We start from the raw sequence: 288,358 nt of genomic DNA, 5'->3' as shown, positions 1-288,358 counted from the left end.
GATTATGAGAAGAAATGAAAGAAGCAAGGGATGACAACTATCCCACAACTTAGAAATCCTACTTCTTAAAAGTTATCTTTCATAAATACATATGCATATGTATACAGATAAATGAACAAAAGTATTAAATGTTGCTTCATTTGCAACAAACAAAAAATGAAAATAGCCTAAATGTCCATCAAAAGGGAAAGCCTATGAGATCCTGCAGATATCAAAGAATAAAGATTTATCTATACTAACATGAAAGAAAATTAAATTGTAAGTGAAAAAATCTTGCTGAAGTATATGTGATCATGTTTCCCATTTATGTAGAAGTCATGCACATATATTAATTAATTATTATATAAAATAACATGAATATATGTGTAGACACATGCTCAAAGATCATGGAGAAAACACATCAAAATAGAATAGGGCTTATTTCTGGACCAGGAACAAAAAATGGTTTGAGAGGAACTTTTTCTTTTTAATTAACGTATTGTTTGAATCACTTACTGTGAACATGTATTCATGTCCTATTTGTGTAATTAAAAACATGACTGACAGTTGACATCTTTTCACTAATCCAGAAGACTTTAAAAAAACAATCAAAGCAGAAAGAACACCTAAAATCTCACAGCAGTATAGGTCATTTAGTATAAGGGAAATGAATATATACCCTCCTGTCCCCTGAGGATATCATTACAGTAGAGTATGAAGTGATGGTTGCACTCATACTCTTATCTCAAGGCAACATGAAAATATTGTCAGAATCTCTGCTTGAAAGACAGCACGCTATGTGATGTCCATTTAGAAAAAGTCCATGAAAACCAGGCAGAAGTGCAATAATAAAGACCGGATCCTGAATGAGTTACTTTCAGCTGCATATAAAATTCACTATATAGGCCAGATATTTGCCCCCAAGTGCACAAAAGTGAGGGGTTACTATGTGAACTACACACTTAGGGCTTTCCCGAAGGTTGCAGACTCAACTAAACAGACAGTATTGTATCCAGTGATCTGCTGGTAAATGTTTAACAGCTGGCTCTGGAAGTAGCATTGAGTGAGAGGGGCTGACTTAGCAGAGTTGCTGATTTCCACAGTGACAATATTTCTCCCAATGGCTGATTTCAAACCGAGGAGTTGGGAAGAAATGCTCAGTAGCACAACCTTCTATAGTATCCCTCCATACAGATACAATTTATATACAAGAACATAAATAACTTCAAGATATAACTTTGTACATAACCAGCAGAAAGCAGTATGGTGATTAAGAAGTGATACACTTTGAGTATTATTATCTTTGTTTTTAACATAACTCATTTAATGGTAAGATTATATAGTTCAAATTTTAGAAACGGTTGTTTTAAAACCAGTTTGCAAAATCCCTACCATTTTGACAATCAGCTCTTGAACTGATGGGGCCTGCTCAGGCTCACCACTGACTGTAGGAGCTCACAGATTTCTATCTGGAACATTTCCACAGAGGATACTTCAAGGAAAGGGCTAAGTAGATGCTAATCAGAATTATAGAAAACACCGTGTTTGGCTCTAGAAATATAAACAGACAGACTGTGTTTTCACAGCAGCCTGACACAAGTTTTGGTTGGGAGCAAGGCTTCCTCATTTCTTCAAGCAAGTTGTCTGGGCAGGAAAGCTAGTAAGGAATCTCATTTCCCTCCTTGTGGGCAAAAGATTTGCTTCTGGGACCTGATATTGGAAGGAAATTTATACTATGTCAAATGCTGAAAGGGGCCAGTCTCAAGATGCTTTTGGAGCTGGGATATTATCTAACCAGCAGGCAGAATGTAACGGCTGGTCTTGGGCTGGTATCTGACTATATTCTCCTTTATCCGGTTGTTTCCGTGTGATAAGATCATCTTCCTGACAAATGCTGTTTGGGTGGTGGTGTTTTTAACTTCATGATCACTATATTTATTTGGACTATTTTAAAGTGGGGTTATATTCTTGGCTACATAAAAATGGAGAGGTTTATAAAACAACCAAACCTAATAATATTATATTTCCTTACTTGTTAAAATGGAAAGGAAGGGGTGCTGAACCACTGAGTCGCTAAGGACCCTTTTAGCTCTAAAAGCAGATGGATTTTTGTTCCGTGGTTTTATGCAGTTAAAACATAGCCAATTGCAAGTGAGGAGAGAAAGCAAGAAGGGGCAGGAGTGAGACCCCAGCACCTGGGGTGTTCGCAGGGTCTGATAAATGCCTGGCTCACTGCTAAAGTGATATGGATAAATACCAACGAAATCACAGCCGCTCTCTGGCCTCATTTATTCCGCCCCCGCCTCACCCCCCCACAAAAGGAACGCAAACCAGGAACTCCAGTCAGGCATGACCAACCCTGAAGAATCTGACTCTTCCGTCCTGCTGCTACCAGGACTCCTCGTGATTCCTGCAGACTGTGGCGAGGTCTCGGGGGCCGGCTGGGCCGGCGTGGGGGTGGGAAGAGATGCGGAATCTGGCCGGGTTTGGGAAGGAAGGAGCCGGCCTGCCAGCTCCATGCAGTCTTTCATGAATAAACACTCTAATTGGGGACATCACAGATAATGGGTCTGACTCCTTTCACTGGAGGGCTGGATCATGATTTGCTAATTGGATATTCCTGGGGTGGTTGAGGCGCCCTCACTGGCCCTGAGTGATTACTAGTTAATGGGGTTTTAGAAGTTCCTATTTCAGACTGAAAAAGGGAGCCAAGCTAAGGAAAAGGAGCCAGTGCCCTTCCCGGAATGGCATCGGGAAGGAATCCCAGCATCTGGGACAACACACGGTGGCACCCGGCTGCAGGAGCACACGGACACGGGCACTGCCTTTTTGAGTTGAGCGCCCCTATCTTACCCCAGGACTGACCCCTCCCTTGCAGGGGTATTTGATCCTGGAGGTAAAATGCCCTCCCTCACCACTGGCCTTTGGGCTCACTCCTTTGCAAAGAACAATTCCACGGAAAGCCAGGCTCAGAGGCCTGCAAAACCTTCAGGATGAGTCTTCATATAAGGGCAGAGAAGTCTTTGGAGTCTCTGGAGTTGAGCAAAAGGCAGGAGGATGCCACCACTTCGGAATGGTTGCAGCGATGGGTGCCTCCCATCTGCCCCCTACAGGGCAACGGCGGCATCACCGCAGGATCACAGTGGAGGGAGCTCCCAGGGCAGATCGCAAGGCAGAAGGTGGGTGATCTTTCAGAGGTGGTGTTCCGCCCTGTCTTTTTTGGGGCTCAGGGCCACACTGGAGGCTGTGGCCTTCCCTAGCAAACTGTCAGGGGGACAGAGGGAAGAGGAAATGAGAGAAAGTTAGGACAGACTAAAAGAAATGTCTTTCTGCATCAAAACTCAAGGAAATTCCATGCCAAAAAAAAAAAAAGTTCTCATAAACTAAAGGTTAGCAGCTCTGGCCAGAGCCAAGAGCATACTATGTGCCAGAGAATATTCAGTTTCTCTTCCCATAAGAAGAATTCTTTCTTGATGAAATTTCTGGATAGTGCCAGGTCTATAGACCCTCCGTGGCTTTGGTGCATTCATGAGCAGAGTCCTGGCTTGGTTGATTCCCGGTCATTAGTCTTGCTGGGACTCTTCCTGGACCTCAGCTACTGGTCTTGTCAAACTGTCTTTCACTCATGTGTTAAAGACTTGGAGTGCCTGGAGTACAATAATTATCTCCCTTTATAGTGGGAATGCTGACTGCTCAAACTGTCTGTGTTCACACCCCAAGTAACAGGCAGACCTGGAACTTGACCCCAAAGCCTTGGTCCTTATCCATTGTGCCACAAGCCCTTCCTTAGATTTCACCCCATTCAGTATTTCTTTTCTGAAGACAGTTGACCAGATGGGAGACAGCTTGGATTTACCACGTAGAAGAGCAAGAAACCTGATTTTAGTTTTGTAGAAATGGAAAGAATAGATTCCTAGTAAAGGGTACTTGTTCTATTGGTAGTTTTTTAGAGCTCTACCTTCTTTTTTTAGATGCAGTGATAACTGGTCACTTCAAACAAACCAAACTGGAAATGATTATGTTTATCCTCAAAGAAGCCTTGTTAATGACCCCAGGCACATTGTTCAAGCTCTCAAAGACCAATTTTCCCACTGCGTATGGTCCATAGGAATTGATATCTTCCAAGTTCCCTCCCAGTTTCGTATCTGTGTGTCAAGAGTTCTGCATGTGTCACAAGAAGACAGTTTGCTGTCTCCCATGCAGTATTTCTGCCAGAGTAAGAGAATCGGTTATAGAGTATTAGGGGTTTTTAGGGCTCACGATTATCAGTACTTGTGTGTTTTCTTCCTTCTTTCTCCTTGCTTTCCCTCTCCTGGTGCCTGTCTCCGTTTCCTTGAGCCATCTATCTCCTGGCATCCCTGGTACAGCTCCATCTGGCTCATTTGTTTTTCATAAATTAACATGAGTTTTGCATGCATTCTCCTTTTCATGACTGTTCCAAAGTACACCATAGGGCAGCAATAAGGCTCTATGATCATATATGCCATCAGCCAACAATGTTTGAACATGCATCCTAATACAGGTGTGTTCACTTAGACATATTTAAATTAAATAATATACACAAATGCATATTTTATAATGAACATAAAAATAGAAAGTAAAAAATCCAAACATAGTTATACCATACCCTGTGGGTCATTTGGGGCCAGCTTGCCTCTCTCCAAAAGAGATTCCCCGTATCCAGGATAGTGGAGGCCTTAGCTCCTTTGGGCTTAGGTGGCAGACATTTGCAATTAAACACTTGTTCAAAAGAGGTCTATGACCCAAGAGTTTCCAGACATGTGGTGAAAGAGAAGATGAAGGATGGCAGGCCTAGACTCTTCAAGGGAGGTCAAACATCCAGACACTTACGGGAATTCTATTAATTTTTAACATCAATTTGTTGTTTTGGTGTCACATTGTGGAACCAAGACATCTAAGGACCAAATATGACCCGTGCTCTGCCAGTTTGTCACCCTGTCCTACATTCTAGAGGCAATATTTTGTACCTTGTTAAAACCAAAATCCCTCAAGGAGATATGGCATTAACCTGGATTAGCTCTTTTCACCAGAGTGTGAATGAATTTGACAAGTACAGATAATGGTGGTGAAGAGAGAAAACTTTAATAAGAGCCAGAGAAACTAAGAGGAAAGACCCACAAAGGGCATACCTCTGAAACTCAAGTGCCCAAGGATCTGATCCTAGTTTATACTACCCTCCAGTCCAGCACAGGCTACCCCAGGATGTGATGGAGGGGCAGAAGTATCAGACCCTTAAATAAGAGCTTTTCTCTGTCTGTTTGGGCAATGTTGAGTTCTCTGAACTTGAGAAACTAACAGGGCCTGCTTTCATGATCTGAACCTAGAAAGTGTCTATTTTCTCCAAGGTCTTGGGCAAGGTTAAACACCTCCCTGCACCCCCTCCAATACTTCCCAGCTCCTGCCCTAGTGACCTTCCTAAGCACCATGCAGTCTGCCTTCTGAGACTTGCTCTGGGAGGTGTATGCAAAAGATATGCTAATGAATTAATATAAATGAGGCAGGTGGAACTGGAATGAGGATGTCCAGAGAAAATTCAAGGAGACAGAGACAGGCTCAGGAAGAGGGAGAGAAAGAGACAAAATGACTAAGCAAGTAACCCACGGAGGCACAGAAGGGAAGAAAGAGATGCCTGCCTTGTTTGGTGAAGAAAACACATTAGAAAAGAGAAAAAGTGAGCAGGAAAATTATCCTACTACTAAGCAAAACTACAAGTCAAGGGTCAAGACAGGTGTTTCTCAATTCAGTGGACATATGTTACCTTGGACTCTGCTGGGAAATAATAGTGATACTAAGGCATTTGCTATATGCCAAGCTTTGTCAACACATACAAAATATCATGTAATGTATTTAATCTTCACAACATCCCTGGAAGATAGTTGCTATTCTTATCTCAATTTCATAAATGAGGAAACTGAGGCACAAAGATGGTAGTGTCATCAACCCACTGTCACACGACTGGCAGGTGGCAGGTCTGGGACTGATTACTGAGGTGGTGGGCTCAGAGCCTGCCGCCCTGCACAGGAAGATTCCATACCAGCTGCAGAGGACGCATGTGGTTGAAAATCCATCATATCCATCTTTGGACAGAAAGCCCTTTTAGCTTCATTACTTTATTTTTACTGCTAGCTAGTATTTAGTGGGCAGAATGGCCCACTCAGCTGGAAGGCAGTGTGCGGGCTTCAACTTCTAGATAAGGTTGTTTCCTGCTCAAGAAATCTCTGGTATATCTATTAACTATCATAGCTCATTAAGTACATGCTTAAAATGGGGTTAAAAAATCATTTCAGTATAGACAAACTATATTTGAGATCTGTTCATTTAGGAGACTAATATTCCCGCCAGAAACACTGAGATTCATCATACATGGTAAATATTTGTTTGGACAAATTTTAAATTGAGGATCACTTGATTGATAGGTAATTGTTTCCAGCGTCAGCTGAACACTCTCAGCTGTCATTGCCACATCACAAATTGATGTGTTGTTATCTTTTTCTGTTTTCTTTCTTTCTCTCTCATTTAAAAAAAAAATTTTTCCTCAAAATTACTTTCTTATGACCAACTCTTACATTGATTTATTCACTAAGGAAAAAGCACATGACAGTCTTTTTTATCTCCAAGGGACCCAAGATGTCAGGAACCCCAGAAGGGTTTAGGGCCGGACCCCTCCAGCTCCTGAGCGGCATTCTTCTGCACCCATGTTCTCCGGGAACTTCTGGCGTCTCTCCTCCTCCCCCTCACTCCCCAGTTAACCTGATAGCTTTCCAGGGGAGATAGTCAAGGTTCAGAGGGAGGACTGCCTGTGATGCCCTGAAAAAAAAAAAAAAATATATATATATATATATATATGTATGTATTTTTTTTTAGACTTAGACTTCCTTAGGAGACCTAGGAGTTAGAAGATGGGACAGAAGTGCATAGGTTCAAGTCAGGAAAGCTTCCTGGAGGTGGTCTTTTGATTTTTAATAAAGAAATAGAAGGCATAGGAGAAAATATTGATCAGTTCTTTTCCTTAGGGATAGTGACTAGATAAGAAGAGAAATATTCTGTTTACATTAAGTATATAAGTCTGATTCTTATTAGACCTGCTCCCTAGTTCCTTTCAATTCCCTGGCCTATAAGATAATGCTTAGTTTCATGGTTTCTTTACCAATAATAAATATGATTGTTATGGCTAATTAACACAGCAATCTGTATTTTCATTTACTCCTCACTGCTAGAAAAGTTAGTGGCCAGAAGGAAAAAAAGTGAGATTCTCTGAAAGGTAATTTATTCAAATACTTCCCTCGTTATTTTTTTAATAATAAGTTTAAAAATCTATTATTATAGAGTAATTGCTCATCAAATTTCTTTTTAAAAGTCAAAGCAATTTTCAAATTATAAAGAACTTCTCAAATGTGTCTAGATAATTATGAGGCTGCATTTTATATAGCTCCTGTACCACAGTAGGCTGCAAGGCCTAGTATAATCTTTACCTCTGGAGCCCAAGATTGCACCATGTTCACATGTGAGGCACCATGTGACACATGTTAAATGTACAGCAATTCCGTGGTTGCAAATGCATACATATGGAAATTATCTATCAGCTTCCTATAATATCAGTTGCTAGGACCAACACAAATTACTTTCTCCCATTGGAAATTTTAAGGATAATGCTCTGTAATGGATGGATGGATAGTAGATAGATAGATAGATAGATAGATAGATAGATAGATAGATAGATAGATAGATAGATAGATAGATAGATAAATGGGCTATGATTTCAACTTGTAGGAAGTGAAATGGGTAACAATCCCTGGAGAGTTGGAATGTCCAGAAGGACTCTTGCCATCAGCAGAACAGTTGCATCTAACCTTGGGGGCAGGATTATGGTGACTTTCAGCCCCTTCCACAGTTTTCCCATCAAAACAGAAAATCAGAAACCAAATGTGGTTCTGAGGTTCCTTGCCACAATTTCAACCTACCAAACAGCATCCAAATAATCCTGTTTTTAAAAACTGTAGATATCTATGTGTAAATATGAATCTGAGCATCTGTGGGTTTTCCTTAAAAATGCAAAGAAAGGCCGATTTTGGAATCTCTAGGGTTGTGAATTGATTCTAGGAAATAATGCAGAACTAATGCAAACTGGAGGATTTCCCCCATTGGTCACTGGTATGTGTGTATCCACACACAGGCAGTAGTATCTGCACATACACTGCACCTTAGTGCCCTTTTCCTATTCAGCTCTCTAATGTGAGTTTGAGTTGGTGTGCTCACATCCTGGGACCTCCCGGACACCTCTGGGGCCCTTGGTCATCTAATAGCTGCTTCTCTCAGATACCTAGGCAGTGAATATGCCGACAGCTGCCAGGAAAATGGTCTGGTTCGCTTTAAACATTGCTCTTCGTCATTCTTCTCTACCCCCCAATACAGTTGCCGGCTGTGATCTGCTGCCTTTCAACTTGGAATAAAATACATTACTTATGCAGTGAATGTTTTTAATGTAACAAAGCAAAGGAATAAAAATGCCTTACAACAGTTTTATTAAAAACAAATTCCCACAGTAAATACATATACACTCTGTTTCTGGGAGCAAAATAGCCAAGGACTTCACTGCTAAGTGCTCTGGGAAGTGCTTATAAATTACTTGAAATAAAAAACATTGTTGCCTGGACATCAGGGATGAAATGCTGCAGTTTGTAATAAATTAACACAGAACTTTACTTCCCCTCCTCGAACAAAGCAGCCATTTGTCTGAATAACCCACATTCAGCTGTGAGTTATATTTTCACAACCTCAACTGCATTCATTTGCAAATTATTCTGCAGTTTTAATGCTCAAGTTTTAAATACCTTAAGAACTAATAAATAAAGCAAAGTAGAGCAAACAGTTGGCTTGTAGTTTAAAAACTGCCCTAATTTCTGTTTTTCTTTTGGCTTTTTTCCTTTCCTCTTTTCCCTTTTTCTTTTTCTTCTTTTCTTCTTTTTTTTATAAATGGCATAAAGTTTCTTTAAACTACATTTTAAAAATAGGAGGCTAAAATGAATTTGGGGGTATTCACACCAGAGAGAAGTTTCCATAATTCCATTAACTGTGAAGGTATTTGGTAGTACTCATTTTACATTTTTAAGACTTTTCTTCTACCAATACTTTAATTTAGTGACAGAATAATTTATAACTATCTTTGAGGTTTTTCCCTTTGTGTGTAACTTTTGTCTGCTAGTCTTGGAATTGGTTAGATTTTTTTTCTCTCTCTCCCTCTACTAGACTTTGTCCAGAAAAAAAAAATCTCAAAAGAAAAGTCGTGTCACTTCCCTTGAGTTATTTTGATTATAAAACAAAAACTCTGCAAGAAAACTCTTTTCAAACCTGTTCTGTAAAACAAAACGAACCGCTTTCCAGGTTCTTGAAAGAAAAATTTGATAGAAGCACTTATAGATTCAATTTGAGATTTGAAGGTTATTTTCCTGGCCTAAAGTGGGGGGGGAGGCGGCGAAGGCCAGTTTCCTTGTGCAGAATTACTGGCTTTGTTGGATTTCTTTGCATTGTTTTAAATAAGGTCCTGTGTAGCCAGTTGCACCGGATAAAAGTAATGTCACCATTTACAGGAAGTGGATTTGGGGAGGAAAAGTCCTCAGAAGCATGTTATTTTCAGAAGAGTGCCTTATAAAATATTTTTATAAAGTAGGAGTTGAAATCATTTAAAAATCACCCTCTTTTTATAAATCTGTTTGGAGAAAGCTCTTTTGATCCCCTCTTTCTTCTGATCCTCATCTTTTATTTTGCTTAGAGGTAAACAACGTTTGCCTCATTTAAACAACGGCATTTGCCATTGTGGTTCTTAAATAGTTTTCCAGTCACCCTATGGCAATTCATCACATGGGATAAAATGAGGATACTTTGCATCTAAGACTTTTATCACCTCCCAGAAAATGTTTGTTGTTTTTTGCTTTGGTTCTTTATTCACTCCCACCCCTACCCCCACCCCGAGCTGCGGGGGATTGTTTTAGGACATTTCAAAGCCTTTTGTGGAGAGGGAACCCAAGTCCCTCTGTGGAGAGTAAGAAATGTTGATTACATGCACTGTAAAATGGGAGATATTCCCAAATTTCCTTTTAATTAAGACATCTACATAGCCATTGCTCTGCAGAAAGAGAGAGATTTCCAAACATTTAAAAAATACGGAAGCTTTTAGAACTGCAACAGATACCCCGACCTCTCCTCGACCCTGGGGTGAGGTGGCTGTCACCTGGGGGGAGGTAAATGGACATTAGTAACTCCATCAGAGTCACATGGGGAGGGGCACCCAAAACAGATGCAGAGGTAATCACAGGACTACAGAGCTTTAATACCGCCGTGGGCGTCAGTTAAGCGAAAGGCGCTTGTCTGGTTAGCCGGGTCATTTCTGCATATGCACACAACCTTTGTCCTTTTAAAAAATCACTCTGTGATGACTGGTTTGATTCTCTGACCATCCAAGCCTGATTAAGAGCATTTGCTTAGGCCCTAAAGACTTCATAGCTGGCCACCCATCTGGTGTTAGGCTTGAGTCCGTGAAAATCCCTCAGCTTAGCACTGAATATTCTTTTTTAAGACGTTTAAGTAAAAGGGCTGACATTAGCATATGTTCCCCCCAAGTGTCCTGTTGAACTTTCTGCCGGGCATTTACCCTACGACGGGCTTTCTGGATGTTGTCCAATGAGAGATTGGCTTGGAACTGTAAAATTAGCCATCTGCCTATTAAAAATGTAACCAGCTGCATCCGATGAAACACAGTGACTATTGAAATGAACTCATCCGGGAGAGAACTCGCGTCCCCTGCTTGGACATTTTTCCAACCTACTGCTGGACTGAGACACTCCACGAGCAAAGGCCCTCCGTCCTTGTTTGGAGGAAAACGGCATGACTCAAGGGTGAAGAAGGCTGAGCGGGTTTGTTTCATTGCTGAAGTTCTGGCATTTCTCAGGTTGACTTGGACCTTAAGTGTAGAATTCTCTGTTTCTTTGCTACTTGCTTTAAACATCTCTCTCTTGCAGGAGAAAGTAAAATATAAACGAGCAAATCCCTAATATCTCTCCCCTACTTCAGTATGCTGTGTTCAGATATTCCATTCCAAACCCAGGCTTCTAATAAACCTTAAAATGCAAGCCTAAAATACCCTAAGCAACCCATGATAACTTAACAACAGAGAGCTGAAGCCAGAATTATTCCTGCAAGAGCTACCGTTTCAGCAGACACTGGCTTTCCATATCTACTACAAGGTCTGTTTATTAAAAATGAGAACTTTCAATAGCTTGAGCTATTTTTCTCTAAAGCCTAATGGAGCATTAAAAAATAATTCATTAACTAATTAACAAAACTGTGTTTATTTACAGTATATAAAATGTTTCTATCAGGGAAATAACACACCATAACACAGCGTTGTGTTGACAGCGAAACATCTGCAGCTTAATTTAATGCATTTACTAAATGATGAGGGGAAATCAAAGGATGTTTAAACAGCTACTTCTCTGCCTGTGATTTTTGTTTTTCTCTCTTGAGGTCACAGGCACCAAGATGCCCCTTGGGAAGCTGCTGGAGCTGCTTTCAAAGGTGCAAAGAATAGTAATCTTTACGCAATTATGGGAGCATGGGCACTGCACACAGCTTGGCCTCGGTGCCCGTTAGAACTGAGGGATCCATACGCATGTCCTAAATGCAACAGCTCTGTAGCCATTACGTGATGTTAGATAACATGGAAATTGCCCTTTTTGTATGTCAAGATCAGTCAAATATTGACAACTTCATTACTTTCAACCTGAAATTTCCCATCTGGACAGTATCTTTCTCTCTCCTCTCTCTGTCTCTTTCTGTCTCTCCTCACTTTCTCATTTTGCCATGGGCAGTATTTTTGCAAACATACATAATTAAGCTCAGAGTGAGTATTAATCGATACATTTGCCTATTAGATTATTCTATTTTAAAATGTGTTTTTCTGGGTTCATTTTCCCACTATATATCTCCTCTCTATTGCCCCTGCCTGAAACCTTTCAGAAGCCAAAGGCTATGTATGCTTCTTTGTATGTTTGATTCCCTTATCATCCTCAGTATGAAACCCCAAGAAAAGGAGAAAGTAGTGATCATATTACAGACAATTCAGGCGGATGTGTAAATTACGACCTCTCAGGAGGAAAAATTATAGCCTGAGGAAAATAAATAAGTAACCCCAGCAACAATACATGCAATGTGACGTTCTGAGAATTTGTCCTCCATTCACTTAGACTTACAACTCAGAGTGACCTCAGGAATTACAAAATTAACTAGGAAAACATAAGCAGCTTTCCTCACAACATCCAGCATAGTCTGAGAGTCTGCCTTTGTTTTAAGTGCACAATAATAATAATAATAATAATAAAATGCTTAATTTCAACTCACCTGTGCAGAGGCCATCCCTATGCCCGTTTATAGTAGGACCCTGGATATACAACAGCCATAAGGAAATTTCAGTTTCACCTGTAGCAATTTCACCAGTTTCAGATGCAAAAAAAATTTTTTTTGAACTTTTAAGCTATGTGGAACAAATAGAATATATCACAGGTCTGTTTAAAATTAGATTTCCAAAAAAAAAAGCTAGTTCAGCAAACCTCACTTTACTGGACAAAATTGTTTTAACCATGTCCCTCTGGATTTATACACAGGAATTGTGTCATTTGTATCTTTTAACTTACAACACCAGTGTCAGTTGTGGGATTAGCTGAGTTTGGCCACATTGTGCTTTTATAGGTTGAGCATGGACTTTGGTTTGGTTCGCTCCAGGAGAACTGGGTTAGAGAACCGTCTAGGCCATGTCAAACCATTTTCCCTCTCCACTAGCTCCAGATTTGTTAAAGCAGGATACCAAATATCTGTTGCCTTGTGTCAGAGTTCCTTTTGATCAGAAACTTAGACATTACTTAGCAAATATGCTACCACAATGCTGTCTGTTAGCCTGGCAGACATTGCTAGTGGATTACCAACAGTGGTTCTCACTGACCCAGGGGCAGCCTCAGAAGGCTTCTCCACACACATACTACAAATCAATCTGAATAGGCTCAACAGATGAAATCTATTAGCTGAAACTAACAGATCCACCTAGGGATCAAATCAAGGACTCTATTACTTACCACTTTGTCTAATGTGGCCTCAATTAGCCACATCCTAACTGATCAGCTCCTTCAATTAAGCAGGTTTATTTTTCCTTTGGCTGTTCTCTGTAAGAAAAAGAGATATATATAAAAAAAACAACACATATTGAGAGTTATTGGGACCTGTAACCTCCCAGGCTATCTCCTATGATGAGGTCACAATTAACCTCAACTTGTGCTCCATCTATACTCCCCACTCTAGACCTGGACAGTGCAAAATGTTATTTAGGCTGACAACCTAAACCACCTTTGTTTCTCTCAACTGTAACTATGACTACTATTCCCAGTAGACTGAGACACTTTGGAAGACTAAAGAAAATATACCCTTAAAGAATTAAAAACTAAAACCAAAAGAATTTCTGACATATTCACATCTTCTGGTATCATTTGCATTTTGGACCACGGAGATAATACTCTAATCAGAGCTCAGTGAGTGCTCATCCCTCCATAAGTTCTTCAGTAGCTCCCTATTACCTGAAAAATAGTTAGCCCAGGCACTTTTCTGCAAAAAGACAATATACTTTATCAGTCTTTATCTCTTGCAGTCTCGTCCCTCCACACCCTCCTATTACTCAACCTCTGTAAATTATTTGCCTGTATTGTTTTCTCAGACCCAGTGCCCTTGCATGGACTGTTTTCTCTGCCCGGCATATGCTATTTTCTCTGCTTGGTTAACTTCTACTTAGCCCTCAAGTTTGAATATCAGCCCAGTCTGTGCCTAAACCATGAAAGCTGAGTCCATTGTTCTCTTCCTTATGCATAACTGTATAATTGAGTTGTGAAGCAGAGAGGGTCTGAGTCCAGGCCCAAGAACAATGCTCCTGAGTTTGCAAGCCTAGCTGTCCCCTTGATAGCTGTGGGTTTGTAGGCAATCATTTAACCTTTCTGTGCCTTGACTTTCCCATCTGTAAAATGGGCATGATAGCAGCTAACTGAATATTAAGAGATAATGATATGTAATATGCTTAGAATGGCAAATAGTGTCAATAAATGTTAGCTATAATTTTCCATCATAATTTTTAACCTCCACATCTGGGAACTCCCATGGCATTCAGGGACTTTACAGGGACGTTACTCTGTTCATCCTTATACTCCCAGTTCTTAGCCTGGAGCTTCACATGGCCTAGGCACCCAGCCAAGGTTTGCTGAGGGACTTGCTACATGAAGAATAAGAAAATGGGAAAGGTGAACAAAAGGGGAAGGGCTTAGAGTAGCTGAAACATAGAGAACATATGTATCCTATTAATACATATTTATTATAAAAAGGCAGCTGAAAACACAGCTTCCTACACATGAGGCTACATATAGCGATTCATCAAGGGAAAGCACAGAATTATGATTTTTGTAGGGAAAAACCCTCACTGGGCTTATTTATTTTTCTACCCCACAGTGAGGACAGGAGGTTTGATGAAACCTGATGCCTAAATGTATGATCTTTTATCAATCTATAATTGGATTGCCAGAAATCCAAACCGCGTCCTGTCTGGCCAGCGAAGAGTCATGGTGTGAGGGAGCCTCAAGAGGCAGACGCCCAGTTAATGTCATGGAAGCAATGTCTTGCTTGTGGTGTGTGGCCCCCATTAAAGCACAGGCTCTGGGTTTGTATCCCACAGAACTGACCAGCCAGGTGATCCTGCGCAAGTCACTAACACTCTCTGTTCTCAGTTACCTTGTCTATAAACTTGGAGATAATGTGGGCATTACATCATAGGTTATTGTGAAACAAAATGAAATAATCCTCAGCAATTTCTAGACACAGCATGTGGCACAAAATTTGTACTTTATTTTTATAAAAGGAGGCTTCTCAAAGGGGACTGAGAGGTTGGGTTGGTGGAGTGGAGTGAAAGGAACTTTCCAGATAAGAAGAGATAGGCTAGGAATGACATGGTGAATTTGGCATTCTGTGGAAAAAAGTGTGCTTTCTGCTCTGCTCTGTGTTTGGATCGGCTTTTAAAACAGCACAACCTCCGCTAACCTTAGTCGCAACACTGTGCTGAAATGTTACTCCCAGGATTTGACATTTCTTTATTCTTTCTACTGCTGTTTTCTCCTTTGTTGCTTTGAAAATATGAATTAATGATGAATACTAATGAGCTCTGTGACAAGGAGACTCCACTAACGTTGGGAGCTTCAAGACTCATGACACTTCAACAAGGGAAAGCCTAAGAATTTCCTTTCTCTGATTTCCAAACTCACATGGCCCAAATGCTTACTTTCTCCCCCTTTCCTCCTATCCAACTCCTTTATTTTAAAAATTGTTAAGGAATTTTCATGAACATGAATGAGGCTTTGAACTTGTTCATAAGAGTTTATGCATCTACCTGGAGAAGACATGAAATTGCTTTTTAAAAAAAGTATTTTTGCAATTTATGAAAATCTGAATGCCTTTTTATTGTTCTTTGCTTTCTTTTTATTTTTCTCTTTTATTGTCTCTGATGCTGTTTCATGGAGTTTGCGAATTTGTGGAGCAGCCAACCAGAGGGGAAGTTAAGTTGTTGTCACGGAACATGTAGTGACTTCCAGGCTGATGCCAATTTCCCTCCCTTTCCAATAAAAAAGCAGTAGTATTTGTCTGCCATTGACAGCAAAGACAATTTTTATGGCATAGTCTGCACCAGTGCCTCAACACAGTGGTAAATATTTCAGCATTAAAAGCTAAGGAGAAAACAAGAAAGACTATACTATGCAGAGTTTTAGAATAAAGTCACGCACAGTGGAGTTGGGTACTGAAAACAAAGATTAAGCACCCAACTTTCTCAGTCGATGTCAGTACTTACACTAAAGAGGTTTTGTGTGTATTCAACAGATGTGGTAGTTAGGAACAGTTTCAAGGAAGAAATAACACGTTGCCATTAGAGCCGTCTCTCCACCCTAAGTTCCTTTTCTTGGCTGAGCTTTTAGGACCACAGGCCTGGATGTTTACAACTGATAAGAAATACCAAGAAGAGAAGGGTGAGCAAGAGCCTCAGGGTCCATCACAGCTATCCCAAATCAGACCCCTACATCACCCATGCTTGGGAGGATGAGCATGAAAGGGGCATATCGCCTGAGATGAGCTCTAGCTCTGAAGATGTGGATTCAAATCCTAACTAGTGTGTGATCATGAGCCTACTGGTCCCAAGACTCAGTCTGCCTGTATGTAAAAATGGGAATATTGTTAGAATCTCCTTCTGATGGTTGTCAGGAGGATTAAACTGGGCAACACTTTGAAAGGGCTCAGCATAGTATCCAGCTAACAGTTAAGAGCTGAGTGAGTGTTTGTTGATATACACAAACAGGTCAAGTAATACAGGAGCCAAGCTATTCAGTGGCCTCTACTCATTACAGAGGAAAACATTCTATCCCAGATTTAGCAGGAGAAGGTGACCTTCTTGATCAGGATACCCTGCCCGCAGGACATCTTTGAACTAGAATTAGAATTGTTTCCATTTCACTTAAATTGAGCTTAGCAATATTTCCCTGACTTGCTTTCCCATTTCAAGGGCAGCCATTTACTATCCCCACTTCAATATTATTCTTCAAATTATGTGTAACCTGCTAGCGAGTACATTGACTGAACAACAAACTCACCCAGAACCTCCAAGTTCTGAGCAGTGGTTGTAGTGCTGATAAGGAGGGAGTGACAATTTGCAGGAAACATCAGTGATATTTGAAATAGTCTCTGTCCTTGAAAAACTCATAAGCATATGAGTGCCAATAGACACTTAAATAAACAACAATAATAGTGATGGTTTGGTATAAAGAATAAGAGTGTGGACTCTGAGCAAGACTGGATTCAAATCCAGGCTCCACCACTCATCATGTTACATTGGGTGCATCTCTTAGTCTCTCTATGCCTCATTTTCCTCATCTATTAAATGGGCATGAAAACTTCCTATTTCATAGCATTGAATGAATTAGTATGCATAAAGCATTTGGAATAATGCCTGGCACATAAACTTTACCCTAAAAATAACAAATGAAAATTAAAATTTGGTGTGTTTACTAGGGACCCAGCACTGTGTAATGGCTTTGTGTGGATTATTTTATCCTAGCCTCAAAAGCAAAAGCACATACTAACCTTAGGTAACTTACTTGACCTTGGATGTAAATTGCCCTTAATGAAAATCTGTCTATAAAATTGTTGAAAGGACTCAATAAATTAATATGTGCAGAGTTAGGGCCAGGCTTGTACGAAGTAAGTCTCAGCAAAAGGACCTACAGAGTTCAAACTGTTTGCCATATTCACACAGCTAATTGATTAGGATTGTATCATGATTTTATCCCAGGCATGCTTTTACCAGCTTACTATAGTGACTGATTCAATATGGCAAACACCCAGAGGTCTCTGTACTGCATTATGAAAGCACACATCCACCAGTCCTGCCTGGGAGGATCAGAAAGTTTACATGAAGCAGATGATTCTTTCTTTTCTCTCCTTCCTTCCTCCCTTCCTTCTGTTTTTCCTCCCTCCCTCCCTCCCTTCCCTCTCATTATAAAAATGGCAGTAGACATTCACTTACTTTGGTCTGATGCAATAGTAATGACTCAGCATACACTAAAAAAATGTTACAAACTCTTGTGGGTCAAGAGACATGATCGTTTATCACAGTCTGAGATGTAGTCACACGTCACGTGGTCATGCCAGGCTTCAGTCATGGCTGGTCTGACTCAGCCTGAAGCCAAGAGGAAAGCAAATGTGGCTAATTAAGACTAGAGGGAATGTTTAAACTGTGTGCAACTGATACTCCAGCCACCGTCTCCATGTTTTCCTGGAGATGAAATCCTGCTCACAACCGAGTATTACCGTACTTCTCAAGATCCTTGCAGTTGTCCGGGAGAGACTTGAGGGGAAGGACTTGGCACTTTGGGAATTATCCTGGTGGCACACCTGAAGAACGTTGACCGATGAGAAAGGACAAGTAGTGATTCTTGAATTATGCTTCTATTTACACTATAATTATAACATTGAAATCTAAAGCTTTGCTTCTGCAGGAAGAGCACAGGCCTTGTGTCCCTTCAAGGCCTCCATAAACACAGGTTAATGGCTCTCACATCTACAGTGCCTGTAAAGGAGCAGTGAACCCCGGAATGAAACAGTGCATCTCATCATTCCTTTGAAAGAACAACAAAGCTCTCTTGGCTGTTTGGTGAAAGATCCCCAAATAAATACATCCTTAAGAAGTACAAATAGGTTTCTTTACTAATGACTTAGAACCTACTGGGTAAGCACTCCCTGAAATTGTGTTGAGCTCCAAATAAAAGACACCTCCCCCTCCTGCTAATTTTTCTTTCAACTTCAGAAACCAACTGATTGGCACAAGACACTAAAACATACTTGTTCCCAGCTAGAGCTCATTACTGAGATCCTCTCCAATTTCAATCCCTAGATAAGGAAGCTTCACAAGCAGGTTTATAGCGGTAGTAGTTCCACAAACTCCTCCAAGGTAAAAGGATTCTTGTTCCAGTAAGTGCGGAAGTATCACAAGGATATATAAAGTAACTTGAAATGGGTTTTACAAAGCCATTTGTAATCCCTAGTGATGCACATTATTACATTAAGGGATCTGCAATAAAAAAAGAAGTATTGAACTGTGTTTAATGTAATGCTTCAACTGGCTTAATGCATGTTTAATGCAACACATTTGACCATAGAAATTTAAAACACACATATATATAAAATATATATTTTATGTATTTCTGTACCTAATTCTATGGAAAGACCAATATCTATCCTGAAGAGATGGTATCTAATGAAACACGTGACAAAACGCTGGTCTTGGTTGAACTGTGTTGGTTGTGTTGACATCTGGGTCACAGGTAAGTGAGACTGCTTTCCAAGGAGCTATATGCATGACTTGATGTCCGTGGGAAGTTGGCTATGAAGAGGATTATGTGCTAGAGCAGAAGGAGAAACTTGGAGTGCAGGAATCACTGAAAGTGCAAACACAATGGCAATGGAGAAAAACAGCAAGGCCTCTGAATAACCAACACCAGCTCCATCCCCCACCAATGCTTACATGTCCCAGCAGCTTAGTTTTGAACCCTGAAGAAGAGATGTTTAAAACCAAAGGCTGTCTTCCTGAGCAACTCTGTGAGGTCCAGTCACTGGCTTGTTGATTCAGGTGACATGTGGTTCAGTGACAGGTGACAGAGCACAAGGCTGAGGGCAGGCAGCTCAGGGGAGCAGGGTCCTCCTAGGGCAGCTGTGTCCCAGGCTCGACAAGGAGGTCAGACGGAGGCTCATGAGTAGATGCATTCCAGGGCATATGGTTAATACCATCTGCCCCGAGATGCTCCTGAAGACCTGGGGACATGCTGTATAATCCAAAGACAACCAGTTGTTGCAGTTAGTGTGTGTAGAGTTAGTCAATCTTGAGGACATATTAATTGTGCTTGCAATCTCTAAGACTTACTGGATTTTCACAAGACATTTTAATTTCATATGTAAAATACCCCAATCCATTCTTCCTCATTTACCCTTAAGCATGACTAAAATCAGCCCAGATAATTTGGAGTCACTCTGTCTGTAAATACATGCTTTGTAAAACCCATTTCAAGTTACTTTATATATCCTCTTTTCAAAATCTTGTTAATTCTATTCTAATTACCCATGAACAGCCATCTCCTCTCACCTCCTCAGTGAGTGCTGTGTGTGCATATTATGGCCCTGGTTACTGTCATGCTCATGGGACAGAGCATAAGCCTTAAGAGCTGCCTAAGAAAACAAAAACAAAACAAAAAACAGCCTTCAAGAAACAAAACCAAGAAAGTCCTGGTGTCATGCTATGGGAGGGACTTGTGATCTTGTAAGAAATATTTAACATGAATATTATTGTAAGAAAATGCTCATACACATCTAGCATGGGGGTCATTCTGCAGGATAATGTCTGAGAATCTTCAAAGGGCACAGTACGATGAAGAACAGAGGAAAGTAATGGACTTGTCTGGATTAGGGGAGACAAAGACATATGAGCCAATGAAACACAAGGAAGTTAATTGAATCCTGGATTAACATTTTTTTAAAAACCTCAAAAGAACATTCTTTTTTTAAATTTAGAAAACGAGTATAAGCTGCATGTTGGATAATGTTACTGAATCAATTATTTTCTCAGATATGATAATGGTATTCTGGCTGAGGAAGAAAATGTCCTTATTCTTGGGTGATGCCAGATAAAGTATTTAATCAGGGCAGGAAAATGTATGATGATGTTTGCAGACTATTCTTTTGGTGGTATGTGTGTGTATGTGTATGTATATGCAGAGAGAGAAAGAGACAGTATATGTAGCAAAATGGTAACACTTGGTGAACCTAGGTGAAGATATATGGTCCATTCATGATACTGTGTTTCCAACTTTCCTGTGAATCTGAAACTCTTGAATTAAACAAATATATTTTAGAATGAAAAATTCACAAAAAAATAAAGAAAAAATGAGGAAATAATCCATAGGCAAAAATGATATAGCTTTCTTTGGTCTAGGTTTTTTGGTACAGTTATCTCCCCTTCATTACCCTATGTTTCATGCAGTATTTTCTATCCTTTTTAAGAAATAAAGAAGGTGTCTAAAAGACTATGATTCCCTCTATATCTCCCCTTTAATAAATGTTTCTTTTCTCTCAGATAGCTCAACAAATCAGGGCACTCTTCCTCACCTGTTACCCAGTGACTTTTTCAGGAACCAAGAGGTGGATCTCACACATCATGACGAGTTAAGACACGCTCTTGAGTGTGGCTGAAGCATGGATTTCGAGTTCAGCGTTTCAAAACCAGAGTAAGTTAGCTGAGGCAATGCCTGGGTGGCTCAAAGAATTCAGGTTGAAAAGATTGATTGCTGACCCCCTCGAGAAAACCCAATCCTCACACCTCTAAAATGTTCCCAGAATATCCTCTTGGATGTTTACATGAGAAGGAATGACCTCTGTGCCACAGTTAGAAGCTCCTTGAGCAGATTTTCCAGTAAGACCAGGTAGGGCTAGACTCATGGTCATCAAAAGAAAGGTCAAAGGCAACAGAGATTGACCTAAAGAAGATAAACTTTGTAGAACACAGGAACACTGCTTCCAAGTATCCACATTGCTTAAATACAGAATAGAAACTAGATAAATTATCTGTGGCCCCAATACATAGATATCAGTCACAGATCAATTTCGACTGAAGAACAAGAATGAGTATTTTTAAAGGGAAGCGGCCACACGTGGAATAGTGCGATACCCCTATAGGTAGTAAGCACCCCACCAAAGGAATAATGGAAATGGAGGCTGCAGTACCACTGGGTGAGGCACTATTTTAGGAATAATTGAAGCATCAGGAGAAGGTGTAACTGGAAAATCTCTTCTAAGATCTCCTTTTGCCCAGTCACGTGTCTCTGTTCTTTACTCTCCCCGCGACAAAGCAGCCTCCTTGAAATAGGCCCAATGGCAATAGCGCTGGTCACTAAGACCCTGCTCTTTTCATGCACTGTGTCCTTGGCTATTTGGAAAAGCTTAGCATGGAACCATCAAAGCGTGTCACCTGGCACAGCAGGGGGGCCACAGGAGCTAAGGTGCCTCTTGGGGAGCCTTCTAACTCTCAACATTGGTCTTTGTGCATCACCCCTTGATCACCAGGTACCCTAGACAGCCTGCTGAAAAGAAGTCAGAGGCTCTCAAGCTCCCAGCGGGAAAACCTTGGAGCCCTGTTGTTGGAAATAGCTCCCAACCTGCATCTCAGGCAGGTATTTTTAGGTTCTGTCTTGAAGACACAGAAACTTTCACACATTTCAGCTTCTTTGTCTGGAGTCACTGCAACCCCAGACATGTCATTGAAATGGGGTATAATTGTGGTCTCCTCCACCCACCAATCTGAATGAGTCTAAAAGAGCTTCCTGCTGTGCAGGAGAGAGCATGGAGAGTCTTTTCTGGCAAGGGAAAGTCAAAATGGATTTTTTAAAATAATAATATGTTGATCAAGAAGAGAAAAAAATGTCTGTTGAGGAGAGGGGGCTTGGCATTTGGGCTGATATGGAGGGGAAGGTTACCTATTATTTTGAAATGTGGTCTTAGTTCTCTTTTGCAAGCTGCAGATTTCAAGCTTGGAGGAGCTAATGTCTCACATTTGAAGTTAGAAAATAAAGATGCTTGGAATCAGCTGAGTTGGATCAATGGCTGTTATTAATACGAGGCTTTCTGAGGAATAATTATAATTGTCAGTCACTGGGCATAGCCTGACACTAAAAGGAGAAATAGAAGATAAATCAAAATGATGCAGGGCAGATATAACTGGCAGGAGAATTCTGCTAGAGCAGAGGAGCTGGGAGAAGGAACGTGTGAGTTTCCAAGAGCATCTGGCCACCATCTCACCATGGGGCACATCAACCAGAGTGACCCAGGGCCTGTGTTTTCAGGGAGCTCAGAGACAATTGTCTCAAGGGCCAACTGATCCCAGATGTCCGAGTGGGCATTAGGTCCCTACAGCTCACTTGACCATGGGAAGCAACATGATTGAATCACTCACAATAATGTGCCAATTACCCCTGCCATCCATGGGTCTGGATACAAGACAACAAAGAGAAGCTGGCTGCAGTGAAGGGTATGTGTGAAATAGGTTTAAATGGATGATGGGCCATTTTCATAGGAGTAAAATAGTAAAGCATTTGCCCACACAGTCTAGAAAGGAGATCACCAATCGTCAACTTTCTAAACTTAACTTGATTGGAAAGCAAGTAACTTCCTACAGGAATGGGATTTAAGGAGGCTCAGGGGACCCTGCATGATGGCTTCTCCCAGTCCCGCATCCATCAGGAGGAAATTGATGATCAAGAAAAAAAAATTCTATTCAGGGTGGAGGCTCTGAGTTTGGGCAAATGAGTCCAACAGTTATGCTTCTAAAAGATTATGCTGCCTTCTGAGGCTCAATTATTTAATATACAACATTTAATCCAGAGATCACCTGACCCTTGCCAAGCTTCACCTCTCACACACCCACAGAGAGCAAGCCTGACCTAGTAGGTGACTATGTCCTAAGTTTGATCCTAAAAGCTTTTACTTGATCTTCATAACAACCCTATAAAGAAGGAACCATTATTATCTCTATTTTTAAAATGATGGAGCCATGGCTACATGGGATTAAATATCTGGCTCAAAGATCCACAGCTACTGAATGAGCAGAGTTTGAATTCTGAATTCTGACCTGGATTCTTAACCACTAGGCTACCCTCCCTTCTATTTGAAGCACTGTCTCACTTTCTCTTTATGACAACTATATGGAGTTGTTCATCCCACTGACAATCAAGAGGAGAAAGCTACTTGGAAAGTCACTTGGAAAAACAGTGGGCAAGTCGGAACCCAAACAGCCCCAACATTGAGCCCAGGGAAGATAACAGAGCATGGTCCCCAGCCACTGAGTATTCATGCAGCCACACCGTGTGAGGACCCCCAGCCAGCAGGGACTGTGATGTGTCACGTGGCCCACCCCCTCTGGCAGGGTGGGAGGCGGAGCCAGGCAGGCAGACCAAGAGGAACAAATTTCAAAGCCTACAGAAGAGACCACCATGTAAATACCTGTACACCTTTTAGGTTCAAACTGTGTATTAAAATAGCCAAAATTTGAAACAAACAAACAAACAGACCCTGGCCTGTCAAGTTGTGAAAGTTCAGAGCTGAGCAGAGAAGTGGTTTCATGCCAACTTTTCATAGAAAGTGAAAAAGCAGAGGGCAACTTAATGAAACCATAACTGAGCTGCTGAGAAAACTTCACTTCTTACTGGAAGGAAATTATGCTGGGCTGGAAGCATCAATTATGCAGAGTTGCTTATTATTACATCTTTTCATCTTCTACATTGGCTGGAAAGAGCAGGAATAAGGAAGATAAGGAAAAAGAATCTGAGATCTCCCCATTCCCAAGCAGCTCGCTTTCATGAAAGGAACTTTTTTTTTAGCTCTATTGAGGTATAATTGATAAATAACACTGCAAGATATTTAAAGTGTACAATATGATTATTTGATATATGTACACACTGTGAAAGGATCCTCCCATGAGGTTAATTAACATGTCTGTCACTGCACATAGTTACCAAATTTTTTGGTGAGAACCTTTAAGTTCCACTGTTAGCAAATTTTGATTATATGATGCAATGTTATCAACTATAGTCACCATGTTATACATTAGGTCCTCAGACTTTATTCACCTCAGACTGAAAGTTTTGTACCCTTTTACCAACTTCTCCCTCTTTCCCTCACCCCTGGGCAACCACTTTCTACTCTCTGTTTCTGAGATGGACCTTTTGTTTTTTAAGTTTAAAAGGAAGTGTTTTTTCAGTTATCAGTAAGAACCAAGCAGAAGCCAGTTCCATATTAACTCAGGAGCTGGACATAGCCTTGCAGAGACAAATCTGAAACCAGAAGCGGACTGGCTTATGAACTCCGGGTCTCAGCATCTCATGAGGTGTGTGATTTCCACTGTCAGCTGGAACTTCCATCTACTTTGGATATTTCTATCAAAGAGTTTCTCAAAGGCAGGGATTGTTTTTACTCATCTTTGTATCCTTTTGTGCCCACAGAAAGCTCTGAAGCTGAACTGAAATAGTTGAGATGGTGGGAGAAGGTGCTTGTTTGAGATCCAACTAACTGTTCTGTCCCTGTAAATCTTGGTCTCTCTGTATTTTGACTCCTACTTGTAGACTGAATGGAGCTGCTTGAGATTTTTTACTGTTACTGTTAAAAATGTTGACTGTTACTGTCTGTTTACTAACTGTTACTTATTTGTGACTATTACTGTCATTTTAATAAAAAACTATGCACATACAGAATAAAAAGAAAGAAACATTTGCTGCATTGAATGCTCTTCCTATACCTCCCAAGTGTCCAGGTCTGGAGAAAAATACATGTTCACCAACTAACCTGTGATACCATTCCCCCAATGGCAGATTCAGAAATATTAAGCGTGGTTTTTCAGAAGCAATAGCCATTCCTTGCCATGTCTGTTTTAAACAATCCTCGAAAAGGAAATACAGTAAATAAGAGCAAATGCCACCACGATCTTTAATTGCAGGTCCCAGGATACTTAAAAGATGTTGGGTAAAAATTATGCCCTGTTATTGAATGTCAGGGGCCCTGCTCTATAATTGTGTTTATTCCTGTTCATCCCAAGAAAGCTACTGGCTTTATGTAAGGCACACATTTTCATCAAGCATCTATTGTGTGAGATGCTAGTTTCTGCTCCCAGGCTGGTGGGTCTCTGCTGTTGAAGGTGAGTGTCTCAGCACCCAGCTAAGCAGTCCTAAATGAGTCTGTCCTTCATGCTTGTGCTGACTTGCCAAACACTTCCAGCAATGAAAATAACCAGGGAGAATCAAGAGCAGATCCGAAGAGATGCCCGGCTTCACCCCATCACGTACCACCTCCCCCAACAAGTGACTGTTGGATCCTCCCAATCTTTATTTTTCCATTCAAGTTGGGGAGGATCAGGACAAAAGAGAAAGAAAACAGGAAGCACGAGGAGAGGGCAGCCCGGCGTGTATGACTAAATGTCAGGTTGTACAGGAGAGTTATAATTAAAGTCCAAGATGACAGATAACCATAAAATCAGATTGGTTCCTTTCCACATGGAAGGAAAACATAATGTTGTCGTCCAACCCAAGCTTTTTTGTAAATTGAAATTACAGTTTTATTTGGAGCTATTTTTAAAGGTCCATTAATTAAAAATTGGAAGCCATGCCAGTGCAAGAAATACCATAAAAGGTGTTAGATTTAATGATCACCAAGGACTATAATTAAAAGATGATGTTATCTGAATATCAAAAGCTCTAACTCCATGTTTGTTTTTGATTGAAAATAAACAAATTCAGGAGCAGAAAAAAAAATAGAAAAGATATGTACAAAATGGTTGACTTCTAAACAGCTAAGGAAATTATAGTCATCATGTGTGGGAAAAGAACAAACACCTCTTAATTGCATTTCATTATAACGTACCTTTCTCTGCTCAGTTGTATATATTAATTATAAAAATCGTGTTGCAGAGCAGAGAGGCTCTACAATAGTCTTTTCTCCCCTCTTCCTCCCTTAATTCTGTCTGAAGCAGGATAGAAGAACAATATCATCTGTCATCTGCAGAAAGAGCTTTCAAAGACAAAATCATAAAAAGAATGAAAGGCTATTATATAAAATAGAAAAAAATGCTTTGATTTCACAGATTTCCCACTTATTAATGTTTAAGGTTATCTGTTCTTTTAGAAAAGTATCTTCTTATATTGTTTTGTATGTGTACATTCAGGTAACATTACTTTCTGATAACTGTATCGCATAGCATATGCATTACGTAGATATTGTTAATGGAAATGGGGAGTGGGTGGGAAGCAAGCATTATTATGGAAAGATTCCATGCAGGACTTGAGGAATTCTATAAGAAAATGATTGCTTGGCTTTGAAACCAATGTTTTGATAAGGAAAACCAGATGCTCTCTATCCCTACAAAGGGCGATGAGGGAAGTAATAAGCTTGCCGTACAGTAAGGAAGCCTCCATCTAGGCACTGCAAGGGCTAGGAGAATGCCAGTGTTTTAAGACAGTGGAATGGGGTAAGCCAAAGTAGCATTCAGAATCCTGCTTATCAGAAATCTATTGAAGCAGGTGAAATCCATCTGTTTGGCAAGGGTTACGGTATGATTATAGAAAGAAATAGAGATCTTAACCTGGGCTTTTCGGAAATGTATGTGCAGTATTGTAGTTTTCTGAACAGATGGCCATAACTTAGCAGACTTTCAGCTGAATCTGTAACCCAGAGAGACTTAAGAACTTCTCCTCTAGGCCCTTAGCACTTAATGTGTGGTCCAGGGACCAAGCACTGGCATCACCTGGGAACTTCTGGGATAGAATCTCTGGTTTCACCCCAGACTTGCACAATCAGAATCAGCATCTAAGCAAGATCCCTAGGTGATCCACGTGCACTGTAAAGTGTGAGATGTGCTGATTTAGATGAGCCAGTGATGACAATTGGTGGTGCTGGAGAGCCAGAGCCATGTTTCTCCAGCTGTGGCTGTGGGTCCTGCAGGCTCAGCTTTAATCCTGGGCTCTGCCACTGACTGGCTGGCTGTGTGATCTGAGGTCTTCAGGAGGAGGTGACAATACCTCTCTCATATGAGCATTGTGAAAATTAACTGAAACGTGTGTAAAGCCTTTAACAGAGTACCCAGCACATAGAAATCACTTAGTAACAATTACTAATCCCTGGGTCTTTGTCACATTCTGGAAATTACCCATGACATCAAAAATGTTGTGACCTATGAGTCAAAAGCAGTGGTTCTCAACCAGGGGCAATTTTTCTAAAGACACGTTTGACTGTCCTGACCTATCTGAGGGATGTTGTAGAGGCCAGGGATGCTGCTATCTCACCCACAGTGAATGAGACAGCCCCCCCACAAGAAGGGTTACCTGGCACAAAAATCTCAAACTTGTGCAGGTGTTAAGCCAGCATTAGAGTTCTATGAGTACTTAGAAGGTTACCTGTCTCTTTAACTTTAAAACTGAAAACGCAAAAGAGAATCGCTATGCTTGAATCAAAAATCTGAGTAAGGTTCCTACAGGGATTTCACCCCTGCAAGGAAAGCAAAGAGTAAATGATCAGCCTATCAGGATTAGGTCTCCCTCACCCTGTTCTGTCACCCATACTTCACCACCCTGTTTATTTGCTTGGCGCACACTTTGTGCTCAATAACTATTATTCACTTATTATTGCTTGATTTCGCTCTGCCTTCCTTGGAGGCCTTGAGAGGGGATCTTTCAGCTGCCTGTATCCCTGATGCCTAGTCCCATGCCTGGCATGGATGGGAGCTTCTGAAGTGTTTGTTCAATGAGTACATTTATGCCAGACTGCCCAGGAGATGTCAGTGAGACCCACTGGGCAGTTTAATATACCTGTTCTGGTCCCTCTGCCTCTTTTTAAAGAACTGACAAAAACAGAATAAAACCTTGAGCTCAGGATTATTTTGAAATCTCATAAGGATTCCCAGAAATGAGATGTGATAAAAGAGAAGAAGCTATGCAGATGCACGCCCATCCCTGAGCAGCAAGGCAGTGTAGAGAAGACAGCAGGTTTCAGTACTTTTTTTTTAAGAAAGTGAAAAAGAAGACGGACTCTGGGGTCAGGCAGAAATAGATTCAAATTCTCATGACCATTTATTAACCAAGTGACTTGGCTTCCCTGCTCGAAGCCTTAGTGTTGTCACCTAAAATGGGACAATCATCAGAGAAGGTATTCTGAGGATGGAAGGACGTCACACAACCATTCAACAAATACTGACTGCAGGCCTACATGTGTGGAGCACTGTGCCAAGTGCTAGTGCATAGAAACCATTAGCCACAGTTACATACCACTGACCCTCTCACAGGCCAGCAGGGTCCATGAAGTCCCTGGCAGGGATCCCGGACTTTGCCTACCACTTGGGCAAGAGTAATGGTGACTGGAGGAACATGCCATATTGGTGCCCAGTGATGTTTGGCTTAGTAAAAAGAACCAAAGAATGGTTTAAAATAGTTTGTCAGCAAATTAAGTTGTCCTTTGTCAACCCTAGGTGGAGGGACACATCAAAATAATCTGGTCAAATAAATGACTGCTTTTGGAAATTGCTTTTGTGAAAGGTGTGGATCTCTGTGTTAGTTCCAATATCTGAAAAGTAGACCTAACTTCAATATCCAAGGAAATGGAGAAACATTTGGGAAATTGGAAAAGTCAATGTAATGGAATTCCTTTTTAACATTTAAAAATTAAAATGGCAGAAATCCATGGAAAACATAAATATATGGAAGAAAAAGGTGTACGTACATATTCCTCCCTGAATAATCTAGCTCTTTGGTCATACTGTCCAAGATAAAATGCAAGAAATGAATAGAATTATATTAGAGTGTTAAGTACATGTTCTGTTCATTTTTTATCCAAAATCTTCTTTAATCCTTCTAGAACTTCTTTCCTATTAATCTCTATAATAATAATTAAATACTTTAGTGCTAGATTAATGACTAAGAATTTTCTATTTAGAAAAAAAATACTCTAAGGAAGGTCCCAGAAGAGGGAAATAAATAAAAAACACATTGGAAAAATTAAATATGGCCAGTGGGTAAACTGTAATTATCTAGCTCTTAACAGTTTGAAACAGAATGTTATGCAGATGGTCATTTACATGCTTAACTAGAGAGAAAAGAAGTAGGTATTTTATCTGGGAGGGAAAAAGGCAAACAACTGTGCTTTGAAAGCAAAGACTCACTGGATAAATTTTCATCCCTCCTCAAAGTTGAGTCTTCTTAGCACAACAAGATCCTGGACTATGGCTGCTCTGCCACAGGGCACATTGAAATGTTCAATGATCATGCATTGAGGGCAGAAAGATCTATTTCCAAATACCTACTTCACCTCTTCCTTGTCATTTGACCTTGGGCAGGCTGCTTAACTTGTCTGAACTTCCCTTTGTTCATCTGTAAAATGGAAATAATATTCCTTATTCATGGGCTGTTTAAAAGATTAAATTAAACTAAGCTTTAAGTAAATGTGTAATATCTAACTCTGAAAAGTATCTATCAATTATAGAGTTACTATTGCTACTCTATTAGAGTGCTCTTACACACTCCTTCATTCCTATTTGTGAGTGAGGAAATTTGGGGTGTTTGAATGAAGGGATCTTTTTTACCTTCAGCCATCTACACCCAAACTCAAACTCCCAACCTCTGGGATTCTAACCATCACTAATTGCTTCTCCCTGAGCTGTAACAGCCGTGCCTTTCCTGTTGGGTAGTTGATGAGTCAATCAAATGATGCTTTTATAATGCAGTGAGTGATATGGAGGTTGCTGAAGTACCTGGTGGACTGTGTGACACTGACAGTTCCCCTTGGAACAGGGAGTGGGATTTGATGCATTTTCTGCAGGATATTCCCAGGGGTGCCAAACAAGTGCCCCAACCCAATCTACCTAGAATAACCATCTGGCAGGCTGGGTAGATGCATACCCAACCTTAGTTCTCATTTCTATGGGAATGGTAGTTTGGAGACCAATATCTCAACAATCCTATCTCGATATCCACAGCATTGCTCTGAGTCCCCAGCCTGTGCTGCTTTGCTTAGTCCCTCTCTTTCTACCAATCATGCTACATCCCATGGTGCCAGGGCTCTGTCCTCTACCAGCAGATCTAGTTCTTTCATCAGCATATTCCTGGTAAGGACTCAACTTCCAGTAACAGTTTCTTGAGCAACTTCTGTATAGAAAACATTCAGATTCTAAGGTGGGATTCCCAAAAATCATCGCAATGGAAGTCACTCACTGAGTGCCCCGCACAGTTCCAGAGGCTGGCTGTGAGGGGGGAAGAGTGAGGAACGAGTGCATATGAGTATCGGTAAGTACCGTCCGCACCTCAAGGACTCAAAGTTGAGTTGGGAGAGCCTCAGAACGGTGCAAGAAAAACTAATAAGGGCTAATCAAAGTGTCAAGACCTGGAGTCTTCACCACGGAGGAGGCATTTTGATGATAGAGGCAGGGGAGGAAGCAGGGGAGGGTCAGGACAAACACTGTGGATAAGCGCTTCTTGAGCTCGGCATTTCAGAGTCAGTTTTTTGGTGGGCCAGATGAAGAAATGGCACCCCTGGCTAAGGGAACAGCATGACCAAGGGCTGAGAGCATTGAGTGTAGGGAACGGGAGGCCAGCAGCCAAGGGTGGCAAGGACAGTGATTCTATAGGGGAAGGCAGTGGGGAATAAAGTTCATGTGCTAATAAGATCAGTCATTATATTACCACCTGCTGTTTATTGAGTCCCTATTTTCTTCTAGACCCTATAAGAGATACTTTATTAATAAAAACAAATCTCCTTTATTAATAAAAACAAATCTCAGCTAGGGTGCATTGAGGATGTACCATGTTAGGCACTGCTTAACACTTGACATGAATTTATATCACTAGGTAAATCAGCTGTTATGTATTAGAGACTTTTCCTGTTCTGTTTCTAAGCAGATCTGTAATACACTGAAGCCTTCTTCAAGCAGTGTTGGGGGATGCATGGGTCTCCCACCCAAGTGCACCCTTTGCTAGCTCTGTGACCATGGACAAACTACTCCTCTCCTGAAGCTCAGCTTTCTCATCTATAGAATGAAACACAGTGAAATTAGTGCCGTCACAAGGAGTTTGGGAAGAGTAAATGAGAGACTGTCTCAAAATTACAGCACAGAGCCAGCTGCATAAGCACTTACCTACTAGTCATTATTACTATTACTCCACCAGGTGACTGAAAGCTGACATAGCCATCCAGAGGACATAATGGAGAACAAAGCAAAATACCCGGTTTCCCTTTTTTCTACTACCTGGCATGATCGCCTTTTTTCCAAGTCATCAATTCATGGTTGTGCCTGTTGACTTGAATGGTACTTTGACTCTGAAATGCCCATGTTTGAAGGACTCATGCATGTAGCCCTCCTCTAGGAAGCCTTATGGGCCCATTCACTGGGCCACTCTGATCCACAAAGCCCATCCCCTCCACCAACGGCCCAGCGTTGTTCTTCACAGGCTGCTCCTATCACGTGAGCTGGTGCAGGAGAAAGGCAGCTAGTTTACGTTCTCTGCGCCCTCAGACTGTCCCAGCTGGGAACAGGGGTGTCAGAAAGCCTCCAGTCATGCACGGACCCGCCCTATTCCCACAGACACACACCCACCCTCTCATCCTTTCTACCCATCTTCCTTCTGAAGGTCCACATCAAGACTGAATTCCCACTCCCAACACTATTTTCTTCTTGTAAACTTGATTGTTCTGATGAAAACCTGCCACGATCCATCTTTCATTGTCTCTTAATTTGATATCTCTACATTTTAAGGTGTTTGAGGTTTAGGACTTTAAAATTTTTTCATCAAGTGTTTAAATCAATCTCTCTCCTCTTTATTGATAGAAACTCAAGCCTGCTGATTAACTTTTCAATCAAAGCTGCCTGAAACACACACTAGTGCACGCAACAGAGACTGTAGCTTCCGTGGCAACTAACGCAGCCATTTAGCTGACTTCTCAGTGTTTCCAGCAGCCCCTTTTGAAGTAGAGGAGATTTAGGGGTTGACCTGAATTGCCCTGCTCATAGTGACTGTTGACAGAAGCTCTTTCATTGAACCTGTTTCCTGCATGCCTCTGAGATTTCTAGAACACACCTACTACGTTCAGGGTTGGAGCCAGAAGATGCAAATTTGAAAGGAGCAGAAAAAGGGAATAGCATTTTTTTCTCTCTGTTTTCTTCCTACTCTTGAAGCATTTGGCAGAGCTGATTAATACACCCTGTACTAGAATCACAATCCCTCACTAGGTACATAGCCATAGGTAGGTAGATAGTCTTTTTTACCATGTATGAGGCATTGCTCAGAATGCTTACCCAAAATGTTGGAGGAAAAGTGGAGAAAACAACAGAAATAATAGTAATAATGGCAGTAATAATAATACATATATCCAGCACTTTCTGTGCGCTTGGCTTTATGCTGAATCTGTCCATTTGTCATTTCACAGCCCTAACACAGTCCTCTGTGCATGTAAGGATCATTTTTCTCCCCCTTTAACAGTTGAGAAAATGGAATCTAGAAATGTTAGATAGTTTGTCAAAGATAATACAGCCAGGAAACAGCAGAGTCAAGGCACCTGGGCCCTAAGTCTGGCACCGTGACCCAGGAGGCCACTATGCTTAAACCTGAAGATCTTCTGTGTTCAGGCTGTATGCAACCGAAAACTCATTGAGGGCAACAGTTTTGTCTCCTACAAAGTCTGGTGCATGGTAGGTGCTCAAAAATGTTCAAATCAGCAATTCTTTCAATAAATGTATCTAATCAGAGCCAGACCACTTCTAGATCCTGGTGATACAGCAGCGAATGAAGTAGCCAGTGTCTCAGTCCCCATGGGGCTTAAGTTGTAGCGAGCTGAGGGCTCAGCTTTTATCCTTGGTTTGCTGCGACAATCACTGCCTAAAGTGGATTCTCTCGTTTTCTGGGGAGTGGGGTCATGAACCTCAGATGACCTATGTTCAAACTTGGGAGAGGCTGTAAAGATGTCTTGCTCACAGCCCCTGAACAGTTGCCCTGCATGTGACATGATTTCTTTTCTTTCAGAATCTAGAATATAAAGATAACTCAATCCAGGTTAGGAAATGATAGACAGAAACAGAGGGAACCTCCTGGCAGCTGGACTACAGAAAGGCTGGCAGGTGAGGGGCTTTCTCCCTGCTGGAGAGTCCATCCTCCCTAATTTACAGTCTAATTGAGGTATGTGTCACCCAATTTTGTTCGCCATCAACATCAAAATGTCTTTCTTGATTACAAACTTCTGAAAGGTGAGACTGAGAACATTCGTGGTTAAGCAAACAGTCCAGAGGGATATTAGATCACTGTTCCCACAGCAGACAGCCGACTTCCTTTAGCCAAACTTCTATCATCCTTTGGGGATCTTGGACTATTTACTGACACTTTCTGGGATTTAGCTTTTCCCTCAGTAAAGTGAAAGGTTACCCTGAGCTCCTTCACTAAATAGCTGTGTGACCATTTGGGTCTCCTACCATATGTTGCCTTCTTTGACGCTTTGGTGACAATGTCTAAGCTAGTTTTGCCCGTTTTAGCATCTAGTGTTGGGACAATAAAGAGGCCAAAGCAAATGAGACAAAAGCTGGCAGTGCAGCGGTCTCCACTGGGGATGCTGGGACCCACGAATAAGTCTCCTAGGTCTAAGGAAAGCAGTGACACGTACACCCCAGCAAGGCACTCGGGCGGGTCTTGCCAGGTAGGCATTGTATTACCTGCCTACTTCAGTGCCAGGAACCTTTTGTCAGGAAAGGTAAGGAAGAGCTTCAGGTGATGGCCGCCAGGTTCTCCTTGACTCAGGTTTCAATCTTCACACTGATTTCTATTCTCATTATTTAATTTCCTTCTCATCAGACAGAATTAAACACCAAATGCCATTCCCAGGTCTTCTAAAGTCCAATCCCCCCAATGCTTTGTTTTCAACTTACATAAAAGTTTAAATTTCCTCTTCCCCTGCTCAAATTTCTGCCACAACAGTCATCAGCGATGCAATTTTTGAAGATAATTAGCATATCAGATATCTGTAATAAGCTAATAATGTATTTCTTGGATTATGCTTCTCTGGTTAGCTGTTATTAATCACAAATATTATTCATGTCATTTGAAATATTTCTGGTGGCGGATGTTTTTATGCTTGAAGGATTCCAGCTAAAAGTCTTCAGCATTGAGGTACCCTCCCCCCACAACCCCTCATGAGAGGCCAGATTGGATCGTGTCTTGTTGAACAGTGTTAACCTTCAGGGGAAAGAGCATTAAGGGAAGTAATTATCCATTCACACTGAGCTGGTTACAAAGAAAGTGAGAAAATCACCTTCTCAGAACTCACATGAAAAACATAATGTAGTTAATATTAAATACTAAGATTGGGCAACCTCACCTCTTTTTACAGTGTGTTCTGATGTGTCCTTGATCAGGGGCTGTTTTGTTTATGATTAATGAATGACTCACCTTGGGCTGTGTTCCGTTCAATGCATACCTCATTATGAATTTGAAGAGGTCATTTGTTCTTTGGATTTAAAAGAAAAACCTCTTTGTACATTCAGAAGGTTAAGAGTTTGATATTGGTGCGAATTGAGCTCAAAGAGAACGCGAGAACTTTGCTTTGGGTTGTTTGTTATTCTTGTTAACAAACAACAAGTTAACCTTTTAACTTGTAGGATTTGGAGAGAAAGTCAAAGCTTGGGCTCCAACTTTAAAGTAGATCCTAAAATTATGTGGCTTGGGCTCCACTTCTCTGACAACAGTAGAGCCCTGTGGGGGTCATGAATCAGAAGGACTTCAGGTTGGTAGGACCAACGTGGGCAAGGGTTCCTCACGCTACCCTAGAAGGAGCTTGTGGAGGGAATTCAAATGGCAGAGGAACAAATGAAAAGTAAGCACAATCTGAGGCCCAAATACTCAGATAGAATCAGTTCCTTTCCTTCTTTCCACATAGTCTGCCAGACTCTCTTTTAATAGCTTATTTTCATTTTTAAAGTTGTTCATTATGTTCATTTTAATTTAATTTTACACATATCTAAATGTCAGTATGAGTAGTAATATGTAATGTGATTTACCAGACCCTACAGAAGATTTGATGCAGAAAGGCAAAACTGGGGAAACAAAACAAAACTGTATGCCTGTTTGTTTTTGCAAGTTCCTGATAAATAAAAACATCTGCAAGGAAATAATGTATCTTTTATCATGATACATACACTCACATATAAACACATTAATCAGAAGAAGATGATCAGTAGATAGATGGTGATAGATAGGTGGATAGATATAGACAGATGTCGATCAATTGAGTTGCAGATACACATTTTGTTTTTTAATACAGACAGGGGGACTAGTGTCTGAGAGAAGGATCTGTGTATTTGGAATCCATAACCCTAACTTGGGCAGTGAGCACATTCATAATCACCATCATTTCCAGTTGTGCACACACGAACGTGTGGTTACTACAAATGTGCTCACCATAGCTCAGTTAATGATCTTTCCACAGGGTATGCATGTTCACTTGTGCATTCAGGTGAGGACTTGTCACACAGAAATGAAAACATGAGCATGAACAGACCTTAGCGGTTGACTAAAGATACCCACTTCATGATAGACATAGTTCACTAGTCACCTAACCAACTTCTTTTTAACTAGAGTTATTTCTTTATGTGTGAGAGAAACTATGTGCTTTGATCACAGCCATTAAGATGGGAATAAATAACAGCCAATCTCAGGGACTGGAGGGTTACTCGTGGTTTTGTCACTAAATAGCTGTGTGACCTTGGGCAGGCCATTTCCCCATGCTGGTCTTTAAAGCCCTTGCTATAAAATGAGGGTTTGGACTAGGTAGAGTTTATATTGTTCCTTACCATCAATGATTTTTTTTTTCTAGAATGGTTCTCCTGTCAGTGTTCTATGATGCTGTTCCAGAAACAAATGGATGAATAGTTAACATGCGGTAGGAAACACATCTGCTTCAAAATGCCCCCTCTGTGAAGTCAAGTCCTGCTGTCTCACAAGCTAAACTCGGATCAGCGTTCTACCCTTCTCCCTAACCTCCATTTGCCTCATGGATGAAAGAGCACCAAGAAAACGCTAAATACGTCCACGTTTTGTTGATCACTATCACGAGTGCTCTCCTGACCGAGTAGCAGACTGCCCACTTCAAGATAATTTTTACAACTAGAAATAGAAGTTTCTTTTAACTTCTGATTTCAACAGTAAACTCTGACAACTGGAATCATATTATTGTTAGGAAAACACCAACCACAATCTCCTTATAGATACTTTAACACAACCTGGCAATTTCTAAAACAAAGTGACTTCCAAAAAAAATTTTTTATTCCATAGGAAAGTTTCCTTAGAGTACCACACAACATTTTCAAAAGATTCACAATCAAACAGCAGTAAGGATAAGTTTTTAAATACATTACAAAATTAAAGAATTTAGATGGAGCAAAGATCTTTTGTTTTTAGATGATCACTCCGTGCTCTTAAAAAAAAAAGACTCCCATCAATCTGAGAAATTGGAGAAGGAGCCAGAAGGTGGCTTGTGAATCAGTTTTATTATATGTCACACTGGTAGCCATTATCTATATGTTTTGGCTTGAAAGCGAATTCAGCCAGATTGGAAATACTAAGCAACAAACAAACAAAACCCCTGCATCGAAGATAAGGACTCTCCGTGCTTCTCATCTTCTTGGTCACGAGATAGAGGCCCCACCTCCAGAAGCCTGGAAACCCCACCCTGTGGTCTTTTTTACATCTCGTTGCCAGAACCGCTTCCTGCCCCTAGAACCCCCAGGACCATCCCTGAAGGTCCCCAGGAAGAAGGAGGTTGGACAGGAAGTGATTCAATTGTCCACCCACGTGTGCCTCACTTGCTCAGCATCACCCTGCTAATGAGTGACAGGCAACTCTAAGCCATGCTTGATGGTTGTCTTACTTTCATTAATGCCAGGAGTTACCTAATATGCTTACCTCCTGGGAATTCCAAGCTTAAAGGCCTGGAGACTCTTCTCCTTACAGGGTTTACTTTATTTTTTATGAAGGCACAGATGTAGGAGAAGCTCTGATCTTACCTGCTTTAATACAGAGAGGACCCAGCTACCCCACTAGCTTTCCCCTAAATGCACCCCCTGCCTCCTTCTTTCTGTGAGCAAGACCTCCTCTCACGCAATTTCATTTTAACATGAAGATGGTTGTGGAATATGATTTGCATTGACTGTTCATCACATGGGAGAGAAGACGTAGCTCAGCCCACTCACACAAGATGATTAGAGGGAGGAGATGGGAACCGAGAGAATGCCTTCATTTGAACTAGTTAATCTCCATAGAGAATACTTACTCCTTTTTCCAATATGGAAACCAGGAGTGATTAAATTTATTTCAGCTTTTGCTAGTGACACCCCACTTTTTTCTTGCACAATAAAACTACTACCCTCTTCTCAGTTCATGGAGTTCAGGGTGATATCCCCACCCCTAAGCTCGGAAGGTGTCATATGAGCTAGACCTGGCCAGTTTATCAGGCATAGCCCTCTCCAAAGAGTCTCAGACAGTGTCTTAGTCAGTTTGGGCTGTTATAACAAAATGCCACTGACTGGATGGGATATAAACAACGGACATTTATTTCTCTCCAGTTCTGGAGGCCGAACATCTGAGATCAGGGTGTCAGTATGGTCAACTTCCAATGAGAATTATCTACTGGCCTGCAGACTGCCAAATTCCCCTTGCACCTCACATGGCCTACAATAGAGAAAGCAACGTCTCTGGTGATTTTTATAGGGGCCTAATCCCATTCATGAGGGCTCCACCCTCATGACCTCATCCAATCCCAATCAACTCCTAAAGGCCCCACCTCCTATGCCATCACACCACAGGGGAGTGTTTCAACATATGAATTTGCGGGGTACACAAACATTTAGTCTGTAACAGAGAGGTCACGTTATTAAGATGAACCAAAGAGAATTTTCCATGGACTTTTGCCAGAACTATGAAAGAAAAAAAAAAATGCCCTCTCCCCGCTGAGGGTGCCAGACTGATATAATGTAATATGAACTGCATATTCTGTTGACCATTGTAGCATGAAAGCCTGGCTGATGATGGAACACAGGGAAACAGAGAAGGGAAGACCAGGAAGGAGAGAGAGGGAGGGAGATACAGAGAGTGAGAGAGGGAGTTATGGTGATGCCATTTCAACATCTGAATCTTGCCTTTATTACTGAATCTATTCAGTTTTACGCACCAAAAAATTCTTTTTTTTTCTTTTAAAAATAAGCCGATTTGAGTTGAATTTCTGATCACTTTGCAGTTGAAATGATCCTATAGGGTATCTAAAAATTACGTTACTCATACCTTACTCATATGTGGCCTTTCACGGTTGACAAAGGACTTACATATTTTTTTTCTCTCATTTACTCTTTACTGTGAACCTGTAAGGGAGGTGGTATTATCCCAGTGTTAACAAGGGGGAACAAGGACTAGCTGAGCCCTTGACATCTTCACTCTATTCACCCTGAGTAGTTATTGAGTCCCTGGTGTATGCAAGGCTCTGTGTTGTCTGCCAATGCAGTGAACAAGTCAGATGGCACCCTTGTCTTCAGGGGACCCCCAATCTAGTCAGAGAGTAAACAATAATAACCACCAATTAAACAATTAACTGCCAGAGGCCACCTGGGTACATGTAGTAAAGGAAGAGTACAGAAATGTCCAGAAAGTCAAAAGACATTCCCTGAAGACTTTACAATTAAACTTAACTCAAAAAAGCTGATTTAGGGAAGGGGAAGAGGAAATAGAATTCTAGGCAGATAGAAGAGCAGATGCAAAGATATTGAGTCAGGAACAAGTACAGTGTGTTGACGGAACTCAAGAGATGTCCGGCATGGCTGGAGCAAAGAGAAAAGAGAAAAGGGGCAGAGGGTCATGTGAATGGACAGGGAGTTAGGCAGAACAAGGCATGATTTGCCTATGGGCTGCATTAAGAATTTTGGTCTCCATCTTTATGCAAAGACATTAGGAGATTTTAAGAAGGAATTTGTGACCATATTTTGTATTATAAAGGAATACTCTACAAGGTGGAGAATATATCAGAGAAGTAAGAGAGGATTTGGGAAGAAATTAAATGTGCCTGGTATAGTATATGAATCTTAAACAATATTTCTATTCACTGAGCTTAATCACTTGCCCTAGACCATACAGCCAGATGGGGATCTGTAGAGTGAGCCTAAAGCCATACTCCTAACTAATGTGTAACCTGGAACATAACCTGAAAGCACATTTTCCACAGTAGAATTATTAGATTATTCTTCAATTGTTAGCAACTTGCCAATTAGTATTTTCTAAATTTTCCATTTGCCCCTCCCCTTTTTAATAATAGTTGCACAATTCTTTAAGGTGATTCAAGCAAAAATTTACTTGCTATTTATGTGGCAAAGTTCAAAACCTCTGAATTGTGTCATCGCTTTTGAAAAATGTATGACCAAGAACACTTAGCAAATTCCAGAAACCTTTGAACTTCAGTTGCTGAATATTGTAGTTTATTTTCTCTAATTTGTCCCAAGCCCTTTGTACCTTGAATTATTAATCTATAACCAAACACTGCTCTGGCAGGGCAACCTCTCCCCACCCCCTCAGTCCCCTGCACTCCCCAACTGGTGATGCCAGGGCCATAACCAAACCCATTATCTTTTCTTTGAATTCTGTCAATGTATTTATTTCAAACCTTTATTTTGATTTCTTTCTCCTTTTATTTCATGGAAAAACTCTCTAGATAAGATCAGAACTGCTTTGTCATTCATCAGTAGTAATCAAGTCTGACTCAAAAGCAGAGTTCAAAAACATATTTTTTCCCCACTCTCAGATGCAAAAATGCCAAAAAACAAAATTGTTGGCCACAGTGGTCTGCCTTTATATGGCATATGTAAATGTATTATGACAACTGGCTGTCCCTTTTAGTGAATTGACATTGTAATTAATAGACATTTGGGGAGACTGTAATATAGACAAGCTATTGACATACAACTTGAGGGATTCCAGAAGATTTGTTCCTAGAAGGCAAAGACAGAGTGTCTACAGAGCAGGGCAACCCAGTGGGTAAGCACCCTCACAGGAGGATCTGGGAGAACACTGTTGCTCCTTAGGAGCTCTTTGTACTTGCCCCTCCATTTCATCATCTGTGCAACCTGGACAACAATGGTATAAACCTCATAAGAATTAATTCCATAATTAGCCAGTGAATATTATTGAGTACCTGTTGTATGACAGGCACTTTTGTAGCCACTGAGTGTAGGTAAAATTGCAACATTTCCAGAATCTCTCACTTGGCCTTAGTGCATCTCCATATCAATTGAGATGTTTTAAGGGGTGGAGAGAAAGCACACATCTGGACAGAATTGGTATTTGTAGGGTCCTTTTGCAGCTGGGTCATGATGACAAGTAGACTACTGCTTGTAAGCAATAAACAGATTTCTCCCTCTTTATTTCTCCTTTTGACTGATTTTGGCTTCAAAAGTTATTTGTCCTGGGGTGGGGACATAGTTTCCCCCTGGAGTTACACTGGGATTCTAAGTCTACACCATCATGGAATTGACATTCTCATAGGAGAAAAAGTCAAAAGGCAAATGAACCCAATGAGGTAATTTTGGATGATAAAAATGAAACAGAATCTTGGGAAGGGGGCTTCAGATAGATTTTTAGATAGCTCATCAGATGTCTGCTCTCTGGAAAGTTGACATTGAAACTCAGCCATTGAGAAGAAGAAAGAATTAACCAGGAAATGATGTGATGGACAGAAGACTGTGTTAATGAAACTGCCAAGTCCCACTCACGAAATGAAAAAGGCCACAGTGTTGAAGCAGAGAGGAAGGGTATGGGGGAGATGGTAGGAGGTGACAGTGGAAATTTAGGCAGGGCCAAAATCATGTGGGATTGAAGGCCATGTAAAGAATTTGGACTTTAGTCTAAGTGCAATGAGAAATTCCTAGCAAGTTTTAATCAGAGGTAAAAAGATCTGATTAATGACAATAGAGAGGCTGACTCCCAATTCTCTTAGTTGGTAGGGATTTCCAACCTATAGCTCACATGGCATGGGTGCGTAAAAGTAAGTGGATCATGATTCAACATGGCTTCTGGATTATTGAAAGTATGTTAGTGGAGTGTGTGTAGAACCCTGACAGAAACCTGCATCCAAGATGATGCCTGGATGCCCTTCAGATGTAATAACCCATACATGCTCAGCTTCTGACAATACAACTCCCCAAAGGCAGTGACTTAGACAAGATAGAAGTTTATGTCTCTGGATGGTGCAGAACTAATATGGTGTCTCATTGGTGTCAATGACACAGACACTCTCTCCCTATTGCCCTGCCAACCCCAAATGTGCAGCTTCTTTCTCAATCACTGCAGTAGCTGCCAGCCAAGTTTGTGGCACCACATCTAGTTTTTGCCAGAGAAAGGGGAGAAGGGGAAAGGGAGAGAGCACTCTTTCCTTTTAGGGTCACCACCTGGAAGTCACATATGTCATTTCCATTCATTGACCACAACTGACCAGATAGATGGCCACATCTAGTTTCAAGGGAAGCTGGGAAATGTAATTTTTAGCTGGACCGCTTTGTACCAGGATAAAATTTTTCTTCTAAAAGGATTTGGTAAGGGTAATTCTGTTTTTTGCCATAGCTTCCACCCAGTGCAAAAGCAGCTGTAATTGCTTTCAGCCTTTGGAGAAGCGATTTGTTGAAAGAAGTTCTGTTCCTAGAGGAATTATTAATTAAATAAATAATAATAATAAATAATTAATACAAATAACTAAGGAATTGAGATGTCACCATATGTTGATAATTCTTCTCTGCATAATGTTAGGTCTGTGCCACATGTAAACAGCAGATTTGTTTTTTAACTAAAAAAAAAAAACAACTGAACATGCTGTTCATCCACCTCTCTTAGGGACTGCTCTTTGAGCTGCCTTCCTAGAAATGAAGACAGGTTTGTGTCATTTTATTTCTGTTTCTTCACTTGGTCCTCTTTCCTTTATGATTTGTGCCATGCAATTTCAAGTCACCTGATTAGGATGCAGGATCCCTTTTGCATATTATATAAAATAATTATAAATCATTCATTACTAATTTGTAACTTCAAAAACATTCATGATTAATTTTTAACTTTAAAATCATTAACACCATTATAACTATGTTAATAGGAATTTAACCCATGACCCCCATTTTGGTGTATGATATTAGTAAGTGTACAAATATAATTTTCCTAAACTATTCAAAAGCTCTGAGCACTTACTAAACTACTTAGTGGGTTGACAGTTGGAAGTAACTCCCTGTCTGGATGGGTAAAATAAGGTTGTGACTATACAGTATTAAGAGAATCAGGGTTTAGCAGTTAATCTGTAGGTTCCGTCAATATAGTTGGATACTAGAGGAATGCACTTTTGAACAGCAAGAGAACTGGAATTGAAGTGAAGAGATCAGCATCTGGCTGTAACATGATCTTTCTATATGATCCTCAATCATTTCCATTCTTTAGAATTGAGGTTTCTCAACTGGGAAAAGAAAGATGGCCCTGCTCTGCATGGCCAATGTGCCCTACTGCTGAAGCTTCTGTACCGCTTGCCTGTGCAGACATCACTAATCAATCACAGTGTTTCTCTCTTTTCTGATGAGATAGAGCCTCACATTTCTCTCAATAAAATCCTTATTCTACCACGATTAAACCAAAAAAATGAATCCTTTTTTTCATCCCTGAGTTAGACAGCTTCTAAGACCTCTACCAGCTTCAACACTTAGTCTCTGATAAAGGAAAAATAGGCAAAATGAAACCTTAGGTTGAATTATGTACTAATCTGATGTGTGACAATTTACAATTTGCAGCATTTGGCTTCAAATACTAAACATTAAATCTTTCTGGCCTTTGCTAATTAAAAAAGATGAATCATATATTTTGGAAAGAATGATGTGCTATTTCCTTACCTTAAAGCAAGAGGAGGCAGAGCCTATAAATGCAAATTATATGTGAATATACATTGGGGACCTTCCTATTTCTTACAGCTGGATTCAGCTTCCAGGGAAATAATAGAAGATGACTTCAAATCTCTATTTCCCAGGAGTTAACTCTGAAGGTTTTTAAGAGCCTTATGAAAATTGCCACCTTCCATTACAAAATATAACTTGGGCTTTTCATGTTATTAGTGAAGGAAGGGTCTCTGCGTGGGGATGGAGAGTGAAACCTGGCAGCCGTGACTCAGGTCTGAGAATCATCTTTCCCTGTGACTGTCCCTGAGAGCTACAGAGACATCCGCACTGGCATGGAGTGAGGTGAGGTGTGCCATGGCCCACTGCTATCCCCCAACTGTGGGCATAAACCTTCCCTTAATCCCTTATGTCATTAAGATGAGGTGACAGGAATAGACAGACACAGAGAGAACAATGCATGAGGTTGCCTGGCTTGTTCAGTTTGGCAAGTCCTCGCCTGACCTGCTCTCAGGTGCCAGGGATCACCCTGTGCCCTTGTCCGCAGGAAGCACCATCAGGCATCTTGTCAGAGCTCTCCAAAACAGTCCACCCCATCAGACCAAGACCAACACTAGACGGCAGTTCTGGTCTGGCCTACCCATGTCCTACCTCTTGGTTTCTTCTTTTCTGTCCTAGGATCTCCCTGGATGAATGACACTAAGAATGTCCACCTCTTCCAAGAGGCCTACACATCCCCAAGGGTCTCTATACCATGCTACATTCCATGGATTTAAGACAGATCTAGAAGTGCTTCTAGTTCTAAACAATTAGAAGCTGCTTTCAAAGCAGCTATAGTTAGGATAGTGCTTTTCAACAGTTCATGCAGGAGAAACACCAGAAGATCTAGTTAAAATGCAGATTCTGCTTCAGTGGAACTGGGGTGGGGCCTGTGATTCTGCATTTCTCATAAAAGGGACCAGGATGTGTCACCCCAAAATATGTCACTTTGGCATAAGAATTATTTTGAGCTGAAGGCATTTGAGTTCCTAAAATCCCTTATCTGCCTAAAAGCAGAGCCTTCCCAAAGAATTCGTTGTTATAAATCCCCTACCCTGGAGCAACTCTAATCTTATCTGAGAAAAAACTTAGCACAACCCAAACAGATATTGTAGGAAACTATCATGTCTCCCATCCATTCTTTTAAGAGCCCATTTATCTTTCCAAAAAGTATTTGCTTTTCCATATGTGTCCTTCCTCTCAAGTGATATATATATATGTGCCCCAAATGTTAACCACCCCTTTGAGTTATTCATCGCTGATCTCTTCCATGTATACAGGCTGCACATGTTAATACAATGTGCATGTTTTTCTCTTGTTAATTTCTGGTGTTTGGTTAATTTGCAGACACCCAAAAACAAAACCTAAGAGGGTAGAGGAAAAATTTTCCTCCCCTATACAACTAAGCTCCAATATGATATGAATGCTTCTTATTCAAGAATCAGACTTTGAGTAATCGCATGCTAGGATATGTGTCCCCATGTGGATCAGGTGGAAACTACAGTGCAGGGTTATCCAAAGAATAAGGAGTCAGATGTGTTAAAGCCACATCTGAGTCATGTCCAAACTACCCTCACTCCCCAGCATTTGGAACTCAGAGACCTGGAGCAAGGATCAGAGGTCTGAGCAGAAAAGTCCATGACCAGTCTCCAAGTACAAAGAGCTAGTTGACGAGTCCAGAAATAAGGAGCAAGTCACCAGAGCCACAATCAAAAAGGAATTTGATGCCTTAATGCCTTACTACAGAGGGTGGCAGACTGTGGGAGGGTTTTAGAAGCACAAAGGATGTTTAGCCTAGAGAGGAAAAGATCCATGTGTAGGATTGCAGATTTAGTGACTGAAATTATGGGATACTCAGTTAAATTTGAATTTCAGATAAACAACAAATATGTTTAGTATAGGTCTGTCCTGCATGATATTTGGGATATACTTATGCTAAAAATAATTCATTTTTTTAAAATCTGAAATTCAAATGTAACTGGATGCCCTGTGTTTTTTCTGGCAATCCTACTTACGCGGGATGTGGGTCATCATCAACGCCTTTAAGGACTGGGAGGAGGCAGTGCGCCACTGCATTTGGGCACCAGCTGGGAAGCTTGGTCCAGGGCTCAGCCTGCGCCAGGATGTACGGAAACTCCACAGGTGACTTGGACATGCCGCCGAGGTCACAGCCACAGGGTTAGACTGATGTAATCTAGAGCCAGGTCACAGAACTTGAGTCCTTAGGGACAGAAACATTTTGGCTCTTCGTGTGAACTTTCAAGCAAGAAAAGTCAAATTGTATCTCATGAGGTAATGACCTTCTGTCGTGTGACACATGCAAGCAGTGGTTTGCTGATCTCCTAAAGGCGATTTGTTCTCAGAAGGACCTCAAGGATAGGAAGGAGTATATAGAAGATTGCTGGGAACGCAGTGGATGATGTGATTGCCATGGCCTTTCCAGCTCTAAAAATCTCAGGATTGGTTCATTTAGCAAGTTAAAAAATAAATGAGTCATACAATGTTATGTAAAGACATGCAAAAAAGAATGAATGCGTGCAAAAAATGGTGAAATTTGAGTAAGACCCATAGTCTAGTTAATCATATTGTGTCAGTAAATCTCCTGGATTTGCTAACGCGCTACAGCTGTCACCATTAAGGGAACCTGAGTAATGGGTACACAGGACCTCGATGCACTCATTGCAGCTTCTTGTAGTCTATAATTATTTCAAAATAAAAAGGTTGTGATAAATTAATTAATTGCATTGACCTATCGTTTTTCCCGAGAGGCCCGGGAAATGGAAGGTAGCAGGATTGGCCTACCAGGATATGAAGGCTCCCCACGGGAGCAATGCAGAGTTTTCAAGGGCCCCTCTCTCACTCCACCTCGAGTAGGGGCATCCTTCTCTTGGGTTCTGACACCAAGGCAGATGGGGGCACCCCGGCCCTTCCCAAGTATGTTTACAGACAGAAACAAGGCCAGCTGGTCACACTGAAAATAGAGTGTGCCACCAGAGCTTTCCGAGGCTGTCCGAGTACCTCGAAGAGGAGGATGTCATCATTTGCCAGCTTTAATCAGTGATACAATTAACTACTAATAAAAATGAAAGCCAATCCTGGGGGGAGATGAGGTAACAGCAGTGGCTCCCAGGGACTCTGTTCCTGGGTGTTGAGTGTGTATGTATTTTTAGATAACGACTTATTCTGCACGTGGTAATTAGGGCCCCAAGGGGGTTGCGAATTTTTTTTTTTTTTCAGGGTTGGCAAGTGGAAGGAGGCAGCTAAAATTCCCACACATCTGGGGCGAACAGATACTGCACTCCAATTTCCTGTCGGCGCCACTGGTTTCTTGCGGAATTACTTGTTAAGTAAATGATTGTTATAAGACTATGAAGATTCGGTCAATCAAATTAACCCCTTTTGTCCATCGCCTCCCTCCCCCTACCCCATGGTTCCCTTCATTTGCCTAAACTCGGTGGCTTTTGAAAATGTGTTCAAGCTTGAAGGCCCCAGACTTCTTCGCATTGGCCAAGTGTAACCTGAGCGGGAACCGGAGGCCCCCAATTGTTTTGCTAATCAAGATTATTGCCCCATTGAGATGTGGAGGCACAGCCTGGCTGACAAAATTTGTCAGTTTCCCATGAAATAGTTCTGTCAGTTTAGCCCTGGTGCTGGCAACTATTAACATATAAATGAAGTTTCTCCCTCCTCACTCCCCCTTTCCCTCTACCCTTCAGCCACCCGTCCTAATGGATGCAGAGAAAATATAAACACACACAGCCCCACCCCCAGCTCCCAACCCCTCTGTGGGTTTAAATCAAACCAGCTTCTTTTCTCCGGTGCCTGGAAATCCTGTGGGCCATGGGGCTCAGAGAGAAAGGAGGAGGGGGGCTGGGAAGAGCTGATTTGCACAAAACTACTTTTTTAGGCGTGAAACTGCCAGGCCTTCGTTCCCCGCTGACAGCAGCAGGCTACTGGCTGGGCCTGGGATGGTACTAAGGGCTGCCTGAATGCCAGGGCAGACCTCCAAGGCAGTCTTTGGGGACAAAGTGGCAAAGTGAAACACAGGGTTTGAAAGAGTTATCTTTGCTCGGGGGTCAAACCCCCAAGATCTCTCCCTAGCTTGGCCCCCACCTGACAGCAAGACCAGGGCTGGGTGGGGGCTACTGATGGGCCCCCCTTGCTGGCCCTTTGCACACTGGATTCTGGGACACGTGTGGGGCTGGGCTATGGCCTGGTTGAGCTTGCCTTTTGCTTCTTTACATTCTTGTAAAAATGAATGCCAAATGTGCAACACAGAGAAGACAAGTAGTGAATCTACAGCATCTTACTACACTGATGGACAGTGGCTGTAATGGGGTTTGTGGGGGGGACTTGGTGAAGGGGGGAGTCTAGTAAACATAATGTTCCTCATGTAATTGTAGATTAATGATACCAAAAATAAATAAATAAATGACATTAAACCTTTAAAAAAAAATGAATGCCAAAATGCTTCATAATGCCAAAAAGAAGGAATATTAACAGACGTGTGTATATGTATGTATGAATGTTGACATATATATATATATATATATATATATATATATATATATATATATATATATATACACACACACAATATGTATACAATATCTCAGCACTCTGGTAAAGATAAATTTGATTATGTAATTTATATATAGAAATAATTTTCATAACTATATAATTATAATTTATAATTATAAAAATTATAAAAAGATATAAATAAATTATCTATAGACTTCAAAACTGTCCATATGAATCTGCAAGTCAACAATATTAGCCATCTGGTGTTAAATTAGTTCTCAAAAGAAAGGAGCCACGTGTGGCCAGAGGAACACCCAAGCTGGTTCTGATAATGGGGTCAATAGGCCGGACAAGGTGGGACCCTTCCATCACAATTTGCTCCTGCCATCTGGGAAAAAAGCAGATAATGCATTTGTGGCTGGCCAGGACAATGTCCCAGTGAGCCTCCCCACCCCCACTTGAAAATTTCATCCTAATTTCTTGTCTCCTGCTGCCTGATGGAAAAAGACACCCATTGGGTAAAGGGTCTCCTGGGACACCCACCAGGAAGAACCCCAAAGCCTGGTAAAGTTAAACTGGCCTGGGCCTTCCTTCAGGACTGGTAAATGTTTTCCTTACAATCATTACCGCTGAGATGCAATGAATCTGTGGGGTGTTCCACTCAGAAAGGCCTGGGTTGAAATGCCTTGAAGCCGGGGTACCTAGCTGTTAGCCAAACTCTGAGGCTTGTTTCCAGAATCAGAAGTCATTTTCAGTGTATGTGCTGTGACTTTGGAATTTTCATCCTGAGAATGTAGAAAGCTAATAGCAGGGTTTTTCACCATCCAATTTGTAAAACTAGCCTTTCAGTAAATACAATTTAATCTTTAGGCTCTGGAATCAGACTGTCTAGATTCCTAAGCCTATATGACCTTGGACAATTTATTCAATCTCTCTGTGCCTTGGCTTCTTCCTCTTCAAAATAGAAATAATAGTTTCCTACTTATCTATAGGTCATGAGAAATACATAAGATTATAAAGCATTTAGATAGTCTGGCATATATTAAGGGCTATGTGTTTGTCAAATAAAGCAGACTCTAGAAAGAATTCAATAACACTCCCTTTATTCACTGATGTATTTCATGATCACTTCCTATTTATAAACAAGGCAGTTTAAATTTCTGGGTAGTGAGCTAAGATTTTCTTTTAAGATGCATTTATTTAAGTGAAATATGGAGTCCATTTCAAGAGAGATGCTAAATAAATTATAATACAGGGAGAAGGCAGACATAGTGAAAACATATAGATGACAGAGAAATGACTAAAATTTGATAACAATATTATAAGCAATTAGATTTAAGGTAAATTCTCAACAACCAAAATGAACCCAAATGAATAGCATGCTTTAGCTATCTGTTAGCACTGCCATAACTTTGAATTTTACATAAGACTTGGGGTTAGGCTATGTTACTTTGTGCCCCCAAATTCCTGTGTTGAAGCCTTAACTCTCGATGTGACTGTATTTGGAGACAGGGCCTTTAAAGATGTGATTACAGTTTAATGAGGTCATAAGGCTGGGGATCTGACCCAATAAGATGGGTGTCCTTACAAGAAAAGGGAGAGACACCAGGAGCCCATGCACACAAAGGAAAGGCTATGTGAGGAGGTGGTCATCTGCAAGCCAAGGAGAGAGACCTCAGGAGAACCCAAACCTGCAGACCCCTAGATCTGAGACTCCCAGCCTCCAGAGCTGTGAGAGGATACATTTCTGTTGTTTAAGCCACTTGGTCTGTGGTGTTTTGTTATAGCAGCCCTCACAGACTAATACAGACTTTTATGGGTGAAGGGAAGAGATTTCATCAGAAAGTTCTTTGTTTCCTTATTTAAGAGGCAATCTGAACCTAAAAAAGAAAAGAAAACCAGAGAGAATTAAGTGTGTATCAGAAACAACTGCACAATTTCCAGCCATCTTTTAACTGTAACAGTACAACTAAGAATGGCTAAAATGGACAGAGTAAAAGCTGGATTGGACACTGTCAGGGACACAGGCGCCATGTGAATGATATTGCTTGATCCTCAGGACAAATCCAGGGAGAAAATTCTGGACATGTAAAAACTGTAGTTAAGAGAGGTTGACAATCTGCCAAGCTCCCTTATGAAGAAAGTACAGAAATGCTCTTCTAAGTTTGAGGCTTTCTGCCCCTAAAATCAGTGTTCTCAACCCTCCAACCCTCATAGCATTCTGCTGGCAAAATTTGATAAAATCACAAGGCTTTATGAGGGATGCTGGAGGAGCCAGGCAAACAGAGGAACCTCCTTGCAGGGAGGATGGTCAAACTTGATGGAAGGTTGATGGGTTCCTGGAAGGCCCCCTTAACTCTCCTGGGGGCCACGGTTTCAGGTCCTGGAATATTTTCTAAAATAGTTTCATTTTACAAATGAACACAGGCTCCCCTGGAAGCAGCCAATGTTGGCAGAGATTAAATAATTAGCATTTCAAAGTGTTCATTTTCATTTTCCTCTTTGCCAGGGTGAGAACTACCACAGGACAAAAATAAGCTTCTCTTTTTCATGTCTCATCCTGTAAGGGGTCTTCCCAGAGAAACACCACCACCCAGCACTGCCGTTGGCTCCCCAGAGCTAGTTCCAAAGGCTGATCCCATCCTGGCCAGGCCGGCCCCTGTAACCGCCCCATGAGGAATGGCTTATCAATACCATGACTCGGTGGTTCCCAGTCCTTCCCAACATGTCCAGCGGGTCAACGCTGGGACATTCCTTACGGGAATTAAGGAGAACACGATGCTGGTAATCTTGGCATCTTCAGATTATATTTCAGTTTGCAAATCTCTTTCATAGGGTTTAAGAACAGAGCTAACACACCCATTCAGTAAAGGAATGAGAAGCCGTTACCTGGGTTGATAGAGAAATCTAGAGCTGGGCTGTCAGGTACCGTGGTCACCAGCCATGTGTGGCTTGCCCTTGCAGCGTGGCAGGGGCACACTGTATTGTACTCTAAGGATGAAGTACACATCAGATTTCAGAGGTTGAGTACAAAAATACAAGGTCAAATGTCTCAAGGCTATTTTTTATATTAATTACATGTTGAAATCATAATATTTTGAATCTATTAGCTTAAACAAAGTATATTATTAAAACTAATTCCACCTGTTTATTTCCTTTTGCTTTTATAACTGTGGCTACTCTAAAATGCTTTCCTATTTCTCTAAATCTTTCTCTCTAGTGCAGCACCTTATTTCACTCTTTCTTAGGGACCTATCACCATCAGAAATTCTCTTATGGATGTATTGTTTGCTCCCAGGATTCTGTCGCTCCTTCCAGAATGTGAGGTCCCTGAGGGCAGGAGCTTTGCCTATCTAATCCACTGCTTTACTTCCAGTACTCAGCACCAGGCACAAGAAATGTGTTCAATAAGTACTTCTAGAATTCCCAAAAGGACAAGAGAGCACAAGTAGAAGGTCCTGCTCTGAAACGTCCCTGACCACCAGGGGGAACTGACCACTGTCTTGCTTATACCTGAGGCCACTCAGTACAATACCCTGTGGCATTTAGTGCAAGTATATCCTTACCTGTTCATATCCTGCTAGATGTCAAGCTCCTAAACTGCAGGAACCTTGTCTTAGCTAACTTTTCACTCCCAGGCCAGACGCACAAGAGGTATCAAATAAATGTTTAATAAATGAATCAACCATTGAAACTTTTCTGGAGCATAGAAGTCTAAAAGGAGCTAATTTTCTTAAACAAGGGCATTCTGGCCTCATATAAATAATGTTTGTTTCTGTCTCTGGTCACCTTAACAGCCCTCCTTTTTATGCCACAAAAGCATGGGCTCTTCATCATTAAGGTAGGATTGGCAGGCCAGCTGGATGGAAAAGCAGCACAATAGTACAAATTATTGTTTGCCTAGTGCTTTGTATTTTGCTAAGTGCTTTCATGTACCCTATCATTTCATTCAATCCTTAAAACTACTTTGAAAGGAAGAACAGATATTAGTATCCCATTTTACTCTTTGACAAACATAAGAAAGTAAGCTTTCTTTCATTAATATAACTCTGTCCAAAACCCCTCAATGACTCCCTCAGTTATAGGATGAAACCCACACCGTTTATCCCAGCATGGAAACATTCTGCCATCTTACCTTTCAAGTCTTCTCTGCTGATAGTTGGTCCCATGCACACACCATGAGCCTGCCCTCTTTCCCAATTTCCCTTGGGAAAGCCCTGAATTTCCCCACCGACTGCCTTTTCCACTAAAATTTACCCTACAAGGGCTGCCTTCCTCAAAACTCATTCACATTCTTTCCTTTCAACACATTTCCTGCCTTGTCCATACCCCTTCCTGGCCACATCCTTGTGCCCTTTCGCCATTTTTCTTTTTGGCCAATGCCTGGGAGATTTTCCCTATGGTTCCTCCACTTGTTTGGTGTTCCTCACTTATTGGCCACATCTAAATCACCTACGAGTGCCTCATTCAAAGGGCCTTCACTTATTAATAATAGGTGTCTGCGGTGTTCTATGCTAATAGTACACTAGTCTCATTCTTAAGGGGGGCGGTTCATTTTCCTATAAGACCCCAGTCTGGATGGAAACCCCATAGTTGCAGAATTCAGGATGGGTATTTCACTCAAGTATGTCTAATCAAAATGTTTGAACAGAAAAGAGTCTCTCTAATGGCTGCCTCAGGAAATGTAACAATAATGAGCTGAAGACAATGAGTGACAAAGAAGTTGCATAAAAGGAGATGTTTGTATGAAACTTGATTGGTTTAAAATATCTGCTGAACTGTGCTTCCACAGACACAGCCTCAGCTATCATAATGTGCAAATCATAGGCTCTGATCAGCCAATGGATTGCTTTCCCTTGAAATAACTGTTCTCCCCAGTCTAATCAGCTACAGTAGGATGACATAGTATGTCATCCTAGGCATATTTCTGGTTTCTAGGGCTGATATGTGCAATGGAACTTAACTTAAAGGCTGAAGCCTCTCTCTGTACTATTGAGTAGAAGGAAGGACACATCCTTTGAGAATGCATTTTGAAATTAATATATGATAACTCTGTGGAAGGCAAGTGACTGTCTCTACCACTAGCACAGTTGAGAACTATTCAGAATTGAAAAGTAGAGGAATGTATAAGCCTACAAGCCCAATAAAACGGTCTGTGTACCTGCTCACAGTGAATCATCCGGTCATTGATTTGGAATATTGCACAAAAGACTCCATACGTAAAGTGAGAAGTCAGACTGAATGATGGTTGATACATCTCACAATCTTAGAATACTAAGATTCTCTGAAATTCCCTAACAGAAGATCCTCACTCCAGCACATCTCCTGCCTGGTGACTCTGCTTGGAAAATGCATCCCAAGAGGTGTTCCTCTAGCCTACATGCTTCCTTTACCAAATGTGGCCAGTATTTTTACTTCTAGTACGGAGAAGAGGTTATATTTTTGACAGGCCTATTCTCTGAATTAGTCATCTTTGTGCACATATATATATATATAGTTATATATCTCATATCATTCATATTATATATATATATATATGGCACTCAGAATAGAGCATTGACAGATAAAACTAAAGAAACTTGGCTTGAAATAGGTAAGGAAGGATGAGACCCTCATTATATAGCTTCTTCCTCAATTTACTGGGAATTTTTAAAGAACTCACTGTAGGTGCATTATTTCACTTGGGCATAATATACAGGCATAACACAGAGGTGTGTCCCTGACCTCAAATAATTTTTTTAACATGGTATCAAATTGCTTGTTTATGGCTCCTCAAACCAACCCACTCCAAAGAGGACTCATTACCTCCCCACCATCTCAACTTTCCCACCTGTTCTATGCTACTGCCAGAATGATCTGTTTTCTCATATTTTATATATATATGTCTGTATGTGTGTGTATTTATATATTTTTCCATATATCCTATACAGAAGTCCATTCTCCATATATACACATCTCCCAGGTGTAGATGACATACAGTAAATTACATGTGTTCAAAGTATACAATTTTGTAAGTTTTGACATGAGTTCACATTTATGAAACCATGAATCAATATAACCATCAAAATTTCTTTTGACTCTTACAATCACATCTTCATTTTCCTCTCTACTCCCCTGGATCCCAGAGAGCCACAATTCTGTCACTACAGTAAGTTTGCATTTCCTAAAACTTTACATAAATGAGTTTTTCATATGTACACTTTTTTGGTCTGCATTCTTTCACTCAGTATAAGCATTTTGAGACTTATTCATATTCTCATGTATATCAGTAGGCTTATTGGGTTTTTGATGACTCAGCAGTATTCCACTGTGTGGATACACAATTGATTTATCAATTCCCCTGTTGATAAACATTTGAGTTGTTTCCAGTTTTTTACTTGTTATAAATAAGCTACTGTAAAAGTTTAGGAAAAGAGCTTGTATGGACATATGGATTCAGTTATTTTGGATAAATAGCTGATAGGAGGATGGTTGAATCATGATGGTACACATTTTGACATTTTAAGAAACTGCAAATTCTTTGTATCATTTCACATAACTAATAACAGCCAATGAAAACTTCAGGTACTCAACATTCTTATCAACACTGGGAGTCATACAGTTTTTATTTTTAATATTGGTGATTTGTATCATCTTTCTTTTTTTCCTGGTTAGTTAGGCTAAATATTTATCAATTTTATTGATTTTGCCAAAGAACTAGTTTTGGTTTTACTTATTTTCGCTATTGATTTTGGTTTTCCTTCATTTACTAATTTTCAGATCTTTGTTTATTGCCTTTTGTTCACTTGCTTTGGATTTAATTTGCTCTTTTCCTGGTTTCTTGTGGTAGTAACTTGAGATCATTGATATGAGACTTCTTCTTTTTTAATATAGACATTTATTGTTATACATTTCTTTCTACAAACAGTGAAAACCAAAAATGAAGGATAAAGTTAATGCAAAATAAAATAGACCTGAGAATGAGAGAAAGAGAGAGAGTGAAGAGAAAAAGAAAGATTTCTGATGACAATTTTGAGCTCCTGAATCCAAGTACATCTGAAGCCACATACCGCTAGGCTTTCCAGTTGCATGAGCCATTATATTCTTTTAAGCTAGTTCTAGATATCTTTGATTTGAAACTTAGAATCTTGTCTCAAACAAAAAACGTGAGGTTAAGCCACAGGGAAGTTTCACTGGGTGACCACCTGAACAAAGCATTATGACAGGCACTTAGTTTTGCATTTTCATATCATCTTCACAATTAGCCTGTAAAACTGATATTACTGACTTCCTTTAACTGAAGGGGAAATGCAGAACCAGAAAGTGAAGCAATTTGCCAAGCCGATACCGAGCATGACAGTGAGAGTTTGAACCTACATCTGAGCAGATCTAAACTTCTTTCCACAGCCCTTGACTGCCTGGCAGAAAGTTGATAACAAAGCCACTTATTTCCATTCCCCAAGTGCTAGAAGAGTCAAAGTTAACACAGCCTCATAGATATAGGCATAAACTTGGGAAAAGTCAGCAATGCCTTTTGTATTCCAAGTTTTTATTTGTGAGATTGTTGTCCACCAGTTTATAATTCTCTGAATCCACCTCACTCCAGCCCTGATTCTTCTTCCAGCAAGGAGATCTGTAGGAGACAGTGCCTCACTTTCTGGGCCCCAGCCCATCTTGGTATTGTTTGGCAACATCTTTCCTCTCCATGTGAGCAGATACACCTGATGTGATCCCATACGGAACTCCATTCTCCATCTATTAAACAGTGATGGAATACTGACAACCTCTTGGCACTGTGCTCTGAGCTGTCAGGAAAGTACAGGAGAGAGACTTCACCCTATGGGATGTGTCAGCCCTGTGAAGACAGGAGAGGCATATGGAAAGAGGTAACTAATCCTGCCTACATGTGTGAAAGGTTGAAGCTACTAGAAAATGAAGGAGGCCAGGAAGACAGGTCCCTGGGAATGGTATGGAATGGTTACATTTCTTGGAAAATATTACTTTACTTTGCCTTTAGAGATGTCTGGTTTTTGAAAGAATGTCTTCTATCTTTTCTTTTACTGTTTCATACTCTATTTTTCAAGACCCATCTCAGAGCTCACCTCTTCTGGAATAGAATAGAATGATTAAAAACACACTCTCTGGCATCTGAGATTTGGGTTCCAATATCAACTCCACTGTGGTTAGCTGTGTGACTTTGGGCAAGTTACTTAGCCCCTCTGTGTTTGGGTTTTCTTCTCTCTATGTACCACATAATGTTATTGGAAGGATAAGTAAAATAACGTATGGAACATGTTTTGAACAGTGTCTGATGCAAGATCAGCTCTCAATAGAGATCAGTTAGTAATTATTCTTACCACTTCCTCATCATAGCTCCTATATGCTGAGGCTGCTCAGGACATATACTATGCCTTGTGTATTGTCATTGTATGAGAGTAACAGTCACCTTAGTGAGAGCACTTCTCACAATATCTCTTCTCTTCTTTTTAAACCCTCTTTGCATATGTAGATATCTCTAACAATTCCTATTGTGAGGAATATTTTGATGGTAAGTCTCATAACACATAATATACTTAATTCAAATTTGCTGAATCAATGAAGGGTACTTTATGACTTTGTAACTAAAGAGTCAATATTTCAGACTTGTTTCACATGAGGTTTGATCCACCAGCTCAACCTTATCTCCAGGAGTATAGTTTTGTTTTATTTTTTTTCTGTTTTCCTGCTCTCCCTTCTGTGGTATCAATTTTATCTTATGGGTTATGTTAAAGAAAATAAAAATTCTGAGACTTCTTAAAGCAGAAAGAAAGACTTTATTCAAGACTTTTGCAATAGGGGCATAGCAATTATAGAAAGAAATAAGGCTCAACTCCAAGTACTAGGATAAGTGGGGATTTATAGCCAAGGAGAAGGGTGAGGGGGCCAGTGTATAGAAAATTACAAAAAGGAGACTTCAAGATAGGGAGATTCTTGGTAAACTGATGTAATAGGGTTCTTGTTAAGGGCAGCCAAAGTGGGGAATGCGAACTTGATCAGATGTCAAATGTGATCACATATCACATAGAGGGAGAGGAATGACTTAGCAGGATTCTTGCTAAAACTGATCGGGGCAGGCCGAAGACAAGATAGGGGCCAACATTAAGACCTACTTGGAAAGAGGGCTCGGAGAAGCCTCTGTGGTTAAGGGGAGAGTCTTTGTCAGTGGCTCCTCTGGTGGTTTAAGATGATGGCCAGTAGCTTCTTGTCCAAATCTAGAAGAAAAACAAAGATGACTTTGTTCTGAATTCCCAGAAGTCCAAAGAATCCCTCTGATTAGACCAGCTTAGTCATGTGGACTAGGAGGTTGGTATGTGCTGGTTTATCAGAAGCTGCACGTTCCTCCCTTGGGTCAATAAAGTAAGTGGTATTATCCAAACCCTAGAGATCCCAAATGGAAATGGGGTTCAGGCTCATCCCTAAATCTGCATGCCCCTAGGGCAAGAGGGAGGCCCACAGTCCATATGTATGAATTTTTAAAAGTTACAAATTGAACTAACAAATTGTTAAATAAAACATGTTTCTCTTCCCTGCCAGATTAAATAAAGAAGTCCTGAATTCTTTTATGCTCACTCTGGCAACCCTACTTCGACCTTGACAAACGCACCTTCAAAATTACAAAATTGCACTATCTGTGTGAAGTTATTATGAGTCCCTCCAACATCACAAATGAGAACGCAAAGAGAAACAGGGTAATGCGTGCTCCTTCTTACTAGAAATAGCAGTTTGTTATTTTAAAAATCTATATTTTCTCTATCAGAGAAGATGGTGTGATGGCTATTTAGTCTGTTTTTCTTACCCGAAAGCTTCCATTACTGAGTCCTTCTCACCCTCCAAAGTGGCTTCCATCTCTGACTTCAGCAGTGGGACATCCTATAACTCTTCATGGCATTCAAGCCCAGCTGCCTTTTATTTTGAGGAAGCACGGCTGGAGATTTGGGGAATCACTTCCCTGGGGCCTGAATGAGATACTTACCAAAGCAGATGTTAGGGTTGTAAGTCGCGCTGTGGCAGGGCTAAGCACCTGGTCCACATGACAGAGGTAGCCATGCTCTTTAATAAGTATTCTTGTTTGTCTGTTTGTGATACGCAAGACTCTCTAAAGCTGGGCTCAGGACAGGAGGCCTTTGTACCCAGATCTAAGGACATCACTGGTCCTTTTCCTCCTGGACATGCATACAGGTAGGCCCATTTCCCAGCCTCTTTGGGCCAGGTAATTGAATTATGGCCAGTGAATATAAGCTACTTCAAGGTGTAGCACATAAGAGCCTCCTATGCAATCCTTTGCATTCTCTTCCCCCATTCACTGGCTAAATGGAGAACATTCTAAAACTCAGAAGAGGACAGGGGGATCACAAATGGAACAAGCAGAGCCTCCCTGCAGATTCCACCTCTAATTGTATTTTACCTGAGCAAGTAATGTATTTCTATTATGTTAAGACCTTGAGATTGGTTTTTCTCTGTTATAACAAATATTACTGCCTTAACTTGTACAAGGGCTGATGAGAAGGGGGATAGAGAGAATGTTTGCTGGTATGCTAGTTAAACACCTACCCCAATTACCTTCAAATTGCTTTGAGGCAAATAGCTACAATAGTCATGTGGCATTGCTATCCAGATTCCTGGCTGGGTCATGGCAGGCTTTTATGCACTACAAAATACAAAACAATTCAACTTAGAGCCTGTGTGATTTATGTAATGTGCCTAACATAGCACCCTGCCCATGTGACTTCTAGTACTGGTATGCAAAGAATACAGGACCTGGAATTGATTTTCCAATGCCTGGATGTCATTTTTTTTTATCAATATGATTTTAAGCTATGAACTGAAAATAATTTTTTATCAAAATGATTTTAAACTATGAACTGACAAAAAAACAATAGTATAATAAGTGGCTATTAAAATGTTAGGGTTGGCCCACATTGAAGAGGTGATAGGTAACACAACCTGTTGTCCAAGACTCCATCAGGTCAGCAGTCCCTCTTTCTAGGGCAAATATAACGAAGATATCATCTATTTCCACTCTCAAAGAACTGGGATTGAAATATTATTCAGGGGAGGGGAGTGTGGAGTGGGGGTGTCCTCAGAAGTTCCTAAAGATGGAGTTTAAGGATGCATAGACCAAACTCCTAGTGGATAGGGAACATAAGGGTGGGAGGGCTGTCTTAAGCCAGAGGACAATATCAGCAGACAACAGGATGCTGAGTGGTAAAAACCTTCGGAAGTTTGGAGGGAAATGTGCAGGGTCAGGGATTTCAAAGTGAAGTATCAAAAGCGTTGAATAAGCATAAATTTATAAAGCTGATCTGTATTAAGTGGTTCTACTTGTGCAGATTTTAATTCCTTATCTTGTTTTTATTGCCTGGCTTGTAAAAAGTATAGTAATGACATTGGTGGTGGTAATGATGGTGATGGGGAGGTAACACCTTTCCAGCAAAGCCTTCCCTAATTACATCCTGTGGTTAGGTTTTGTCTCTTCTAGGATAAGTTGCATATCTTTATAGAACTAACCTGGTAGTGTCCATTTTCTGTTTATGTGTGGGTCTCCAGACCTGGAATATAGAAGGCTGGTAGGGTGCTTTACATATGCCTGTTTTCCCAGTACCTCTCTCTTTCCCAAGCACATAATTAGTGGTCAGCCATAGTTTGCCAAATTGAATGTGAGGAGGATGAATTATTAACTATGTAAAAAGAGGACATTTTTCTTTATCAGCCTTTATCGGTATCTAAATAATGTTCCCTTTCAAAACAGTAACACCCTACACTTCTTTTGAGATCGTGTTGTGTCCCCTCCACCAGAACTGTCCTAGTTGACAGAGAGGATCTCAACATTTCTGTACCAACTTACAGGCTTTCAGAGTGTTTCTTTGTTTCTTTTGTTTTAGGAAAGCAAAACTGCTCTCTTGCCCCCACTATGCAATTACAAAAATGAATATTCTTTTAAATACCTACTTCTCCAGATTTTGATCGACACCCACCTCCTGGGGCACAGGGGTGGGTTAGAGTCTTCCCCTCCTCCTGATTTGAGAATTTCTTCTCAGGTTAATCTCTGAACCCCTTTATAACTCAAATTCTGTGAGCCAATTTTTTGCCAACATTTGGTCAGGAGAAGTGTGGGAGATGAGAGGGATTTAAAAATATATTGAGCAGCTTTGTTCTTAAGCTGGTATTGGTGCCATCATGTATCTGGAGAGGTTTTGTGGTCAGATTTTGATTATTTGCTAGTTTTGGCAAACTGTTGAGATGTTAGAGCTCATATTGTTTCTATCATTTTTTTACAGTTTCTTGTTTAACTCTTTGCTGATGGAACTTTTTAGACACACATCAAGATCAGATATGATTGAAAACAGAAATAACATTTCTGCCTCTTGACTTCAGGCTCACCAGTGGGGCCTGACTGCAGGCTCTTGGGCAATGTCCAATATCCATTATGTGTTAGTGGATCATAGTGGGCTGTGTATGGTCACTGTGATCTCATAAACACACAAAAAAGCCTTCATTGTATCTAAAGAAGATAAGAAGTTAAAATCCTCACAAGTAGGACCAATTCATACAGATTGGCTTTATAAACGTATGCTTGTTCAACACTTTTGATACTTCTTTTTGAAACACCTGACCCTACATATTTCTCTCCAGATTTTCCTAGGTGTATACCGTTCAGCATCCTGCTGTCTATTGATATTGTCCTTTGGCTTAAGACAGCCTTCCCACCCCCATGCTCCTCACCCATTAGTTTAGTCTATGCACTTTTAAACTCCATCTCTCGGTGGAGCACACCCTCACTCCATGTTCCCCTATACTGCAAAATACGTCAACCCCAGTTGTTTGGGACTGTGGAAATAGATGAAGTCTTCTCTATGTTCACCCTAAAAAGAGGGACTACTGAATGGATGGAGTCCAACAGGCTGTGTTACACTTCAGCTCTTCATTGCCCTCCGTGATCACTGATATTGAGTAATCTCCTTCCATGGAGTAAGGACTGAACCTAGTGGTTCACTCCTAAAGAAAAAAGTACAAATACAGCAGAAGTGATGAGATGTCACTCTAAGGTTAGGGTACAAAAGGACTCTGGCTACCACCTCTCTCTTCCTTCCTCCCTCTCTCTTTTCCCCAGGAAGGAAGAAAGCTGCCATGCTGTGAAAAGCTACATGGAGAGACCAAGTCCCAAAACTCAACCAACAGCCAGTGAGGGCCCAGGGCCTGCCAACATAGAACCTTCCGCAGGTTCACTTTTGAGATGACAGCAGCCCCAGATGATTCCTTGAGTGAAGCCTTGCTAGAGATCCTGAGTCAGAGGCACTTATCTAAGCTGCATCCAGATTCTTGACCCCCTCAGCCACTCTCATAATTGTGGGCTTATACACATTTGTTGTCTGAAGCAACAAAGCGATGGGATAATTTGTTATGCACTAGTAGATAACTAATACAGACTCTGAACAAATATTGCAAAGAAGAAACTAACATTAAGAACCTACATGAATCTCACTGAAACTTCTGTCCTTTGGGATAAATTAGACAATTTGGGATCCTAATAAAATTTTACAAATGCTTATCTTCAAGAGGGAAGACTGAGGGCCCATGTGTCCTCTTTTCCCTGGCTCCCTGTCTAGGCATCCAGAGCAGCCCCTCTGAGGTGCAGCCCCAAGGCCCCTCCCAGAAGAGGGTGTCTAATTCAGAGCACTGCGCAAGGCCTCGGCCCCCTGTGAGCTTTTCTGTCACACTGCTCATTTTCTTGCTAGAAGCATTTTCATTTTTATGCTAAAAGATTTAGAATTTTCTCCAACCATGTGTTTACAGCTTCCCCTAACCTCAACTTTCTTCCCCAGAGGATATCATCCCTTTCCCTTCATAAATGTCTTCCGCTCCTAAGTGGTCCACACCAGGGTCATGGAGATATCAGGGTTCCTTGCAGTTCTGGAGACCTTTCCCCATCCATACCTTCCCACAGGTGGCTGTGATTCTCTGGAGCAGAAGTCAAATAGTAAAAGCTTCATCAAAAATAACTGACAGCAATTGGACCTGGGCTGGGCTGAACGCTACCTTTAAATCTCACCTGGAAAAAGAACTTGATAGGCAAATAGTATAAATGAGTAGATTCTCTATTATCTACAGTCTTAGTAAAATAATGTGACTCTGGAATGATACCACATTTAACACAGAACTGGCTCTCACACAGGTACCTGAACCAGCATCCAGAACCCAGCACCCAGCACTCAATCTGGCACAGAGCAGATACTGAATTAGTATTTGCTGAATAACTGAAGGAGCAGCCCCTATATGGACTGATACATTTTCAAGGAATTACAGCGCGAACAACATTTAACACTATGGTGCAACTGAAAACTATAAAAACCTCTTTGGTTCAGAAATAGAAAGAAGAGTAAAAGACACTTGAAGTAAATGTTCAAAAGTGGCATTAAATAAAAATTGCAAGTTAACAAAATATTTACTATATCAACATGTATCGTAGTTGGTCTATAATTTTTATAAGGGAAAAAACTCTATAAAGTAACTTAAATACATTGATTTTTTTAAATGCCAAGCATGTTAAATAGAATGGGAAGAATTTTTGAGTCCTGCTATATGTCATTAGCCTGTTTATTTCCTTTCTAGCACTAAGCACTAATCAAAATTGTTGTTTGTTTATTTATGCCCTCCCCAACATGCTTGCGCACATGTGTGCGTGTGCACGCGCACACACACACACACACACACACACACACACACACACACACACCACACACTGAATGTAAACCCATAAGGGCAGCAATGTAGTCACTTTATTCACCACTTTTCTCCAGTGAAGCACCGGCCTGCCGCATTGTGGGCATGCAAACATTTATATTTGTTGGATAACTGAATTAATATCTCATTGATGGCTAATTGATTAAAGCATGTTTTCACTTACTGCAAAGAATTTAAAGGCCAGGTTTTCAAAGGTAAAATTTTAGAATACCCCCCACCCCACCCTGTCCTTCAATATTTTTCTCTTTCAAGAACAAAATACTTAATCCTCTGTGGAGTCCTAGATTGGGGGAACTTCCCTTCCCCCTAACAAGGGATGGCCCCAAACTCAGCCCAGGGCTAGACCAATGGTTTGCTGAGGAGGGAGGATGGTGGGGAAAGCAGGGCCCAACAGCGTCTCTGAGCAAGGCCAGCAGTCGTGCCTTCCTAGAGACCTCCAGCTCCGAACGTTAGACCCTGTACCAGTTAGAAAATGAGATCTGACAAGGCTTTAATCCAAAGTGGCATTTCCCTCTGAGGTTCCTCTCAGTCTTAAGTGGAGACACAGATAACAGGAGGGAAACTGCAGAAAATATTGTGAAAAACTGGGGAAGCCGCCCTTGTTAACAGCTCAGAAAGGAAAAAAAAAGAGTTTTGGCATTCATCTTAAATTACCTAAGACTTCAGATTCAAGCTCAATTTGCTGCAAGAATTGTATCCAAATCTGGGATAACTCCATTCCTTTTATTCGGGTTCAATTTTTCTCCTTCTGGTTTTTATTTTTAGCAGTGCTTCAATTATTTTAAGATGATAATAATCATCAGACTTTTTTGATTCTGAATTTATGTAGAATGAGGCCAACAGTTCTTTTTCAAAGTCTTCAAGAAACCAAACTTTCACAGCCCCACATTCTGCTCCCAAGACATTAACTCTAATTAAGCTAATCAAACCCATGCACAGCTGTAAGAATAAAAAGTACTGAAGAACAAGCCAACTCTATGAGAAACAGATATTATACAATGAAAATAAAATGAATTCTCCAGACTTCTTTAACTACTGTTCCATTAAATACATTTATTTTTGAATGAGCTTTGATCTTTTTTTTCATTTCATAAACCAAGATGTTGTCATTAGAGGAATGAATTACTTCCTTTCAGTTGACCTCATTCATATTCCATACCAAGAGCCAATACTATTACAACTGCAATTGAGCATAATCCAATTACAATTTTTATTTCAAAATATAACATGATCCCATGCACTTGAAAACCAAATGTACTCCCACGTTGGCAAAAAATGCAGAGACTCCCATTTGCATGAATTACAAAAGAGGATGTATAGGCTGGCTTGGAGGAAAGGGATGGGAGAGTTAGAAAAGTGGAAATACCAGCCCTCAGTATCCTCATACCAGCAACGTGGATGGAAGGCTCAGATGTCTTCCTGGGCTAAGCAGGTAAGTCCTGGCATGGGATCGTCCAACAAATATCCTTCATGAATGGATTTGCCTTCCTTCTCACCTTTTACAAAGCCCACCTTTCTTACCTGTTTTATGTTTTCACTTTCATGGGAGCTTTATATCTTCTTTATTCTCCCTCACCTCTGGCCAAGTCTTTTTAGCTTCTGTTAAGGCTAACTTTAGACTGAATACCCTCTATGCATATGAATGCTTTTTTCCATATTAGGAAGTAGGCTGGGAAGAGGTTGACATTCAGCTTGGCCAAGAGTCCTACAGTTGGTTCTTTCTGGGTCTCTCATTGGTTCAATGACAGAAGAGGTCAGTTGATTCTCTTGGTCTACCATCCAGGATTGCTGTAGAAGTGAAATAAAATGTTTTGTAAAATAAAACCTATAAAGGGCTTCATGCAAGACTGACAAATACTGCAGCATATCATCTTGGAGGGACTCCAAGATGTCATTAGAGTTGTACACCCTGGAGTTGTGCAGTTGTACAACTGTATGCAGTGGCCTTGATGTTAGATAAGCGTGTCGGCCCTATGGATATATTCAAGAAAACTAAGGCATAAGAACTAAAGGAAAAATAAAGGTAGAAGAAGACAAAAGGAAAGGAAGACAGAAAAGTGACAGAGGAAATAGGCTGGTAATGTATAATGATGCCCATCAATGTGTGTGTGTGTGTCCATAGGGGAAGACCTATAAGGATAGCCACAAACTCTTAAATATGTGCTACATCTGGAGTGTGCAATGGGGTGTTATTTTAATTTTTTAACCACAACTTCTACAGTTTACAAAAACCACTAATGAAAGAAGCAACAGAGAGGAGGAGATTGCAGTGAATCATGGCTAGGGAGGAGGCGTGGTAGGGAAGACACACAACCACATGCTTCAGGGCCTTACTTTAACACCCATCATATGTTATCATCCACATTCTTATGCCACAGACAAGGATTAGAGATGGGGTGTTGGGAAACTTCAGAAAATAGATACAGTCAAGCTTGGGGGATGCTGCCCCCTACTATTGTCAAGTGAGGCACCCCTTGTCTCTTCTGGCTCTGAGGTTTCCCACTGAGGTGAAGTCAGGTAGTGAGTAAGATCACCAAGGGAGGGGTCACAGGTGAAAGAGGAGACCATGTAAGTCAGAAGCTTGTTCTCTTTGGGGAGAACAGGGGAAGAAAAAGTAGTATGAGAATAAGGAGTCATCTAGGAGGGAGGAGAATCATTGTCAGAGCTGTGCAGTGGATACCAAGAGAACTAAGCAAGAGCTGGTATTATTACAAAGACTATTTACATGGCAGGTGAGAGAAATAAAACTCATATTGGCTTGACAACAAAAAGAAAGGTATTGTTCCAATAGCCAAAACATCTAGGGTTGTCCTAACTTCACTTTATACAGCACATCCTGCCTGCATAATATTTGGGTACCATTCAGTCCACTGGTTGTACCCACATAATTCTCCCAAAATGTGTGATATATATGCATTTTATGTAATGGATTCTTTTACTGTATATTACAGTTTCATGCTTACTATTGAGACATTTATAACAGAAAAGCTGAAGACCAATTTGATTGTTTCACCAAATATTATAGGTTTTTATGGTGATGCCTGTAGGGAACATGAATTTAGTTCATCCTGAACAGTTACAAATAACATTGCTTTGAATATGAAAAACTTGGTACTTTTTCAAAGGGCTTTATCACCTACCATGTAAGAGTAAATTCGCACTTGGGAGCAACCCTGAAAATCAGGATGGATGATCTCACACCCGTTTGAGAGATATTGAACTGAGGCCCCCAGGGTTGTAGCTAGGTACAGGCAGAATTGAAGCAAAAACCCAGGGTTCTGAAATTTTTATGTAGGCATTGTGTAACTGTTAGGGACACAGGCTCTGTGCCCAGCTGCTCAGGTTCATTTCCAGCTTTATCATGCACTAGTTGTAGGCTCACAAACAGGTCATTTACCTGCTTTGTGATTCAGTTTCTTCACCTTTAAAATGGGATGTCATAGGTTGAATTGTGTCCTCCAAAAAGATATGTTCAAATCCCAAGCCCTGGTACCTGTGAGTGTGACCTTATTTGTAAGCGGGGCTTTTGTAGGTATGATCTAATTAAGATGAGGTCATAGCACACTAGGGTGGACCCTATGACTGAAGCCCTTATACAGAGAGGGAATTTTGAACAAAGACATAGAGAGAGCAGAAGCCATATGAAGGTACACAGACAGAAGGAAGAAAGCCATGCGATGACAGAGGTGGCGAATGGAGTGATACGTCTGTAGGCCCAGGAACGGCAAGGACAGCCACGGCCACCAGAACACAGAGAAAGGCCAAAGGAGCTTTGCAGAGGGAGCACAGCTCAATGCCTTGATTTCTACCTTCTAGTCTCCAGAACCATGAGAGAATAACAGTTTGATGGTTTTAATCCAGTTTGTGATGGTTTGGGATCGCAGCCCTAAGAAACTGGTAATGAGATGAGCACATTTCCTGCCTTTGGTAGATCATACTATTGTTCAATGATTTTGTTCTTCCCCACAGGAGAATGATCTACTCTTACCTAGTTGGTATCATGTTTGGCCAGTGAAATGGTGGAAGCGAGAAGCCTTAAGAGCCTTTTGTGGCTCTGCTGTCTTGCCTTTTCCCTCTCCCGGAAGATACACAGTTCTCAGAGAGGGACAGCTCCTCAGCCCATATAGCCAAAGGCAGGTGACCTGTAATAGAGTTGAAGCCATTCTGAAATGAGCATGAATGTGAGAAAAAAACAATCTCTGCTTTTATATTTGGGAATGTTTCTTACAGAAGCATGATTTAGCCTAAGGTGACCAATACACTACCTCATAAAACATTTGAGAACTCAGTATCAGCACAATTTTGGATATACTACTAACGTTATTTAAGTACTATAACTGTCTTCTACTCAAATCCTCTATTACAATTATTGAGTGCTTCTTATGTATCTGGATAAAGTATTTGGCTCCAAGATGGGCATATGAACCATGTTGGAGGAATACAAATCACTCCTTGGACCTTTGCTGGCACATCCTCCTCAGAGTATGGTGCTTTCTCTTACCTGAGCACCTGGCTACACGAGTAATTATGCCTGGCACTTGTGGGGGTTGTCTTTTCCACTACAAAGAGATAGTCTAGCTAAAAATAAATTTACCATAGAGAAAAGAAAAGCACAGAGCCAAGGGGCTGGGGGAAAATAAGGAGTTTTCTTAACATCATTTAAGCCCCCCATGGATCCAGCTATGCTCAACCAGATGCACTCTTAGATTTCTCAGTTACATGAGGCAATACTTTGTCATGTTTGTTAAGCTGCTTTGAGTTGACTTTTGTTAATAGAGTCTTGGCTACAGGGCAACTGTCAAACTTCTCTGCCACCAGATAGTTGTTCCTCAAAAGTGAGGCTATGCCTCATTCATCTGTATAGTGCCTGCAGCTCTCAGCTGAATGGCACATATGGGTGTACACTCAATAGAGTGTTTGGGAATTTAAGTAGAGGTATAGACCATAAGGGGAACGTTGGTCTCCGTATACATGCACCCCACAGAGGAAGTTGTAATATGCCACAAAACTTTCATCAGAAGATCACAGATAATGTATGTTTCAGAAAGTATGTTTCAAAAATTTGCATACTTGAGAAGAAGGAAAGCTTGATATTAAGAGCAATAATTTATCTTGTACAAAACATTTCCAAATAAATAGTTTAACCTCTCTGCAGCTCTGTTTCTTCATCTGCAAAATGGGATAATATTAATCACTTTCCTTTCTGCCTTGGGACCCAATGAAACAATATATGCAAAAATCAGACTCAGATATTTACTACAAACTGTATAGTGCCAGACAAAAAGTAGACATTGCTATCACACATTCATAGCTAAAAAAACACCATATTTAGACTGAACAAGACCTGCCAGACTCCCTGGGGACAAAGAATTGGTGTGATGGGGTGATTCCATTTGAGGCCCGAAGGCTTTTTCTACTGGTATAAGCAAAGTGACCCAATTTATCACAGCAAATAGGCACAGTAAAGTTACATTAACCCTAAAAGGAGATTAGCTAAAATAAAGAATAAAATATGGATTGTGAGCCTGATTCCCAGAAATCACAAAAGGCCATCAGCTAGAGAGATGACAAAGAATAAGACTCAGCAAGACTTGGAAGCAAAAACCACCAAAGAGAATGTGCTGGCTGATGCCCACTACAATCTGGGGGACACAGAGCATGACGGAGGAGGACCGGACAGCGGCTGGCCAGCCAGCTACGGACAGCAGGGACACCAGTTGGAGCAACCTGCGAGACTTGGGACTTTTTTCCTATGGCAAATATTCTCTTTTTCTGACTCATCATTCTCCTTCCACTCCTGCTTCCCTGTGGCCAATGTCCCATAAAGCAGCCATGGAGACCTTAAAAGAAAACAAGAAGCAAACTCTTACTTCCATATTGCATAAAACTTCTAAGCATTTCCTATCACAATTAGAATAACATCCTGATTCCTTACTGGGTCTAGAAGCTCCAAATGGTCTGGCCCCTGCCGTATCATGTCTTTCTCTGCCTAACCCAGCAGCTGCACCAGCCTCTCCTTAGTTCTTTGAACACAGCAGGCTCATCTCTGCCTCCAGACCCTCATACCTGCTGTTCCCTCTGCCTGGGATGCTGTTAATGAGGACTCTGCACTGCTCATTTCTTTCTGTCATTTACATCTTAGATCAGTGCCACCTTCTGAGATCAGATTTGCGGTCAGGCCTTATCTGACCACCTAATCTAATATTGCCCACCCCCCATATGACTCTCTTCCATTTTTAGTCTTACTAAAGACTAAATATCAGTCATCATCACCTGAAATAATGGATTTAATTCATTATATGTATATACATAAATATGTACATATATACATACACATGTGTACACATATAAGTATATACAAACATGTATGTATACATTCACATATGTATAGCTTTTTCCCAGACTAAAAGCCAACTTTCCTGAATGTTGGGCCCTTATTCTTGTCTTTTTCACCTCCTCTAAGAGAGGGTAGACAGGCACCAGGGCAAAGTCCATTCTCCTGCCTGCAGACAGAACTGTGCCTGAGCAATTTCTGATGGAGAGTCTTCCTTTATAAATGCCTGTGGATAGGTATATTGAGCAGAACAAGACCCACCAGACAGGAAGTTCCATCCCAGTATTTACTATTTCTCTGCCTTGCAAAGTAGAAATTAGGAGAAAGTCTTATTATATGGCAACTATAACAAGTTTCAAGTCTAGATTACTGGTGTCTGCCTGTAGTGCTGTATCGAACAATTTTAGGTTGTTATGAGCTCTTTTTTTAAAATAAAAACAATCCTGGGGTTGATTAGTGGTGTCTGCATGGGCAGAGGATAGATGATCAGTGGTCTTATGGATCTGAATCTCCTAAAATCATCATGTTTCCTTCTGACCAACATCTATACCATGCTGCCTGCTTTGGTGCTATCACCAAAAGATTGTAGATGGAAGTGTTGGATCACGGCTCTTTCTATACCTCACAATGAAATACTTTTACTAGCCCTTATTTTCCCTAATAATATATTTAAACTGCTAGGTACCATACCTCCCCATCCATGAATGTTATTTTCCTAGTTGGATCTTAGGTCTCCAAGGATATTTCTAAAGGTTCAAGGCTTCATCTATAGGTTGGTATATGTCTCTTCCTGGACTCGTATTTCCAACATCTTCCTAAACATGTCAACCTGGAAGCTGGGCAATTCAAACTCAAGATACAAAACTCTACCTTATTATTAGCTCTCAGAATACTCAAAGCCACTTTGCTTCCTGTCTTCTTTAGCTACTCAATAAATATGTCTTTACTATGTGCCATATACCTTTCTAGGATCTGGGCCACCAAAGTGGACAGTGCTGAAGATGTCCCTGCTCTCCTAGATAAGTTTACCAGATTATTCACCTGCAAGAGGCACCGATTATGTTGTACTCTCTGAGGCTAGTGCCTTTGGAGTTGTGCGACATGAAGTTCCTTTTCACAGAATCTAATTTCTAGAGGGAAAGATAGGAAATAAGTTTGTGTACACTAAATAGAAAAAACCTTTTCAGGTAGTGACAAGTTGTGTAGAAAACAGAGTGATATGAAAAAATCAATAGATGCAGAATATGAAGTGATGTAGTAGGGAGAGAGTAGCATTGGTCCACAATGGAAGGGAGCACCAGGGCAGGGAAGACAACTTTGAGGAAATGGCATGAACGGAGACCCAAATCATGACAAGGAGTCAGCCATGCGGGGACTGGGGCACAGCCTTTCACACAAAGAGGGCAACAGGTGCAACAACCAGGAGGCAGCAGCAAGCCTGAGCACTCAAGAAATAGAACAGAGAGCCCTGTGTTTGGGAGAAGTAAGGAGACAGTGGCAGGAGATGTGCTCTAAAAGCAGGGGCCACATCAAAGTGAATCCTGGAAACCATGACAAGGAAGTGGCTTCTGTCCCAGGCCTGTGGGTATCCACTGAGGTCTTCAGCAGGGAGTTGCAATTTCGCTGTCTAAGCTGGCATTCCCCATTCACTCAGTTACTCAACCTAGAAATCTAGGTCTCTTGCTCTTCATCGGGCTGGTCACCAAGCATTGTTTATTTTCTCCCTTAAATATCTCTCAACTTCTCGCCTTTCATTCCCTCACCAAGGCCCTGGTCATGTCTTACCTAAACTTTCCCAGGAGGCTCCTCGGGGGCCTCCCTGCCCCACCTTCCTAGGAGTCTCTGTTGTTGACATTGCCACCCAACGTGAAGTCCCCTGCCTAGAAATCTTGGGTTGGTTAGGACTGAGCACTAGTTAGGGTTCAAATCTCAGCATGGCTCCTGACTTTTGGACATCCTCCCGTCTCTAACACACCTCCTGCTTGGAGACTTATTGAACTCCTTGCTCTGTATGAAACGTTCTTTAGGTGCCCGTATTTATATATTCTCTTTCACCTCCCTGGAATGCTATTCTCCATTTGGCCAATATCTATCCACCTTTTAAGATCCATTTCAGATGCTACCTCTTCCGAGAAGCCTTCCCTGGTTTCATCATGCACAACTCTGCATTGATTCAGCATTCTGAGTACATGTCTTCCACAGCATTTGCCAAGTTGGGTTTGAAGCTTTCTGGGCACAGGGCCAATGCCTTCACTCTCTGAAGCTCCTGAGAGCAGAGATCATAGCTTGTATTTCTAAGAATGGCAGCACCAGACAGATGCCCAAGAAATACTGACCTTAAGCAAGGCATTCTATGACCCACAGAGACCCATAAAGACAGGAAGGAAGACACGTACCATTCTGTACAGCATCTTGGAGTGACCGTCACTGGCTACAGCAGCCAGCAGCCACAGCTCTTCAGATGCTGGCTTCCAAGCTGTTCAACTGCCAATTTGGGATCCAGGCAAGGAGGATATGCTGTCCCTCTTTCCTGGCATCTCCGGAATCCATCAAGTTAAATCAGTCTGCAAAAACAACACGAAAAGGACTAGATAATTTGTAACTAGTCATCAGACCACTTGTCAAGTCAAGTTAATGACAAGGTTACTTAAACAGCACACATCCGGCTAGACAGACACAAGCGTCACACAAACACAGATGGCTGACAGCAACCAACCATAGTCAGAAAAAGAAGAAAAAAGTAAGTGTAAGGCCATACATACAATCAGACCCAGGAACATTCCTAAATAGATATTCAGGGAGAATCTAAATGAAGTAGCCAGCACAACCAGAAATAGTAGTCTACATTTTCAAATTTCTACCATTTTTCATGTTTATAGCCTACACAAAGCACCACCTAGAACTGAGTGAATGCTTATTAGCAAATGATGATTATTTATATTATAATAATAGTCAATATTAACTCAATAAGAGCCTGGGAAGAATAACAAAAATGAAAATATGATACCTGGTCTCAATATGCTTAAATCGAACAGGGTAGGAGAGAAATTGATACGAAGTCTTATTGTTTGAAAAAGATATTGAGGAGGATCCAACCAACCCTTCCATCCTTGTGGTGGGATGGGGAAACTGAGGCCCAGATTGAGAAAGGGACTGGCTTATGGTCAGTTTGTTAGTAGCAAGATGTGGGGAAGTTGGGGTTCCTATGGCCAGGATCCTCACTGAACTTAAACCACCTGATGATGTAACTGGCGTGTTGCTAGGCTACCGCCTCCACACCTTTAGGCAATAAGCTATTATTGCGCTATATAGAGAGCTCGGCCCAGTGCTCTGGGCGGAGGCAGAGACGACCTGATGCAGGGAGAACAAGCTGGGGTAATAAACCCTTTCACCCCAAAGAACGTTTCACTGTCAACTTTTTTGGTCACATTGAATCCATAGCAAACTTGCCTGGTGCTGAAACCCATTGGCAAGACAAAGATGAAGACTAGAATCTATGCATGCATGTTACCCCAAAACAAGGTGGACCAGGCAGGGAGCCTGCAGGTGCATTTGGAGAAGCAGCCTGAGAACAAAGCCCAGAAGATGGAGAGATTTATTCCACCTGGAGTCAGGAAAAGGCTGCTTGGGGGAGAAAGCATGTGACCAGGGCCTTGTGGGATGGAGAGGATTCTGACAAATTTGAAGGATGGCTACTCCAGGGCACAGGGCCGGGTGAATCAGAGCACAGGAGGAGCAAAAAGAAATATGGTTCTGGACCCCAAGAACGTGCTCCATGTGTTATCTGGCCAGATGAATCAATGCATGGAGGCATCAGTTTCCCAGCCTGCTGAAATGGACCTTCATCCTAACTACATCATCATTTGCTTGGACTTTGTAATTGTCTCCACTTTTAGCCCTTACAGTACATTTGTTACCTTCCAGCCCACGTGATCTTTTAAAAATATAAATTAGGTTACTTTTTTTTCTTTGTGTTAAAATTCCCAATTGTTTTCCCCTGTGTTTAGAATAAACCCCAGTTCCTTTTAATTGCCTGTAATATTTGATGTAATATGATAGCTCTGAGCCTGGACTCCACTTACTCAAATATCTCATCACTCATTACATTCCAGTCCCTCTAAACCTTCTTCCTGCTCCTTAGGTATGTAAAGCTTTTCATCTCAGGGCCTTTGCATTCACTACTTCCTCAGCACAGAAATCTTTATCTACAGATCTTCACAGGGCTGTCTCCTTCTTAGTTCAGCTCAAATGTCATCTATTCAGTGAAGCCATTTCCTTATTTCCACGTTGTCAACTTCTCCCTTCCAACATCCCAGTCATTCTGCACCACGTTATTCTGTTCTGTTTTTTTCTTGGGACACATCAGGCTGCAGTGTGACTCCATGAACTATTTCAGGGAGATGGATTATTCAGTAAGTGGTGCTGAGGCCATTTATTATACACATGGACAAGAAAATAAAAGTAGAACCCTACCTCATACCATACACCAAAATCAATTCCAGGTACATCAACCCCCTAAATGTAAAAAGCAAAACTTTAAAACTTCTTGAAGAAAATGAAGTAAAATGTCTTCATGACCACCTGAGTGGGCACAATTTTTTTATGTAAGACCAAAATAATAATAATAATAATAATAATAATAATAATAATAATAATAATAACCACCACCACAGAGCATTAACAAGCATTTCTACATTAAATGTAAGAACTTCTGCTCATCAAAAATCAACACAGAGAGTGAGGGGAAAATACTACAAACTGGCATAATCCATTTTCCAGACAATTGATCAATAATCAATCAATAAAAGTTTAGCATTTAGAATATTTAAAGAACTCTGAAAATTAAGGCAAAAAAAGAACAATTGAATAGAATTAGGCAAAAGACATGGAAAGGAACTTCACAGGAAGAAACATAAATGGCCAATGGGCAGCTGAAAATGGACCATGTGCTAAGCCTTACTTATAAACAGGAAGAGAGAAATTAATACTAAAGTGAAAAATCTCTTCATACCCACTACATTGGCAAAATATTAAAATCTGACAATATCAAGTTCTGGTGAGGATGTGAGGTGGTGGAAACTCAGACATCAATGTGTGAGCATTGGTAAAAATAGCCACTTCAGAAAAACAATTTGGCATTATCTATAAGATTAGGAAGGTATATATGGTAGGATGTAAAAATTTGACTCATGGTCTGTACCTAGAGAAACCCACAAGTATGTATTCTCAGGGATGTCTGCGAATATTTGTAACAGTAACAGTTTTGTTTAAAATTGCTCAAATAGGAAATAACCTAATGCCTATATACAGAAGAGTGGATAAATAAATGATGGAGTATTTGTAAAATGAAATAATAAACAGCAACAAAAATGAATAAGCTATAGCTACATGCATCGACAAGGATGAAATCTAGAGCATAAAGCTGAATAAATACAAATTGTAGAAGACATACCAAATAATCCTGTTTTCATAGAATACATAGAGAAGGAAAATTTAAAACTCTATTGTTTAGAAATGTATTCATATGTGATCAACTATAAAGAACAGCAAGGAATTATGTTTTTCAAAATTAGAAGAAATAAAATGATATCACAATCACATGAAAGGGAAGGAAGTGGGTTGAGTAGAGATGCAACGAGACTGTCCATGAGTTGACAACTGTAGGAGCTGGGTGATGTCCATGTGGCCTCACTGTACATTATCTCTGCTTTGGTATGTGCTTGAAATGTCCCACCATTTAAAATGATCTGGTTACTTATTTATAGGTGTGTACATATGTATATATACACTGTGGTTAATTCTGTGGGAGTGCGGAGGCCAGGGCATGAGATCAGAGGGAAGCACACAGGTTGGGAGATGCAGCCATACTGGCCACTTTCTAGTTCTTCATGTGAGTGGTGGTAAGTGCATGGTGTTTATTATTAGTATGCTTCACAACTAAATAGGTGTTATATATATTGTGCATATACTATGTTTTATAATTTTAAAAATAAGAAAAAAAGAGACATAGCAAGAGTGAGATGATTGAGCCCAGCCTTCAATTTCCAAACTTTGACAGTTATAGGTTTCTCCCCAATCTACAGATGAGAAAACTGAGTCTCCAAATGGCTATATGCCTAATGCAGCACAGACACAGGCGCCTATGAAAGGAAATCAGGACGAGGTGGGAGCTAAGAAGAGGCAGGGAGGGGCGGTCGCCAGGGAACCAGAGCTCTGGCTCCAGGGCAGGGGTGAGTCTCAGAAGAGGGACATTTGGAATGCTATCTATGGCCACAGTACCCAAAGCTATCAGGACACACAGCAACTGCAGCCTCATACGTGGGTGCCATCCCCAAGTGGGTCATCTCTATTTCTGCCTGTTCTCTGTACATATACCTCAGAATGCCCCAGCCTGCGGTGAGCCTGAGAGCCTATTACCACAGGGTCTGGGCACGCAGGTGGAGAGAGCAAGCTAACTTGCAAATGACTGTAAGAAAACCCTGCCCGCAGTTGGTTATAGGCTTTGCTTGCTGTAGGTTCTACAAATGAGCATGATTATGTTCTAAATACCCAGCTCCTCTTCCCACCACCCCAGAAACACCCGCTGAGTAACTTGCATGTATGCAGATAGCCTTTGCTCCCTCACCCTTTGCCTCCTGGTTTTTAACTGTTCTCACAAAGGCCCACCCACCCCAATGACTTGAAGCATCTCATTGGCCGTCACAAAGGCAAAGGAACCCCAGGTTACAGCCACCATTCAGCCTCAACTCTCCCCCATTGTGCCAGCCACGGCAGTGGTCTCAGAGCCGTCGGGGGTCTTACATATCTCATATGTGCAGCAAAGTGGGGGAACAATGTGACAAATTATGAACAAGCTCAGAGCCGAGTCTGTGGAATTCTTTCCTTTGTGAGCCTCCATCACGTGTCAGCTAGGCTGCTGGGCTGAGCGGGGGACACGGGGGTGGGGGACATGCCAGCAGCCAGAGGCCAGGCCAGTGCTTGAAAAACTTTTCACACTTGAGAACACTGCTCCTTCTTGGCTTGTATGGAGTCACTCTACCTCTGTCTCTCTGTCTCTCTCTCCCTCTCCCTTTCTCTGTCTGGCTGTCCCCTGCCGCCTTTCCCCAGCTGTCCCCTGCTCACTCTCTCTGGCTCTCTGGCTCTCTCTCCTACTCCATTTCTCTCTGTGTGTCTCTATCTCAGGGCTTGGAAGGGAAAAGAAAATTATCTGACCCTACTCTTTTCTGGTAGGTCTAAATATTTGGTCAATACTATCCTTGCTAAAGAAAACAAAGACCCCAGCAAAGTGGCAGGTCCCTTCTCCCAAGACCCAAAGGCAAAAAAGCTCCAGAGGGTGGTCTTGCTTGTCCCTAACACTTCCTGGTCTTGAAGAGCCTGCCTTTTCTTAACCTCCAGGTGTCTTGATTTCTCATCTGCAAAGCATTATGACAAGAAGGGCACCTACCTCATAGTGAATGTCTCTGAGGAGCTTAGGACAGCGCCTGGTACCTGGAGCACCCTCAACATGTGTGTTGCTGTTATTGGCACTATTTACAGAACACGAGCAGCAATATCCACCCTGTGACCATCTGACCGTTCTCCTTCCTCGCCCTTGCCCCCCGCCTCTTCTCGGTGGGTTTTCTGTAAGAAGGCCCACCCCTGATGCTTCTTTCATATCCCAAAGTGCCCACAGAAGGCAGGGCTCAGGGACTCTCAGCAAGCATTTGTCTCCTAACTGCCCAAGATGACCCGCCAAAGAAGACTCTCCCTCACTGGACTGGCATCAATTTCCTTGATGAAGGTGCTGCATAAACTGAGAAGCCTCATTCAAGTTAGTTTTCCAAGTTGGGTTAGGAGATTTAGACCATCTTTTCTCAGAATAACAAGAAGAAAGCATCCTTTACGTGCACAACTTGTGAAACACACGATTATCATTTTAGAGTTACAGACACAAACTCCTAAGGGTTGCCCCTTTTCTGAACACAGTTTCATCACTTTCTTCCTTCCTTCTTTTCTTCCTTCCTTTAATGTAGAATGAATAGAAGAAAGGAACACATCACTCTTTAAATTAAATTACAGTAGACATAGTTGTATGGCAGTTCACTGCCTTCTCCCTAAGTATCAAATGAATACTTGTGGGTTTGGGCAATAAGTACAATATCTTTCTTGGTGAGACCTTGAACGTTACCTGGGACATACATCTTAGGCTCTTTCAATGTAGCCAGTAGGGGTATCAGAGGTAACTGTGCACTTCAAAGACAGAACAGAGCATGCAGGGCAGGGATTGATAGAGAAATACTCACGGCTCATTTTATAGCAAACCGTGATATTGTGAATCCTACAACTTGCTTCATGCTTGGTTACTGAGCAGTATCAATGTGTTCTGCATTTGGGCTGTTTGATAAGGGGAAGAAAGTAGGTCCCGTCCTCAAGAGTGTCTCATCTCACTAGGAAACCAAGCCACGCACCTAGGAAAAAGGGCAGTAGTCATTAAAGGTGGACGATGATTCAATTCCCAGTAGACACTGGGACCATAAAGATGCTCAGCAAGGGAGTAGGGGGTGGTCATTTGTACTGAAGGCTTCAGGGAAGAGGAGGGACTCCACTTGGATCCGGAGGACGTTAGCATTTGGAGGGAGGAAGGGAAAGGGTGGGCAGCCCAGAGGGCTACTATTGTGACAGTTCAGCGCAGTTGCTTCCTTTGCTATTCCGTGGCTATGGTAGGCATCACTAATCAATCATCACTAATCAATCAAACCACTCTTCTCTCCTACCCCTAGTGCAGTCTAGGCTTCAGAATTCTTCTCAACACAGCATTCCAGGTAGGCTTTCCCAATTGTTTTGAGCTAGTTCATAAAATAAAACTTTTTGTCCTTTTGAGGGAGAAGTGAGATGCATAATAAACATATGGTCCGAGAGGACATATGGTGTGCAAGAGATTCAGGTCATGAGTGAAGGTTTCCTGCTGGCAATGAGTAATAGAGGCAGGTCGACAGGATGGCAGGATTAAGTGGGACCTTAACTTGCACATTATCTTTAAATAATGGGGAGGAAAGAGGGGGCAGGATTAGAAGTTATCACTACATTTCTGACAAATCACTCCATGTTTTAAGTGAATTGGGGCAAACTCTAAGTCACTCAGTGAGCTACTTACATACAGTGGTGCGCCATTCAGGGTGCTGCTGAGATGAGTTCACACATTTTACTGTAAGAATATTATGTCACAACCCAATGGCATTTATAGTATCCTTGAACAAAAACCAACAAGAAGTGTGGACAGGCAGGCAGACAGACCTGCCTCTGGAGAAAAATTTGGCAACTCTGTGGCAGCCCCTCACCAACCATTCACCCCACTTCCTGCTCTACAAAAGCAGGGAGGGTGATTTCTCAGCCGGAGAGCCTCGTTCTGTCTGTATCCGGGAGCTGCTCAGAGCCTTGGCTGCTGTCCACTGCCCAGCGCACCACAGTGCAGTCTGAGACTTGGAATGCAGTGCAGAATCTCACTTTGTTGGACTGTCTTCCCTTCCTTCCTCCCCTTTGCCAGGAAGCACCTCCTTATCCCCCATGTTCGATAAAACAATGCACGTTCACGGCCATTGAGATGCAGCCGGTACACAGGTGCTAATCCAAGGCGGAGGCCCAGCTATTGGCAATAGGACTTAGTTCCGTCTGAAGTGTACCCTCCATACTACAGATGGCTCTTTCCCCATCCCAAACAAAGCTCTCCTCACTAAAATATGATTGCCTTGATTTATTGCCATCTACAGATTCACAGAAGAAACGAAACCCTAAATGAAAGCGTCAATACTCTCAGGCACATGTGTATCCCAGAGACACCAATTTCGTCAGGCTACTTCCCTCCCACCCTCCACATTCCAAGGGAGATTATTAATTGTCCCCAGAAGAAGAGGCCAACGGAAAAGGAAGATCCCCAGTTGATATGCAAATCCTACAAGAAAAAAGCAAGTGCTTCTCTGCTTGCCAGACCAATGTGAGAAAGAAGTCTGGGCCACAACTTAGCAGTCATCACTTATGGAAGCACAGCTGCTGCCCTCACCTCTGGATAAGGATTTTGTTTTAGTTTAGGAAGACAAAGATGGCTTTTTTGTTTAGCTTGAAATTACGAGGTGTGTAACCTTTCCTTTCTCTTTTCCTCCCAAAGGAGGCTTTCACACCAAATTTTTGTTTCCCGACAAGGGAAGGAAAAATCATTGGCCTCCCCATGACACTGAGGCCCCCCCCTTCCACCCTAGCTTTTGTGTTTGCGGGAGGTTTGGGGCAGTACCCAGGCAAACAGCTTTCAGCAAGGTTACACGGCTAGTCACAGCTTCAAGGAAGAAATGTCTAACACCTAGTTCCCTTTTGCAGTTCAAAAGCCACTGTCACTGGGGTACACTGGTGGTTTTAAAAAAGGCTATAATTCATATGCAAACTAGAGGAGGATTTTCATGATTTCATAATAAAATGTTGAACCGCTTTGATCGTGAGTTGTAAGGAGGTGTGAAACAGCGCCTCGGAAACAGACAGATATTTGTGTAAGCATCCTTTATGTATTGCCAGTGCGGAATAATAACATATCAAAGCCCCAACTTACCTCATCTGCCTGGTACAGCCAAGGCATAAATAAAGGGGAACAATGGAATTACTATTACTCATTCTCTGAGAGCCAGCGACATCACTGTATCCTTTATAATTGCTGGCAAGAAGATTAATGTTTTGTTAAATATCAGAGCAAGGTCACAAGGGGGCTTGCAGGCCTGTCTAAACATCTAGTTTTTAAGCTCCTTCTCTCTCACTTGCTCTTCTTTTGAGGAAATGAACTTGTAGCATTTCCCCTAATTATGGTGATTTTTGCTTTTGAAAGCAGGCCTACATCATCCCCTCACACCAAGCACATTCACACACACACACACATGCACATCTCCCCCAAATGATATTTGGGGACAGGCTTGATTTAGCTGCAGCATATGGACAATGTTGTTACATGGCGACCTTGCCCTTTTAACCAATGTGGATAATTCATTGCCTGTCACTGCCGCCCGAAGCAAGGGGCTTGTGCTTAAGAGATCGACTTTATTGGGGTTCTCAGGGGGCTCCCTACTGAAGACTGCTATCATCGTTCACCACACTTCTGTTATGTTTAGCCTGTTCACCCGTCCATACAGATGTTTCCAACAGCAAACAGTTCATGACCCAGAAAGAGTCAAATATTTTGGCTTTCCCCAGCTTTCAGCACCTGTTCAAACCAAAAGGCCTTCAGAGCTCTATGCACAGATCAGAAGGCCCAGCCAGCAACTGGAGAGAGGCCATTTCATGGCTGGAGCCAACTTTGCTACTTGGTAGCAAACGCAGGCCCCTTCAGGCAATGACCCTTAACTCCCAGAGTGTCAGAGGAAGACACATGGCAGGTCCCACAGAAGGATCTGTCATCTGCATGCAGAGTCTCACATATATCTGTCACTTTGTCTCTACCATGTCAGAAGTGAACCCAGAAATTCCACATCTATCCCTCCATCCCTCCATTGTGTTACTCTACATTTTCCAGGGCAAGGCCATAGTTTTGGAATAACACCCGGCTTCAGTCATGTGCCATTTGTGCAATTTCTGCAGGCCTGTGATTGAGTTTAGAGGTTCTTCTGGATTGAATGATTGAGAATACCACCCTAGGGGTGGTGGAGGCTCTTCACATTTTCCCAAAGAGCACCAATGGCCACACTTAGATGTTTGGGATAAGTAAAACTGTCTTATAAATAATGCTACTTATAAAAAGTATGCAAGAAGAAGCACTAAGGAGAACCACTAGCCCCTGGCAGAATCTGAAAGGAAAAGTTGCTTTGGAGGTGGCAAAGGGGGGGCAGGGACCATCTCCTGCAGGGCCAGTCCTCTCACAACCCCCCACCCTGTGCCTGGGCAAGGGGGTTTTAAGTTTCAGATCTAATTTTAAGATTTGCTTATTTGTTTGTTTTTCTGCCTTGCAGGTCAAGGAAAAATTAGAAGTAAAAGAGACAGCTTGAAATGAAGGTGGGTGTCAGAGGCAACTAGATGTGAAGAGGAGGATGTCCTGACTTTGGGGACTTGCCTCAGCTTCACTAGTCTCAGTGACAGCCAGAGCAGGAGAGCCACAATTACCGTGTGCCCTCTTGTCTCAGCATAAAACAAAAGCAATGATGTTCCACCTAATACAGGTGCTTATGCCTCATGTATACTACAGGCCCTCAACATATGTGCCCTGAATCAGTAAGTGGCTGGCTGGTGGACGGATGGATGGATACATGGATGAGTGCAGAGACTGGACAGGGGAGACTAGGCAAGCAGTCAGTCAGTTACATCAGGGGTTGGTGAGCCATGACCTGCACTCCAAGTGCTTCTGGCCACCTGCTTTTGTAAATAAGGTTTTACTGGGACATTGCCATGACCATTCACATGTGTACCATCTACTTTCATGATATAAGGCGGAGTTAAAGAATTGCTGAAGAGGCGATATAGCCCACAAGTCTAAATTATTTACAGAATAAGTTCATGAACCTCTGAGCTACGAAATTAGATTTTCTGAGTTTCATGTAGTTGGCCAGCTTTCTTTTCTCTGCTCTCTTTGCCATGCTGATAAAAAAAAAAACATAATCAGTAAAACCACATCATACACCTTTTTCAATTTATATAAGCTCTAGTAAATCTGCTGGACATAAATAGCGACCAAAGCATTTCTTTTCGGTAGAACAAACCCAGCCAGGCAAGCCAACCCCTTCATCTGAGGTTCATTTGAAGAAATGAGGATGCTTCCAATGCAAGACTAAGAGAACTCAATGTGGTGGACTTTTTTGAGAGGCTATATGCAGAACAATGTTTTCCATCCTTTTTGTGGGATTTACAGGGATTCTTCAGGGGCTAATTTTGATTATATGACTACTTTTTCACCTTACTACATTCGTGTTGGACGAGAAGCTGTCCTCGTGATACTGGTGAATCTTATACCCACAGTTCATCAATAGGAGCGCTGAGATTATGCTCACCGCAGTATGCAAGCCTAGTCTTTTCTGGATGAGGAGAAATCTCACTCTGCTTCTGATGATTCAGGAGGAACAACACAGCAGCTGCTCATGAAGATGAATATAAGGCTCCTTAGACACATCAGTAGAGAACATGGCACGTGTGAGAAGGTCCCCGTGATTTGCTCAGGTTCATCGCCATCAGCAGTCAGCAGAAGGACCATGAGGAAAAAATATGAGGTCATTCAAGAAAGTAGAGCTGTCAGAAGTTTCCCATGGAAAGTCTACCTTGAGATGTCATTGCTTTAGAGAATAATGCTACATGAACTTGGCAGAAATGATGAACAAGCAGGAAGGGTAACAGGGGCAGGAGATAGAGATGCAGATACATAGATACGTTAGGAAGGCAGATATTACTGTTTATTGCATGGTGTTTGTAATGGTCTCAGCCTATGCAATGTAATATTGTCACTGCTTCCTGCCATCTCAATGCAACAGTGTTGCTGGCTGTCAGGTAAGGCTGTAGCCTGACCCCATTAACTACATGGAAGCTCAAACATGGTGGGAAGCTTCTATGATGTCCCCCATAATGCCCTCTTCTTGCTCTTCCTGTCCTTGTATAATCCCCTTCTGGTGAGTATGGGCTGGACCTAATGATTTGCTTCTAATCAATAGAATATGGTAAAAATGATGAGAGGTCCCTTCTGAGATCAAATTTACTAGAGATTGTGCTTTCCATCTTGCTCACGTTCTCTTGGCCTCTTACTTGCTCTGTTGAAGGTGGGGTCATGTTGTGAGCTGCCCTACAGAGAGGTCTGCAGGGCTAGGAACCTGGGGACCTCCAATCAATGAGTGAGGAGCTGAATGCTGCCAACAGAGGCCCTGAGTTAGAGGACCACCTAAGCTGCACCCAGATTGCTGACCTCCAGAAACTGTATGATAATAAATATTTATTTCATTTAAGCCAGTAAGTTTTGGGGTAAGTTGTTATGCAGCAGTGGGTAACTAATACAGCTGGGATTTGCCTCCTGACTTGGCTTTCCCTTTAACTCCTTAGGCCAGTTCTCTCCTTGTAACAGTCGATATTTGGCGTATTTTGTTTGGGCTGGTTTTTCATTTAAGGCTAAAAAGAAATGCTGAGCTAAGGGTAGTTGACCGATTTTTAACTCTGTTAATTCTTTGCTGGAGAAATTATGTTCTCTTACTCTTGCTGCCTCAGAAACTACCCAAAACTTAGTGGCTTAAAGCAACACTATTTTATTATATCTCCTGGATTCTTTAAGTCAGAAATGTGGGCAATGTGCAGCTGGGCAATTTTTCTGGATGCCCTCTGATGTCGTACAGAGGTGCTCACTGGATGGCCACTCTGGTCTGGAGGGACTGAGGCAGCCTCACCACGTGTCTGGTGTTTTGGCAGGGGAGACTGTCAGCTGGGAGTTCATCTAGGGTGTCAGTCACGGCAGGGGTGGCCCCTCCACATGCAGGTCTCAGGGTAATCTAATTTCTCACAGGGCAGCTGACTTTCCCAAGAGCAAGTCCCAACAAATTTGGTTTCATGTTCATCCTCTAAAGAAATTTTTTATGGTTGGTTAGACTCATGCATAGAACACCAGACATAAGACACACCCATGCAAATATATATATATAATATGGCCCAAATACGTTGGAAAACTCTTTGTCTCCCTCTTAGACAGTTAAAATGCACATTAGCATATTATAGACCTTAAAAATCAAGAACACAATTTAACTTGTTTGATCAAGATTTTCCCAAATACATATTGACTACAGAATACTAACCCTACTTGGTATGTCAAATATTGCTCTGGGAAGTACTGTCCCATTAAAGCTTCCACAACCATGGAAATGATCTATACTGTCCAGTATGGTAACCACAAGCTATATGTAGTTATTTACTACTTGACATGTGGCTTGTGTTACTGGGAAGCTGAATTTTAATTTATTTCATTTTCACTCATGTAAATTTAAATAGACACAGGAATCCAGTGGCTACCCTATTGGATGATGCAGGTCTAGGAAACTGTGTTTAGTTCATTTCATTGTTTACTAGTGATTAAAAGTCCCACGCTTGGTGAAGTCACTAAGCTCCTAGTGCCCTCTCATCCTTTCAGCTACGGACCAATATGCCTTGACCCACAGCATCAACGTACAATCAAGCAATGAACTGAGTAGCTCCTGGCCCATCCAGGGACCTCCAGGACTCTGCTTCAAAGCTAACATTGTTCTAACTGGTTAATTTTACATATCAACTTGACTGGGCCACAGGATGCCAAATAGCTGATTAAACATTATTTCTGTGTGTATCTATGAGGGTTTTTCCAGAAGAGATTAGCATCTGAATTGGTGAACTAAGGAAAATGATGACCCTCCCCAGGATTGATAGGCATCATGCAATCCTTTGAGGCCCGAATGGAACAAAAAAGTAGAGGAAGGTTGAAATAGCTGTTTGACTGCTTGAACTGGGATACTGATCTTCTCCTACACCAGCACTCCAGATTTCACAACTGGACTGGAATCCCACCATTAGCTCTCCTGCTCTCAGGCCTTTGAATCATACCACTGGCTTTCTTGAGTCTGCAGCTTGCAGAGGGCAAATCATGGGTCTTCTCAGCCTCCATAACTGCATGAGTCAATATCTTATAATAAATTTTTTCACATATGTATTTACAGATATGGACATTTTTATACATATATGTCTATATCTCACACACACACTCACACACGTATATGCACATGCACACACACACACACACACACTCTGTTTCTCAGAAGTCCTCATATGCTCCTGGGGTAGCTGTCATGGTCTCTCTATTACACTGTGACATTGCATTACTAGGTGGCAATAATCTCAAGAGGAGGATCCTAACTCTTCAGCACATGGTATGGAACAGTGGATAAAGTTGTGAAGTCACAAAGTCCCCAAAGCCAAACTGTCCAAGTTAAAATCTAGGCCCCACCATCCACTCAATGTGTTTGTTAGAAGAAGTTACTTGACTTTTCCAGATCTCAGCTTTTTTTTCCATAAAAAGGAGACAATCGTAAGAAGTCATCACAGAGTTGGGTGAGCAGGTCCACTCCCAACTTTTGAGGGGCTGAAGAAAGAGTACACCAAGAGCCCTCACACAGACAAGCTACCTGTCATTGCCCCACACACCCTTCCACCCCAAGTCCACCCACCCCCATTAATAGCCACCTCCAGATCTAGGGAACCCTCACTGGCTGTGCCATCTCCTTTTGAAAGGACCCAGGAAAGAGGTATGTACATCCTGTATGCAGGAAATTCTGAGGTTCTGGGAACCCCACTGTGGTCTAGAAAGGGTAGCAGGAGTTCCAGGTGGACATACCTGCTTGGCCCAGAGTCCCTCACTTTGGAGAGAGCACAGTCAGCAAAGGGCCAGAGCAGAGCTCGAGGAGTTTGCAGGCATGCACTTACCCATGCACGCAGGGCCCAGGATTTTTTGCCTGGATCCAAGGTTGGTTCAGTTAAGGATCAAGTGATAGCATACAACAGGAGCTGGCACCTGGTAAAGATTCCGCAAGTCACTATCATATTGCATTTCAGTTTCGCTCTGGTGTTTAGCTGTGTAAGGCATGATTGACCACTGAGCCGAAGACCTACTAACAGATGACAAAGAATAAACTTTATTTGAGTTGGAGTGAAAATAAAGCCAGTTTATTTCTTCAAAGAGTGCAGGGGATGATGGCATGAGAAAGGAGGCCCAGGGACACAGGCGGCCTCAAGTTTCCAGCGGCCATCGTATTCTGGATTCATAAGGTCAAACTTTACAGCCCTGGTACTGCCACACTTGATGATCCCTATCAGAGACATGCTATCTTTTTCATTTCTGCATTAAATGAAAAGAAAAAGCCTCCTGTGTTTTCTTATAATGATACCCAAAAAAAGCAGTTTGTGACACAAGAATTAAGGTGAAATATATTTCTAAACAGATATGACACACACAGAGTTGTCCACTTGAAATGTAAGTTAGAAAAATATAAGGGACTCAGATTTTCAGGAAAAGAGTCCCAGGAAAGGATGCATAAAATGTACTTGCAATGACTTGACACACAGCGGCATCTCAGGGTTGAGAAGAAGAGGTGGCCAGGGTGCAAATTTAAAGAGATGTTCTCCCTCTCAGGGTGTGTAAGTGTGGGGTTGGGGCCTGAGAGGGAGCACCTCCCTAAATTTAAGTCCTGGGCCCTTTGACTCACTCTAATTCTGACCCCAAAGCATCCTGTGCATTTTAAATCATAGCAAATTCTTGAAAAAATTGGCTGACAAATTAACACACAGATATAATCTCCCAATTACTTGCACACAACAGAGTTTGCTGGCAGCTCTCTGGGCTGGAAACGTAAAGGCTGAGAATAGCCGGGGCTTTTCCCCAGAAGGAGCCACCCTCCCCAGATGTACAGAAAGCAGGCACATCTGCATGCTCTTCTTGCTTTCAGCTCAGCTGGAAGCTCACAGAGACTGCATGCCAGGGTGGGCTGGCATCAGGTGGGTACAGCCTGGGGCAAAGAGGCAGATGAGCTCCGGGGAGGGTCCCAGCCCCACCTTGTCCCCCGCAGGCTCGAGGGAGAAGGAGGGAACCAGGCAAGTCCACAAAGTAGTACATTTCTTCCCCTTCCACCAGAGACATTAGTCTTTGTTTCCAAAGGTACTTATTCATGTTTTCCTCTGACTGTTTTGCATGTCACTGAGAGTTAAAGAAGACATATTGTATGTTCTAAAGAGAAGCAGTAAAAATAATTTAGCTTATTTCTTTCATGTCTGAGTGTATTAATTCTTGCTTACATAAGGAAATACAAAAAACAAACTGTAAACAAGGAATCATTTGGAATCAGATTATGCATGAATAATGACACACATTCTCATCTAAGATGGGGGATCTAGTTTTATTGCTAGTGGCTTTAAAAAATGTTTTCCTTTTTCAGAGGAAATTATTCAGAATGTAATAAAACATGTTTTCTGCTCTAAAAGGATTAGTTTACCTTTTGTGTCATGAGAAAATAAATGCAATCAATACCTCAGTTCTCCTTCTCAATGGAGAAAGACAATTTCCAAGTTCGAATTCTAGGGAATGGTCATTTTAGCTTCGATTTCCTGATACTCAGATTCTGTTTCTGCTATGATTTCTCTGTTACTCAGATTCTTCTCAGGGCCTCAGATAATTTCAGGGAGTCTCTGCTTCCCTCTCAAGCTCTTCTTGAACGTTCCTTCCCATGCATTCCCCCAATTTCCTATGCCCCCTTTCTCCCTCATTAGCATCTGGAGACAGGAGCACAAAGGCCTCTAATGTGCAGAAAGAGATGAGTTAATCATTCAAGGCTCCAGAGATGGGGTCTGCTACATCTATGACCCCAGTTAGCAGTAGTTAGCAGTATGGCACGGGACTTGTTACCATCTTACCTCATCATCTCTCACTTTACTCATTTGCAAAAAAAGAGATGAAAAATAGTTTCTCCCTGATAGGCAATTCTAAGGAACAAATATATGAAAAGTGCCCAGCACAGTACCTTAAGGACTTCATGTTACTTTCTTCTAGCCATTTGTTCTTGCCTCTTTTTTCTTCATGGCTGACATAGGCATTCCATTTAGAAAACAACCCTTTGTTCTAAATTCTGTCCTTCCCACAGGAAGAGTTGTTCAACCACCAGTCGCCTCAAGGACATTTGAAAGGATTGTTCAGATTATTATTCTTTTCTTTGGTTTTATCTTTATTGAATTCCAGACCCAAGAGTTGGAAGGACCATTTAAGATCCACCCATCCATCCAACAGATAGTCAGTGAGCCTCCGCTACGTGTCCAGCACTATTCTAGCTCTGTGATAGACATGTGGTAAAACACACAGACCTTGGCTCCCGTGGGGCTTAATCTTCTGAGCAGACATTGAGCAATAGAATGATATACTGTAAGGAGGGCAATGACTTGGGTCAGTTTGGCCACAACTTACCCAGTTTTAACCCTGAAGTCCTGCATCCTAAGACTTTGTCCTCAGCCCTGGCAGATTGGAATGGTTGGTCACCCTAATTATAAATGTCATGAAAGGAAAAGCTACCATCAATGCTTCTAACTAGGGACCTGACCTGTGTCAGGGGTCAGAAGTAGCTCATTGGGGGAGCACCATTCTGTAGAGACCAGATAGACTGGACAGAAAGGATGTGGTGAGAAGGGGAAATCAGGTCAAGTGTACAAACAGAGGCACTGCTTTTACAAAGGCCTGGAAGCTAGAGGAACTGGAAGAGGAAGAGAAAGCAAAGTGAAGTGAGACTGCAGAAGTGAGTAAGGAAGACCCTGCAACCTCCATGGAGCAATGCTCTACATATTTCAGAGGGGCGCTGGAAAGAGTTGAAGCAAAGACATTGTGACAAGAATTTACTCAGTACTCTGGCTGTGCTATAAGGAGAATCAGTTGGAGGTGGGCTGCAGAGACCAGGTTAGAAAGTTTTCTAAGGGAAGCTGATGATGGCTTGAGCTTGGATCAAGAGCCCTCCTGGGATAGAGTAGACAGGACCAGCCCAGACTAGGGCAAAGAGGCAAAGGTAGAGGAAAGGCTGACTCCCAGGTTCCTGGTGGAAGCACGTGGATGCATGATGGAACCCGTTCCTGAGAAGGAAATGCTTATCTCAGCAAGTCAGAAGTTCCAGAAGTGTCTGTGCTTTGGGCCCTGGCCACAGACAGGGTACGTTCAGATGATGAAGATGTGGCACCTGCTCTCCAGACATTTTCAGGTTGTGGAGGAACACAGACTTACCAACACACACCACAGTGTAGTGTGGGGAGAGCTAGACTAGAAATGAGCACAGACCGCAGGGGAAGGCGACGGAGGAGCAGATCAACTATGCTCATGGGGTTGAGGAAGACTTCACAGAAAAGGAAATGATTCTCTTTGCAGTTAGAAGATGAATAGAATCCCAGCAGATGCAAAAGGAGGACATTCCAGGCAGGGGGCACAGCATTTACAAAGGCAGGAACTCCTAGACCCATTCAGGGAGTGCCCAGGAGTCTGGTCTGGCAGAAATCAGGGTGGCAGAGAGAGACTCTGGAGAGAAGGCAGGCTGTGGCCAGTTCATGGAAGTCTCGTCTGTCTGCCATGTGAGGAAGTTTGGATTCTATCTTGGAGTCCATAAGGGACTCCCAAAGGTTTTTGATTGTTTATTTTTGTCTTTTATAATTATTTTAGACTAACCTTAAAGTTGTAGAAATAAACCAAAGAATTCTTCAACTTCCTTATCAGCAAAGAAGGGCATTAGCTTTTATCTGCCTTATAAAGTATATTTTTAAAGACTACGTTGGATAATTATGATAATAATAATTATTACTATAACAGTAACATACTTTTATAGTACTTGCCATGTTCCAACCATCATTCTAAAGATTTTACATTTAATTCTCACATCAGTCTTACAATGTCAATCCTTTCAACATCCCCATTTTACAAATGAGGAAACTGAGGCATTCCCTAAGTCACGTGGTTAGTTAAGTGCTGCAACTAAGATGTGAACCTCCATAACTTACCCCCTTCCAGAGTCTAGACACACTTAACAAAAACATAAAAATCCTATAAATTTCTAGGGCACCCACAACAGGGGTATGGCACGTGCTATCCCTCCATTGCACAGGTGATGATAAAGTTTGGAAAGGGCACATTACTTATCCACATCCAAGTCTAGAACTCCACCTTCCAGAGCCTAGTCTTGAGTTTATTGCTTCTTCTTTTCTTCTTTTTTAAAACCTTTGTCTAAAGCATAGTTACTTACATGAGGGAAAAACTAAAAATGTGAGTTTAACAGAAAAACACCAGATTTATAAAACACTTCAAAATGGGAGTGTGATGTCAAAATAGGGCACATGATTCATTGCCACAAGAGCAAGCAGTGAATTACGCCAGAATTTCCAAAGAAACTGAGGAAATTTCATAAGGAAGTTACCAAAAGCTCTTGGAAGTGCAAAGTACTTTGTAAAGGCAAGGTGTTGTTCACCTGGGGGCTGTCATTTCCTTAGGTGTTGAAAGTTGTGTAGAGTGACTATAATCACCCAAGGGAGAGGAGGGCTCCCAGGCAGGGGAAATGGCATGAGCAAAATCCTGAAGGCCGGACCACAGATGATAGATACGATGAACATCAGGGCATCTTCCTACCGCCTTCATCCAGCAACTTCTCCTGGGCTCATGCAAAAAGGACCCATGAGTTATATTGTATCTTCTCTCTCAAAGCCAGCTCTAAATCTAGCAATCACAAAGACATGTTGTTGGCCTTCAAATGCCCCCCACATCAAAGCACTGAACTATGCACAAAATACGTGCTCAAGACACACCTTTTAGCTAACTGATCCTAGAGTGGTTTTGCAGGCAAAGGCAAAAAATCTGCCTGCCCTTTGGCACTGAAGTGCTCAGTATACTGAAACTGATTTCTTGCTATCCATCCATATTTGACCTGAAATTATTAATAGCAACATGCTTATTTAAGTATTCATGTGTAATTGGCTCTGTGCTAAACCCTCTTGCATTAGCTCCTTGGAACCTCACAGCAAAACAAGACACTATTATATCCCTGTTTCCAGTTGAGGAAACTGAGGCCTAAATTCATACAGCTAATAATGGGTGAGGCCTTAATTCTAATCCAGGGTGATCTGACTGGAAGCCATGTTTCAACCACTCTCCTACTGTATTCTAGAGAAACAGAACCAATAAGACATATGTATATATGGAGATCTATTACAGGAATTGGCTCCCACAGTTGTGGAGGCTGAGAAGTTCCAAAACCTGCAGTGTGCAAGTTGGAGAACCAGGAGAGTGGTGCATAATTCATGTCCAAAGACCTGAGAACTGGGGGGCCAATGGTGTAAGTCCCATTCTGAGTTCAAAAGCTCAAGAGCTGGGAGCACCACTATCTGACGGCAGGAGAAGACAGATATCTCAGCTCAAGCAAGGAAAGTAATTTGCCCTTCCTCCACCTGTGTGTTCTCTTTGGGTCCTCAATGGATTGGATGATGCCTGCTCACACTGGGTGGGTCATCTGCTTTACTCAATTCACCAGTTCAAATTCAGAACCCCGCCCCACACACACAGAAAATATTTTCTGCCAGCTACCTGGGCATCCCTTAGCCCAGTCAAGTTGACCATGACCACAAAATTTTATCATCAGACCTACCCTGCCACCTAAGGTCCTGCCCATTTATTTCTTTGAACATGGATTATTAAGCCACTATGAAGCATCAGACACCAGGGACATGTGAGAAAGTCATACAGACAAGACAAATCATTAGTTGATTCTTTCATTAGAGCTTTTTATTTATGTCAGAAGCTTTTAGCATGGGATTCCTGGGAGCCACAGCCTTGAGTTGTTTCTTGAAGACTTTCAAACCCAAGAAAGTTTATAAAAGCAGTGAATCTAGTTAACTGAGTTCAAATCCTAGCTGTCCCATTTCATAAAAATGTGGCTTTGGGAAACTTCTCAGCTTTCCTGTGCCTCCATTTCCTCATGGGAATAATGACAATACCAACCTCATACATTTGCTGTGAGGATTCACTGGGACATTGCACATGAAGCATTGAAAAAATTGTGCTTGGCCAGGCGGTAAGCACTACATGAGTGTTCCTGTAATTTTAAAAACAGCTTTAAGGAGGTATAATTTATGTGCAAGAAACTTCATGCATTTAAGCTGTACAGTTAGATGAGTTTTGACAACTGCAGTCACGTGAGGAGCATTGCTGCATCAAGAGCCACCTTTTGTTTACCTGTAGGGGAATTATGTTCACTTCATGGCATCACTGTGGGATGGCCTCCAGAACAGTGCTGGGCCTGTAACACACTCAGTAAATGTGAGATGTTTTTTCCATTGACATTAGCTATAAAGAGTTGCTAATTAGGGAGAGTTACCTAGAAGCTCAGAGCAAAAGAGGAAGCTCTAGTTTGGGGGAGAAAAACAGCAGAAGACTTTTCTGAGAAAGTACTGGCCTGGTCCAGTCAAGAACTAGAAGGGGAATGCCACTCAAGGTCTGTTCTACCCCTAAAGGCCTCTGAACTTGACCCTTTTCTAAATGCAGACACGCACTAGCAGGGCAAGCACCGGGGTTCACAGCGACATCCTGTTTCTTGGCTAGTCGAGGGTCTCAGATGGGGAGAGCAGGCTCCCTGGGACAGGGCCAGAGAGGGTCACTACCAAGAGAAAAATCCCTTTCCCTCTGCTGCTTTGATGGGGCTGCCAGATCACTGCCTCCCATCTGCAGTCCCCAAGTGTCATGTTTTAAAAAAGTCTTGCCAAAAAAGCCAACTGCGTAGACTCCCAGAAAAACAAACACTAAAAGTATTTTTGTCAAGGCAGGAGCCCTGCAGTGGCTGGCTGCTCTAACAGATAAGATATCTGTTCACCTTTCATAAATGTCAGACTTGAAGATAAAAAAGACAGGATAATGAGGTCTCATTTCCACAGAAGCAAGCATGCACCTACTAATTAACCCACAGACCACTAACAAACTGCTGTTTAGAATGCTTTGCTGCAATTGTCAGATACGCAAATAGCATGGGCTCCAATGATCTGATTTTCTTACCCTCCTCTGCTATTTTTAAAATATTTTAAATGGCCCTGATGATTCAACATCTGTTCATTCATTCAGCAGCCATTTGCATAATACCCACTGTGTGCAAGGAGATCCTATGAGGCTATATTTTGTCAGGAGCAGAGGCTATAGTGCCCTAAACAAGTTGGGATTTGAATTTGGCCTCATAACTCAACACATAGAGGTACATGTTGCCAACCTCAACTGACTCATGTATCATATAAAATGGAGAGAATCCTATTGTGTATTGTGAGTTGTTGTTGGGATTAAATGAGATAATATAAATAAAATGTCCAACAGGTGGAAAGTGTTACTTACTTATAAAGAAGGGAGAAGGACAGGGAAAGAAGTGAAAAGGAGAGAAAGAGGAAGAAGAGAAGCTGGTAGAGGTAACAAAGAAGTGAGGATGGAGACAGAGAAGGAAAAGATGAGATCTCTGTCTCGCTGACTTGTGGGTGTGGTGAGCAAGACTGACATATGTATGAATCGCTGGGATGTGGTTGAGGACTACAGAGATAGCCAAGTATGTGACACTTTAAAGAGAGCAACTAAATCTTACAGTGGACTTGGGAGACAGAGGTTGAGGGATGGGGAGAACAGAGGAGCATTATTTTTGAAATTATTGATGGTTGGACAGACTGAAGAGGTAGAGATGGGTGGGGAAAGGTATTCCCGTTGTAGGGAACAGCCTGAACAAAAGCCTGGAGACTGGATTGCATGGGCTGTTTGTGGCATGGGGAGAAGTCATGGCTGGCTGGGCAGGTGGGGTGTGGTAGAAAACAAGGGTGCAAAGATATGGTTCACCAGGACTATGGAGACCTTGAATGCTTTGTTTGGAAGGTGTTTAGAAGTTCTGAATGAAAAGGAGGTTCCAGAGTTGGAAATCCAAAATAAGAGAAATAATTCCAAATCATTTTGCATAAGGTACTATAAGTAAGTGTAATCTTTAAAGGGGGTTTGATTTCTTTATAGGGGAAACAGTGATGCTCCCTTACTTCTATAAGCCATTTTTAGTTCTTTCAGAAGCAGTGCTTCATGATGTATTGTGTTTAATTCAAACAACCCTGTAGTGGACTGAATGGTGACCCCATAATGATAGGTCTACATCTTAATTCCAGTAATCCATGAATGTGACCTTATTCGGAAGAAAAGGGTCTTTTTAGATGTAATTAAATTAAGGATCTTAAGATTAGATCATCCTGGACTAAACAGGCAGGCACTAAACCAATGACAACTATCTTTTTAAGAGACACACAGACGAGCAACAAATAGGTTGAAGAGAAAGCTGTGTGAAGACGGACTGGGGTAGCCACAAAGCCAAGGGAGTTCCTGGCATCACCAGAAGCTGGAGGAGGCAGGGAGGATTCTCCCCAAGAGCCTTCCAAGGGAGTACAACCTCCCCATGCCTTGATTTCAAACTTCTGGCCTCCAAAAGAGTAAGATAATACATTTTTGTTGCTTTAAGCCACCAAGTTTGTGGTAATTTGTTATGGCAGCTCTAGCAAACTTTTAATTACAATACAAACCCTTTGAGAAGGTCAGAAGAGGGGTTCTAATTCTTCTATGACCAATGAGGAAAGAAAGGTCCTACTTTCGCGTGAGTTTGTGGTGAAGTCTGGGCCAGCCACCTGGACCCAGGAAGTCTTCAGCACATTGACAGATCCTAAGTGTAGTCCATGAAGTCATGAGAGGTTAGGAAGACAGATGAGTAGGCCCATGAGTCATCCCTGTGAGCAACTGATGGAAGAAAATATCTTGAAGAAGTGGGACTTGAACTAAGAGGTGAAAGATGGGCAGGTCCTAGCTCCTGGTCAAAGGGCATTAGGAAGGGGTCCGGTGCTAGGCAAGGTAAAAGGGCGTCGGGGCCCAGCAAAATGGAGGGAGGTATAACCAGAAAAGACATTGCATTCCAGGCAAAGAAACTTGTTCCCTGGCCTGTAAAAAACCTGTTTACCAAAGTTGGTTCTGTAGATTCATTCATTCAATATTAATTGAATTGTCAATCATGGACCTTGCCAGGGCCCGCCAGAAAACCTGTCAATGGAGCAAAGCTAAATTTGTCAGACCTACGCCTGTAATGGACACCACCACACTGATAGAATCTCAATGTAGGGCCAACCAGAGAAGGTATTTCTCAGGCTTCAGGGCCAGGGCTGGGTGATTTCAAGATGAGCTTTATAAGGCAGGAAGCTGGTTGGAACTGGACGAAGATGGTAACAATAGTTTTGGATTGGTGGGTAGAGTGAGGTCAGGGTCTTGAAGGAAACCTTGATGAGCAAGCTGTTAGTCTTGGAAAGTAACTATTTCAGTTGATTCTCAGGAGCAGGTTCCCCCTAGAGCTAGAAGTTACTTTATTTTTGCTTGGTATCTGTGTTGTTTAGCAAAGGCAGAGGAAAGCATGTTGGTTTAAGTTATCACAACAAATATGTACTGAGTGAGGATCCGCCATGTTATAGACACTCACTCTTCTAGGTACATGGGTGTGTGTATCTCTCTAGATGTGTGTGTGTGTGTGTGTGTGTGTGTGTGTGTGTGTGTGTGTGTGTGTGTGTATGTCCCAACTTTTGTCAAAGTTGAATTTGAATGGGAGTATGGGGGAGGACAGACAATAGAATAGTCAATACATCCATACGTACACACAGAAAACTGAATTGCAGAAAGTGCGAAGTTCTAAGGAGAAAAATAAAGCAAGAAAAGGTGAGGATCACAGTGGGAGAGAGGAAGGGACAAGCGTGTTCCTAAGTGTCATGGGAAAAGTTGCCCTTTGACCACATAGGCATGGGGAGTGCGGGGTTAAACAAAAACAAAAAGATCCCCTTTCCCCCAGAACAGCTGGAAGCCTTTTATTTGCCAGTATGTATTAAGAGACTCCAAGAAAAGAATGAAAACACACAGTATTTACTAAATGTATTTGACCTTGTAGAATCTCTCTAAGGAGCTTTTTGTCCTTGGGAATATGTTTAAAGAAGAATCCTGTGGGTAAAGGATGTCCACCTGGTGTGCAAGACGCCAGTCAGGGAGGTGCTGCTATGACACCCAGAGGCTTGGCCGATGAGGAATGCAGGTGCAGAGAAGGGTGGGAGCCAGCAGACGTGGAAGGCGAGGATGGGAGAGGGACAACCAGTTCACTGCTTTCCAGCCGTTCTGCCAGAACACGGGACCATTTTGCCCGGGAAGTGAGGAAACAACTCGATTTTTCTCTGTCCTTTCTGTTCCCATCCCAGAACTGGGTTTAATGTTTGTTGAATGGATGAAGAGGTGTAATGCGCTGGAGAAGGAAACTAGGTAGATGTCATCAGAAAGTACCAGTTACTTAGGACGCAGTGGGGTTCCACATTTTTGAAACCCCTAATGACGAACTTGCAGACCCCAGTTCCCTTCATTGCCTTACTCTTAGCAGGGATTCCAGCTGCCTAGCACAGCTAAGTCACTGCAGAGTCCTCCGTATGCCTGAATCTGTCCCCAGGCAGCCAGGAGGGGGGCTTGCCCCACGCTGCACCTCCCCACCACGGCACTCTCTCCTCTGCCCACTGCAGCCCACATGCTGGACTTGGTCACCTCCAACTCTGGGCTGAGTTGCAGACGGAGCCGGAAACTAGGTGGTTGCTCCCTCTGTGTCTCTCTGCTCCAGTTCCAGCCACCACAGTGCCTTGGGAAGGAGCTGCCTTAACTTTGCAAACCCAGCAGTCCCCTGACTTGACAGAGGGTCCTTCCTGCGATTTCGATTTTGGCCTCTTCTCTCCAACCTTTGGGTGGTCGGTAAAGGCCACCCCCTCTTTTCCCTGCCCTCTGAGGCCTCCCTGTCCTGGTCTGCAATCTGCCTCACTCAGGGTGACCCCAGAGTCTGGACAGGCTTAAATGTCCCTGAGCCACAGTGAGGGGAGGGCGCAGCTCAGGGTAACATTTCTCCCAAGAAGCTTCTCTGACCTCCCGTAAATTTGGGGTGCAAATAGAAAAGGACGATTTCCCAATTCTACTCTGCTACCTCCAAGCCCCAAATGAAAATGTATGTGTTGAGAAGTTCAGGGCATAACTCCACCCACCAATCACATGTAGACCCCATTCCTGTCCAAACACTTGTTAACAATCATTTTCAGCACACCCTGAGCGTCTGCTTTTCTCAAACCGGAGAATGAGGCTGCTCTTCCTCCAGCCTCTGGCTCGCAGGCATGCCTGCCTGGTGGCAGTCTCCCACCCTTGCTAGACCTGGATTTCCCTCCAGTTCTGCGTCTCCTGCCTCCCACCAGGCAGGGTGCATTCTACGGGCTCTTGAATCACCCTCCTAAGAAACATTTTGTACCAAGAATTTTTTTCAGCTTGCCATGAAAACATGGAATTATTTTTTTTAATTTGAAATTCATTTTCAGCCTTCTTTTATAGATCTGTCATTTATACAATGGCTGGAAAACTTTCTAAAATCAGATATAATTTGTGAACCCCTTCTTTTTGGCATAATGGCATTTTGTACATTAAAATGATAATGACTGGAGGGATCTGATGTGTCTCTTTGTGGGGGAGGGATAGTGAGGGGGAGATAGTAGGTGGGGGGCTGTTCTGGCTCTTCAAAAATAAGTCCCCAAGTGCCTGTGCTCAGCCCTTACTGGAGGCTTTCATGAGAGGGAGAAAATAGAAAGAATGTATTTTTCATGTCCCTGAAGTGTGAATAACAGCAAAAACCAACTTATGTCCCTTGCAAGAGAATAAGACCTTGACAAATAGTTAATGATACCATTTACACATAAAGATTTCAAATTGCACTTGAGTCTCAAAAACATCCTTGGAGGCAGTTGAGAGCCACAGTGTAAAGCAATGGTTCTCTGTCCTAGCTGTGTAGTAGAATTGCTCAGGGGGAGCATTTTAAAATACAGATTCCCAGGTCCCTTCCCCTTATTCCAATTTAATTGGTGAGCATGGGGCCCAGACACAGGTTTCTTTTTAAGTGTTCTAGATGAATTTCAGCATGGGAATAGTGTCCCTCAGAAGATGGGGTTCTAATCCCAATCATTACAGTAGGTACAGTAATCTTGGGTCAACAATAAAAGCTAATGCTTACTTTATAACCACAGGCCAAGTGTTAGTCCAAGTTTTTTTCACATACTGACTCTTCTTTACCATCTGTGTGGTGCTGCTGTTATCATCCTGTTCGGCAGATGAAGAAAGTGAGGCTCAGAGACATTAAGTAATTTGCCTAAAAGTCACACAGCCAGGAATTGACAGAGGTGGAATTTGAACCCAGGCAGTCTGACCTGGGCACCCATGTTCTATCTGCTCTGCCTACTGACTTCCGAAAGGACCTAAGTATCTGTTTCTAAGTAGTCTAAATATTAATCAGTTTGCTCATTTATAAAATGAGATAAACTGAGCTAGGTGATTTTAGAAGTTCTGCAATTATAGGGTTTCCATCTTAAAGATGATGAAAACGAGTCCCAGAGAAATGAAGTCTCTTGCTGCCATCATACAGCTACCCAGTCAGAATGAGCTCTCTAATCCAGGTCTCCTGAGTCCTGGTGTAGAATTGTTTCCCAATCTCACAGCAAAACAAGTCGGTGGAGGAGTGAACCTCTAAAACATCCCATGGGAACTTGAACTACTTCATTAAACAAACTCAAGTTGCAGGTTTAAAATTGTGACACAAACTTTACCCCATATACTTACCTGTATCTTTCAAGTGACAGACTAGGGTGATATTCAATATAACCAAATTTCAACTGAGCACCTCTTGTTTATGGAACCCTATAGGAACCCCTATGAGCTGTGAGAGAGAGAAGAAAAGGTATGATCTTGTCTTTACTGGGGAAAAGAACACTCTAGAATGTTAAACACAGGCTGTGAGGGTAGTTCTTACACCCCAGTGCCAGGGTGTAGTATCCTTCAGTCGGGTTCTCTGCCTCTCCCTTCTAGCCCCATCCCGATGGAGGGAGAAGTTGTTTTCTAAGGCAACTGAAGGATGGCATTTATTGGAGGGCATGGTCAGCATGTTAAAAAGGCATTGGAACTTACCCAGACTTTTCTTGCCTTCCCCTCCCTGCAGTGGACAGGGGCGATGCTCCCCTCTGTCCTCCACACGCATGCTGGAGTGCCCTGCTCATTTTGCAGGTCCCGTACCAAGCAGTGGTCCAGGCAGAAGAGTCAGAGGTGCTGATTTGGATTTGGAGTCCAGGGATATGATGTCAATAGCAGAACCCTTAAGACCTCAAGAGTATAAAGACATGCACTCCAACCCCAAATTTTCAGAAACTCTATGTTAAAGAGCAAACTTCCAGCCAGCTGTTCTACCCCCACCCTCATGTGAGGAAGATACCTTATCTTAAATTATCGAATATTACACTGTGACAAGTAACATCATCTTCAGTGTATGTACCCTGTGGTGGCATCAACAGAGCGAACATCCAAATAGAAATACTGCTTCATGCTCTGTCCTGGAAGGAGTCACTTAGCACTTATTCAGGTCAGTGGGGACTAACTTCTAATTAACTCAGACACTTTGTCTTAGACACTAAGACAAATAAAAAGGGGAAAAATAATTTATTTTCCTAAGAAGTAAGATTTGTAAAGAGAAGGAGGAAAAGGAAAGGAAGAGGAAAAGAAGAAAGAAAAAGTAGTTCTTGGCCATCTGTCACCTTTTAGAAACAATATATTTATGAGCTAAATGCAAATGAATAAAATGAATAAAAAATCCTGTGGACCATATTCCCCTGAAAGCACTCATGGGATTTCAGTTTTAAGGAGTACACAGACCCAGGACCATTGTGGGTGTGGCCAAGTCCGGGTAGGGGGTTCTCTGGTCTGTGTGCATCAGGCCGCTGGGTTCCCATGTCCCTGCAAGATACCACACTGCCTGCCTTCCTTGCACTGTCTACACTCTTGGGAAACCTGCACCCAGCTTGGGTGACGTGTGGGTACTGGGAGCTGTGGGACCCCAAGATGGCTCCACCCTGCTGCCAACCAGCCACAATCCTGAGTTTTCACAACATGGCCAAAGAGCAGGAAGAGGCAAATGTGGCCAGGGTTGACTGTTGGCTCTCTACTCCAGATAAAAATCTGAAACCAATTGCTTCATCTCTCTCCCAAGCTTACAAAAGATAAGTTCTGGGCAAGGAAGGCATCAGATTCAGGCTCAGCAACAGATTTACTACCTGGAGATAGTGTGAGGGAAGTATCTGACAGATTTGGAAGAGCCTATTCCCATGTACATGAGCATATGGACGACTTGACATTTTGTGACCATCCCTTACCGAGCCCCTTTATTGATATGTGCCCCGGCATATGAAGAGCTTGACCCTGACCTGCACCACCTGCCTTATCAAAGCGGTTATCAGTGAGGATTCTTAGGCTCGAGTGTTCAGTGGCTTCTCCACAGTCCCCCATCTCATTCTGACAGGGGAGGAGCAGAGGGAGCAGGAGCCAGCTTATCAGATTATGACGCCATAGTCTTAGTGTCTTTAACCACTTCATGAGAGTATTATTTAAAATGTAAATTTGAAATATGTGCAACAGCTGTCAGTGATTCCACATGGTTCATCTACCGAAAATAATCACAGGGGATGGTGTCCCATCATCTCTTAGAGAGCTCTTCCAGATAAACTCTTACCTGGTTTGTGTGATTGGACAATGCTCTACCATTGAGCTAATCTGAGAAAACCATTAGACACATCATGTATTGAGGAAAAGAAGTAGAAATAATGTAGTTAATTGTCTACTCTCCCTCAAAGCAGTGTAGATAAGCAAAACATGGCTGTGCCACAAGAAACATGGATCTTTCTCGTGTGTTGGCTCTCTTCCTTTATACATGCCAATAGCATTGGTTCTTGTCATTTTGTTGTAATTAATCTCTTAATTATCTGTCTCTTTCACTTGACCCTGAAGGCAGAGGCCCTAACTCATGCACCTGTGCCCCCAGGTTGGATTAGGGTCTTCAAATGCCTCTTGCACCAAGGATGACATATGTGTGGCATGCATGCTGTTGCTCTACCTTCCCACACTGTGGAAGACATAACTAATCAATCATGACACTGAGTCTCTTGCTGGTTATAGAATTCTTTAAGATAGATCTGAGGGTAGCCACTATTAATTGACCACAGATGACATGAAAAATGAAACCTTTTCCATATCCTGTTCTAATGCCTAATATGAAAACTTCCTCAGATAGGAAGGACTCTGGAAACATGAGAACACTGAGACAAGGTGAGAAAATGGCAGAGACCACCTATTCAGCATCTCCCCTCTCCTGAGAGCTGGGCCAGAGAAGAACTCATCAAAGAAAAGACATGAGCAAGTGATCCGTGTTGGATGACCTGACTGGGATTTTTCAGTCTAGAGCTAAGAGAGGAAATGCAAGTTCTCTTCAGTGATGCAGCCCTGAGATAAAAGATTAGGAGGAGACAAAGACTATGGGAAACTACTCTAATAAAATAAAAACATTATGCAGAGGTGGCTTGAAAACATCCTGGCCCATGTGATTTTGGGGTCCAGTCATCTCTGAAGCTCAAATGGGCCACAAGCCTTCACTTTGGTTTGGTTGCATATACCAGTAAAGTCCCCTTTTTGATGAAACTAGTTGGAGCCCTATCTAATTCACATTGTAATTAAAGCCATGGAAAATCAAGAAAATGGTTTTACTCGGAGTTTTTATCATTTACATTGGTTTAAAAGTTTACTTGTATGGTTAGCAAGACATGTTGCCACAAAACTTTGGGCTGCCTGCACAGCATCATGTCTGTTTGGAGGGTTGGAAGAAAACACAATTTGATAGCTTTGGAGTTCTGTGTCATTTCCTCTTCTATACACTCAATACTCAATAATGACTCAGCCAGAGAGACCGCTTCTTTTTCTGGGTTCTTAAATCTGATTTGTCTTTCTCAGATCTAAAGTAAAAACTCATTTTCTTAGTATGAGGCATCTTGTAGGGTTCTAGCCCCGGCTTCACCGTAGATGTGTACATGGTTTTGGGGGTGACCCTTTCCTTCTCTGTGTTTATGTTAAATAGGGGAGCAAAGACAATGACCTCGAAGGAGCCATGCAAGAGCGAAGGTCCTTCACTGACTCTGCTCAGAGCTGGACCATGCTGAGGTCTCAAGTTGATCTCTTCCTCTGACTTGGTACCTTTCCAGGCTGGAGAGCTGGCCTTTCTCTAATGGCAAGAGACGTTAGCAAACCACAGAATATTTACCTGGTCAGCCTCCCATGAGCCTTCGCCTTTCCACAAAGGCCTATTGCTATTTTGTCTTATAAAGTGGAAACCCATTTCTCTGTTCTGAGCCCTATGCTGCTTTTTATCATGTCTGTCATTAACTTAAACTCCCTCCAGAATAACCCTCTCAGAACATCAACCCCATCGCTTAGGGATGCTAAGTGTTTTTCCTTTAATACAACCTCCAGTATAAAAGGGTGTATAAAACTAAGGGTGGGCTTAGTTAACAAAGTTCTTCTAGAGTCAGGAAACAAAAAAGCAAGGCTTCCACAAGAACCCAGGGTCTGTGAGGTCAAAGAGAGTCCTCTCTTGACCCTTTGTATATTGGATTAGACTCTTGCCTCTATAAAAAAGAAAGACCAAAGCTCAGGCCAATGGAGTAGCTACACCCTATGGAGGGGTGGGGGCGGGAGGTTCTCTTTTAAATGAATGGCTTCCAAAGAAAAGGCTTGCTTGTGAGAGTGGACACTCTTTTAAGAGCCACGAATCAGCCTCTGTCTGCTCTACTGGATGTCTCATCTGAGATTTCTCAAGAGATTGGCACTTGGTACCCAATGAGTAATCAGGTGGAAAATCTTTTTAATTTGGTAGAGTTAGGGATGTCAGAGCTGCTTTCACGATGTCATCGACCAATATTCATCATCATAGAAGTATAAGGGGGAAAGAGAAAGATGAAAGTAAGTGGACTTCTCATTTCTTGTACAAAATTGTTCCAGAAGACCTAATAACATCTTCATGGTTTACAAAGCCCAGGAGTCGACTTTGGAATCCAGGTCTCCTGACTCTCTATCCATGGCCTTTTAATTCTTGAAACTTTCTCCCTTTATTGAAGACCCACCTCAGCTGCCTTTTCTGCATCTCAATTGCCCAGACACTTACAGGACCATCATCTAGATCTCTCTAAGACCTCTTTAGAGTATGTCCTAGTAGAATCCATGTCAAAATGATTAATTGCACCAACAGATAACATTTGGTTTCCAAAAGGATTCTTCATGTTACTTCACTGGAGGCTTTCCTGAAGAACAGGTTCTTCTCTGTTTAACCAGAACTTTGTTTCCAGAAAGTGGAATTGAAGATCAAATGCTGAAAGCACAGGCTGGGCCCTGAAAAGCCACAAGCAAGACAACATGACGAGGACGTGGAGACTGTGAGCAAGCAGAAGGCGTGAACAGGGTAAGGGCACATGTATGGAGTAGGAAGAAACCAAGCCAGGGAGAGTAGAGAGAGGCCAGGAAAAGCACAGGCGCAGCGGGTAACGCATGTGAGGAGAGATCCTGTGATTCTTCCTACTGAGATCCAGAGAGCTAGCTACCTTGGACACAGTTCCTGCTCTCTGAGGCCTCACCGGACTGCCATCTGCCCTAGCAACAATAGCCCCCTTTCCATGATCGGCCAACAGAGACACTGTCCCTTCATCCTCTAGTGCCTGGCTGGATAGTTTGTTTATTTCAGGAATGAGACCATTGTGTAAAATTCAGCCCATCTGAACCTCCAGCAGTTTATGGCAAGGGAGAAGTCCCCCAGTTTGGCTAATGATCAGAGAAAGCCAAAGTGAGTCAGCAGGGACTCTCTCTTTGGGGCCGACCCAGTGTGACTCTTCCCTGCAGCAGAAAGCTGGGTAAAGAATGAGAAGAATGGATAGAGATATATCCCACCAGGGCATTAAGGAAAACAGCTAACTGATGGGAAACAATGGGCTCACGGCCCTGAGATCAGCTGCTTTGAGAAATAAGTGAAGTCTTTCTTAGTTATTCCTGCTGTTGGGTTTGACTCTTTATTATGTCCTAATCCCACTTAACTATTTTCATGCAATTCTTAAGGCTGGGTTCATACTAAGTCTACTGTACCAGGAAAAAAAAATCATGCAGATGCTCACAGAGTTGTTCAATACTTTTGAAAATAGATCGAACAAGCTGAAACTACTTTCCATTTTCAAAAAGTTGAGTTCACAGGAGTACCATGCAAGCAACCTGGTTTAAAAAAAAAAAAAGCTATCTATTTTTTTCTCTTCCACTCAAACAGAACTCTAGGAGTCCCCTGAGATAACAGGATAATTAATTTCCTTTCAATAACTAATAAGAATTAGAGGAAGCACCTCTGATTAGAGAATGTGAAAAATTGCACTGGACACCAGGCAATAGTCATGTGGTCTTGAGCAAGTCCTTGACCTCTAAGGGCTTTGGTTTCTCCACCTGGAAAGTGAAATTTGGTACTTGGAAAGTTGTTTTTCAACTATGCTTCCTACAGCCTTAGGGAACAGCAGTATGAGGGAATGGGAGCAGGCAGGGGTCCCAGGCTCTCCGCCTGCATCAAACAGGACAGCTCTGGACTTCCCTGTGTGACATAATGAGCTTTGCCTATTCTTTCCACTAAAAAGTTTAATTGCTCTAACATTTAAAATATTTTTAAAATAAAATAAAATTGAAACCACTGAACTTGGTGGCTTCAGAGTAAATTCTCAAAAAAAAAAATCGCTGCTGGGAAGGGAAAAAATATGTTTCTAGGACTTGTGCACAGACAGACATTACACAAAATACAGATGTGATCACTGAAGAACATTACCAGATTCAATTCTTCAATCATTTAACAGACCCTGAGACCAGGATGTTTGGGGAATACTTATATCCCACCTAAACTAATCCCCACCCCACATACATGACATATGTATAGTTGTTTAAAATAATCCTATAATAAATAAAACTTCATTAATCAGTATTTCTTGTTTAACAAAGAAATACACTTACTTGGAGACCTTGTTATAAAAACAAATTCTCTAGCCTGTCCCCCAAGAATCTGCTTTAATATGAGTACACTGAGGATTTGGAGGTTGATGTTTAGGAAGCCTGCTAATCTATAGACTGCACTTTGAGAAACACTACTTGTGTTTAGTTGGGACTCCTAAACAGAGGCAGACCCTGGCATGAAGTTTGTATATAAGTGATTGGTAAGGAATTGATCCCAGCATATACTGTCAAGAAAGTCAATGAACAGGACAGGAAAGGGAAAGAACATACACTAAGGTATAACTTTAGGTCAAGTCCCAGCTTCAGTCTGATCCTGCAGAGAGATGCCTGAGAGTGTTCCTAGAAGACTCAGGGGTCTGGGCTCTCACATACATAGCCCAGTCCATCAGTGCCTAAAAGCTGACCCACAGAGATGCAAGCAAGCACTGCCAGCTCTCTGCATTTGGGGGCACGACAGCGCCACAGCGTGAGGGGGGTTCTCATGAGGGAGAATCTGGGTGCAGCAGGGCAGGTGAAGTGCATCACAAACTGCAGGCTATTAAGTGGGTCAGGCTTTGGAGGCTGTTAAAAACACATTCAGCCCAAGATGCTGCACTGCTGGGAAATCAGGGACAAAAATAATGAAAAATAGAAAGAAAGAAAAGAAAAAAAAAACCATGAAAGCCCAAGGAAGCATTATGACGAGCTTTGGTGAGTAAGATAGGAATACCCAAGGTGAAACTGTATCACGCATCAGTAATTTCCTATAAAGTTCAAGACCTATCAAATATAACATGGTGATTCCAAAAAAATATTTTCTATTGCATTGGCATTCATTTTCTATTTGACACTCTTGGATAGCTTTATGCAATAACTTCCCATTTCACTGCCTCTTTCCACGTGAAGTATTCAGCTGTTAAGCTAGCCCACTCCATCCATTTCAATGTTTTCCCTTCAAGGCATTTTTATATTTGTACATTTCTGATTATTACATATATCCTTCTTTTCTCTGGTTCTGAGTCATAAACTCCTCAAGGGTAAAACCACATCTAATTATCAATACACTCCATGTCTACAGTAAAGGTCTTCACAAGCTCTCAGTAATAAAGGCTTGCAGGTTGACTTAAGTATCCACAGTCCAAAGCTTTACTTTGATAGTCCATGCAAGCAAAATTTTTCTTAGCCTTCCATTCTGTTGGATTCCTAAAGTTAATCAACTAAAGAATCCCTTAGGTGATTAATCCTAATTCTTCAAGAAATTAATCAACAAAGTATTTATTGAGCAGCTAGTCTGTACCCATCTTGACATTGGGAAGGTTACAAAGTGGTATAAAACACAGTCCAAGCATCTTGGGTACTTAAACTGTTAGGAGAAACAATGTTTAACTCATAGGAATCAAGAAAAAGGATAATGCAACAATACAATCAAGTGCTACATTATCAAATGCTACAAAAATGCAAATGGTAGTGAATATATCATAAACTAGTGAAGTACAGGTCATAAAAACAAAAGGGATTAGAATAGATTTCATCTCCACACCAGCTCTGGTCAGTTGGTAGGAGTTGCCTGAAGAATCATCACAATAAGTCTTAGCCCAAATCTGAGCTGAGTACGTGTCCAAATTGATAAGCAATGCCTGCTAGGGCAAGAAATGATGAGCAGTCACATAAGTGCAGCATTTTGCATCCTTGCTAACAACATCCACTGCATGGGCAAGAATGACTTAATAAGAGAGAGCTTTTGGAATCCAGCTACCAAAAGTAAACCCAATACCAACTCACTTTTAAAAATTCCATTTCCTATGAATAAGCTGGTTCTTCCCAGAGCACAGCATTTACTTCACTCATGGAGCTCAGTCCCCCGTGTCTCTTTCTTCCCCTTTCCAGGCAAATTGGCCAAATCAGATTTCTTCCTGGAGAGCACATGTATCTAAATCTACCCTAGAAAAATAAAACGTGCAGAAAATTAGGAAGGGAGAGACCAAGCTGGTCTGAATTCAATGTCAGCAGAGAAATCTCATCATTTACCAGAGATACCCCAGTGCTATTTGCACATCACTTGGTGAAGGATGCTGTAGGAAATTAATCATGTCATCTCAGGCTTGGCTATCTCCAGGTTGAATGGACCCTTGGAAGTTCAGGTAAGTGTAGTAAGGTATAGGAGAAAGAACACTGAATTTGCCAGCCCAAGAAGAGTTGGTTCTAGTGCCAGATCTAGATTTCCTTATGTGAAACCTTGGGGAACACTTGTTTCCTCATCTGAAAAACAGAATCAGTAATTTTGGCTTCTACCAAGAACATCTATTGCTTGGAGCAAATATCCTTTGTCCCTCTTTCTTGGTAAGAGTGCCCTGAATATTTTTTGGGTCACCATCCTCCCTCATTTTTAGGCATATAATTGGGAGGGGATTGGCCCACACTTCCAGCCCCCAAGAATGCCTATGTATGGGTTAAACCCATCCTTCGGGTGATTGATTAAAAGCTGGTACAAACAGAGGTGTGTGGTAAATGTTTAACTGGCTCTGTCAATAATAAGAGTGCTGATTTGTAGCAATTACCAATTTCTGTAGTGTAAATACTCCCTCATGGCTGATTTTGCACCACCAAAATGGTGGCCCTGAACTTGGAGCTGAAAAGAGATGCACAACTTGTAAGCTGACACCAGATCACCACTGGTACACTCCAATAGAAGTTAAGTGACAGACTGGATAAGCTGGGTTCCATGAAAATGTAAAGCTTGGGACTATTATAACTATCTGTTACGAAGAAAGGAACTTGGAGATCTGGAGCCTCCCCAGGGAAATTGTTATGGCTCTGGGTCATGTCAGCTGACTCTTGGATCATTTCATGTCTAAAGCCATTTCTACCTACAAATGCACATTTTTGCCTGAATCATTTGAATTAGGCTTTATTTCACTTACAACCGAATGAAAACTAACCATATACCATATACCATAGAGGCCTTAAAAGAATAGACTGAGATACGCTATGCAAAATTTATAAATTTAAGATCTTCAAGAGATCACACATATTCTCCCCTCTGAGCCCCTAAGACAAAGTTCTCTAATGGGTCGTAGTAATCCTGGAATAAGGAGAGTGAGAACAGGGGATTTTCCCTACCATCACATTGGAAGAGATGATCAGAGAGAGAACAGCTTAGGAAGGTAACAGTCCAGAAACTTAAGAACATGAATTGAAACTGTCAAATGGGAGTTTTCTTGGGGGCTGCCCTTTTGAAGTTTTTAAACAACCCATCTTTTACCATTAAGAAGGCCAAGAAGCAATGAAAGTTGAAGCTTCCCACAATACCATTGGCTACAGTAGCCCAAGTGACATCAAGCCAGTTGTCTGCTAAGAAGTCAACATCTAGAATCCTAGAAGGTACTAGTAAAGCTCCCCAGGCAGGCACAGAGAAACTGAGCAAGGCTATTGTTAACAGAACCAATTTCCAATGAAATAAACTAAATACCCATAAATAGAAGAAAGACTCAAGAAAATATTATATACTTTATGTATAATTAAATATTCAGCATTAGAAAAGAAGGAAATTCTGTCATTTGTGACAATATGGATGAAATCTCAGGACATTATGCTAAGTGAAATAAGCCAGACGTAGAAAGAAAAATAGTGCTTGGTATCACTTAGATGTGAAACTGAAAATAAAAGAAGTCAAACTCATAGAAACAGAGAGCAGAAAAGTGATTGCAGGGAGCTGAGGGGTGGGGAAAACAGGGAGAGGTTGGTAAAAGGGTACCAACTTGCAGTTATAAGATAGTAAGATCTAAAGATTTTATGTATAACATGGTGACTATAGTTGATGGCACTGTAGTATATAATTGAAATTTGCTGAGAGAGTAGAACTTAAATGTTCTCACCAATAAACAGAAGGTAAACATGTGTGATGGATGTGTTAATTAACTCAGTGGAAGGAACCCTTTCACAATGTGTGGGTATGTCAAATTATTACATTGTACACTATAAATATCTTACAATTTTATTTGTCAGTTACACCTCAATAAAGCTTGAAAAAAATTTTAAAAAGGAAGAAAGAAAAAGTAAAATGAACACATGAATCCTGGGAATTTAGGGATTTGTCTGAAAGAATAGTAAAGAGATGAACATGGAAAAATCCTATTTCCTTTTCAAGTTCATCTTTGAGGGACATTTTTCAGCCTCCTTCACTGACTCCTTGAGGGAGTACATACATACCTATGTGTCTGTGCAGGTACATATCACTAGTCCAAAGCCACTTCAATTTTCCTATCAGTTGAAGTTGGTGTCTTTTGTGAACAAGGTCTTCACCATTACATGAAGCCTTACCTACTGCCACAATAGTGCTGTATAATTAGAAGCTATAAAACCTCTATGGCATACAACAATAAAGTTTTATTGAGCTAACAAGTCTGGAACAGTGAATTGACCTAGATTGGGCTTGGCAGATGGTCGTGGGTACATTCACATGTCTTGGCTATTGACCCATCTAAGAAAAGGTCTCAGCTAGAATAAGTGGAGTGATTCCATTTTATTTCATATGTCTGTAATCATCCATATGAACACATACGTTCATGTAGCCACAGTAGAGGGTAAGAGGTAATAAGTCTAATCATACAAGTGGTACTCAAGCCTCTGTGTGTATCATATTTGCTAACACCCCATTGGCCAAAGCAAATCACACGGCAGATTCCAGACTCAGTGATGGAGCATGACAAAGTTACATGGCAAATGGTGTGAGTAGAGAATGGGGCCCCTTAATGCAATCAGTCTACCATGAGGGTTATAACAACTTGTAATTAACAAGGCAGGGAAAGGACCAGTAGGTACATGTGACCTGTTAGACATCCATCCCTAAAGCTTTCTTCAAGCCTTGGACACCGATAGGAAGAGGGCTTATATATATATATATATATATATATATATTTTTTTTTTTTTTTTTGAGTGAACTAGCTGAGCAGCCAGCATTTTCCCAAGGCTGTTCTGCTCGATTCAGAATAAAGACATGGGCAATAGGCCATGCTTGGATGCCTCAGACCATCTGCCAACAAAAACGGGAAAAAAATTAATTATGAATGGTGTCTTCCCATGCTAATCATTTATTGTAAAGGATTTCTCCAGCTTGTTTATAATAGCTGTTGCCTAAGGGTGCATGCTGTATAAATTGTCTGATTACAGGATACAGAGCGCTTCTTAATAGGCCTCAGCTGATTAGGAGAAGGGAAAGAAATTAAAGAGGCCATTTCCCTTTAGGTATGCAAATACCTCCCAGAACAAAAGACAAAGATATGATAGACCATGATGAAACACACCCTCTTCTCTTTCTACCTTAAATTATGTAACAGACAAGGAGCAAGCTTCATTGCATGTGTCAGATGAGATGTGAATGGTCTAGTAATTGAAACAATGCCAATGCCAGAAATCCATGTTAGATGTCGAGCTAAACTAGCTCCCTGGGCAGTCCTGCAGCAAATGGTACTTTGCTGCTTGGATCTTTGGAGCAGGAGTCACTTTTGACTTTGGGTAATTTGACTCTGCCTCGTTGAGCTAAATTTGTCTGTATCACACTGGTCTTCTAATTTCTACATCTAATGTCAACATCTGGCAGGGAGAGCAGTGAGAAAGGCATATTAAATATGTTTGAAAAACAGCAAAACAGAGAAGTACACAGATACATTTCTTCTTTTTAAGTACACACAGATTCACACATATATACCACATACACACACATGCACACCTCACATTCATGGACACACACACATATGTGTACAGGATCTTCTATTTTTATTCCTATAAATATTTTTCTTAAAATGTTTATTGGTGCTTTGATATATCAAACATGATATTTCATCATTATTTCACTCTTTTTTTTGCGGGGGAGTAGGTATCTCATAGGTCTCTCTTTTCCATTTACAGGAACTAAAATGCAGAGGTGCATGTAAATGTTGAGGGTACCTTCAGAGTGAGGATTCTAGCTGTTTGAAAGTAAATGCTCTGGGCCCCAGATTTCAGGCACTTCTAAGCATCAGTTACAGTCCCTGATGGATAAGAGGGATCAAATTCTTGCAGCCTGCCTGGGTATATCTTCCCTGCTTCAGAGTTCAGTAAATCTCACATGCATTTTATCAATGCTTCATGAGAGCTAAATCAGTTTTCCATTGTTGTTTAAAAAACTACTCCAAAACTTGGTGACTTAAGACAACAACATTTATTCTCTCACAGTTTCCATGAATTGAAAGTTGGGCACAGTTTAGCTGGGTCATTTGTCTCAGGGTTTCTCACAGGACTGTAAGCAAGGTGTCAGCCAGGGCTGAGGTCTCACCTGAAGGCTCGACAGGGGAAGGATCCACTTGTAAGCTCATTCACACGATTGTTAGCAAGATCCAGCTCCTGTAAGAATGTTAACTAAAGGCTGCCCTCATTTCCTTACCAGATAGCCTTCTCCATCTGGGCAAGCTGACAAAAAGAGCCAGAGAAAGAATGCCAGTAAGATGGAAGTGACGATCTTTTATAACCTAATGTCAGAAACGGCATTACTTCACGTTTGCTGTTCTATTCATCAGCATGGAGTCACTAAATCTAGCTCAAGGGCTAAATGGGATTACACAGGATGTGAACACCAAGAGATAGGGGTCACAGGGAGCCATGTTAAAAGGCTGCTTACCTCAAGACCCTTTTGGCAAGATTTACAGGAAAACCTCTCGGGAATCTCCTGGCATTTCCTCTCATAGGACCAAACCCCAGTGTCAGCTCAGACTGACAGCCCTGCGAGTGTGTGAAGACACGCTCCATAGGTCATTCATTTATTTTCTTATTATTTGAATATCAATTAAAATGTCACCCCCACAAAAAATTTTTCAACCCCTGTCTAGTTACTTACTAACTTGTTACCTAATTATCCCACTTCTCTTTTTCCATAGCCTTTGTAAAAAAAATTAGCTACTTATTCACCTGTTTATTATTGTTACTTTCCTCTCCAGGCTCTAAGCACCAAAAGAAAAGAAAAACATGGTCTGTCTTGTCAGCATTACATTAGTTAGAACTTAGAAAAGCACACATAGTAGGTATATTATAAGTATTTGATTAATTAGGGAATAAATTAATGAATCCCATGTAATGTATCTCAAGAAAACCCAATTCCCAAGGTTGTTTATCGCCTGATGCCTCAGTTCCTCAATATGTAAAATGAGAATACAGTCTCCCTATTCATCCCTTTGCAAAGGGAAAATTAAGGCTATCTGAGAGACATTTTAATTTTGGAGTAGTAAAGCAGTATTTCACAATTGCTTTTCATGTATAGTTACTGGGGTCAAAACCTTTTCTTCAAGCAAATTATGTGTAGCCAAATCCTAAACAGAATACTAGAGAATTGACTGGCAGACAATTTGATCATAGAATTATTTTGGGGTCAGAATACCTTAGTTCCAGTTTTTACTTTATCACAGACTATGAGACAAAGGATCAGTTACTTCTCCTGAGCCTCATTATCCTCAAACGAAGCTAAAGGACTTGGATCAGCTGATTAAACTATGCCAACTATGAGTTGCAAAATCAATGAAGCCACTGGATCCAAATATTAATTTTTTAGGTCATTTCTGAATCTTAAAGGAAATCTGGGAAATTCTTTTGAATACAACCTGCTAGAATTCTTGTTACATTCTAATGATCTATGAAGTCCAAATATAGAATATTTGGAACTGGGTTACTGAGAAAATTGAAGATGGATAATCACCACATCTGTAAGGCAGCTTCCAAGCTCTTAATTCAAAATCTAAACCCTTACCTTAATACACAGATAGATGGATAGTTATATAATAAAGCATGTATTATAAAATGTTGATAGAGTCTAAGTGGTGTGCATATATAGGTTTTATTGTAAAATTCTTTCAACTTTGTTATATGCTTAGGAAGATTCATAATAAAATATTGGAAAAACTAAACCTCAACATCAGTAGTTTAAGGGTTCATGCCTTGCTAAACACATTTAGGTATTCTGGGCTGCAGAGGTCCTCTTTCTCAGTCCATACTTTGTCATCCCATTTGCTAGATTGTCACTGTAATTGGTGGTTCATCAAAAAAGCAATTTTCAGCTGCTATCTGGAAACTTCTAAAGTCAACATGTGGGTGAGACATATCCCAGAGACATGTCAAAATGCAAAACACAAGGAGGAAAGGAAGTTCCAGTGACCATTTACTTGCTCATTCATGACCTCATTTGACCCCATGAGAGAGGCAAAATGCACAGAAATATAACCATCCTATAGGCAAGAAGATGGAAGTCCTAGGAAATGAAGTGTTGTCTCAGGGTCACACAATACATGGAAGAGTCATGATTTGAATTTGTGTCACTAATTCAGCTAACACTTTATTGAGCTTTTACTATGTGCCACACTCTGTTGTAAATGCTTTTTATGTACTAACTCTTATTCTTCCTCATAACAACTCCATGAAGTAGGAACTACTTTTATTATCCTCATTGTACAGGAGGAAATGGAAGCTCAGAGAAGTTAGTAAGCTTGCCCAAGGCCACACAGCTGGTAAAAGTAAAACTAGAATGTAAACATCATGATCTCAAAGCATCTTAGCACTGAGAAAAGCTATGCACTGATTGCTAACAATAATAATTTAATGTTCTCTAAGAGCTGATTACATTTCTAGTCAAATTAAGTTCCCGACGCACATGTATATAATGAATTTCTCATAGCTGTGAACCTCCCAACTCAATAAATGCTCTCCTTTACCTATATTTACCAGTATACAAATGTTCTGAGATTAAATAAATTTATTAAAATCACTATAAAACTGAACCATTCAAAAACAATGTTGGTTGATAGTACTATTTCACAACTGAGGGAAAAATACGTGACTTTAAAAAAAATCACACAAGTTTTTAAAACTAGTTCTGAAACTACTTCAAATGCAAATTAACTTGGTTCCCAATGTTCATAGCAATATTCCTGATAGACCAAAGAGTGGAAACAATCCAAATGATCATCAGCTGTTGAAGGAATAAATAAAATGTGGTATATGCATAGAATGAAATGTTAATTGGCAATAAAGAGACATAAAATACTGATACATGCTACAACCTGGAAGAACCTTGAAAGTAGTGTGCTAAGTGAAAGAAGCCAGTCAAAAAGGTTTATATGCTGGATGATTCCATCCATTTGCAATCTGCAGAATAGGCAAATCTACGTAGCAAGAGAGTAGACAAGTTGTTTCCTAGGGCTCTGTGGGATAAGGGTTTGGAATGGGGAGCAACAGCTAAGGCTTTCTTTTTGGGGAGTGAAAATGTTCTAAAATTGTGTTGATTGTTGCACAACTCTGAGTATACTCAAAGTCATTGAAGTTTACATTTTAAATGAGTGGTTTGTGTGATATATGAATTACATCTCAATAAAACTGTTAAAAACAAAAGAAAAAATGACCCTGAACTGACCCAGGAAGTTTGGTAAGCTAGGCATGAAGTACAGATAAAGTATTTTTTTAAGTTATAATATTTTTAACTTTGAGTTTTAAGAAACTAATTAGTAATATACTTTTCTTATGGCAAGAGTCAGTTTTATATTTATGTTTTTTGTTTGCAGTTGTTTCAGAGTTAATAAGATTATAGTTGAACATTTATTTCATTGTTTTAAAATAATTTATTCTTTATTCTTGGATGAGCCCTTCCTGCCAATTTGGAAAGGACTAATGTCAATGCTTTTTTGTACCCAGTACATATGTGAATGTAAAACATGCTTCTAGCCAACACCAGCTGCCTAAACTAAGACTTGTGTCTGTTCTCTCCCTGCATACATTTACTATCTACAGCAGACCTAAAGAATTTCTCTAAAGGCCTACTTCTGAATCTCTTGCTGCTAAAACTGAGCTTATTTTCCTTACTTCGAAGTTGTAAGAAGCACAAGAGGGAGACAAAAAGGGAGGATTGGCTGTATTAGTTAGAGCCATATTCATGCTGAAGGAGCCCTGTGGCAGATGTTGTCAAGATCCTGCCCAATTTTCTGGTCCCATACCGGTCCTTCGCACATCTGTCCAACTTTCAGTCACCAGCGCCTGCCTTTTTTCGCTCAGGGCTTTCTCTGACTGCCAGAGCCACTCCGGCTGTTCGTGCAGCAGGCTACAAATGCAGGGTCAACCCAGGGTGAGGACAGCCCTCAGTCAATGCCTCCATGGGGGACACCTCTGGGCACAGTCAGTGCCTTCTCAGTTCCCCAGTGGAGTGAAGCTCCAGTTGCCCTCACAGGAAATCCACTTACTATTGCACCCTTTGTTGGTTTCTTTTGTTTCCCTGTCTGACTTCCTGTGATGGTTACTTTTATGTGTCAACTTGGCTGGGCCACGGATATTTGGCCAAACATTCTGGAAGTTCCTGTGAGGGATGCCTTAGGGACGAGGGCTCTGTCTGGATGAGGTTTACATTTAAATCAGTGGACTCTGAGTAAAGCAGATTGCCCTCCATAAATGTGGACAGATCTCCCCCAATCAGTCGATGGCCTGAATGGAACAAAAGGATGACTTCTACTGAGCAAGAGGGAATTCTCCAGCAGACTGCCTTTGGACTTCAACTGCAACACTGGCTCATTAGACTTCATTTGCAACATCAGCATTTACCGGTTCTCCAGCAGCCGCCTTTGGACTGGAACTGCAGCTCTTTCCTGAGTCTCCAGCCTGCTGGCCTCCCCATCAGATTTTGGACTTGCCAAGCCTCTGCAATTAGGTGAGCCAATTCCTTAAAGTAAATCCCTTCATATGTGTGTATATATATATCCTTTTGTTTATCTGTCTCTTTATCACTCTATCTGCCCAGGATATATATGTATATATATTCTATTGGTTCTGTTTCTCTGAAGAACCCTGATTAATATACTTTTCCACGAGAATTTCATAGGATAGCCGCTCAAACAAATTACTTATACTTAAATCTTGGTCTCAGGATCTGTCTCTGGGGTAACCTAAGTAAGACAGATCCTGCTCATCTCCCAGAGAAAAGATGTGTGATTCTGGGTGGGTAGGGCCTTATGTACAAAACTGGAAAGGTAACAAATGTTACTATACACTATATATACATTGCATAGAGTATATCAATGAATCCCATCTACAACTCTGTGCATGCAGTAAGAACTATTACCGCCCCCATTTTATAGATGAGAAAAGTGATATCCGAAGAGATTAATATGAGATTAAACCCCAAAATGTCTGACCCCAGAGTTTACATCCAAAATCACCCTTCTCTGGTACCCAACATTTATTTATCTAGTGAAGAAAATAGAACCTGCTTTTTCCACACTGCAGCACTGTTCATTTCTGCCAGAGGCAAGCGCTTTGAAAGGATGGCAATGGAGAACGTGACTGGAAGCTTGACCCTACACCTGCGTCAGCTTCCTCCACAATGGCCAACATGTCTGCTGTTGGGGGCAAAAATTCCCTTTTCTAAGAAAAGGGTGCCTTTGAAGAACAAAAAGAGAGGAAGGGAGAGAAAAGAGGTGGAGGAGGCCAAATACACAAAAAAGGACTTCAGGAGTCTTCTTGGAAAGCAAACAGCTTTTGTAAAGCAACATTTTGATGAGTTAAGTGCAAATGAATCAGGAGTAATGAGAAACACATGGGCTAAATTTTCCTTAAAATATACGAGTTTAAAAATTAAGAGGAAAAAGTGCTTGGGGAAAATGTGTTTTAAGTTTTAGCAGAACTGAAAACATTCATAAAATGAATCAAGATATTTGTTGAGCCCACAAAATGACTAGGTTGGCCCATCCTGGGCAGATAGAGTGATAAAGAGACAGATAAACAGTGGAAGGGGGCCTGCTGGTCCAGCCCAGGACAGAGCTTTACAACAGAGCTGATCCAGACTCCCTGAGACCCGTAAATTAGGGATTTAGAGCAATATTGCTTTTCTTTCATTTATTTCTCCAAGTAACTCAAGACACTGCACTCTGACTGTAATCCTAATGAATAAATAATACAGTTGTTGGAAAAGCTGTTTCTTGAGAGCACAAAATATATTTAGTGTTGTTTTTAAAAAGTCCATCAAAATCTGTATTAGCAAGACAGTCAAGAACTAGAGAAGATGTACCAGGATTCCAGACGCTGGCAGAACATACAAGCCAAAGGGATTCAACTCAGTGGTTGCCAGCTTCTGGGTGGCAAAAAAGACATGTGTCAACAAGAAAGGACCAGGGAGGTCACTGTTGCCAGAGAGCAGCAATCCAGCCAGAAGTTTCCCTGGAAGGCAAAACAGGACTTCCTGTAAAGAACTCTAACCAGAGGAGCTGATTCTCTTCATGAGCACCAGGGCTGCTGATGCCACCCTCCTTTATATCAGTGTGAAGCCGTGACACTTTCTATTGATTTCCATTCGCACTCTCAGAAACATTGACCAAAGTTCATTTTTTTTTAAGCCATATAATTTTCCAGTAAGAGAAAAATGGAGGTTTGGGAAATACTTACTTATTTTTAAAGAAGCAACACTGCTGTCTAGTACTAACTTTCAAAGAGCTTACAAGGTCCAGAGCTGTCACCTGTATTACCAGGTATGGATGAGCCTGTAGAGCAGGTGTGATGGCCCAGAAAGAGCAGTAACACTTGGCCTTGAAGTTGGCTGTGTTTTTCATGAGAATGAACCTGGGATGCCCACTACTCTTTTCAACAAAAGGCTCTTTAATCCCCACCTGGTGCCTCTTCCCCTCCAGACGCTCCTGTTACCAATGGTGGCCTGCAGGGAGACCAGATGCCTTCTTGGCCATGGTTGACTTCACCCTGTTTCCCCAAAGGGCCAAGTAGAAGCCAAGACCCTGGATCTAGGAATAGATACCACTTTATGAGAACATACAGAATATTGGGTTTTCCAGTTGTGGAGATGGGCCAGGGTTGGGTACAGAGAACAAAAGAAGAGCAAGGTCCTAAAAAGAGACCCCATCCACGCCCCAAGCGACATGGAGATACATTTTTGACCCTTTTGCTGGCTACTTGCCCTTACCAGACTAACACACTTCCTGTTGTGAATATAGAGCCTTATAGAATTCAAAGTATGTGGACTTTGGGCTTTGTGCCCAAGTGGTCTTAGTCCTCTTCGATGTCTAGAACTTCTTTAGAAAGTAAATCACCTAATTGTAACTGGAAAAAAAGAAACCCAGAGGGAAAAAGTGGTTTTGCCCTCACATTCTCTCTGATGAAGATCAAATTAAAAAAAATAATGCAACCCTAAGGACTTAAGGGAGAAAATGGGAGAGAACACTCCTCCATAGAAAGGGAAAAAATGGTTTTTTTTGAGGCTTCTTTTGAAAGAAAAAATCTGCAATTTTAGAGGCAACCAGCTCATTCTATCACTTACCAAGTGAGCAAGCTAATTAACTTTTCTGAGCTTCAGTTTCTTCTTCCAAAAATGGGGGCTGATTTGCAGGGCATTGTGAGGATTAGCGTGGATATAGGTGATGCATCTGGCACATAGTCAGTGCTTGCGAGCATTTGCTATTACCATTGTTAACAGTTAGGCAGAGAACTTGAAGTGGATGTACAATTACATAGAAGCCACATGTTTCAGTCCCCATCGGTCTGCTGATCAGCATAGGTGGAGGGGAAACCTCGGAATGTTCTTACAGTTTCAGCAGAGCAGTGTGGGCTTCCTGCACAGTGACAATTCAGTGGAGTTGGAGTGGCATTTCTGAAATGCCTTGATTGACACCTGCAGCCATAAAAATAAAATAAAATAACATAACCTCTGTCTTATTAAGGAATACAGAGAAGCCTCCTGTAATCACCCACTTGAAATCCAAAAACGGTTGGACTTTGCAGGGAATGAAAGGTATTCTTAAGATGATGCATTTTGGGAGTTACTCAAGAGAGCAGCCTGGTCCTCCCTTGCAGGCCTGGCACTGCCACCAATGACCAGGAGGGCATGAGACATGTGGTGCTTCCCCAGGAAAGCAGCTTGGAAAGTCAAGGCCACTCATGTCTGGAAAATGCTACCAGCAATCAAGGATGGGTTATTTCAGAGGAATTACTCAGTGCATCTTCTATAGACACATTTCTTAAAGTATGTTCCTTAGGTTTTTGGAGATACTGATATTTAATAAAAGTAGTTCTGCAGTCAAGTTCCTTTGAGAAATACTGTCAAACATTCCAAAACATGTTTCTTTCCTCCTCCTCATAGTACATTTCATATACTCTTTAAAGAACCTGGGACTCTCACACGGGGAATGCAGCTTGGAGCTTTTCCCAGATTCACTTGTTTTGTGGAGGAGCATGTCAAGGTACTCACAGTCCCAGGAACACACCTGGGAGCTGGCTGATGCCAGCAATGCTGACCTACCAGCCGACTGTTTCTCATTCTTGGCTCTTGAGAGGACATTTTTATTTAATTATCTTATGTTATTATTTTCTGTTTTTATACCTCTGATTCTCAAACTGATTGCACATCTGAGTCATCTAGGCATCTTTTAAAGAGTAAATTATCTAAATTCTGGAACCCCATGCCAGATGACCAGAGAGCAGCTCATGAGACTGTACTTTCATTCTCCAACACTGGGAAGTTTGGGGGCAGCCAACTTGGTACAGCTCATCAAAGCCTAATGTCCTGGGGGGTCACCTCTTTACCCTATATCACTGACACCATCTTCCATCTTCTTACCGCAGATTCCAGAGCTGTTGACATGAGTCTTATCTGAAAGTGAAACTAGTGTGTGATGGTGTCAACCCAAAGGGAATTTTGAAGCCTGAAGAGAAAGGGATATTTTCTTTCCAGACTCCAGACTCAAGAAAGAGCAATCATTGACTTTCCCTAAAACCTATTAATTCTATATTTAGGAAACTAAAGGGAAAGGAAAAAAAAAACCCCAACCACAATCTCACACACGACGGAAAGGTTATAGATTCCCAATGGCTATGTTGGCAAAATGCAGAATGAGTGGCCTTCTGTGAGGTGTTACCATTCTCATATTGGATTTTTGTTTTTTAAAATAGGTGAGTTCATTTATCTTGGACCCACATCCTTGCAGACAGAGTAGAGATCTGGTATCTTCATCACCACTAGAGGTAGTATAATCGGGACATGCCAAGTCTCATGTATGCCTGCAAGCAGTTTTAAAAGGTTTTGGTTAGCTCCAATTTTATTAGAATGAAAGCTTTTCACAAGTAAGAGGTTTTATGGGAGTTATTTTTAAAGTAATGTGTTTTTATTGGTTTCTGGTAAGATCAGTGAAATCACATGGCATTTTTAAAGAATTTTAAAACAAAAAAAGATGTTTCAACAACTTGCCTGAAACACAAAAGCCCAGGAAGTCAGAATAAGATATTTGAACACAATGGAGCTAATGCCAAGATGAACACGGTTCTGAGGAAGCAGCAGAAAGCCAGGAAAAGATGAACATAGTCAGCGTCTAAACTGTTGTTTCACATTGGGGTATTGAGTCCTTGCACCTCTCTTTGACTCAGTTGCCCCCACACATATCAGATGGGGATCGCCATTTGTGTGTGTGAAAATTAAGCTCATTAAAAAAAGAACACACTCTTCTTTACCTAGACCTCAAAAGAGTAAAGCAAATGACACACAAAAACCCAACTGAGTGGCAGGAATATCAGTAGAATATCAGACACACAAATCACAGAACCAAAGCTGGAACTCTACCTTCTCTTACTCCACCTCCTTCTTCTTTGTCTTTTTCTCCTTCATCTTTATTATATTTTTTTCTGATTACTGAAGTAATACATGCTCAGGGGAAAGAATTCAGACATAGCTAATGCAACCGGTGAAAAACAACCTCTTCTTTCAGGTAAGAAAACAGGTCCAGAGACAGAGAAGGATAACTACTTGCCCACAGGCCATAGCAAGTGCCCATCTAGGACCAGAAAACAGCTGTTTCAATAGTTTTTTACCACAGCCTATCATTCAAATATATATTTACTAACTGCACATATACAGGGGTTTGCTATTAATTTTATTGCTATTAATTAATTTGTTTCCTACATTCCTGTAATGCACACATACGACCGTACCCCCTCACACACAGTAGATACTAAGCTCCATGAAGAAATGTCCACGTCATTCTAAGACACGATAAACCAAGTGTCTAGCATCAGGAGTTCAAGAAATGTGTGAATGATTAAATATTGAATGAATTAATCTTTAAACAGTGCTATCAAACTATGGGCAAGTGAGCTACTAGATAGATCTATCAACATAATGTAAACCCTCAAAAGGAGTCCTCAGAATCCTTCTCTCCAATTATAGAAAACAAATAAGGCCTGAATACTCACCTGACGTTTGAGAAGAACAGCATTAAGGCAACGGAGTCTTGTAGAAAGAGAACTATAAGGAGCTTCTAGAGACCTAAGTAAAGTTATTTCTGTGCCATTGCAGTTGTGTGACTTTGGATTCCTACCTTTCCCAGAGATGACAATAGTATTGCCTGCACTCTTTCCCCTAAGTTGGGTAAAGGGTTAGATGGAGCAGTAATTTGGGGAAGGAATAAATGTTACAAATCTTATAGACTATATAAATAATGCAGAATTTCGATCAAACAAAAGAAGCTTTCTGAGAATGCTACTCTATGCATTTAGGTACCATGCAGTGAAGTTATGTAGAAAATGTAAAAATGGTTCATAAAGTATGGACCCATCTTACTGTGAATTCTACATGCTTTCGTGAGTATGAACACTCTTTTTTGAAATGAAATCTTCAAGGAAATTATTCCTCCTTTTGAGCTCTGAAGGACTCTATCCTTTTCCTCCAGGAAAGGGTCACTGTCAACCTTGAAATACCAACTGGTTCCACCAAGACTCAGTTTACCTATGAGACACATTCCTCAGTACTAGGAGGTCACCCAGATTGAACATAAATTGGGAAAGAGAAAAGCTGAGCCTCTGGCTGCCACTGCTGTAAGATTCTTAAACAGAGAAAAGATTAAGCTGTGTTCAATATTGACCACCTACCTGAGAGTACACTGCCTCTGCCTTCTCCCCTTCCTCCTGAGTAATGGAATGTTGCACCCTTTTCCTAGTTGACTTCTAAATAGTCCTCACTGGGGTTCACTAAATATTTCTGGCTCTCCTCCTCCTACGCACATTGTAGGACTATGTTTCCTGGCCTCCTGGCATTTCATGAAACCATATGACAAGTTCCTACCAATAAATTGTGAGAATGATGTGTGTCACTTCTAATCTAGAAAATGTAATTGCTTAAAGAAGTATCCTGAGAGATCTCTTTTCTCTGCTATGGCATCCAGCAATACTTGAATTATCAGCCTACATCCCAGAGTACACAGAAATGGAGCAGAGTCCCCAGTTGACCTAAAATAGACAAATGCAAGACATTAATTTTGATCTTGTAAGATGCCGAAACTTTAGAATTCTTTGTGACTGCAGCATAACTTTGCCTGTTAAGATTAAGGCAAATTAGAAAGATAGAAAATGTCTGCATCAATTTACCTGTTGCCTATACTTATAATTAACCACCCCAAAACCTAGTGACTCCAAACAACCATTTCATTTGCATATGAGTCTATGGGCCAGCAATTTGGTTTGGGCTCAGCTGATTGGTTTTTCTGCTTATTTTACCCAAGTCACTTCTATTACTGAAAATCCACAGGTGTATTGGGTGGAAGGAGATTTGTCCAGGAGGCGTCAGCCAAGAAGGCCCACCTTTGTTCCATTTACTCATAACCTTCAGTGGTTAGCAGAGGCTTCTTCATCTAAGCAAAGCTAACTGAGGCTCCTTGCTTTGCTCCCACCCAATGCACTTGTGGATTTGTAGCAATAGGTGGCCTGTTATCAGAACTCCCACACTGTACTGATCAGATTGGGTCTCTCATTCAGACTCAAGGGGGTGGAAAATAGATTCCACCTCTTCATTGTAGGAGCAGCAAAATCCCATTCAAAGGGACATGAGTATAGGGAAAGGAGAAACTTGTGGCTTTTATTGCAATCTCCCATATCATCTCAGGATTAGAATATTGGCCGTGAAAGTTTAAGCACTGAAACCATATATTGTCCATTTATTTATTTATTTATTTATTTAGTATCAGCAAGATTTTTCTGAAGTAACATGTACTCAAAGAGCCCATTATTTAACCCCTTGCCCACAGAAAGCTGTCATTGACTGGTCTACATGACACTACATGGACTGTTTATATTGCATATCTCCTTTAACCAGTAGCTGCCCCACCTCCCCAGATACTTGGCCATTTCATCTGTTGTCATTTATACAATGTTTAAAAAAACACATCTCTCTCAGGAAGATGACTTGGGAAAATCAGATATGGGTCAAAGAATTCCCAGTTTTACTCAAGTAAATTGGAAATTCCTACAATGTCTCCTACAGCATAGGGCAATGACTGATATCTGAAGACAGTGAGGACCAGAGAGTAATTTGGGTATCATGCTGGCCAACTTGATGAAAACATCGATGAATAATAACAGCATCACTTTCTGAGTACTTACTGTTACTACTGCTAATATCATTAAATGATATTATTACACCCCAGGTCTAAACTAGGGTTCCTGATACAGTTGTTAGTGCTGCTTTCAATGTGCAGGAGGGACAGTTGGCTAGTTGACCTGTCCTCCCTAACCCTTTCATCCCATATGTCAAGGTCCAGCTCATCTCGCCATACCGTTCAGGGAAGGTTGTGTTCGGAGGCGGAACGGTACAACTGAAGTGGAAGCCCATGCCACCTAAGGTATCAATCAGCCAAGTCCGTACCGACTGCCCATATGAATGACAGCCAACAAACGGCAGGAAGGTGGAGAAACCATTGAGGATAACTTGCAGCCCCCAACAAACATATAAACAACAAAATAACCCTGGAGAAAACAGAAAATTCAGGAAACAGAAGTGAATGTCAAAATCAAATTCAGAGAGATTGAAGACAACATGGCATCCATATAAGAGAATGGGAAATTCAGAAAATAAAACAGAGGACAAGAAAAAGTGCTTTGAAAATAAACAGATGACAGTGCTGTGGCTGATGTTGCTTACCTATTCAGCACCTACTTTTCCCTTCCTCCTTCCCTAAAGAACTCCCATTTTGTTGAGGTATCCACTCATCTCAGGGAGCCCATGTGATTCCACAGGCATTTCTTTGCTGTTGTTGTTACAAGAAGAGGCTGGAGGGACAAGGAGATGGAGGTATCGTAGGCTGAGGAATAGGCAAAGAAGCCAGTGCTGTAAGCCTTGGATCCTGTGAATAAGTGACCTTACCTGGTAAAGGGACTTTGCAGATGTGATTAAGTTAAGGGTCTCGAGGTAGGAAGACTGTCCTGGATCATCTGGGTGATCCCAATATAATCACCAGTCCTTACAGAAGGGAGGCAGGGGATTGGGGTAGTAGGATATGTGGCAATGGAAACAAGAAGTTGAAGTGACATGAAGAAGAGCCCACAAGCCAAGGAATACAGGTGGCTTCTAGGAGCTGAAAAAAAGGCAAGCTAAAGCCTGCAGAAGGAATACGCCCTGCAACACCCTTGCTTTATACTTCTGACCTCCAGAGCTATATGAGAATAAGTCTCTGTTGTTTAAGCCACTAAGTTTATGTTATATATAAGTATTGTATTTTATTTATATTAATAATAATATACATTTATATTACATTATTATAACAAAGGTATTTGTTATAGCAGCAATAGGAAATTAATATAGGAAGTTTCATGGGCATCCAGGGAGCAGATGCCACTGCTAAATCTTCTGAAACACATGAGCAGTTGCTCACAACAAAGAATTATCTTGAACAAAATGGCAATTGTGTCCTAGTTGAGAAACACTGGGAGCTACTCAGAAATACCTTTTCCCCTTTCCAGTGGTTGGATTGAGAATGGACACATAACAAAATTCAGTCCAAAGAAATGTAAAGAGAGTTTGGCTAGGTTTCTAGGAAGCTTCAGAGGTCTCCTTCTCCGGAAAGAGGTTCACAAAGGAGCAAACAGAGCTGGTTCTTCCTGGAGGCCATCCTATAGCCTGATGGGAACCACTTCTAGGATGAAGATAGCTTGTGGATAACTGAACAAATGTGGAAAGAACTTCTATCCTGCATGACATGTTAAACCAGTAAACCAACCAATCCTTAATTCTGTCTCACCTGTGAACACTTAGTTCTACAAATAAAAATACCAGCTTACTGCTTAAGCCATTCGAATTTGACTCTCTCTTGCAGGAAATGAATTCTAAGGCATACCACTGTGAAAATAGCAATAGAAGTGTTGAAAAGTAAGGCCAAAGACAACTCCCCAGAAGAAAAAGAATGAGTGAAAAATTCATTGACTTAAGCCAGTAACACAGAAGTTCCAATATATGTAAAAATAATAGAGGTGTTAAAATAGCTAAAAAGTAAGAGTCAAACAATGGGATTTTATCTGGCATAAAAGGGATGAAGCACTGGTACGTGCTACCACATGGATAGATCTTGGAAACAGTGGAAAATCCAAACACAAAAGACCCCATATTATATGATTCTATTTATGTGAAATGTCAGGAGTAGGCAATCTATAGAGATGAAAAATAGGTTAGTAGTTGCCTAGGCAGGGTGATGAGAGAGGACTGGGTCATGGGGTGGGGGGCAGGAGGGTCATAAATAATGAGCCCTTGTTTGTTTTTTGCTGTATTTTTGGAGATGATGAAAACATTCTAAAATTGATTTTGGTGATGATTGCACAACTCTGTGAATATATTAAAAAAAACATTGTATTATATAGTATGTGAATTATATCTCAGTAAAGCTCTTAAAATAATCTTTAAATTATAGAAGACAATCTCTTACATATAAAAGTTTGTATTGAACAGAAACACCAAATTCTGAGCAGAACTGAAAAAGGAAATTCACATTTCAAGATTTCAATATATTTTATTAAAATTGACAGAGAGTAAAAACAGGTTATCTACAACATACAGGACTCAAACCTGTATCTACCTTGTTATAAACAGGATGGGATACTGGAAGAAAACAGATGAGTAATCTGAAAATAATGAAAAGAAATGATTTTGAGCCTAGCATTTTGTATTCAGCTAAACTGTAAGAATTGTGAGTATGAGGGAGGGGAATAAAGATATTTTTCAGACATGTAAGGATTCAAAGTTCATTTGTTTTTTCCCACATATCTTCTCCCATAGTTTACTTGGCAATATCATCTGGGAAACAGAAAAGGAAGAAGACATGGGCTTTAGTCAACAGGGGACCCTACTAAAGACTCAAGTAAGAAATCCCAGGGTGAGTCTGTGAGGCTGACCTAAAAAGCAACATCAGCCGAGGGTGCATTCAGAGTCAAAGGGCTACAAGGAAAGCTTTCAAGATGGAAGTAGGCTCATTCTTCTTGCAAACAATGTGATTAAATAGCTGTACCATGATCAAAAAAAAACACTTTGGAAAAAAAGACAAGAAAAATCTTGGTGCAAATACAAGCGAATTAAAAAGCAGCATCAATTGGAGCAACAGAAGGAGGTATAATTGTTTCCTATTCTTCCCTAACAAATTACCACAGACTTAGTGGCTTAAAATAAAAAACTTCTTCTCCGACAGCTCCGGAGATCAGCAGTCCCAAATCACTCTTGCTGCCCTCAAGTCAAGGTGTCCTTAGGGCTGGTTCCTTCCGGAGGTTCTTGGGGAGAGACCTTGCCCTTGCCTTTCCAGCTTCTAGAGGGAACCTGCGTTCCTTGGCTTGTGGTTCCTCCCAACATCTTCAAAGCGAGTGATGAGGCATCTTCAGATCTCTCCCTGACTTTTTGACCTCTGCTTCCGAAGGAGACTAGGATATGCCACCCCCAAATATGCCACTTTGGCATAAAAACTATTTTGTGCTAAATGCATCTGAGTTGCTGAAATCTCCCAGTTGCTGGGACTACTGCCCGCAGACCGTCCTCAGCTACCAGCCCTGTTCAGGTGGGCTTCAGGGGAAGAAAGCGGCCTTGTCTAAGCTCCCACATCCTATGGAGGCAGCCTACCATAAAATGGGTGGTCTGGGGTAGAGATAAAGTCCTGGCTTCCTCAGTGCCACACAGGATAATTCTTAAGGGCCATCCCAGTTTCAGGGTTCCCTATGGGGTCATCACACCATTGAGCAACATTGCAGCCCAACCATCATCCCTCTGCCCCTATCCCTCCCTTCTCCTCACAGACGTTAATCCCTAGTCTCCGTAATGATCTTCCCACTTGCCAATCTCCATCTCAGAGTCTGCTTCTGGGACTAACCGGGGATACACCCTTTTATGGTAACTTTTTAAAACTCTGCCTGAACTACTTTCAGAAATGTCAACACAGAGCTATGAGCACATCCTTGTTTGTCTTCTTCTAGACATGAAGGTCCATTTAACATTTGAAGGAAGACTAAATCTTTATTTTGCGAAAATACTTTCAGGGACTGTTTGCCTATGCAGACTTACTCCAGGTTCCCCATCTATAATGGAGAAATTCAAGACAACGAGGAGCTCAACTGTTCTGCACTGTCACAGAAGATTGTCTCCTTAGAGTGTGGGTGGCCTTGCATCTTCTCAGTACAGTGCAGCACAATGTCTTTCAACCACAGGCCTGTTTGTAGGTTTTAAACTCCATTTGGAAAGTCAAAGCCAACATGTTTTCTTAAAGGAACAGTGGTACTTTGCAATAGTCTGTTCAAATTCATTAATATATAGAAACTATTTCCAGAAGCCATCTCATGCCATGGTAAACAATGTGGTCTTAGCGATGACTTGCAATGGATTCCCATAACACCAAAATCAAATCTGAAATCCTCATCAACCTTTACCAGGTCCTATGAGATCCCATCACCACCTACATCTCAAGTCACCCCATACTACTCCTCACCCTACTGGTTACTCTGGAACCACATTGCCTCTTTGCCATTCTTGGAACTTACTAAGCTGATTTCTGCCTCAGGACCTTTACACCAGCAGTTCCCTTTGCCTGAAATGCCTGAAATATTCTTTCCTTAGATCTTTGCTCTACCTTGTCATTCAAGTCTTAGCTCAAATGCCACCTTGGCAAAGAGCCCCTCCCTGCCCATCCAAAATAAAGCAATGTTTGCATCCTTTCTATTATGTCACTCAGCTTTATCTTCTCTGGAGCACTTAACCACCAACTGAAGTTCTCTTGTATATTTGTTTACTTGCTTATTACCTACCCTACTCTCCTTGTACCCTAGAAGTAACCTCCCTAGAGAAGGAATTTTCTTTGTCTTGGCCCTGCTGTCTTAGCGACATCTAGAACAGTTCTTGGGCCTCATGGCTGTTCTGTAGATATTTATTGAATAAACAAACACTATAATACTATCTGAATTTGGTGTGTTTAGGAATGTTATCCCCAATTAGGGAGAAAGCACTTTATTTTTAAAGAAATTAGAAGAATCCTAAGTGTTGTAAACTTAACTCAATGATACTTAACACGTGGAGATGCAGAATGCCCTGGCAATCTGGGCACTGAATGCTATAGTCTTTCCTCCCAGGAGAAAAACAGCGCTTGTCTATACACTGTGTAGATATGCAAAGTACGGTGCAAACAATTTCAAGATCTCTTCCCCAAGGTGAGAAAGCTTACTTTATAGATTGTGCTAAGAATATTTATAAATGGTATACAGTTGTAGCAACTGAACACCTTTTCCCCATGATGGTCTACACCATTTAAACAGGTCTGGCTGAATGGGTGTTACCTCATGGCACAGGGAGAGCAGGGCTGGGCTGGCGGGATAGGGTAGGGTCATCTATTCTAACCCCTTGCCGGGCATGACTGCCCTACTAAACAGACTCAGCAGGCTCAGTGATCTTATCAGCTGCCCTCATGGCCTTAGTTAGCCTCTCTGAAGGGATGTTAGCCCCATCTCAAGTAATTTATCTTTAAATGCATCCATCTCCTATATTTGACTATAAATTCATTAAGACAGGTTCCCCTAAGAATCTCCAGTGCTGAGTTAGCACAACACTTGAACCTTTATGAAGCAGATATTACTCAGCAGACACTGGGCTCAGAACTTTACATTGACAAAATTTTATAATTTTCTAACATCCTATATTCACCACCATCCTAAGGGATCTATCTTAGCATTTATTTGCCCATTAAGTTATTATTTTACTTTCTTCACGAGAATATAGGCTGAATGGGACTATCAGTTACAAGAGCACACAGTAAATACAGCTGAGTACATGAATGCATGCCTATGTCATGGCAGGCACAATTTTAGGCACCTGCAATACAGAAGGGAACAGGATAAGCAGATCATCTTCTGTTAGAGTAAACAAACAGTGAGCAAAAAGAAGACCGTAAGTCAGTAGATAAATATATTATTTTATTTCAGATTAGGATAAGTGCTCTGAAAAAAACGAAGAAACCTGGTTCATGGAATCTGTGAGTGACTTGTGGAGGAAGGATGTTATATTAAGTAGGCAGTCAGAGGAGGCTTTCCTTAGGAAGCAACATTGAAGCAGAGATTGAATGGTGAGATGAATATAGCAATAGTTGGATTCCAGGGAAGAGGATCCCAGATGGAGGAACAGCAAGAACAAAGGCCCTGCAGTGGGGGTTTGGCATGGCCAAGGCACAGAAAGAAGGCTGTGGCGTCCAGAGCTAGTGGATGCCAGCAAGAGCTCAGATGAGAAGTCTGGGGATGTAGCAGGGGCCAGAGCTGAGTGTTTTTCCAGTTGCTATTGGAAGACACAGAATGGCTCTAAATAGGGAACTGTCCTAACGTCTTTTAAAAAATCAACATGGCTTCTGTCTGGAGAACGGGCTATCGGAACAGAGACACAGCCGACCCGGACAAATGAACACAGGCCTGGATGCAAGGCCAGGGGAGAAGCATCGCTGCCCGTGAGCCAGGAGACCTGAGGTCTAATTTCAGCCTCACCGTGGTTCCTCGGCAGGAGGCAGTAGTGCCTCTCTGCTTAGGCCTCTATTTTCCTGCTCGTAAAATAAGAGGGGCCATGGAGCCTTCTTTCAGGACTTCTTCAACTCTGACATTCTGGAAATGCCACATCTTACTTTGCTCTTTGTCATTTGAATCAGAGACAAATCTAAAGACAGCAGCCCTGCCTGCCTGAGCAGCCCTGAGGTAACCCACCTCACAAGCAGGTGACAAAGCTCAGACTGGCTTTACGATGCCCTGCATCTAGGGCCACTGAGGTACCCCAACCATGTCCCCCCCCTCACCACGTGATTCTGCTTCTCAGTCAAAAGACAGCACCCAGCTTTTCAAACAGCAACTCCTCAGGAAGCTTTGGATGGGGCTCTAGTTCTTGTTTTGCCCCTTGCTTCCCAAGAAGAACACATGGACGCCCCTCAGGGCTCACCCATAGTTTCCCCTGGGAGGGTGATGAGCACCTCCCAGGCCGGCATTCCAAATGCTGTAACTTATTGGTTTGCCCAAAGACAAAAGGACTTTGACCTGGTTGGTTATTGAATCTGGCTTCCACCCTCCTCCTTCCCTTTCATCTCTCAAAGTGGTCCTCTCCTGGCTGATGAGAGATGGCTTGTGCTGTGCTGGGGGTCACGTCCCCACCGCTCCCGACTTCCTCAGCCCCCTCGCCCTTCGGACACTTGCTTGTGCAGCTGCTCCATATAAATTCCTCACATACATCTCTGGCCAGCCAGTTTATTTTTATAAACAATAAATAGGATGACATTCCTACGGTGTCCCACTCCGGCCAGCCTAGCTTACAGAACTGGAGGACAGTGATGGAAGATTGGTGGGGTTTGCACAGATGGCGGCCCGTGTGTTGTAAATCTCATAAACACAGAGTGAGGGTTGTTTTGTTTTATTTTGTTTTTTTAAGAAACACAAACAACAACTCACTCCCCTACCCCATTTTCTTTCTTTCTCCAAGATCACAAGGCATTATGGAGTCCTACAAATCATGACCAGATGATATTAAGTTGCTCCAATAATCCTCCAGATCCCTTCTGGTGTGTTGTTTTTCTTCATTAGAACCGATGGCCCAAGTATACCAAATCCTCTTTCCCTCTCCTCAAAATTTATAGATCACAAACTCTAAACTAATTGTTAGTTGCTCACTAGGCCCCAAGCTGTTCATCCATGGAGCAATTACCTCTGAGGCCTTGATTTAAGGCAGGGGGAAGCAGAAGTGTGAGGAAAATGAAACACTCTGGTGACGTGGACACCAGGTCCTGACATTCTTGACACCTGCCTGTGTGTGAGAGCAAGCGAGCAGCTTCCTTGCCCATCACAGACCCTGTTCAAAGCCATGGATGCGACAAGCATGGGATGCAGGCTGCCTATGCCTTTTATTACGTCATGAACCAAAGCAGCTTCCAGGCTGCCGTGAGCGATTTCCCAGAAAGGAGATGCATTTCTTGATTCCATGTCTCACTCTTCCCACTGCTCATAAGCTCACTTACCTCCCTGTGGATAAGCAAAGCAAGAGGCAACTTTGCTCTAGAATGACCTGGGTGCCATGTTTCTTCCACCTCCAAGACATTCTCAGGATCTGGGGTGTTCACTCACTGAATGACCCTTAAGTGCTCTCCTTGGAACAGTGTCATCCCACCCCATGCCTAACTCCCTCCCCTCAGCAGAGCAAAATCTGAAGCCCCATGGTTCGAATTAGAAATGCTGCCTCACTGCTGTTTTTTAGAGATAGAGAAGCTGAGACTCAGAGACAGATAGCAACTTACCCGACATCACACAGCAAGCTGGTACCAGAGCGAAGTCTAACATCATACTCAGATCTGCTATGCTGTAGAAACACTGATGCCCTGGGTAGTCTTGCCATTTGGAAGTGGAATTTCAATTCAAAATGTCATAGGAGAAATGGTTCCCATTGAAGCCTCCAGCCGTGAGCTTGGCACACACAGCTATAAATACTAGGAGAGAAAGTGCTTATTTAAAGGAGTTATTGAGGTGATTGTCCTCCAAGTGCCTCACAAGAGAAACACATTATTCTGGTCTAGGTCCATCAAGCTTCTTCTTTCAGTCCGTGCTACAAGGAGTCCCTCACCCAGGGGCTCCACCCAGAGCCCCTCAGCACCCGCCGCTCCTGTCCACCCAGACAGCTGTCCCCTGCCAGCACCTGCACTGCTTCCAAAGGCATTTTCAGACAGAAAGAGGATTCTCCACCCTCTCGTGGCATTGAACAGAAATGCCAGCAAGTGGACACACTAGAAGAGGCTCTCAACCAAGGGAGGAAGAAGCAGGTGGACACATGCCTTAGCTTCCTTGCCCCCCATATGAAAAGACTCCAAGACATAGCCTGTGGGTCTTCCCGAGGCCGAAAGGAGGACTGATGGGCACGGTGTACCCTGCTTCACAGCACACGCTTTAGTGATGGTCTCCCTTTCCCCACCTCGCTTCCTGTTGCCCCCCACCAGTAATTCCAGAGCTCACTGACGATTCCTGGCACTCGACTCCTTGTCTCAGGGTCTGCTTACAGAGAAAAGCAAATCCATGAAACCGCACAACCATATTCCCCCTTGTAAATGGCATTGATGCCAGTTTAGTGGCTCATTCTTTTGCCTTTTATTAATCCAGAATTTTAAACTCAGGATATTTTAAATTAAAGACAAAAATTGGAATTTCTGTTTCTTTTAAAAATCAGAGATGCTGGCATTCACACGTGGCAGCCCAGAGCAGGAGCTGGGAAATGCCCCTTTGAGATGGACCTGTTGTCCCCAGGTCCCGATCTCCACCAGACCCTGAATCATTCTTTCATGCCAGCACCCAGGTCCAGTGAAGGCAGTCAGTTTTTGAACCCTAGATTTTGATATTGTCCTGGGCCTTGTCTGAAGGGCTGGACATGGCACATGAAACATTACCCTTGTGTTCATCTTCTTCCTTCAGTCCACTAAAGGGGGCTCTCCAAGATTTGGGAAAGTGCAGCTCTTTATACTCTTTTTGATTGCAGGTTTTTATAATAATGTTTCTCAATTTTTACAGCAGAGGAGATTCTCTCCCATCTCTAGTCAGATTTTGGTTATTAATCAAGCTCCATGCACCTGACTCACATCAGCAGAAACCCAAACCGATGGATTTCCCTTTGATTTTGGTTCGCAGTGGGCTCCATGTTCCAATTTAAGTGGTATTGACTTTTTCTTTGAGTAGATGAACTTCCAGAAATAATACCCATCCCCCCCACCTCATACCCTACCATTAATAACATTCATGGATTGTTTCCTCCTTGTTTCCCTAATTTTCAATCAATTCCCTTTTCCATTCTATCAGATTACTACATGGTACCATTGCTATCCTGATAACACAACCAGGTATGAAGAGAAAACAAATCCAAATATATATTTTAAAAATTATGTGGGACCTAATCTAATAGTTCGGTATAATATTCAAGTTCTGTCAGTTTAGTGAATTAGATATTTCCCTGAAAAATGTCATATTTCTGTTCCAGGGACAAGAACCTTTGCCAATGCCCTTTTGCTATAGCTGCCAAAAAGCTGGCATCTAGATTAAGAATGGAGAAATCCATTCCATAGTCTCCAGATAACGTGTCTACATGTCGTTAAAGGCCAGACACTGGGACACCATGTGTTTCATTTCTTTTCTGCTGAGCTTTTGCCTGCTGAAGAAGGGGAGACCATTGGACGTGAGTGAATCGAGTCCAGGGTGAGATGAATTCATGAGGCACAGCCCTCCCTCCCCAACAGCGCCCTTATTCCTCCTCTGGGTTTGGCCTGCTGAGCTAACAGGTGGCCGTGAATGAACTCACCTTTCAACATCACACCTTTCTCAAGTGAGCTCTGCAGCAGGTGCTTGGAGTTGAGAATGGCACCCCACAGATTCACAGACAAGTCGATTGCACCTAAGCATGGAATCCAGGGCCACCTGGCTGGCTCTGGCCAACAGGAGGAAGTGGTCCAGTGAGACAGGGTCAAAGGGCTGAGGCATGTGATATTTTCCAAGCAAAGAGTCTATAAGCTACAGCAGGGGATCCTAGCATTGCCATTAAACCCTAGGTGTGATACAGTGATCTGGGAGACTGCAGGCTCTGCGTAGTCTGAGCGTGGGTAAGAGGGCACATACTTTGCAGCCCGATGTGAGGAGTGGAGGGGTCAGCAGAGCCCAGGGTGAAAACTCAAAGCATCAGAACCAGAATGGAGAATGGGGCTCAGGTATGGAACTTTCTCTCTGGAGCAAGCGGGAGCCCGTGTCAGCAGGCCAGGGAGCCCACCTCCAACAAGATCCTGCCTCTTCCCTTCTTAAAACCCCTCAATGGCTCCTTATTGCTTTCATGATGAAGTTCAAACCCGTTATCTCTTACTTTTAAGGGCTCATGGAACTTGAGCTGTTCCTCACTGTCTGTCCACATACTGTCCACTGGGCCAGGCCGTGTGCCAACTGCTAGGCATCAGAGATGAACCATCCATGGTGCCTGTCCTCAAGGAGCTCAGAGTCAGAGGGGCAGATAGGTGGGTGTCAAATAATTTTCAGGGCCACCTAGTGAGGGCCATAAGTCCTTAGGTGGCAAGAAGAAAGTGGTAATCAGTTACTGGGCAGGGAGAAGGAAAGACGTTCCACCTGGCCTTGAAGACTGAGAAGCGATTTGCTGAGTGGATGAAGAGGGAAAGGAGAGCTGTCCTGGCAGAGGGACCAGCTTGAACAGAGGCACAGGGGTTCAAAACTGCCTGGGACATGAGCTCCATGGGAAGATGGTCACAAGGAACATCTGAGACAATGAAGCCAACGGATTCCCAGGCCAAAGCCCAATCTTCCAGTCTGAGGTGTGGGAGAGCACCTGTGCCTGGAGGTCACCTGTGCTTGGGGCGGTTCTGAGTCAGCCGGCACTGTTTAGGTTGCCTGTGGCACATCCTCCCCAGAAGGAGCTGACTGGCTCACGTTCCAGTGAAATGCAGAGGCTGTCCTGGCTACAGGCCTCCTGTCGGGGCCCCTCTGCTCCCTCATGGATCCTCTTTCCCCTTCGTTCTTCAGCCAGTTTTTTCAAGTCATGACAAAGACGGGCACTGATATCTTCAGACATACATCTATGATTTTAGCAACATTCTGGAAAGATAGAGTCTCTTTCCCGTTGAAAGAAATGAATGTTCCTGTGAAATTCCAAGGCAAAGAGCCTCACTGTCCCCGGCTATGTCATATGCCCATTTCTAGACCAAAGGCTGTGGCCAGGAAGACACAGTTTTTTCATTGGCCTGTCTTGGATCTTGGGCTAATTCCTATAGCTGGGGTAGAGTCAGTTCCCCCAGCAATGACTGTGAATAGTAAAGAGTAGGCACCCCATAAAAACTTGGGGTGTTTGTCCACAATGGGCAATGTAGGGAGGACAGATGAAAGCAAGCACTGTGTCCCATGCAAGGACAAACTGAGCACCCGCCCCCCAGATGTGTGTTTGGGCAGAGGACAACAGTCCTACTGCCAAGATGATAACTGCCTTGACTTTGATGTTCCTCAGTTTCCACACTGACTTTAGCTCTTCTGCCAGAGAAGCGTATTTGTTTGTTTTTTCTGGACAGATTTTAGTAATGCTTCTGCTGAGGGCAACAGCTACATCAATAAGGTCCCCTGTTTTGTTAGCTCTATCAAGTAGCACAACTTCTCTCTGGTGACTTGTTTTTGTGACTCCAGCTATCCCAGAGGAGCTATGGCTCAACATTTTCCTTGTTCTATGCTAATTTCTTTCTCCCAACCCACTTTCAAAAATTGGTGGGCTTTGTGGCAGTGTTCGTACTACCTGTTACAATTTGCTCCTGCCAGCAAAGGTGGTTCATATCTTCTACTTCTCTCTGAAATTTGATTTTGTTTATCAAGCAAATGTGTTCAGAGACAATGTCGTTGGCCTGATTTTATTCAGACAAGTCTTCAAAGCTCACAACAAAATAACCTGTTCTATTACTTATGCCCTTGTTGTGGCTACTTTGCCTGCATTATAATGACTAAAGCAATGTCAGAAAATCTACTGTAGAGAGCAGAGATCTCTGTAATACCCTTCCCTCCTTCCTTCCTCTCTCCCTTCCTTCCCCAAAGACTTGTTGAGCACCTCCTACATACCAGGTACTGGAGATTGAGCAGTATTACAAAGTTCCTCTAATAATAAACATTTAAAATATGTAAGTATTTATTTATAAATAAATAAATAACATATATTGATTATAACATGATACACATATATACTAACATTACTTTTTGAAATTGGTATTTTATATATATATATAAAACATACCTACCACTATACAAATACACCAAAATGGGCAATGGATGCAGACAGGCAAAAACAAGCACTGTCTCCTATATAAACACTAAGTGAGTCCCCCAGATGTGTGGTTTGTGCAGAGGACAACGTTCCTATTGCCAAGATGATATTATTTACATACATATGTTATACATGAATATATTAAAGCTTATTATTTGACAGGCACTTTTCTAAGGAGGTCCACCTGTAAGAAGATATACATAGGAACTCTTTTAATCATGCAATAATATAACATGATAAATAAATTTTACAAGATGAGGAAATTGAGGCAATAAACCACCAAATGAGTCTTCTAATATCACACAACCAGTTCTTGGAAGAGACAGAAACTTACCTGAGGCTCCAGAATCACTACACTTAACTATTACACTATCCATTCCATGAATAACCACAAGGAAAACAGTTACAAATAGAGCCTCATGTTATGACAGATAAGATTAAGGAACGCCTAAGGAGCCCAACCTCTTCAAATGGGTGTAACGAGGGAAGGCATCTCTGAGGAAGGGACAGGCGAGCTGAAACCTGATGATGAGGTGGAATTACATTGGTGTTGGGAGGTGAGAGGGAGAGAAAGGCAGGTGACAGGCAGAGGGATGGTGGGCCTGCCCCACGGACAGGAAGGAAGCCTGGTGGGCTCTATGTCTAAGAACAAGCCCTGCAGAGATAGTACAACTACGTTAGGGACTGTTGGGTCACACTTTTGGGGTTTTATTTGAGGCAGAAATAACAGCCCCCAATGTCCATGCCCTAATCCCCAGAACCTGTGAATATGTTATGTTACTTACATAGCAAAAGGAACTTTGCAGATGGGCTTAAAGGAACAGACCTTGATATGGGGAGAGGATCCTGGCTTATCCAGTGGGCCCAGCCTAATCAGGCAAGTCCTTAAAGGAAGACTTCCCAGCTGTGGTCACAGAGAAATACAACAACAGAAGAAAGGCCAGGGAGCTGCGGCCTTGCCAGCGTTGATGATGAAGGGAAGGGCCATGAGCCAAGGAAAGCTGGAAAAATCCAAGGAGCAGGATTCTCCCCTAGAATCTCCCGGAAGAAATGCAGCCCTACTGACACCTTGATTTTAGCCCAGGGAGAAATCATGCTGGACTTCTCCCTTCAGAACTGTAAAAAAAATGAATTTGGGTTGTGTAAGCTTCATTTGTGGTAATTTGTACAATTTGTATACAGAAAATGGCACAATCATGGAAAGCCATTGAAGGCTTGGAACAGAGGAATGGCACTACCGATTTGTTTTTTAAATAGCTACATAGTTTTATCTGGGTGCCACACTCTTTCACCATGATATGGGAATCAAGCAGGCACATTTTACTGAGCTGTTAACAAAATTTTCACTCAGGGCTGGAGAAAGCTAACTATTTCCCTGTGTCAGAGGAAAAAGTGTTTGTAGCAACTCCATGTGTTGTCATCAGCCACTGGCACCAAAGCCACTGGCATCAGAATAGAGATTTCTGAGGGTGGACCTTGATGCTAGTTTGATCTGTGTTCACTCAGGTCCTAGCTTGACTTGGGTGATCTTAGGCAAGTTGTATAATAACTTTAAACCTCAGTTTCTCATCTGTGGCTTGGGGATTCTGCCAATGCCCACCCCTCTGGGTTATTATGAGGATTAAAAAGGAAATGTTAACACAGTCCCTAACACAGAGTAGGGCTCCATAATCCTATCTTCTTCTCTAGTCTAGCTGCTTCCATTGCTCCAGTTTCTTCCTGGTCAGACAGTGCAGTAAAGGTCTCAACAAATACAGCTGTGGACATAGAGAGACTTTAAAAGGGTAAATAGCAGGTGAGACTAAATTATCATCCCAGTGATGATAGCCAAGGCCCTCTCCATAGAAACACCCTTGTAGCAATAGCCTGAAAGTATCACAATGCCTGGAGCTCTGCGTGGTTACTAGTTGGAGCAATAGGCCTGAGATACTGCTGGTGATGCTGTTGTTCATGACCACAGGACTGTTGGCTGGACAGCTTTGGGCAAAGGGAGAAAGTGACCCAGTTCCAGCATTAAGATACTGACAGTCTAGGAACTTAGGGAAGTAGTGGGAGGAAGGAAGTGGGTCATTACCACCCAAACACACACACACAGCCTTTCCATAAATACTATGGCCATTCCCTATATCCTTACCCCTTATTTTTTAAAACTTGTTTCTGAAAAAGACATAAACCTAAAGAAGATGTACCTAGCATGGGCCTCAGTCATTTTCAAAATAGAAATAGATTGATTGTCAGTGAGAACTGCAACAGATATCAGTAGGGTCCCTCTACCTCTTATGACCTAGGTAAGACTGAGTCAGGCTATGGAAAGTTTAGGACCTTCTTCAAGGGTCCTCTGATTTGGGGGGTTACCTCCAAGCCCCTACTTCTGCTGATTAGGAGAATTTTTGGAATTATCTGAGGTCCTGCCAGTTTCTAAGTGGCCAAATCAGCCAGGAAGCCAAAAGGCAAGGGTGCCTGTTGAATAGTTGGTGCAGCTCAGCCGCCCAGCACAGAAAGCAGAGTGGAGCTGAAGACACTGGCACGACTTGTAACTGTGCGCACACACGGGCAAGGGAAGTAGAGTCCCTTGTGTGTCTGCATGAGATCAGGCATGGCGAATGCAGTGTGCATCACTACCTTTGAGGAGGCTCAGCCCAGAGAGAGGAGAAACATGGGGTGGTCCTTTCCAGGTTCCTTATTTCTTTCCTCAAATGGAGTTGTGGACTGGGCTCAGACCGACAGCGGAGGAAAGCAGCTAGTTGATGCTTTTTCTGGCTTCACTACTGGTTTTGAGTTCCCTGGGCTCCATCTCAATGTGAGCATTACCTCCATGGAGCAAGTAAGACACAGGGAGAATGGTAAGGTTCGGTGGGAATGAAGACAGGAAGAAAGCCAATCTCAGGGCCTTCCCGGAAAGTCAGATCCAAGGGAACTTTCCGGTGCCCAGGATTCACTTGAGAGGAGGGGACATCACCTGGTAGGCAAAGAGTGAGGATATGGAATACCTTACGGGGTTTCTAGGACCCTTTCATCTACTTCCCCATGAGTCCTAGAACAACTTAGCACCTGCTCAAAGGGTGTCTCAGGCTGGTTGACCCCCTTTTCTATACTTCCTGGTTTCCCATCACATTTTTAGGCCCTTTTGGTTTATAACTCAATTTTTAAATATCTACCCCAATTCCAACCTCACATTCCCTTCAAACACTTCTTCCCATCACGTCCATGAGGCACCTCGCTCCCAGGGGCAATACTCTGGCCGCATTAGTCCCTGAGAACAGATCAGGAAAAATAGGACACCGTATTTGGAGAAGATACCATTCAACTTCTTACTATAACCTACATATTTTTCTAGCTAATATGCTCTGCTCCCAGACTTAGGAAAGACATGCCTTCTCACCTATATGATGCCATACTCTGCCACAGCCTGTTGCTTCTGGGGTATTTTCTTGACCCTGGAGGAGCCAAGGTGTTGATGGGCAATGCCTATTCAGATTCTAGATCACCTGACTACTCGAACAATTAAAGGAGTTGTGCTGAATCAAGTTAGCATAGAAGACTACAAAGATGTTCCAAGATCTCTTGCCAGTGACATGCCATTTGTGGACCTCTTTCCATCCTAAGTACCCTTGGTGTAAGTCTGTGGACTTAAACCAGAAGGCAAACCCAGACTTCAGATCATCTATCCAGGCACCATTTTCTTTGTCTGGCGTTCCAAGTTGAAGGTTTAGTGGAGTTTATGACTACCTGACTGTTTCTGATGAGGAGTTTAAAAACCAAAAGTAAGAGGGCCCAGGGCATAGGGTCAACTCTGTGGCAAGCTTCTGGCAGGGACTACCCTGCACAAAGAAGCTTTCTTTATAAAACCCAGTAGGTTTTTGTATTTTAAAATAATAGACATTTTCAGCTGATGGCCCGAGGGAGACCCCTGCAGCCAGTTCAAACCAAGATGAGGGTGGAAGGGATGTGTGTGTCCTCCTTGGGGCAGTAGTTGGTGTGGCCAAAGGACTTAGGCTTTGAAGTAGTCACATTGAGTGCAAAGCTCCAACACTTTGCAGCTGTGAAATCAGGCAGCATGCTTAAATTCACTTATTTATTATTTATATTTACTTATATTTATTTCTTCAGCAAACATTTAATGAGCTCTTATTCTATACCTGACTCAGGACTAAGACCTGGGGCCACAGCAAAGACAAGACAGACAAACTCTGTTTCTACAAAGCTTCAACATAGTGCAGAACTGAGCCGTTATCCTGTCTGTGACGTTACAACTATAACCATTCTGAGAACTTTTATGGGATCAGAGCGGTGCCTCCAGGCACATTTATCATGGACCTCCATCAACATGACGTCTGTTCCCTTTGGCCTGACTGAAACAACTTGAAGCTTCTTAGATCTTGGACCCCTGGCTATATCTGCATATTTTCTTCAATATCCAAAGAGCACTTACTGAGCATCAACTATCTGTCTGTCTGGCACTGTTTCAGTCATTTGGGATGCATCTGTGAATAAGACAAAGATCCCTGGGCTCATGGAGTTACCAGACAGAGCCAAACAGTGAATCACTGCCATAAGAGAGAAGCAAATTAAACTGTGTCTTAGTTTTGATGTCCCCAAAAGGGACTTGGAGAAAAGGACTTGGGGTGGGAGTTAGACCTGGGATGTGGTCCCAGTGAAGAGGAAGCGAGAAGGAGGCAGGCCAGGGGAGAGAAGAAAGATGGTTAAAGGTGACTCAATGGGCAGATTACAGCTATGGGCAACTGGGATTCACTCCATGGGGAACCTCCTAAGGAACTGTGCGAACCTCGCCTCAGAGCAGGAGGCTGGGGCATTACTGCACTGACAACCATCCCCCACTGGCTGAGAGCTGTCCCCAAGTTTGTGACTCCCTCCTACCTCTGGGTCACCCCTGCTTGCTAGGCAGAGCAAGCTCTGTGCTGCCACAGGAAGGCCTGGGACAGTGACGAATAAAGAGCGAGGTGGTTGGGAGGGAGCCCAGGCTGCAGGTGGGCCATGAGGGTAGGATAAGAGGTGCACATCAAGGCCATCTGTCCCTTGCGTGTTAGAAAAAGATGGCGTGTGCCACTAACCCAAAGTCCAAGCACAGCTGTCCAAGGCAGAGCAACTGTCCAAAGTCCTCATGGCCCTCTCTCCTCCAGGGAGGGCCACCAGTGGAGGAAATGCACTCCTGGCCTGGGCAGTAGGATGACTATGCGAGGACAGCGGCCTGCTCTTTGGGTTCAGCAACATCCTCAGCCAAGGGCCCAGTCCAGCGAGGTGCCCTTTGGGGTCATGCCTGGACTCCCACAAGCCAAAGACTTCCAGAGGGTCTCAGAACTTTGGAACAAACCTAGGATCTCAGAGTGGGCTCTGGGTATTATCAAGAGTCAGACAGCCACAGAGAGGAGCAAATCATTGCCCCAGGATGGCTCTCGCGCCCAGTCACTCTTCTCCAATCCCCTCGGGGTTGAGCACCTTGCTTCACCTGGGTTTCCCAAGCAGGTGGGAGAAAAACCAGATGAGAGGGCCCCTGGCCTCCCACCCTTGGGATCTACAGAATCAGATTCCACGTGGTGTGACTCCCACGGCAAACCCATGACCTGCTGTCCTTGAGGATATTCACAAACTTTCAACTTTTTAACCTAAACTCATAGAGAAACAACAAAAACCACAGTTTACCTGTCCATCCAGGACACATATATGTATACGACTTACAAAAGAAGTTTTATGTCATCATGTAATCCCTACCTTTACTACCTGTTTTACAGCCTGAAATGAAATCACTCTTATGTTATGTCATATGGTATTACATCTTGTCTTTTAAAGTGCTAGGCAAGACTTACTAAATTAATTTTATCCCCCACTGTGTGCTTACAAGTTGGTGACACCCCCTCCTCAGTTGAACAACACTGAGCTAGCAGAGAAGGGATTCAGTATTGAAATAGGAGCTCTGGATGGAAATAATAAGCCTGCCTGGGTCCCACCCCCACTGTGTCTCTGCAGAAAGACAGGGTTCGAGTACGGCTGAAGGCAACAGCCTTTTTTCAGGCAAGCTTTCTATTAAATTGTAAGATATTTAAGAAAAGGTTTAGATTACAGTGTGGCTACATCAGGGACGCCAGCAGCCCGGAAGCCCCTTTGCATCCCTTCCCAGTCACTACCCTCCCATCACCCAGGGCTAAACAATCCTGACTTCTAACACCAGATGTTTGTTTCACCTGTTTTTGAACTTTGTAAGCATCAAATCATACAGGATGTACCTTTCTCCACCTGACTCCTGCTCAGTGAACCTAAGGGGTGTGAAATTCCTCTGTGTCCCTGGGTGTAATTGAAATTTGTTCGTTCCCATTGCTGTGTACTAGTCCATCATGTGACTAAACCATAATTTCATTTATCGGCCCTGGGCCTTGGCATTGTCTCTAGTTTGTAGCTGTAAGTACTGGTCTGAACACTCATCTTTGGTGAACATATGTGCTCATTTTTAGTTGGTATTTACTCAGGAGTGGAATTGTTAGGTCACAAAATATGCATATGTTCAACTTTACAAAATATTAACCAAATGTTTTGCAGGCCAAAACTGAAAAACTAAAAATGGTTAGAGGTTCAACTTTTCATACTTGATGTGAAACTAGTTTGTAAAGGGTCCCATGGGAGGTAAAAAAATAAATATTCTTACAGCTGAAATTGCTTGCTCTGCTGAAAAGGATGTCAATGAGAAAATTGGCCCTCCTGTCCACCAATATCCAGGCATTTGGGGAAGCCCTGAGGAAACATTGTCCTAGTTTGTCATTTTGAAATAAAAACACACCATGTGGATATACCTGAAGGACCACAAGGATGTCAAATGCTATCTCTGATTCCCCCAACGGTGTCCTCCAGCTCAGGTTTCCAGAAATGCACACTTTGTCCCCATGATTGTCAGGCTATAATGCCAATTACACTTCAGAAGAGATTTATTTTAAAGTAGCTATCTAAAAGATTTGGTGGGGGAGAGACCATAAGGAACCACTGGTAAGGACATAACTTCCTGAGTCAGATACCAGGATTGAAACCTGAGCCCTAGTAGGTGACCTTGGGCACATTATTTCACCTTTTGGAGCCTGATTTCTCCGTCTGCAAAATGGGCATAATAATGACATTGCATAGGGCCCTTGGATGTTCGTGAAGAGGTAGTGTGAACAGGAGTTGGTGCAGTAAATATTAACTGCCATCAGCATCATTGCCATCATTATTCTTGCTTGCTTGCCCTCAGAGGAGGGGTGCTCCGAGCTGGCAGCACTCAAGCTGTGCACTCAGGCACAGCCCCCACCTGCCCCCTCCTTCACGTGTCATCAGAGCCTTCACTCTCCGAGCCCCAGATCTCCACAGTAGCAGGAACATCCAGGCTGCCAGTGCCAGAATCATATCACAGTGAGCCTGCTAATCCTCCTGGCTCTCAGATGTGGTTAGCTGGGGATGGGGATGGCAAGAGGGATGTGACAAAGTTGCAAACACAGGGAAGCAAAGCTGAGCTGCCTGAAGTTTGCAGCCAGGAGCAAAGGGGAAACAAATTAGCTCAAAACCAGAATGTAAACCGGCATTGACAGAGATGCATGAAAGAGCCATGCAAAGGAAATGCTCTGCGATTTCTCATCCAGTTGGCTGAGGAATCAATGCCATGGAACACAGGCCACGCAGACATGCACCAGCATGTAGAGGCTCTGGGGCCTGGGACCCCCCTTAGGAATCCCCAAATGCCATCACTTGCCACAGTCAGCTTTGGGGGAGGGGTTTTGCACTCAGATGTATCTGGCCCATGTGTTCTGATGCCTGAGAGTACTGCATGGGAGCTCAATTCAAGGACATAGAATTTGGGGACTTGGGGATCATTTAGTCCAGACATTTTCACACTAGGACTCTGTGACTGTACACGGGGGTAGATGTTGTAGGACTGGAGAAACACTGAAGAGGTCGAGTCCCAACTTCAGAGTGCTCATGTGTTTAAAATTACGTTGAACTATATGAAATTGCAATTTTTGTTGATCAGCAGTTCATTGACAATTTCATATGGTTCAATATACATATTATATTGATATTTAATATGTTATCATTTGAACCAAATGTTCTGGGGTTAAATGTATTTCATGTAGTCCAACCTCCTGACTTTCCAATGGGGAGCAGGCTGGACAAAATCCTGCTCCAACCACCAGCATCAGAAGGAGGACAGAGCAGTAGGGTATAGTCCACTTTTCCATCCCTGGCCCTGGCACAGGGCCTGGCATATGCCAGAACTGGAGTAGCGCATAGGTGAAGCAGGTGTGAATTCCATCACGGATTCTTTCCTGATTCATTCACTCATTCATAAACAAGTATTCATTGTACCTAGAACGTATCAGGTACTGGACTAAGTACTGGGTTACAGCAATCAAGCTGACACAGACCCTCCCCAAGGACATTTATAGTCCAGTGGGTGAAAAAGACATTAAACTGACAATGCCTCAGTTGTTCAATCCAATTGTTCAATTCAATTCAATACAATTGTGAAAAATGGAAAGAAGGAAAGAAGGCAGGTAATCCTCGAGCACTTACTAGGTGTAAAGCGCCGGGCTGGCTGGTACTGGCTGTGGTAGACAGAGCAGCGCTCACAAGGACTTGGGTTCCCTCCCCTGGAAGGCTTGCCCTTTACTCTTCTGCTGAGCTCCAGCATGGCTATGTGACTTGTTTTAGGCAACGGAATGTAAGCATGGGTGATAGGTCACTTCCAGGTGATTCAAGAGTCAATGTGTGAATCTCTTTCTTCTGCCACAACAATTGGCACTTCATTAACCAGAGTCCTGGAATGCAGGCCAAGTGGAGCAGAGTCCAAGATCCTTCACCATGGATGTAAAGCAAGAGCAAGAAATAAACATGTATGGTTATAATCCCCTAAAAATTTCAGGTTGCTTCAGCATAAGCTTGCCTGACTAATACAGTGATATGCACACTTAGACTTTAATCTAATAGAAGCAACTCACAGTTTTCTTTATTTCTCCCCAGTGCCAGGTGTAGTGTCTTCTATCTGGGCAAGTACTCAGCAAATGATTGAAATCAGGGAATCAACATAGGGTGTGGTAATTTCCATCAAAAAAGGGCACACAAGGTACCCTTGAAGGTTGTTGAAGGGATAGCCCACCTTCAAGTCCAGAATGAGAGCATCTTGATCACAGGTCAGTGCATCCTAAATACTCAATAAATTTTAACTACTATTATAATCATGTTATGATTCTCATCCAACTCATGTTTGGGGAATGGCTTGCAGGCAGGTTAGATGGGCGAATATCACACTGCCCAGAGCCTTTCTCCATGGACTCTAGCAGTCAAGGCCTCTCATTCTTAGAACTTCATGACTGCAGAAGAGAATACTTCCTTCCCTGCTCCACTTTTTAAAATCCCAGGAAACACTTTGTATTGGCCCAGTTGGGGTCACATGTCTGCCCTTGAACCAATCACTGTGGTCTCTGGGTAAGCACCAGTTGAATGGACCAGTCAAAAGTTGGTCCTAGCCTTCTGCCCAGATCTTTTATAGGGAGAATAGAGGTCAGAAAAACTGCGACAAGCAGGCTCCCCATTTTTGTATGTTTACTCAATCACGTTTGAAGTGCTTACTGCCTTTGTACTTGGCACAGAGTAGAGATAAAGGGAGCATAAGCGGAGGGATGTCAGGGTTTAAGGAAGCAGAAGAAAGTAAAAGGTATATCTTAGATCTTGTGTAGGCTCACTGCCTGGACACCTTCCTCTGATACCCTGCCCAGGAATATGGTTCTCTTCCCAGAAAGCTCTGGTCCCCTCCCAGCAGCTAGCTCTCCCCTCCTCTGACCCCCAAGGAGTTAAGAGGCAACACAGCTCTCTCCTAGGCCTGAGAGCCAGGTTGGATGAGAATGAACGGGGCTCTGTGAGGCATCCTGGAGCTCTCTCCACGCTGCTCTGCTCCTTTGCTTGCGGGTTCTGCCTCCTCTTGTGCTTGTAGAGCCGGCTGCTGCAGCCGCCCTCCTCCCTGGGGGCCCTCACAGTGCAGAGATGCAGCCACCCAGCTGTAGGCTGTTGGCCTGACTCTGTCCACATTTCAACATTGAAGCTGGGGTGACTTATCCCTGAAACTTCCCTGCAGGGTAACTGGGAACATTGAGGCAGTGGGGAATGAGTTGGGCAGGAAGTAGTATAAAGAATGACTTCAGTGACTTAAAGAAATCAGGGTTAATTTTTCCTTCATAACAAGAAGCTCTGGTGGCTCTACCACAAAAGTCCCAGGAGCTCTGAGGCTCTTTGAGCCTCTTCCTCATTTTGCAACCTGACCACAGAGTACAAGGCAGACACCTGTCAGCAGGTGAGCTGATAAAGGGAGACCTGTGACAAGTCCAGTCTCTCTTTTATGTGGAGAGCAACACCTTTCCCAGAAACGCCCAACAGACTTAGGTCTCATTGGCCAGATCAAAGTCAGTAGACACTCCTAACTCAGGAGAGGCTGGCAAGACAGGCATTTTGCTTCCTGGGTCCTCACAGTGGGAGGCGACAAGTGTTGGGAGCACCCATAGTTCAGAGAGTTATCCAAGTCTCCTCCAGAAAATGATCTCTCTAAGCCCCATGTATTAGTTTGTAGGGCTGCCATTAACAAAATGCCACAAACTGAGTGGCTTAAGAAACAGGAATGTGTCACCTCACGTTCTAGAAGCTAGAAGTCCAAGATCAAGGTGTCGGCAGGACTAGTTCCTTCTGAGGGCTGAGGACAGAACTGTTCCATGCCTCTCTCCTGGTTTCTGGCAGGTCACTGGCAATCTTTGACAATCTCTGCTCTCTGCCTTACAGAGCACCACCCTGATCTCTGCTTTCACCTTTACATGATGCCCATTCTCCCTGTGTGTGTGTCTATCTCCAAATTTCCCATTTTTATAAGGACAGCAGTCACATTGCATTGGGCCCACCCTAATGGCTTCATTTTAACTTGATTACCTCTGTAAATACCCTGTCTTTCTACATGACATCACTTTCTGAGGAACTGGGGGTTAGGACTTCAACACATGAATTTGAGGGGGACCCAATTTAACCTATAACACCTCTGTTTCCTCATCTGTAAAAGGAGCATAACAAGAGTTCCTACCCACACTATGGTGTGTGGCTTAAAAGGGGTGATCTGCTTAGGCAAGAGTGAGTACTCAATACACAGCTGCTGCATGGGTGGCTTCCATTGCTCCACACCCCTGTGGCTGAGCCTGAGACCAGAGCTTATAAAGGGAGGGGACCCATTGATATCCAGTCCCCTCAAATTTAAAGTATCCCCAAGATGATAGCCAAGATTTCTAGATTTCCGGCCAAGAGACTGTGGGACAGACAGGACTCAAGAACTCACTAGCTGTCCTTCATGTTCCAAGACTGTCCCTTCCCACCACTGGTTCAAGACAGCTGGCCCCCTGAGTCAGTGGGACTTCGGTCTACAATTCAGGGTAATCCCCACATACTTGGAGCCCCCTTTAACAGCCTTTAAAGAATGCTTTAGCAGTTCTCAGGAGGAGACAGAGGAGGGGACTCCCCATCTCTCACCTGCAGTCCATTTTGTCTTCTGTGCAGTAATGGAGTCCACCTCCTCTCCTGGGGGTTACTTCCCACCCTTGCAAGAGCAGGACACGCTGTGATCTCCCAGGTTCTGAGGGGCTGTTCTATCTCTGCACCATCATGTTCTGAGTAAATTACAAGGCTCCTATCAGTGGTGGGGGCTTTATTGTTCTGCCAGGACGTCTCCCTTTGTCAAAAAACAATAAGTTGTTGTAAGTGGTACTTTTTTAGGTTTACCATGCAGACAGACTAATTGCATCTTTTAATCTGGGTCAAACTGCTCTTGCTTATTACAAATTGGCTCTGAATCCTAAAAAGAGAAAATGTGAGGAACACTTGCAAATAATTTAGAGGGAGAATTACCTCCAGAAAAACACTAGGTCACATTGGGTTTAAATGTTTACCTGGTCCTCAGTCCAGTTATTTTCTACTTGACCAAAAGGAAGGCTGGGGGACACAAAGGGCTCCCCATTATGGATTCTGGGCACTAACATGGATTGGGAAGCAGGACACCCCATCCTATAGTAGGGTACAGAACGAGGTGAAGAAGGCTGGGAAATGGCCCCCAAAAGTATCAGGTCTTAATTCCTGGAAACTATGTCACCTTATTTGGGAAAAGGGTCTTTTTAGACATAACTAAGTGAAGGATCGTATCCTGGATTTATAGAGCAGGGCCCCAGCTGAAAATCACGTGTATCCTTGTAAAAGAGTGGTAAAGGGCATTTGACACAGCCAGACGGAGAGCAGGCAGAGACTGGGATGATGGGGCCACAAGCCAAGGAACACTTGCAGCCACCAGAAGCCAGAAGAGGTTGGAACAGATTCCCCCCTAGAGCCTCTGGAAGGGCCATGGCCCTGCTCACACCTTGATTTTGGCTCAGTAAAAATTGATTTTGGGTTCTGGCTTCCAGAATGTAAGAGAATAAATTTCTGTTGTTTTAAGCCATCAAGTTTGTGGAACTTTGTTACAACAGCTTTAGGAAACAAGGATTCTCCTGTCAGTGGACTCCTTGTGCCCAAAGAAGACATTCCATGACTGAAGAGGCTCCCAAGTGTATGGAAAGTGAAACAGGAATTACGGCCTTTAGATTGGGATCTATCTAGCTCCTGCATCACCACTTCCTAGTAGCATGACCTTGGACAAATGACCTAAACCCCCTATGCTTCTGTCTCCTCACCAGCAAAGTAAGAATAACCATAGACTCCCCCAATGTTGTTTAAGGATAAAATGACATAGGGCATATAAACCAGAGCCTGGCATGCCATAACCAATAAGCAATGGAAGTTAACCTTTTCAAAAAAGTTTTTAAAAATTTTATTATTATACCTGTGTCAAATTTCTGGAACTATTCTCTAAATGTTTTGGAGGCTCCCTGGGACACCATAAACTGTACCCATATCTTCTGCAAACCCAGTAGTTTTCCAGGAAGTGCCACTTATTAAAATCATGGCCTCAGATGAATTCATGGATTCAGAAGGCTAATTTCTCCTAATCTCAAAATAATTTACAGAAAGGGTTGATGACAATGAAAACAAACTAGAGCCCAAGCCAGCAAGGTAACTCCTATGAAAAGGGGGTCAAAAAGCATAAAGTTCTCCCGATTCACTGAAGAAAAGAAAGTTCTTTTGACAAAAGTGATAAAAAAAAAAGAATTAGGCAAATCTTAGCAGCTCTGACCATTCTTCTGGGGCTAAAGCAAAGGTGGCATTTGTCATATCCATGGTTTGTTTCAAGGGTCCTCCTAGATAACCCACTCCTAAATGCCTTCACTATCAGACCAAAAATTCCACCATTAGAGGTTTATTCTTTTGGTGAGTTCAAGTATGGATCTATTAAGAACCAAGTATCACCAAGAAGCCAATTCTAGCCATTAAACCCTAATGCAGTTTGCAATTGAAACCTTTCAATGGATTCTTGATGCTGCAGGGAAAAACAGAACATCTTTTCTGTGGTCTCCAAAGTCTTTATAGTCTGATCTTCTCCTCCTTTCTCTTAGTCTTTCTTCCAATTGCTCAAATATTTAAAGGTCTCCTCTGCCTTGGGCCTTTGAGAAAGCTGCTTTTATCTGGTTAGAAACTTCTTTCTATTACTAACACCTGAACTCTGAAAGACAGGGGCAGGGTCACTACTGCTCACTTCTGAATCCTCAGAACCAAATTCAGTCCATGGTGCATATAAATACATATTTGATGAATAAATAAATGAAACCAGTTCCAGAATGATGGAACATTCTCTGGATGGAACTCTGAAGACAGAGTTTTGTTTGTTAAATGTAGAGAAGACTGGAAAATAAATGGCAAAGTTAGAAAAAAAGAAAGAATGCTAACAGGGGAGCTGTTTAATAAAGATTAGGTTTGACTACATATAAGAGAAAATAATGATGACTTAAGATAGATAGGAAGTCTTGCAGTGAGCTGTCCAAGACTGGTACAGTGATGTATGGCTATTAGAAACCAATCTCTGATATTTGTGTTCCATTAATTTTATGACTGGCTTCAATCTTCAAGGTTGCTTCAACCTTCAAAAAGGTTGCCAAGGCTCCAGCTATCACATTCAAATTTCAAAAAAGAAAAGGAAGCAAGGGGTAAGTGCTACATTACCCAGATAAACAAGCTGCTTTTAAGGAGCTGTCCCAAAACCCCCATCCAACAACTTGTGTTTGCCATATCTATCAGAAAACATAATATTTTAGCTAGACAAATTGTCAGCCAAATAAAATTTTGATTCTGATGGTAACGTAGAAGGGCTGGATGCATATTGGGAAGACAACCAGCAACCTCAGCCACAGGGGTCAAGACTTTGGAAGAGAATCCAAGGCGAGGCTCCTCATTAGCCACTCTACTCACTCATAGAGACATAGTGACCTCTTGGAGCTGCATACGGGACAGGGAAGGGAAAGAGGGACTAGGGAGACAGTGGAATACAGTCCTCACACTCCAGATGCTACAGTCAAGTAGGAGGCATGGGCTGATAAGAAGTTGGGTACAGAGCAGGAGCTGACAAACAGCCAAAATGAGGGACAACTAAATGCTACGTATTGATAGAGGCTGTTTTCCTAGAGGAGGCTGGGGGTATCCAGGAGGAAGCAGGAGCTTTAATGGATGAATAAACGTTTGCCAAGTAGGAAACATTGTTGTAGAGAATACATTTCACTTGGAAAAACAGCTCAGACAAAGACATAGGGGTTGTGGAGTATGAGTACCCAGAGATGGACAGCAGGAACAAGAACGGGCGATGAGAAGTCACCCGGGAACCGGGGTCAGCACCCTCACTGGCTGCCCGGGCCTGTCTCAGTGTGCTCCCACTTGGTCTGGCCCTTTGCTACTTAGTTAAGATAAAAAGGTGCAATGTTTTACTGAAATTATATTTTGGGGGGAAAAAGTTTCACAAAGTCTTTAAATGCTGCTTATATCATTCAAACTTTAAAAATGTTAATATTTTCTAGGCGGACATGTGTGTACAAGGACATATTTTGCTACGGACATTGTACAGGTTGTTTTTTGAGCATTTGAAAAAATTTAGACTGAAATATTTTCTGATTTAAAAATTTTTTAATCTTGTTTAACAAATCTTTCAGATATCAGGATACTATTTCCCTTTCATTGTAGAATTTGTTTATAAAAATTCATTCCTTGAAAACTTTGGGACCTTTTTGATATTAACCATAGCATTTGTGCTATTTTATATTTTAATATGTTGGAAACATTTTCTAAAAAGCTATTTACCTGGGTAATACGGCATTTACCCCTTGCTCCATTTTCCTGTCTGGAAAAAGGGTGGATGAAAACAGATGGATGGCTGAAGCCTTAGCAACCTCTTTGGAAGGTTGTGGCTACAAGTCTTATGGGCCTTCTATCTGTGTCTACAGTGAGTCTATGATGACCCGCCTGAGAGCCTTGGGTCTTCTTTTCCCTTTGTCTGGAGGATCTTCCCCTCCACTTTTTACTTGGCTGATTGACCCCTTCTTATCCTCTCCACCTCACGTCAAACATCACTCCCCACAGAGGCTTTCCCCATCATCCTCTCCAAAGTATCTCTACTCTGTTATTCTCACTCAGTGCACCTTAATCTGTACTTTATGACATGTATTATAACTTGAGATATTTTTACTTGTAAGATTATCCGATTAATGTTTGTCTCCCTCATTAGATCATGAGCTGTGAGAGGCTAGGACACCACTTTTGTACACCACTAGGCAAAGCTTATTACAGAATGAGCTTCCAATGGAAATCCATTGGATTAATTGATATGTATGTGTGTTTGTGTGTGTGTGTATATTATAGCTAAAGACCTAGGGGATTAATGTCCAACAAAGATAAAACGTAGCAAATTAATTAATTGTGTTCTTGTATACTTTAATTCTAAAAGTTAATTGGTTATTTGATGAAAGCTCACTGCCTTAGTCAGAGATGTTAGCACAGAGAAAGATTTGATGAGCAGTGGTTTCCCAGTTTAAAATGAAAGGCATGGAATTCAAGCACATTTATGAAATGCAAACATCACTTAGCAAAGGTCTGGAACCATGCACAAATTCTTCCTCAGACAATTCGTTTTGGGCATAGCCCAGACTGGATATATGGAAATGCCTGTCATTCATTTGTAGACATATTCTCTCTGGTGGGTTGCCTGCTGTCATTCATTCACCCAGTGACACCTAGCTTCTAAGATTCCACTGGCTGGGAATTCATGATTACTCAACTCAGACAGGCCAAAATGTATTCTGGGCCCTTTGAAAAGAAAGTTTACTGAGTAAATGAACCAAAATCATGAAATTTCCATAAAGCAGGTCAATTATCTAGGAAATAGAAGTGCCCTGTATCAACATAGAAGAATCTATTCGCATACAAACAATTAATAAATTACTTAAAAAGCATTATCTGCTATTCACTGAAGTAGGGGATACCTAAGGATATACATACTAGGTAATGCTAGAAGCCCTATTAGGGTTTCTCTGTGTGTTTAAAAGTAACACAGTTACCTTTTCATTGGACAAGAGTGAAAGGAAGGAAGGAAGGAGGGAGGGAGAAACAATGGGAGAGGGGAAGGGAGAGAAGGACTTGCAGCTCCACTTACTCAGGGAATAGTGTGCCAGTCCCTGGCTTAAATATTCTACACACGACATCTCTTAATTCTCCAGCCATTCTGAGCTAGAGAGTATTATTTTTTCCATTTTACAGATGAGCAAAACTGAGGCTCAGAAAGGTAAAGCCACCTACTCCAAGCCAGAGCACATCTAACAGGAAAGCACATCCTTCCACCATTGCAATCAGAACACCCATTTCCAAATCCTACAGCTCTGATCTTCGTTTATGCAGAGGTCTTACACTGATTAACTCAAGTGCAAAAGACATTAAATGTTTCTCTGTGTGTGTGTGTGTGAAATGCCATGTAAACCATTATAAAGTACCTCATTTCCAATGAGATCAGTTGGGAAACATTTTGAAACTCTGACAAGTCAATGCTACTGAGATAGTGGAGCATTGAGAACTTTCTTACTTCTTTGGTGTAAGTACAAATTAATAAGATCACTGAGTGCAATTTGTTGATACTTAGAAAAGAAAGCTGGAAGCACATATTCCCCATAACCTGACATTTTCTGACCATGTGTTTAAAAAAGCATTTGCACACTTGCATAAAGAGACAGGCACAAAAATATTCATTGCTATAATGCTTGAAATGCAAAACAATGCAAAGTATCCATTAACAAGATAATGGATAAATAAAGTGTGGTCCTCATTCTAGGAAAGGTTGGGTGGCAGACTGAACTGGAACCCCAGAACTCCAGGCCATCATGAAGAACTATCAAAACAATATTGGGAGAAATTGCTGCCAGATACTACCTACAGTGTTATGACTTTCTTTTTTAAGTTTAAAAGCACATGGACACATACAAATGAAGTAAAATTATAAAAACATGCATAGGAAAATTTGGAATAGTGGTTAGCACTGGGAGAGAGGAGGGGAATAGCAAAGGGAAGAGGCTTAGACTGTATTTGTAATGCTTCCTCTCTGAAGCTGAGTGTTGGGCACCCCAATGTTTATGAAAATATTCTCTGTGGCCTTTTTATTTTTGCATGAAATATTTCAGCATAACATAATTTTAAAAGAGGGAAAGGGGAAGTAACTATTTTACCTTCTATTAGAAATGCAACTTGTTTAAAAGTGAGAGGTGGCCAGACTGACTGTATGTGAGCCTAGGAAAAGATTCTGATTTCCCGTTGCTTAGCCAGAGGCTTCCTGACATTGGCAGGTGGCCCGGCCAGTCACACAGCCACATGTGGCAATGCCTGCAAGCAGTAAGCATGGCAAACCTCCCAGGATGCCACCCCCAGCCTGCTACAATGCAGTACACATTCCCTGGGAAGTCATGTTTCCTCCAGGTGAAGGATGGGATCGCTCCATCTCTGTCACCTGCACAGAGAAGGAAGTGCTCTAGAGAGACAGATTAGATCATCTATTATCAAGTAGGCAAAAGATAGACTGAGGAGGCACCTGCAGTTCACCAGATGTTCTATCAATCATCAGAGTCATGGGGAAGGTGGGCCTTACCTCCTCCTCCCTGTACCACAGGTATTCCTGGTACCTCCTCCCTGTATTCCAAATAAAGCATTAGACAAGAGACTGGATCATGGACCAGTTCTTCAAAACTAGCCTGATGATGGGGTGGGCTAGGGAGCGCAGCAGGCACTGAGAACATTGCTCCTGGGCTGCGGAAATACCAAGAACACCGGATAATCTGGAAGGCTCTGTACTTACGTCCGTGATGCAGCACGTTGAATATGTCCCTTAGAACTCTTTAAATAAGGCCCAGCTGATGCACAGTTGTCACCGTCATCCCCATCATCATCATCATCACATGCTTACTCTAGCCAGGAATTCTGCAGAGAGTTTCACCCACATTTTCTCATTTATCCCTGGCAACATGTTTACAAGAAAAGCGCTATTAAGGTCCCCATGTTACAGCAGAGGAGACTGAGGCAGGCGGAGGTAAGCAACCAGCCTGAGGTCCCCCAAAGGGGATTCCCCCAAATATGACATCTCCTCTCCTGCACAACTGGCCTGTTAACTATAGTGGCACCCAGGCATCCTTCTAGAGGTTGGGGGGCAGCAAGTCCTGTTGCTTCCTTATATTCCTGAAGCACCCGGAGCAGGGACAGCCCACCTAGAATGTCCGTCTCTGACCTGGCCAAAGGCCCAGGCCTTCAGAGCCTAACATCTAAAGTGGGAACCTTGGAGAATTACACAATGTTCCCCAAAACACAAAATGCCCTTCACAATCTTATGAATCTTTGGAGATGATGGATGGCATGACTGTTAGGGAGGAGCAGAAGCCTGGCAAGACTAACCCACCTCCACTCAGAGAACCCCTGCCCCGGCAGCCCCTGGGACCCTGTCATCCCCCAGCCGCTCCTGGGCCCTGGGGAACAAGCAACAGAGCGTGATGTGCATCCCCACCACCATGTACTCTAAACGTTTGAAGGGGAGCAAAATATACCACCCTAAAATAAGCTTCTTTGGCAAATTATTTTAAGCTGAGAATTTTTAAAAAACAGCAGATATAGGTGAAGCTCTAAAAACAATAGAAGTTACTCTTTTATAGGATACATTTACATTTATAAGGGAAATCTTCATTTCCCTTATAACATGGGAAATTTAATAGCGCTTTTCTTGTAAACATGTTGCCAGGGATAAATGAGAAAATGTGGGTGAAACTCTCTGCAGAATTCCTGGCTAGAGTAAGCATATGATGATGATGATGGGGATGACGGCACACATGGAAAGAATGTCTACCTTGATGTACAAGAAGAGGGGCATTATTCTAAATCTCTAGGAACTATTAGCCATGCAGAAGACAATGACTTAAATCTGCATAATAACCTTACCCTTATTTACTGTGCTTTTCTTGGTAACTTCCCATAATTCACTTCCCATCCCACAATATCTTCTTTGATCTTTAGCTGAAGACAGTATTTAAAGTGATGGCTTCAGCCATTTTAGGGATTTACTCACTTTTCCTGGGTCTCTTCCATGTATATGAGAGGTATACATGTTATCAAACTTTCATTTGTTTTTCTCCTATCTATCATACATCAATTTAATTATTAGGCCAGACAAAGAACCCAGAAGGGAAGAAGGGAAACCTCCCCCCGCAACACCTTCCATACCCAAAGCACTTCAACATATGATCTGAAACCCTCTTTTTACAGCTCCAGATGTTCTGTTTCAGTGAGGCTGAGAGGGTACTTAGACATGGACATTCTGTAAAACACCCTGAAGCAATTTGGCACACATGGCCTTAGGCTATGGAAGGTTCTGTTATAAAAGGAGACAGCAGGCACAAAATGGAGGCACTTGTGCTAAACCCCACATTCACAAACCAAGACTTAAGACCTAACCTAACTGGAATTTCAACCCCAGGAATATAACCCTTAACAAGTCAGCACAGAATTACCTGGCCAGCACTAGTGAGATTACCTGCCTTATAGGCCCTTCTGATCATCTTAGGAGGACACCTTGCCTGAAACAATGCATTCTATATAAATAATAGCCTTTTTCCACAGCCCTTTCTGCCCTTAAAGACATTTCCTTTTCTATATCTTGGCAGAGCTCTTTTCTACTTGCTAGATGGAATGCTGCCTAATTCATGAATTGTTCAGTAAGGTCAATTGGATCTTTAAATTTACTCAGTTGAATACTGTTTTTTGAACAGTTTTGATGACAGCAGTGGAACCTGAAATGAAATTCTGATGGCATTTAGGAACAATGAGAAACACAGGCATGGTACCCCAAAGCCTCTTTTTAGCTCTTCCTCACCATTTCTGAGAGTCATGGGTACCCTCTTCTTCATTCTGAGCTCTGCTGTCTTGGTGTCATGCCTCCAACCTAACTGGCCAACTAATATAAGGCAGGTCAGCCTGAGCTGGCAGACCAGCCTGAGCTGGCAGAGGGTTCCACCCCAAACTAAGCCTCTAGCCTTTCACACTGCAATTTCCAGGTTTTGAGTGGAAAACCCTCAGCCCTTGATTCTGTCTAAAGATCTATAGGGGGACTGTCAGTGACAATATGCAGTTCCCCAGTAATGTAGAGCCCCCAGTCCACAGTCCCCTGTGTTGAAGTCTGCTGGTTCATTTCTTTCCTAGTCCACAGTACCACAGGAATTGGTGGCACACACAGGGCCTTCTCTTGGTCAGGATTCAGTAACACCTCTTGGTTAATTCTAATATAGTAAGTTGCACATGTTTGTTGTCTTGCTTTGTATAGATAAAAAGTAATTGTTAATGGGAATCTTGGAAGTAAAAAAAAAAAGAAAAACATTTTAAAATTGTCAGGTGTAGGTCAAGATTTTAAAAGCTGTTAGAGCACATGCCACTTAACCCAAAGACTCCCATTTTAGAATGAGTTGGTCACTGGATGTGTCAGAGTGACACTGGATCACCTGCAAACCTCAAGAAAATTTCTGTGCAATGAAGGACACTGTAAAACACACAATCCCCAAACCAGCAGCACATCCCTCTTAGGTGTTAGTTTGGTTCTAACAGGCCCAAAAGGCTTAGTTAAAAGAAACAAGATCCTTAAAATATAAAGAATTAAGCATACATCTTCTGGCACACCTGCTCATTTTATATCTGAGACCTATGTTCCCAGAAGCTATAAATACCCACAAAAATGGCAAAATCTTACTAAACTTACTATGTCCTGAGAGCTCGGCTTGGTATCCATCAGGTTGGGGACCCCAAAGTATGGTTAGACAGAAATGTGGATTGAACTCCATTTGTGGCTAAGGTCTTACCAAACAGCTGCCAGCCCTCAGTGGAATTACAATGGCTATTAGAAAGAATGTTCCAATTAGATAAGATCATTTAAGAAGTGCACTTAAAAGTAAGAGTTCCTAAATTAAACAAATAGAATACGATACCTATTTTAATTGCTATGCAGAAGTTTCCAAAAGGCTTTAAAATTCCAAAAGAAATACATTGAAAGTTTCATTGAAAAAAGCTGATGAAAAATTGAAGACACAAGAAGCACCTAATACAAAAAACTTTAAGACTGATGCAATTCCTACTCCTCCGCTCTATCCTCCTTTGAGTACTCTTTCTAGTAATCTTCTGTCTGAATTGTCTCTCCACTGTGAAGAGACTACAAGACCATAAATGGAAGCCCACCAAGCTAACCCTTGCAGACACCTCCAAATCTACCTTCAAATGGGCCTCTCCCAGAATAGATGAGACACTGAGAGACTTTCTGATATGTATCAGAGCTGCTACATTCACCACTTTAAACTGCACTCAAAACCTGTAGATGGGATACTGGCAAAACTGGCAAAACTGGCTATGGTGAGAATTCTTACCAGAGTCAGTTCCCTGGATCTCTGTCTGTACTACCTGATAGAGAAAGGAAAATAAAATATCCTTTGCACTCTCTTTGGGGATGCCTCCTGAGCCCATGAGGCCATTCAATACTGCCAGAAATATTGACTGTCCCAGCTAACATTGACAAGATATTTAAAAGAAAATTTTAATTTGTTCTGTAGTCATAAGGCCAAACTGGAAGCTGATATTCAGAGCCTAACAGAAACTTCTTTTCTTTAGGTCTTCTCCCCTACGCAAGTTAAATACATGTAGTTGGAAGGGTGGATCAATCTACTACGTTATTTAGGTTGCAACCTAATCCTTCGAAAAATGGAAAGCAACTGTCCCTATCTTACAAATCTTTACAAAATTAGAAATGCAGCTCTAGAGGCAATTCAAAGTTCCCCTATTCCTTTTTGTCAATCCCAAAATCTCCTCTATTTATCTTAAGAGGCTTGTATCATGCATTCTTCCCTGTGCCTTTGAGATGTTAATTTTATAATACAAACTTCAGGGAGGTAATTCTTATCAGGAGAAAAACAAAAGGGGGAAAGTTCATTTAAAATTTATCTTTAGTCATCCAAATAGGTAGCCTTAACTTGTTCCATCTACCAGAAAAACAACTTAGATCTAACCTCTTTTGTACTTGGTAAAACAGAAGCTATTAGATCTCTGTTTACATGTGTCTGTATGTTTATGTTTGTCTATGTATGTTATTACAGATGTGTGGTATATCCTACCTCAGGATGGTATTACTAAAATCAATTTGTAAAAGAGTGCCATTTAATTGATTTAATAAGTGCTTATATGAATTAACTATTCATAAAAACTTAAAAAATATATAATAGAAATTAACCCAGTGCTTTTCAGGATCATGTGATACAGGATAATCTTTGGAAAATAAAAGTTAATTTTAGTTTAATTGAAATAGGCATGTCTTCAGAATTACCAATATTAGATATAGTGCAGGCATACAACTTCTATTCTACCTGAGCTTACCAGTCAAATAAGTTCATGTTCTCTTTTACAAAATATGTCAACAAAAATGTAGCTTGAGAAAATAGCTGACTTTGCCTAATATCTCACGAAGTTTTTGTAGCTAATCCAAGTGCAATTTTCAAGAACAAGTAAATTAAATAAATGAAGGTAGGATAAAAGTTTTTAGGTGAACTTTTTAAATAACTTTTAAGTTTACCAAGTTAAGTTAAATTCATTGAACATCCAGATCATTTCCAAATAAGAAAAACTGAAACATTAATTACTGAACATAGGTGTGTTCAGTTATTGCTTCATTTTACAGAGGAATTAAAAGATATCTGAGTCTACTTGTAAAAATGTTTTATGCTATGCTGAGAAATTTCTATGAGAAAACCTGTTGCTAGAAATCATCAAAACATTTATAAATCTGCCAACTCACAGAATACTAGTTTAAAAAACAACTCATAATTGCTTACTTCTTAGTTTTCACTAGAAATTAAAGATTTCTACAGATTAAAAAATCTAACAGATTTTTTACTAGAAATAATTAGATAAAGGAATTTTATGTGTGGTCAGGAATAGCTAAAATTGGAATAATTTAATTAAGTAAATGAGTTTTAATATCAAAAGTAAACTGGTGCAAAACTGGAATTTAGTTTTCTCTCTGTGAAAATCACAAAGTTTTCTTAGGTTGTTGGTCTGCTCTTGATAAGAAATTTAAACAAAGGTTTTTCTTTACCTTTTAAGTAATTTGCCTACAAAGCAAAGATTTTGTATTTTGTCAAAATAAGTTCCTATGTTCTTTTTAATAGGTTTTTCATTACTTAAAAAAAAACTGACTCTTCTATATTAAAACATCTAAGTTTTACTTAAAACTGTTTAAGTTTCTGTACTTGCCTGCAAAGTCTCTGTCATTATGATTAAATGGATACCTATGTATTGTTTCACAGTGACCTATAATTCTATTTGACCAAGTGTTTTAAAACCTTCTGATATTTTTTACAAACTTCCCCAAATCAAATTCTAACTGAAATCTTTTTTGACCTCAAATTAACTTTGAGAATTTCCAGAGGGCCCCTGGAACATCTCAAAAAGCTTGTTCGCTCTCCTTATAAAAAGAAAGATGTTAAACTAATTAGGTTTATTTGCTATGTTGAATTACATGAGAAGAATTGTCAATAAGAAGTAAAACTAAGCTTTTTAAATACTGCATTTGTATAAACATATGTTATAAGTTTTCTAGATGTTGTATGAAACCCCTAAAGTCTAGTATGTCTTGCTATATTTTGTATGTCCTAGTATAATGTTATCAGTCATATTCCAGTTATTATCTTAAAATATTGTATTATAGAAATAGTCAAATTTCCTTGTCAATGCCATTATAATAAAACTCTCATCAAATCTCTAACAATGGGCATGTTTAAAAGTCTTTTGTCATGTCCATACCATTATTATATAACTCATACTTTGCAAAATTGTTCCTGTAAAAGTATTTCATCTTCAAAGAGATTCTAGGAAAGGACTTTTGACAAGTACAAGTTTCTGATTATTTGAAGATCATAAAACTGTGCTGGGTAAGAATGTCCAAAATTAATGGAAAAACTGGATTCAAGCAGAACAAGAATTCATAACATAGGACTAAATAAACTGAGGAGGAGGATTATAACTTTTTATGACTTTTGTTTGAAACATTAGGGATTCTCTAATGTTTTGCTTTTCTAGATTTATGTAAACCTTTTTTCTTAAGCTATCTATGAGTTACAACCATTTGGTAAAGTATACCTTTGTAAGCAAATAGGAAACATTTACTTTTTCTCCTACCTGGTCACTCCAGATTTCAGAAGGTTTTTTGAATATTCTTTTCATGGCAATACAGTTAGTTACTTGCATAAGTTCAGTGCAAATCTGTTCTTCTTGTAACAGGACACAACTGAAAATATTGGCTATATTATCAAGGCTTTGACTGGGTTGTCATATTTGAGAGAGATGTGTATAAACTCAGATATGACCAAACAGTTTTAAGGAATGAAGGTTGACTTTACAGAGTCCAATAAAGCCCTTTCAAAAATTTGGCCTGGTACCTTGTTTATAAGGTTCCAGCAAAGTAATCTTAAAAGAGCTTGTATGGTATTTACTATTCTTGCTACACTTATGTAAATAATCAAGTCAAAAGTAATGTAAATAAATTAGTTTTATTGTGATTACCCTTAAGGAAAAATGGGAATAATTATATAGAGAAAAATTATGTTTGGATCTTTGCGTGTATTATATTCTAATCCTGTTAATTGTCTTTGAGGTTTTCTTATATGCCTATAAACTGGACTGGACCCTTAGTCCTTCTAGTGTCCTCAAATATCTAATTATGACTCTCCAGCATAACATTTCTAATTTCTCCCACCCTTCTGATTTGGAAATACCAAGAACAAAGACTGCCCTTGAATCTCTTTGACAGGGACTATACCAGGTTCTTCTCACTATCCAGAAGGCAGCCAGACTTCAAGACTTGAACCCTGGAAATGCATCTCACAGCAGAAAAAGGCTGTGCCCAATACAAACACTGGATGGAGACTGACCCCCAAGTGAAATTGACCAAGAAGAGATGTGGCCAGCCTCAGGATAGACTGCTTTCTCCTAAGGTGCCAGATTAAGACTTCCTTCTTCAGCTAAATACTAAACTCTTCTTTTTCTTCCCTTTACTCTGTCTTTGGCCTGGTAAGATAACATGACCACTTGTATCTCCCAGGACATTTCTAAGAAATTGAAAGGGTAACTTCTGGAATTTAGAGCAATGTTTTATTTCAGGGTAGAAAAAAATCTAACTGACCTCTGGCTTGAATGGGCAAATGCAACAATCCTTACAAGCGAACCCATTAACTGTGACACCTTAGCAGGAAGTGGTTTGTTTCCCAACAGGATTTGTCTTTGTGGTGGTGGTTACCATTTTCCTTGGACCTGTAAATGCCATGAGAGCTGGCACATAGCTGGACGATATCTCTCAGGTTATCCAACTGTGTCCCTACGTTTCCAAAAAGATACCTCATTGGTCAGCTCCCCTGGATTTACATTGTCAAGTTTGAAAGGAATTACTAGGAGGCATTCATGACTCCAGGTTGATTTCCTTTGGCAGGAACATACCTCCCTGGTTAGGAATAAATGTAAATGAGAATGTGATCAGAAACCTCTCTTAACTCTTAAAGATTTTTCAGGATCCATTGCAGGGACAACAGTTACCCAAAAAGATCCTTATACTCTCTGGCCCAAGTTGTTCTTGATAATAGAGTGCCCTTGATTACCTTTTAGCTGAGCAACGTGTCTGTGCCATGGCCAATACCACCTGTCGCACTTGGAGTAACACATCTAGGAAAGTTGAAATTCTATTACATAAGGTCACTGAGAAAGCCACTAGGTTTAAAAACATGATGCCCTCAACAGGCAGAGACTTATTTGATTTTGATTAGTTTGGTTCTTAAGACCATGGTTCTGAAGTGCAGTCCAAACACTGGGAATTGTTCTGCTTATAATACTCACAGTGATCTCCCTGGTACATTGCATTCTCTCAAAAGCTTTAAATGCATATTCACAGCCACTAACCACCAAGCAAATGATCTCCCTAAGACTGGGACATCAGAGAAGGGCGGAAGAAAATCTCCAACTTAAAACTGTGAATTTGAAGTTGTAACCATGAATATCACAGAGATTAAGCAAAAAAAATTATGACCTGTGAATACTGCATAGGGGATCAACAAAAGCTACAAGCATGACAGAGCCAGAGCTGAGAGTGGGAGGAATGCCTTAAATTTTGATCACATCTCTCAATCAAACAGAAAGTCTTATCAAAAGGGGGAATTGTTAAAAAAGAAACAGCAGGCCCCAAATAGAGTCACCTGTGCTAAATCCCCTATCAGCAAACCAAGACTTAATATCTAGCCTAATTATAGTTTCAGTCCCTCATCCCCTTCAGGAATGTAACTTTAACTTGTCAACAAGGAATTTCCTGGTCAGCACTAGTGAGATTACCTGCCTGATAGGTCCTTCTGATCCCCTTAGGAGGACAACCTTGCCTGGAATTATGCATTCTTTACTAATGATTTCCTTTTTCCACCCCACTTCCACCTTTAAAAACCTTGCCCTTTCTACAGCTTGGCAGAGCTCCTTTCTACTTGCTAGATGGGATGCCACCCAATTCATGAATTGCTCAATAAAGCTAATTAGATTCTTAAATTTGCTCAGTTGACTTTTGCTTTTATTAACAGTTGTAATGGCAGAATTGGAAGCACCTGGCTTATAGGAGAAAAAGGAGAAGATGGGGAGACAGATAGCAGCTTTCCTGGCAGAGAACGGAACTGTGTTATGAAAATACACCCCACTCATCTGCCCACTGCACCTACCCCTGAAGACACTGGCAAACAATTAGGTCACACAGGGAGGAATCACCCTTCAGTATGTCACAAGCTGAGGATCTATCTCAGTCCACTCTACACTGACCCGGATGCCCTTCCTCTTTCTCCCAAAATCATCCCATCCAAATCCAGACCCACTTTCAAAGTCACATCCAGCTGTCTCAGCCACTGTGTGATGCCAGGGCAAATCACACCTTCCCAATAGAAGGGAAGTGTATTAGACTGCTTAGGCTGCCATAAGGAATACCACCAACAGGGTGCCTCAGACCACAGAAATGCATTTCTCACAGTTCCAGAGGCTGTGAAGTCCAAAATCAAGGTGCTGGCAGGTCAGGTTTCTTCTGAGGCCTCTCCTTGTTTTGTAGATGGCACCTTCCCCCTGTGTCTTTACAGGGCATTCACTCCATTCCAGTCTGTGTCCTAATTTCCTCATCTTATAAAGACGCCAGGCAGATTGGATTAGCGCTGTTCTGATGACCCCATTTTTACTTAGTCACCTTTTTAAAAAACCTATCTCTAAACACAGTCACATTCTAAGGCACTGGGGGTTTTAGGACTTCAACATACAAAGTTTGGGGAGACACAATTCAGTCCATAACAGAAGGGAAAACAGGTTGCAGAGAAATGCAGTGAGCTTATATGCCGCTTGATGATTCTTTGATCCACTGGGATCATCAACTTCGATTTACATTCCTTCTCATTCTCTTCCTTGTTCCCCCAAACTCTCTAAATCTTGACATATTAGAGGCTTTCACATTCACTCATTCACTCGTGATATTATATTTTCTCTTTATAGATGAATTAGAGCAAATTTAAAGCATCACTCTAAATGCAGGAGATGAGCCCTGGAAAAATATTGTTATCGTGTTCAATATTGGCACATGTTACCTTCCAGGTTGGATTCAACTATGCTAATTAATTAGGTCATGAATAGCAACCCTTAGTCACTGGTGGACTCCTCTCTAAAACTCTCCTTATTTGATTTTTTGGAATTATCACACAAGACAGGGCTAACAGGGGATACATAAAATATTCATAATTCCATATGGCTTAAGTAGGGCCACACCAGGCATTTTTCCCCAGTCAAACTGAATTAACTGGGATATACAAAACCTGGGGTAAGGATGGAGTGGTTGTGGAAACATGAGGATGGAGCAGAGTCGAGGGAACCCAGTTTGTTACAACTGAATAGACAACAGCAGCCTGTCCCTCACCCCCACTGAACCCCAGGTCCCTGGTCATCTCCCAGAAAAGGCTGTTCAGAGGTAGTCTCCTCCATTACCCCATCGGGAGAATGAACCAAGAACACCCCATGACTGACAGAGTGGTTTTAGCAAACAGTATGGCAGAAGGATGCAGCATTAGGGAATTATTTGCATGACAAGAGTCATCATTTTAAGAAGCATTTGCCAAATTCCTCTGTCCAAGATGTATTTTTAACTGTGCCCTCCTCTTTCAAGTTAAATCCTCTACATGTGCTGTGCACAGAACCCATTAACCTGTACTTCCCTTTGGGTACATTAGAAAGGCCCCCCTCCTGGAGAACATGGTGTCCACCCCACCCCCATCATCACTTGCTAAGTGGAGGACACACCCATGCAGACAATATGGAACCACATCCATCTACTGAGGATGCCATCCCAAGCAAGGGTGAACAGCTGATGCAGTGCCTGGGTGTAGAAAGCACTGTATGCTAAACACCATCATTATTCATGGTAAGCTGCATGAGAGTGGGGACTGTACCTTTCCCATGCACCACTGCTTAATGTTCCAGAGCTGTGGAAGGGAACAGCAGGTCCCAGGCAGAAGAAACTGGTGCTACAGCAAGCAAGAGCCAGGCATTCGTCTTCTAGGATGTAGAATGAGAAAGCTACTCATTCCACACTGGAGCCCTCAATTTGTACTTTATGACCTTAGAACAAGGGTATTATGTTGGGTAAAAAGCCAATCTCAAAAGGTTACATATTATATGATTCCATTTACATAAAACTCTTGAAATGACAAAATTATAAAGATGGCTTCATGTCACATTTCTGACAATGACCTCTCCCATCCAGTTTCTTTTAATTCTTTGTATATGGTAATATCTAATTCATCTCTCAATACCATGGCCTATCCAGGGTCTGAACCCAGAGTAGCAAAATATCAGCTTCTTGAATGAATGAGTGGAGCAAATCATGACTCCATGAAAGGAAAGAAGGTAGACAGCCAGGAATTGTATGCACCTTGACAAGAAATTTAGAGAGAAGTCCCAGTGGTCCATAAAATAAATCCACAGGGGAGGCCTGCCAACATCCTTATATAGGCCTTCTGCCAGGAATGGTATGGCTTCAGAGAGTCAGATATCCCAGATGCTGTATAAAACAGGTGAGTGGCTGCAACTGGCCGGCAGGCAGATAAGGGTTAGAGGCAGATCTTGAAATCAAAATCCAGAAAAGAGCACATTTGCCCAACAGACTCTGTCCTTTGGGAAATGGCCACTACAGATGAGGGATGGCTGGGCTCCCTCCCAGTGCCAATCTGGAGTCAGCTCTGTCCCCAGATTTCCCTCATTCTCCTTATGCCATCAGTACCTCCAGGTCCTCCTACCCACTAGGCCCAGATGTGATTTCCTTCCACACACTGTCAGTGACTCTTGCCTTAGGAGTGTGTCTTAAATGTTAACTCTGTGTGGATCAGATAGTGCACACTGCCTTCTGGGAGCTGGATATGTGTAAGTTCTTTTGGAGCAATTTGGAAATGACTGTGTTGAGACTGGTCTGCCCAGCTCACACAGGAGCAAAGGGGAGGTAGCATGAGGCTGACTTCCCCTTCCCTTCAGGGGCCTGCTGTTCAGAGACCAGCAGTCGGTAACTTGGGAGGACTGAAGTCTATACTTTGGAGAAAATGGAGCTGTAAGTATTTGATCTCAAATCATAAACAGAGACAATAAATTAGAGAGAGGCCATGGCACAGGAAATCATAAGGGAAGAGACCCGTCCCTGGGAAAGAATTTTGTTGGGTGATGACAATCAGCAGCTCATCATGGAGTGCTGGTTCTGGGCTGGCCTGGCTGCTTGACTGCTTGAACCATTGTGGGAGGGGTTTGAACCATGGAATATTCCAAGCCTGTCTTTCCCTGAGTTCTCTGTCCACTTGTCACCAGAAGGCCAACCCCAGTCATGGGCCTTTTAGGTCAGGAAACGGGACACAGATCTCAATAGGTACTCGATGGCATCCAAACAAGGAGCACATAGTGTATATAGGCTCTTGCGGGGATTTCCAAAGAAAGGGTATATTTCCAGCCCTTCTCCAGCTACTAGCCTGATTCATGTCTTTGGGAGACTTTCATAAGTTCCCTGGCAGTGCAACTCTACAACTGTTCTGAAGATTTATTCTGGGGCTAGAAAGACAGAGATGAATGAAATATAGCTCTTGATTTTAGAGCTTCCCAGTGTAAAGGGAAAGAAAGAAACATTAGCCACAAAGCTTAATCTCAAGCAAGGTAGCTGAGGATGAGGTGGCCCATATCAATATATTTTTTTTATAAGTCAGACTCAGGTTGCAAACCCAGCTTTACCATATCCTACTTGATGAACTGTGGGCAAGTTATTTCACCTCCTGGAGTCTTGGGCTCCAGATCTAAGAAGCAGGGACCTCATCTCTGAGATCTGCTAAGCAAGGAAGGTGGAAGAGTGTGAATCACATGGAAAGAAAGGCCCAGGACATTGTTCTTAAGCTGTCCACATATGAACTGAGGCTTAGGGATAAACATCTAGAAGCCCTATTAAGACTTGTATCATCCAAGAACTAAAAAAAAAGTCTGAAAAAGTCATTTGGAGGTGAGACTTCTTGCATCCAAGGTCAGTTCTTAACAAATATTTGCTGAACAAATGAGAGGGAAAGCAAGAAAATGAGTACAGTAAATAAGAGCATTAATTCACTATGGACTCCCTTACCACTGAGCAAGACCCTTAGCTAAACCCCTGCAAATAAAAGAGATTTTGTTTGTTTGCTTAACAAACATATGGAACTTAATATGTGTCAGTCATTGTTTTCAGTGCCTTACCTAAATCAACCAATATTCACTACAACCCAGGGAGGTGGTAATATTATTATCCCCATTTTATAGCTGAAGAAACCTAAACACAGAGAAGTTAAGTACCTTGTCCAAGGTCATGTAACTATAAAAGTAGCAAAGGCAGGTTTTGATTTCAGGCATTTTGACTCTGGAAAGAAGCACTGTCACTCCAGTAAGGTGGCTGAAATGTTGCCTGAGGCCTTGAGGGAGCATGGTTACTGTCACGTCCATCTACAGCAATCAGCTCAGATGGGAAGCCCTGAAATGGTGCCCAGTATCCAAGTCCTACTCTCAGCCTCTGTTTGGAGCCAAGGGCGTCAAGTTTAAGGGCCTCACCATCAAGCTGCTTCAGCACTACCAAGCCCTTTCCAAGCCTGGGCCCCAGTTCTCTGACATGTCCTTGAGTCTATGGTGGTCTTCCTATCCAACTTCTCCCAGAAAAAGTCCCTACCTGGCGTCTCTCTGGGTCCTCAGACAAGAATGGCAAATAGGTCTGTCCTTACATCAACAGTGGCTGATCAAGAGTGACTACCTGCCACACGGGGTGGAAAAGGGCTTGAAATTATATCTGAACTCAACAGAAAAGACTCCCTTATCAAACACTCATGTCCCCATGGTCATAGAACACAGACTTGCCATCACACTGGCCTGGCATCTTTCTCAAGCCTATTGCTAAGGTCCTGAGTCCTCTGCCCTCTTGACCACCTGGGCCAGACAACTTCCTCTGGTCTCCTGGAGGTGATAAGCCATTGTGTCAGTCAGGACCTTCCTGGTTGCAAGGAACAGAAACCCAGATCCACATGAACAAACAAAAAAGGAAGAACTGGTTCACATCACTGAACATTTCCAGGGCCAGATGTTTCACTCTCTCCATCTCTGTTTTCTTCCATAGTAACCAATTCTCACATAGGTTCTCTGCATCAGGATAGCAAAATAGGCTGCCAGGAGCACCAAACATGTTCTTTATCTATATTTTCAGTGAAAGTCCCAGAATTGAGTCTCATTGGCTTGAGTTGGATCACATGACCATCCCTAAACCAATCACCCTGACCAGAGGATCCTCCCGAGGTCCATGGCTGGGTCACATGACTGCCCCTGAGATAAGATGGGGAGTTGGGAGTGGAGGACAATTCCACTGACATTTTACAAATGTAGACTGGAAGAAGGCTGGTTTTCCAAAGGAAACTTGGGATCATTTTTCCAGAAGAGCTGTAATGGATTATGGGCTAACAAAGACATCGGATGTCCACTATAACTCCAGACCATTCTTTCTCATTAACATGGATATATTTAGTTCTTAGCTCTCCCTTTTATTCTGGCCTATTTCTTGGGGTGGTCTATTTCTAGCAGAACAGTCAGCTCCTTGTGGGAAGGAAGAAGTTGTCTGCTTTTGAAGTAGGATTGGGTTCTGGTCATTTGTGTGTCTTTCCTTCTTTCATTGTGGTGACATTAACTAGCGATGCTAGAGCTGCCTTCTTCTCAGTACTTAAGGGAAGAGAGGCCAGGGGTCAAAGGCCATGCCACTGGACTTGATCACCCTACCCAAGGGGAAAGAACATGCTGGAACTGGAGCCACCACTCCTGTGTCTACTTCTCCCCCTTCACACTACCACTGATGATCCTGCCAGGCTCCAGGTGGGAAGAAGGTGGAGGAATGAGACATCGGACCTTAGAAGTAGGCAAGGCCCTGTTGTAGCAGATCTTGAATACCACAAGAAGGAATTTAGCTGGGGAAGCTGAGCCAGGAAGCCCTTGGGGCTCCTGATAGGGGAGTGATGAAACAATGTTACAAGCAGGTTTTTCTGGGAGAAGTGTTTACAGGATGGATTAGAGCAGAGGGTCCTACAAACTCTGCCAACTGGTCAACCTTGTCTTCTGTTCTCTGGGTGTTTTCCCATAGAACTCAGTCCTGGGGAGATGGGTTATTTGCTGATGTTGTAGGTCACTCACATTAGAAAGACATTCTGCTCCTTCAGAATTTTCTAATTATGGAAAATTTCTAGATACAATCAAGTGTGGAGAATAGTATAATAACTCCCCCCAACCTGCGCCCACTTACTGGGCTTCAATGGTTATTATTAACTCAGGGTGACTTTTGTTTCATCTGTAGCCCCACCCATCCCCATTCCAGACTGGATTACTTTGAAGCTAATCCAGACATCATATATCTTTAAGATGCTCAGATTGCAAGTGCCCCAGAAGAACTGGAGATTCCATTCTCTTTGAGAAGAACAGAATCTGGTCTGTTATTACTACGTCATTTAGCAAAGGAGAGTATTATGCTTCCTCCTCCACAAACATGGACCACCTCTCCTAACTTGACATTTTACTGTGCATTTTTATGGGAGGAAAATTGCACTCCAGTTATTCTTGTCTGGAAATGCTCAGCTGGAGTGACTGCAATGTTATCGCCCTGGGCTCCCTAACTGCCCTCATCCTGCCATCTTGCCCAGCTCAGCTTGGCCTAATTTCTGGGTCTCTAGATTGCTTTCTGGCCTGCTCCCCAACTCCCTCTTACCTGATTTCTAGGGTCCCTCTTCCATCTTTCCTTCTCTAGGATTCCAGGACACACAGATGGTCCAGGGAATCACAAGAGCCTGAAAAAACTGATTTCCCTTTTCATAATCCCAACACAGAACTATCTCTGTCCCATGCATCATGCCAGCCTGCAAGTTGCTGCAGATGCAGGAATCAAAGAGAGATTGGGCTTCTAGCATAAACATGGCCGACCTTGTGCTTTCAAACTTTGCTATCTCTGCCCCCCCAGCGCTACTCCTTGAATAACTAATAAATGCAAAAGAAAATTTGGGAGAGAAAAAAAAATTATTATTATTACTTAAAGAGCCAGAGAAAGATAGCTAGGTCCTTCTAAAGTTACAACATCATCTTTAGCAGCTGCAGGGTACATTAAAGTGTGGGGCCGGGGGAGGGAAGATAGAACATATTTCAAAGCTGACTGCTGCAGTAACAAAAAGCAAGGGGGGCATTGTGTGGAATATGCCAAGTGTTTGAAGTGGACAAGATTTCTAGCATGTTGCCTTGATGCCTGTACATACTTAATAACAGATGTTTGGTCTCTCTAGGCAGATAATTGTCCTGCTGTAAGGTTGACTTGACCTGCCTGAGCAGTCCAGCTTCGAACGCCGCAGAAGTAACAAATGATCCCAGTTCCTCTTTTTTACTAGGGGAATGCTCAGCCACGCTTCCTTTTAAGCACATAATTACTCGGCGGCAACTGAGCCCATACATCCCCCTCTCCTAATGGCCATGGAGCCATTCGGCCATAATTTATGGGGACAGGGTTCAAAGTTTTAATAATATTTGGATAATATCATTGCCCACACGTCGGTGGCGTCATGATGAATAGAAGGAGAGTGGGCTTATTTCGATTCCGTGCATGACAGTGTGAGCATTAACGACTGGGTGCCCGGCATGGCCTTTATGGAAACTGCCACCAGGCCATCAGCTCATGAATTATAGATCTGGGTGTGAAGGATTATAAACAGCAGTGGGGATCATACAGGGACGCTTGTTCATGAGGAACTGTCCTGTTAGCGCCTCTTCCTTATGCAGATAAATGAATTGCAGGGAATACCAAAACAGCGTAAATAAACCCTTAGTGGATAACAGATTAGCACATCAACATAGAAAAACCAGTGCTGTGGCCTGCTCGGGGATATTTATGTTTATACTCTCTGCTCAAGTGGCTCCCTAGTTTTTTGGCTTCTTCCTGCTCACCTCATAATTCCCACATCCTAACAGCACCTCTGGGCATGTTTTTTGGATGCTCTGCAAAGCCTGTTGGCATCTGTACACCAGTTTGCTCAGAGAATCCCTTTTGGGCAGTCACATAGGTAGAAGATGCTCATTAGATTCAAGACAGACTTAGGATTTCCTTGATGAGGTCATGAAGTGCCCTCAAAACCGGGGCTGCACGCAGGAGAAGTGACAGTGGAAGGAGAGAGGCCTCTGTACCCAGAAGAACAGAAAGAAAGGACCTTGGTCTCAGCCATCAGCGAGGTAGGAAAGAGCCTTAGAGATGATCAAGTTCAACTCACACTGCTGCCAAAGAGCAGGTGGCAAAAGAGTCTCAGGAGAGGAAGGAACTCCCCTTAAATTATACAACTTTGTTGCCAAGCCAAGATTCCTGACTCCCAAGTGTTGCCCCAGGCTGCCTTATCTGGCCTGAGTTTTCTCTCCCGAAAATGTAAACATTCAACACCAGCCCAAAATGATAGTGTTAAGACTAAAACAACGTTTGCCAACTTCCTCCTGTTAATCTAGACTGACTCACCCTGAACTTTGACAAGATTCGCGTGCTGTGAGCAATCGCTGAATTTACACACTCAATATCCATTTAATTTGAAGGATTTATTTGGAAAGAACAGCAATTATAGCTGCACCTCAGCATAACTAGGAAACAACGCATTTAAATCTCTTTAAATAGCTTACCGGAATTTGAAATAGTTCCCCAACGCTCAGGTTCTGATCTTGAGCTATACTGGCTTGGGCCTTCTCACAGAGGCCAGGAGCAGTTTGGAGCAGGTTCCAGATGTCTCTGCTTGTTTCTCTACTGTGAAACACTGTGTTCAATGCTTTCTGCTTTCTGCAGCATCTAAAAGCATGTTTTTACCTTGTCAGGAAAGAAAAGGTAAGAGAAAAGCAACAACATTCATTGAGCCCCAACATTTTCTTAAATTATCATACAAAAATTTAACTTTTTGGTTCATGGTTTTATGAATTTTAACGCATGTGTAAAGTCCTGTAGCTACCATCAAAGAAAAACTCATCACCTCCAAATCTCTCTCCTGCTAGTCTGTTAAGAAGTCAAACCCTCTCCCAACCCCTAACCCCTAAGCCTCATCAACCACTGATCTGTTCTCTATCACTATAGTTCTGTCTTTGAGGCATGTCATATAAGTGAAATGATTCAGTATGTAACCTTTGGAAACTGGCTTCTTTCAAGTAGCATACTGCCTTTGAGTTCCATCCAAGTGGTTGCCTCTATCCCAACCCCGGGATATGCTTTTTACTTTTTTCTTTTTCTGAGGAGTGATTGATTAACAAAGCCTCTACTTAGAATCAGAATGTGTCAGACGGTTTATGGGATGATAATTGTAAGTCCAGGGAGAGGAAATCTGGGGCAAAATACCTCTAAAAACCAAAATCAGTCAAAGGGAGAAATAAAGTTTAAAATCCGTTTATTTCTTACAAACTGCAGTCTGGGGCCCTCTCTCTTTCCTGCTCCAGCAGAAGCAAAATCAACCCTCCCCCTCACCTACAAACTGCAGTCCAGGGCCATCTCTCTCCTCTTCTCCAGAAGAAGCAAGCCAGCAAGCAAGCCAGTCCCCTCCCCTTAACTTCTCAGGTTCAGTCACACCCTTCGTTACCCAGGTAATTACCCATTGATATGGAGATGAACTTCTCTCCATGCCTGGGGAATGACGCAAATGCCCTAAAGCCATACTTCTCTCCATCTTTTAGCATCTGTTGATACGCAGATGTACTAAAGCCAGGCAAGACATTTGGAAATATTACAATTTTATCCATATGCCACCTCTCCAGAAATTTTGCCTTACATTTTACTTGTTCCCCTCTTCTGACCAAACTAATGACATACAACAGCAACAACAATAAAATCATGATAGTCCTCAAACCAGAGTATTCGGCCTATGCAGATTAAGTAAATGTTCTTTACAGCACAGTCTCTCACTAAGTACAAAATGTTTCTATACTTTTTACTCATTCTTAACAACCATGCTAGATTGCTCACAAAACTTTTACCAAACATTAGACAAAGTCAAGCCTCTTTTTAAACATTTTTTTTTCTTGACAAGAGCAACACAATCATGATAATTCTCAAACCAGAGGATTCAGCTAGGTTCAAAGTCCCATGCAGATTAAGTTCAAAGCTCGTCCATTCCATCCATCACATGGCAGCTGCAGCCAGGGGGTGCATCCAGGACACAAGGACTGTAGAAGCAAATAACCATAATTGTGGGGGGCAACTTTCTAGTTATTCCAGGAATACACAGGAAGCCAGCTTCCAGGCCTTTTCCCCAAGGTGCCAGAAGAGCCAGCCATTGCTGGTCCATGTGCCAAAATGTCCAGGGCCACATCCATTTTATTCCTAATTGCTGCACCCATCCTTACAATACATGTCCAATAAAGTGGGTGCCTTGATCACTCCCAATCACCAGCGACCAGCCATTGGCTGCAAAGAGATGCTCTAGGCCCCTCTTGGTGGTTTGCTGATCTGCACAACATGCAGGGCACTCTTTTCGAGCTTGGCTGACTTCTTCAAAGGTCAATGGCAAGCCCCACTGACAGGCTACAGCCCACATTGTCTTTTGCCCCACGTGCAACAAATGCTGATGTAGCCATTGGGCCACATCAGAGGCAAACTTTCCTTCTAGCCAGCGCACCTGGGCCAATGCATCTGCTTCATCATTCCCTGGGAATGCCAAAGGCAAATGGCCAGTCACATGGTATGTGGTAGGTGTCCATGCCACACCACTCTGTGGCCTTTGGGTCCAGTCTCTCACTCATCCCATGATGGGATAGGTGGTTATCACCTTGGTCGGAGCTGTTCTGGCAATGGTCTCCATAGCCAGCAAGGTGTGGTACACAGCAGCAGTTGCTTCTCTATCGGGGTGACCTGGACCTCTGTCTGCTCCTTTCCATCGTCGTGACCAGGCTCCAGCCGGCAGCAGGAACAGCAGCAGTAGCATAAGCAGTAGTCTTAGGCTTGGGCTACAGGCCGGGGTTGGTGCAGCCAGCAGCAGTGGTAGTGCCTCCACAACCACACGAGTGTAAACATGCGTCCCTTGGCACAAGCACCACTTCTCCCCATCATTTCCAGGGGTGGCCCTCCCAAAGGTTGCACCCATTATAACAGATTTCGGTTCAGAGGCACCCTGCCAACTACACCAGATGTAAGTCCAGGGAGAGGAAATCCTGGGGCAAAATACCTCTAAAAACTGAAATCAGTCAAAAGGAGAAATAAAGTTTAAAATCTGTTTATTTCTTACAAACTGCAGTCCTGGGCCTTCTCTCTTTCCTGGTCCAGCAGAAGCAAAACCGGCCCTCCCCTCACCTACAAACTGCAGTCCAGGGCCATCTCTCTCCTCTTCTCCAGAAGAAACAAGCCAGCAAGCAAGCCAGCCCCCTCCCCTTAACCTCTCAGGTTCAGACACACCCTCGGTTCCCCAGGTAATTACCCACTGATACTGAGATGAACTTCTCTCCACCACTGAGGAATGATGCAAATGCCCTAAAGCCATACTTCTCTCCATTCTTCCTTGAGCACCTGTTGAAATGTAGATGTACTAAAGCTAGGCAAGACATTCTGGAAATATTACAATTTTACCCACATAATAATAGCTAACACCTATGAAGCTGTGTCCTAGTGTTTCATGTATTAATTCATTTGACCTCTCAAAAACCCAATGGACTTTAAGTCCATTTTGCATATTCAGAAATCAAGAAATAAAGAGGTTATTTAGTTTGTCCAGGGTCACCCAGCAGGTAAGTACAGGGATCACCTGTAGGGAAAGAGCAGTGTCCAGCCTTGTGTCTCATAATGGGAGGTCATCATCATAAATATCTCTGAGAGGGAGGTGAGAAATTTAAGTCCCCAAGGGGGTGTAAATGGCTGATAGAACTCTCTTCTAGAAGCAGGCTGTGCTGGGGATTGGAGATGATTGACATGATCAGAAGGAAAACAAGAAAAAGGGGTCAGGGGCTCCATCCACCCCATGTCACTAAGGACCACCTAAAGAGTCTGCATCCACACATACCCCATGAGAAAACAGCCCTTTACATGACTACAGCAGTGGATTAAAAGAAAACATCTCAGCCTCTGCTCATCCTGCTTGGTCTTGGGGATTGGGAAGGGGACCAGAGACCTGAGAATTTGAAATGAATTACTGTGAAGCCTGGAGCTGTTAACCTCAGGCCTCCAGAAAAGCAGTTACCAGCCATTTTACCCAGCACCCTTCAAAGCCTGATATGCTGCTGCTCTTTGGAGCTGTAACTGCCTAAAACAATAGATGTGGATTCTAGGTATCATTTCACCAAGTATTGTACTTGTGGGGGAAAAAACTGAGGCCCAGAAAGAGAATGGACTTGCCCAAAAGCATACAACAAATCAGTAGCATATCCAGGACTGTAGGTTCCTTCCTCCACTCATTCATTCATTCATTCATTCACCTATGCAGCCACTACTAGGCTGACCATGTGCCAAGCACATCTCTAGATGGTGGAGACAAATGACGAATAGGACACAGTCCTTGCCTTCATGGGGTAACAGTTTGGCAGGAAGAAAGACATTAAACAAATGATCATAAGTAGATCATTTAAAACTATAATAAAGACTATAAAATTGTCTTCAGATTCTCAGACAGTGTGTTCCCCCATAAACCCAGCGGCTCCCATTTCCTGTAGGATTGAAGGTGAAGTTTCCTGTAGTAGTAGAAGCTTCTGTGGACCCTCTAAATAATATGCTCAAGCAAAAATATAGTTTTACAGCCTTTTATAATAGATGACAAATGCTGGCTCCCCAAATGTCATTAACAACCTGTTGATAAGGCAAAGCTAAGTATCATGGTCACTGCAATGGAGATAACCATTTTGATAGGGCTTTAACAGCATCTAAAAGAGAGAAAGGCAAGGTCATTTTTACTGAGGTTCTGAACTCTTGTCTAAGGAGTGTGTTCAAAGCGGCAGGAGGGGGGGCAGTTACAATTGGGTAACAGCCATGTTATTATAGTTTAGGACTAATGGGAACTGCGAAGTGATGATTTCAAGGGGAGGGTTTCCAAGAGTCTAGGGGTATAAAATGTTATTGGATGCTTTATATTGAAGAGTTTATGGGATATTCCTGTAATGAACAATAAAGTTAATTGACTGGGCAAGAGTAGTCACGGAATAGTAAAGTTATGCTAATGAAGACAATAGACTAGTAAAGTCATGTTACTATAGATACTAAGCCACAAAGAGTAGATGATTTGGGTTCTCATAGAAGAAATACCTGCTGTGGGTAAAACTGTAATATTTCCAGAATGTCTCACCTGGCTTTAGTACATCTGCACATCAACAGATGCTCAAGGGTGGAGAGAAATATGGCTTTAGGGCATTTTTTGCATCATTCCTCAGGGGTGGAGAGAAGTCATCTCCATATCAATGGTAATTACCTAGGCAACCGAGGGTGTGTCTGAACCTGAGAGTTTAAAGTGAGGGTCTGGCTTACTTGCTTGCTTGCTTCCTCCGGAGCAGAGAAGAGAGATGGCCCTGGAATGCAGTTTGTAGAGGCAAATACCAAATTGTATACATAACTCCAGAATTCTGTTCAGGTAACTTGGACCTACTTCAGCAGCTTTAGGCTAATGTTGAGGTATTTTGCCCCAGGATTTCCTCTCCCCAGACTAACACCTGCCAATAGGGAAAACAATAAAAATAGTAGTTATAGTAGTAGTAATAATAATAAATATTTACCACTTTATGTCAACCAGTGAGTGTTAGGAATGTGTAAGAAGACCTATTTTACAGCTGTTTAACTATGAAGCTGAGAGGGGCAAAGACGCTCAGCCTGAGTTCTCTAGTTTGAAGCAGGAGAACCAGGATTCAAATGCAGGTTTCCATCTCTGTGCACTCTTGTCACCCAGATAAAGGGAAAGAAGATAATTACTCATGATCCTGTCACCAGTAACCATTTGTAACCTCTTGGTGATTATCCTTAAGCCCTTTTTTGTGCACATATGAACATACATAATTTCAGTAACAGTTCAATTATTTTTACTCTGCTCAAGTCACAATATTCTTTCTTGCTAGCCCAAATCCATTGCTGCTTTTCCTGGAGAAACACTGCAAAACTCCAGTCTCAGCCATGCCATTCAAATGGGGTTCACTATTCCACCCTACTCTCCATTTCTGAGCAACCACGTTACCCAGGTCTGCACAGCTGGCCTGGCCTGGAGCCATGGGGACTGATTCTAGGAGAGTACATGATGCAAACCAGGCCCATGAGAGTTTTCCTGGGACATTTTCTGAGACCCACTGGGGGAAAATGCCCACTCATTTCCAGAATTTCTAGGTATAAAGATAGAAGATGCTTAAAGTTGCCAGTGGCCATCTTTGTTATGAACTGTGGAGACTTTCTGGCAAATGAAGCCCACAAAGAAGAAAACAGGGTCAACAAATAATATTCTACCAGTTGCCTGCGCTTCTGGATTCAGCTATGCCTGAAGCAATTTTGAACTCTCCAGTAAGTCCCTTGCATGGCTTAAGCTAGTACGAGTCAGATTCTAGCCTACAAACCTAAAATGTATGGGATTTTTCCAGTTGTTCTAAGTCCTTGGATCTCGTAACTATGGCTAGACAATTGAGCTATAGCCCTGGAATCCTCAGTAACTCACAATTCCCTCCTGACCACCCCCTCCCCAAACTCCTTCAGCAGCACATTGCACTGTCCAAACTTTTGTACCTTGCTTAAGTTGCTCATTCTGCCCCTGAATGTTCTTTTCTCCAAGTCCAGCTGAAGAACTTTGCCTCAGACTGAAAGGCTCAAATTAAGGGTTTTCTCTGTGAAGGCTTCTGTCCATCACCACCACTACCCCCTCAGCACCATCACCTCTGTGACCACCTCCACCACCATCAGCACCTCCTCCACCTCCATCGCCACCACCACCATCACCATTTCTACCACCACCACCTTCACTGGGCTGGTATGCAGCCTTTGTGCCATGTCAGGGGGGCTATCACAGCACTGGCCAGGGCTTTGAGGGTTGTTCGTGCAAGTTATTTGTGAACTCACTGGACAGGAAGCTCCTTGAGGCAGGGATCCTCTGATTCAGCTCTGAGCCTGCAGCAGCTTGCACATGGTCTTGAGCAGAGCAAGAGTGCAGGCAGGACATACTTGCTGAGTGACACGACATGAGATTCTGGTGAAACCCAGATTCCTGAGCAGGAGGCCGAGGCAAGGTTCTTGGCTCACTCCCGACCACCGTGATGATGAGGAGGATATCTACCACATCGTGCCAGTCATTGTGCAGGGGCCTGAGACTTGGAGAGGAGGCCTGGGCAGAGTTCCAACCCGGGGAGTTCCCTCTCAGTAGACTGGGGACTTCTTGGAGGCTTGTACCAGCTCTGAGTCAATCAAAGCTCAGACCTCTGAGTCTTGCCAAACAGAAACCGGAAGTCTGCCAATATGTGTTAAAATAAAATTTATTTCCATGTATGCACTTTTCAGCCTTAAAATTAAATCCCCTAGTGCTATAGTTCTCAGATTTCAGGGGTGCACCAGAAATCCCCTAGAGGACTTGTTGAAAGACAGATTACTGGACCCTCACCCAGAGTTTCAGACTCAGCAGGTTGGTGTGAGTCTGATGGCTCACATTTCCAGCAAGTTCCCGGATGCTGCTGCTGGTCCAGGGACCCCATCGTAAGAGCTGCTGCCCTAGTGGAAACTGAGTGAGAAGGCCTGGAATTGTGGAACAGGATCCCCAGGGAAGACCAAACTTCCCTGCTCCACCTTCTCCCCCTCTGCTCCCCTCCTTGCAGAGGCCTACTTGCAGTCCAGGCTAGAAGCTGGAGCAGGCCCTACCTGGGGAAGGGGCACATCCCCAGGGGTGCGGGGCCTCCTGTTTAGCCAACAAACAGAAGGGGCTAAATCCCCAGCCCGACCTGCTTTTTTGAGTAAACACGGTGCAGGGCCGCCTGGGTAAACACACATTGTCTACTGGAGGATTAAGAGGAGCCGGGCTGGGTTTTTTTTTCTTTCCTTCTTTTTTTCCTTTTTCTCTTTTTTTTTAAGCCCTGAAAAAAGCCATTAAGGGATTAACACCCCGATTTATGAAAATGGAGAATGATAAAAGAACAATGGGGTGACAGCATTGTGTAAACGACATTGATTCATTTCAGAGACAGGACTGTTAACTGGGAGAAATGGAGAAATAAATGGAACAATGAGGAGATGCTTTTACCAGCTTGTCATTAATTAGCCGAGAGTACAATTGTTTTATTGTCCTTTTTGAAAAATACAAAATTGGTAGGAAAATACAAGCACTGAGCAAAGTGATTATTCTGTGTCACAGGCTGACATCTGCTTTTCCTTTGCTCCTGAAGCTCGCCTCCGGAAGTGGTTTCCTAAGGGAGGAAAAGAAACTTTCCCCTGGCAGAAGGGTCTTGCGGAGTTCAGGGATGAAATGACCCCCGCCAAGTACACCTTGAACTTCTTGGCGGTGGAGGGTGGTCTCTAAGCTGGAGAGGCCCCCTTGGTCTTCTCTGGCCTCCACCAACGAGGGAGTGAGGGGCTGGGAGGCGGGAGGTGAGCCGCCTGCTCTGGGAGGTCTCTGGCAGTAGGTGGGAAGGGACAAGGAGCTCAGGGAAAAGGAACTGAGCTTCTGGGGGTAGTGGGGCTGGCACAGCGGTTCCCGACCCGGTCACCTCCCCACATTTGATGGCTGGGCCAGGGCAGCCATGCTGGCTCACAGAGGTTCCCCTCTCACCTACAACTGGGAGCTGAAGTGTTGGAAATATGCCTGCCTTGGGATGCCTATAATGAAATAGCTCCTTCAAATCAGGAAAATGGGCTCAAATCCTGACAGCAATGGTTTTCTCCAGAGCCTGGGACATTGCCAGCCCTGTGGGGGGGGGAGGTGCACATTTCTGACTCCATGGGAGTTTAAATATGACTCCTCTGTGCCCAGGAGGGCTCTGTTAGCATGAGATGAAGGGGAATTGCATGGCGTGGGCTGAGGGTACCGGAGATTCACAGGGCAGATGTATGGCATGTCTGTGGGGACTCTTCCTGCAATAAACTGGGGATATACTGTCTGGATTGCCCTCACCCAGCCCCCGGGGACAGAGGAGCAGCTGGGGAGAGGAGCAAGGCTTCCTGGATCACAGTCCTGGTCACCCTCCATTTGTAAGGGCCGCTGGTATGTCTGAGCACGGTATTTAGATTCTACCATGTCAGATAGAGAAAAGTTGGACAACTGCGGATTTTTAGTCAAACAATCACATAAGAGTTAATAGCAGTTATATAAAGAAAAGGAGCTCACAGAAACAGTGTGCCTGGTAAGGCAACTGTAAACAGCTTTCCCATTGTTCCTGCCTTCTGTGACTATCGGTCATTGTTTGGCCTTTAATCTGGAAACACTATAAATATAAATATAGCCATCTTTATAGCATTGTATCTTTACAGACAGCAATAAAACAATGCGTCTTTACATCTCTAAGCTTTATATTTATATAAGGGTATCTTTATTCAGGAGGAGTAAGTGGAGCCACCACAGACTTATCCATTCATACTACACACTCAGTGTCTCCTACGTGCCAGGAACTGCCCTAGTCCCAAGCACATAGCAGAGAACAAATACGAATTCCCCCTGCCCTCCATTCCTTATAGAATTTATATTACTGGATATGAAAACAGAAAATAGACATGAAGTTATAGAAACAGGTCACATAATAATTAGTGCTATGGAGGAAAATGAAGCAGGTCTAGAAGGCAGGGAGCTGGAGGAAGATGTTATTTTGTATGAGGTAGTCAGGGAAGGCTTCACTGATAAGGAGACAGTTCAGCAGAGACCTGAGCTGGCAGCCATTGCTGTGGGAAGGTTGTGCAAAGGGCAAAGCAAGTGCAAAGGCCAGGAGGCAGGGGCATGCTTTGTGGGTTTGAGGCAAAAAGGGAACAAAGTTCAAGACAAGGTCCTCTTAAAGCCACTGGTGTTTACTCAGAGGGCGATGGGGGCCCCTGCAGGGTTGTGACAGAGGAGTGATATGACATGTGTGAGGTAATGGGACCACTCTGGCTTCAATGTGCAGAATAGACCAAAGGCTGTGGGCATATTTAATATCCTCAACTAGAACATACATCTCAGGCACCTAGAGAGGCTAAGCAGGCATAAAAGGCATGAACAATAGAGAATGGTGGGAGTATGACAAACAGGAGCCTGCCTGCTTGTCTAAAAGGGCAACCACTGCTCAGCTCCTGCTGCTTGTTGATCCAGAGAGATATGAGCACACAGTGGCCATATTTTGTAATCTTAAAGGAAGGCTGGACTTCCAAGTGAACTCTCCTGATTTTAAACCTTTACAGTTAAACAAAGGAAACTTGAAGCCAGACAAGCCATCAGTTTGTACTCTCTCACCCCTAAATCTCTTACCAGGCAAGAACTCATACAACACATCTACTTACCCTTTATTACCTGGTTTCTGGGAAACTCAGGAGTAAGTTTAATTTTAAAGCATTGTAACTACAGTGCACTAAAATTTGGGCAAAAATCATCCCTCTTCTTTCTGTTCTCATAGTTTAATATGATTTTTAAATGTCCAGTTGAAGACTGTGTGCTTTTTACTACAAGCAACCTCATATTATGTTAAGTGAGGAATAAATTCTAGGAAAACAGGGCGGTAGGAGGATAGCTACTATGATCACACTCTTTTGTAACCATTCATTGTAGACGTCTGGGGGGAAAAAAGCTGTATTGTGATAACACATCTTATTACATGTTTGCCTTTTGTTTATGCAGCTTATACTGTCATGTCTGTGGGTGTCCCCAGGAAGCGTCGGCTGCCATGCCTCTGTGTCCTCCTTGCTTATAGATTCTATTGCTGCCATTCTGCCCTTTTCCCAACCACTCCTGCTTCCCCTGGTGATTTGCCCTATCTCCAGCATTTACACTCCCGATGCCACCTGAGGCTGCCTGCGCTTTGATTCCCTGGAAGGCACCTCTGGCTCATGCCAGCTGGAACCCATGCAAACCCTTTACATCACGAGGGGGAAATCATCCGCATCTCAGGTGCCAAGTTTGGTCAGTTGAAAGTGGCTCTCAAAAATACTTGTGTTAAGAAGGAATCTGAGGCTATACTTAGGTTAAGCAGGAAAACACAGGCTGGTAGATTAGGCATGTCTGCCATCCTTAGCAATTAGGCCTTTCCCCATGCTGAGGGAAAGGACAGGACAGAAGTTGTTCCATTCTCTTCTAATAGTGTTGCATATAGGGGTCCAGGTGAAATCAAAGGCCCCCAGCTGCAGGTGCACCACTGTTTCATTTGGCCAACAGTTATCAGCCTTTAATGATAAGAGTCCTGGATTCAAACTCATTCTGTCTCTACAAGTTGTATCAAGTGCCTGTTAAGCCTCTGAGCCTCAATTTCTTCATCTGTAAAATGGGGATAATAGTTGCATCCTACTTCACAGGACAAAGGGGACAGTTAAATGGAAAAGTCGCAACTCAGTTGTTATAAGTAAAAGCGGTCAGTCATTATTATCTATTACTGCTATTGTTGTCATTATTTTTCGGAGGCTTACTCTTGGGTCTGCCATAGCTCTGTCAACTTGGCTGGCTCCATAACTCATCACCTGCTCAGATCGTGCCTGACCATATTCCCTACCCTCCCGTCCCCCCAGTTGCCCTCTCTGCAATAGGTCACCGTCTTTTATGGTCTCCCACTGCTGCCAAGGCTCAGCTCTCCTCAGCGTCCTGCTCTCTGCCGCATGGCTGCTCTGTTTCCAAGGTTCCAACTGCTAATTCTGTGTCCCAGAACTCGAAATCACTGGACCCTGCGTTGTCTTGATCCATCATGGCCACTCTCCCAAAGAGGAGCCCACATCACAGCTGTGGGCAGGAAACTCAAGCCCAGCCGAGTCAGGCACAGCAGATGCTGACACTGAACCCCTGACATCATCCATAGCACTTCCCTAGAGGTTCCTTGTGGGAAATTTTCACAGGCTGACTGATTCATGGTTGAGGTATCAGCCTGTGGCCTTGACTGTCCTACACTGACCATGAGTAGCCTGGGGACTAGATATATCATGGTCCCCGTGTGGCCCCAGCCCAGGCACCAGGCAACAGTCAGAAAAGATTTGGCAGGTGAAAGCAGGCCACATCTGGATTCCAGTCCTGATTCTTCCAGAAAAGAGTGGAGATAACAGGCTGGGCCACTCTGACTCTGCAGGCCTATGTTTTTAAATCAGTGGGAAGTGATAAAATTGCTGTTATTTTGCTGAGTTATTGCAAAAGCGTATGATTTACTTATGGAAAGAAAATGATTAGTCTTTTTTAAAGATGTTTCTTAAACTTTGTATTAGTCAGTCACTGACTAAAGTGTATTAGTCACCACCCTTCTTCAAGGGACAGAAGCCCCATCTACACTGCCTTTGGATGAAATCAATATAATAATAATAACAATAAGGAATTTTGTGGCTCATGAAACTGAGAGGTACAGGGGTCAGAAATTCTGACTCCACTGGCATCTTGACCTTTTGATTTGAGAGGCAACTCAGCCTGGTCTCTGGAGTCACACATCCTGGGTTCAAAGCCTGGCTCCACTACTTAGAGTTACAAGATCTTGGGTGAGTCACTCAACTTTCTGAGTCCTGGTTTCTCATCTACTGATATGGATACGGCCACTTCCCTAACTGAACTGTTGGGAGGATTAAATAAGGTGATGTATGTAAGTTTGAAGAGCATGTGGCACAGAGTAAGAACTGTAATATTGTTAGCTTTTGTTATTCTGATTTTTTTGTGGATATGTTTGGATAGTTATTCTTTTGGTTACCCAGCTTGTTAACTTCCTTCTTATTTGGAGGAAACTTGCCACTTTTGAGTCTCAGAAGGAGCAGAGCCCACCTCTCTCAGTGAAGTATAAAAATGGCAGATATGTATCCTGCCAGGATCCCTTGCAGCTGGGGAGGATGCAGGTTACCTGTGTTCCACCAATCAGGAGCATCCATCCAGGTCACTAATTGGGTCCCTGTGATATAAAAAAGATTGGGATTAGGAAGCATTCTTGGGGTAGTGGGGCCTTTGGAGCAAGTTGGAGTTCCTGGGGCAAGGATTAGTGGAGCAGCCCACAAGGCTACCCCCAGCAAGGTCACTGGTGCCCCTGCTGCACAGAAATGGTGGCATCAGGCCCTCTCCAGGCCTCTCTGTGGGATGACTGAGGCATCTACCTGGCTGCATGGCCTCTGAGCCCAGCTCTCCAGCTCTTCTAGTGAGGCAGTGAGCCACACATATCCTTGAATTAATTTCTTTCCTGCTTAAGTCAGCCAGAGTCTGCTCCTGTGACAACAAACTCTTCCTGATACAATAATGCAGAGCAGAAACACTTCTCAAAGCTCTGGAAAGATTTCAGCCTTATTTCTTCTAAATTACTAACATCATAAAGATGTCTCTTCCCAAAACCAAGCCAGAATGGCATACATAGGTGTTAGGACTCTGCAACTGCCATTGATGGACACCCTTGCCTTCCCAGGATGCCACCAGATCATATGCAGCCAAGACCATCCCCAGGAGCCCTAGAGATGTCTGCTTTGCCTACTGTCCACCACACTGGGCGCTGCCTGGACTCCTTAGGGGCGAGTGGGGGATGAGAAGAAGTGGTGGAGGAAAGAGGAAAAGGAGAGAAGCTGACAGCAGCTACATGCTTCCTGTAACTAGAATCAAAGACAAAGATCCGTGAGGGTACAGAAAGACCTGGCAAGACAGCCTGGCCCCTGCCTGCAGGAAACCCAGGAGACAGGGCACCATAGCCAGTTTCAAAAGGCTTTCGAGGTATTGCTGGTAAATAAAAGTCAAGCAGCCTGGTATCTTTGGGTAAAAGCTCCCTTGTGCCATGACCAGTGGAGTCGTGCCCACAGCCTGTGAGCCACAGCATGACATGGATACCGGGCATCATCCTTCCTTCGGAGTTGGCAAAACCACTGTGGGGAGCTAGCTATGGTAAAGGTTGGGGGGTTTGGGTTTGTTAATTAGCCACAAGGCCAAGGACAGCCATCAGAATTACCTTGGAGGGGCTGCTGAAATGCAGGTTACAGGGCCCTGCCTCAGAGTTGCTGACCCAGAAGGTCTGGAGAGAGGCCTCAGAATTTACATTCTTGCAAATTCCCAAGTGCTGCTCACACTTTGGGAACCACTGGCTTAGGACGAGTCACAGTTTTTGCATCTGTAAAATGGGAGCAGGGACCCACCTCACAGGATGGTCCTGAAGACTGATTGTATTCATGGAAGTACTGCATATGGAACTGGATACACATGTAAATACATGTCAAATACATATAAATCTGATTTGCTCAAATAATGCTAATGAATATTCCCTGAGTTAAGTTGGTATGCAGCTGCATGATCATAAGCAACATACTTACTGAACACTGCTGAGAGTACAGAAACTGTGGAATGATCTCATCACCCCCTAGCAGCAGACTGTACCATTGGATTTCACATCTTGCACTCAAAAAAATTCTTTGGTTTAGTATCTCCATTTATAGGAAGTTATGGTACCTTCAGGCAGTGAAAAGACTTCCCAGAGGCCATTCATTGTGTAGGCCACACATTCTGGGGTGCCTAGGCATCTCCCAATCACCCCCTGTCTCTTCCTTGCTGAATAGACTTCCCACCCTCAGGGGTATACTGGATGTCATCTTCATGCTCTCTGACCCTGACATTCTGGCCAGAGTTTTTTAATCAAAGGTTGATTCTTGACCTAAGCTGGTCCAATTAGTACCTCCTTCCTAGGAATGTAGAACCGCCACTAAGAGACAGCAAATAAGTGCGTTGACCAGAGGATGCCAGCATGTGTAAGAAGGAAGAAGAATGAAGCCTGCACACAGAAAGCATCAGACAAGAGCGAGAGTGTGTTGGAGTTTCTGACATCCTGTTTGCAGTATCTTCCTGGGATCCTACTACATTCCTGACCTTGAATTCTATGATACAGCACAGTAAATAGTTAAGTTTTTGTTTTTTGCTGTAAGTGAAAGAAAACTTACATCTTTATATAAAAAGATATTACTGAATGTCACTCATACAATTGTAAAATTCAGAGGTAATTCTGGCTTTAGATAGGGCTAATTTGATAGTTGAAATATGACAAAGGACCCAGTTTCTCTCTGTCTGTTTCTGCTGTCTTTCGTGATGTAGAATTCATTCTCAGGAACTATAGGGACCTTTGCAGCTCTAAGCTTTTCTTTTGATGGCAGCAAAATGGCTGCAACAGTTTCAGACCTTTAACTGTAACCCATGCTAACCAAAGGAAGAGAGAATCTCTTCTAGTTGACCCTGTAGAAGTCCTACGATTCACTATCATTGGCCCAAACTAGGCCATGTGCCCATCCCTAAACCAACAGACAAGGAGATAAGATATGCTGTTTAGATTGAACAAATAAGGACTCTCCCTTTAAGCAGAGGGTGGGATCTATCCCTCTCACCCCATGTGATTGAAGGTAGGAGGAATCCTCCTAAATATAACTGGGCATTTTTGGTGGAGATGGAAGGCAAGGGATAGATATTACAAAAACAATCAACAAGTGCCCACTACATCTTATAGCCTTAATAAAGGTTTCTTTTCTGTTCAATCTTCCTTCAGTTAATTTTTAACTTTTAACCAAGTAGTCCTAGCTAAATAGGTACATGTGATCTTTACCCTTTATTTTCACTAATTTTTTCTAAATCATTTCTGGGAAGCTGCTGGGATACTCTTGCCCAGTATTAGTAGACAAAAAAAATAAGCCAAATCTCATTCATCAGGGAAACAGAAAGTTTAGTCAGATTTGATCAAGCTCTTCCTTTCTATAAAAATTTAACAGAAATACAGTTATTGTGACCAAAGTAATGAGATAGGAAAAAGATCTAAAAGAATGATACTAAGTAAAATTATGAGAATTAATTGAAAATACTAAAAAGGCAAATCCTACATATTTCATGCTTCATTAACATACAATAATCCAATTCTTTTTTAATAAGAATAGCAAATAAAGTTTCAGACCATCACAACTGCTTAAGCCACAAATAATGCTGTATAATTTTCATGATGGGTGTAATTACCCAAGAAGAAGATGCCAGGGACAGTTGCCACTCAGTCTTTTAGGAAATGCTAAATCACCAGTGTGCACAATGGCAGAGAACAGTATTGTTTGAAGAACACAGACACTGATTTTTTGCCCAAGAGAAAATGTGATTAAAATCATGTCTAAATATGTATACAAAAACTCTTTCAATCCATTTAATTTCAAAATCCTATGATAGGAAAACCTTGCATGGTATTTATGTGAATGGCATTTTTACTTCTTAGCAGTATGTAAAAAGATCAGCATACCCTGACAGCATCCTAGACTTGATAGGAATACGGTAGTTCAAGGCTCATAACCTAAAAGCTCATATGATGCAACCTCAGTGTATTACCATGGCAGTTACAGTTAACTTTTCTGCTGCTATCCGCCACTCTTCTATATACTCCATACCCTGTTTTCCTTTTCCCCTCTATGTAGGCAACACAGTCCAAGTACAGTGAAGCTTCAAGTCTAGCACATTCACTGGTGAGGACATTATTTGCGGTTCCATCCAAAAGGATAAGTGCATTTTACAATGTTACATCAGTACAAATGCCATTATATTAAAACTTTGTGGTTGAACACCCGATTGTACTCCAGGCAACTAAGATCTGTAAAACAAAACATAGTAACCATACTCTCACACATTACCATTTACTGACAGGCACTGATGACTCCAGTGCAAATGTGAGAACAGTTCAAATAAACAAATGCTTAGTGTTGTCCAATGAAGTGTAAACAAAATCCAAATAAATGAGTGGGCACATTTACTTCCTGCTCAGGCATCAGTTCCGGATTGGTTGGTCTTTAACTATGCCTTCAATGCCTCCATCCGGATGGGATTCATCAGTCAAGTTGCCATACATTTCTGGCTCCTTTCAGAAAACTAACACTAGAATTAATGCTTGAATCATGTTAAAGCATGATCATGCCTCTTGCAAATCTTTCTTGTTCATAGCTGATCATTCCTTTACGTCATAATTATCATACAGCTATAGCGTAAATACATAGTTATTTCCATTTTTCCGTCCAGATGGTCGGTTACACGATAATTACAGTATGTTTGTACTTACTGGGTTTAATTACCAGATAATCAGGAAGAACATGCAAATTGCTAGGTTGTTGTAACACAGTACATTGAACCAAGTAAAACCTGTGTATTGCATATAAGTAAACAAGCTCTTACTCAGAACTATGCACTGTAACCTGTGATGGCAAGAAGGCCTGAGGTTTGTTATGGGTCCATTGTGTGGGTTAGCATTACACTTGCTGAGCTTGGATTAACGTCCACATCATGAGGAAATGTAACAGGAGAGACACTCATGCTGCCACGCCTGCTAGAGGGACAATGGGGATCTGGTCGCAGGAGTGGCTGAATAAGGCACCGGCTCTTGGCTCTGGAGTCCTACACTGTTCAACCTAGTGCATTCCAGAATCACGTGCAAGCATCTATTCTCAGCCTGACCATGTACCTGCCCTGGTGCTGGCAAAGAGAGATTGTAAATCATCAACCCAATAATCCTTTCCTAGGAACAAAGTAGCTCCAGGCAGAAGCCAGCATATAGTTACCTCATATATCCATTTTGCAACCAGTGCTACAGCTAAGATTTTCCCTCTTTCATCCAACCAAAGGGAACTGCTCCGATCAACATATTCTGATTTCTGGGATCAGATCACTGTTGCACTTTCGTGGTTGCCTCACTAGCATATTTTCCTACTTTCCCCTTCCTGACTTCCACCTGGAAGTCCAAGTTATTCTAAAGAAGCTAACTTCATCCCTGCTTCAAGGAGTGAAACATAGGACTTTGCAATCAGCATCTTCCGCCACCATGCCTACAGTGATTGGTTAGGGTTGGACACATTCCTCAAGCCATTTAAACCAATCTTTGAATGGAACATTTTCTGGAAATGCCACATGCAAAACGCTTTCTCTTTCCTCTTGGATCTCGAGAGTCACTAGAGGCCATCTTGCAACCATAACAGAGGAACTGGGCCTTTATTGACATCACTGAGCCACAGGCTCAAGCTTTACCTGAAAACTCTATCTGTATTTCCCAGTCACATGAGCAAATAACCTTTCTTTATTGCTCATGCCACCTAGAATTGGGGTTTCTGTTATTTACAATGAGAAGCATAACAATTTACAGAGTTGCTACCAGTTATTTGCCTGGCTTGCCACAGAAAGTCCTCATAGGTTTTCTTAGCAATCTTCTGCCCCAATGCCTGGACGTGAGCAGTCTTCATGTTCTGATATGTCATTTTTTCCCCAGCTTTATTGAGATATGATTGACATATAACATTGTTTAGTTCTAGGCTACAACATGATGATTTGATATACTTGTATATTGTTAAATGACTTCCACAGTGTTTAGTTAACATCTGTCTCCTCATATGGTTATAAATTTGTCTTATGGTGAGAATTTTTAAGATCGTAGAGACTTTCAAATATGTGTTACAGTATTATTAACTACAAGCATCATGCTATATATTATACCCCCAAAATTTATTTGTCTTATAACTGAAAGTTTCTACATTTTGACCCCCTTTACCCATTTTACCCATAACCTTAGTCCTGGCCTCAGAAACTACCAATCTGTTCTCTGTACCTATGAGTTCAGTTTTTGTAGATTCCACATATAATTGAAATCATACAGTGTTTATCTTTCTCTGATTTATTTCACTTTGCAGAATGCCTTCAAGGTCTGGCTATGTTGTCACAAGTGTCAAGGTTTCCTTCTTTTCTTAGGGCTAAGTAATATTCCACTGTGTGTGTGTGTGTGTGTGTGTGTGTGTGTGTGTGTGTGTGTGTGTGCCACTTCTTCTTTATCCATTCATCTGTTGATGAACACTTGGGTTGTTTCCATGTCTTGGCCATTGTAAATAATGTTATAATGAACATGGGGGTACTGGTAACTTTTGGAGATAGTGATTTCATTTCCTTCTGATATATAAAACAAAAATGGGATTGCTAGATCATATGGTGGTTCTGTTTTTAATTTTTTGAAGAATCTCCATACTGTTTTCCACAGTGGCTGCACCAACTTATATTCCCACCAAAAGTGTATATGAATTCCTTTTTCTCCACATCCTCATCAATATTTATTATTGCTTGTCTTTTTACTGATGGCCATTGGAACAGATGTGAGATGGTATCTCATTATGGTTTTGATTTTCATTTCCTGATTAGTAATATTGAATACCTTTCCATGTTCCTGTCATCTATTTGTGTATCTTCTTCAGGAAAATGTATATTCAGTTCCTCTGTCCAGTTTTTAATTGTATTGTTTGTTTGTTTTTGTTATTGAATTGTATGAGTTCTTTATATATTTTGGATATTAACCTCTTATTAGATATATGATTTGCAAATATTTTCTTCATCCCATAAGTTGCCTGGTACATCATTTCTAAAGCTTATACATTGATTGTTCCTCCTGCTGATTTGAAGATAGCATCCCAGGGTCTAACTATAAGAAAGGCAGCCCCATCCCTGGGAAAAAGAAACCAAGAAAGTTTTCTTCATCCATGGGTTAGGGAGGGGAGAGTACACTCGCCAAGTTCTGCTCTGCTCCTGTGGAGAAATCTGGTAGAAGGACCCAGAGGCAAGCCAGGAGGAGTGGTCCTCGAGGTTACTCAAGGTTACAGGCCAGGATGGAGGGGGCAGACACTTCCAGATACTACCAGGAAGACAACTGACTTACAAACCCAGACCACAAGGAAAAGACATACTGGAGGAGTGCAGAAGAGCCATGGGGCAGAGGCAGAATGAGATGGGGTTGGGGGATGTGTCCCACAGTCAGAGCAAAGAGCATGCCCTGGGTCACTCCTGAACAAGGGGCCTATAATCTGCCTCTAAGTCAAGGCTTGAAGTAGCCATATTAGGCTGGACATTCATTCACCCTTCACCGTTCATTGCATGTCGAGATATAGAAGGCCAGAGCTATCTCAGACACCAAGTTAAAGATACATACTCCCCCGTATGGCCCTTGCCCTAATCCCTCTTGTTCTTGCAAGGCAAACCATTAAATAAGCAATTGCAATAAAACATGAAACTTGCCAGGCTAGAAGTATGACACGTTGTGGTGGGATACAAGGAGAGAAACCAACCAGTTCAGGCTCAGGGACAACTTCCTGCAGGAAATGACATTAGTGCTGAATCCTGAGGGATGAGGGGCCAATTTAGGGGCAAGCAGGAGGGGAAGGCTTCAGGCAGAAGCAAAAAGTATTGGTCAGGAGACCAGAGTGGACAGACAGGTCTCTAGGGACTGGAAAGGGCTTGGTGGAGTTGGGAGCTGGGGTTGGGAGAGGGCGACCATGAGGGCGAGCCCAGCTGCAGACGCAAGCGGGGGCCACCTTCCTGGGGTATCTCAGCTGCACAGGGAGCTTGTGTTTTTTATCCCAGGGCAAGTTTGTAGCAGGCAGAATGACCTAATCACATTTGCCTTTTAGTGGGCCATTGCCACATTTTGTTTTGAACACATCTCCAAACCTGTTTTCCAAGTTCGTCTTTGGTGGCATGAAGGGCAGGGGGACCCTATCAATACAACCCCGACCATATTTTCCTATAAAACCCATGTGCCGCAGAAGTGACGATCAGCCTGCCAGGGTTCACATGCACTTGCGCTTCAACCACCAGGCCCCTCTTCACAGTTGTTTGATGTTCAGAAAGCTCTTGGAATACTTTCAATAAATCTTTTCAACTCTGTTTTTCCTCAAAGTAGGAAGCCTTGTCCCCAGCATGTGATTATGTTGCAAACCTGGCATGTTCCAGACGTTATTCATCAGGCATGGATGGAGCTCCCAACCCCACCAAGTTCCCTGCCGCTCACATGAAGGCATCAATACCCCCTTTTCCCTGGTACTATAGAGCTTAACAGGGACCCTAACCCAGGGTGATATCAGATTCAAAAAAGAAAGTTGTACCTTGAGTCTGATAACCAAAATTGTGCACTCAGCTGAGCTCCTATGGACCAAGACAGATGACAAAGAAAGGTGGAAAATGGGTTTTTGTTTCCATGAGTTGGCCTCCTTGATATTTAATTTTTTTTAATGTGACTAATCACCACCTTCATTATCAGAGGAGGAGGTTATTAATAAAAATAACGATCAGTAGCAGCATTGACAATAATGGCATCACTCACTGAGTTTACAGTGTACCAGGTCCAGAACTAAGCATCTTTAACAAACTATCTCATTTAATCCTCACAATAACCTTGTGAGACAGATAATATTATCATTCCTGTTTCATAGTTTAGAAAACTGAGGCCCAGAGAGGTGAGCATCAGCTAGTTCTGTTGGGAGGGTTTGAACTCGGGCTGTCTGTCTCCAGAGCCCACACATACTTGCCAGAGGAGAAATTCATTCCTTATGAATTAGTAGGAAGTTGGTCCCAGGTCCCTGTAGCCCAATAGATTCTGTGCTGCCCAGTGTAGGGTAGAGCTCCGTCTGCTTCCCCAAGCATTTCTCCCTGCTGAACTTCCCAGTTAGAGCCACAGTACTGAGCCAAGAAAGGTCCAATCACCTGGGCCAAGTTTTCATTAAAATGTGTGCATGTTTAGGGGTGGGGGAGCTTAATGATTATTTTCAGTCCTGGTTCCTGCTTATTTGGTTTGGGTTTTGCACGATTAATTAGGAGACTAAATTAATGAGAAAGGAAACACGTGTCCAGCTGGTCCTCCCAGATGTTTCTGGAAACAAACTCTCCAATTTGCACAGCATGACAGTGTAAACATGACTTGGGGAAGTTGCTCCAAGCTGGTTCAGTCCCCAGCACTCCTGGCTGTGGGAAATGGGCCCTGCCTGGAGTCTGTGCTTTCCCAGGTCTGAAATAACATCTCCCATGTAATTGCAAAGTTGGTTCTCTTAGGTTCTACAAAAGTGTAGCCACAGTTACACTCCCGCACCTGAATCCTTAGAAGGGAGTCTGAACACAGAGTAAGAGATAGAAAAAGAAGGAAATGAGGAATGAAAAGAGGCATTCAAAGTTCTCGGATTATCAGTGGTGATGTAAATTTTACAGGCACCCATCGATAGTGCAGAGTCTAGTTTTCTTTCTCATCTTATCCGTGTGTCTTTTGTCCTTATAATGAGAACAGACTGATCTATCTGTCTCAGTTACATCTAGTTTGAGGTGGTGACTGAATGAAAATATATCAGGATCCATCAGGGTCATGCGGTATGTCCCTCCATGATGGAGTGAATTGCCCCCAGGGGACCCACCACATGTGTGGCCTTGACTTACATGGAACATGGGAGCATGTACCAATATCGAGGTGGACAATGTAGAAAGTCCACAAAAGGTTAGGGGGATTTACAGTGTCTCTCTTTCAATGTTTTCAGCCACAGCTCTATGCTGGTGCTGGACACTAGGGTTGTGCAGTTAACAAGGTCAGCCGGATCTCCCTCCTCAAGGAGTTTGTGGTCTAGTTGCTCTTGCTTCACCAATCACAAACCTGACCAAGAATATTGACACAATCAAGACATGCCCTTGGAAATACACACTGAATATCATTCAGCCTTAAAAAGTCATTTGGGAAATGTAAATTTAAATCACAATGAAATACCACTATATACATCTTAGAACAAATTGTCTAAAAAAAAAAAACAAACAGTAAATTTCTCTCACCTAAAAGGAATGAAATTCTGATACCAGATACAACATGGAAGAACCTTGAAAACATTATTCTAAATGAAAGAAGCCAAACCCAAAAAGACAAATATTGCATGATTCCACTTGAATGAATACCTGGAGAGGTCAAATTCATAGAGACAGAAAACAGAAGAGTAGCTACGAGGTCCTGGAGGGTGAGGGGAAGGAGGTTAGGGTTTAGTGGGTGCAGAGTTTCAGTTTGGGATGATGAAAAAGGTCTGGAGATGAACAGTGGCGATAGTTGCCCAAAATGGTGAATGTTCTTATTGCCACTGAACTGTACACTTAAAAATAAAGAAGAAAAATGAAATAGAAGAATAAAAGAAACACCACAAAAAAAAAGAAAAAAAGAAAAAAAGGAAGCTGATCTCTTGGGTCTCACTGGATCCAAGATCCTGGATGAGGAACAAGTTGAGCTCACCCACTGTAAGCAGTCACCCCACCCTACACCTATGCTGCAAGCACCTTATTCAGGCTGGATCGTCACTGGTCTACAGAACAATCATTCAACAAATACTAATGATGTGCTCCCAATGCCACTTCAGGTACTGGGGATATGGAGGTAGTCAAGACAGAGGAAGTTCCTGGCCTCATGGGCTTAGATTCTAGCAGTGGTCAGGCAATGAGCAAGCAAATGGCAACTTCCACCTCCAACATGGTCTGTCATCGCCCTGCTTTATTCTTATCCTTAGCACTTAGCACTTAGCAAAATAGTAACCTATGTTACTAATATATTCTTTGTGCCTGTATCTCTCCACTAGATTATAAACTCTATTTTAGTGATTTTATTAATGTAACCTTGCCTAGGTGGAAATACTACCTGATACATAGTAATCATCAAGATACAGGTAACACAAATAAAGTAAATTAAAATCTTAAAAGGATAATTTTTTATTCTAAAAAAATATTTTTAGAAAGAGACAGGTTTCTGTGATGAAATGTAACTTCTGGAGGAAAAAATAATAAAATAAATTGGGGTACAAATTTTATTAATTAGATGATCAGGGAAGTGTTTTCTTTTTTAATAAGATAGCATTTGAACTGGCTCTGAAGGACAAGAAGATCTCCATGGACCCGTCTGAAGGTAGGTCATTACAGAAAGGTAAAAAAGTAAATGCAAAGGTTTGATGGCAGGAAACTTTTAGGGTATTGAGGGTACAGAAAGAAAAATAATGTGACTGAAGTGTAGTGAATAAAGTTCAGACTGATCACTGGATCCTAGATGACCTTGAAGGCCATGGAAGGAAATTGGATTTCATCCTAAATGTAATGGGAAGCCACTGAAGCATTTTTTTCTTTGTAAGATAGCTGTTTTTAAATTGTAGTAAAATGTATATACCATAAAAATCACCATTTTACTCATTTTTAAGTGTGCAATTCAGTGGCTTTAGGCACTTTTACTTTCTTGTGTAACCATCACCACCATCCATCTCCAGAACTTTTTCATTATCCCAAATTGAAACTCTATCCATTAAATGCTAATGCCCTATTTCCCCTCTTCCTGCAGACCCTGATGACCACCATTCTACTTTCTGTCTCTATGAATTTGAGTATTCTGGGATCCTTGGATAAACAGCATCATACAACATTTGTCCTATTGTGACTGGCTTATTTCACTTAACTTACTGTCTTCAAGATTCATCCATGTTGTAGTATGTGTCAAAATTTCATTCCTTTCTAAGTCTGAATAATATTTTGCTGTATGGATATACCACATTTTCTTTATCCATTCATCTGTTGATGGATATTTGGGTTGTTTCCACCTTTTAGGTATTGTGAATAATGTTGCTATGAATATGACTGTATAAATATCTCAGAACTTACTTTCAGTTCTTTCAGGTATATACCCAGAAGTGGAACTGCTGGATTATATGGTTAATTCTAAGCTTAATATTTTAAGGAACTGTTCTATTATTTTCCACAGTGGTTGTGCTATTTTACATTCCCAGTAGAAAATCATGAAGATTCCATTTCCTTTACATCCTCACCAATACTTGTTACTTTCTGCTTTTTTTTTTAATAGCCATCTTATTGGCTGTCGAGTAGGATCTCATTGTGATTCTGATTTGTATCTCCTAATGATTAATTATGTTGGTCATCTTTACTTGAGCTTGTTGGCCATTTGTATATCTTCTTTGAGAAGTTTCTATTCAAGTCATTCACTTATTTTTTAACTGGGTTTTGGTCCTTTGTTGTTGAGTTGTAGTTCTTTATATGGTCTAGATATTACTCCCTTATCAGATACATGATTTACAAACATTTTCTCTGATTCTGTGAATTGCTTTTTCACTCAATGATAGTGTCCTTTGATGAATTTAAATTTTGATGTTTTAAATTTTGATGAAGTCAAATTTATCTATCTTTTCTTTGCTGCCTGTGCTTTTGGAATCACTTGGAAAAAAACACTGCCAAATTCAGTGTCCTTAAGCTTTTCCCCTATGCTTTCTTCTAAGAGTTTTAGACTTTTAGCTCTTATATGGAGGTCTTTGATTCACTTTTAATTAATTTTTGTGTATAGTGCATTATGGGAATCCCAAGAAAAGATAGAAGGAAAGGGGAAGAGAGTTTATTGAATAAATAATGCTTGCAAACTTCCCAAATTTGAGGCTATAAGTAGACATACAAATTCAAAACCTCAATGAACTCCAAAGAGGATAAACCCAAAGAGACCCATATCTAGACACATAAACTGCTAAAAGAAAAAGACAGAGTGAATCTTGTAAGCAACAAGAGAGAAGTGATTCAGAGTCCCTTAGGCTCTGTTTACTTCTTTTCATCGTTTTTTCTTTCTGCTCCTCATATTCAATAATTTCAAATGTCGTATCTGCAAGCTTGCTTATTCTTTCTGTTGCCTCCTCAAGTCTGCTGTTGAACCCTTTAGTGAATTTCTCAATTCAGTTATTATATTTTTCAGTTCCAGAATTTCTGTTTAGTTCCTTTCTATAATTTCTTCTCTTTGTTGGTATTCTCATTTTGTCCATATATCATTTTTCTATTTTCTTTAATATCTGTCCATGTTTCCTTTAGCTATTTCAGAACATTTATGATGGTTCTTTTAAAGTCTTTGTCTAGTAAATCTGATGCCTTTAGGAGTGACTTCTGACACTTTATTTTCTTTTTTTTTAATAGACCATGTTTTCCTTTTTCTTTGTAAATCTTGTGATTTTATTGTTGTTGTTGAAAACTGACCATTTGGAAAAGTAGTTATTTCTCCCAGTCTTGGGAAGTCCTTCACTAATTAGCTGGGCATTTTCTGAGCCTTGGGATAAGCCTGAGGAGAAAGGCTAAGAACTTAACAGATGTTTTCTGAGCATGAGTTTTGCCTGTGCCTGGGTGCCATTTTTGATACCTTATATTCAGAGCTGCCTTTAAATGTTTTAATTTCCTATAATGTCTCACCCAACTTCTCCTGGGGAGTCTTAGATGGTCTGTTGCAGGTCGTTATGCATAATCTCTTGTTCCATGTGTCTGGGATCTTATTTTCCCTGTAGCTTTCCTAAATAGCACCCACTGTTTCTCCCCACCTGAGATTCTTGCTAGATAAACAAAGGTCAGTCCTTAAAGCAGTCCCCAAACAGGTTAGAATGTTGACAGTAAGGACTTCTGTGCTCTCTCCAGTCTGAGTAAGGGAACTGAGAGGTGGGCTGTTGCCTCCTCCAGGCCATGACTACACTGCACTGGGGAATGGAGAGGGCAAGGGCAAGCAAAAATGCTGAAAATTTTCCTAACATTTTGTATGTGTTTTCTTTTCTTAACTGAGCATTTCTTTGATTGCTGTAGATCTTTGATTGTTAGGTCCTATAAGGTAACTTTGGCAAGTGTGTGGTTGTTTTTTGTTGTCTCCAATAGGGACAAGGGTTTGGAACACTCTAGTCTTGCTTTTGCCTATGTCACCCTCACTGGAAAGTCCTTGTGAACCAGTTTTTGCTAGAAAAAAATAATTAACAGATGTCTCAGGAAAACACAGCACAGAAAGGCTGCTAGAGGTTATCTGACTTGGGCGTCAATAAAACATCTATTAAGATGAATGGTTAGCACCAATTAGAAATCAAAGAAGAGGGGTGGGGATAAGGCTCAGGAGGGATTGGTTTATCCCAGGGAACTGGGGAACTGTTTTATGGAGGTATAATTGACCTACAATAAACTACACATTTAAAGTATATAATCTGATACCTTTTGACACCTATGAAAGCATCACCATAATCAAGATAATGAACATATCCTTTACATACAAAAATTTCCTACTGGTCCTTTGAAATTCCTTCTACCCTTTTTCCCCACTCCCCACCCCCACCATCCTCAGACAACCATTGACCTGCTTTCTGTCATAATAGATTAACTTATATTTTCTAGAACATCAGAAAGTGGAATCATACAATATGCATTCCTTTTCTGTACTCTTTTGCTCAGCACAATTATTTTGAGATTCATGTAAATTATAACATGGATCAATAAACCATTCCTTTTTCCTGCTGAGTAGTATTCCATTGCATAGAGATGCCACATTTTTTATCTATTCATCTATTCACAGACATTTGGGATGTATCTTCTGTTGACAAACTGCAATGAAATGAACATTTTGGTACATGTGTTTTTATGGACATAAGCTTTCATTTCTCTTGGATTAATAGGTAGGAGTTGGATTAGCTAAATCATAATAGCAGGAATACATTTAACTTTCTCAGAAACTGACAAATTGCTTTCCAAAGTACTAATACCATTTTATATTCCCACCAACAATGAGAGTTCTAATTCCTCCACATTCTTACTAACATTTCAAATGTTCAATATTTTTAATTTTAGCCAGTCTAATTGGTGTGTAGTGATATCTCATTGTGATTTGCATTTGCATTTCCCAAATGACTAATGATGTTGAACATCTTTGCATGTGTTCATTTGCCTTCCACTTAATCTTCTTCACTTAAGTGTCTGTTCAAATCTTTGGCCCATTTTCTCAGTGTATTGTTTGTTTTAATTTTCTCATATTGAGTTTTAAGGGTGTTTGTGTATGTGTGTGTGTGCACATGTGTGAATTGTGTGTTTCTGGGTATAAGTTCCTTATCAGACAAGATTTCCAAATATTTTCTCCCACTGTGTGGCTTATTTTTCCATTGTCTTAGCAATGCCTTTCAAAGAGCAGAAGTCTTAAATTTTGATGAAATCCAATTTGTTATCTCATGGGTTATGTTTTTGGTGTCACATTTAAGAAATCTTTGACTATCCTAAGGTCAAAATATTTTTATCCTATTTATTTCTAAATGCTTTATAGTTTTACATTTTGCATGTATGTCTAGAATTCATTTTTAGTTAAATTTTAGTATGTTGTGAAATATTAATCAGAGGATTTGGGGTCTTTTTGTTTTGTTTTCTTGGGGTTTTTTTTTTGGCATATGGCTGTCCAATTGTTCCACTACCAGTTTAAAAAGACTGTACTTTCTCAACTGTCTTGCCTTTGCGTCTTTGTTAAAAATCAGTTGTACATGTATACATGAGTCTATTTCTCAGTGCTGTAACTATTCCATTCACCTGTTTGTCTACCTTTACACAAAACTGCACTATCTTCATTACTGTAGCTTTGTAAGAAGCCTAAGATCAAGTAGTCAGTTCTCCACTTTATCTTTTTGCAAAGCTCTTTTGCCTATTTGTGGTCTTTTGCATTCACATAAGAATTTCAAAATCAGCTCATCAATTTCTACAAAACAAAAACTTGCTGGAGTTTTTATGGCAATTGCATTAAATCCACATCTATAGGTACATAAATCAACTTGAAAAGAACAATATTGAGACTTCTGACCCATGATATGATCTATTCTCTCCATTTATTTAGATCTTTTTAATTTCTTTCAGCAAAGTTTTGTAGTTTTCAGTATACGGCTCTTTTATCAGATTTAACACTGATGTACCTTAAGCAGAGGGTTGATGGTCTACTTTAATTTCTAATGTAAGAATAAAAGACTGGAAGAAGATGAGAGTGGGAACATGGAGACCAAGTGAAGACTACAGCATAGTCCAGGTAAGCACTGATGGTGACTTGAATCAGGATGGTAGCAGTGGTAATGGAAAAAAGACCTGATCTGAAATTTAAGTTTTGTCAAATGCAAGTGCCATTTTGTGTAGCTCAAAGAAGCTATATTATTGCAACTTCATGCAGTTCAACCTAATATTCTGGAGATAAATCAGGACTCAGGACTCATTACTTGACTAGATGCAGGGAACCAATGAAAGGAGAGAATCAAAGATGACTCTTAGGAGCAAGCCAATGAATGGAGAATGATGCCATTTCCTCAAACAGCAAAGACTAGGGGAGGAACGAGGTAGCCCCATTCTCTCTGGCTATCTCTTTATTCCCAATTCTTTTCTCTTTCTCTCCATCATCTTTAGTTTTTCAGGGAACACAATTATCACAGGGCTAAATGTTTACCTTTAAACATGCATTTTTCCCACCCAGCTCCCTGTCTGACATTTTAATGACTTTTGCTGGCTAAGCTTTTCATAGGCAGGGCATACAGAAAGAACATATTTTCTGTGCACAGTTTGAAGTTCATGCATACTCCCTTGATTTTAATGCCATAGCAACATGCCCTTAACTTTTTATTTCTCTGAGCCCAGCCCTCATCTGGAAGGGTTCTGGGCCACATTTTCAAGCAATTTGGTGCCGATCATCGTGAAGCTTCTGAGTTTATGGAGGGAAGGCTAGGAACGCATGCTTGAGTTTATACTCAAATTACTATTCTAAATGACTCCATGGGGGGTTTCTTTTAGGGGTCACTGAGAACCAGAGTGGAATGTTTTTCCTTCTTCACTTTATCCCAGGCCTTGGGGCATGAGGACCATAAATGCAGGTAATGTGTTTTATAGCCAGATTCTCTAGGTTCATTTTTCCACCTCTCCCCACCCCCAATGATAACCATGAAACTCAAAAGAGCTGGCTGGAGACTTACTTCATAAAGCCTTGTTTCTACAAAGCCTAATAGATTTGGGTGGCTGAGCAACATAGCAGGGTGTCTTTGAGGAGCATTCACTTCCTGTCTGTGGCTTGGCCAGACATGTGTGATTACCCTCAAGCCCAGTGGAGAAGTCTAAACTGAAGAAAGCCTGCCTGTAAGACAGTGAGCTCTCCAACACCGGAGGTGTACAAGCAGTACACAGACAATTGCTTGACAAAGGTGTTGTAATGGGAGATTTATGCATCTGACAAGGAGTTGAACGATAAACTTTTAAGTGTCCTTATGGAACAGACTTTTTCTGATATTAAGATATCCATTGTTTCAACAGATATTTATTGAACACCTTCTATGGGGCTGGCAATTGTACTCTGAGGACACAGCAGAGAACAAGAGGGATATGGCCCTGCTCTTGAGGAATTTTTAATCTAGTGAGGGTGACAAATAATAAATAAGTCATTTACAATGAGGTGCTGACAATAACTGTGGCTCTCAGGTACTGGGCCAGGGTCCCTGTTGTCATTTTGCATGGGTTATCACAAAGATGCTTCCCTACCCTAAGAGGCCAAACTCCACTTTACACATTATGAAACGCAGGTTCAAAAAGCTTCATGGGTTGTCTGCTTCCACAGCTGTTACCTGCTGATGCTAGAGCAGCAGCCAAGACCTCTCCGTCTCGGGAGTCTATACTCAACTAACCCTCTAGTAGAGATCCTTACAAGACCCAGTTAGCACTTGCGTCCTGAAGGCCCAGGCCTCCACACGCCCTTCCCCCACTCTCACCTCGAGAAAGGTAAACAGTACAGGTCCACTTACTCCCTCTCCCCTCGCTGAACATACTAGTCCTCAGAGGTTTTCAAATACAAACCATCTCTATGCCTGACGCAGTTAACCTTGCCAGCTCCAAAAAAGTTTTTACAATAACACTTTTTACTTAAAACTCGAGACCTGATACTTGCCAGAACTCCCACTGTCATGGTGAAAGTTAATAGCAGAAGAAGCAAGGCAAGCTTTGTGAAGGTCTGTGGCCCTACTATGTGGCCAGCTGTAGGAGGGAATGAAAGTTGGGTGGCTGGAGTGTGGTACATAAATAAAATAAAAGATATGCTAGTTGGCCTTGAAAAATCTTACATCTCATTCATTGCAGAGACAAAAAAGAGATGAGCAGGGGATGAGAAACAGGACCAAGGAGGGGATCATAACAGGCATTTTTCAAATCCTGGGTCTCTCATTGTGTGTCTTCGAACAAATCCTTCTGCCTCTCTGAGTCCCAGACTCTTCATCGATAACAGTGCTGTCCGAAAGAACCTTCTGTGATGATGGCAATGCTCTTTATCTCACTGTCCAGGAGGGTGGGTGTTAGCCACATGGGACTTTGAGCTCAGAAATATGGTGGGTATGAGTGAAGACTAAATGTTTTATTTTATTGTAAGTTTTCAATATTTTAAATATCAATAGCTATATGAGGTTAGTGGCTACCATATTGAGCAGCACAGATCTAAAAACTTAGGAATTAGGAGGCTTCATCTATTGCAAATAGTATATTGAGAACCTCAGAAATGGACATTTTGTCTCTGAAACTATCTTAAGAAAATAGTGGTGAAATGCTTGGCCTCTGGAGACAAGGTCCACATGTCAGCTTTAATATAGCTTGCTCTGACGTCTTGGACAGGTCTCTCCCAGTGCCTCAGTTTCATCATCTGTAAAATGGGGATAACAGTAAAGCCTAATTCACAAAGTTGCTGTGGGAACAAATGAGATGATAAATGGGACTCTCTCAGAACAGAGCTTGATATTTGGTAAATGTTCAAAAAAATGCAGCTGTTTTTAAAAAAATTTTGTATCATTGTAATTATTAATGGATCTCAGCATTACTCGGCCTCCTAGAATCACACCATGCGACCCTAGTGCTCACCCTTCTCTGGAACATCAGGAATGCCCAGGGGTCATCTTCTCAGCTGCCAAGGTGGAAGGATGAGGAATGAGAGTCTGAAGCCTAGAGGCACCTCTGTATAAAAAGAATGTTTCACATTTAACAAGCATTGAGAGTCTCTCCTTTCCAGCACCTTAGAAGACATGAAGAAAGTTTAATGTCTTTATGACTACAGCACCCTGGACACTTTTTCCAAAAGGATTAAGATTGTCCTCAGGTTTCTAGATTACATGGTAAGTTTAGATCAACAAGACGAGATATTCTGGTATTTTTATCTGGAAGAATTTTTCTAAGGTTGTAAACAAAATTCAGATGGGCCTAACAAAGAATACACAGTTTTCTTCTTTCCCTGTCTTTACTAATTTCCAATGCGCTTGAGAAGGGAAAAAATCCTTGTGCGGAAATCTCATCTTAAATTGCTTTAGAGTCAATTCAGTTTAATGTTTGCAATGGGAATTCTGTGTATGGGCAACTCCCTGTGGTGTCCCACTGCTGGCACCAATGCTGTGGGTGACCATGGGCAAGAATTCTCTTCTGTGGGTTTTGATTACCCCATGAATTCAACGGGGACTGGGACTGGAGTGGAGAGTGGTTCCTTAAAGACCTTTTTAACTATGAGAGTCTAAGATTCAATGATACTCTTCCTTTTCAAATTGACAATATGACACATTCATAAAGGATTCATCATTGAACAATATTTCCTCTCTCTATGGTCAGAAATGCACAGATCGGGAATCAAAAACTCAAATGCCCCTAGGTGCCACACATCACAGAAATGAGTGACCTGGGCTAAATAGGGACTCAGGTGAGCTAGAAAGCCCAAATCCTGTCCAAAAGAGGTGGCTGTTGTATGTCTCCAGCTGATGTTACCATGTGGAAATATGGGCATTTCTTGACAGATCTTCAACTTTTCCAAAAATGCCAGAAATCTGGTTTTCAAGTAAAGCAGCCTGATTTTAAATGTTGGCTCAAAAAAAAGGAAGGAAGGAAGGAAGGAAGGAAGGAAGGAAGGAAGGAAGGAAGGAAGGAAGGAAGGAAGGAAGGAAGGAGGGAGGGAGGGAGGGAGGGAGGGAGGGAGGGAGGGAGGGGGGTAGGGAGGGAGGAAAATGAAGAAAAAAAAAACCTCTGTGAGCCAAACTAAGAATCCAGGTAGGATGAAATGGCCTTATCCCTGCCCCTCCAACATCAGGGATAGAGGGCTGGAACCAAAAGGGCCTGAGTCCAGGACAGACCTTGGAAGATTATTTTTGAAAGAAATCTAGATAACAGGCCAGTTCTTTTCATCTGACTCCTTCTGCTAAAAATCAGCACAATGACCTTTGGCCAAATCAGTAAAGTCCAATCTGGACTAAAAACCAACAGCAAACAAGATTCCTGCTGATTACAGGAAGCTGGCTCTCCTGTGTCAAGAGTGAACTTTCAGAGCCCTGTATTGCATTCCATCATATTTCCAGGTAACTGGACCTGAAATGTCCTGGACTATCTTCAATTCCTGGGCAGCAAAGCAATCACAAAGTTCCCATTGCTGAGTCATAGAATCACTTTCCCAGAATTGTGAGAAAACAAACATCCAAAGTGATGTCCAATTCACATTTACACCAACCTGGAAATGGTGGTGGTGGGCTGCCTTTCATTCCCTACCATAGCAGGAATCACAATCTATGATTTTAAAACTATTTTGGTTTCCTTATTAATGCTCTGCGTCCTTCATGCCACTAAAATGGAAGCACCATGAGAGCAGGCCCCCTGCCTATCTTCTTCACAGCTGTTTCCCAGCTCTTATAACAGAGCCTGGAACAATATGGTTCCAAATAGATACTACAGAACACTACATTAATGAATGATCACCAAGGTTGTAGTTTAGTGTCTCCAGGAGCAGAGAACTTACTACTTCCCAAAGCAGGCCATTAATTCTTTGGACACTCTTGTCAAATAGAAAGCTTTTCTAAAACAGACTTGAATCCACATGACCTCCACTAGCTCCCATTTTTTGGGTCGCACAAGCTAAGCCTACATTCTCTTCCAACTCATAGGCTAAAGACTAACTCACATGTCCAAAGACAGGTGTCATATCTCTTCTAGTCTTGTTTTTAATCCAGGCAAAACTTACTCATTTCCTTACTCTGACCTCTTGAAAGGGGAGAACAATAGTGGGGGGTAGGAGAGAGGTGGGAAGAGGATAAGAGGAGGTCAGTAACCGGAAGTCTTGAACAAAGTACATAGTTGATGATCTCACTGGCACTTGGCTTCTTTTTTAATATTTCTTTATTTAAGTATAGTTAATATACAATATTGTGTTGGTTTCAAGTAAACAACATAGTGATTCAACAGTTATGTACATTATTAAATCCTTACTTCAACTAGGTACTGTCTGCCAATACAGAAAAATGTTAGAGTTATCGACCACATTCTTTATGCCATACTTTCTTCCCGTCATTAATCTGTATTAGGATTGAGATTTTGTGCCTAGTAATCCCCTTCATCTATTTCACCCACGTACCCCAACCCCTCCCCCATAGTAACCAACAATCATTTCTCAACATCTGTGAGTCTATTGCTGTTTTGTTCATTTTGTTTTGTTTTGTTTTTAGATTCCACATATAAGTGAAGTCATATGGTATTTGTCTTTCTCTGCGTGGCTTACCTCACTTAGCATAATACCCTCTAAGCCCATCTATGTTATCATAAATGGCAGGATTTCTTTCTTTTGTATGGCTGAATAATATTCCATTGCATGTATTTACCAGTTTCTTTATCCATTCATCTGTTGATGGACACTTTGTTTTCTTACATATCTTGGCTATTGTAAATAATGCAGTAATAAATATAGGGGTGCATTAATCTTTTCAGATCAAAGATTTTGTTTTCTTCAGGTAAATTCCAAGAAGTGGAATTGCTGGGTTGAATGGTATTTCTATTTTTAGTTTTTTGAGGAAACTCTATACAGCTTTCCACAGTGACTGCACCAATGACATTCCCACAAACAGTGTAGAACATTTCCCTTTCTCCACATCCTCACCAACACTTACTATTTCTTGTCTTTTGGGTAGTGTCATTCTGACTGGTGTGAGATGGTATCTCACGGTTTTGATTTGTATTTGCCTGATGATTAGTGACATCGGCCATATTTTCCCTTTTTGTTGGCCCTCTCTATGTCTTCTTGGGAAAAATGTTATTCAGATTCTCTGCCCATTTTTTAATTGTTTTTTTTTGATGTTGAGTCATATGAGTCCTTTATACATTTTGGATGTTAATCCTTATCAGATATATCATTTACAAATATATTCCCCACACTGTTGGTTGCCTTTTTGTTTTGCTGATGGTGTCCTTTGCTTTTTAGTTTGATGTAGTACCACCTGTTTATTTTTGCTTTTGTTTCCTTTCCCTGGGGAGATGTGTCAGAAAAAAATTACTCAAGCTTATGTTCATGAGATTTTTACCTATGTTTTCTTCTAAGAGGTTTATGGTTTCAGGTCTTATTTTTAGGTCTTTAATCCATTTCAAGTTTACTTTTGTGTATGGAGTTAGGCAGTAATTTGTTTCATTCTCTTGCATGTAGCTGTCCAGTTTTCCCAATACCATTTATTTAAGAGGCTGTATTTTCCCCCATCATAGATTCATGGATCCTTGTCATATATTAATTGACCAAATATTCACAGGTTTATAACTTGGTTCTGTATTTTGTTCCATTGATCTACGAGTGTTCTTGTGCCAGTACAGTATTCTTTTGATTACTGTAGCTTTGTACTAAAACTTAAGTCAGAGAGCATGATATCCTCAGCTTTGCTTTTCTTTCTCAAGATTGCTTTGGCTATTCAGGGTCTTTTGTGGCTCCAAATAAATGTTACGATTATTTGCTCTAGTTCATTGAAAAATGCCGTTGGTATTTTTATAGGGACTGCATTGAATATGTAAGTTGCTTTGGGCAAGATGGCCACTTTGACAATATTAATACTTCCTTTCCATGAAAATGGGATCGATTTTCATTTATTTGTGTCTCCATCAGTTTCTTTCATCCACATAATTTTCAGAGTACAGATCATTAACCTCCTTGGTTAGTTTTATTCCTAGGTATTTTATTCTTTTTGGTGCAGTTGTAAATGGCATTGTTTTCCTGACTTGTTTCTGCTAGTGTGTTGTTAGTTTATAGAAATGCAACAGATTTCTGTATTGATTCTGTATCCTGCAACTTTGCTGAATCCAATTATTAGTTCTAATAGTTTTTTCAGTAGAGTCTTAAGGGTTTTCTCTATATAATATCATGTCACCTACAGATAGTGACAGTTTTACTTCTTCCTTACCAATTTGGATGCCTCTTATCTCTCTGTGTTGTCTGATTGCCGTGGCTAGGACCTCCAGTACTATGCTGAATAAAAGTGGTGAGAATAGTCATCCTTGTCTTGTTCTCAATGTCAGAGGAAAAGCTTTCAGCTTCTTATTATTAAGTACAATGTTGGCTGTGGGTTTGTCATACATGGCTTTTATTATGTTGAGGTACATACCCTCCATATCCATTTTGTTGAGAGCTTTTATCATGCATGGATATTGAATTTTATCAAATGCTTTTTCAGTATCTATTGAGATGATCATGTGTTCTTTTACCCTTCTTTTTGTAAATGTGGCATATGACATTAGTTGATTTACGAATATTGTGCCATCTTTGCATCTCTGGAATAAATCTCACTTGGTCACGATGGATGATCTTTTTCATGTATTTTTGGATTTAGTTTGCTAATGTTTTGTTGAGGATTTTTGCATCTATATTCATCAAGGATATTGGCCTGTAGTTTTCTTTTTTTGTGCTGTCTTTGACTGGTTTTGTTATTAGAATGATGATGGCCTCATAGAATGAATTTGGAAGTATTCCCTCCTCCTCTAGCTTTTGGAATACTTTAAGGAGGATGGGTACTAGATGTTCTTTAAATGTTTGGTAGAATTCACATGTGAAGCCATCTGGTCCTGGATTGTTGTTCGTTGGGAGTTGTTTATTAAAAATTTAATTTCATTACCAGTAATTGGTCTGTTCAGATTTTCTGTTTCTGTTTCTGTTCATTGATCCATTGATTATTCAGAAGCGTGTTGTTTAGCTTCAATGTGTTTGTGGTTTTTTGGGTTTTTTTTCATGTATTGCTTTTTAGTTTCCTACGATGTATTCTGAAAGTGATACAGTTTCAATTTTTTAAATATATTGAGGCTCTTTTTGTGTCCTAATATGTGATTTATTCTGGAGAATGTTCCATGTGCACTTGAGAAAAGTGTGTATCCTGCTGCTTTTGGGTGGTTCAATACATATCTGTTAAGTCCATCTGGTCTAATAGACTTTTTGAATGCTGTGTTCTCAATGCACATGGAACATTCTCCTAGATAGACCATATATTACACTCTGATTTTTTATATGAATTTTAAAGCCATATGATCTTATTTTTCAAAATGTGTGTTTCTTAGTCACATTTGGATACACACATGGAAAAATATGCCTATGTCTTTGGTCCCAATCATATTCTATGTGAATGCAATAGAAAGATCCTTTAGCAATGTTATGAGAGAGTATCTTGGGTCCTGCCAGCCTTAAGATTCTAGGACTCTATGAGGAACACCAAACACTGGGTCCAGGAATGGTGCTGGCCTTCAACAGCCCATACCCCTTTGGTGTCCTGAAGTGAATCAATTTTTATGGAAAACAGGGCTATGCTTCTCTTATTTTCCAAGTCTCCTGATTAACTGACCAAGCCTTTTAGTGACCTGACAGACTCTGGCTGGGAAGCAGATCAGGAGGCCCAGTCAAGGCCCTCCGGAGGGCAGGGCATCAAGCTGTGTGCCCAGCTGGAACCCACATTACTACTCGCCAAGACTTTGCACTGATATGGTCCAATGGCCTAGGAGGGGCAACTTTCAAAGCAGAAAGCCAGAGGAGAAAGATTGTATATAGCGTGAGTGTGAGCCTTTTTATGAAATAGAATGAAAACAATACTATATACAGCTAAAGACTATGTGTGCATGAATATTAGGCAAGCTTATTTTTCCCTAAAATCATTTCTTGAATAAGAGGAAGTTGTATTATACTTAAATCTGCTTGAAGTCTCTCACATTGTAAAAGGCTCTCTCAAATACTTTATTTTGAACAAACAGTACTATTTCAGGAAAACAAGTTAGCCTGAAATAGCCTCAACCAGCTGGTTTGGGATGCTAAGAGAGGTCACCTGACAGAATCAATAAAGAAAGAGGGCGAAGACATTTAAAACAGCTTTACTCACTCTCCCTGGGGGTACAACTTTACAAAAGCAAGTTCTGAATGTTTTTATACATAAGCTTTGGAATGATTGGTTCAAAAAGCAAAGTAGTAAGTTATTAGTACTTGAAATCATGAATAATACTTGTGCATTGGCATAAAATTTCAAATGAAAGCATCATCCAAAGATTCAAAAAGTGCAGTATCCAGACACAAATAAAGACAGTTTGTAATGGTAAATGGGTCATTCCAATAAGAAGATTTAATAACTATAAGCATATATGCACCCAATAGCACAGTCCCAAAAGTTGTGAAGCAAAAACTGGTAGAAATGAAATAAAAATAGACAACTCAACAATAATAGCTGAGGACTTAAATATTCCACTCTATATAATGGATTAAACAATTAAACAGACTATCAAGGAACTAGAAAACTTGAACAGCACTATAAACTACTAGACTTTACAGACATCTATAGAATACTCCACCCAAAATCAACAATGTGCATTCCTCTCAAATGCACATGGAACATTCTCCTAGGTAGGCCATATACTAGGCCATAAAACAAGTCTCAATAAACTTAAAAGTATTGAGATCATTTGAAGTATATTCTCCAACAGTGATCAAATGACATAGAAATCATTAACCAAAATAATTTTGAGTAAAACATAAATATGTGGAAATCAAACAACACTCATCTAACTAAACAATGGGTCAACAAATCACAAGGAAAACTGAAAATACTTAAGATGAATGAGAATGAAAACACAACATACCAAAATTTATAGGATGTAGCTAAAGCAGTGCTTAGAAGAAAAGTTATAGCTATAAATGTCTACATTTAAGTAGAAGAAAGATCTCAACTCAACAACCTAAATTTCCACTTTGAGAAACTAGAAAAAGAAGAGCAGAATAAGAGCAAATTCAAAGCAAGCAGAAGAGAAAAAAAATAAAAATTACAGTGGAACTAAATTAAACAGAGAGTAAAAAACAATAGAAAAAAATACAAAGAAATGAAAGACTGATTCTTTGAAAAGGTCAATAAAATTGACAAATCTTTTGCTAGAATAACCAATAAAAAAGGAGAGAAGACTTGAGTTAATAAAACCAATAATTAAAAAGGGGACATTACCACTTACTTTACACAAAAGTATCCATACTTTTGTAGGTGCTGACAAGATGACTCAAAAATGTATATGAGAAGACAAAGGAACTCAAATAGCCAAAATAATTTTGAAAAAGAACAAAGTTGGAGGACTTCTATTCCCTGTCCTCCAAGACTCAGCACAGATGTCAGATTTCCTGTGTAGCCATCTTGACCCCCTTCAGTCTGATTCCTCTGGGCTCCCATAGAAACTGCACAAACCTTCAGCAGGGTGCTCATTGCACTATATTGTATGACCCACTTCTTTAGGACACCGATAGTATCTTTCCTCCTTGTAACCACAGGTCCCAGCACAATGCCCAAAACAGAAAATATGGTAATAAATGTTACTTTAAAAGACTGGATGATGCATGCATAGTTGTATGGATGATGGTTTCAAAATCCTTACCTGGGTACAACGGATGATGCAGTGTGGTCCCTAGATCATTACTACAGAAAGAACACTAAAATGAGAAACCAGGAGACCTCCAATTCTGCCATGAAACCCCTATACAACTTTAATCGAATCATGTCTTCTTTCTGATCCTCAGTCCCATCTGGAAAAATGTGTGAGTTTTACTAGCTAATCCCTAAAATATCATCCAGATTTAGGTTCTACTATCCCAGGACTGAGCAAATTCTAGCCATGTCTAGTACATTTACCATTTGATGGAACTGGTCTTTCAAAGGCCAAATTTAGTGAGCTTATTCATTATATCTTTCAAAGTGGTCAAACCAGCTAAGTACCTAGACACAAACTCTATCACTCTCAAAACCTTTTGCACAACCTGAACTCAGTAGTACCCTTTGAGCTCCTTTCATAGAAAATGTACATGGCACCCTATCAGCACTCACAACACGTTTTTGGCATGGGTTATTTGTCAACCACAACAATTTCACCCTATAAACTAGCCCTAAATTCTACTTTCTGGTACTGATGGGAAAGGCCATGTGATAGGAGTTTATGGGATGCCTCGGGTTTGATAGACAGTCATGTGCGTTAACAAAAAATAAAAGGGCAAAGAAGGCCTTATTTAGTATTTAAAAGTATGGGTCCTTCCTAAGACCTGGGAGTTGTTTTGAAAGTGAAATAGCAAAGATATAGCTCCATCCTTTTCTTGCCTCTCAATTCAAACACATTCTAGTGAAACTGTATTATTTCTCAGAGATTTTCTTAACACAGAAAAAAATGGCTTGACAAAAAGTCCTGATTGAGACCCCTACTCAATTTCTCATTCTGAGTCCAGCCACAAGAGACTTGACTGGACTTAATTTTCAACATCCTTGTATGGGCCAACATGGTGGTTTAAATCTAGCATTAGAACACAGACTCTTGAAAGTATTTAATCTTCCCATCTATGCAGCAATATCAGTTGATTTTGCATTAGCACATTTTCCAAGGGTGCTTAGGACCACAAAAATTCCTTGTTTTGCTCCTAAAAAAGCATAGCCCTTGTAAGCAAAAGAAAAAAGTCATCCTTTAGAGTAAGAGAGTTGGCCAGTTTTCCATTGGTTCCCTAGAACTCATTGTTCTTATTCTAGAACTGTTATACTTAGAAACACCAAGAGCTAGAATCTGCTTTATATAAAGCACCATTTTATAGTAATTATGCAAAGTATTTCCTTTCAGCCACTGTCAGAATTCTTACACAGCACTAAATGAAACCTAAAATTTTTATGCAAAAATATGATTTTGGCTCACCATTTCCCTAATTTGGCTTCTTACAGAGAAAGATTGGACACTAAGCTAAAAAGGAAAAAAGAAAAAAGATTTCTCTGCCTTTTAAGGCAGATCACAAAGAGGCTATTAGAAACTAATGGAAATGCATCTGGTGAAGGATACAGACCTATTAAAAAATGTCTCTGTATGTATTTGGTTAACGACCTTGGACATATTTTCAGAATTTCAACAGCAGCATACATCCAGGGCCAGAGGACTGAGATTTTAACTAGTGAGAACGCAGAGATTCTCCAGTGCACTCACATAGGAGCGCTCTCCCTGACCCACTGCATGCCTGTGTACAAATTAAACAAGGGGAATTTGAATGTCTGGCTTCCTGTGAAATAAAAGGTCAGAGGGTTTATTAGCACCATCAAGCCCCTGATTGCCTAGATCCATGGAAAGGAGCAGCGGCCTTTACTCTAACCAGCACTGGCATTGCCATCCCAGCACCTCTAGGGATTTTCCTTGCCTCATTTTCGGTTCCATTACCATCCTACTTTGCCAGTCTCATTCCCTGGGAGAAAGTAGTTTGTGGACCTTAAGAACTGATCCAAGGAAAAATCTTTTTTGTTTTGCGGAATCATCTAAAAGCCATCTGTGGATGCATCTTAGTGTGTTACAGGCCCAGTCGAATGGTGAGATGAATGAATTTTTAAAAATAAAACAAGATGATTCTGGTCTCAGTGGAGGTTTGGGGAGCAGAGGGGAGAGGGGATGGGGCCTGGCCATAGGCTGTCCTTACAGTTCCCCCCAGCAAGGCATCCTCTACACTTCTCAAGAAGACAAAGGAAATGGTAATGACATCCCTCACATTGAAGCTGTTGCTTCCCATACAAGAGTCAGTAATTCCTCACCATCAGGACCCAAGCACCATCCCATCCTGTGATATAAAAAGTAATCCCTGCACAGGTAGGCAGATTTTATACAAAAAAAAAAACTTAATGATATTAATATGGTAGGCAGATTTTATACAAAAAATACTTAATAATATTAATATGCAGATGGATAGACAGTTGACAGATAATAGATGATTGATAGGTAATAGATGATAGATAGATAGGTAGATAGATAGATAGATACATAGATACATAGATGATAGGTGATAGATGGATAGATAGATAGATGATAGATAGATACATACATACATAGATACATAGATAGATAGATAGATAGATACATAGATACATAGATAGATAATGAAAAGAAGGAAGGAATACAGAAATACAAGGAGTTGAAGATTATGGTTTCCCGGCAATGCCCATCAGGATCACAAAACATAAACTTCTCCTATCATGAAATCTGATATCCTGTATTTCATCCATGGCCAATTGCAAAACATACCCCTTCAACAGACATTTAGGAGACCCAGATACTTGTAGAGTGAAATACCTCATAGGCTGTAAGGCACAGATTCCCATGCCTGGCTTAATCATAGGGAGAGCTCTTCAAAAACACTCATTCCTAGGACCCATCCCAAACATCCTGAGTCTATAGATCCAGGGTGAGACTAAAGCATCTTCTCTGTCTTTCTCTCTCCCTCTCTCTTCCCTGTGGATTTTACTGATCTTGGTCATTGAGACCTCTGCTCTAGGGTATGCAAAAGAAAACCAAGAATGGGGACTTGTGTCCTAGAGAAATGTAAACATGCTCAGATTCCCATTCTAATCCAAGCACATCTGAGAAAATGCTGGGAGAAGGATGGTGGTACAAGCTAGAGCCAAAGCTACATTTGCTGCTTACTCACATGGTCTTCTTGGCTAAGCCATTTAAATTGAGTTTTCTCAAGTTTCAAATGAGGATACTAACAGCCTCAATCCCATGGGGTCATTGAATAGATGGAATAAAACACCACATATAAAGAAAGCACTTAGCACAAGGCCCAGGACAAATAAGGAGAGCTTTAAAAAGCTGGGATATGTTCATCTTTGCACAGCCAAATTAGACAAGTCAGGCCCTATTCAAGTGCTGTGAAAGACCACAGAGGGGAGATAGGTTTAGAAACTGATATAGTCAAAGAAAATACAATAGTAATAATAATAACAGTTGGGGCTACTTACTCTATACCAGGCTCTGAGCTCCTACACTGAATTTTGCCTCCAGAAGCAGAACTAATCCTGCAGATTCCTCCCACAGATTCATTGTTCAGCAGATTTCAAACTCTGCAGGGCCTTTGCCTTTGACAACACAGATTGGACTAGTTGCCTGTAACAGGGGCTTTCTGAAATTACCTCTATTTAGTAATTATAAATATGTTAAGGTCAATGACATATACAGCGGAAGTAAATTTAGTACATTGCAAGGGAAGTTGGGGTTGGGGAAGCAGGTAGTTTAAATGGAAGAGAGAAAAATTTTAAAACAACATAGTCAACATTGGACAGCTGGAGCACACATTCTCCACAGAGCTGTTAGCATGTTCATCTACCTGGGATGGGCACCTGGAGTATAGTATAGTTCTCATATTAGGGAGTAAACTTTGTAAACACACATACAACTGTTGCATCATACAAGAATTTGCTCAGAGCCAGCGTATCAAGCTTAGGAGAGATTTGAGAAGGAGAAAGATAAAGATATATCTAAATAGGACAGGATGCCCCAGAAGTAGTGTGAGGTGGGGTTCATGAACCAGCTGGTCCCCCTGTCAGCCTCAGCTTCTGCATGCCTCTCGTGTATGACTGTCTTGCTCTAGTGAGTATGACTTTCTATTTTCACACATGGTCCTAAACTACCTCATTTAAACCTCAGCTGACAGGGAGTCCCCAGAGGAAATTCTAACAGGCAAGTCTTGCTGAGAAGATGGTATAAAGGAATTGAAATGTTTTGGTTTAAAACCCTTTGTGATTTTTTTTTTTTTGCATTTTACAGCCAGAATTAAAGCTAATTTTTATTTATTTGTTCTGGTGGAGTAGCACAGTCAGTGTGTGCCCATGTCGTGTCACCGTTCAACTCTGCAAGCCGAGGTCTGCTTGAAAGGCATGATTCTCTGCCTAGGGCCTCTTTTGCTGGCCTTGGGAGTAGGGAGAGGTGGGCTGTGAGGCCCCCTGGAAGCAGCCCTCAACTAAGAGCAGACAGGCAGTTGGTGGGTAAATAAAGCTTCCTCCACTTCCAGAACGTTTACCTCTAAAATGAGTGTTCTGCTCTGCCTTTCGAGTTCTTGGTGGGACTGAGTCCCATCTACCCACAATGACAACTCTCCCTTCCCTTGGTTGCTTTTCCTTCCCTGTCTCATTTATAATCCACTTCTTTCAAATTCTTACCTGGAGATCTACTTCTGGGGGAGCCCAGACCAAGACTCCTGGCACTTCTGACATCTACTGTCCTCACATCGTTGTTCTACTCCAAAAGGGAAGCTTTGTGGTGTTTGTGGATCAAAATCTAGTATTGCCTACCAAGGCATCTTCTCACATAGAAACCACAGATACATTTATAGCCTGTGTGCTTCTCAAGGACCTGTAAAATGTTTGAACCCCAAAACAAAGGGCCCTAGCTACAAAAAAGCAAAAGAAATCTGCCAAACCAAATGTAAAAACTGTTTGATTAGATGTCTACAGAATGTCATGTGAGGGCGACTAGTCAGCCACAGCTGAAATACATTGGTGTGCAGGCACACGTGAATTATAATTAATGTGGGGCATGGGTATCTTCTGTTGCTTGACAGGAGGTAAGGCAGATTGTGGAAAGCATCCTGATAGACTACAAATGTTATAAAATAGTCCTGGGGGTTGAGAACTGGGATCTGCTTGGACTCTTCAAACAGAGGAAAAAATGTCTTTCCTGCTCACCCTGCCTCCCCCAGCACTATAGATCACTATTTGCAGACAGAAATCTTTTCTGGGGAGAAGTCACCCGCATTTAGAATCCAATCTCTGTCCTGGCTTTGTTCTGCCCTCACAGGAATCCATACTCCACAGCAGTTCCGAGGAAGTCACAATCTTCCCAGCCCCGATTCTGACACCTCTGAGTCCCTCCCCCACATTAGCTTTCTATCCAAATGTGACTCAGAGGCCGGCAAGGCTCAAGGTGATCAATGACAGCTCCAATCAAAGCCATCCAGATAGGCAAGTGCACTCACCACTCCTTGATATAAAAGGTGTTTTATTTGTCATCCTTTTATTTTTGTCACTGAAAGAATGCTTCCCATGTGTGGATTAATTAAAGTGTAAACATTAAATATTGATTGATGCATTATCAGCACGGAGCAGTGGCCTCCCGTCTGATTGATTTCTGCCGTGATTTATTGTCATATTTGGGGAGTCATTTCACTTGATAACCAAGAGGAATGGCCCTTCTCCCCCCGCCACACCGGCTCCACTCCCCTCTTTTTTCCCGGTACCTCCTCTTATTCTTCTAGGTGACATCTAAGTTCCAATAACTAAAACATCTTCATCTTACTGTCGAGAGAAAACCATGTGGCCCGACATTTGGTTGGTGTATGTGTATGTGTGTGTGCCTCCCAGGCAATTATCAAATCAATTAACAACTTAACACAAATAACAAATCTACTTCCTTCTATGGGATATTTCTGATTAACAGAGCTTGCCCCTACAGTAGAGCTCTGTGAAATATGATTATGGGCAAGGTTGGGGGAGAAGGGAGAAGACTATAAAATGAAACAAATAGAGACCACCCACCCATAAGTCCAGTGTTGTCATTTCTGTGAGCTGTGCTTTTCCCTGTGGAACTAGGACATGGAGAGAAAATAAAGTAACAATTTATATTTATAATCAGTTGTAAGTTGCTATAGATATGAAATGATATACCATATACCATCAGCTTGACCCACATGAAATTACCATTTCTATAGGTCAAAAATGACCGAATATTGACAATTTCTTGTGACTCAATCTTATATATTTAAACTCCCTTCCGAAGTAGGATATGATGGTTATTATTTGTTCTGTTTTTCAAATGAGAAAACTGGCACAAAATTGGGTAAGTCACATATCGTCACCATTTAGTTTGAGTTTTGGCATAAACCAGGCATTGATCTAAATCCTTTATATAATTTCCTCATGGAAAATTTAGCCCAGCCTTTGAGGTAGGACTATGGTCTGAACATTTGTGTCCTTCAAAATTCTTCTGTTGAAATCCTATTCCCAAGGTGATGGTGTTAGGAGGTGGAGATTTGGGGAGGTGATTAGGTCACAAGGGTGGAGCCCTGGTGAATGAGATTAGTGCCTTATAAAACAGGCTGTAGAGAAATTCCTTCCACTGTCTCCCTTCTACCATGCAAGGACACAAGGAGAAGTCTACAACACAAAAGGGGCCCCTCATCCTACCGTCTGGCACTCTAGTCTCAGACTTCAGCCTCCAGAACTAGGAGAAATAAATGTCTATTGTTTGTAAGCTACCCCATCTGTGATATTTTGTTATAGCAGCCTAAACAGACTAACACAGGAAGGCACCAACATTTTACCCATTTTACAGATCAAAAACACAAACAACAAAACAAGACAAGGCTTCAAGAGGCTTCATATAACAGTGAACACCTAGACACAGCAATCTAAAGATGGCCACACCCCAGCAGGGTGTGTAGTTCAAGGCATTCACCAGTCAGGGGGAGATCCCCAACACCCCAGGGACCCTAACTCCAGTCAGTGGTGTGCAGGGCCCAGCAACCCCATGAATGGGTTAAGGACTTTGGCTCAGAAAGCTTCTCGTCTCCTGGTTCTGTTTGGCAGGAGAGAAAGTGCAGGCACCGCCACCGCACCACAAGACCAATGTAGAGAAAACATGGAAAGGAGGGTGTTTGAGCCCATTCTCTAAGTTGCTGCTCCCTCCCCAAGGACCCTGCACATCACTCAGGTCTCCAGGTCCTCGGTAATGCCACTACCATATTGTACCAATTGCATCGCCCAGCAAGATGACCTTCACGTGGCCAGGGGTCTGAATGAGCTCCCTGCTCTTTCCAGGACCATTCCCTCCATCTTCTTGTGTTGACACATGATAGACTATTATAGAATAGCGATATCCTATATTTAGAATAGCTAGATCTGCACAGGTGAGTATAGAATTACCAATTATCGAGTAGAGAAAAATGTATCAATTGGTACCACCTTAAGAAAGTCTCCTGGTACAAGTGTAGCCCACTATTGTGAGACTTTTCCATGAAAATATTCAGTTGAAAAATTTTCTTCCTTTGTGTGTGTGTGCATGTGTGTTGGTATTGGTGGTGGTGTGTTTTCTAGCCTCTTGAGTTGAAAGTTCAGTTTGTATATTTTCAATCTTATATTTTGATAAATTTATTTAAGGCTATAAATTGTTCTCTCAATTCTACTTGAGTTATATCTCATAGGTTCTGGTTCATGGTGCCATTAATTTCTAAATAGTTCAATTACTTCAGCTGTGACTTCTTAACTCAAGAGTTTATTTGGAAAAGTGTTTTTAAATTTCTAAGAGAGAATATATGCAGCCTATCTTCTAGAAATACTATTTACTCTAAATTCTAGGGCTAGCTAAATTTCTTTAAGTTGCTGTTGACAAATCAACTTCACAGCTCTTGAAATTCAAAGGTCCAGTAAGATTTGATTGGCATCATCCCAACCCTGAAGATAAAGCTAGTATCATTGACATACTAAATGGATTAAGTCCATAGAGGGGTCAGGTGGTTTTTCCAAAGCTACAAAGCAGAGGAAGGACACACTTTAAGGCCTCGTGGCACCTAGTGGAGTGCTTGTTCTTGCCACCCTCAGTCCTAGCTCTTGATAAGGTCTGTCTCAACAATATTTGTTGAATGCCTAGTGTATACTAGGTACCAGTCTAGGCACTGGGAATGCAACAATGAGTAATACTAAAATAGAGTACGACTAAAATATCTGCCCTCTCATGCATTTGTTGGGAAGCTTACTTTAAGGAAAATAAGGTCAAATGTGTGAAAATAGGACCTGAAAATAGCAGAGGAACCTGGGGTGCAGAGGGACTGCTACCGCAAAGTGAGAGACACAACCTGTCCCTGTCTGAGGGGGTCCCAGCAATCCTTGCCACTTATCTTCACCCACCCCCTGGGGGCACTTACGTTATGGTGGAGCTGCCATGCACTACTTCTCTCCAGAGTCACTCAAAGTCCTACCCCAAGACATGGCCCTCTAATCACAGACATCTGCTGGATACCCACCATGCCAGGTACAGTGCGAAGTACTTGTACCCAGGATCTCTTTTCATTTCATCTTGACATTTCTGCCACTTACACAGATGAGCACACCAAGGCTTCCACAAGTGAATTCACCCTCAGCCAGTATCTGACTCTGAGGTCTCCTGACTCTAAGACCAAAGTTTTATTCCAGGACCCCAAGATTTTGGGTTTGGGTTTTTTGGTTTTTTTTTTTTTTTAATCAAGAAAAGACTGGGGAAGAATTTGTGGAACTTCAGCTGGTTTCTTGCCCTGTTGTCAGTAAGTCTGAATCTTGTCCTCTCAACCTTTTGCCATCGTCATCATCACCACCATCTCTTCAGCAGGATAATCATCCTCCACTGTTTCATGTGCAACCAGGGAGTGTGTCCAGCACAGGATGGTGGCTGAAAGCTGGGACCCTGGCATGAAGCTCCTGGGTTAAAACACTGGCTCTGCATCTTACCAGCTGTGGGAGGGGCCACTGGGCTCAGTGTCCCACCTGGTACTGCAAGGAAGTAAATGGAAGTCTGGACTAAACCCAGGTCTGTCGGTCCACAAAACTCATGTTATCCTGCCTCCCAGAGGCTGGTCGTGGCCTTCAACAGAGTCCTTGAGGAAAGAATTCTAACACCCTCCGGGGAGCACAGGTCTCTGTGACTCCACAGACCCATAGATGACTTTGAATGTACCTGAAGATTCCAATTTAGTTTTGGAAACACATCTTGTATCTATACGTAAAGAGGAAGAAATTAGAAACATGGACACTTTGGGATCATAGGTGGACCTGGGGAAATAGAGGCCAAGTTTTCTCACCATGCAGAGCATTCTTGCCTGAAAGTCGAATGACTTAGGAGGGTTCCTTAGAAGTACAGCCTGAGACAGGAATGTGAGGGCATGGGATTTGTTGAGAGAGTGCTCAGAGGAGGGAAGAAAGTGGAGGGAGAGAGGAAAGGGACTGAGTAAGGCTGCAGTCTGGAGCAAGGTCTAACATAGCCCATGGAAGTGAGGGCTCTAAATGGTGAACTGTCCCTTAGGGCCGTCTCCTGACAGAACTGGACATCCACTGGCTGTGGGAGGCTCACAAAAGAATGGGTATAACTCTCTAGGGAAGGTGGCAGCTCTGAGCCATTGGTAGCCAACACTCCCAGTAGTTGGGGAGTGGGTGCCCTGGCCCAGAAATTGGCAGCAGGATGAGGCCCCAGCATTTAGCCACACACAGACTGATGTATGTGTGCATTCCTAAAGTACCCTCTGCCACAGCACACTGACACTTTATCACTGGTGTTGGAATTGCTGGCTTAGGGTGATAATAAAAACGAGACCACTTTTAGTTGGTGTTTGTTTTTAAATCCTCTGCAGTCCGTTGCACTCCTGATTGCATGCACACCAGCAGTGGTACACCGTGCACATGGCTCCTGAGTGGAGGGCAAGCCAGGGGCCCTTCACAGAAATGACCAGGAAGAGTCCCCTGGTACCTCATGCTGCTCAGGACTGTTTCTCCTACCATCCAAAATCAGCTACCTGGGAACCCAGCAGGATGGTCTGAGGTCTTGTCCTCAAAGGTTTCCGCCATCCTCACCTCCACCCTCTCTTCCAGTAAGAGAATAGATTTTCTATCCACAGGAAGAATAATTCAAGTCCCATCCAGCCTGACCATGCTTCACTCTTACTTATAAAAGCCATAAAGCCAAATACTCCTGTTCTGACCTCTGAGGAAAGGGGTTCATTTCTGATCTCAACAGTCAACAAGTTCAAAAATACTTTCCAAATGCCTCAAGGATGATCTTCATCAGAAGACATGGAAATGTGAAAGGTACATTCTTACAGACATCACCCTACAGTGGGAGACCCTTTCATCTCAGGAAAGAAATCTCTGATGTCCCGGGAGTGTCACTTCCCCCGTGGACACACTTGAGACTAACTTACTGCAAGTCAAACTGTGGCTGCATTTACTGAAAAGGATTCCTAGGAGGCCAGAAGACTGAGGGCACCTCCTCTCTCCGCACCTGGCAGCCCTCCACAGACATTAATACAGAGACAAAGGGATGTCCGTAAGTCCCTCCTGCAGGCCCGAGGGAGCCCAGAGCTGTGACAGAGCAGCAGTCAGGTAAAGGAATGTAGAAACGGTGTTTGAAAGGCAAGAGGAGCTTTACGGAAACATACTTTATAAAAAAGCATGAGAATTTCCTTTTATACAGAAGCGGTATCTGTATACAAACTGCTGGTCTCTTTTTCACTGTCCAGGAGAAATTATTATCTGAAAGGAAAAGCATTCAATATTTTACTTTATCTGCACCCCACTGCTCTGTGCCGCCCCAACATGACACAAAAGACATTCTCATCACACAAGCTCCATGATTCTACTTGGACTTGGACCTTCTTCTCATTCAAGTTTACCTCATGTTTCAAAAATGAATATCTGGGAAAGAAAATGGCATCATTTCTTCTTATAAAAATGACTTTCCCATTTATTGGTCAACAAACACAAGTCATCATCTATTGTTAGTATGTTACTTCCTGAAATTATATACAAAAGGTTTAGGAGAGTTTGAAAAAAAAGTCCTGAAGTTTGCTAAGTGCCCACCATCTCCATAACCACTCAAATCAGGCTTTTTTTTTTTTTGTAATTCCTTTAAATTAAATATCTTTGATAATAAATGCAAATCTGGGAACAATAAATTATAACTTCTAGGTTGACCAGTGACTAATTATATATATTATAATTAACTCCAGTTTCCAACACAAGGTATTTATCTTAATAATCAGCCCATATACATTAGCATATCTTAAAGGGATTTGTAAAAGAGACTTTCCCATTTGAAGGGCCAGCTGAGCTTCCTCCCATGGACTATGAACGGGCGTGGAATCAGGAGACATGGAATTACTTTAAAAAGATGTTTGGGCTAAATATAAGCTGAGAAACTCAGATTATAGGCATAAAACCCTGACTTTAAAATATTTATCTGAAATATACCCTATGACTATCACTAAAGAGCCTGCAGGTCTAAAAATCTACAATTTCCATTAATCTGTTCAAAATATCTTCAGCTCTGCTGGGCTCTTGTGAATGCATCTGTTGAAATTTAGGGGTAAGACCTAAACTTTACCAAAGGAGACAGATATTTCAGGGAGCCTCTAACCATTTTCTATGAAAATCAACAAGGAAGGAGAACCCACTTTTGGCAGTGGCGGGACCAAGACCACTGATCTCGTTCCTATCCCTGCCCTTCCTTTCCCTGCATTTTCAGAAACGTACATCTGACACGCAGTCAGCTGAACTCTTACCATTATAAATAAGGCAAAGAGGGCCTGCATGGGCTTTCTGAGGCCCAGTTATCCACTGACTTTTTGTAAGATGGGAAGTTGCTTTCTAGATTTGCTGCAGAGTTGCTACCAGGGTGCAGTCCAAGAGCACAGGACAATGGTCCCAAGGCACCCCCTGCTCTCTGCTTGCAGCCTGTGGTTCTTTGAGACCATGCTAGCCTCCTCCCAGGGCTTTTTCTCTGGCGCTTGGGAGTCTCTGGGGTAAGCGGTTAAGCCTTTTGATACAGCTGGTAATCCCAGCTCCAGCCATTATTGCTGCATTTTCCAACTGTCCCTGGGTAATTGTCCAAGGGACTTAGACAAGTCAGACCAGCCAAAGACACCACGAAGGTCAAACCACAATAGAGCATGCCCTGATTTTATCCAGGAGATTGATGCGCAAATCACCTTGATTTCGATTTGGCACCAGGGTTATAAAATGCACTTGCAATCACCGATAACATGTGAGATCAGACCCAAGCACAGGACACTGTATTTTACACCCTCTGTGGAGTTTTCCCTAATGCATCCATAAATCAGCCTGCAAAGCAGGGCATCTGGCCCATGTTCACAAAGAAGACAGACATGGAGACAGGGCATGTGGGGATGGAGGCATTTTTGAAACTTAGGGAGAGCCTGAAATCTTTAGCTTGTATCAGGGCCACTGGATGGAAACTTAAAGGGGGACAGAGCACAGCAGAGTCTTTAGGAGGAGCCACAGAGGAAATCAGGGTCACTCAGGGAGAAGAGAACTGCACGCACATGTCCATGTGTGCATAAGGTATGTTTCTGAGTGCTTGAGCAGTGATTTGAAATTTTGAGGTAGGAGAAAAAAATACAAAATAGCAAACAATGTTTCTCTAATACACATTTAAGTGTGTAAAAGAGGGTAAATGTAGCAAGAAGAGAGGGAAACATTGACAGGGAAAAATCAGAAAACCATTCAGTTTGCAACAACTTTGAGCAGTAGCTACAATATCCTTCCTAGAGCTTCTTTCCTGTCTGCCTGCATGAAAGGCTGAGGTCAAATTAATATTTTTTAAAAGAAAATACAGACTTTAAGTACTTTTTAAAGACTCACTAGCACCAGTCATCATAGTTTATGTAACTATTTCATACAGTTTCCTGAGTAGGCGATTTCACTGGTCTTGGGATGTTGAACTCAGTATTAAAAAAAGAAAGCAGCAGTGCTACCTCCAGGCCTATCTTCACCTTGGCATGATGGTCTCTGGCTTAAATTCAGCTCCCAGTTCTGCTTGTGGACACCACTCTGCTCCCCCAATCTTCCTTCCCTCCCTAATCCACTCCCATTCACCTGTGGGAGTCCAGCCAGCAGGCATCCCGCCTTGCTCCATGGGGTGCACAAGGAGTGTGGGGACAAGGTCCAGCACGCCTGGTGGGCAGTCACAGAGGAAGAATGAAACATCAAGGTTGGAAAAAATACAGAAGTAATTACTTGCATTGTTTTCTCCTACATTTTTATTCTTCTAGAGCTTCAAGATTTCAGCCTTCATCTAAAGAAAGTAAAGAAACCTGTAATGAAAATGATTCCTCTGCTTGGGGGGTACACAGATAGCCCTCTCTCCCCAGTGGGCTGAATTGACAGGAAAAAATTTACTCCACTTAACGCAACTAAAATTTCCTTCGATTTAAGGAAACACTGCTTCAAATCCTAGGCATGTTTAAGTCTTTCGCAAAGTCTCATGTTTGTATTTCTGAGTGCCATTTAAAAGCAAGCATGATTTGGATTGAAATTGCAGACCCTAGAGAAACCCAGCCGTGGTACTTGCCTATAACCCCTAGGGTAGTATTTGCCAAGCAGGAAGCCTGCTTCTTAGCAGACTATATTCCCCGTTCTACTTTTTCTTTCAACTAAACTGGAACACACAAATGCACCCCTTCTTTTTCTAACCACCCTTCTTCTAGTGATATCCGATCAAGGTAGGAAAAGAAGTTATGAAATGAAGAATCTGCATGGAGTTTGGAAAGGGGAAGAATACTACAAATTCTGAAGCTCAGTCTTGAAGGTAATTTATGTTTCTGATCTCTGGCTTCGCTGTATCCAAATTAAACTCTCCAACAGTTTTACACAGCTTAAACCTACACAAAACTAAACTAAACAAAACAAAAAGATAAGAATAAAAGGAAGCGCCCTACTGCACTTTGCCTGAGGTCATGATGTCAAGTTGAAATAACAACAACAACAACAAAAAACAAAGTAGAAATCACATTCCTCCTCCAAAAGGCAGAGGTTGTGCTTAGAAAGAGAAAATCCGAAAACCTTTGCTGCACACAGTCCTTCCCTGTCACAGCCCACACAAGGCCTCTGCCCACCTGTGTACAGAGTGCATCACCCCCAAACCAGGGGCAACCTTCTCGCCAAGGGCCCCTTGCTGACCCCTCCAAGTGTGCGCGCAAAGTTTTTCCTTCTGCTTCCAGGGGAGAGGGATTTTTTCCGGATTGTACTGCCTGGAGAGAAGAGAGAGATACTGGAGGAGCAAGCACAGATGGAGAAGGCCTGTGCTTCTGCTTTCAGCCTCCTGGGAACCTGGGCAGCCACGTGATTCCCCAGCCAAGGGCAGGAGGCTGACCTGCTTGTAACATGTATCCCACCTACAGCTGGAGAAGGGGGGTGTACATTTTTTGAGGTAGTGGGTGTGTGCAAGAGGCAGGGGGAATACGTGGTGCTGATGCAGGATGGGTTTTATTGTGCATCCTTCATCTTCTTCTTGTCAGCTGCTCCTCAGCAGGCCAGGGTTCCTGGTCTAACCTGGTCTGCTCAGTGCCCTGGTGAGCTGCCAGGCCTTGGGAGTCACCTTCTCAGGGCCTGGGAAAAGGGGTGATGACCTTGTGTCTCACAGTGCAATTCTGGTAGCTTGCCTTGGCCTCTCCGAGAACCGGCCACCTCTGAGCTCTGTGGCAGGGCAACAGGGCCCCATGCAACCCCTCTACCCACAAATGAGGAATGAAACAGTGTCTGTTGGTACCACTGGTTAAGTGACATAATGCTTATAGAATACTTAGCCCAGTGCCAGGAACACAGTAAAGCCCAAAGTAAAATAAGTTTATCTGCAAGTGTGTTTCTTTCAAAAACTAGTATCCTTACAAAGGATCTCAACCTATTTGTGTCACAAAAACATTCCTCCTATGAGAGTCTTTCTAATATATTCAGGACACATGTCAATCCCAAATGACCTCAACGAATGGGAGACACTTGCTTGTAAAGGTTACCAGATCAAAATGGGGGCTGTAGAGGGAGGATGGAGAGATCTGACAAAATACACACAGATTTAGTCATCCTTCTTGGTGGTAAGACCTCAAAATGTAAGTGTTGGGGATCAGGGAAAGGAAACTTTTAAAGTGGACTTCAGAAAAGTATCAGGTAAGTGGCAATGTGGCAGAGCTCACAAATAGCCCAAATTGAGGCTTGCCTTTAAGTAGGAAAATGATCTATGTATAATAACATAAACATCTATGCATGATAAACATTATACACAGAAGTGCCAAATCAAAATCCTCACTGCATGGTGGGCCCATGAAGTAGTAATAAATTCAGGGATGATGAAGACCCTGGTGGTGTCAAAGTAGTATTTCTAACCTAATATATTACAATCTATATTGTTTTAATACTCAGCCTAACTAAATAAGTAGATCAGATATTGTAAGTGGACATTAGAAAGCTTCATTTTTGCATCAGAGAGTTAATACAGTATTTTTCATAGATTTTATATTTAGGCTTTTCTATTCTATTAGTAATTCAAAGGACAGATGTGGGAGAGGACCTGGGAAATATAAAGAACCGCCTTGCATGGATAGCACATGGGTGTCAGTGCTGTATAAAATAGGGGAGACGCTCCCACTTGTGCCCCTTCTGTCCTGCCCACGGAGGCAGGCCTGCCCACAAGGACTGGAGGGCCCCGGCATGTCCCGCACTCCCAGTTCTGTCTTCTAGCATCTGCCTCTGCCAGTGCACACTTCTTCTGCATCTATCAGAACATGCACATGCCTTGCTCTCACTGTCCCTTCTCTCGGGCATCTTCCCACCCCTCCTTCGTCTGTCTCTCTCTCTCTCTCTCTCTCTGCAGGACTCCACACCTCCCACAGACACCATCCTTGATAATTATAGTTTATTGATTCTCCTGGTGTTTGCTGCCCCAGGCGCCGTGTTCTTCATCTTAGACGGGCACCTTCTCGTCCATCACAGCCTGCATTTCTTAGGAGGCAAAATGCTGCAGGTTCCAATCCCAAGAGAGGCTGCCTGGACCAAGGCCAGGCAATCCCTCAGAGGTGGATCTGATCCCCTCCCACATGCCCCTGCTAAGGCTTTGGGGGCTCAGGCAAGGGGGCAGTTGAAATAAGAATCCTAGCAGGGAACATGTATTGACACTTACACATGCCAAACAAGCTACAAATGCTGTTCACAGGCACAGTCTTCACATCCTCCCAAATCCCCCTTATTCATCACTGCAAATGAGGCTCAGAGAGGTGCAGGGCTCCCCAAAGTCACACAGCTGCTAAGTGTCACAGCTGGGGTCTGCACCCCAAGCCTGAGTGCACAGATCCCCAGCTGTCCCCCAGAAAGGAGTTAGGACCAATGATGTGGGTAGTGCAGATAGTGTGAGGTGAGGGAAACATGCCCCAAGATGCTGGTTAAAAAATTTTAAAAAATGCCCCCTGAGACTAGCGTGACTGGCAGATTCCCGCCCATTGCCACCCAGAAAGAGAGGGTCCCCAGCCAGCCTGAGCCAGTGCCCCAGCTGCTGTTGGAGACAACCTGGCTCCCAAGCTGTTTACTTCTCAGCCATAAACAGGAAGGCCATAAAAGGGGCCCCTTTTGGTCAGCCACTCAGGGGCTTCTGTCTCCTCCTCCTCTTCCTTTTCCCTCCCCACCTCCCCCCCCAGTCCATGTCCCCAGGCAGAGGGAGTGTTTCCTTTAGAATGCTGCAACCTCCCAAGCGCCTCTGTCCCTTTGCCTTACAGAGCCTCTCCTGGGCTTGAAAGCCACTCCTGAGTGGAGAACAGGGTTCCACCAGGCCAGTGTCCTCCCAGAGAGCCCAAGGGCATGCCATTACCATGACACTTATGCAGTGATCTCCCCCAGGCTCCACTGGGGCACCTAGTTTTTTTAACTAATGGATGAGTAGAAATGACCCATTCCCTGAAAAGTGAAAACTCCAACTCTAAAAGAAACCTGGAAAGAAAGAGGCTGGGAAACTGAGAGGTGAGGAGAGAAGCCACAAGTGAAAAAAATTAGACAGCATGTTTTTCTTTATCACATTCACTCCTAAGAGATTCTGGGGGGGAAAAAAAGGACAGAGAAAAAGAAGAAGAGATTCCTCAGTCAAGCAGGGTGCCTTGCTGTCCTCTTAGAGGTGCACAATGCTGGTGGCCTATTAAAGGCTCTGAGAAGTCCTGCAGCACTTCTGGGGCTTGTTCCATTGTACGACTCAATTTTCCAAATGTCTTTGCCTGCAAGAGCCCATTTCTGCAGATGGCCCATTTATTCTTATAGCATTTTACGTTCCCTTCTATGCTTTGGGAAACTGGGTTAATGCACATTGTCAGATGTTCTGGATGAGCACTAGTCTCATCTGACCATAACTTCTCTTGTCAGAGCCTTAGTATTAACAGTCACATGGACAGACCTTCTTGACTGCTCATTGTCCCACTCCCCAGGGATGAGCAGAGCCCCACAGACAAAAGGCTGAAGAAGAAACAAGGAAGATGGGAATACCTTGGCCTCATCAGGGATTCATCAAGGACTGGCCTCCTTGGGATCCAAGAAAATCTCCAGTTTTCAGAAGACTTGCTCCATGACAGCCCCTCTCTCTGGCTCCATGACGTTCAGCTACATGCTGCTCAATCCCATGTGCTCATGGTGATCATCAAGCTTCTAAATCTGCAGCCTGTGGAACAATTAGTATTTCTTCAAGGAGAGTTTGTATGTGAGGATGGTAGCCTCATGTAAAAATTTGAATAAGCCTAACAAGTCATTTTCTGTTGACTGACTCCTTGAAAATCTATGTGACTCTCTCTACTTCCAGGGGCCCCCCTCCCCACCCCACCTGCAATCCTGGTCCTCTTCATGCATGAGACCTCTCCTCTCTGGGCACAGGACATCTGACACCTTCCCCGACTGTGTGTGTCTTGGTTACAGTTATACCCTGACCACGTCACTTAGCCCATACCTGTTACTGGCCTGAATTTTCAGGGTTTTGTGTTTTGTTTCTTTAAAGAGAAGTTGGATATGGCACAGACTCAAGCTCAATAATATCTTGGCCTCACAGTGTTGGGAAAAAAGAAAATGGCTCAGTCAGTTGCCTACATATTATAATCAGGATTTCACATTGAAACTCTGGATTTATGGTTGTCTTTTAAAAAATCAGAAGATCTGGCAACAATTGGACCACATTCCTCTTTTACAACCATCAGCTGGAGCTGAGTAGATGGGATGAGTATCTTCAGTCTACTAACACCCCCACCATTTCCTGATGTCACTGGGAAACTAGGACACTGAGCCATTTATCCCAGGTCCACCACTAACTAGTTGTGTGACCTTGAGCAAATTACTAAACCTCTCTGTGCCTCAACGTATCATCTGGGACACTGAAACAATAATAGTACCCTACCTAGATGAGTTAAGTTTGCTTTGGTTGAAAAACATAATCACCAAAATCATAGTGAATTAGTAGAACCAAAGCTTATTTCTCACTTATGCTCTACGTTTACTGCAAGTTGACATGAGAGGGTGAGAAGAGGGGATGCTCTGACCATTGTCATGACTCATAGTCCAGGGCAAAGGAAAGTCCATCTTAACATGCTCCCTTTGTCAGTCTAGTCACCTCAAATGTAAGGGTTGTGGAGAAAAACAGGGAATCATACACTGACTCTTAAAATTGCTCTTGGAAGGGACACACCATGAAGTTGTTTCACATCCCATTGGCCAATGCATGTCACATGACCTTGCTGCCATCACAGGGGGCAGGAGCATGCAACCCCAACATGTGCCGAGGAGAGAGAGGAAAACCAAGACAGATTTACTATAATGCTTCAGAGCCCTTCTCTTCCTTGGGTGCTTTCCAGGGCCTTGTACCTAATTTTACATTTGTAACTTTCTGTTCCTTTCCTTTGAGAAAGCCCCCAAAATCTTACAAATTTTAGGCCCTATAAAAACCTGACCCCTCTCTTCAACAGATGGTGCTGGCAAAACTGGACAGCTACATGTAAGAGAATGAAACTGGATCACTGTCTAACCCCATACACAAAAGTAAACTCTAAATGGATCAAAGACCTGAATGTAAGTCATGAAACCATAAAACTCTTGGAAAAAAACATAGGCAAAAATCTCATGGACATAAACATGAGTGACTTCTTCATGAACATATCTCCCTGGGCAAGGGAAACAAAGGCAAAAATGAACAAGTGGGACTATATCAAGCTGAAAAGCTTCTGTACAGCAAAGGACACCATCAATAGAACAAAAAGGTATCCTACAGTATGGGAGAACATATTCATAAATGACAGATCCGATAAAGGATTGACATCCAAAATATATAAAGAGCTCACACACCTCAACAAACAAAAACCAAATAATCCAATTAAAAAAATGGGCAGAGGAGCTGAATAGACAGTTCTCTAAAGAAGAAATCCAGATGGCCAACAGGCACAGGAAAAGATGCTCCACATCGCTAATCATCAGAGAAATACAAAGTAAAACCACAATGAGATATCACCTCACACCAGTAAGGATCACCATCATTGAAAAGACAAACAACAACAAATGTTGGCGAGGTTGTGGAGAAAAGGTACCCTCCTACACTGCTGGTGGGAATGTAAATTAGTTCAACCATTGTGGAAAGCAGTATGGAGGTTCCTCAGAATGCTCAAAATAGAAATACCATTTGACCCAGGAATTTCACTTGTAGGAATTTACCTTAAGAATGCAGCACTCCAGTTTGAAAAAGACAGATGCACCCCTATGTTTATCGCTGCACTGTTTACAATAGCCAAGATATGGAAGCAACCTAAATGTCCATCAGTAGGTGAATGGATAAAGAAGATGTGGTACATATACACAATAGAATATTACTCAGCCATAAGAAAAAAAACAGATCCTACCATTCGCAACAACATGGATGGAGCTAGAGGGTATTATGCTCAGTGAAATAAGCCAAGCGGAGAAGGACAAGTACCAAATGATTTCACTCATATGTGGAGTATAGGAACAAAGAAAAAACTGAAGGAACAAAACAGCAGCAGAATCACAGAACCCAAGAATGGACTAATAGTTACCAAAAGGAAAGGGACTGGGGATGATGGGTGGGAAGGGAGGCATAAGGGCGGGGAAAAGAAAGGGGGCATTAAGATTAGCATGTATAGTGCGTGAGGGACACACGGAGGGCTGTGCAACACAGAGAAGACAAGTAGTGATTTTACAGTATCTTACTACACAGATGGACAGGGATTGTGAAGGGGTATGTGGGGGGTACTTGGTTAAGGGGGGAACCTAGTAAACATAATGTTCTTTCTGTAATTGTAGATTAATGATACCAAAAAAAACCTGGCCCCATCTCTGGCCAGGAACATTTGTTCAGGGCCCCAATGACTCCTCCATGACCTCATGATACTAGAATCAAGTGAGTTAGCTCGTGGCACTTTCAGAACACTGCCCCGCACCGGGTCTGCAGTCTGTCAGCACTGAATTCTATTCTTATTAGGACAATAGTAAACACACAATTCTGACTCATGCCAGACATAAAACAAATGCACACACACTAAATTCACTTGATGGGGAACTCTGGTCCATCAGGAAGTGATCATTAATCAACATGGAGAATTGCCATAATATAGCTCAATAGCATGTGTGTGTGTGTGTGTGTGTGTGTGTGTGTGCGTGTGTGTGTGTGTGTGTGTGTTGTGTTGTTGGGGGATCCTTGAACGGAAAGTCAGGGCACTTATGACCTTGAAGACATCTTGTCCCTTTTGCAGACCTGAGTCTCCACCTGTGTCCACAGGCAGTGGTCCTAGATGACTTGTATGCTCCTTGATGCTAAGTCAAGGGGTGCAGACAGCACTGGTAGGAATGCTAGCTGTGGCAAAGAAAGCAGATTAATTAGACAGGCAGTCCCACCTCTGCAAAGCACCCATCTGGGAGGTCAGCCTGAAGACAGGGTTCTTCTTAATATTATAGGACTGTGTATCATTGCCCTTAGTCATCCAAATAAAGCATCCCAGCAGTCCACTTCCGGTGGCCTCCCCACACCCTGCCCCCACACATTGTCACAGGCTCACAGCTGTGAATCCTTTTTCTAACAAGCTGTTCTGGTCAAAGACCAGAGATGAAAGAAAGGGCCTCTCAGATGAAACAGTCAGACCCTTTGCCTGATGTGTCCTCTGCATTTTGTCATCTCCCTTTGCAAGCTCCCAATTGCAATGTCTCCAAATGCTCATGCTTTTCTTATTTGAAAGCAAAAGAGAGTGAAGGACCGCTTCAAACCCTAAGTCACAAAAGAGCCCCATTCAAGTCTCCTTGCCTCCATTTCCTGGCTGAGCATCTTGAGCAAAGTGCTGAATCTCCCCACCCATATTTCCTCACTGTCAAGATGGAAACACCTGCCCTGCCATACCTGAGCATTGCTCATAGGACCGATTGGAGGGACATGTTTTGTTACATGTAAAACACCTTATAAATACAATGGGGTAAAGAAGAGAGTACCACAGTTAACTGTTTGGATTTCTCTGAATCAGCATGTATCTGTCTTTTATCCCTCTATAATGAATTACCACAAACTCAGTGGCTTCACACAACACCTATGTATCATCTCACAGTTCTGTGGGTCAGATATTGGGGTGGGCTCACCTGGGTTCTCTATGCAGAATCTCACAAGTCCAAAATCAAGGTGTCAACCAAACTGGGCTCTTATATGGGGGTTCTGGAAGATTCTGCTTCCAGGTTCATTTCAGTTGTTAGCACAACCCCATTCTTTGTGGTTGCAGGTCTAATATCCCCGGTTTTTCACTGGCTGTCAGCCGGGTGTTGCTCTTTGCTCCCCTAGGCCATCCACATTCCTGCCCATATGCTTCCCTCACCTCCAAAGCCAGCCAAGGGACTTCAAATCCTTCTCACTCTTTCCATCAAGGGCTCAACTGGTTGGCTCAGACCCACCCAGACTCACTCCCTATCATAAGGTCAATGTCTTGGGGACTTTACTTCAATCTTCAAGATCCCAGCAGAGCAGTACCTGTGTTCAGGTTTGATCAGAGAATCAGAAGAATCTTGGAAAGGCGGGAGCATTGATAGAACCCTGCCTACCATGTGATGATTCTTAAATTGCCTTTCACAATGGTAAGATGATGACAGATATTCTTGGAAGACAGGAATTCATAGCCAAATAAGTGTGGGAAACATTGGGTTAAACAGAGTGAAACCATTTTTATTTGCTAGCTTTTCACTCCAGGAAATTTCAGAGCTATTGATAAGCTACTGGGACTCTTTAAGATGTACATTGCCCAAATATATTGAGCTAAACCTGCCAAAATACCTGATACTCCTTATAACCCAGTTTGGGATACAATTATTAAATTTTTCAAAGGAATTTTAGCTACTTGTATAGCCAAAGAGCCAGGATGAAATGTACTATACCAAGGAGGGTATGCCAAATGAGGTACAATTTCCACTCTCAGGGTGCTCACCACCTCAGAGGCAGGCCCCCACCCCAGAGCTCACTTTGCCTTTGGTTAAGTCTGTGAGATGGCAGTAAAGTCCACACCCACGAAGGCTAGAGGGAAGGGACATTGAGTACAGCAGTCCGCTGAAACTGAGCCTCTGTTCATTGCCCTTCCAGGCTATCCTCCTCTCACCATGCTCTGAAGCAGACATGAATGCCCCTTCTTGGAAGGTGTATGTCCCTAGCTGCTCTGTCCTCTACTGCCCCCTCTTTCCTCCCTGGTACAGGCCTGGCACCACTTTCAGCAACAGTCCCATAGGCTGGACCAATGGCCACTCGATGACTTAATCTTGTGCATCCAGGATAAGAAACTGGTGCAAATTTTACTTTATTTCCCCTGACATCAGCTTCAAGAAATAATTTTCATTTTTAATCTATTCATCTGTGACTCAATACCTGCTTTCAAATTGTGGTTGGTTTTCCCTCTAAGGATCCCCTGGCCATCTTTTAGGTAAATAGCAAGTATGGTCTGGGCACTCTAATAAACTGCAACTTTAGACGGAAGGTTGCTCTGGATGGGGGCAGATGATTAAATATTTTAATGGCATAGCAAACTTATCAACAGACATACAAGAAAAAAAAAAAAAGGCAGGTGGGGGAAGCGATTTTATTCTCCCAGCCTGTGTTTCAGAGGATTCTATCTACCATGGGGGTCAAATGTCTGTCAAAGAATTATGAAGCCCAAATTTGGCTTCAAACAACCTCAGAAGGTCTCTGGAATGCACACTGCTTCATGCCCTATAAGCAGCCAAGGATTTTGCCAGCACATGTCTAACTATCCAGTTCAATATCTCCATGGCACCTAAAAGGTCTGTAATATAGATATTACATATATCCATATCATCGCTTCGGTGAGAGCATGAGCAGGGCTTTTTCCTCTGGGGTCTTCCAAGCTATTTGCTGCTGACAGACACTATTAAAAATAAACCTACCCTGAGGAACTAGTCATTTTACACGGTATTAGGACTAATGTTATCATTTAAGTAGCGGCAGAGATTTGCCAACTACAGAGGCCCAGGTAACGATGGAAACACGATCATGTGAGATAATCTTCCTTGCAGAAATGACTTTCATCATCTGTAATATGTCATTTAGATGCTTATTTAAGACTTATACTATTGAACAAATATTGATGCCCTTCAACAGAATAAAAACTGTCAATGGCATGGTTCAACAAAGGATAGGATTCACTTCTGAGGCTGAGGACCAGACTGGGCATGAAATATTCCAGAACCTGCATAGTGAGTAGGAGAAATCAGGTGGAGAAGAAGGAAGAAGGGGATCCATTTGAAATCCATTACCTTCCTTGTAGGAACATGCCAGGTACATGTAAAAGTTTAAGGAATCTGCACAGTAATCTTATAAAGGTGTGAATATTCTTATCCCCATTTTAAGGATGAGGCAAACTGAAATTAGGCACGTTTCCTTAAAGTTCAAACAACATCACTGAGATCTGAAGGTGGGTCTGCCTCTAAAAGTCCATCTGCTCTATGCAAGTAGTGTCCTCTTCATTTTTAGAAGAACCAGGACTCTGACAGCTTTCTCTACTCTGTCCATGGGGCAGAGAAATACATTTATGATGCAATTCAGCATCTATTCACCCATTGATTCAGGCAACCAATAAATACTTCTTGAGCAACTACAATGCACTAGGCACTGTGTTAGGCACAGAACATATATAAAAGGCACAAGCCTAGGCTCCAACCCCAACACAAAAGTTGGATGTCCACACACAGACCTTCACAGTTTGGTAGAAGTTCGACGCCCACACTGAATAGCTGCACATCCTGGTAAAAGTCAAGTGTCCATGTTGTATGCCTGCACAGCTTTGTAGCACTTTTCATAGACTGGATGGGGGCAACCTGTGTCAGGCCCAGGGCTTCACAAATGAGACTCCCCTTCCCATTAGACTGGGAGCTCCCCAAAGATACAGATACCGTATTCCATATACATCACTGTCATTTACTGTTGTATCACACCATGACATCCATCCTCTGTCTATTTGAGCCTCCTAACAACCCAGGAAAGCAGGCCATATAATCCCATTTTACATATGTGGAAATTGAGGCTCAGAGGAGTAAAATGATTTATCCAAGGGAATGCAGATGGAGTGATAGAGCAGAGTGAGGGCACTAGGCCTGATCCTTGACTCTACCCTCCCACAAAAATATCACGAAGAATAACATTACCTGAGAGCTTATGAGAGCCTACAACTTGCAGGCCCTGTGAGGTAGGTGCTGTTAAGATGCCCACTTAGGTAACCGGAGGCCCCAAGAGTAAGTCCCTTGCTCAAGCCTACACCCCCAGGAAGAGGCAGACATGCAACTTACACCTGCGCCTTCTGACGCCTGACACCAAACTTGCAGGAGCTCCAGTTTGGTCCTCATAATGCTCCTCTCTAGTCATGATGTTACCACCTGGAGTGGAACCCTTATTAAAGGCAAAACATGGAAGAGAATTTCTCTTCCTATCCCTCTTTCCCTCCCTTGCCTCTCAGATGTAGGGATCACTGCAGCCTCCTAAGATCTGGGGCTATAGAAAGAGCCTTTTCAGAAAATTATGGGGCTCTATTTTTATATTAAAAAGAAAAATAATTTGCATGAGGGATCCAGGGTAGGGGAGAAAAGGGAATGAAGAGAGGGCTCCAGAGAGGGTTCTGGGGAAAGTGTGTAGGGATGGTGTCAGCCTCTGGTAAAGCTGCACAGCTGGTCTGATGGGATTTGGCAAAGCCAAGCCCTGTCTCGCTGCTAGTCATTTTTACCTGCTGCATTTGCATATACATATGATATCTGTTATCCTAATTATATCTATTTTCCCAGGTACAGACAGACATACCCCAGAGTTGGGGTGCCCATTAGCAGATCACACAGGCCTCTGCAGCTGTGTTTTGATTAGCAGAAAAGGTTCTTTGGCATCAGAGAACTGAAATCACCTTTTAGGGTATGACAAGCGCAGCCAAGCGTCTCACAAGTGAAAATCAGAGGTTTCTCTAAGGAAGAAGTGAGAAGGACCACAAAGAATTAATAGGAGAATAACCTTTAATGGTTTCAACTGTGAAAGCTCAGTCACGCTTAAGGCCTGCCATCCATCAGACAGCATGGCACTGGAGCTCTCCTCATGCCTGGATTCGCCCCCATACATGCTTCTGGAAGAAGGGGATGGCAGTGGGAACCCCCCTCCCACCCCCTGCAGGGAGCCAACCCACCATTTTTCCAGGCTGGGTTCCAGCAGGGAGGATATGAAGGTAAAGAGTCCAGGGATGGTTGTAGGAGGGAAAGCAAGAGTTTTATGCATTATGATGCATTCCCACCTGCCTCAAATAACTTGCAAAGAATATGCAAATAATTATGCAAATCACCAAAGCCCCACTTTAGACCCTGAGGCTTAGGGACTCCTTTTAGGAGACATTGTGGGTATTTTCACATTTGCGCCCTCCCTCCATGGACTTGTATGCCCATGCTCTGGCAGCTTTGGTGGAAGAGCTATGCTTCTATGTCACAAATGTGGCTTACTGGTCAATACTTTAGGGGTTAAGTTTGTGAATCCTTCGCAATACATAGCATGTTCATAAGTTCTATCCTACTTGACCCTTGACAGCTCTATAAAGCCTTGAGCAGGTTTTATGACCTTGATTGCACTGAGCCAGAAAGCATTCAATGAATTACCTGAAGTCAAACAGCCAGGCCATGGTTGGACTCTGTCTTGAACCCAGGGGCCCTCACTTTGAGTCTGGCACTATTTCTTCTACATTTTCTGATTAAAATATTACACACAAAAAAACAGTTGGGGATTGGAGAAGCAAAGGACATCAGGAGAGAGGATGCTCAATCTTTATCACCCCTCCTTCCAAAATAGTGACAGTTTCTCACTGTAAAAAGCCATGTCTGAGAGGATGTCAGGCTTTGTGGATTGAAAATCCTCCTTAGGGTGATTACGATATGTTCTGTGCCCAGGTACATCTGGTTGGGAGTAGTCATTAATATATTCTTTCCTTCAGCAAATACACTGAGGACCTACTATATGCTAGGCATCATCCTACGCAGCTTACATTCACAGACAAGTATCAATTGTGCTAAGGGCTATGATGAAAAGGAAATAGACTGGCTGTGAACAATTTGCACAGGGCAGTCTCTCTGAGGAGAGCCATCTGAGCCAACATCCCTATGGAGTATGAGCTAGTCTTACAAGAGCTGGAGGAGAGCCTTCCGGCAGGGGCACAACATAGTTGGGAAGCAGAAAAGGCTGAGTTTGAGAACCAGACAGGAGATGGGCCTGGCTGAAGCTGGCTTGAGCAAGGTGGCCAAGGGCAGATGGTACAAGATGAGTTTAGAAAGGGAAGCAGACGGAGCCAACACAGGGCTTCAGAGGTTTCTTTAGGCAGCCTTTAAGCTACCCCAAACTAGTGGCTTACGACACTTATTGCTGTTGTTTTCATTAAATAGATGAGACTAGCAGAGCATATTACACAGAGGTTCTCAAACTTCAGCATGTATCAGAATCACTTGGAAAGCTCAGACAGCTCCAGGAACTTCCAATACCATGTATCTGGGGTGGGGCCTGAGAATTTGCATCTCTAACATGTTCCCAAGGGATACTGATGCTATAGTTCAGGTAAGAACCACTATGTTTAAGAAAGCATCAATATATTACAGGAAAGTTCTGTTTTTTGAAACTCTTGTTTCAGCAATACATGTTCCTATTTACTAGATCTTGGTGTAAAAATGTATTTTCAAGACTGGGTCGGGTTCAGAAAAGTTGGGAAGTCCCTGAATTAAAGACTTATGACCTTTCTCTGAAGAAAAATCATCCCCTTCAATGCTCTAATCAACACTGCTGGAAATCTTGTGACTTTCCTAAAAATAAAGAAGCCAGCAAACATGCAAATAAAAAATAAAGATAATCTAGCTGGAAGAAGAAATAAGATTCTCCTGTTTATAGCCTCACCTTGACCTTAATTTGCCCCCTGATCCTTCTAAAATATTGTGTCCCACTTGAGCGTAGAGCCCAGGGTCATCCTCTCCCTGATCTCCATGGCTCCTTGCCTCAGTGCTCCAGGGCCCTCTGGCTGCTGTGACCATGTAGTCCCGCTCTGGTGCATCTCTGCAGTGCTGTCATTCTCTAGAAGGCCCACAGCACTCAGTGTTGAAGGCAGAGAACCACTCACCTTGCTCAGCCTTGGCCCAGATGGTTTTCCACGCACACCTGTTGAAGTGTGCAGTTTAGCCCTGCTTCTCCTGTCAATATACACTGGTTCCAGATCCCTTAGGAAACTGGGGGGAGGTCCCAAGTTCTTGCTTTTGGCCTGTTCTGACATCAGTTATAAAAGGGTTGTCTAATCCCCATTCAGGAACAGACAGACCATCCTGCAGGGAAGTTGAAGACTTCTCTCTGAAAGCCCAATAGAAAGGCAGAAGCCTCTGGAATCTACTCTCTCAAGCTGGTTCAGCCTGCTGTAACAAAGTGTCATCGACAGGGTTGTTTATAAACTACAGAAACGTATTTCTCTGAGCTCTGGAGGCTGCAAGTCCAAGATCAGAGTGCAAGCATGGTCAAGTCCTGGCGGCAGCCCTACTTAGACCTGGAAATGCTGTCTGCTTGTTGTATCCTCACATGGTGGAAATAGGACCAGAGAGCTCTCTGAGGTCCTTTTTACAAGGGTGCTAATCCCATTTATGGGTACCCCCACATACATATGACCTAATTGCCTCCCAAAGGTCCCATCTCTAATACCATCACATGAGGAGTTAGAATTTCAACATCAGAATTTTAAGGGGACACATTCAGTTCATTGCATACATTAACCCGGGAGTCCAGAAACTGCACTGAGTCCTTCAACAAGGCTTTACTGAGCACCTATCATGCCCTCGGTGCTATGGCTATCTCAGTGGTCCCTGGCAACGCCGGCCTCGTCCTCCTGCTGCTCACAGTAGGTTCACTTGCCGGCAACTTCCTCACCTTGCTGGGTAATTTAGGCCAACTGCTGCCCTTCTTGGAAACTTGGCACTTCCCACAGCGCTCAAGAGGGAGTAGGAAATGTTAGAGCTAGAAGGACCACAAGGGTAACTGAACCCCGTTCCACTTCTTATGCACGGGAACTTGGATCGCAGTGAAGGAAGGGGATGTGCCTGGGGCCACGTGGTGCACTGTTGGCAGAACTGGCTGGGAGGCTGGCTGAAGCCTCAGAGGCCCCATGGCTTCCTTACACTCCTGCACTTGGCCCCTTGCAGCCCCACCCTTCCCTCCTGACCCCACAGGGCTATGGTGAAGATGAATAAGGCTACCTAACCGGCAGTCACTGAACACCTGTGAGGCCTGGTGAACACCAGGCAGTTGCACTTCTCAGGACAACTCAGGTTTAATCACTAAACCTGTTCTAGGTAGTACATTGTGTGGTCAGAGTCCAGGCCAGGGACAGAAGCACCAAGGAGCCTGCACAGCTGTCGATGGGGTGCTGACCCCCTTCTTTCCCTTTCTATATGCATTTCTTCCCACTTACTGGTGCCCCACAGCACAGTTCAGTGGGTACTGCATCTGTGATGCCTTCCCTACTCCTCCAGTGTCAGAGCCAAGCTCTCCCTCTTGGGGAGCTAGCATGCCCCTCTCGTTAGCATGTCTCTCATTCAGCCTGGGATGAGGGAGAATTTACTCATTCCATCACTTGCCTGCCACACCTATGCAGTGCCAGGAGAAGAACTAGGGGCTAGAGCACAGCAAAGACTCAGACACAGTCTATGTGATTTAAGAAGCCCACCCAGAAAACTGATATGGGGGACAGTGAGTGTTATAGCCAAGGCCTCAGCAGCACCCCAGCAAAGCCTCCTGCACTTGTTCATGTCTGTCTCCCCACCCAGCCTGTAGTCTTCTTGAGGACAGAGACTGTGCTGTACCCATTTGACCAGTTCTATAAACCACCATCTCCTGCTTAACCCAGAAGCTTCCAGAGAACTCTCGGGAGGAACAGGTGAAATCAGAGACTTCCAGGCAGAAATTCCCCAGCAGAGCTAAGTTCATGGAATCACAAGGGAAGCTCCCTTCCCCCTCTGCTGCCACCCCACCCCTCAGTGGCCCTAGGTGACTGTGATGGAGTCTATGGGACTGTCCTCCCAGAATTCCCTTTCCAGGAACTGCCTCACTCCCCCTCCACCACCTTTTATAGGGTCATCAAGGGCATCACTCTGTAAAGCCAGTATGACCCCTGAGCATAGGAGATGGGCCCGGGGGGTGGCACTGAAGCCATCTGAAGCAATGGAAGGCCTTGCCGGGATCCTTGAAATGAAAACTGAAAAAGAAGACCCCGTATCTTGGAGCTGGTGTGGACTATGCTAGGCAGCAGCTGGATTAATGAACTTTTGAGAGTGGGAGCTGATAAATGTCCTTACTATTACTCAGTCTGAGTAGAGTATCATGTCAGCTGAGCTCATTCTAACAGATACATCCCTAATGACAGGAAGAGACGCTTAGTGGATCTCAGGGTCTGGAGTGCAAGGATTCTGTGTGCAAATCTCAGCTCCGCCGTTCGATGCCTGTATGAAACTGGGCAATTTACCCAACCCTCTTTGCATCAGTTTATTAATCTGTACAGTGGAGTTGTTAACATTACAGTGGTAGTTATTTACCAATTTGGGCTATCTGGAATCCAAGCCCCCCCAAACATTCCAACCTCCTGCTGGGGATCCCTTGGGGATATATCATGGTGGAAGATAGACCCTGTCTGGCATTTTTGCTGCTTAACAGATAAGATCTTTCTTTTTCTGCCCTGGTCCACCCAAATGGCAGATCTTGATGTAAACTCAGCAAATCCAGATTAAGTGACTCAAGGGCTTGGAGGGGATCGGAAGTTACACTGATAGGAGCAGCAGAGCTGGTACGCGGAGCCGTCCTCCCCTGCACCCAGCCCTGGTTCATTCAGTCCCTGCCTTTCTTTACAACCTTGTGTTCCAGCCGTCTGACGACTCTTAAAGCCCCCCGGATCCTTCCCATAAACTCCTTCCTTCTGGAATAGCAAGTCAGCATTGGTTGCTTCCAGCCAAGAACACTGCCACATAAAAGGGCCTTCTTTGTAAGGCCGTTGTGAAGCTTAACTGAAATCACACTTGTAAAGCATTTTGCTGAATGCCTGGCTCAGTACATGTCAGCTATTGAGATTATTACGGACTCAGATGGCTCCATAAAGGGATGAGCTGAGTCAAACACAAGGTTTTAATTGACCAAAAAGGGTACACAGACTCCAAGTTGCCGAACTGGCAAGTTTCCTGCCACGTTCAGCCTCTGGCTGCCTGGGGTCTCCCGTTTGCCATATTCACCATGAATTGGCAACACTCGATAAAAACAGTGGAGAAAAGGCACAGACCATCCACACGCCAACACCAAACAAGAAAGTTGAATGACGATTCTGGCAACAAATTCTCCTTCTTAACCAGGGTTGGGTAGCTGTAATGTGTAGATCACTTTCCAGTCTCGGGACACACTGCCAATGGATGGCACGAGGAAATCAGGTGGTAGAAGGACAAGAGCTCAAGGGACAAGGGCTCAAGGGCAGAGGTCAAGACTAGCCCTGGAGTTCAAACAACTATCCAGCAACATGCTCTGTAATGACTTTGACTTCTACCAGCAAGCACACTTCAAAGTGGTTGAACCTATACCTTGCCTGACAGTGATCCAAGTAGGACGAGGAAGCCACATAGATGTACTTTGTAATTTGGTACAATCCAGACACCAAGTGATAGTGACCATCAACAGCATCACCATCTGCAGCATCTTTTTCTTCTCCCTAACATTTATTGGGCTCTTATTAAACCCTGGGGACAGGCTGCACATGTTATACATGTTAGTCCCTTTAATCCTCATTAACAACCACATAAGGCCAGGTACTGCTATTGTCATTAATAAACTGAAGCTTAGAGGACTTGAGTGACTTGCCCAAGGTCATTTGCTAGTAAGTGATGGAGGCACAACTCACCACCAGGTTTGGCTAAGCCCTCAACCACTCAGCTCCACCACGGCCACATGGTCCCAGGAATGCCCTTCTTCCCACACACACTCACACATTCTGGCTCCAATTTCAGCTTGCCTTATTCTCAACAGATCTTTCTCTGCAGCCTTAACAGGCTCAGAGAGAACTTTTGCTAAAGTGCCTTAGTGTTTTTATTTGGAAGATGGGTTTTATGCCCTGGTTGGGACTGATGGCGGATCCTGTCTCTTCTACATTATAAACTCTAATGTACGTACGATAAAAATGTCCCCTCAGTGCTTACGGCAATATATTGATCATGGCCATTTAATCTCATGTGCAGAGAGGGTTGGAACACATTCTTTCCTGCAAGTTTGGTCTGCAAGTCTTGGGCTTGTAAATCTCCCCTCACACACTGGTGAAGTAAGGGGGTAGGGGGTGGCTGCACTAAAAAAAAAGGATTATTTATGAATGGAATTCTCAGGCATTCCACCTCAGATTAATTGCTTTCAGTCCTATTTAACAGAGTGTCAGTGGTGAAAAAATGAATCAGTCACACTACTTCGATGAGGGAAAACAATCAGAGGAGGCATGCATCTTTCTGAGAGGTCATTGTGCAAGCAGGCCTGGGTCGTCTCTGCGGAGGCACAGTATGCAGGTCTGGAGGGAGCAGCCATGAGGACTATCATGTAGCCATGTGGCCATGACAGGGGTGGTTGCAGCCCCCCAGTCCCACACTGCTGCTTTACCCTAACTTTTTTACTCCTCTTTTATCACTCCAGGGAGGTGAGACCACAGCCGATCAATGAGATGCATTGACGGAAATGCCTGCAGCCCAACCATTTCTCAGGCCAGACACTGATGGCACCTATCACTAGCAATAAAAGGCTGCTGGAGACAGAATCAAGGCTCATCCCATTGCGGGCCTGTCTACCCATCTCTTATAAACATCCCTTGCCCAAGCTCGCAGCAAAGAAACCATTTCTAGGATGCACTTTCCCAACTGACATGCCCTTGTGTCATTCAGCAGCTTTCTGCAGGCCCGCTAGTGCTGGCCAGACTGTTGCCAAAGATCCCCCATTTCATTCCTAAATGCTGTGTTGAGAGAGCAGATCTCACAGGGAATGCTGCTGGAGGGTTTGGGGTGGCTCCTGACCCCAGAGGAGGTGTTGCAGAGACCCAAGTGCTGTCAAGAGGCATTCCAAATTTAATTGCACTAGGGAGGCCACACCTCGCCAGGCCTTCCTCATTTTTTGGAGAGATAAAAGGATTATTCTGCCAACCTAACATGCTTCCTCTACCTCCTGTCTTTCTCTGTCTTTGAAAAAACAAAAACACAAACAGAAAATGAGTCTGGATACTGCAGTCAAGGTGGATCTAAGCATTCTGCCTCCATACCCCAGGCAGCAGGCAGCATCCCTTGCTGACCTGTCAGAGCAGGGAAGGCAGCAGTCAAAGAGCTCTACGGTCTGGTTCTGAAATAGATCACACACACACACACACACACACACACACACACACACAGCCCCTTTCCCCCTTCCTCCCTATATATATTAAATGGGAAGACAAAATCACCATACCCACAAAACTCTTACTGTAAAAGGCAGAAGGGTAGAGTGTGGGGATGGCAGGGAAGCTCCTGCTGGCCTCAGTTTGAATACATAGAACTGAGAGGCTACCAACCTTAGAAGTGAGGAAAATAATGTAATGATATTTTTCCACTTCCAAGCCAGCTTAGAGACTTGCAGAATAGTCGCAGGTGGATCTGGGGAAAGCACTTCCTAGAGAAGGAACCATCAAAGCCAGGGGTTCTTAACTTGAGCACTCTGACCCCTTGGGCCCCGCAGCTGTTTATCATGGGTGCTATCCTACACATTACAAGGTGTTTCACAGCATCTGTGTCTTCACCTACTGGCGCACCCACCAGTCATGACGACCAAAAATGTCCCCAGACATTGTCAAGTGTCCCTGCAGGTGGAAATTGTCCCCAAGAGGAAATCACTTCTCCAAGCAAAGGTTCAGAGGTGGGAATAAACCCAGTATGTCCAGGATCTGGCGATAAGCATTCCAGAGCCTGAGCAATTAATACTCAAGAGAATGAGAAGAGATGTGAATGGACTTCCTAAAACAATCAGCAGCAGCAGCAGCAGCTATCTTTTCTGGAGTGCCTGTCACATGCTGAGCATGCACCAGCTGCTCAACACCCTCTATGTCTAACAAGTATTAGTGGTTATTAATGCCAGTGCCATGCTCTGATGGCTCAGAGTAACGGGCACTCAGAGCCATCATCTTCACCAGATATGGCAAGCATGAGATACCATGGCCAAGCCACAGTCACTGCTGCATGAGGAGAAAGAACATGTGCTTTTTGCTCCTTCACAGATGTGATGTTGTTAGGACATATTTCTGGATACAGGATGAGCCAGAAAACTAAGCCACGTGCCTATTGAAAGATCACTAGCCTAGGTGACGCCATTGCCCCACCACACTCCCACATTGCATGACTTGTGCACTTGTTGGCCACTTATTTACACCATTTGTCCACAGAGTGGTCATGACTAGCGGCAGCATCTCCATCACCAGGGAGCTTGTTAGAAAGTATTCGGAATCTCAGGCCGCATCCCTGACCTTCTAATTCAGAGTCTGCATTCAAACAAGATCCCCAGGTTATTTCAGGGCATTAAAGTTTGAGACACTGCTCTATAATGACAGTACATGGCTGTTAGCCTCTGACAGCATTTTAGACTGTGCACACATGCACGCAACAGCCCTTTTCTTCATAGATTCATTTATTCAACAAATATTTAATGAATGCCGGAGTGTGTCCTGTCCTGTGGAGCCCAAAGGCTTGTGGCTCCTCTCTGCCCCCCAGACATGTGACTACAGGGATGAGGTCACTCGGTTTACACATAGAAGGAAAGTGAAGCTCCATCAGCTCCAGAGACCTGAGAAAATCCTGCTAATAATCAGAACAACAGTTTTAACTCAGACATCCTTTGCCCAAGTCTCAACTCTTTTTACTGCACCCATGCTATTTTTCAGTTACAATCATCAGGCCAAAAGGAAGAAACAGAAGTTTCTGTCTGTCTGCAATACATCATTGTGCCGAAGGCAGGGTTGGGGTCTGGGACTGGCTTGGATGGACTCGAGGCTTCGGGCATAAGCTCATCTGGAATCAGAGACAGCTTAATTCATGGGGTGGTGGGTTAGATGTACTTAAAGCTCTCCATCACTTTCATCAGTTCCAAATCAAAGGCATTTGAAGACCCCCCTATATAAAAATCTACAAAGCAACCACAACTCCCCAGATTTTAACAAATCTGCATCCTCAAACTATATCTCCTTATCACTTTAAATCAAAATGGAGGTTCAGGTTTTGTCCGTGCTGGGAATTCCAAAGCTTCACCCTGAGTCTCTTCTTCACCTCGGCTGCCTAGAACTTGAAATATTTCTGTTGTCATTTAGTTCCATTTCTTCATAAAGATGACATGAGACCTGGTTTTAGGCATCCAGCAGGTCCAAAGTTTTGTGATTCCAGGGAAAGTACTCAAGAGCCTAAGTTTTCTCATCTGTAAAATGGGGAAAACAGAAACTGTGTCACAGAGCTCTGGGGGGACTCGTTGAGCAGTGTATATACTGTGCTCAGCCCCAAACGTGAATCCTGGCAAGTGTGCAACACATGGCAGCTACCTTCTCCTCTCTTCCTTCTGAGAATATTCCAGGGGACTGCTGAGGGCTGATGGTGCCTGATGAGTCTTCGGAATGCTCCAACACCTGGAGTTAAACTGCTAGGAGTAAGAAAGAGGCAGAGTCCCTTTCAAAGGCAGAGGATGGAGCTCAACAGGGTTGGTCTGCCCTGAATGCCTGAGAGTGAGCTGGCTGCCATCTTTGACATGTGTTCTGTGGGTCTTCTGTGATTCTCAGGAAAATAAGAAGACAGCTGTGAGCATCTCAGATGAGGGATACGGCCATGAGAGTCTGTACAGATACCTGACATTCTTCTGGTTCACCAGCTCGAGGATCTCTCCGCTACATGAGCCTTAGATCACCCCTGAGACAGAAGCTGGAAACACCAGACATCTCTTTTCCCAGCTTGTCTTGAAGCTATGAAGCAAATGCCCCTGCCAAGACTCTAACCCAGGAGCCAGGGCCTGTAAAGAATCCAGTCTGCAGAGAATGTCACAGGAGCACGACGAGAGGCAATGCCCAGACGCTGGGGTGTCCAGCTTCTGTGAGGTCAGCAGTGGGCCTGTCGCCAACAGCAATAATGATGCCTCCTCAGGAGCTATTCTGGAGGCCAACTCTAGACAGGCTAAGCCTGCTTCTCCTGCCTTCCTAAAGACTCTGGGAGTGCCCCAGGTCCCTTAATGGGGATTTCTCTGTTGAAATTCAAGTGTCTCTTGCTGAAGCTAAGAACCCTGATGGAAAGCATCTCTTGGTTTCATTTCTGATCTTAGATTTTTCTTGTAGAGAGAAGAGAGTACAAACTGATTTGACAGAGAAATTCCCACTGCTGGCCTACTTCCACTGTGTCTGCATGAGTGCTTCTCAGAATGAGGTCCTTGGAACACACACCTGGGAGTCAACTCTGATGTATTGGCAAAATGCAGGTTCCTGGCCCTCATGCCACAGATACTGAAATAAATTCTTCGGAGCTGTGGTTCAGAAATGTGCGCTTTTAGCAAGCCCTTCCCCCACTCCCCAGGTTGTTATGCTCACTAAACTGTGAGAACCACTGGTCTGTGGTGCTTCCTCACCTTTTTCATATAAACAATTGTCACATCTGGGTGGCTCAGTGTAATAAAAGAAAGAGGCTGCTTGTGACCAGAGGCAACGGACCTGAGGGACCTTGCAGCCATGTTCCATCCAGCTTCTCTAAATCAGTCTCTCACTAACCACCTTGTGACCACACTGGCTTCCAGGTTCGAAACTACTCCATGGTTACTCAAACTGGTCTGCAGACCAGAGCTTGGTCCAACGTTTTGTTAGCCTGCAACATCCCAACTAGAGAAACTGAGAACAAGCACTTAGAAGCTACGCTGGCAGTCTCCCAGAATAATTTTATGCTTTCTGAATCTGTCATACAATGTTGGGTTTGTATTTTCAGTGACTCTAGTAAAATATTTTTATTGTATTCTACAAAAGTATCAGTCTATGACATTTTGGGGGGAAAAAATTGGTCTTCCAACAAAGATGACAACTGACCTATGGCATTCCAAGATAATCATCCCTCCAGTAACCCACAGGTCAGTATGAATAGTGTCAGTTCAGCCTTAGACCTGCCACTGGATGGGCCTGCCCCTGGGGGCTGTGCCCTTCTGTCTTGCTACCCACAGGCCTCTAACTCCAAGATTAGTTGAGTACTTGGCACTCAAATGACTTTTTATTTCTGAATAAAATAATAGAAAGGGTCAACTACTACTCAAAATCACAAGGAAAACTACTTTTTCCAGGGTCACTATAGGTGGCTTGGTGCCAGTCCCAGTCCCATCCCCACCCAAGCCAATAATTGTCCCTAGACCACGTGTGACCAAGCCCCAAATAACTTTAAGGAGTTAATATGTTTAAATATGACAATGGAAATTTTCATTGTCTCTTAAAATTTCTTATCTGTAACATCCATTGCCAACATTTTTCAAAATGAAAAGCCTAATTTTTCAACTTTGAGATATGATTAAATACTGAACCACACATATGTAAAGTATACAAATTGATCAACTTTGAAATATGTATATAAATGTGGAACTATTGCTACAATCAAGATAACAAACATTTCTGTTAGCCCCCAAAGTTTCCCTGTGCCCCATAACTATCTCTTCTTGCCTCCACTTCTGTCCCCAGGCAATCATTAAACCACTAATTTGCTTTCTGTCACTATAAGTTGGTTTGCATTTTCTAGAACTTTAAATAAATAGGATGATACTTATGTACCCTTTTGGTTCTGGCTTTTCATTCAGCAGAATACTTTGGAGATTCATCCTCATCACTGCAAGTATTAGTAGTTAATGCCTTTTTTCTGGCTGAGTAGTATTTCACTACATAGCTATTCCACCATCTGTTCATCCATTCAACTGGAAAAAACAATTTAAAAAAACAATATTTAATTTCTCAAATCCTCCTGAAAGTACAATAACAAGGAGAAGGAGAGAGAAAAGGTAGAAGAAGAAAGCAAACTTCTCCAAACCCATTCCCTCCTCAGGACCTTTGCAACTGCTCTTTCCTTGACTCAGAATGCTCATGTCACCAAATCTTGGCATAGCTGCCACTTTCTTACCTTTCACATCTCAATGCTAAGTTCACTTTCTCAGAGGCATTCCTAGTCCCCCTCCTTTTCCTCCCCGTGCCTCTACCCAAGTCCCTGTTCATCATGTCATGTAGTGTTACATTCTCTATAGTACTTACAATTCTCTAAATTTATTGTATCTTGTTTTTTTAATGTGGGCTCTAGAAGACCTCAAACCTTATCTGCTTTCACCATTATATCCTTCATGCCTAAAATACTGACTAGCATATAATAGATGCTCAATAGTGAATGAATGAAAAGATAATGGATCACTATAGACTGAACTATAGTTTTTAAAGTTATAAGTCTTTTGACAGATCTCAGAACTCCCTGATATAGTAAAGACATTTGGGAGGCCACCCACCAAAACCAGGGGCTACTCATAGATCAACTCAGAGGCCAGAAGGAGAATGGACAGAGCAGCTGAGACACGGAAACCTATTTAATGCACTGGTGAGAAAACCAGCCTGGGCTATCGCCACCGCACTAGCTGGCTCCAAAGCTTCTACAAATCATCTGAAATGCTAAATCATGTTTAAATCCCTCTGATTGTGACCACCGGGAACTATGAAGGACACTCACGCATAATTTACATACTGCCAAGCTCCTAAGAGCCTCTAAATAAAGCCCCTGAGGGCCCCCAGGCACTATTTTTGAGGAGAAGGACATCAAGTGACAGATTAAATCGAGTCTGAGCCCTCAATACTCGGGAAAAGAGAAACCTCACCTTCCACTCGCTGACATCTGCAAATGTTTTAAACTACGTTTGCTGTCAGATGCTTCCCAAGGAAGCCGTTATTACACTGAAAACAGCGCACATGTGCTATTGTATCTCCCATTTTACACAACTCACGGCTAACAGGTATTTTTTGCTCAGACTTTCATTCTTTTTCCAGATTCTAACCATAAAAAGCATTTTAATCTCAAAGCAAGACTAGGGGGGGTTCATAAGGGCACTTTGCATTCTGCCAGTAATTGTTAAATTACATTTGGTCACAACATGGTTATAATACCAATAATGAGTTGGGTGCAGCAGCCATTAAGGGGCTGCATCCAGACCCAGTTGACACACACCCAGGAGGGCAGGACAGGTTAGGAGAATTCACATTCCCAAGCATTAGATCAGGCTGCAGAATGCTCATTGCAATGACCATGATTAACTTTTATAATCTGACAAAAATGGGAAGCAAAAAGGCAGAAACATGAGGCCTAGGGGCCCAGAGAAAAACAGCACCTGTTTTATTGTTTTGTTTTGTTTTCTGTACAACTCAGAGGAGCCTACACAATCAAAAATCAAAACAAATACATAAGCCAAACAAAACAACAGGGTGAATATAGACAGGCTAGCAGCAAAGCACACTTGTATGTCCACCAGTGCTCAGGAACCTTCCTGAAGCATGAAGATGACCTGTCCCTAGCACAAGTGAGCACATGCACACGTGGGCTTGGATTCTTGAACAACCTGCCCTAGCTTCGATTTTCTGTATTAGTTGGGATTTCTTATTAGAATGTTAGAAATTCCCTGAGATCAAACACTGTTTTTACTCTGGCGCCTATACTGTTCCACTCTTAACCCAACACAGACCCAAGCAATAACACACTCCCAGGATATAATCTAATTAATTGCCTGTATGCAAGGAAAGGACTAACAGCATTTGTTTTACAGTTGTATCCCCTATGCCTAGCATGTTACTCCGTAAAGAGAATGGATGGATGGATGGATGAATGGAAGATGATATTTTAAACATATTATATCATCTGATCCTTATAACAACCCTGTGAGATAATAATAGTTAACACTTACGTTGTGCTAATTATATGCCAGCCACTATTCTAAATTCTTCATACATATTAACTATTTCAACCCTCAAGAGCTCTATGAAATAAGGAGCATTATTATCTCTATTTAACAGAAGAAGAAAGTATTGGTGGTATATGGAGGTCACACTGGTAGGAAGAGGCAGAGCTGAGTCCTTGCTGGATGTTCTCCATTAGCTACATTTTATGAAGCAGGAAACAGAGGGTAGCAATATTAATTTGATGTAGCTATCCCCTAATGCTCATTGCAATGACCATGATTAACTTTTATAATCTGGCAAAAATGGAAAGCAAAAAGGGTGTACACCTAGGACTGTGTTCCCAGAAGACTGTTAAATGAACCCCAACAGCCTGACTCCGACAGCCAAGTAGGACATGTGAATAAGGCTGACCCATAGTAAATATCTGCAATCAATAGAAGACAGATTGTTGAGGCGGGGCTGAGATAAGAGGTCAGTTTTCTCAGCATTATTCTCCCAAAGGTGAGGTGCTACAGGGTCCAGGAAAGAAAGAGAAAATCAAAACAAACCTGGAAAATGGGGACTCCACCCCAATTCTCTTGGAGTTATTTTGTTTGGGTTGGAAAAAGAGAAATTCACTGACACCTTCCTATTTTCAGCCTCCAGGAAAAGGCCACAGCAAGTCCTGAGCCAGGTTCTAAGCATGGGAATACCCATTTCTGCATGAGCAAGGCTTCTCAGGCATTGGGTTTTACTACAAAATATGTCAAAGAGACTGGACAGGTGGGGACAGGGGACCCAGGATGAAAGAGTAGAGGGCAAGACAGAATGACAATCATAAATGGGAAAAAGAAGAAAAAGTTGGAGCTAGTTCCTGACATTAGTGTGTAAGTGTTGACAGTTTCAGGATTATGACTTAAGAGATAATTGTTTCTACTTGGAAAAGGCACCAGAAAGCACAGAGATACAGGTATGGAACTGGAAAATGTTAGTATCTTAAGTTTAAAACTTCACATTAAACTGGATATTAAGTTGCAACCAAGTTGTTACTATGGCTGGAGAGATGAGGTTGAAAATTGAGAATAAGAAATTATAATGGGAAAATCAAGAACATTTTGTTGGGCTGGAAAAGGGGAAAGGAGAAAAGATAGATGGGTTACCCATGACTCCCCCATCTTTTTTTTTCTTTTTTTTTTCCTCATCACACATACAGAGCTGTGAAGGATACTGGTTCAAACTGCACAGGATTAATGAACTCAAGTTTGCTGTGGGGACAGGAGAAAGCTACAGCTCTGACTCAAACTGCAGCCCTGTGAAGAAATGGCTCTCTCCCTCAGAAAGATTTCTCAGTAGAGAAACCCAGAGAAATATTCCCTATGAAAGTCATAGTTCAGCTGAGACTTGTGTGATTTGTAAATTACTGATTGTGCGCATGACAGGTGGGCCTTGCTCACAGGCAAACAAGAGCCAGGCCCAGAGGATGGTTCTGAAACCAGACTGGGCCATTTGATTTCTACCAAACAGAAATTAAAAATGTGCTTTCCTCCATGAACACTGACCAGAGAGAAGCCATTCCTGGGCAAGTTCTCACTGCACACAAGCTTTTCATAAAACCAAGATGCACATTTCTGAAAAATGTTGCAAGGTTATCTAAAAAGGGATGTTTTGCTGGAGAGAATAGCAGAGTATAATTCTTTAAGTATGTTAAAAGAGATTTGCTAAATTAGTTTATCTAGGAGTACTATCGGGAGGTCATTTGAGAGGATCTCCTATATGAATGAAAAGTAGTTTTCACCCATCACATCCCCAAATGCACACATAGTCCAAGGTTCCACTGATCACATACCTTTTCCCAAGATGACATATAAGAACTAATCGCTACTCATTGGATTCAAAAGTCCTACTTCCTGAGCTTGAAGACAGGAATCTAGGAGCTCTTCTGGGCTTTCTGAACATCCTTCTCCTAGTTTCCAGAAATAAGCCACCCCCCATGGAGTGGTGATAATTTTTTTTCTCGCTCAGAAAATCGCAAAGGTATTTAACGGAAAGGAAGCAAAGGTTTTCTTTTTATAAATTCGATTAGTCTTTTCTACTTTCTCTACCTCGATACATTTCCTTTAGGAGGAATTTTATACCCAGAGACCTTTTAGCAAGGCACTGTTGTATGTGAGGCACAATGAATTAAAGTGCAAGATGCTTAGTGTGGAGGGCAAGTAAATATCGCAGGCACTTGCAGTCGCTAGTGAAGTCAGTTTCTAAATGCTGGCGCGGGGATGGCCCTGCAAGAGAAGAAAGACGAAGTTCGCCACAGGCAGCCGGTGGGGAACCTTTGGCTGGGATGCGTGCGGGTGGTTACCAAGCCCGTCCTCCGTTAGCCACGGCAGAATTTCCCGCCGGAGCCGGCGCCGGGGAGCCTGGTCCTAGCACTGCACCCGGCGCCGGTCTGGAGATAGCCTTGGCTGTGAGCGGCGGGAGTCCCCTAAAAAGTGCACCTTTTCGCCGCCGGGACTTAGCTTATGGGAGAGAGCGGCTGAGAGATCATAGAGTCAACTCCTCCGGGACTGGGGGTACTACCACAGCCTGTTGCCCCAGGTCTCAGGTTCGAAGCCTCTGCAGTGACCGAGGAGAGGTTAGGACTTAAGCGACAGCAGTTCCGTTAAGAAAGGAGTTTCTGAAACTCCTGGGAAGCAAAGTCCCGGGGCTTGGAAAGTAAACGAGCCTACAGTGGAGCTTTCCAGATTTGGTCTTTGCTTTCTGTCATTTTTGCTGCCCTCTCTCCCACCACTCTAGCGTCAAGTCTAGAAAAGAGTACTAAGGGCTAGGGTACTAGCCATGTCAATCCTTCCTCCCCATCCCGCCCCACCAAACTTTCAGGCAAGAAAAATACCAATAAACCTCAGGAGTGGTTTCAGGCGCCCCCATCCCAACACCTACGCCGCCACCACCACCACCACCACCATACCGTCCCTCCCACCTCCGGGTAGGGGAGGGACTGGGAACCTGATCTCCGGCCTCCTGCCCGAACGTTTACCCATCAATAATTTTGATACCATCGATGTGCCTCCACCCCCGCCCCCGGGGCGCCGCTGCAGCCTTTTCGCTGCTTTTTACTTGGCATAAGAAAACGAAACCTCCTCTACTACCCTTCTAGCCTCGGCCAGGGGCCAGCGCGGCCGGGGGGTCGCGGGCTGTGGAAGCAAGGGCGTGGGCAGGGCGCGTGGGGGTGTCCTTCACTTCCAGTGTGTCCAAGCGCCGGCGGAAAGAGGAGGGTCCCGGGCCCAGGCCAGGCCTCATTTCAGGCTCCATCCCAAACCCGGGCTCAGGCTGGGCCAGAGTAAGGTATTTGTGTGAATACAAGAACCAGGCCTCGCAAAAAGGAAGCTTAACATCTCTCCCCATTCCCAGGATCGGGGATGCAGCGAAGAAGCTTGGACACACCTCTCCCGCCCCCTTCGCTGGGAACTCTGTTGTGGCCCGCGGCCTTGGGGAACAGCCTTTTGGCCACGCCAACCCATCGAGGACGCTCTAGGTCTTGAGAAAAGTAGGAAACATGTTGGTAGAAACACAGGCATCAAGCTTCCAAAATGTGAGTTTGCCCAACTCGATAGGAGTCTCCCCGGGTGCTATTGTCTGCCCACGAGGTCACGACCCTGGCGCAACCGCTGCCTCACTTCAGGCCACCCCCATTTTCTAGCGTGGATCATCCCCTAAGTGTCAGGCCCGTTGGTCGGAACCCCAAGTCCGAGTCCGGTCAGCCCCATTCCCCCAGCAGCTGCCCCACCAAAGGCTGGGTCGGCGCGACCCCCTGTAGAGCACGCTGGTCTCTCGGGTGAGCGAAGCGTGGGATATACTCGCTCTCGCTGCCTTCTCTCAACCCGCTCAAAAGTAAAAATCAATCTCCACTGTGTCTTGGGTTTTATTAATTTATTTCTTTGCCTCGCGGCACGCGAAGCCTCACCCGCGCCCTGACATTGCTACGCCCGCGTCAGCGAACCACGGAACTTGGGCCCTAGACAATGGCCCGTAATTGATGTATTGCCATCAACAATAAAAACCAATTCTCCTCTCCTCGCCATTCTGACCATCCCCCTCCTCCCCTCCCCCTCCCCAACCTCCCCTCTCCTCTCTCCCGGCCAAAGAGGGAAAGAAAACAAACAAGAAATTAGCGGGGGACGCTGCGCACAGAGCGAGACGCCCGCCTCTACTCCGTCGAGGAAGCAAAAGAACGAAAAAAGTTATTAAAGTTTGGATCCCCCCAATTAATTCGTCTCTGCTCGCCCATTTTTAATTAAACATCGCGAAGCTGCTTTTGCGTGTGCTTTTCGTTTGGTTGTTTGTTTTGGTGTTTCGAGGGGAGGGAAAGCTATTTTTTTTCCTCCCTTAATTTTAATAACACATAGAACAAGTAACGAACACGTGTAAAGCTATTCCCGGGAGCTTCCAGCAGCGCGATCGGCGCGTCCGGGATAAGGTTTGCGGGGTAGCCAGCTCGGCTCAGTTACTGGCAGCACGCCTCGCCCCGGAGGCCCGGACTTGCAAGAAGCCAGGAGACGTATGCTGGCAGCTCCAAACGCGGGCATATTCGGAGAAACCAGTGTGCAAGTGCATACGGACGCGTTCGTGTACCCGGGAGAGTGCGGGGTGGTGTTTGCGAGGACCACAGTTGGCGGGGCCGGGGTCGAGTGCGGAATTCACACGTGCTCCCGAACACTTTCCCGGGGGTCTGGGGGAAGTGAGCGGCTCACACCCCAGGAGCACGCAGATCCATCTTTGCCCAGGAATCTCTTTAAATATTCAGTGAGAAATAATGGCATCTGAAGCACTACCTATAGAAACATTATTATCTTCATTCTTCAACATCAGCCCCACTGATAGCTTCGTTTGTCTTTTTATCAAAATCTACAGTAACCAACGGGACCTGGGGAAAAAGAGGCGGAGAAGAGGGTATGCGTGCGTGCGTGTGTGTGTGTGTGTGTGTGTGTGTGTGTTTTAGGGACCTAGCGAGGGCAGAGGAGAAACGGTGAGAAGAAAAGGTGAAAAAAGGGCGAACACGGAGAAAGAAGTTATAACAAGAAAGAAAGAAAGTCGGCAGGAGAAAAACATTTACCGCATACAAAAGATTTAGATTAAAAAATAAAAATAAAAAAGACCAAAGAAGCTAAAAGAAAAGGATTCATTTGGGGAGCACAGTAAGGGCCCGGTATATTGGTGCCCGAAACTCTACTCGGAATATTGGTGCCCACTTCGCGCGAATTGATGGTGGTGCGATCCAGACACAGGGCGCTCCCGAATTGGGGCGTCCTTACGAGACCTCTTTCCCGATGGCGAGATAAGGCAGGGATTGTGTATCTGCCCTCCCCACCCCCATTATTCAACCGAAGTTGTTTGTTCTTCGGGCGCAGGACTTCGGGAACCTTGGAGAGAGGAGACCCCGAGGCTCGAGTGGGAAGACCTAGGCTGGGCCGAGGACTTAGCCTCAGGTTCGCGGGCGCCCGAGCTCAGTGGAGGGAGTGCGAGACCCGGGTTCACGATTCCGGGTTCTTGGGCGCGGGTAGGGAAGCTGTATCCCAGCCTGGGGGGATGGAGCTACTGTTCAAAGTTTGGGTGCCGCGCTCGCCAAGTGCCCGAGAGGTGACGGCGAGCTTCTGCCGGGTCAGACAGCTGTGCACAGAGACACCCCCGCCCAACCCAACACCCAACCCCGCCTCACTCACTCCAGGCTCAGCGCGGCCACCTTGTTGCCAGGAGCCTGGGGTGCGACCCCCTCCCCCAGGGAGGGGAGCCCAAGGGTCCTGGGCACTGGCCTTGCGCTGGGCCCGCCAGGCTGGGCCGCGCTTCCCGAGGCCAGAGGCGGGTTGCAGCGCGCAGGGTAAGCAGCGGCCCCTCCCCTCCCCCCGGCTGGAGCTGAACTCGGAACCCAGGCCGGTCCTCACCCTCGCCCGCCCCGGGCTCTGCGGCGCCACCGCCGCCGCCGCCTCCCCGCGGAGTGACGCGCCCTGCAGCCAACCCGGGCAGCCGGGGGGGAGGTCCGGGAGGGGTCCTGGGCGGAGCCGGGCCGCCCCTTATCCCACGGGCTCGGGGCTGCTTCTCCCGAAAACTTCAGCCCTAATTGTCCTGGGAATGTCCAAGGTAGAGAAAGGGAGCAGGGAGCAAGCGAGAGGCTGGAGGATCGGGGCCCTCTGAGGAGGAACCGGGTGGCGGAAGAGTTGCTCCTCCCCCCCCAAAAGCCCCAAACTTATCATGTTCCCAAACCTTTCCTCGATCCTCTTCTCCGCGCCCCCGCGAGCCCGGGATCCAGGGGATGGAGAACTCGGGGCGAAGGACAGCCGAGCCAGGCGGCGAGCGGGAGGGAGGCCGGGCCGCAGGCGGGAGGCGGACCGGCGTGGGGCTGGCTCTTCCCCACTCGTTTACTTTTTTTTTTTATGGGGGTGGGGGTGGGCTGCTTTCTGGTAGCTCTTAAAGAAACGAAGAAACACTCATGAATCGGGACTCCCTCCCCCCGCGGGCCGGCGCGCCTAGCGCCGGAGTTGGGAAGTTTGCCTCGCGCCGGCGGCCCGGGTCTCCAGCCCCCCGGCGGCCGGCCCCACTCCCCCCACACGGGGAGGCTTCATTCCGGGGAGGGCATGCTAATTTGGTTCAGCCCAGCCCGGGATGGGGGGGAGGCGGAGAACGGGGGTGCGCAGACCGGGCCGAAGAGGCAGGCCCCCGTCGGCCGGGCCGCGGAGTCCCGGGCGGTCGCGAAGAGGGTTAACCCAGTGTCGGGCGGCGCGGCGCGCAGAGCCAGCCCCGCGGCCGGCTTATTGGGCCAGCGCGCGGAGAGACAGGGGTCTGCAGCAAATCACGAACTAATTGATTAAGGCGAGCGGGTTTGAATAGCGCTGGCCCGGTGCCAATCGCCTTTCAAAGAGCCCCTCTATGATTAATCGCAATGCATTATTGATAATCATAATTATAGCAGGACACATGCGCGCTGCGCCCGGGGCCCGGGAGCCGGGGAGGGGGCGGGCGGGCCGGCGGGCGGGGGGAGCCGCCGCCGCCGCCGCCGCTCGATTTCCGTAATTTTGAGAAGATTTTTTTTAGTAATTTTTTATTCTGCCCCAGCTGATGTTTGAGCCAGCATGTCGCGGAGGAAGCAAGCGAAGCCTCAACATTTCCAGTCCGACCCCGAAGTGGCCTCGCTCCCCCGGCGAGATGGTGAGTGCTCCGGCCCGCGCCGCGGACACACACACGCACACACACGCACTCGCACTCACACTCACGCACACCCGGACCCACGCACACGCGGCTGGCCCCCGCGCCCACCTCCCCTCCACCGCCGCCGCGTCTCTGCTCGCCTTTTTGGCTCGGCGTGTTTTTCCTTTTCCTTTTTCTTTTTCTTTTTAAATTTCAATTTACCTTTGCTGGGTTTTCCCCTGGCCCGAGGAAAGGAAACACTTCTCCCGGCAGGATCTTTCCGGAGTCGTTGGGACCTCCAGGGGGAGGAGAGAGGGCATGCCGGCCTTGCTCCTGCGCCCTGCTTTTCCGGGGAGCGGAGCCCGGGACCCGCCGAGTCGGGGCAGGGGCCCGGGTGTGCGGCGGGGTGCGGGTGTGGGCAGAGGCCGTCCGCGCCCGCCGGAGCGGGGTTCCTCGCGCTTCCCGCCCGGCACCCGGGGCCCCGGGCCGGCCTCTGCCGCCCAGGCCCTGCTGCTGGCTGCGGGAAGGAAGTTTACTTGGCGCTCCGGGCTGAACTCCGAGCGTGGGGGAGCTGCCTGTGCCGCTCCGTCCCCATGATTGCGCTCCACCTGGGCCAGCGCCGCGGGATGGTGTGCCTTTGGGGGTTCAAAGCTGCAAGAAGGTGGGGACCTGTGTCGGGACGCCGGCGCCTGGCACGCTGTGGTCGTGGCCGGGGTGGGGACTACTCTTGGCGGCTGGTTGCCCCCGAGACAGTGCGGGCGGGCCGGGTCTGGCTACCCAAGTTTATCCCCGCACCTTTTCTCCCAACACAGGCAGTCACTCCCTGTCCCCAGAAACCTCTAGATTCGGTATGCGCCACCGAGAATCGCGGTACCCCGTACGAGTCATAAGGGTCGTTTAACAGGGGGGCTATCAGCCAGAGGAGAATACCCCTGAAGCAGAGGGACTCGCTTTCTCCGATGGAGGCGACAACTGCGGGGTCGCGAAGCAGGGTCGCGAAGGGAATGAGCAAGTCCAGAACAAAGTTTGTGTGAGGGAGCGAAGGCCGAGAGCGCGAGAGATCCTGGCAGGGAATTTGGGCTACGGAGAAGAGGACACCTCGAATCCCTCCCTATCCTTGAAGGTGTTTCACTTTAGGGGCCTCCGAGCTCCCTTGGCCGGTCGCCGGGGGCGATGGAGCGGCGCCCGGGCTAGGGTCCCCGGCACGATGCTCGTTTCTCGGCTGCGGAGGGTGAGGGGCAACTCTGGCGGGGGTTCCGGGCGCCTTTGGGGATGCTCATGTCCCGGGCAGCATTTTGGGGTGTGGGGGAAGGAGCTGGATCCCGACAGCGCTCAGTAGCCTGCCCTTAGATCGGCACCTCTGACCACTCAACTCTGTGGCCGCCCGGGCCCATGGTCCCCGGCTCCTTCCCCCGAGGCCTGCTTCTCGGTAGGACTGGGGCGCGGGGACGCGCAGAACTCAAGCAGAGAAGCGAAGGCACTCCCACTGCCTTCACCCGGCTTTTGGGAAAGGGGACGCCTGACGAAGGGGGATGGGGGAGACCTGTTAAGAACTGGGGAGAACTGAGACCGATGAAGAAAATTGTTTACAAAATGCGTCCCCACCCCGTACTTTATCAAGCTTGAAGCCTTACCCAGAGCCTCTGCGATTTCTCAGTCCGCTGAGAAGAGCCCCTGAACCCCGATTTCCGTCCACAAGCGAAACCGGGGACGCGAGGTAAACCGAGGTGAAATTACTAAGGCCGCTGCAACAACGCCGAATATTTTTCCGGGTTTTCTCAGCTGGTTTCTTCTGCTTCTCGCCCCCCCACCCATCTTTGCTAAAGTTTCTGATGAGACCTTATGCACCGTAATACTGTTAAAGTGAATAGTTTGCATAGAAAGAAGCAAACGGGAGGAGAAGAATGTTTTTTATATTTTATTTTTTGTAAATTTGTACTGATTTTATACATTTTCAAAAAAAAAAGAAAAAGGCCTTGGACTTCGCAGAGAAATGATCCTTGCTAGATCTTGGCCTTTCTCCTGTCCTACTGAATCTGGAATTTTTAATAGTTAAAGCTTCTCATAAAGCTATAGCATAAAAGGCGTTCACTACCTTTTACCATTATTATTTATTAGGACTTTTTAAAAAAGTTTATTTGTGCTTTGAGGTAAGTTAATTAAGTAACTGAATCAAGTTTCCTTTCTCTTCTCTCTTCCTTCCTTCCTTCCTTCCTTCCTTCTTTCTTTTTATCCCCCAAAGCTGGTTCATTGTCCTAAGAAGCAGTAAACTGTTAGGGGCACCGTAGGAAACAGCCCTCCCAGTCTCCTTTCTCACCTCTCCCCACCCCCTCTTTTCTTTGGTAATAGTAGTAATGGTTTTAGGTTATGACTGTTCTTACATGGCTGAACAATAAGTTTGGGAGAAGCTGCCCAGAGGGTAGATTTTGTAAGGTTACAGGATTTAGAATGTTGTAATAATATTAGTACACAAGTAATCCTCCTCAACGCCAGACTTACAGGAGGGCCTTACATACTCCAGTTACTTTTATTTGGGAATAGTTGGAGGTAATGGCACCGAGTACATGACATATCTCTAAGTTACCTTTAAAAAGTCACTACTTTTCTCTGCAGTGAATTCAGCAACTCCCTCTTCTCTCCATTTCAAGGAGTCGCTGGGTTTGGAGGGGGGTTGTTTTTTGTTTTTTTTTAACACCTATTAATATTAAAGGTTACTTTTTTAGAAGATAAACCCTTACTCAAACAATATGGTTACTTTTAAAGTAACCATCTTGAAATGGTCTTAAAATACGAAAACGAAATACTGAACATACTGAATTAAATCTAGTTGTGCTCTCATCTGCTAGAAATTTTATGACTTCTGCCCAGAGTGGGACCTAGAAAAGTTCGTAGAGCCCAGTTCCAGTAGCCCAGAAGGACAACTCTCAAGGCTGAAGGCAGCCAGGGCTGCTGTGCTGTGTGTCATGCATGTGTGTGAGTGTGTGTGTATGTGTGTGTGTGCATACAAAGAAACCCGGAACCATACTCAACAGCCACACCAATAACTTAATTGGAACAAGTTCAAGGAAACAGGATTACTTGGTCCATCTTACAATATTCATATTTTAATTTTACTTTGGTACAGCTGGAATACCAGAAACACCCTAGAATAAACTTGGGGATTTTTCTGTTTCTCATGAAACCACGGTTATGGCACATATTACTTGTCTCTTAAATGCTATTTAATAAGTCTTGAGTTATCTGTAGGAAGGTGATTGCCATTGGAGAAATTACTTACCAAGATAAATAATTCTGAGGAAAGGAAATATTAGAATCTAATGATTTTATGTGTAGGTTTTTACAAATTGGATTTGAGGGATGTGTGTGTATGTGTTAGGTTTTTCTTTGGATGGTGTTTTTAAGATTGCTGTAACTATATGGATGGCCCTTCAGACTCCATTTGCTAAGAAAGTATTTTGGCACTCACCTTTGTCGAGGAAAAGATAATATTGGAAGAAAGATAAAAATATCTTGAACTGCAGATAAAACATTGACTGTCATATAAAGTACCATAAAATTTCCTGTTATTTATATTAATAATGAAATTCTATTAGTTACCAAAGTAATTTACTCATTGTGAGCAGCTTAATGGCAACACATTGATTTCTGGGCCCAAAAGGTTAGAGAGAACTATAATTAATTGCTTTTTTTGAAAAACGGACACCTGCAAGATAAGGCAGTTGGAAAGAATTCATGTTTAATCAGGCCTGTTTTAAGTTTGTGGCATAGTGGAAGATTCTGGATGAGAAAATGCAAACTCTTTTTTGGGATTCACTTTGGGCTGCATATACTTCTTAAAATGTTAAAAACAAACACATATACACAAGCAAAGTGTAACTAGGCATGAGAGAGCATGTGTGAAAGTGAATTTGAAATACTGAATGTTTCGTGGTTTATTTTCCATTCAGTTTATCTTAAGAGCTGCTAGGTACCAGTGCCAATGTATAGGTTATTCTCTGAGGATTTTATTTCCTTTTTTTATACATGTGCAGATAGCAAGTTGTCTTTGCCAACACACAATCCTTTGGAAGGCAGAAAGCCACGTTTGAAATGTGGAGATCTTATTGTGAACCCGAGGACAAAATAGGTAGACTAGTAGTTCCTTAAGTTTTTTGAAATTGTTGAAAGCCAAGTTCTACATAGTAACCAGAATAGATTCCTTCTGCCGTCCTGGTTTGGCTTTTCTAAGACATATCCTGGTGCAGCAGCTAGCCGTATCTTCCAAAATATTCTTAGATTACCAAAACAAGTAATTCAGCAGTTTAGCGGAGATGGTAAATTATCCTAAGAACCAATACCCCTCCCCCCAAAAGGAAAAAGCATGTGCCAGGCTTTAGAAAAGCTAGATGTGCCGAGCTGTTTTAACCTTTGCTAGCCTCCTCCCCTGCAGAGGTGACAAGGTCCAGATCATAATATGTCCTTCAGTATCTTCCCAGTGACCCCAAAATTAAGTCTTGCTAGTCACTTAGCAGGAAGTTAGTAGTTTATTTTAGTTTCACCTTATCAGCCTGGCTTCTTTTCCTAACCTTATTCCCCTGTCACCCTCAGATGCCAGACCCCCAAAGGGGAAGATTGACAGGTAGTTCCCATAGCTCAGTTTTACCCTCAAACAACAGGGATTTAGTTTCTTGTGCCTTTGCCAATGTTTATGTAGTCAAAGTTTAGATCTAGCCTTAAGGAGTCTCTCTTTTACGCGTCACTGGAATAGGAAAGCCACAAAGAAGTTTTTGAAACCCTTGCAACTGGAACCCCATCTAGTGTTCAGTTTGATTCATCCAAGGGGAAGACATTTTCCCCCTTTCATTTACTATGTGCATTAGGTGGGCTTGGGTCACTATTTTAAGGGAGTGTCTTGTTTGTGGTAGGTTTTTTTTTTCCCCTCAGAGATTTTACTTGTGTTCTGTTCAAGAGTATACTAATCCTGGTCTAAACACTGAGGAAACTTGAAGGGTACCAGTAAATTTGTCATTTGGTTGCATATCACATAGAGGAAACAAGACATTACAGAAAATATGCACAGCATATGTTGTAGTGTTTAAGATTTCCTAGGAATCTTAAGCTGGACGTTCAGATTCAGGCTTTTCCCAGGTCTGTGCAAAAAAAAGATAAAAGACCCATCGATCAAAAATATTTGTGATAGCCTTCAAAATTGGTCTACAAAAGGGAACAGCCTGTTAAAATGATAGGCTCCAAAATCGCAGTCATGAGAGGTTCTACTAAAAATGTTAATGCGATCTTAAGGTAATGGGTAGTGAAGTGAGGCTCCTTCTCAGGAGCTCCAAAAAAGGGAAACTAAATGTGGTAGAGTAGGGTTGTTGTTTTGTTTTGTTTTGTTTTTTTTCTTGGCTGGCTAAACCTTTCTGTGTGGGGCATAGTGTTATTTTTGTTTTCTCAGTAGACAGATACAGTGGAACACTTCAATTTTCTGCCTCCTATTCTGCAATGTTTGGTTCAGAGGATGAAAAACTGACAAACTTGAATTGGCTTCAAGTACCTAAGTAGTACAAGAACTAAAACATCTGGAATTTTAGTATAAATTGGATAGAGCTGTAAAATGACCCCTCCCTCTCCAAAAAAATAAAAATAAAACACCCAAAAAACAAAAAAACAGAAATTTCCGACTATCTTTTTGGGTGTACATACTTAGAAAACCACTACTTACATTTTCCTGTGTAACCAGGATGACAGAATTACTTTAATTTCTATATAAAATCTGTAGAAAAGGAACTAGAATATTATTTTCACAAGAGTGCAGGGAATCAGGCAACTGTATTTACTACAATGAGGTCACCAGTTGCAGTGCAATACTGTGTAACAGATTATTGAGAGAGATACAAGGTAGCAGACCATCAGAAAATGAATTTGAACAAGTTAGTTTGTATGTGTGTATCTTATTACAACTTAAAAGATTCCCATGGGGTATAGTTAGGGATTCAAACTAGTCCTCATGTTTTGTCTTTTTTTTTTTTTTTAAGCGGCTTCATTGGAATTCTGTTCAGAATGCAGATAGAGTTAAAGTTAAGAACTATTACAGTGTAGCGACACCTGCTTTTGAAATAAATCAAAATAGGTACCAGGAATTTTTTTTTCTGGTGTTCATAAACATCAGAAAATTAAATTAGTGAAATCAAATGTCAGTTTATGAAAATGGTATGAAAATCTAAGCTAAAATATGGGCAGCTTTTTAGCACAGTGTCTTTCTTAGAAGCAAGGAGGCGTTTATTTTTAAGCATCTATATTTTCCTACCAGTTAGCACACGCCTAAATATAAAAAGGTTCAGGTTGAAAAGCTTGAAAATTCTCAAGTGAGTCTTGAAGCAGCACAAATGTAGAATTCGAGAACAGGAAAGCAATAATCAGCTAAAATCCTGTAAAGTAACCTTTTTATTTTCTCTATATATTATGAGAATATCAGATGTTTGCAAGTTATAAAGAATTAAAATGCCCTTTTAATCGTGATCACAGATGTGCTAAATATTTGAAGCAACTACATTGTAATGTGTACAATTGATGAAGTCAGTTTTCTGATTTCCCTTGCTAGTTATTTAGTTCTGAATCTGTCATTATTTGTCTAAGCCCAGCTGACCAAGCAAAACTGTGTTTTAAAGTGGCTTTATGTTTTGATAAATGTGAGCTGGTTGAAAAGTATTTTCCACTGAATGCAGAGCTTAATAGAACATGCTGACATAATAGTTTTAATGCATTTTGTTGAAAATGTGTGAACAAACAGAATAGCTTTTGTTCCTTCATAATTGGCTGTAAAAGTAGATGGAAACATAACCATTACATATGGAAATGTGCAAAGAGAAAGAAATAACATTTCTGTTGAATATATTAGGAATTGCATTTCCTAGTTTAAAATAAGCATCTGAAATGGATGCATCATTTAAAATTGGTTGTCAAAATAAGAAGCTTTAAACAGAATTTTTGTCACATTATTTTTGTCCCAAGTTAAGCAACGTAACTTTAGTGAATTTCATTTAATATTTTGTTTATATCATTTTAAGGCAGGGAGAAAGACAGAAAGTGCTTAAAACAGCACCTTGAATGTGCATAGGAATCCGGTGCCAATTAGGGTGATTAAACATTAAAACGAATCATTATTGGTATTTTCTACGACAAATACTTGTTTAGTACTGTTAATGCATTTTGTGGAGATACTGTATGCTTGTGGAGATTAAAAGATGGGTATTAGGAAAGCTAGCTTGTTAAGTGTAACTTAAGTACTCAAATTTTAACACTTCCAGTAAATAAAGTGTGCACACATTTGGCATACTTTGCCAGGGCTTCTCAACTTCGGCATCACTCCAGGTAGATAGAGTTAAAGAATTCTCAGAAGTTAGTGTTTAGGTATTAATTATATTTTCTGGAATGCAAAACTACTCAGGCTTTATTTGATGTTTACTCCAAAAAGGCAAAGGGTTGGCTCTTTTGAGTTGACTTAAAGTTTACGAAAAGCAGCATTTTAAGTTTGCATTTATTCATATTTGTAATTACTTTTTTTCCCCTGCAAGTTTTCTGGGAGATTCAATTTGGAAGTCATGGAAACTAACTATTATCTGATTCAGTTCTGCAGAAAAGCATGCAGGGAGGTAATCCTTGAATTAAACAGTTTTTTTTTTTTTTTCACAGCCTTCGGAGATGACCACACACCATTTGTACAACAGAAGTTGGTGTTCCCCATGCTGGGCAAACAATGGGACGCCATCCTGTCTTTGAATAGGATGTTAGCTTGGAGTTGGAGATTTTTATGTTTAATTTACAAATGGATCTTAGTGAGAAGAAATCTGAGCAACCAGTGGAAACAAACATGAAATAAAAGGATTTTTATAATGAAAGGTTCAGGACAATCTGTTAAACAATTGATAACAGTTAAGAGCAAACTGTTTTTAAAGGCATTCGAACCAGGAGAATTGCACAACATTTCCAAACTGTAAACCAAGAATTATTTCTTCACTACCCTTTAACTGTACATCCTTTTTTAAGTTGATGTTTAATCAGAAATGTGAATCTTGTGCCTGTTTTTATAGATATGAAGAACATTTTTGATGAGATATTTAGAGACATAATGTTGTCATTTGGAGCATTGTGGCATATATTCTGTGAGTAGTGGGTGGGTAGCCAGGGCTGCATTCTTTAATTTGAAAAATAAATATGCCATGGGGTGATAAACAGGTGCCGGGCAGGCCTTGTAACAGACTATGATCATTGTGTTTCTGTCCTTGGTGTGTATGTGTTTTCTCTTTTGTATTCAACTGAGTCCTGAGGAGCTGTCTGGAGGATTTGTTACTATGTGACTTAAGTGTGTATGTCAGGGATCAGACTTAGCTCAGGTTCTAGGTAGGGGCTGGAGGTGATTTTCAAGTTGTCAGTCTTCAGCTTGGTGATTTTTTTTTTTTCCTCCTTTGTCAACAACTGATTGGAACCTGAATAACTACAAATTAGTTTAGTGACAGAAGAAACTGTCACAGATATCTTTGAATCAGTTGAAAATGAATAAGGTTGACAGGAACTCAGGAGCCTAATAAGTCTCAGAATGGTTGCTGGGCCCTCTCTGGATGAGTAGACAATAAGATGCATAAAATATTGGAAATCAATATTTTGCTATGAAATTTCATTATGCACCGATGTCTTCAGTTCATAGTATTTTATATTTTGATGGATTATCTGAAGGCCATGGCTCCTGGAGATACCAGATTGATAGGAATTCTTCCACTTCCTTAAAATTTAATAATGAGCATTCCTAGGTGATATTGACTGGTTTGCTGGGGGGATAGTTTTGAGTTTTGCAGGTAGAAAACAATTGATCAACCTCTTTATGTTTCTTTTTAAGTCCTAGGTGACTCTGTGTGGCCTGGCTCCTGTCTAACCCTGCGCCTTTTGATGTTTGCAGGAGACACAGAGAAGGGTCAGCCGACTCGCACCACTAAGAGCAAGGATGCCCACGTCTGTGGCCGGTGCTGTGCGGAGTTCTTTGAGTTGTCAGATCTTCTGCTCCACAAGAAGAGCTGTACTAAAAACCAATTAGTTTTAATCGTCAATGAGAGTCCTGCCTCCCCACCTGCAACCTTCTCTCCCAGCCCCACTCCCGATCATCCCGAAGAACAAATGAATGACACCATTAACAAAACAGATCAAGGAGAAGGCAGCGACCTTCCAGAATGCCACGTGCTTGACAGGGAGGAGTCCATGGAGGTGGAGGCCCCGGGGGCTAACAGAGGCAGCAGGGCCACCCCGAGCTGCAGCACCAGCTGCTCCACAGGTACCTCAACCATCACAACCTCTCTACCTCAACTTGGGGACCTGACGACGCTGGGCAACTTCTCCGTGATCAACAGCAACGTGATCATCGAGAACCTGCAGAGCACCAAGGTGGCGGTGGCCCAGTTCTCCCAGGAAGCGAGGTGCAGTGGGGCCCCCGGGGGCAAGCTGGCCGTCCCCGCCCTGATGGAGCAGCTCTTGGCCCTTCAGCAGCAGCAGATCCACCAGCTGCAGCTGATTGAGCAGATTCGCCACCAAATACTGCTGTTGGCCTCTCAGAACGCAGACTTGCCAACACCTTCTAGTCCTTCTCAAGGGACTTTGCGGACATCTGCCAACCCCTTGTCCACACTAAGCTCCCATTTGTCTCAGCAGCTGGCAGCAGCAGCTGGATTAGCACAGAGCCTCGCTAGCCAGTCTGCCAGCATCAGCGGTGTGAAACAGCTACCCCCAATCCAGCTACCTCAGAGCAGCTCTGGCAACGCCATCGTTCCATCCGACAGTGGCTCTTCTCCCAACATTAACATTTTGGCGGCAGCCATGACCACCCCGTCCTCGGAAAAAGTGGCTTCGAGCGCTGGTGCCTCCCATGCCAGCAACCCAGCAGTCTCAGCATCATCCTCACCAGCTTTTGCAATAAGCAGTTTATTAAGTCCTGCATCTAATCCACTTCTACCTCAGCCAGCCCCTGCTAACTCGGTTTTCCCCAGCCCTTTGCCCAACATCGGAACAACTGCAGAGGATTTAAATTCCTTGTCTGCCTTGGCCCAGCAAAGAAAAAGCAAGCCACCAAATGTCACCGCCTTTGAAGCAAAAGGCACTTCGGATGAGGCGTTCTTCAAACACAAGTGCAGGTTCTGTGCGAAGGTCTTTGGGAGTGACAGTGCCTTGCAGATCCACCTGCGCTCCCATACCGGAGAGAGGCCGTTCAAGTGCAACATCTGTGGAAACAGGTTCTCCACCAAGGGGAACCTCAAAGTCCACTTTCAGCGTCACAAAGAGAAATACCCTCATATCCAGATGAACCCCTATCCCGTGCCTGAGCATTTGGACAATATCCCCACTAGTACCGGCATCCCATATGGCATGTCCATTCCTCCAGAAAAGCCAGTTACCAGCTGGCTGGACACCAAACCAGTCCTGCCCACTCTGACCACTTCAGTGGGCCTGCCGTTGCCCCCCACCCTCCCGAGCCTCACACCCTTCATCAAGACAGAAGAGCCAGCCCCAATCCCTATCAGCCATTCTGCCACCAGCCCCCCAGGCTCAGTCAAAAGTGATTCTGGGATCCCTGAGCCAGCCACAAGAAGCCTGGGTGGGCTCCCAGAGGAAGCTGAAGGGTCCACTGTGCCACCCTCCAGTGGCAAAAATGAAGAGAGCAGCATGGTCACCACCTCGGCCCCAGCAGTGAGCAGTAGCACTCTGAGCTCCCCAGCGGCAGACTGTGGCCCGGGTAGTGCCACCACCTTCACCAACCCTTTGTTGCCACTCATGTCCGAGCAGTTCAAGGCAAAGTTTCCCTTTGGGGGACTTTTAGACTCAGCCCAGGCATCGGAGACGTCCAAGCTTCAGCAGCTGGTAGAAAACATTGACAAGAAGGCCACTGACCCCAACGAGTGCATCATCTGCCACCGGGTGCTCAGCTGCCAGAGCGCCTTGAAGATGCACTACCGGACACACACCGGGGAGAGGCCCTTCAAGTGCAAGATCTGTGGCCGTGCTTTTACCACGAAAGGGAACCTTAAGACCCATTACAGTGTCCATCGTGCTATGCCCCCCCTCAGAGTCCAGCATTCCTGCCCCATCTGCCAGAAGAAGTTCACGAATGCTGTCGTCCTACAGCAGCACATTCGAATGCATATGGGAGGCCAGATCCCCAATACCCCAGTCCCCGACAGCTACCCTGAGTCCATGGAGTCTGACACAGGCTCCTTTGATGAGAAAAATTTTGACGACCTGGACAACTTCTCTGATGAAAACATGGAAGACTGTCCTGAGGGCAGCGTCCCCCATACGCCCAAGTCCGCGGACGCATCCCAAGACAGCTTATCTTCTTCACCTTTGCCCCTCGAGATGTCAAGCATTGCTGCTTTGGAAAATCAGATGAAGATGATCAATGCCGGCCTGGCAGAGCAGCTGCAGGCTAGCCTGAAGTCGGTGGAGAACGGGTCAGTCGAGGGGGATGTCCTGACCAATGACTCATCCTCAGTGGGTGGTGACATGGAAAGCCAGAGTGCTGGCAGCCCGGCCATCTCAGAGTCTACCTCTTCCATGCAGGCTCTGTCCCCAGCCAACAGCACCCAGGAATTCCACAAGTCACCCAGCATGGAGGAGAAGCCACAGAGAGCAATACCGAGTGAGTTTGCCAATGGTTTGTCCCCCACCCCAGTGAATGGTGGGGCTTTGGATTTGACATCTAGTCATGCAGAGAAAATCATCAAAGAAGATTCTCTGGGGATCCTCTTCCCTTTCAGAGACCGGGGTAAATTTAAAAACACTGCTTGCGACATTTGTGGCAAAACATTTGCTTGTCAGAGTGCCTTGGACATTCACTATAGAAGTCATACCAAAGAGAGACCATTTATTTGCACAGTTTGCAATCGTGGCTTTTCCACAAAGGGTAATTTGAAGCAGCACATGTTGACACATCAGATGCGAGATCTACCATCACAGCTCTTTGAGCCCAGTTCCAACCTCGGCCCCAATCAGAACTCGGTGGTGATTCCCGCCAACTCGTTGTCATCTCTCATCAAAACAGAGGTCAACGGCTTTGTGCATGTCACTCCTCAGGACAGTAAGGACTCCTCCACCAGCCACGTCCCTTCTGGGCCTCTGTCATCTTCCACCACGTCCCCAGGTCTGCTCCCAGCTCTGCCCAGGAGAACTCCCAAACAGCACTACTGTAACACATGTGGCAAAACCTTCTCCTCATCAAGCGCCCTGCAGATTCACGAGAGAACTCACACTGGAGAGAAACCCTTTGCTTGCACTATCTGTGGGAGAGCTTTCACAACAAAAGGCAATCTGAAGGTACCTCTCTCCATCTGTCCCTCCCCCACCTCCCTATCAGCCCTCCTCTGGGTGCCACTGATGACTTGTAAGGCATGCTCCCAGAGTTCTCAGCCCAGCTAGTCAGGGAGAGTGCTCACAAGGGTACCTGCTGCAGGTGGTTGACTGGAGAAATAGGGGTACCTAGGAGGGTCAGAATTATGGCAAGGGCCAGGACAGGCTGCCGCTTGCTGGATGTCAGAGTGCATTGAATAATTTGGTACCTAAGCGAAGCAGCGGCCTATCTCTGTTGTCTCGCTAAGTGCACCAAATGAATTGCTTTACCTACCAAGTAAGACAGCCCGTCGTTGCCATGGGGTATTGATTGAAGACCTCCATGTGGCCTGTGTACTGCCCGTATCACTTAATAATTACAGTTCTCCTCTGCGTGTGCATCTATTTTTCATAACTATGCAGTCCAGCGTGGTTTGTTTTTCTAAAAACAGTAATGTCACTGCTCTGCTAATGGGTATTATGATAATTGATTATACAACATTTCCTACAGATATGTGTTGGAAATAAAGCAAATATGCTTAAGTTCTAAAGCAACAGTTGAGTGCTCTTACTGTGTACATTTTTCTGTTGACAGAGTATTTCTCTAGAGATTGCTGCCAGTAATGTGAGATGAATAATTACTTTCTGGCTTTTCTCTCCATGCACGGGCCCTCCAATGGGCAATCAGCAAGGGGTACTCTCTTCCCATCTAAAAAGGACATATATAGGGTAAAGAGTGTCAGATACAATACTTACATTGCAATGAGAGTGGACATAACAATTCAAACCCTGGAAGGAACTATCTGCAACTGACTGGCTTGCTTGAGGCCATTGTAAGCTAAATACGGGTAATAAAAAAAAAAGTAAGTAAAGCATCTTAGCCCAGGAAGAGGCCAGGCAGCCCAGGGCTACAGAGAGTGAACACCTTATTACCAGTCGACGGGACTGGATGGTTCCCGTTACCTTTCCACTGTCTGGCACATAATAAGAATAGACACTCAGGCCACTTGCTTTGTAGGGTGTTGGGATATGAGTTGAGACAGATTCAACTATTAAGCTTCTCCCTTCCTCTCTCTCCCATCATTCCCTTCCCCCCACCCCCATCTCTCTCTCTCTCTCTCTCTCTCTCTCGCTCTCTCTCTGTCTCTCTCTGTCTCTCTCTCTCTCTGTCTCTCTCTCTCTCCCCTAATCTCAGGTACACATGGGCACTCACATGTGGAATAGCACCCCAGCACGACGGGGCCGGCGGCTCTCTGTGGATGGCCCCATGACATTTCTAGGTGGCAATCCCATCAAGTTCCCAGAAATGTTCCAGAAGGATTTGGCGGCAAGGTCAGGAAGTGGGGATCCTTCCAGTTTCTGGAATCAGTATGCAGCAGCACTCTCCAATGGGCTGGCGATGAAGGCCAATGAGATCTCCGTCATTCAGAATGGTGGCATCCCTCCAATTCCTGGAAGCCTCGGCAGTGGGAGCAGCTCACCTATTAGTGGGCTGACGGGAAATCTGGAGAAGCTCCAGAACTCAGAGCCCAATGCTCCTCTGGCGGGCCTGGAGAAAATGGCCAGCAGCGAGAACGGAACTAACTTCCGTTTCACCCGCTTCGTGGAGGACAGCAAAGAGATTGTCACTAGTTAAAGCAGCTCTGGCTGGAGGAATGGCATTCCTGTTCAGAATGACACCCATGGTTGCCTCCTAGTCCTTGCCCCTTCCATCCCCCCACCTTCTGGTTCCCCCAGATCTCTGAACTACAACATTATGAAGACATTCTTTTGTACCTTGTTTAACTTCTAGAGTTATAAGAAAGCTTATTTATTAGTGATATAACCTTGCTTTGCAAACAATGCAAGCATTAACTTTGGTCTTCTGTATTTTGAACTAAATACTAATTGACTAGAGTGCTGTAAACTTGCTGTAACATTTATGGCAATTTCAAGTTGCCCTGCTAGGCGGTCTTAATCTGGCATTAACTTATTTTCTATTTCCAGTTTAATATGAATCTGGTGTTGATGCAATGCCTCAGTGATGCATTAGGTCCCTAATAAAGTCTGTATATAAATGTACACTTTGATCCTGCTGGAAAATTTTATCAGCAAATACATTGTCTAATCTTTTGAAACAAATATAAGGAAAGGACTGAAAGTACAGACTGAACAGTGGTTCTTTGAAAGGTTTGGGTTTTTTTAATTTTTATTCTAAATTTCAACCCTTTTTTTTTGTTTTTGTAGGTTTTAACCATTTCCGTTTTGAACTGTTATTTGTATTGTGCTTTTTACTTGTTGTACTCAATGTTAATAAGTTTCTGTACAGTAATAAGCACGCAGAATTCTTTAGAGAAAATACAAGTGTTGTTTTGGTAGTTGAAACTGAGACGTAACATTTTGCCTTGTAGGTATATTCACAATAGAAAATGTGTGCTGGAATTTCACAATGCTGCTAAGTATAGCATCTTGAACAACCTTCAGTGGAGAAAATGTAGATGCTCTTGTGTATATACAATAAGAAATATCACTTTGATTAAAATGTACATATGTTCCTTACAAGAGCAAATGCTTCTTCTTGATCGAGAGAGCAGGTATAGTGGTTGTTTATTTTGTATTAGGTATGGAAGAAAAAATTGGACTGTTACATGCACTTTCTCGGAAAGTTGAAAGGAAACGGGGGGGGGGGGGTCCAAGTTCTTTAACATTTAATACTTACTAACAACAGAGATACTGTAATTTTACTCAAGTAATCAAATACATTTTTTTTTGCAACAGATAACACAAAATACCGTGTCTGTGTTTTTAGAGTACATTTCTATTTAATCAGGCCCCAAAATGTATTTTAACATTTCCCCAGGCACCAGTAAATTATGTATGTGAGTGTGTCTGTCTTTCTCACTAAGTAAGGAATTGTAAAAGGCATAACAGAAACAGGTTTGCATGGGCCTGTGTTTTCTTTTAATTTGGACAATCTAGATGTTTTCCCAATATCTGTTATTTGGCCACTCTTCACACACCCACCACCACCACCACCACCACAAAGAAAAAATGAAATAAAAAGTTGTTATGAGAGGTTTCATCCGTACAGGTAAATTTCCTTAAAGCAGGACATTTGTGCCCATTTAGGCTTTATTTTAACTGCTCCTGTTTCACTCCTTTGACTCAGTGGTTTTTGTCTCAGGCCGCAGAAAGCAGCATTGCTGAAGAATTGGCGGTGCAGCGGGGTTATATAATCTGACTCTGAAACTGGGCCCCGGCCCAGAGAGGTCAACATGTTCTTTATTTAATCAGTCTTTCAGGCATTTAAACACACATGCGTATTTGTAAGAAAAAGTCCATCACAAAGATTATGTAGAATTGACTTAAATATCTCTCATCAAAATCCAATCTGATTCTCCTCTCCCTTTTGTTCTAGGGGAAACAGGTTTTTCTCCTGAGCACTATTTTGGGGTGAGCAAACGCTCAGGGTGGAAGTTGGTGTCTGGAAGGGTAGGTGAAAATTTTCTTTCAGGGAGGCGGTGAACCGCCGGCAGCCCGTGGCCCTGCGCCCAGGGAGGGGAGAAGCGTCGGGGCTACCTTCCAGGAGAAGTTTCCACCCGGGCTCAGGCCAATCAGAGACCACTCGGGGTCAGAGAGACCACTCGGTGCGCGCTTGCCCAGGCTGGGTGGTCCGGGCGCCGAGGGGGCCCCCGCAGCGCCGGCTCAGCCCGGGGGCCCAGGGTCGGCGTTCCGGAAAGGGACAATGCGGGGCTGGGCGGGCGCGGCGGCACGAGACAGACGATCCTCCCGAGGTTTGGGCACGCGAACACTAACAGGACGCTATTTCTCCATTGCGCTCCCGATCCGTGCCACGCCGCCCCAAGAGAGACCCCTCTGCTCAGGAGTGGGGACGGAGAGAAGGCCGAACACTGGCCAGGAGTCGGTTCTGCGCGCTCCCAGGGGGCATGGTTTCGTGGGGCAGGAGGCGTCCATCCCCCTCCTACGGCCGGGCACAGCGAGGAGCGGAGGGGGGGGGGTGCCCCGGGCCTGCGCGCTGTTAGGAGCGGGGCGCCTCTGCGCGTACGGTCTCTGCGTCCCGGGACGCAGCCTGGGGACCGGCCGGGGGCTCAGAGCTGCCGGCCACCGAGGGGGGCTCCCTGCCACGCACACCGCCCCCGTGCCCCTGCGCCTCGCGCGCCTCTCCAAGGGGGTGAGTGGGCTGAGCCCCGATGCCCTTCCGAGCGCCCGCCGGCAACTGGCCCCGCTTCCCGCTCTCCTCCGAGCGCCGCCGCGCGGTCCCCGCCCCCGCTCGGGTCCCGGGGCTCCCACACGCCTGCCCGCGGGGTCATGGCCCCGGCCATCCCGGGCTGCACCTCCGTTTCCTCGAGGCGGCGGTCCCGGGCGGGGAGCCTGCCGATTTCTTCTGTTCCCTCTCACCACCAAGCTCCTGGACCCTTCTGGCGCGTTCTGAAAGTGAGTTCAGGGGAGCAAAGGCAGCTTTTCGTTTGGGCAGACTTTCCGAGGCGACCGAGGTCCTTAGGAAGAGGTCGGCGCCTGGGGGTCTGGGGGTCTCTCCCTCCACCCCCTCCCGCTGCCCCTCCTTATCCGTCTGTCGATCGACTTTCCAACCTATTGATCGTTACCTGCCCAAGCCCCTTTCCGTTCATTCTGAAACAAGAGATCGTCCTGAGCCCCGCTTCGCCTCCCTGTGTGATAAATACCCTCAGCCTGCCGGCTCAGCCCAACAGAGGAGAAATGGATTTATATTTATAAAGCGACCGGGTTTATTTTGAAGCCGAATATGTGAACGCACCACCTCTGCCCTCTCCCGCGCAGCTTCGCCCTGCTTTCTATCCTTTCCTCTCGCCTATGAAGCTTGAGGTGCGTCGAGGTAGTTTTAGAATCAATGGGAACGGAATTTCCTTGGGCTGTCGCTGCCTGGAATGATGATAGCTAAGTTCACTACAGTTTGAACTAAAAATACTCATCTTGGTGTCATTTTCCTACCATTTCCGTCTTTAAAAATGTGAAGAGCTGTTACAAAGAAAATACAGAAAAATACAGCAAATAATGTCACAAGTCCCCTTGTGCCCATCACCCAAAATTTACAAATGTGAGCAACTTGAGGTTTTTCCATCTCTTTTTTTTTTTAAGTAACTATGTGCTTATTTTTTTCTCTTCTGTCTCACTGTGTCATTCTCATTCTCTAGCCTTTTCCTCTTGTCCCTTCTCTCCCTATGTCTTTTTTTTTTTTTTTTTTGTATTCCTTTGTGTTTTTTCCTTCCATCTCTGCCGGCTTCCTTCTTTCTGGAAAATATACTTGGAAGAGCAATTTGGTGATTGACAAGCACCTGGGGATGGAAGAAGAGAGGCCAATGACTAAGCAAGCCACCAAAGACCCTCCCTCCCCCCAGTAGCTATGAGGGAGGTGGGGGGTAGAGTAGGGAAGGGACAGGTTCTAGCAAACCAGGTGGAGATACCTGAAACTAACTCCTCATAGGCCAAGTTTCACCTGACGTTTCTAGGACTGGGGGACAATGTCTTTTCTAATTAGGAAAAAAAGTATCCCTACAGAATATTCAAGATGATTTGCAGTTGACATAAATTTCTAGCAGATTATTTGCTTATTGTTTTTGGTGTTTGTGAACATCAAGAATGAGAGAACCTCTAGAGAAAAGAAGAGGGGGGATAAAGAAGGAAAAGAAAAGGATGAAAAGAAAAGAAAAAAGCTTCCACTCTGTTAAAATTTCGCAGTCCTGTTAGAAAAATAAAACATTGGAGTCTTTACTAGGAGTTACACACTCCACCCCAAATGAAACAAATGTCAGAGGGGGTAACAAAGTGGGAAAAAATGTAAAGTGAATTTCAAAGGGTTCCACAAAGCACAATCTGAGATTCACAGAAAGTGGAGACGGATAAGACAGGAATTAGGTCATCTCGTCCAGACCCCAGGAAATATGTTTAGATCAAAGACAGCTCCGTTAGAATAAACAAAACTGGGCCCACTGGGCCCTACCAATATTTTCATCTCCATGCTAAGAGCTGCTAATCTAACAGCTCTTTATTCGATGAAAGGGGGTAAAAATTACAACTGTAAAAATGACTAAGTAAAAAAATGTCCTCTCAACTATAATAGGAAGATAAAAATTTAGATTTGAGCTAAAAGTAACAAGATCAAGGCCCAGATCAACACAAACTTCCTGGAATTTTAGCACTAAGTAAATTATCTAATCCCAGGCCATTGTTCCCTCCCTGTGCCCCCTCCCAACCCATGCAATTGAGTATACCAGATGATTTACATAAAAAAATTGTTAAATTTTAACTGCAGCCTTAAAACTTTGCAGGAGACAGACTTTTGGGTTCACTTACTGCACATTCCTTAAGGACCTTCCCCCACCAGCCCCACTGTCACCAGCCCCCAGGCAGTTGTTAGGGTAGTGCTGGCCTTTATTGTCATGGATGGTTCTTTAAACCCAGGCTTCACATTTGGTCTCTCTTTCCATTAAGGGCGGATAGACACAGGCTGGAGCTTGTGTCATGTAAGCCTGACTTTGGGTCCACACCATTCAGCAACCGCTGATATTTTAACAGCTAAGCCCAAGTACTACGTAAGGCTTTCTTTCAGCACAGAGTTGATGTGATGGCCTTAAACCAACTGCCAGGGAATATTTGATAGATAGAAACATCCAGAAAAGGGACAGGAAATCCCAGAGAAGGAAAATTCACCGAGGCTAAATCCAGAGTTATAGTTCCTTGCTAAGGCTGGTTTCCTCTTAACTTTAAACATATGATTTGGTTCCTTATGTTTCTACATCCATCTGAACTCAAATTTAAAAAAGACTCAGGGACTGCCTGTCAGCTTGACTCCAGCCCTCTCTCTAAAGCCAGGGCAACAGGGATGGGGGACATGAGGGCCTTTAAAAACACCAACAGGAATAGGCCATCTTCTGTTTGGGGTCCTTGTCTGTTTACCTGGCAGAGGGCAATTACAGGATCGGCTGTTGACTTACATTCCATGGAGGGCTTGAAGACAAGTGGCACTCTGTTGGGGACACACAAGTGGATCTTTCCTTGTTGGACCCAGGTGGACCTCATCCAGCTTGCTAGGTGTAGCTGAATCTTGACACAGCAACATCTATTAGGACATGGATGCAGAGAGGCCAGGGGTCACATCATCTTGTAATCACAGTTGCATCTCGTATGAACTCAGTCATCTGTAATTATGTGCATGTCATGTGTAACACATGGCAGGCCCCATTCCTGATGTAAGGGACAGAAGGGGAACACTCAGCCAGCAGAGTTGCTTCAATATTCAGAATTTGGGGTGCTTCCACATGTCTCCACTCAAAACGATCCTATGAGACAGACAGGGCCACTGTCATTTACCAGATAACAAGACTGAGGCCCAGGATCAGAGGACCACATGCATACCAAAATAATTTCACATTATCAGAGTGCTACCTACACTGTTACTTATTTGATAATTTCATTTAAGTTAGTCCCTTCTTAAAAGTTAAGTATATTTACTTTAGAAGGAATAGGAAACACAGGATTCAATTCTCTCCCATAGTCTTTTCTGTCCTGTGCAGGAGAAATCCGTACATCTCACATCTATTCAGTGATGTGCACTAAATCAAAATACAACATGTCCTGCTGCTTCAGTGAGCCTTTCTTAGTTTTCTTCTAACCACTGTGTCTCGATTTAGACAAGTGTGAGGTCTTTGGGTCTGAAAGAGTTTAATGTCCTGATCCCCATCTCCCACTTTTACTTGTCAACACACCTTGGCACTGGTCAGGGATTTTTCAGTGTGTGGGTTGGGACCCATTAGTGCATCAGGAAACCAGTCTAGTAGGTCATCACCAGCATTGCTTTTCAAGTGGAATAGAATAGAAAATATCAGTCTGCTGCACTGTGCTCTAAGTATAAGGAACGTCTTATGAAGTTCTGGCTTGGTTGTGTGTGCGTGTGCACGCACCTGTGTGCGCTAGGCCACAGTAATAAATATACTTGTTAGTGTGGGTCGCCATCGAAAAAGTTTGAAAGCCAATGACAAAGGCTCTGAAAAATATGATTCTCCCCTCTATTTCACAGCTGAAATCGCAGAACCAGGGGCTCTAAAGAAGGGGCTGCCTGTCTGGCTTGGGGGTGGAAAGAGCTGGGCTGAAGGCCCAGGTACATAACACAGCTCCCCAGGTCTCTTTGCAAGCACTCATCTATTATGCAGTTTCTAGCTGCCGCTTTGGCAAAGACAAGAGAGACTAGAGGGGCTATTGGTGCTGGCTTCTAGCTCTCCTCTCCAGGGTGCTTCCTCGTGGAGGGTTTTAACAGCATTTTGCCACAGAGGGGATTTCTCCTTAAAGGCACACATAAGTGCAAAACAAAAACAGCGATCGCTGAAGCTTAATTACGGCAACAAGCTGTGCTGTCCCTTTAAGATCCCTCCTCCACTGGTAGCTGGGCCCCAGCTCTTGGGTAACTAAGATAACATCCCTCCCAAATCCTGCCATTTCTAAGCATCCTTAGTCGCTATGCTAACTCTGGGCTTGCCGCAGCCTAAGAGTATGTAGTCCTGAGTGATCATTGCTAGAAGGGTCCTTTAAGAAACACTGCAAGTAGGGTGGTGGTCTGAGGACTTTATCAAAGATCAGTTTCTAACACATGCAAACACACAGACACACATGCACACACACACATTTACCTAAATCTCCAGAGCTGGGAGAAGTCAGGAAATAACTCCTTTGGATGCAAAGAAGTTTGTCTGAGAGCTGGGCCAGAATTATTTATATTTTCCTTCTCAGTCACAGGCCAATACTTCTTGTGTAAATTACAATAAAGGGGTTACTATAGTAGTTCACATTATTGGCATGTGTTCTCTAGCTTTCTTTTATCCATAGCATTTGACATGTAACTTGCAGTGCCCTCCCCTGGGAGCAGGGTGTGCTTCCCTGCATCTTTGGGCTTGGCCATGGCCACGGGGCTTACTTCTGCCAGCAGAATAAGGCAGAAGCACTGGTACGTCAGTTCCACTCCTGGGCCTCAAGGGGCCCGCAAGTTTCTGCTTATGCCCCTATGCCTCTCTCATTACCATGGGAAAGGCATGCCTACTAGTCTCAGGAAAAGAATAAGTCAAGTCTAAGCCAGCCTCAGGCCCCTGAGTGAGCCTAACTGAGCAGAGCCTCCCCACAGATCTATGGGAATTCATGGGTATTGTTCTACACCATTGAGCTTATAGGTGGTTTCTTACTAAGCGTCACTGGGGCCACGATTAACTGTCTCAGTAAGATGTATCTAGACATTGTTCCAGATCCTTTCCTTGATTCAACACATTTAATCCCTGTAACAACCATATGAAGTGGGTACTATCATGGCACCCCTTTTACGGAAAAGAAAACTAAGGCACAGAGAGGTTCAGTGACATGTTAAGGGCATGCATTGGCAAGCAGAATTTAAACCTAGACAACTCAGCTCTTAACCACTATGCTATCCTTTGACCCTCCCTACTGCCAGTCTTTCCCTAACTAAAATTGAATCACTGCACCTCCCCCTTTTCCTACTCTGTTCATAGGTCTCTGAAGAAGTAGAATCCTCCAGGATTCACACAGGCTAGTGATCTGCTGTCTGAACAATCCCCTTCTACCAGACGAACGCTCTGAGTAGGATCTTCCATATTTAACATATAGTATAGACAGAAATAGCAGGGATCCACACTAATTGTGAATCCACACACTAATTCCAGGACCTTCCTTCAGCTGGGTGCTTTATGAATGGGATAATCATTATGTACCCTATAAGGACCTTGTTAATGCATAGAGATCAAAATATTTTTGTATCTTTTCTATAGAGGAAATGATCCATCCACTTAGTTGTGTGTGAAGTTTTATTTCCCTCCTTCTTTCCCTCTTTCATGGGAAAACAAATCAACTGTTTTTCCTTTTGAATTTTCAGACTACAAGTCATACAGTCTTTCACAGGGTGGGGGGGGGGTAAATTTCATCTGAATTATGGCAGTGAAGAAATAATTTTCAGGCATGAGCAAGTGATGTATTTTTGTCTCCCTGTGAAGAGAGGATCAATGAGATTCACATTTTCTTATGTGCACAAAGCTACATTTGCAAATTCCTGGAAAATTAAGGAAATGTTTCAGGAAATAGTTAAAATTGAGGAGATTTAGGAAATCTGGGAGGAGGGTCAGGTTTTCAGGGTCTGAATCTGCTGCAGGAGACAAGAGGATTGTGGAAGGATGAGGGTTGCTTCCTTTTTCTCTTGGTATTCCCCCACCCCTGATTGGCCATATTAATTTCCTAGGGCTGCAGTAAGCAATAAAGTGACAGAAGTTTATTTCCTCACAGTTTTAGAGGCTAGATGTAAGTCAAGGTGTTGGCAAAGCCATGTTTCCTCTGAAGGCTCTAGGAGAAGTCTGTTCCCACACCTTTCTCTTAGAGTGTAGCTGGCAATCTTTGGTATTCCTTGACTTAGAGACATCACTCCAATCTCTGCCTCCATTTTCACAGGGTGTTCTTGTGTGTGTTTATACCATCTTCCCTCTGTGTGTCTGTCTCTGAGTCTCTTCTCTTCTTATAAGGACACTGGCCATACTGAATTAGGGTCTATCCTCATGACTTCATATTAATCTGATTAGATCTGCCAACACTTTATTTCCATATAAGGTCGCATATGCAGATACCAAGGGTTGAAGGAGGCTGTCACAGTGGCTCAGATGAGACACAAACCCAGGGACCCGAGAGGACAAGGAAGGGTAGAAGGAACTTTGGGTGTTTTTGAGCAGATTTCACATCCAGAAAAGCCACAGCTCTCTGAGCTAAAAGGATGCCCAGAGGGCTCAGGTCACAAAATGGAGGCTCACAGACTGAGTTCGGTCTGCATATGTGTTTTATTTGGCTCACAGGCATATTTAACAAATTTGAAAGTGTTGCCAACATTTGAAAGTCAGGAGATCTCACATAAGAGTTCAAATTTCCAGATTTTTTTTTGAATGTCAGATGATCTAGTATTCTCACCTTCCCGCATTTCAACAAATGACCCACACAAAGGCCTGACTGTCCCCTTTGGATGGAGCAAACAAACCGTTCTCCACTTTTCTTCAGTTTCCACCCAAACCATCTCATTCATCTACCAGCCTGCTGGTCTCTGTACACATTTGAGTTTTCTCCCTAAATGTGGTCCGGTCAGCTCGTTTTGCAAGTGAGGAAAAGAAGGGCAAAAGACAAAAACACCTTGCTTTAGTGGTGAATGCAACACAAATTAAAGCAGCCCAGAAGCATGGAGGGGATGCATGCAGATACCTTCAAAGTAAACAAAGATATCAAAGAACGTGATCCACAGCAGCAGGGCATTTCAGAAGAAGGGCTCTATCAGGAAACAAATCTCTGGGTTCAGAAAGGACACGGCATTTCCTACAGACATCTTTCCTAGAGATGCTAGACAGAAGGAGTGAGAGAAAACACATGACTTTAAGGTAGGCTTGAGGTGAGGGAAAGGAAGTTTCTATGACCATCCTTTGCATGGAGGAGGCTTTATGCTTTACAAGCCACTTTCATACCCACTGTGTCCTTCAGCCCTACAGGGAAGAGCAGATGGTAACACCATCCCCTTTAAACAGATGAGGAAACTGAGGTCTAGGGAATTTTATGAGACCTTTCTAGGTTTATATATATATGTGGCAGAGAACTGTTTAAATCCTGCATTTCTCTCTACTGGCCCAGCACTGTTTCTCATGGAGCTCTCACAGTGTTAGGAGCTGTAATTGCCCTCTGGAAAAAAGGGCACCTTCCACCTTTGAGTTGGGAAAGTTGAACTCAGACCCAGCCACAACGAAGACTAAAGAAGGTTAGTTCCCCCCAGGTCTAGATGGAGTTGCCTAGACAGCGTCATCTCTCATGAAGCTCTTACCCAGAACCTTCTTCCTTTCCCTCCCTTCTACTTCTCTCTGTCCTCACCTTTTCCTCCCTTCATCAAACGGTTCTTAAAGCTCATTAAACTATGAAGTACCTCCGAAGTGCCAGGCAGTTTGGTGAGCCCCAGGACTGCCCTCTGGTGCTCACAGAATGGTGGACACTACCTCTGTGAGGCCCACAGAGTTCAGTGAGATGCTCCAGAGGTCCACACACAAGACAGTAAGACAGAGCCACAGAAGGCAGAGAGGCTCAGAGAAGACTTCCCAGGCCCTGGGAGTATGCCTGCTTGCTGAGTGGGGTTCATTCATTATTCAGCAAATATTCAGTGAGCACCTGCTCTGTGCTGGGCACCGTGCTTGGTTCTGGGACACATCAATGATTAAAGAAGAATAAATCTCTGCCTTCAGATTGCTCCTCTGAGAGCTGTCACCTACCCAAGTGGAATATTAGTAGGTACTGACAACAACATCCACTGCTCTAGAGATGTTTACATTCTGCCTCATGAGGGCAGAGAAACCCAGCAGCCAACAGCCACAGAGAGGAGGAGTAGACCCAGTCACCACTGGTCACACCACGAGTGAGTGACTGCACTTTCCAGGGCTTCAGCTTCTGGCAGTCTGGGGGACAGGAAAGCCCTCCTGCTATAGGAGTCCTAGATGCAGGAACAATCCTTTTCACAAGAACTTAACCAGGAGAGAGAGTCCTAGACAGCACCAGAAACCTGAGTAGAACAGCCTCCATCACTGCTCCAGGCCAGGGCACTCTCCTTAGGCGAGGTGTTCTTGTCTCTTACAGGTCAGATTACCTCCAACCAGATTACCAACCAACCTTACCTTACAGGGTAAGAGCAAAGGCCCGATCTTTTCTTCAAGTAATGTCTTTATGACTGATGCAGACAGAAAAACAACAGCACCAGCTGCTGCTCCCGAAGAAAGAAAGAAAAAGTGAAAAGGCAGTATTCCGTATTGAGGCATCCTCATTCATAGTTCAGGGTAAATCTGCAAGTACCTGTGGGTAGGTGGGCTTGACCATGAGCACAGCAGGAGAAGGGGCTGGTCGGCGAACATGGAGAAGGCACACTTTCTGTTCTCCAGTCTTGTTGCATCCTAGTTTACTAACCTTTTATAAAATAGAGTGCTGATAAAAATTGGGCCTTTCCTAATTCTAGTTCCCTTTAACAGAATACAGCACTTGGGGAGAAAACCAAGTGTTTATTCTTGAATTAGTGATGGTTGCTAGAAATAATAGCTTTCAGCTTCAAAGGGCAAGGAGATAAAGTTAGGAGCGTGGTCAGCTGAAACTCTTCTTGATTAGAGAGCCACAGTAAACACGGGGCTCGTATAAACGTGGTCTTGTCCTGACCACCGGAGGAAAAGAAGCAGGACTAGTTTTCAAATTGGTGAAAGCTGGTGCATAAAACAAAAACAAAATAAAACAAAACAAAAACTTGCCATGTTTATTAGAAAAGAGAGAGACAAAGATTGTACAGAGTGAAGGGAGGAGACATAAATGCTAACATAGGGTGCAATGAGATGTATCATGTATCACAAACTATCCTGGGTAAGAGGAAGGTGAAGCGTGAATAAGATTCATGGTTCTTCAGGATTAATGATGTAAGCCTCTACTGATATGATAGTGTTTGTATTTCTTTAAGCTTTGCATACTTTTTAAAAAATATAAAGTACTAATATAACATGGTAAATATGCTTAGCTGCTTTAATAAAGAACTTGCCCTCCCTTAAAAGAAAATCTAAATGGTAAAAATAATTTCAGTGTCTATTGGTCAGTTAAGTGAACCTTTATAAAGCCAACCAGTTCAGATTTCAAGGTTTCCATTCAGACTCTACAGTTTACTCCAAGGAGGTTTAACATAAGAATAACTGGGAAAAGATTTTTACTGGGCTTTTTTACTGGGAGGCCCTCATACCAGAAAAAAATGATAGTATAATCAGGTATTTTGTTGCTATCTGGTCTTTTATTACTAAGTCATATAGTTTCCATTTTCTTATTTACTAGGATATAGAGTATACTGGTTTAACTGTGCTTCTCGAACTTTCCCATGTATTTGGATCACACAGAACATTGTTAAAATGCAGATACTGATTTAGTAGATCTGGGGAGGGACCTGAGAATTTGCATTTTTACTAAACTCTCAGGTGATGCTGGAGATGCTGGTTCATGGACCACACTCTGACTCAGAAAGCTCTGAATTAAAGTTTCCTAACCACTTCTGTATGAATCACTCCAACAATTTTTGGGTAACGTGAATACTCTAGAACCATGGTTTCCAAAATTTCCAGTGCATCAAAGGCACCTTGAAAACTTGTTTTAAATAGCAGGCTCCTGAGCTCTGGCTGCAGAAATTCTGATTCACTACTGCCATGCCTCACTGTGCATAGACCCAAGCCAGACTGTACCAAGCCTGTATGATCAGGGCCCTGCTAACTGTCCAACCCAGGCCCCACCTGCTCTCTCCCTTGCTTGCAAATCTCCAACCTCAGTGGTCTTTATTCTGTTCTTTGAATTTTCCTTGCTTCTTCTGTATGTTTAAACATAAAAATTCATATCTGGAAAACTTCCCTTAGATCTTCCCATTTCCCCATGACTCTCTCCTCTTGTTCTTTAGTACTCTCAAATGTCACCTCCTCCAAGAGGCCTTCTGTGACCACCCATGTTATGTCTTTAACACATCGCCAGGTTTTATTGCCATCACAGCCCCTATTACTCTCTGGAATGGTCTTGTCCAGGTAGATGTTTATTGTTTTACTGTCCATCTTCCATGAAAGCAGGGACTCTATCTGCCTTGTTCCCTGGTGAATTCCTAGTACCTAGCACAGTGCCATGGTATTGAATGAATGAATGGATGAAAGGATTAGTAAATAAATGAACAAGCAGACCCAGGTTGAGAAGCAAGGTATAAAACAAAATAAACAATGTCATGAATTCTGGCCTTAGACACTTAAGACTGCAAAGTGAAGCAGATGTGAGGGTTTAATGAGGAAAAGAATCAGATGAGTAGGAAAGGAATCGCTATGCTTCCTTCAGGGTGTGGAAGAAAATTAAATTAGGACTAGAGGATGGCAGTATGTTTGCAGCTTTTTGTTCATGTGCTGTATGTTACAAGATTCTTTGTTCTTTTTCTGTCTGCTTTAAAATGATAAAAATACATGTTCATGGTAGATGATTTGGAAAACAGAAATTTTTACATGAGAAAATATATACTGCCTTGTCTTACCACTCACAGATAGCAATGGTTTTCATTTTTGTGTTATTCCTTTTAGAATATGTTCAATATTTTCAAATACATGAATGCTACAGAATACACATATAGCAGTATGCTCTCATGTTCTGCTCTTTTATTTAACATTATAGGACAAGCATTTTCTCATAACTATAAGTATCTTTAAAAACTTATTTTTAGTGGTTGCTTAATATCCATCAAGTGAATGGAAATACATGATTTATTTTCTTTCTTTTTTTTACTCTGTTGTCCAGAAAAGCACTCTAACTTTGTGCTATCTTTTAAATGGAATAGAAATGTCTAATAAATGAGTTTTTCCCTTGACAAAAGTAATGATTTTCAACTGGGGGAGATTTTTGCCCCTGGAGACCTTTGGCTGTGTTGAGAGATATTTCTGTCATGCCGGAGGAAGAGGCCTTGCTATGGGTATCTCATGAGTAGAGACCAGGGTTGCTGCTAAACATCTTACAGGACATAGGACACCCCCACAGGAAAGAATCACCCACCAGAATATCAATCCTGCTGAGGTTGGGAAACTTGCTATCCAGGACAGCGTCTGGGTTAATGTTCAACATCCACTTAAAATTCAAATTACCATTCTACCATTAAAGTACAGGACTTTGCCCTGGAATTCTGCTTCAAAATAATTAGAACTCCAGTTACTAGAATCTGGAATAACTGATCATTTTACTTTCAAATTTTTGATTTTATTAGAATTTTTTAAATGACAATAAAAGAAAGTGAAACTAGAGATCATATTTTAAAAATTAAGTTCCAAGGATGAACTTCATGGTCCTGGCGTTCATTCACACTTGGGTCCATAGTTTCATGTAAGCATTGAGCCCCCAGAGAGTGGACGGTCCCAGGCTGTTATCTGGGCTCAATAGGAAACACCTTCCAAGGGAGGGAAGTCGGCTGATAGAAATAGGGTTTCTAAGTTTGAAAGGGCATTTTGATGAGCTCTTTGTTGAATTTGAATCTTAAGAATCCTCTTCTCTGTGCCTTTTCTTGAATGGAGGTTTTACTCCTTTACAGTTTTTGCAATACATGAACTTGTTGGGTAAGCCCACATTTAGTAAGCAAGGTCATCAGAACCAACCCCCCTTCCCTTCTGTTGAGACATGTGCACATCCCTTTCATCCCAGATTTTAATCTTTGGGACTTTACCCGACCTTCGTGGAGACAATTGGTGTGGAGATCATTTGTTATGATACATCTCCAGGGATGATCCAAATACCATTGGTTCAGCACAGAACAAAGGGAATGTTTGCTGCTCCTTTTCTTCTACTCACATTTACTGCGAATGTAAGAGGAATTTAACTTGGAAACATTTAGAATTGTGTTTTGGATATTTAAAAGATTAAACAGAAAGCCTTCCCAAGTAGGTGCTGGGTAAGAGATATAATACAACAGAATCAGGAATCACCTTCTGCGCTGTAACAATGGAAATGCGATCTTTAGTTAACACGGACTCAGAATTTAGAGCCAGTGAGCGTGGGCTAAGGTCAGTGATTCACGCCTTGAGATCGATTTGTGCCTCTGACCTAGATCATTCCTGTGGGCTGCATTTGTTAGCAACTCTGCCGTCTGCTGTATGTTACATGGCTCCTCTGCAAGAGTCTCAGACCTGCAGCGAGGGATTAGCAGAGTTTTGCTTGCCATCAGATCATCTTCCAGTGCAAGACATCTTCCCTTCTCCTCACCTTCTCTCCCTGGGGTTGGCTCTTCTGGGCTCTAATTGGCTGATGGTACAGGCTGTTTCATTTGGGAGGTCTGAAAAAAGGGGTGTGGGACAGGAAAGACAGTGCGTCTGGACTGGAAGACAATTTAAAATAGGTAATCATGGGCTGAAAGAGAATATGCTGGCTATAAAATAAGTGCAGGAATAAAAGAGATGGATGGGAAGTCAATTCTCAGGCCCTCTGTCTTTGAGGTATAATGTGCAGACTTTTATTTTTGTGCTCTTGGTTGGCAACCTTTGGTTTCCAAATACTCCTTTGCTTTGTAATTTTCCATTAAAATATTGATTCAACAGCTGAAAATGATACAGCCAATGCTTTCAAGATTTGCAGGCTGTAGAAAGGCAGGCCCACTCTCACTGGAAGCTACACACATCTGCAGATATACGTGCACCCAAACATGCAAGTGGCAGCACAGAACACACACTTGCACACACACATACAACTGCTGTTAACTTAGGCAGTGTAGCAAATGTGATTTGTTCATATTTGACTGATCCAAGATTCAAATTGTTTGGACTGGAATGGGTACAGGTGGTAAGAATGGAAATCTGAAAGAAGGAAACTTCAGAATAGGGACAAACATACTTCCTATTGCAGAATTCCTCAAAGTAGTGACTAGCTCAAGTTAAAGCCCCAGAGTTAGATCTTGATTTATTATCTCAGTCAATTTCATCTTTGACTGAACAAATACTTAGGCAGATACCACAGTGACACCCGGTGAATATGACATCAAAGTTGTTCTCAAGAATTAGAATCTAAGTGGGATAAGACAATTTCACATATAGTCCTAGAACAAGTTATCATGTCCTGGTTAAAGCTGAGTTTTCAATTCTAAGTAAGAAAATCCTAGGTAATTGGAATTGGCATCTAAGATTTCTTTCAAGTAGTTCAGTCAATGCAACAGGGCCTCCCAGTGGACCAGATGGACCAGGTTGTGGTTGACACTTTTTACTCTCCTATGAACAATGGGATCTGTGAGTCAGATTTTTCATTAAAAACGAAGGGAGCTTCCTTATCCACAGAGCAATTTTTAGCCCTTGAATTATTTTGCCTGACAGTAAAGGAAACTGAGGCTTACAAAGGATAAGTGCTGTACCCAAGGTTACACAGCTTCTTATTTGAAAGAGTTAGGAGTAGAACATGGAGTTGCATGTTTTTTTCCATTTTACCAGGGTTCCTCCTACTACGGCATGCTTCATTCATGCCTAGGGACCGAGTACAATAAGGATCTTCACTGTGTTAGGCTTATGTGCCTGGTCCAGGCAAGAGAGATGAAAGTTGATTCTATTGAGGTAAACCATATAAAATAACATAGCAAAATGCCTGCTACTTAACAGCTCAAGGGACACAAATGACCAGCCTCATCTCCATCATTGCCGTGTTTTTATCATCATTTTGTGTCTTGCTTTTTAAGGAAATCCAGTTTATGCAGATCTCTGTTTCAAAAACTGGCAAATGTGTTTCTCTGAAAGATTCTTCCCATTACAAAGTCATCTTCGATAGTATTCATCCAGTTTTGATTTGCATTCCAAAATATTTGTACACAGATGGGATACATTATTGTGTGGAGGAAGTTATATTTACTCTCAACTTGAGCACATATTTGTATCACATAAAAATGTTAAATAGATGTTCACTGGTGCTGTCTCCATGACGGTGATAATAAAAGATGTCCATAAAGTCTGGAAATATAGATATTATTAGTTGTTTTTAAGATTGAAGATGTTCTTGACCACATTATTTACATTTGCCAGTGTTTCCAGACTTTATTGACATCCTGGCAGTCTTGAATGTAGTAAACAGGAATAAATTGCTTGCCATTTTGAAGGAATTCCTAATGTTTTGTGTACTTGGTTTAAGAAAAACATATATTTTATGATGGAATCTCTGTGTTTATAAACAAAACCCCAAAAATTTACAGAGAAAGAAATCATTTTGACTTTCTTACTCAGTTTGAGTTCCATAAACCATGACGGAATTGTGGCAAATCCTAATCTGAAGGATGATTGAGCTATTTTGTTTGAGGTAGTTTAGTAAGTTCAAAACTAGGCTTTTTTTCCCCCTAAAATTTGTCCTTCTCTGAAGTTCTAAAATTCAGTAGTCAGAGTGAAATTTTCTAAGGCATTTCTGAGCTGTACAATATGGGAAATTTTATTCTGCAAGATTTTTCTTTTAGTATCATTCCTGAGGTACATGCAGGAAGTGAAAACAGTTTAATTAAAAAAAACAAATTTTTAAACCTAAAAACTACAGAACAAGTTGCTTTTTAGTTTGGCTCTTAAAATGATCAGGGGCTTATTGATAGGTATCAGCCCAAGTAGAAATACAAAACTGTTTCTTAGTTTTCTGAGCTCAAATTAAATGGGTTTCCAGGTTCTGCAATGACAGATCCTAGCCTTGGTGACCATCTGCCTGGTCAATAAGTGGCCAGCGCTGGCCTGAGTCAGCTAATTGTTCGTAATTGGGATTAGGAGGCAGAGATGACACTCCCCTCTCCAACAAAGAAAATCACAGTTGTGCTGTTTCATGTGACCACTGATCTTTCCTGGCCAGTGAAAGCAGAAACTTGGGGCATCACAGAGTCTGTGTCCACAATGGTCAAGATGGTAGGAATGATCAATCTGGGACAAGCAGGAGCCAACAGGCAGTGGGAGGGGAAGAAGAACAAGATCAGGGAGAAAAAGTCTA

General features: G+C 42.8%; 1 protein-coding gene, 2 long non-coding RNA genes and 1 other non-coding gene across 4 annotated transcripts; 3 read left to right on the top strand and 1 right to left on the bottom strand.

Annotated features, from left to right (window-relative positions):
* Positions 1–6,826: 6,826 nt before the first annotated feature.
* On the top strand, positions 6,827–24,917 carry LOC108406107 (uncharacterized). Its single transcript, XR_001855366.3, has 3 exons — positions 6,827–10,910; positions 20,744–20,894; positions 21,730–24,917. It is a non-coding gene; the product is annotated as an uncharacterized lncRNA (long non-coding RNA).
* Positions 24,918–63,487: 38,570 nt separating this feature from the next.
* Positions 63,488–255,684, bottom strand: LOC108406109 (uncharacterized). Its single transcript, XR_012127030.1, has 5 exons — positions 255,548–255,684; positions 227,292–227,463; positions 71,171–71,338; positions 66,429–66,582; positions 63,488–64,228 (listed from the first exon to the last, which is right to left on the bottom strand). It is a non-coding gene; the product is annotated as an uncharacterized lncRNA (long non-coding RNA).
* LOC118968937 (small nucleolar RNA SNORD66) lies at positions 114,527–114,594 on the top strand. The gene has a single exon (XR_005056820.1). It is a non-coding gene; the product is annotated as a small nucleolar RNA SNORD66 (small nucleolar RNA).
* A 598-nt stretch (positions 255,685–256,282) lies between the features above and the next one.
* Positions 256,283–271,348, top strand: SALL1 (spalt like transcription factor 1). The gene is made up of 3 exons (XM_073226969.1): positions 256,283–256,489; positions 265,401–268,798; positions 270,006–271,348. Exons 1-3 carry the CDS (start codon positions 256,414–256,416, stop codon positions 270,444–270,446), a joined length of 3,915 nt encoding a protein of 1,304 aa, XP_073083070.1. The 5' UTR covers positions 256,283–256,413; the 3' UTR covers positions 270,447–271,348.
* The last annotated feature ends 17,010 nt before the right edge of the window (positions 271,349–288,358 follow it).

This window comes from Manis javanica, chromosome 17 (assembly GCF_040802235.1).
Source record: "Manis javanica isolate MJ-LG chromosome 17, MJ_LKY, whole genome shotgun sequence".
Taxonomy (NCBI): domain Eukaryota; kingdom Metazoa; phylum Chordata; class Mammalia; order Pholidota; family Manidae; genus Manis; species Manis javanica.
The sequence above is the reverse complement of the archived record's forward strand: the minus strand, read 5'-3'. Positions and strand labels throughout refer to the sequence as shown.

Bases quoted from the DNA above. Each gene is read 5' to 3' on its own strand.
- SALL1 (XM_073226969.1), top strand. From the start codon at position 256,414: ATGTCGCGGAGGAAGCAAGCGAAGCCTCAACATTTCCAGTCCGACCCC. The intron at 256,490-265,400 runs GTGAGTGCTCCG...TGATGTTTGCAG, and splicing joins CTCGCTCCCCCGGCGAGATG to GAGACACAGAGAAGGGTCAG. The intron at 268,799-270,005 runs GTACCTCTCTCC...CCCTAATCTCAG, and splicing joins CAACAAAAGGCAATCTGAAG to GTACACATGGGCACTCACAT.